A 288,358-nucleotide genomic window follows, 5' to 3' on the forward strand; every position below is an offset into this window, starting at 1 on the left:
CTCTACTATCTACAAATCACCTTGTCTTTTAAAAAAAAATGAAGGGGCAACTCCACAACTGATGTCTTCGGTCTCAAGCCTGCTTGATACTGGTCTTTAATGCCCTTGTGAATTAAACATGGGCCTCCCATGACATCATTCCCTTGCACATGGCCTTCAGGAGACTGTGGATAGTCTCGTGTCAAATTCACTTTTAGTATGTGGCTGAGGCCATGCCAAAGTGTATGCATGCATCACCGCATTTATTCTTCAAGGCCCTTGATAGATATTAGTCATATAATAATCTCCATCTGATAGATGAAGAAAATGAAACATCAAAAGTTATTGGCTAGTGGATGGCAGTACCCAGATTGTAACCCTGTCCAGCTGACAGCAGAGCCTGCAGCTGTAACCACTGAGGGCTCTGCATCTGGTAGACAACAGGTTTCTAGCCCCCTTCTAATGTCTGTGTATGAGAACAAACACTCCAAGATGATTGTCACGCCAAATATCCAGTCTCCACTCTGGGTCTCACAGCATTTATTTGAGACCCATGGGAGGCTCCCTGAGAACATAGACAGCCCAGCAGGATTCCCTGTTTCTAGGATATGACTCTAGTTTTATACCCTGGTATGCCCCATTCACACAAGTGCAATCTTTAAAAACCAAGCATCTAGAAAATTCTCTCCGTGCTCATTCCACAGAAAAAAGACTCAGTTTTCTGTCTTATCTTTTCAGTCAAATATTCTGTTTCCTATCCTCACTCCAAGCACATTGGACCCACTTTGGCAGTTTCTCTGATGGCAAGTGCTCCAGATTGCCATGTGACTTCAGGGATAAAGATTTGACAGCAAAATTATTTGCTTTAATTTGCCAGGGGGAAAGCTTTGTCACCAGTTATTGCAGCTCTTTCAGACTTACCTTCTGTTTGCCAAAGAAAGTTTGCCCAAATAGTTAACACGTTGGTGGGAAGTGGAGTGATATAGAGTGAGGTGGAGTCCTCTCTTTTGCAATCCCTTCAGCCTTTATCCACTGAAGGAAGGATGAAATGTATAGACTAAAGATAACTGCCTCTCAGTCGTAGAGCTCTTTAATAGTAAGCTACAAATAAATGATTTTTCAGATGCTTCAAACACAGTGTTTGTGGAGAAACATTTTATCATTGTTCTGAGGCCCAGATGTAAGCGGGACTCTGGGGAGATTGTTAGCTGATGGAGGCTCCTATCTGAAATCCTGTATTTATACCTCTTCTTTTTTTCACAGGAAGGACACTTATGGAAATGTCCCTTCTCAGGACAGTGCACTGGGACTATCCCCAGAAGTCACGTGAATGTTGGCCTGAGCTGATTCTCTACTGGAGCCCTTGGCCCAATCTCATTGTTATCTCTCCTGCTACCCGAAGTCAAACCTAAAAATACAAACCCAAGTTTGTAGCCAACATCAGGGTAAAAACAAACAAAAAACAACCATTAAAACCATTTCCACTTCTTTGGCAGAACAGGAAGTCATTGCCCCAATAGAGGATGTTGATACTTAATTTCAGTAGAAAGACCAAGAGAAAGGAACTCAGCACAGTTAAGCCAGTTTGGGGGGCGGGGGCGGGGGTGGCACGGAGCATTCACTTCCCAACCTCATGGGGAGGTTGCTAAGCAGAGTCTCTCCTTAGCTGCCTGGTGATGGGAAGGAGCCACGTGGTTCCAGGGAGGGGGCTTTGTCACTGTCCTGGGCTCACCTAGGAAACCAGATCCTAACACAGCCCCTGATTACTTTGCCATGTCCACAACTTAGCGTTTTTTTCCTGGAATAGGAAAACAGCTGAGAATGCCGGGCAAGTCCTTCTTGCTCATATGATTCCCGTCTTTTGGTTTCTTGTCCGCTTTTTTCTGAACCCTGGGACCAGTTCCAGCCCTTCCTCATAAGGGTGGGGCCTGCAATTTGGTTTCAGTTTGATTTGTCCCAGTATCTAACTCAGTCTGGAGTTCAACAAAAAATTGGATAAACACTTTCTAGTGCCAATGTCTGTGTCTCATGGCATAGACATCTGGATGTAATGTTAAATAAACATTACCCGCCACGAAAACCAGTTGGATCTGTTTGTGGTTACTTCAGCCCCAAGAAATTCCTTCTTTCAAGATTCTGGCCTGATACCTGTGGGAAGCAGCTTTTGACCTCATCAGGCTGTGAGTTAAAGCTAACCCTGAATCATTTTCTTTCTTTTTTCTGACCTGTCACACAAGGCTGGATAGCCCGGCTCCTCCCTAGAGGGTGGCTCAGCCTTCTTCCTCTGACGCAAACTTAGCAGTTTCTGTTGAAACACTTTTCTTTGGGCCAGATTCTCAACAAAAACAGCAGGGAAGTCTAGATATGATTCTTCTCATTTGCTTAGAAATCCAGGCAGCCTGTGGGAGCAGACATTCAGAATTCCACCCTACATGAGACCTCGCGTGTGCTCTTGAAGAGGTTCTCCACCCACGACACATGGTGTTTCACCATACATACCTCCATTTGCCCTGAATTTAGAGTCGAGGTGCCTCAGAAGTTGATTCACCTGCGTTGTCTAACCATAGTTTCTATATGAGGCTTTTATGTTACCCACAATCTTATAACTGCCAATAATAACAATAACTAATAAAGGAGATCAGTCCTGGGTGTTCTTTGGAAGGACCAGTGCTGAAGTTGAAACTCCAATATGTTGACCACCTGATGCGAAGGGCTGACTCATTTGAAAAGACCCTGATGCTGGGAAAGATTGAGGGCAGGAGAAGGGGACGACAGAGGATAAGATGGTTGGATGGCATCACTGACTCAATGGACATGAGTTTGGGTGAACTCCAGGAGTTGGTGATGGACAGGGAGGCCTGGCGTGCTGCAGTCCATGGGGTCACAAAGAGTTGGACACAACTGAGCGACTGAATTGAACTCTATGTTCATCGATCACTTGCAGCATATGCAACGAATTGTTAAGCCCTTTGCACGCACAATCTCATTTAGTTCTTATCAGGACCCTGTGAGGTAGGTATCACTTATTCCATTTTACAGATGGGGAAACTAAGGAGTCGTAAGGCAAATAACAGCATATAGCTTATAAATAGCAGAGCCACCACTAACCCAGGTGTATCTTTTAACGTTTTTTAAATTTATTTTTGACTGTGCTGGGTCTTCGTTGCTGCATGTGGGCTTTCTCTAGTGGCAGCAAGTGACAAGTGGGAGCTCTCGAGTTGCGGTGCGCAGGCTTCTCGTTGCTGTGGCTTCTCTGGTAGAGCACACACTCTAGGCAGGCAGGCTTCGTAGCTGCAGATCGCGGGCTCTCGAGTGTGGGCTCGGTAGTTGGCGGCACATGGGCTTTGTTGCCCCGAGGATGTGGGATCACCCCAGACCAGGGACTGAACCTGTTTCCCCTGCCTTGGCTGGCGAATTCTTAACCACTGAAGTCCCAACCCAGGTATCTCTGACTCCAAAATCCATGCCTTTTCTCATGACCTTAAACTGCCTGTCAGTTCAGGTTTGGTGAAAGAGAAAAGAAACCCCAGTTTTATCACTGATGCTCGTTGTGTGATGTGCCAGAGGTGAGTACGGAGCTCTGATTCATTCTGAGATCCCTCTCTCATGGTTGTCTTTCTCCCTTGCCTGGGATGCCAGCAAACACAGGACTTCAAATGGAGGACGTAACAGAGTGATAGTCATTTAAAGATGGAGCAGAGGGAAGGGGCAGAGGAAAGTTGAGGGTGGAAAGCAGCTTCTTGGGGAAAGGAGAGGAAAGAACATTCCCTGAACTGTCTAGAAAGAGTCAGCTGAGGGGTCGTCCTGGAATGAGGATTTCAGGCTTCCAAGAGGACCAGTGTTCTGACTGTGTGTTCCAGGATTTCCAGGCACCAGCACCCAGATACCCAAGGGGCTGAGGATAGCTTCCTGGTGGGCTCCACAGAAGGGGGTGGTCTTACACCGTTCTGACATTTGGGGTCTCCAAAAGCTATATGCTTCTTGAGGGTTGACCAGACTCCCCGACCCTGTTTCCACCCTTAACCATCCAAAGCAGAAAGTCACACCCACATGACCTCAACCACACAGCAGAAGAAAACACACACCAGTCAACAGCCCCAGCTTGCCGCCCGCAAGAGCAAAGTGCAGGGGACTTCCCTGGTGGTCCAGTGGCGAAGACTTTGCTCCCAATACAGGGAGTGTGGGTTCAGTCCCTGTCAGAAGACCCCACATGCCTCCAGCAGCCAAAAAACAAAACATAAGCAACATCGTAACAAATTCAACAAAGATTTAAAAAGTGGTTCACGTTTAAAAAAAAAAAAAAGAGTTAAGTGCATGATGCTTGCTGTAGCAAGGTCTTAGATTACCAGGACTTCTTTTCCTTTGCATCCCTGATCTGAAGGACATTTTTATTGGCTTATAAGTTTTGGCATAAATAACGAAAGTTAAATTAGCCTTGACAGAAATAAACACGTGCAGTTGTGCCATAACATAGCTTTGAGGGGTATGTGTGTTTGTGTTTGTTGCCGGTAGGTAAAGCTTGGTGATGTGTAAGTTCACATTCTAAGGGTCATGTTCCCTTGGAACATGTATCTGTTGGAGTAAATTGAAAGCATGATACCATCAGTTACCCTTCAACTAAGAAGCCACCTGGACCCAGGGCAAGCTGGCACTGCCCATGTGCCCAAGGGCAGCTGTGGGTTGTAAACCCTTGTATCCAGGTTAATGTTTACTTGTGTTTATATCTTCCCTGATAGATGGATGGAATTTGCCTAATGATTATATGTCCCTGAAAAACTAATCAGTGACTAAAGGAGCCAGTCACAGCCCACCACAGCAGAGCAGTGAAATTGGCTTCCAAGCATTTGCTCCCAAGGGCCCCGTTCCCGGGCTCAGAGCAGTAGGAACGTTGCACTGAACAGTGTGCATGGCTGAGGAGCCCAGGGCTGTGCTGCTGGCGGACTGTCACACCCCTGGTGCAGAGCTCTCAGCTCCAAACACAAAGGAGGCACCTCCAGAGCATAATGTGGCCTGTCCAGGCAGCACGCCCCACTCTGGCCCTGCTTTCTGCAGGCCCCTGTATCACCTTGACCAGGGGACCTCTGTGCCCACTTCCATCAGGGCTGCTCATCCTCTAGCTGAGAGGCAGAGGGGCACTTTCAGTCCTACAAATGTATATTGAGCACACACTGTGAGCTAGAGCTTGGGGATGCCAACGGGAAGAAGATGGGTGAGATCCTCGGCCTCAAGCAGAAGAGACAGAAGAACGGCACAAGGGCAATTACAATCTGGTGTGCTGCGCTGGGGAGCCCGACCCCTCGATGCACCTTAGACCCTGGGGAAGTGTCTTAAGGCTCTTGGAAGAGAAAGAGGAAGTCTGAACCAGGGGGCCAGTGAGGATTTGCCAGGTTAGTGGGTCCTCCAAGATATGTCTACATCCTAATCACCAGAACCTGTGACTGTTACCTTAGATGGCAAAAGGGATTTTGCAGATGTGATGAAATTAAGGATCTTGAGAGTTATGCTGGGTCATCTAGGTGGCCCTTAATGTAATCACAAGTATCCTTCAAGAGGGAGACAGAGGGGAGATTTGACTTGAGCAGAGGAGGAGGCAGGTTGACTACAGAGGCAGAGACTGGAGTGATGTACTTAGAAGATGGAGGAGGGGACCACAGCCATGGACTCTAGGTGGCCCCTAGACGCTGAGTCTGTGCTTCCAGCAGCTCCTGTGGGACCTAGAACAGGTGGGCTGGTATTGGGGCCCTAGAAAGTGTGTTTCCGCATCTTTGATGCTACTGTTGATGCTCTCTGGGCTTTGGATCCTTTACTCAGGCGCCAGTGGGTGAGCCCAAATCCCAGGTGCCTTGTACTCTGCTAGTTGCTCCCAGATAGAGCTCGCGACAAGGTTTCCTAGGTGGTGCAGTGGTAAAGAATCCGCCTGCCAGTGCAGGAGACTCAGGTTTGATCCCTGGGTTGGGAAGATTCCCCTGGAGAAGGGAATGGCAACTCACTTCACTATTCTTGCCTGGAGAACTCCATGGACAGAGGAGCCTGGCAGGCTACAGTCCATGGGATCACACAGCTGAGTTACTGGGCACACACAAGGGTTACACATCTAGACACTTGAAGGAGCCAGTCAAAACAAAATAGAAATTGGTGATGCCTGTCCTTTCTAAAAGCATTTGAATTCAAACATTTAAGAAGTACATCCCAATGCAGCCTTCAGACCACTGTATAAACTAGATGAAACTGAGCTCTTTTCAAAATCAAGCTTCTCTCACAGTTTCAGCAGGAGGCAGAAGTTTTTTTTTTTCAAGGAGAACCCACCATTGTGGCTTTATTAAAAGTCTATTTGTGGTATGGGGGGTGCTGGAGAGGGAAAATCTGAGAGGAGCACCTGCCAGAAGCCTTCTAATGCAGAGGCCTGAGGAGTGGACAACGCCAGCTCTCACTCCTTGCTGCCTCCAGCTGCACCAGCCAAGCTTTAGATAAAGTCTGAAAGATCATTGTAAATAATAAGCTAAACCACTTAGAAGAAGTGGTTGGTTCACAATGTGAACCGAAGACTAGGGTGTGTGGCCAAGAAGAAAAGCATTTGAGAGAAAGGGTCTTTCCTCTTAGGCAGTGGGAATGTCATAGCCCTTCAAGCAGGAATAAAAGACAGAAAAGCTTCATGACAGGATGTCCTTATTTAACAAGAGGTCTGGGGTGGGGGGAAACTCCCAGGCCAGTAAATGTAAATGATAAACTCTTTTTAGGCAAGAGCTCATTTTATTGAAGAAGTAGGGCAATGGGTGGCAAAAGGAAGATGACAACTGAGTAAATCAGCAGAGAACAGGAGGCCTGGAGCCATAATTTCTGACTTCTGTTTACAGTCTTGGCATCTTCAGTCTTCATATCTAGGTGATAATTAACTTTGCCGCAAACCCTGTGCCTCAAGTGCTGGAAGGAAACAACAAAGACACCCTTCAACCAAGGATTCTATATTCAGAGGAAATACACTTCAAGAAATGAAGGTGAAACGGACACTTCCATATCAATGAAAATTAAAATAATTAATCATGAACAGATCTGAACTTCGAGAAATGTTAAAGAAAGTTATGTCATACTGAAGGGAAATGAGATCAGATCAAATGCAGACCATCAGTAATGAAGTAAACTAGAAATGCTAAATATGTAGGTACACGTAAGACTCTATTTTTCTCTTACTATCTCTTAAAAATATGAGTGTTCAGAACAAAATGTAGAGCATGTATCATAAAGTATATACAACAGATATAGATGTAATATATATGACAACTATAGCTCATAGATGAAGGCTATGAATGAAGCTATATAATTGTAAAATTCTTACATTTTTGTGAAGGGGTACAATTATGGAAAGTTAAGAATATTTATTAAAATCCCTAACATGCCTACTTAAATGAATGCAAATAGGGATAGCTAAAAAGCCAGTAGATAGATTAAAATATAATTGTAAAAAATTAACTCCAAAGAAAGGAGGGCAAAGGAACTGAAGAATAAAAAATAGATTGAACAAACTAAAAGCAAATAACAACCACACCAATACATTAATTACATTAAATATAAACCAACTAAACAGTCCACTTAAAAGTCAATGACTGTCAGAGTAGTGGTGATGCCATTCTTGTGATAATTAATCTGAGGTGCATGCTCAGCTGTGTCCAACTCTTTATGACCCCATGAACTGTAGCCCGCCAGGCTCCTCTGTCCATGGGATTCTCTAGGCAAGCATACTGGAGTGGGTTGCTATTTTCTTCTCCAGGAGAATCTTCCTAACCCTGGGATTGAACCCACATCTCCTACATTGGCAGGTGGATTCTTTACTCCTGAGCCATATCATGATGTTATTGATAAATGATATATGAGAAACAGGACTTCTGGGTGATGCTGAAGAATCTGCAACAGATGTTGGATAAGATGGGTCTTCCCATGTCAGAGCTTGAGCCTGGAGAAGGCTGGCTTTGTAGGGAGGTTGGAATTTCTCTTCCCTGCCCCCACACCTATGTGGCTAATTTTGACCTCTGGGTGGTCTCCCAGCCTGGACAATCTCCCTACCTCTTCTCCATTTATCCCATGCCTCCAAAGTCTTTAAGGTTCCCCTTCCCCTTAAAACTTTCCTAATTCCCACTGAGCAGAATCTTACTGCATTGGTAACCTGCACAATTCCCATCCTTCAGTTTTCTTTTTTGGAAAATGATAATGAATATTCTTTCACATTCATACTTTCTTTTCCTGTATTAGATATGGAAGGTGTGGTGAGCATTTGTCATTTGTTTTGGCTGCTGAACCCCCTTCCAGTGTTTGGGGAATTCTCTACCTCATGCATGAGTATCCCCTCCCGCTGAAAATCAGAACCTTCCAGCCTCTCTTGCAGCTAGGATGTGGGCATGACTTTAAATTGGAAGCCCTGGAATCCTAGACTTGCAGTGGTGACAGCAGTGTCCTTACCAGGCTGTTCCCATAGGGTTAAACAGTGATACTTCCCACTCTCCAGCCTCTGTGGTTTCTGCCCATTTTCTCAGCCTAGTTCCCAGTTATATTTTTCTAAACTTTATTTTTCTTGAACCAAAGTTTGTTTCTGTTGCTTTCAATTATGTAGCCTAAGACAAGTACATGGGAAATAGATGGGGAAACAGTGGAAACAGTGTCAGACTTTATTTTTTTGGGCTCCAAAATCACTGCAGATGGTGACTGCAGCCATGAGATTAAAAGACGCTTACTCCTTGGAAGGAAAGTTATGACCAACATAGCATATTCAAAAGCAGAGACATTACTTTGCCAACAAAAGTTCGTCTAGTCAAGGCTATGGTTTTTCCTGTGGTCATGTATGGATGTGAGAGTTGGACTGTGAAGAAGGCTGAGCACCGAAGAATTGATGCTTTTGAACTGTGGTGTTGGAGAAGACTCTTGAGAGTCCCTTGGACTGCAAGGAGATCCAACCAGTCTATTCTGAAGGAGATCAGCCCTGGGATTTCTTTGGAGGGAATGATGCTGAAGCTGAAACTCTAGTACTCTGGCCACCTCATGCGAAGAGTTGACTCATTGGAAAAGACTTTGATGCTGGGAGGGATTGGGGGCAGAAGGAGAAGGGTACGACAGAAGATGAGATGGCTGGATGGCATCACTGACTCGATGGACGTGAGTCTGGGTGAACTCCGGGAGTTGGTGATGGACAGGGAGGCCTGGCGTGCTGCGATTCATGGGGTCGCAAAGAGTCGGACACAACTGAGTGACTGAACTGAAGACAAGTAACTTTGATCTATATAAGAATTTAAGATATTTAAAAATCAAAGATTCAGGATTCAAGGTAAGACCCGGACTCTGTCCCTTGAAGAAGTTTCCTGGCCATTTAGGCAGGCATGCTTACTTTTGAGAACCTCTGTGTGGTTCTCTCTTTGCAGAGGGCTTAGCTTTCCACCCAGAGATGGTAGGGGCTGTTCTGAATACCTCTTGTATCCCAGCAGAGAGGCTAGTCTGTAATATTGCTCTGTATATACTTGCTGCTGCTTTCCATAATGCTGAACAATCCTGGTTGTTGTTGTTGTTTAGTCTCTAAGTCATGTCCAACTCTTTTTTGACCCCGTGGACTAGAACCCATCAGGCTCCTCTGTTCATGGGATTTCCCAGGCAGGAATACTGGAGTGGCTTGCCATTTCCTTCTCCAGAGATCTTTCCAACTCAGGGATGAAACCCACATCTCCTGCCTTGCAGAGAGATTCTTTTCCTGGGAAACCCTGAACAATTCTTAGGAGCCAATAATTCCCACTTGTTCCCATGTGTGTCCATGTGCATTTTCTCGCTACAACAGGAATCCATTCATTTTTGGTTCTCTCTTAGTTCATGGTCTGAGGGCTCACTTAAGTTTTTTCCAACTTCTTTTTGGTCTTTAGCTTAAGGGCAAACTTATTTTACCCATAAAAGGTTAAGTTTTTTCATACCCATATCCATGGCTGGTGGGCTCCTTTCCTGCATATCTCAGAGCTCTGTCTTCTCCATTTAAGCTGATACCCAGGAAGCACACCAAGGACTGTTAACATGGCCCTGATCTTGGAGAGCAAAAAACAAAACTGTGTACACAAGTTCAGGTTGGCCAAGCTATTGTCAAGACAGTTGAGGTCAATCTCATTTCCTCACCCATGTTGGCTTTCTTAGAAAACACACCTGTGATGACATCTGCCTTTCCTAACTCATACCAAGAGTTTCTGCCCAGCTGCAAGTCTGTGGGTTGTGAACATAAACAACATAGCCTCCTCTTCCTCTAGAAAGACCCCAAGGAGTGGGGAAGCTGGAGTCAACTAGAGCTGCTCTCCTCTCCAGTCTCTTTGTGCAGGTATGTCCTGGATCTGTGACCTCATCTAACAGCCTACTCTCAGGGATAGAGTGAGTACTTACTACACGCTGGAAGTTGGCCCCAGAGAAATAAAGAAAACATGACCTTGCCCTTGAGAGTCCTAGGTCAGTTCAATAAATATTTATAGATTGCCCAATTAGGCAAAATGGTGTAGGATGATGTGTCAAAACCAGGGGTGAGCCTTGGCCTGGGGCTCTAAGGTGGAGCTATCAGGCCTTAGCTACGGAAGCAAGAGGCCCTAGGACCCCAGGGGATGCTGCAAGTCCCTTGGGGTAGAAGGACCAAGGTTACAGCATCTCATGCCAAACAGCTAACCACAGCCAAGCTAAGACAGTGCCTGATAAAGATGCTGATTCCTGGGCTGCACCTTCAGAGCTCCTGGTTCACTAGGTCCAAGTGAAGGAGACTAGAAATCTGTATTTTAGTTAGAGTTACTGGCATTTCTCTGCTGTAATGGGACAGGCAGGGCATAACCTTTAAAAGAATGATATAACTAAAAAAGAGTTGTCATGTATCCAGTAACCCCACTTCTGGGCATATATCCAGAAAAACTACAATTCAAAAAGTGCACCCCTATGTTCATAGCAGCACTATTTACAATAGTCAAAACATGGAAGCAACCTAAATGTTCATCAGCAGATGACTGGGTAAACAAAGTGTGGTGTGTGTGTATATATGTATACAGTAGAACATTGTGTGTGCATGCTAAGGTGTTTCAGTCATGTCTGACTCTTTGTGACCCCGTGGACCCTTGCCTCCTAGGTTCCTCTGTCCGTGGGATTCTCCAGGTATTGGAGTCAGTTGCCGTGCCATCCTCCAGGGGATCTTCCTGACCCAGGGATCGAACCTGCATCTCCTGTGCTGGCAGGTGGGTTCTTTTCCACTAGCACCACCTGGGAAGCCCGCAACAGAACATCACTCAGCCACAAAAAAGAATGAAACACTGCAGCAATATGGATGGACCTGGAGATGATCGTACTTAACTACGAAAGCCAGAAAGACAAAGACGAACACCGTATGATGTAACTTATATGTGGAGTCTAAAATAGGACTTAAGGGAAGACACCTAAGAAACAGAAACAGACTCTGACATAGAGAACAAACTTGTGGTTGCCAAAGGGGAGGGAAGGATTGGGAGTTCGGGATTAGCAGATGCAAACTAGTATATATAAAACAGATAAGCAACAGGGTCCTACTGTACAGCACAGGGAACTAATTCAGTATCCTGTGATAAACCACAGTGGAAAGCAATATATACATATATATATATATGTGTGTATATATATATATATATATATATATATATATGCTATGCTAAGTCACTTCAGTCGTGTCCGACTCTGTGCGACCCCATAGACGGCAGCCCACCAGGCTCCCCCGTCCCTGGGATTCTCCAGGCAAGAACACTGGAGTGGGTTGCCATTTCCTTCTCCAACGCGTGAAAGTGAAAAGTGAAAAGTGAAGTTGCTCAGTCGTGTCCGACTCTTAGTGACCCCATGGACTGCAGCCTACCAGGCTCCTCCGTCCATGGGATTTTCAGGCAAGAGTACTGGAGTGGGGTGCCATTGCCTTCTCTGATAGAGATATATATATATATATATATATATATATACACACACACCACTTTGTTGTACAGCAGAAATTAACACATTATAAATCAATTATACTTCAACAAAATTAAAAAAAAAATTAAGGAATGACATAATTTTTGAGTAGATGATGTAAAATGGTTAAAAATAACTAGCTCCAACATGGCAGAAGATTGGACTCCCAGTAGACCCTGAGCCTCATTGTAAATCCATTGTAATAGATTAGCATATGTTAAACAATACCCCCAGTGGCACCATGACAGTTCCAAGGCCAAGCATAAAAGGTCAAATAGTGGGCATGGCCCAATTCTTGGAAGTGTCTGTCCCTTCGACAAAATAGTTGGAATAATCCTCCCACTCATTACCCTATGAAATTACCCATCTCATAGAAACTAACCACCCCATATTTCACCACTGTGCTCACCATTTGAAATGGACTGCATTCTGCCTATGGAATTGAAACAGAAGGCGGCAGCGCACAACCTTTGAAAGAATGAACTAGCCCAAGGACACAACATAAACTGCTTAGAATGAAGTAGGTCCAAGATGGCAGACAAGTCAACTTCCACCGCACCTTGATCCTCAGTTTACATTCATTGTAACACATCAGCAAGCTTGGCAGGGCTTCTCTGGTGGCTCAGATGGAAAAGAATCTGCCTGCACTGCGGGAGACTAAAGTTCAATCCCTGGGTCAGGAAGATACCCTGGAGAAGGGAATGGCAACCCACTCTAGTATTCTTGCTTGGAGAATTCCATGGACAGAGGAGCCTGGTGGGCTATAGTCCATGTGGTCACAAAGAGTCAGACATGACTGAGCAACTAACACTTTCAGCAAGCTAAGTGACATACCCAGGGCACCATGACAGCTCCAACACTGACCATCAAAATCAAAAGGTGGACAGTGGCCTAATTCCTGGAAATCTCTGTCCTTTCTCCAAAATAGTTGGAATAATCCTCTCACTCATTAGCCTATGAAATTACCCAGCCCATAAAAGCTGACCATACCACATTTTGAGGCCACTGCCCTCACCCTCTGTGAGGGCCCACACTCTGTCTTTGGAGGATGTTTCTCTCTAAATAAATCCAGTTTTTACCTATCAATTTGTCTATCATTGAATTCTGCAATGAGACATCAAGAACCTGAGATTCGCTGGGTCTGAAACCAGGTATGTGATCTCAGTTGGAAGACAGTGGGTTTTGGCTGGATGCAAGTCCCAGCACATGGGTTGAAGTCCCAGTCTGAGATGAAAGGATTCAGAACGTGCATCACTCCTTTCACTTGACTATGGCTCACTCCTGAATTCTCTCCTCCTCCAAGCCAAAGACCCTCACTTGGCATCCATCTCAGGAACTCGCCCAAGACCTGGGACATGACCATCCTCTCACACGCCATTTTTCCACAACCTCTTTACAAAGGATAAGCTATTAATAAATTTGCTTTTTACCTATCACTTTGCCTCTTGCTGAAATCCTTCTGCACGGACATAAAGAGCCTGAGCTTCATTATATCCTGAGACGAGTTGTGCAGCTTCAGTTGGAAGATTGTGTTTGAATCCCATCTGCAGTGCAGGTTCACTGAGGCTGCACCACAGGCACAAAACAAAGGCAAGGATCACGTTTTGACCACAGTCCCAGGTGGCTCAGCGGTAAAGAATCTGCCTGCCAATGCAGGAGACACAAGAGGTGTGGGTTCGATCTCTGGGTTGGGTTGATCCCTGGAGAAGGACATGGCTACCCCCTCCAGTATTCTTGCTTGGAAAATTCCATGGACAGAGGACCTTGGGCTACAGGCGGTGAAGTGGCAAAGAGTTGGACATGACTAAATATGCTTGCACACACACTAGAGAGTGGATTTACCTGGTATTCCTACACTCTCTACTAGTGCAAGGTAAGTATGCTTCCCACCCTTTGGGGCTACATTTGTGGCTGAAAGTTTCTGTTAACTAACGGGGAGGGGCAGTTTATTGTCTCTGACACAATTTCAATAGTTTCATCTTGCAGAAAATCTAGGGTTTCTACTCCAGGAGAGGACTCTAGGGCTTCCCTGGTGGCTCAGATAGTAAAGATTCTGCCTGCAGTGTGGGAGACCTGGGTTCGATCCCTGGGTCGGGAAGATCCCCTAGAGAACGAAATGGCAACCCACTGCAGTATACTTGCCTGGAAAATCTCATGGATAGAGGGGCTTGGCAGGGCTACAGTCCATGGGGTTGCAAAGAGTCGGACATGACTGAGCGACTTTTCTTCACAGAGGACTCTGCTTAAGGCCCACTCACCTGGACCTGGTAATGAAACAGGAGGGAAGGGGGCAGGGCACAGCCTTTAAAAGAAGCCGTTGTGGATACAATATAACCTTCTTAGAATGCATTAGGCTCAAGATGGCATAAGGTTGGACTTCCCGTGGACCTTGAGCCTTATTATACACTCATTGTAATACATTAGCGTGCTGAATGACACACAAACCCATGTCACAACAGAGGCCAATCATAAAAGGCCAAAAAATGGGTGGTGGTCTGATTCCTGGAAATCCTTGCCCCTTCCTTGAAATAGTTAGAATAATCTAGTTAGAATAATCCTCCCACTCATTAGCCTATAAAATTACTCAGCCCATAAAAACTAACCACCCCTCATTTCAGGGCTGCTTTCACCTTTTGAGGCAGACGGTACTCTGTCTACAGACTGTGTTAGCTCTCTAAATAAATACACTTTTAACCTATCACTTTGCCTCTCGCTGAATTCCTTCTGCACTGACACATAAAGAATCTCAGCTTCCTTAAGTCCTGAGACCAGTATGCGATTTCAATTAGAGACAGTGAGTTTGAGTCACAACCCATTGGATCAAGCCCCAGTCTGGGTTCTGGCTGTGTCTGAGTCCCATCTGAGTTGGGCAGTTTCCGCAATAGCTACTCAAGCTGAGGTCAGTCAGTTCGGTTAGTTCAGTCTCTCAGTCTTGTACGACTCTTTGTGACCCCATGGACTGCAGAACACCAGGCCTCCCCATCCATCATGAACTCCTGAAGCTCACTCAAACTCATGTCCACTGAGTCGGTGATGCCATCCAACCATCTCATCTTCCGTCGTCCCCTTCTCCTCCCACCTTCAATCTTACCCAGCATCAGGGTCTTTTTCCAATGAGTCAGCTCTTCGCATCAGATGGCCAAAGTATTGGAGTTTCAGTTTCAATATCAGTCCTTTCAATGAATATTCAGGACTGATTTCCTTTAGGATGGACTGGTTGGATCTCCTTGCAGTCCAAGGGATTCCCAAGAGTTCTCCAACACCACAGTTCAAAAGCATCAATTCTTTGGTGCTCAGCTTTCTTTATAGTCCAACTCTCACATCCATACACGACCACTGGAAAAACCATAGCCTTGACTAGATGGACCTTTGTTGGCAAAGTAATGTTTCTGCTTTTTAATATGCTGTCTAGGTTGGTCATAACTTTCCTTCCAAGGAGCAAGTGTCTTTTAATTTCATGGCTGCAGTCACCATCTGCAGTGATTTTGGAGCCCAAAAAAAGAACGTCTGCCACTGTTTCCACTGTTTCCCCATCTATTTGTCATGAAGTGATGGGACCAGATGCCATGATCTTAATTTTCTGGATGTTGAGTTTTAAGCCAAATTTTTCACTCTTCTCTTTCACTTTCATCAAGAGACTCTTTAGTTCTTCTTCACTTTCTGCCATAGGGTGGTGTCATCTGCATATCTGAGGTTATTGGTATTTCTCCCAGCAATCCTGATTCCAGCTTGTGCTTCATCCAGCCCAGCATTTCTCATGATGCACTCTGCATACAAGTTAAATAAGCAGGGTGACAATATACAGCCTTGATGTACTCCTTTCCCGATTTGGAACCAGTCTGTTGTTCCATGTCCAGTTTAAGCCTAGGTAGAGCTCAAGAAAGGCTGTCTGGAGGAAGGGGGCCTTGAGCCAGAATAAGACAAGCCTAACAGAAAGGGACAGGTCAGGAAAATCCAGGCTGGGAAAACAGCAGGAAGGAGGGTGTGGAGGTGGGAATGACCCTCATTACCTGATTACCCATGCAGGCTCCAAGGTCAGGCAGCACACACAGAAGGGCTCTGGCTTTGGGAGTGGGAAGAGGACAGTAATGGGTTGGGGGTGGAGGCGAGAAGAACTAACCCCTCTGCAGAATGCAGATGGAGGTGGGGGGAGGGGGGTGGAGTGAAGTGGGGGTGGTGGAGATGGCTCCTAGCAGTCCAGTCCTCAGGTCTCAGCATGTGGTCCAGGCACTGGCCCCGCTGAGGGCCTGCCTGGGGGAGGGGCAGCACTGGAAGGTTCTCACAGGGAATCTGGGGCAGAGACACAGGAGGGGACTGTCAAGGTGGAGAGGGCTGAACCTGGAAATGAGGTGGGGAGGGGGGTGCTATGGGGGTTGCTGGGAGGGGGATACAGGGAATGTGTGCAACTGAAGTCATGTGTCGAAGAGTGCCAGCAAATTCTTGTCCCCTGAAGCAGTGAGGGATGGGTGTCAGGACAACCAGAGTCCCCCATTGATTAACAGCAAACACAGGCCCTGCCTGGGATGCACTCACATTTTGAACAATTAGAGAAAACGTGACCAAAAAAAATTTAGTGAGTCTCACCCAATTACTTTGCCAACAAAGGTCCGTCTAGTCAAGGCTATGGTTTTTCCAGTGGTCATGTATGGATGTGAGAGTTGGACTGTGAAGAAAGCTGAGCGCTGAAGAATTGATGCTTTTGAACTGTGGTGTTGGAGAAGACTCTTGAGAGTCCCTTGGACTGCAAGGAGATCCAACCAGTCCATTCTGAAGGAGATCAGTCCTCGGTGTTCTTTGGAAGGACTGATGCTAAAGCTGAAACTGCAATACTTTGGCCACCTCATGGGAAGAGTTGACTCATTGGAAAAGACCCTGATGCTGGGAGGGATTGGGGGCGGGAGGAGAAGGGGACGACAGAGGATGAGATGGTTGGATGGCATCACTGACTCGATGGAGGTGAGTTTGAGTGAACTCTGGGAGTTGGTGATGGACAGGGAGGCCTGGCATGCTGCAATTCATGGGGTCGCAAAGAGTCGGACATGGCTGAGCGACGGAACTGAACTGAACTCAATCTCCAAAATCACAGCAGATGGTGACTGCAGCCATGAAATTAAAAGACGCTTGCTCCTTGGAAGAAAAGCTATGACCAACCTAGACAGCATATTAAAAAGCAGAGACATTTCTTTGCCTAAAAAGGTCCATCTAGTCAAAGCTATGGTTTTTCCAGTAGTCATGTATGGATATGAGAGTTGGACGGTGAAGAAAGCTGAGCGCTGAAGAATTGATGCTTTTGAACTGTGGTGTTGAAGACTCTTGAGGCTCACTTGGGCTGCAAGGAGATCCAACCAGGCCAATCCTAAAGGAAATCAGTCCTGAATATTCATTGGAAAGACTGATGCTGAACCTGAAGCTCCAATACTTTGGCCACCTGATGTGAAGAACTGACTCACTGGAAAAGACCCTGATGCTGAGAAAGATTGCAGGTGGGAGGAGAAGGGGACGACAGAGGATGAGATGATTGGATGGCATCACCAACTCAACGGACATGAGTTTGAGTGAGATCCGGGAGTTGGTGATGGATCAGGAGGCCTGGTGTTCTGCAGTCCATGGGGTTGCAAGGAGTTGGACACGACTGCAAGACTGAACTGAACTGAACTGAACTCAGTCTCCAGTTGGCCAAATTCCCATGGACCACTAGGGTTTCTGGACATGTCACACTGCATTCCCCCTTCGCCCTCCTCCATCTCTAAGCCAAAAGCACACATTATTCCACAGGGCACCCAATAAATGTCCAGTCAAAATCAACTGGACTTCTCCTGTACCTTGGGACGTGGGAGGAAGCAGCCTCAGCTGGAGTGGGAGTGGAGGCTGCACACCCCCATCAAGGTGCTGTGACCCCAAGTCTAGTCCGGTTTTCCATGAACAGTATCAGTAAGGCAAATGTGTCTGAATGGGATCCTGAGAATGTATCCAAGGATTAACATCCCAAAACTGATGCTGAGCTCGATGCTCTGAAACACATTTGTGCTCAGGAAAGATGTTTGCTAAGGTTTGATTTTTATTTCCCCTGGAGCTGGTACACATCAGTGAGGCCTGCAGATAGTGAGTAACAGCACAAACAATAAATTTTAAAACAAACAAAGTAAAAACTCCGAGAATGCTAATGCAGACCAGTGCTGGGCTATGGCTTGTGTGTTACTAAGTCAGCAATGATTGGGGAAAAGATTCTATTACCTGCTCCTTAGAAGCAGTAGGTGGCTGACTGCTGATTGTATCAGTTCCTAGGTTATACAATTTTCCATATGTCACGTGCTTGTTGTCGTTTAGTTGCCAAATCAAGTCCCACTCTTTTGCGACCCCATGGACTGTAGCCTGCAAGGTTCCTCTGTCAACATGATTTCCCAGGCAAGAATACCAGAATGAGTTGCCATTTCTTGCTATAGGGGGTCTTCCGGGATCAAACCCACTTCTCCTGCATTGGCAGGCAGATTCTTTACCACTGAGCCACCAGGGAAGCCCCCATGTCACATGCTAACAGTGACAAATGGGGTGAGAGCAGGAAGGTGAAGGAGGGTGGACTTAGGAGGAGGAATGGGGACTGTGGCAGGGGCTGTGGGCTTCCCTCTCTTCCATCTCTCTCTCTCCTCACTGGGTGAGAGTTAGGCAGTATTTCCCAGCCCCTTCTGCAGGTGGGGGTACCCATAACACTGACTTCCAGTCATAGCAGCATGAGATGCCTCTGAGAGAGCAGCATGCATTCTTTATTTTCTGTTCCCCTTTCATGGGCCCTGGGTCTTGGGGATGTTGGAGCCACAGCTGGAAGAAGCCCAGGTCGCTTCTAGTTCATGTGGCTTAGATCCCGTTTACCTGGAATATCCCGCTGCATGCTACGTGATCTAGAAATACACTTCCATGGTATCTGAGACATGCATTTGGTGCTCTAGTCATTCAGGGGTTCAGCCCCCATCACTAAGACAGGGTCAACCAGCATGCCCACCACAGGAATTCTGTGATGGGAGGAGGGCCAAAGAAACATTGCTTTTCATTAGGGCTCTCTCCTAGGGCTTCTGGGGAAAGAGGTAGAGGACCCTGGAGCTGAGGGTCAAGACCTAGGACACTAGAAGCTGGACCTCTGAGCAAAGCAGGGAAGGGTGAGTGGTCCCTCTCCCAAGTGAGGAGGAGGGTCTCAGTGAGCAGGGCTCTTCTTGGACCACACCTGGGACAGAAGGAGGAGAGACTTGGAGTGTGAGGTTCACTTAAAATGCTCTCTGGAAATTAGGTCTATTTCTTCACTGGAAGGACCCAGTGAGTGGGTTAGTCCCTCAGCTGTGTCCTACTCTTTGCCATCCCATGGACTGTAGCCCGCCAGGCTCCTCTGTCCATGATTCTTCAGGCAAGAATACTGGAGTGGGCTGTCATTCCCTTCTCCAGGGGAATCTTCCTGACCTGAGGATTGAAACTGGATCTCATGCATTGCAGGCAGATTCTTTACCCAGTTCAGTTCACTCGCTCAGTTGGGTTCAACTCTTTGCGGCCCCATGGACTGCAGCATGCCAGGCTTCCCTGTCCATCACCAACTCTTGGAGCTTGCTCAAACTCATGTGCATCGAGTCGGTGATGCCATCCAACCATCTCATCCTCTGTTGTCCCCTTCTCCTCCTGTCTTCAATCTTTCCCAGCATCAGGGTCTTTTCCAGTGAGTCAGCTCTTCGTATCAGATGGCCAAAGTACTGGAGTTTCAGTTTCAATATCAGTCCTTCAATGAATATTCAGGACTGATTTCCTTTAGGATGGACTGGTTGGATCTCCTTGCAGTCCAAGGGACTCTCAAGAGTCTTCTCCAGAACCACAATTCAAAAGCATTAATTCTTTGGTGCTTAGCTTTCTTTATAGTCCAACTGTCACATCCATACATGACCACTGGAAAAACAATAACTCTGACTAGACAGACCTTTTTAGGCAAAGTAATGTCTCTGCTTTTTAATATGCTGTCTAGGTTGGTCATAGCTTTTCTTTCAAGGAGCAAGCGTCTTTTAATTTCATGGCTGCAGTCACCATCTGCACTGATTTAGGAGCCCAAAAGATAAAGTCTCTCACTGTTACATTTGTTTCTCCATTTACTTGCCATGAAGTGATTGACCAGATGCCATGATCTTAGTTTTCTGAATGTTGAGCTTTAAGCTAGCTTTTTCACTCTCCTCTTTCACTTTCATCAAGAGGCTCTTTCATTCTTCTTCACTTTCTGCCATAAGGGTGATGTCATCTGCATATCCGAGGTTATTGATATTTCTCCCAGCAATCTTCATTGCAGCTTGCGCTTCATCCAGCCCAGTGTTTCTCATGATGCACTCTGCATATAAGTTTAATAAGCAGGGTGACAATATACAGCCTTGACATACTCATTTCCCAACTTGGAACCAGTCTATTGTTCCATATCCAGTTCTAACTGTTGCTTCTTGACTTCTCTACAGATTTCTCAGGAGGCAGGTCAGGTGGTCTGGTATTCCCATCTCTTTAAGAATTTTCCACAGTGTGTTGTGATTCACACAATCAAAGGCTTTGGCGTAGTCAATAAAGCAGAAGTAGATGGTTTTCTGGAACGCTCTTGCTTTATCGATGATCCAACAGATGTTGGCAATTTGATCTCTGGTTCCTCTTCTTTTTGCAAATCCAGCTTGAACATCTGGAAGTTCACAGTTCACATATTGCTGAAGCCTGGCTTGGAGAATTTTGAACATTACTTTACTAGAGTGTGAGATGAGTGCAATTGTGCGGTAGTTTGAGCATTCTTTGGCATTGCCTTTCTTTGGGATTGAAATGAAAACTGACCTTTTCCAGTCCTGTGGCCACTGCTGAATTTTCCAAATTTGCTGGCATATTGAGGGCAGCACTTTCACAGCATCCTCTTTCAGGATTTGAAATAGCTCCACTGGAATTCCATCACCTCCACCAGCGTTGTTCGTAGTGACGCTTTCTAAGGTCCACTTGACTTCACATTTCAGGATGTCTGGCTCTACGTCAGTGATCACACCATAGTGGTTATCTGAGTCATGAAGATCTTTTTTGTACAGTTCTTCTGTGTATTCTTGCCACTTCTTCTTAATATCTTCTGCTTCTGTTAGGTCCATACCATTTCTGTCCTTTATTGTGCCCATCTTTGCATGAAATGTTCCTTTGGTATCTCTAATTTTCTTGAAGAGATTTCTAGTCTTTCCCATTCTATTGTTTTCCTCTATTTCTTTGCATTGATCACTGAGGAAGGCTTTCTTATCTCTCCTTGCTATTCTTTGTAAATCTGCATTCAAACAGGTATATATTTCCTTTTCTCCTTTGCCTTTAGCTTCTCTTCTTTTCTCAGCTGTTTGTAAGCCCTCCTCAGACAATCATTTTGCCTTTTTGCATTTCTTTTTCTTTGGGATGGTCTCGATCCCTGCCTCCTGTACAATGCCACAACCCTCCATCCGTAATTCTTCAGGCACTCTGTCTATCAGATCTAATCCCTTAAATCTATTTGTCACTTCCACAATATAATCATAAGGGATATGATTTAGGTCATATCTGGATGGTCTAGTGGTTTTCCGTACTTTCTTCAATTTAAGTCTGAATTTGGCAATAAAGAATTCATGATTGGAGCCACAGTCAGCTCCTGGTCTTGTTTTTGCTGGCTGTATAGAGCTTCTCCATCTTTGGCTGCAAAGAATATAGTCAATTTGATTTCGGTGTTGACCATCTGGTGATGTCCATGTGTAGAGTCTTCTCTTTTGTTGGAAGAGAGTGTGCTATGACCAGTGGATTCTCTTGGCAAAACTCTGTTAGACTTTGCCCTGCTTTATTTTGTACTCCAAGGCCAAACCTGCCTGTTACTCCAGGTATCTCTTAACTTCCTACTTTTGCATTCCAGTCCCCTGTAATGAAAACGACGTCTTTTTTGAATGTTAGTTCTAGGTCTTGTAGGTCTTCATAGAACTGTTCAACTTCAGCTTCTTCAGCATTACCGGTTGGGGCATAGACTTGGATTACTGTGATATTGAATGGTTTGCCTTGGAAATGAATAGAGAACATTCTGTCATTTTTGAGATTGCCCCCAAGTACTGTATTTCAGACTCTTTGGTTGACTCTGAGGGCTACATCATTTCTTCTAAGGGCTTCTTGGCCACAGTAGTAGATACAATGGTGCTCTGAGTTAAATTTGCCCATTCCAGTTCATTTTAGTTCACTGATTCTTAAAATGTCAATGTTCCCTCTTGCTATCTCCTGTTTGACCACTTCCAGATTCACCAGAGGTTTACCTTTACTTTTTACCCAGAGGTTAAACAAATCAAAACAACAAAGGAATTTGAGGAATTTGGAAAGAATGAAAACCCAAGGAAGAGCTGTCAGCATACAGGTCACTGAGGTCCCAGTGGCTCATTATCCCAGAGGCTCCTCTATAAATCAGTCCCCCAAGGCACCCCTGGAAAGCGGGAACACAGAGGTCCTCAGGGCAGCCAGGAGCAGCTGGCTTCTGTGGGGCCCCAAGGGACTGCGTGTAAAGGACCTGCCAGCAGCAGCAACAGGCTCATCCAGACCCTCATGAGAAAGGTCTAAGACATGGGGGCTTGGATCCTGAGAGACAGCCCTTGAGGTTGAACTCATGCCCTTGATGATCTCCCCCTGTGACCTGGGAGGAGGGGGAAAGAGCACATTTAAATATATGTTAAATCAGTATGTGAATGACATTGCAACGATGCTCATGGGTACAGATCTGTAAAGACTGACTCTTGTGGAAAGACATTTTCACACTGGAGGGAAAAACAAGATCATTTTCTCCAAAATATTCATTCAATAAATATTTACACAGGCATTACAAAGACAAACAAGGTCTACCTCCTGCTCTGCTGAGCTAATAAAATACGAGTGTGATTTTCCAAAGTAGAAATATGTGTATCAAGAAGATGAAGGAGCAGTTCAATAAGGAAACAGCATTCAGGGAAGAGAAAGAAATGAAATATATTAACAGTGAAGAACCTAATCATATGTGTACAACTAGTTCAATTATATTTCAGAATTATTCCAAAAGTTTACTGCAAATCCTATTAACTTTCTAAACAATTTGGCTTGACGTAAATGACATCTTTGTGTACTCTAAGCAGCGACCGAATTTTAACTGCCCGTAAAAGCCCAACAGTTGGGGCTTTCCTGGTGGTCCAGTGTTTATGACTCTAAGCTTCCACACAGAGGGGTGTGAGTTCAGGGAACTAAGATCCCACATGCTGCATGGTAACAAAAAAGCCATGCAATTACTTCCCTGTCCCAGAGAAGGTATGAACCAGGTGCTGGCACTGAACCCTAGCTTGGTGGGTCTGAGATCAGATTTTCTGGGTCCCCAGAGGGTGGAGAAGGATGGAAAGGCTAAGAGGTGAGGACAGGAAGGAGGCTGGAGAACTAGGCTTTTATACTTGAGGAGGCTCTTGCTCTTCTTGAAAGAATCGCAAATCCCCAGCACAGCTTAAGCACTTTCATTAAAACACACAATACGCAAGGTAAAATTAAGTTTAAAATACTATTTACAAAATTAAACATGCACTTACCCACCAATTGTTCTCCTTGAAAACTTAACTTTCATACAAAAACCTGCACACAGGTATTTATAACAGCTTTATTCATAATTCCCCAAACCTGGAAGCAACCAAGATGTCCTGTGGTAGGCGAATGGGTAAATTGTGTTACCTCCAGACAATAAAGTAGTATTCAAGGATAAAAGAAGTGAGCCACTAAACCATGAAAAGACATGGAAGAAACTTAAAGGTATATTACTAAGTTAAAGAAGCCGATTTGAAAAAAGCTTATTATGGGTTGTATAATTCCAACTACTATTAATATATGTGATGTTCTAGAAAAGGTGAAATTATGGACAATAAAAAGGTTAATGGTGCCAGGGGTTGGGATAGGAGGTGAGAGGTGAGGGACTGGAGGAGAGAGAGGGATGAACCCGTAAAACAGGGGACTTGGCGGGTGGGGGGCGGGAGTAGCTGTTCTCTGCAGAACTGCAGCGGTGGACACGTGTCATTATACATTTGTCCGAACCTTAGAGTGCACGGCATCAAGAGTGAACCCTCATGTAAACTATGGACACTAGGATTTCCCTGGTGGTCCAGTAGCTAAGACTCCATACTTCCAACGCAGGGGTCCGGGTTCCACCCCTGCTCAGGAAACTAGACTCCACATGTCACAACTAAGAGTTTGAACTCCAACTAAAGATCCCATGGGTGGCAATGAAGATGGAAGGTCCGTGTGCTGCAACGAAGACCCAGCGCAGCCAAATAGGTAAATAAAATAAAAAGTAAACTATGGACTTGAGTCAACAATAATGTATCAGTATTGGTTCATCAATGATAAGGAATGTGACCCACAAATGCAAGGTGTTAATAAGAGGGGAAACTGGGGCAGTGGGGAAGGATATGGCAGCTCTGCATTTGCTGCTAAGGTTATTTGGTCCTCGGTCCTTTCATTTCAGCTCCCAAAGTGTCAAATCTAATGGTTTGAGTGGCTAAAACATAGCTATCAGTGCAGGTGACAGAAGTTAACCTCATTACTTCATTTGAACTAAGGGGGTAAGTTCACGGGGTTCTCAGGGCAGTAATACTGAAGTGGTTTGCCATTGCCTTCTCCAGAGCACCAAAGAATTGATGCTTTTGAACTGTGGTGTTGGAGAAGACTCTTGAGAGTCCCTTGGACTGCAAGGAGATCCAACCAGTCTATCCTAAAGGAAATCAGTCCTATTCATTGGAAAGACTGGTGCTGAAGCTGAAACTCCAATACTTTGGCCATCTGATGTGAAGAACTGACTCATTGGGAAAGACCCTGATGCTGGGAAAGATTGAGGGCAGAAGGAGAAGGCGACAACAGAGGATGAGTTGGTTGGATGCCATCACCGACTCGATGGACATGAGTTTGAGCAAGCTCCAAGAGTTGGTGATGGACAGGGAAGGCTGGTGTGCTGCAGTCCATAGGGTTGCAAAGAGTCGGACACAACTCAGCGACTGAACTGAAGGGGTAAATTGACTTCCCAGGTGGTGCTAGAAGTAAAAAATCTTCCTGCCAATTCAGGAGACATAAGAGATGTGGGTTTGATCCCTGGGTGGGGAAGATCCCCTGGAAGAGGGCATGGCAACCCACTCCAGTATTCTTGCGTGGAGAATCCTGTGGACAGGAGCCTGGCGGACAGGTCCATGGGGTAGCACAGAGTCAGACACAACTGAAGGGATTTAGTACATTACACATAGTACACAAAGCAGTGAGTTATCACTAGTCTGCACTGACTGGCAGGAAGGTGGTGGGAAGCTAGCCCCAGAATTCTGACCTGCCAGGAGGGTTTGCATTCTGGTGCTTGGCCAATTCAGTGGCTTGCATGCTGGCTGTGGGTTCCTCAGTCTCCTGGCCCTCCCCTTCCCTGGTAGAAGATGAATGAGAAGAAGCAGGGCTGACAAGGGAGGCTGAGTGGAGCCTGTGAGGAAGTTCACAGGGTCTGGCAGCTGTGGATCTGGCCTGGAGTCCCAGGTCTCCCCTTACCCATCTGTGAAATGGGGCAATAATAGTACTTACATTATGGGGATCATGGAGGCAACAAGTGAGATGTGAGTTATAAGACAATGAGCACAAAACCTAGCATGCTGAAAAAGTTTAATATGTGTTTTATTAAAATAAAATGTGTTTTATACTTACTGATTATTACTAAATTAAGTTATAATAATTATTATTGTGATTCTTCTGCCTTCAATCTTTCCCATGGGTTTTGGCAAGAAATACCCCCAAAGGACAGAATATGTATAAATACCCGCTAGAGGTCAGAGCAGAGTTCACAGACAAGAAATAGCAGCTTCATGATTACAGTGTTATGTTATTTTGTTGACAGTTGTGACACAGCAAAGGACAAATATAGTTGCTTGCAAAACCCATGGGTAAATTCCTGCTGGGCTCTAACCATGAAGAAAGTTCTAAAAAGAAAAAAGTCCTCTGTTAAAAGAGTTATTAGAAAATCCCCCCCCCCAAAAAAAAAAAGAAAAGAAAATCTCATTGGGTTTGCATTGTATTATTTAGCTCTGATGGGCAGCCATCACCCAGGTTACAGGCACCTCGCTCTCTGGCTGCATCCATACTCACTCCAGTGGGAGCATCTTTTATGAGGCGACAGCACAGGACTTCATAGATATGCAGCCCCGGACACAAATGGGCTACCGGGTCTAGGAAGGGAGATGACTACTTTAATCACAGGCCTTCAAGGTGACCGACTGTCCTGGGCCCTAGCAGGCATGACCTCTGCAGACTCTGCCTGGGGGCAGAGATGACCTCTAGCCTCTGGGCTGCTGGGCCCACTGTCCTTGGTATTTCTGGCTTTGGATCATTGGGGTGCAGGAAGAATGGGAGTGCCTGAGGATCAACTTCTGCTGCCATGGAGGGCTTGCCTCCATGCTCTGCACGTCCAGGACCCTTTTTAAAGACCTGGTCCAAGGAGTGATATCAGGAGAGGAGACTCTGGCCTCAGACACAGATGTCCAGCAGCACGTGCACAATCAAATCGCTGGATTTTTCCATCCAGGCACGAGGGCCCACTCTGTGATGTGTCAGCCTCTCACTGGCTTGGCAGGTACTGAGAACAGACTCCGTGACTCGGTCACCGGGTGTCTGGCTCTTCTGTGATTGTGAGGAAGATCTGGAAAGAACGTTCACAGGGAAACCAGCTCCCAACCATGGGAAACACAGGGACGGACTATGATTTGCACTGGGCAGAGAAGACCAAGGTCCTTTCTCATCCCCAGCACTTCTGTGACTCTCTGGTGATCAAAGAGAGGCAAGGGGGTCTTAGTCAAAATGGGAGAAAACAAAGACCAGGTCTTTCCAGGGGCATCACTTCTCTGAGAGTTCTTCCCCTGGGGACTGCTCTGGGAACTGTGTGACATGGGCTAAACATAAAAATCATAGCTAATGTTTAGGGTATTTCCACTGTGCCAGGAGCCATAGCAACCTCTGCAGCAGAAATCAGCAGAGTTAATATTTAGTGGTTGTGCCTGTATTTACTGGCATTCATCTAATAGCTTAGTGCCAAAGCTGGTTATTAAGTATTTTCAAAATCAGCCCTGGGTACTAGCATTGGTATCACAAATGTTTATATAGTCAAAAAATGACAAAGATCTGTCTAGTTAAAGCTATGGTTTTTCATCTACATATGTGAAAATTGGACCATAAAGAAGGGCTGAGTGCCAAAGAATTGATTCTTTCAAACTGTGGTGCTGGAGAAGACTCTTGAGAATCCCTGGGGCTGCAAGGAGATCAAACCAGTCAATCCTAAAGGAGATCAGTCCTGAATATTCATTAGAAGGACTGATGCTGAAGCTGAAGCTCCAATACTTTGGCCACTTGATGCAAAGAGCTGACTCATTGGAAAAGACCCTGATGCTGGGAAAGATTGAGGGGAGGAGGAGAAGGGGACGACAGAGGATGAGATGGTTGGATGACATAACTGACTCAATGGACATGAGTTTGAACAAACTCCATGAGATAGTGAAGGACAGGGAAGCCTGGCGTGCTGCAGTCCATGAGGTCACAAAGAGTTGCACACGACTGAGCAACTGAACAACTAGCATTGGTGTCTACTTTGCAGATTAGGAAACTGAGGCTGAGAAAGGGTACCAGACTTGTTTGAGATCAGACAGCTTGTCTGTGCAGAGCCTGGATGCAAAGCCGTGCTGAGTACAGATCTTGGCGCTTCACCTTTATATCCACTGTGTCCAAGCCCCAGAGTAGATACACCTGGGCAAGTGTGTTGTGTTCCTTGCAGAGACAAGCCTCCCACACCCCCGGACCCTCAACACCCCTGTGCACGCAGCACAGAAATCCCTTTCTGGTGGGGTCAGTAGGGCATGGCTTGCTGTCTGTGCAGCAATCCCACAGTGATGAGGGGAGCCGGGCTTCAGAAGTGCCAACTCTTCAATAAGAAAAGACCACTCAGCCTAAGAAGGAAGAGGGACACTGCTGGGAAAGGGAGAACCAAGAGAAATGAGCAGGAGGGATGCCAGGCCTAAGACTTGTCCTCTTGGGAAAAAAAGTCAAGTCTTGGAATCAACTTCTTGAAGGGTCATTAAGCTGGGATTTCTTGGACACAGTCCTCCACATGCTAGTTACGTGCAGAGTGCTGTTAAGTATTTTGCCTGCATTGTCTCATTTAACCCTACAACAACCCAGCAATTCACAGTAGTGGGTGAGTTACTACTGTACCCATTTTACAGATCAGGAAAGAGAGGCTGAGAGAAGTTAAAGGATACAGCAGATCTGACTGCTGTGTAAGCCCATGATGCTTATAATCTTTATTCTATACTGGCCCCCTTTTAGGGATTTCAACAACAGAGAGCGTGTGGTTTTCGTACTGATTTGTTTTATACAGCTGTATTTCCTCAGCACCTGTGAGGAACCAAGAACTTCCATTCATTTATTCAATTGGTTTGTTAAGCCTTACTATGTGCCCAGCCAGGTGCTGGGTGCTCACTGGGGAAGCTCAGCAGCATCCCTGCCTCACTGGTCTTATTGTGTTGGGTGAGGCCGGAGGAAGGGAGAAGGGGAGAAGGCAGTAGGAAAGTTGGTTCACAGAGCTGAGAGTTTCCTGTGAGCCAGACACTGTTCTGGGTGCCAAGTAATATGCCATTTCACCCTCTGCACAGACTGCCAGGTGGGTCACTCTTTTTTTTATTGAAGTATAGTTGATTTACAGGATTATGTTAGTTTTAGGTGTACAGCAGTGATTCAGTATTTTTTCAGATTATACTCCCTTACAAGTTATTACAAGATAATGGCTATAGTTCCTTGTGTTATACAGTGTATATTCATTTCTTATCTATTTTATACATAGTAGTTCTGTTAATCCCATACCCCAAAGTGGTCCCTCTCCCCTTCCCTTTCCCCTTTGGTAACCAGAGGTTTGTTTTCTAAGCTGTGAGTCTATTTCTGCTTTTCATATATATTCATTTATATATATTTTTAGATTCCACCTGTAAGTGATATCATAGAGTATTTGTTTTCTCTAACTTCTTTCACCGAGCATAATAATCTCTAGCTTATCCACATTGCTGCAAATGGCAGTATGTCTTTTTTTCTTTTCAGCTAAGTATTATTCCATTGTGTGTGTATATATATGTATACATATATATATATATACATACATATGTATATATATACATATGTATACACACACACACATATATATACATGTGTATACACACACACACCCACTTCTTCTTAATCCAATCATTTGCTGATGCATGCTTGTGTTGCTGTTTCCACGTCCTGGCTATGGTAAATGGTGCTGTTGTGAACATTGGGGTGGTGCATATAACGTTTCAAGCTGGTGTTTTCATTTTTACATATTCAGAACTGTGACTGCTGGATCATATGGTAGTTTGGTTCTTAGTTTTTAAGGCATCTCCATGCCGTTCTCCACAGTGGCTGCACCAACTTGCATTCCCACCAACAGTGTGGGAGAGTTCCCTTAGACGACACTTATTATCTGCATTTCACAGATGAGCAAATAGACTCGGAAAAGTTTGGTAACTGGCCCCAAGTCCCACATCCAGAACACAATGGAACTGGGTTTTGAATTCAGATATCTGATTCCAAAGCCTGTGCTTTTAACTGATGTTTTCTATTCCCTGCTTTTCATATGTACTGCATCACAGCTCCAAACCCGCAGAAGGCCATTATAAGCCCCACAAAACTAATAGGGAAGCCCGGGCTCAGAGTTCAAAGCAGGTGGCCCAAGGCCTCTCTGGTTAGCCCGAGGGTCTGAATCCAGGGACTGTGGTGCAGGTCCTGGGTGTGCTTGTTACCCTGCATCGCCTCTCTGGGACACAAACCTGGGCCCTGGGGAACCAGGAGCTAAGGTGCCCCCAACTCCCCAGCCAGGCCTTCTCCAAGTGCTGGTGGAATGAATGTTGTGTGGCAACACTGGCTGATATGTTTGGGGCTGGTGTCCAAGCATCTGGAGGGCTGTTGCAAGCCAGGTGGGTGGAGAGCAGGGGCCTGAGGAGCGCCAGCAGGGGTGGGCATCTATGGAAGCCCCCGACCAAAGAGGGGACTGGGAACCGTTGCGCTTTCTCCTGTACTGCGCATTCCCGAGCCATCCCCTGAGACTTCCACCATTTCTGTACGAGAAGACAGAGGCTGCTGATTCACAGTGAAAGGAAACGGCCCAGGTCTGAAACTTCCTGTTTATCTGGTATCTGTCACCATATCTGTGTTATGCAAATATCCTCACTCCTGAAAAATGCAGGCGTGTACAAACACACACACAGACGCATGCGCACACACACATGCATGCACAACACACACACACACACACACACACACACACACCTGGCCCTGTGCAATTCCATTAACATGAAAGCCAAGGTACTGGGGGAAACTGCTGTAGGAATTTATGATCATTAAAATAGCAGGGTTTTCATTTCGTTCAAAGAGCTTAGCAGATGTTCCTACCAGGTTAGCCCTTGCTCTGGCTCCTGGCCCAGCACTGGTCTGGTTTCTACCTGGCAGGGTCCCTTACAAGGGAGCTAGGGGATGCCTTACGAGGGAAGCAGGTGTGGGACAGGGTCTTATCCAACCTTTGGGCTCCTCTCCAGCCCGGGGAACTCCATTTCCTCCCAGCCTGGCTTTTCCCCATGGACTCCCGGGAGCTGCTGCAGTGAGCCCAAGCCCACAGTGAGTCGAGATAAAGACAGACCTTCACCGTGACCTTTTTCAGGGCTTTCTTCCAAAACAAGTTCAGGTCTGAGCCTAAGACGGCAACTTGCTGGGACGGTCTGTGCTTCCAGGGAAGCCTGAGACCCAGTCCCTGCTGCTGGCCGCCTCTCCACGACCCCCCTGCCCCTCCCCCCTGGGAAGCTTTTTTACAAAGGTGAATATGAGTTTCGGTTTCATAGGGGAAAGTGAAAATGACATGTGACTTACAGAAAATTCTGAGATTCAAAAGAACTGCTCTTTGTCATGAGTTAAATAGCACTCTTCAAACGGCTGAATGCTTTTCTCATATTCCCAGCTGCCTGAATGAGGGGGAAATAGATATATATTGCTGCCAGAGAAAATCTGGTTAGCTGTCAGTTAAAAAGAAATTTATTTTCACTCTTTGCTCTCTTCCTGCCCCCACCCCAAACCCTCACCTGGGCAGTGGGAGGGTGGCCTCTCCTCTCCCCGTGTAGAAAGGGATGAAGCTGAGGTTCCAGGGAGAGCGTCCATCACTGGCTCAGAGCTGGCTTCTCAGATTCCAGGCCACTGCTCACCCCATTATCAAGGGGAGTGGCCCCATGGCAGGAGTGTGGGCTGGGACAGGTCAAGCAGAGTGGACATCTTGGTTCTGCTACTTATCAGCTGTGTGAGCTTGCCAAATCTGTTTCCTCACCTGTAGGATGGGGTTGTTGTGGGTATGACAGAGAATATGGGTATAAAATATGCCTGGGGCTGGCTGGGGACCTGTGGATCAGGGAGGCATCATGATGACCACATGCTCTGGAGATGCTCACCGATTTTCATTAGGTCCTCAATCATGGCAAAAGGTCAGATAGGACCAGAAAGATCCCCAAAGAGTGTCTCTAAAAATCTATCTTTCAGAAATAAGTTTGCCTCAAAACCTGCTCCTGCTTTAGGAATGCTTTTAGGGAGGAAAAGGGTAGGATGAACGGTGAAAATTTTTGTGAGAAAGATTCTCTTCACCCCTTGAGAGGGGTCAGTGTCCATTTCTACACTTATCCACGAACTTGACCTGACATGTCTTTGCCAGCTCAGGCTCTGAAGAAATGAGACATCAGCCTGTAGTTCTTCAAACCCACAGATAGGAGACAAGTCCGGAGAGAAATGGGAACAAATGCTCTAGTGCCTCACCCACGTGAGCCAACTACAGACCCAGATTCAGCCCACCTGGCCACCGAGCACTTCCTGGGCCCCTGCCAGATGCCTGGCATGCTGTCGCGTATGGGGAGCGGGGAGACTTGTCACATGGGAATAACAGCCATGTCTCTGTTGCACGTCAGATACTGGCCTGGGTTCTTTGCAAATGGAGTTTAATTTAATGTTCCCGGGAGCCTCTCGGGTAGGCATGAGTATCCTCATTCATCAGCGAGGCATAGAGACGTTAAGCTCCTAGCCGGGGTCACACAGTAGCAGGCTGGCCTTGAATGCGTGTCCAGTCAGCTGCAGTCTGTGCCTGCCATCCCCCTCTGTAGGAATGTCATACACACCCTCAGGCCTGGAGGAATTAAAAAGCAGGAGGTGAAAACAAGCTCCAGGAGTTGGGGATGGACAGGGAGGCCTGGTGTGCTGCAGTCCATGGGGTCGCAAAGAGTCGGACACGACTGAGTGACTGAACTGGACTGAAACACACGGCTTCAAACCCTCAAGTAGGATATAGGGGCCCAAGAGCCCTGAGGAGAACACAATCAAAGGAGCAGAAGGAGGCAGGGCTGACTTCATGGAGGAGGCGGGGTGGGGAGGGGATAGGGGTGCCTCTGGGGGACGGAAGGTGGGGCCAGGGAGGGAAGCGAGAAGAATGGGGGAACCTGCAGACCCTGAGACTGGACTCCGTTGGCCTGGGGGCTCGTCAGAGGTCTTTTTCAATTCCCCTGGAGCTAGGGACAGAGCCCTGGGAGGAGGCTGGGCCCTTGGAGAGTGTGTCACCTGTGGGTCCCGGGCTCCGGCGAGTTCTCCCCGCCCCTCTGACTCCAGCGCCAGCTAGGGTGTTGGGCTGGGCATCTGCTCTGCTGGCTGGGAGCTTGCCTCACTGCTGGCTGAGGTTGGCGTCTCCCCTCGGGACATTGGCACGGTAAAGCAGGTCTTGCGAATCAGTGGAGGCGGGCAGGTGGGGTTGGAGCAGGCACCCCGAGAAAAGAGGGATTGGAGTGAGGCCCTGGGACCTTAGAGGGGTGAGGACCTGAGAGGGGTGAGGACCTGAGAGATGGGGGGCAGGCATGGCCCCCTTCTGCGTGGAACCAATTATGGTTGCCTCAGTAGGTGCCAAGGCCACAACCCAAAACTTGGGTGTTATGTTTTATTTGGCAGACACACTGAGGACTTAAGTCTGGAAAACAGCCTCTTGGACAGAGAGCTCCCAGAGGGTAAGGGAGGAGCCAGGATATAGGAATTATATATAAAAAAATCAGGCAGTCAGAACATCAAAAGATGACTGTTAATTAAAGAAAACCAGACATTTCAAGTTAATGAACTTAGCGCTTTTCCAAGTATGGGAAGATGCAAGAGTCTGGGCTCATTGAAATCATTGCTTTGCTCAGCACCTTGGCTGTCTGGAGCCCGGAGCCTTACTCTTCATCCTGATCCCCTCTGAGTGCACAGTCAGGGGTGGCTGCTGGTTTGCTGGGCTCCAGGCAGCATTCTTTGTTTAGTGATAGGGAAAGGCAACCTTTTTCATGCACACTTGCACGGCCGTAGCCCTCCTGGATGGGCACGGTCTTAGCGGCTATGCTGAGACCCTTGGCTGTGCTGACGGAGGCTGCAGATGTTGACAGCTGGGGCAGAGCAGGAGAGGGAAAACACACTCCAAGGGAGACTTGTGACCGGCCCCCACCTGTTCCTCCTCCCTTCTGCCTGTCTTGAGGAGTCGAGGCCAGAATTCTAGGGGCCAGGTTCCACTTCTCTCCCATTCAGCATGATCCGGTATCTGGTCCCCTCCACCTCTAACCTGTCCCTCGACCTGCCCAGTTTTGTCCCCCACATTCCACCATCTTATCCAAGCACGATTTTCTCTGGCTCAGCCACAGCCACGGCCGCCCACCTTGTGCCCCATACCCCCCCGGCCCGATTTCCACCTTGGCCTTTTCCATGTGTAAGTGATAAAACACAAATCAAATCTCCTTCACCCTTGCTTCATCTGCTTCCCGAGGGGGAAAAGACAAACTCACCATCGCGGTCCCAGGGGTCCTCCCTGATGGCCCCTTCCTGTGCTCATCGCTCACTCACTCATTCATTTATCCAACACGCATTCACTGAAGCACTATCACATACTCTTTTTAGACCCTGGGGGCAGTGACAAAACAGGGAAAAAACCCTGATCTCTTGGAAGGAAGTTTTTGGTGGAGGGAGGGGAGACAATCAGTAAACCAATATACAAGATGGTAGATGGTAAAACCAGGGAGAATAGAGAACAAGGACAGGAGCTAGGGAGTCGGGGGTTGGGAGGGGGCCACAGGGGAAGGTGGCCTCGAGAAGGTGACCTTGAAGGAAGACCTGAAGGAAGTGAGAAGTGGGTTACGAGGATGGGCAGGGGGAAACTCCTTCCTGCTGAAAAAACAGCAGTTGTGTCCTGAAGTGGGAACACACCAGGATGCTTGGCATATTTTTAAGGAACACCCTATCTACTGTTGGTCACTATCAGATATTTTTTATCATAGTGCTTCCACAATTTATGATTGTATATATTTTTTTAGACAATACTCAATAAAATGTCGGAGAAAGCAAAGGCACCCACTCCAGTACTCTTGCCTAGAAAATCCCATGGACGGAGGAGCCTGGAAGGCTACAGTCCATGGGGTCACTGAAGGTCAGACACAACTGAGCGACCTCACATCCACTTTTCACTTTCATGCATTGGAGAAGGAAATGGCAACCCACTCCAGTGTTCTTGCCTGGAGAATCCCAGGGACGGGGGAGCCTGGTGGGCTGCCGTCTATGGGGTCACACAGAGTTGGACACAACTGAAGTGACTTAGCAGCAGCAGCAATGTCTTAGAGTCTTCCCTCAATTAGCTGTCAGCTGTCTACAATCAGTGATGCATCTCTCTGACACCTGAATCATTCATATGACATCGTTAGCACAGGTCTTGGTGTCTCGAAGGTATTCAGTAAACTTGTAAACTTGTGTTAAATGAGGCAGTAAACCTGGCAGCCGGCACCATGAAGAGGACATGTGAGGAGTCCCTTTGGGGGTTTCCAGAAAATGCCTGGGACACTCTGAAGGGGGTGGAGGTCTATGTGAGCGGGTGGTTCTGTGTGTGGCGGGGGTGGGGCGCATCGCTGTGAGGTGGGCATTACTATGACACCACTGGTGATCGGCTTTTTTTTTTTTTAATTGGAGGATAATTGCTTTACAGTGTTGTGTTGGTTCTGCCGTTTCACTCTTCTCTGAGCTGTCCTTTCTTGTTCCAACAGCTCTCCCACAGTGGCAGGGGACAGTTTCAACTCATTTAGACCCCTCACTCTTCCAGCCACTGGTATGGAAAACTTGAGAAGAAAATTCTACTTTACGAGAATTTCTTGCAGACCCTGGAGACAGGCTTATTCTTTTTTGTGAAGGTCCCACCCAACTAGCAGTAGGAATGTTAAATATTGACAAGCAGGAGAAGATAAAAATCACCTTCCAAGGCCTGGAATTTCCCCATTCTTGAGCCCAGGCCTCCCTGTCTGAGAGACAGACTGCAGTGCCAACTCCATACCCAGTCTCCCCTACTGTGGTGTTGGAGAAGACTCTTGAGAGTTCCTTGGGCTACAAGATCAAATCAGTCAATCCTAAAGGAAATCAACTCTGGATATTCATTGGAAAGACTGATGCTCAAGTTGAAGCTCTAATACTTTGACCACCTGATGTGAAGAGCCAACTCATTAGAAAAGATCCTGATGCTGGGAAAGACTGAGGGAAGGAGGAGAAGGGGGTTACAGAGGATAAGATGGTTGGATCACATCATCAACTCAATGGACATGAGTTTGAGCAAACCCAGGAGATAGTGAAGGACAGGGAAACCTGGTGTGCTACAGTACGTGGGCTTGCAAAGAGCCAGAGATGACTTAGTAACTGAACAACCACCACCTTCGCCAGGCCTTAGTCTAAACAATCTCATATAACACCGCTATCAGGCAAGGCCATTCTGTGCCTGTGAGGCCATAAAGTGAGTCCAATGGACCACTTCATAAGTTTATCTAAACACAGACAAAACCAAGCACAAAATACTGAATATCTCCCTCCCCTGGCTAATGTGAATGACAGCTGCTTCTTTATCAATTGTGACTTTAGCTTTGATCTAATCTACCCTCCTTACAGATAAGACTTCCAAGGTACCAGACCATAAAGTCGTCCAATTTCCTGACAGAAGTCAGTCCAGAGCAAAGCCCTGCTTTCTTGGGCCCTCCCTAAATTCACCTAACCAAAGTTCAAGTCCTCTCCTTAGCTGCAGTAAGTGATTAGGCCAACTTGTTCAACTACAGGCATTCAAGTAAATCACATGGGGGTTAGTTACAAGACAGACTGGGATTCTGCATGATAGAACACTTGCTGTAACTCATACCCAGCAGTGGAGCATCGGGCCACGTGTTGAGTAGCAAGGCAGTCAAGAATAGTTGGTTCCAATGCTAGAAGCACTTGATTTTGACCACTGGGCCCCTCTATGAACCCTGGACTGCTTTCTAGAGAAAACATACCTGTATTTCAGCAAGTCACTGCTGTTACCAGCAGTTAATACAGTACACTGTCCTTAGACAGACTTGTGGGCCCAGCTGACAGGGCCTTGTAGTGACCCAGTGTGTGCAGGCCTAAACTGAGCTCGGGGAATGGTTGACCAAAATATGTTGTCTTGGAGGCAACATTTTGAGCTCGCCCCTCCTCGCCCTGTCTCACCACCCTCACCTAAGAGCACCTCCGCGCCTTTGCTGTTACTTCAGCCACGGCGCCCTTTCCGCTCCCTCCCCTCCTCCCAGTCAACGGCTAAGTCTTCCTCAGCTCATCATCTTGACCCACTGAGGCTGCCCGGGGTCTTCTTTGTGCTCCTAGGGAACCTGGCCTCCCTCGACCCTCGCTCTTTTTCAGGATACCCAACATTTCTTTATTTTGTGTTCGTCTCTCTGTCCATTGATCATCAACGCCTACAGGGCAGGAACCATGTTCTGTTCATCGTCACCTCCCAGGAGTAGTCTGCAACACTCAGTAAATACGAAACTGAACTGAAGGCTCCAGCCCCCACGGTTTGCCCCTTAACGTCTTTCCAACTGGACAAAGGTTAGAAAGGAATAGTGAAAGAAACCTTCACTTCACAATGTTTTTCCTTTTCAGCCTGTGTGAAATTGGGGGACTCCAGGGGGTTTAGGTGTGAAATCCGGGGACCCCACGGGGTTTAGATGTGACGCTCTAGGTCATACTTCCCCCTGGAAACTTGGCCCCCAAGAAAAACGTGGGCTTCTGAAAAACCACAGGTATATGAATTAGTGTTTAGTAAATGACTCTTAAACTGAAAGCTGGGATTCGTCTATGTTGAATATGTTTATAAATCAGCTGAAAAGCAAATGCGTCTCAGCCCCAGGGTCAGTTCCACGCGCTGACCTGAGCACTGGCATCACCTGGCAGCTGCTTGGAAACAGGAATTCTTGGAACCGCTCCCTGCGCCCCCATGGATCCTACCAAATCAGAATCTCTAGGGGCGCAATCCAGGCATCCGTATAAATCTCCAGATGATCAAACTCAGCTCCCAGACACAACAAAAAAACAGTTAGCTATAGTAATAGCTCCCATCTAAGCAAGTGGGCTTACGCTGTACATTCCTTACTTTCCAATCTTACAACAGCTGAAGGGAAGCTGTTGAAAATAGACTTTTAAAAGCCACAGAAAGAGAAATGCTAATGACAATACCTGTATAGTGATGGTGACGATGACAACAGTGGTGTACACTCTGTGCGCTGGGGTCTGTAACTATATGACTGTGTCTGGGGAAAACTTTGTAAGGCAATAAGCTAAAATGCTCACAGTAGCTGGTTTAGGAGTAATTCTCCCCCTCTTCTCTAAGTTAAAAAAATTAATTTTTGTATTATTTATATAATAGAAAGATGCAAGCAAGTGTGCTAAGTGGCCTGAGTCCTGTCTGACTCTTTGCAACCACATGGACTGTAGCCTGACAATCCTCTGTCCATGGGATTCTCCAGACAAGAATACTGGAGTAGGTTGCCATGCCCTCCTCCAGGGGATCTTCCCAACCCAGGGAGCGAATCCGGGTCTCCTGCATTGCAGGTGGATTCTTTACCATATGGGCCACCAGGGAAGCCAATAACAGAACGATGTATTTATTCAACTGGAAATTCTGTTCTGACTTCAGACTATCAGGGACAGAAGGGGCTGGAGGTTGGGATGATTTGGTAGCCTCCACAGCACCAGAGCAGCAGCCTTTCTCAGGGTTGAAGGCGGGAGGGGGGATGGGCAGGCACATGAAGTGGAAATGCCATCAGGGTATTTTGGGGGAACAATTTTAGTACAAGAGACAAAAACCAAACTCAAACTGGACTGTGCCAAAATAAGTAAGAGAGAGAGAGAAGAAGAATGAGGAGGAGGAGGAGGAGGTAGGCTGGAAGGGAGGGAAGGAAAGAGAAAGACAGAGGGAGGGAAGGAAAGAAGGAGAGAGAGGGAAAGGTGGAGAGGAATTTGCCTGATTCTGTAAGTTAAAATACCAGCTGGAGCCGGGATGCTCTCGGGATTCTGCCCACCTCTTAGCCCCCCTTTCCTCAGCATCAGCTCCACTCCCAGACTAGCAGTGTCTGCCGAAGTTGTCTCTGATTGGCCCAGCCTGGGTTCTTTTTTTCTTTTTTAAAAATTTATTTATTTATTTATTTTTGGCTGCACTGGGTCTTCAGAGCTGTGGTCGGACTTTTCTCTAGTTGCAATGAGTGGGGGCTACTCCTTGTGGTTCCAGGGCTTCTCATCACAGTGGCTTCTCTTGTTGAAGAGCACGGATTCTAGAGTGTGGTGGCTTCAGTAGTGATGGCACAGAGGCTCAGTTTTCCCCAGGCATGTGGGATCTTCCAGAGCAGGGATCTAACCCACGTCCCCTGCACTGGCAGGCGGATGCTTGACCACTGGGCCACCAGTGAAGTCCCCAGCCTGGGTTCTGTGTCCAGTCCTAGGGCCTGGGCCAGGTGCCCCTACAGGAGCACATCAACAGAGAGGGTCGAAGAGTGCTCCCCTAAGGAAAGCCGAAAGGCTGCTGTCAGAAGGACAAGATGCAGGGCAGGAAAAATCTTGGATAACTGCTTCAGTCCATCGATACTGGTGCTCAGAGACTGACTCCTAGGTAGGTCCCAGGCATTTTTCAGACTTGGGCTGAGAGTTTGGATAAGACCTTGGGTGGCTGCAGTCATCCAGAGAGCAAAGCTGTCCTCAGAGGCATGGGGGCGGTGGGGTGGGTTCTTACTCACCAAGGTTAACCCTGCATGCACTGTTCTCCAGAGGAAGTGGGAATTTCCACATGGTAAGTTCCCTTCCCTGTACAGTGAATTGCTATCTTGGTGAGAAACCCGTGGGCCGCTGGTTGAGAAGAGAGGTCTTCTCTGAACGAGAGGGAATTTACCACCTTCCTCTCGATGGTGACAGGGCTGGGTGTGGATTGATTCATCTGCAGATGTATACATCTCTGTAGACACCATACTGCTGGCCTCTGCAAAATACATGCCTGGAGATCATTTCTGCCAGCCAGGATATGTCACCTTTGTCATAACCACTCTCTCCCCCCACCCCTGCACCCTGTGGGCCTGGAGTTCCCCAGTTGGAACCAGATGAGAGATCTCTGAGCCCAGGGATTGCAGAGGTGGGGCTGGGGGAGGGAGAGGGTGATAAGTTGTTTGGCAGCGGCCAAAGGCCTGGCCTGGGCCTCTCTCTCCTGGGCTGTCTCTTCCATCACTGAGTTTCTAACCTGAGCCTCCAAGGTCATGCCTATCTCATCTCGTGCCCAGGGTGCTCAGATTCCTCTTTCCCTTAAGCCCCCAGCCAGAGCTTAGAGCCCTGGTCATTGTTCCCGGAGCCCCATCCTCCCAGTGAGGGGATGGATGGAAGCCACACAGGTGCCATGGAATTATGGAGCTCTATGTGCTGCTTCCTTCTCTGAGATTTCTCCCCCACAGTTACCAGGCCCCACAGTCACCCCCGGAAGGCTTCAGCGCCCCATGATAGATGTTTGGCTCTTCTCTGCTCAAACATGGGCTCTTCCCCAGACCCAGAACTGCACGTCCACACTGAGCACCTGCGTGATCAGCAGCTGAGCAGGAAGGAGAAAGGCCAATCCTCCCCCTGGCACCAAGGGGTTTTGCGGGTTGACCAGACTTGACACCTGGTTCCGTGGAGTTCTTAGCCAGCATGGGGTCACCAGGGAAAATTGCCCTGATCTTGTCAACAGGTCATTTGACCTCCAACAGAGCCTCAGGATGTTAAATTATGGGTAAGTGAAATTTTTATGAGACAAGGTGGAGACTCTGAGAGTGAAAAAGATTTTCAACACTTATAGAAGAAGCCAGACATTCTCCCAATATTTCGCTTTCTACAGGTTCATTTCTATCAACATACAGATGAGACTGTTCTTTTCTTCATCTTTTATAGAGAAAGCTTTCTCTATAAAAGCTATACATTTATAGCTGTAACTTTATAAGAGAGTCACTTTATAGGAAAGAAACCTGTTGGACACCATTTTCACCGAGTGATGATGGTCACAGCACGTGATAAGCCAACATGATAAGTCACATTGCTATCATACACACAAACGATCTAATCAAAAGGGCGCTTTGTCACTGGAATGTTCTTCCTTAAAGCCCATAACCCCAGTTGAATCGTAGAAAACCTTGCTGTGCTGTGCTTAGCCTCTCAGTCGTGTCTAACTCCTTGCGATCCCATGGACTGTAACCCGCCAGGCTCTTTTGTCCATGGGATTTCTCAGGCAAGAATACAGGAGTGGGTTGCCATTTCCTCCTCCAGGGAATCTTCCTGACCCAGGGATTGAACCCGTGTCTCCTGCATTGGTGGGTAGATTCTTTATCACTGAACCACCTGGGAAACCCTGTTGATGCCACACCAAAGTTAATTTCTTAGCTTTGACAAGTATACCATGGCTTTGTAAGATGATAACATTAGGGAAAGCTGGGCCAACAGTATACCAGAGCACTCTGTAAACAAACAAACAAACCTTCCTGGCAGTATCAAGCGTTTGGTAACTGTGTGGAGCAACTGGAACTTACACATCGCTGATTAGAATGTAAAACTAAATAGTCATTTTGGAAGACATTTTGGTAATTTTTTAATAAAATTAAACATACATTATGATATGACCCAGCAATTCTATTCCTAGATTTCTATCCAATAAAAGTGAAATTCGTGTCCAAACCAAGACTTACATGCAAATATTCATCCTATCTTTAATCACAATAGCCAAAAACTGGAAACAATACAAATGTCCAACAGCAAGTGAATGGAAAGTCAAGTGTGATATATCCATACAATGGAATGCCACTTAACGCTATAAAAGATGTTATGTCTCAAAAACATGCTGAACAAAAGAAGCCAGACTCAGGAGTATACCCTGGATGATTTAACTTGTATGAAATTCTAGAAAGGGCAAAACTAATCTCAGTAACAGAAAGCCGATCAGTGGTGGCTCCCCTGGTGGCTCAGTGGTAAAGATCCGCCTGCCGGTGCAGGAGACACGGGCTCGATTTCTGATCTGGGAAGATCTCACATGCCGTGGAACAATTAAGCCCGTCCGCCACAACTACTGAGCCTGTGCTCTAGAGCCTGGGAGATACAAACTACTGAGCCTGTGCGCAGCAGCTACTGAAGCCTGTGCGCCCCAGAGCCTGTGCTCTGCAACGAGAGAAGCCACCACAGTGAGAAGCCTGCACCACCACTGGAGAGTAACCTCCGCTTATTGAAACTAGGGGAAAGTCCACGCGGCAAGAAAGACCCAGCATAGCCAAAAATGAGCAAATAAAGTTACTAAAAAGAAAAAGGAGGCAGATCAGTGGTGCTGGGGATTGGGGCAGTGATGGTGAGAGGGATTATAAAGGGGCACGAGGGAATTTTGAGGGGGTGATGGAAGTGTTAGATCTCTTTGTTGCAGTGGTCACATGGATACATATATCTGTCAAAACTCATTGAACCATATACTTCAAATGTAAATACTTAAGTGTAAATTATGCCTCAATAAACTTTTTTTTTTTTTTTTGGCTGTGCCACACATCTTATAGGATCTTAGTTCCCTGACCAGGGACTGAACCCTGCCCCTGGTGTTGAAGGCCCTCAGTCCTAACCACTGGACCGTCAGTGAGTTCCCTGAAGTTGATTTTTAAAAGAAGCTTTCTCTTGACCACATTTACCCTTCCAGCTACCCTTCTGCAAGACTTCTGAAGGTGTTTGTACTCAGTGTCTCCAATTCTGTCCCTCGTAGTCTCTCTTAAGTCTATACACCAGTCATGCTTCTGCTCCCTGGAAACTGCTCTCTATGAATGCGGTGACCTCCATGTTGCTAAATCCAGTGGTCAAATCTCATTTCTCAGTGACATCTTACTTGACTGTCAGGAGCATTCTACACAGTTCACACCTTTTTCCTTGAAGCACTTTTTCCCTCTGGATTCCAGGACGTGCCAGTCTCTTAGTTTTCCTCCTACCTCACTCCTCCTCAATCTCCTTTGCTGATTCTCCTTATCTTCTGAACCTTTTAACGTTGAGGTGTCTTGGGATATTCTTCTCTGTACTCACTCTTCAGATGGTCTCCTTGAGTCTCAAGGCTTTAAACTCCACCCATATGCTGAGAAATCCAAATCTGTGTCGGAAGTCCTGATCTTTCTCCAAATTCTAGACTCATCATTTTAACTGCCTACTTGATATTTCTATTCGGATGCTGAACAGACATGTCAAATTCAACATCTTCAAAACTAAACTCTGGGTCTTCTCACATAAAACTGCCCATGTACAGCCTTTCCTACCTCTGTGGATGGCCTTGATATCTAATCTTTTGCTTGAATAAAAAACCCAGGAATCACCCTTGACTCTTCCTCCTCCCATTGACTCTACATTGAAAACATAATCTGTCTATTCTTCATCAAGTTTGTTGCTACTACCCTAGTCCAAGCACCATCACCTTTCATCTGGACTGCTGAAGTAGACTCCTAACCCTCCTGCCTCCACTCCTGGCTTCCTCTACTCTCTTCTCAATGCAGCAACCAGAGGGACCCTGTTGAAATTTAAGTCAGAGCAATGTTATTCAAGGCTTCCCTGACAGCTCAGTTGGTAAAGAATCTGCCTGCAATGCAGGAGACCCTGGTTTGATTCCTGGGTTGGGAAGACCCACTGGAGAAGGGAAAGGCTACCCACTCCAGTATTCTTGGGCTTCCCTCATGGGTCAGCTGGTAAAGAATCCACCTGCAATGCAGGAGACCTGGGTTCAGTCCCTGGGTTGGGAAGATCCCCTGGAGAAGGGAAAGGCTACCCACTCCAGTATTCTGGCCTGGAGAATTCCATGGATTGTATAGTCCATGGGGTTGCAAAGAGTCGGACACGACCGAGTGACTTTCGCTTAACTTAATGCTATTCAAAATTCTATCATGATTGTCTCAGAATAAAAGCCAGTGTCCTTGGAAATGACCTGCAAGGCTTTGCCTGATCTGCCCCACCGGCTTATCCTGTGATTTCATCTAATATGCTCCCTCTTGCCCATTCCTCTCCAGGCACGTTGTTTGTGTGTTTAGCTATTTCTTGAACACGCCCTGCCCACCTCAGGGTCTTTGCTCTAGCTGTGTTGTCTGGATGCTCTAGTGGCCAACGTCCTTGTCTCCTTCAAATCTTTGCATACGGATTTGTTCAAACCTCACCTTCTCAAGGAGACCTGCTCTGACCATGACATTTAATACTGCAACCCGCCCCATCCCCAGCACTTATTTCCTTACTTTGCTCTATTTTTTCCTTTGTTTCCACAGCACTTACGACTTTCTAATATACTCTTCGATCTGTTCACCTATTTTGTTTCCTTCTTATTGCCTGTCTACTCAAGGGCAGGGATCTGTTTTGTTCGCTGCTGTATCCCAAAGTCCTGGAACAGGGCCTGCCACATAGAAGCCGCCCCATAAATGCTTGTTGGGTAAATTAATGACGTTTCTCCAGAGGAAGCAAACCTCCTACCCCAGACTTATCCACTCAGATCTGACCAGGCTGAATCAAGAGACTGCAAGGAAAAGATGGGTCTGGGGGATCCCAGGCCATGTTAGGACTGAGAAAATTGAGGGAGGCTCCGGACTCCTCCTGTTTTCGGTTGTGCCCTAAGATCTCAGATCGAGTAGCACCTTGTTGGGGCTGCTGCTGAGTTCTCAGAGCCACTGCCCACTTCCTAGGACCGTATCTCCTGGGAACCTTCCCAGGATCAGAGACATTTGTGTATAACAGCATAGGGCTGGAGGAGAAGGGGACGGCAGAGGATGAGATGGTTGGATGGCATCACTGACTCGATGGACATGAGTTTGAGCAGACTCTGGGAGTTGGTGATGGACAGGGAAGCCTGGCATGCTGCAGTCCATGGGGTTGCAAAGAGTCAGACACGACTGAGCGACTGAACTGTACTGAACAATCCAGCGCTGTAGCCCAGTGTGGATACTGAGTACTTGAAATGTGGCCGGTCCAGATAGATGGGTGTTGAAAGGGTAAAATTTCAAAGACTTAGGGCAAAACAGAATGTGACAAGGCTCATTAATATTTTTTAATATTGATTCCATCTTACTTTTTGAGATATACTGCATTAAATAAAATATACTATAAAAATTAAGTTCACCTGTTTCTTATTACTTATCAAAAGTATGGTTACTAGAAGATTTAAAATTCCTTCAGTGTCTTGCACTGGGTTTCTATGGGAGAGCCTGATCTGTGAGGAAAAACTGCTGATGTCTAGAAGTCAAATCCCACGAGCTTGAAAATCCACATTTCCTAAATGCAAGCTGATGGTCCCTTTATTTCGAGTCATCAAGAGATACAGCAGGATTCCATTAACACAAAGGCCCCTTCAGGATTTGACTACTTGGGTTAATGGGGACTTTTGAAGAAGCTTGGCTTTGTTTTCATTCTTCTACCATCTGGCAATGCTTTGCCTGAGGGGCCAAAAGCCCTCCCAGAGACGGACTTGGCCTCCCCCTTGGTTCCTCAGGTGGTTATTGAATTGCCACACGTCCAGGAATCAGGCAGAATGGGAGAGCACTGGAAGATAGAGGGCGGGCTCCCAGTCCTGTCCCGGAGCCCCTGCCCTGACCAGGTGGCTTGGCGGGAAACCGCTGTGCCCGGGGCAGTGTCGAGGCCAAGGTGGCCCCACTTATGCTTGCAGGATGGTGGGCACTGGGGGCTGACCTGCTTGGGCACCCAGGCCAGCAGGTACTTGCGGCCCAGGTCTTAGGCCAAAAGAAAGGGCTCTGGGTATCAGCATGAATACAAGGGACCTGGTGCTGCTGGGAACTGAGTCTGAGATGGAAATATGAGCCTGTGAGCAAGGGTCAGGAAAGACCAGCTCCCACAGCCTGGGGACATTGTGGAGGCCCGGCCCCAGAAAGGGGTGCCCCAAAATGGGGTCAGGGTGACAAGGAAGACAGAATGAGGGGCTCAGTGTCCTGGGGACCTGGCACCAGGTGGACGCAAGGATGGAAGGAGGGGCTGGGTTAGGGAGACTTTCTCATGTCTTCCAAAAATCTGTGAAAGTGAAAGAAAGTGAAGTTGCTCTGTTGTGTCTGACTCTTTGTGACCCCATGGACTGGAGCCTACTAGGCTCCTCCGTTCGTGGAATTTTCCAGGCAAGAATACTAGAGTGAGTTGCCATTTTCTTCTCCAGGGGATCTTCCCGGCCCAGGGATTGAACCCGGGTCTTCTGCATTGCAGGCAGACACTTTACCATCTGAGCCACCTGGGAAGGCCCACCCCCCTGCCGGCTGTAATTTTTTTTTTTTTATATTGTTTTTGTATATTTTGTTTTTTATATAATTTTGTTTTTATATATTGTTTTTATATAATTGGAGAGAGAGGAGTGAGGAAAGATGGTCAAGGAAAGGCAACGTTTCTTGGACACTTGGCCTTGTATATAAGCAATCTGCCCCCAGCCTTGCCTGGCTGTGGTCATTCCCCCCTGACCCAGGGCTGGGGATCTGGACTGGGAATTATCCTCTTCAGTTTCTCATGAAAAGCAAAATAGGATTTCATCCTCTATTTATTCCCTCTTTCTCACTGTGCCAACGGTAGGCTAAAAAAGAGAAAAGGATATGAAGAGCAGAAAAGGATTCACAAGAGATTGTAAGGCTGGAAAGTGTGTAAGAAAGGAAAACAAGATAATGAGATGTTGTTTATAATTTGCTTTAACAGCAACTCAGAAACGCAGGTCAACCACTTACGAGAGGGAAGTGGGCTGCTTTGTGTGAGATACTCCAGGGATGGACTGGCAGGAGGCGATTTAGGGTGGGACCAGGGAAACCATGTCCCCAGCCAATCCCCCACTGGGTTACGGGGTCTCCTCAGTGGAGAGGGGTTGCTGGGGGTCTTGCCCAAAGCCCAGAGGAGCAGGGGCTGCCGGTGGCCAAGGCCAGGGTGAAGGGCCCCCTCTTGGAGCTCTTCTTCCATCCTCAAATCACTGTCCGCCCGTGAATGCACTTTCATCAGCTGCAAACTGTATTTATGGTTTCTTGGAATTTTCCGAATGAAGTAACTATTTTCTCCAGACCGTTTTCTTCTCAACTGAAATCGGATCCCCACTGTCCATGGAGACAAACAAAACAGCATGACATCACCCACCAGGGAGTGGTCACTTCAGACGCAGTAGCAGCTTCTTATTCAACATCAGATGGATGTGATTTGCCTTAGGGAGGTCTTCGCATCCTGCCCTGCCAGAGGAAGAAATGGTCCCCTGAGCTTGCCTTGAGGAGCCGGGAGGAAGGGGGGAGGCAGGTGCACAAGGCAGGCTGCAGGGCGGGCCTGGACAGGCAGGGCCTGGCAGAGAGATCGCCCTGCTTCCTCTCTAACTGCAGAGATGCTGCTCGGGAAGTCATCACGGGATTCGCCCCACCTGCCAGGGACACCAGCTCGTGTCCCTCCTCTTTCAGAGTCCAATGCTCAGGGGACGGCAGCTGGGCGCAGAGAACACTGACCTGGATTCAGCTTCTGTTTTGCCTTGCAGAGTTTCTGAGCCTATTTCCCCCCTCTGAAAAGGTGGGGAGGGTAAAAAAAACCAAAATCCCCGTTCTGCTCCCCTACAGGGATGCTCTTGGACCAAACGAGAGAGGATGAATCTGGAAAGCAGAAGGCATATTGCCCTGTTCTTGCCCTCAGATCTCTCAACACTCACACGGTGGTGAGCTGTAGCTGGCGGGATTGGCAGGGGCACGGATCCACGTCCTCTTGAGCTGATAATGAAGGTATTATTTAATGAAAGCTCAAAGAAGAGCGGGAGGCTGACCGGTCGCTTGGTCACTCCGGCACCCGGTCACTCACCGCTTGAGGGCCTGACCAGTCACCGGAGAACAGAGGTAGTCCTGTCTCTCCGCCCGCAAAAGCTTTTTAAAGTATAGCTCCGGGCTGCCACAGTTCTAGGTAGCAGTTGGCCTAAAGGGGAAGCAATCACATAATTATGCTAACGACTGAAGAGTTATTGCCCACCAGGCCCTGGGCTGAGCCGCTCACAGGCACTGTCTCCTTCAGCCTCCGGTTAGGGTTACTATTCTCAGCTAACAGATGAATGGGGCAGGGAAAGGGGGACAGTAACCTGTCCGAGGCCACTCCAAGCTAATTGTGGGCTTAGGATCCAAACCAGGGCTGTCTGACTTCAAGGCCACCATACCATTCTGTCTCCTGGTCACACACAGAAGCTGTCTGTGGAAAGCGGTGCTTTATTTTGTTTTCATGTGAAGCTGGGAAATGGTCAGGCAGGGAGACCAAGTTGGGTGTGTGTGTTTCCCTTGGGTGCCGAGGGTGGGGGCACCTCCCTCCTTTCATATCCATCGTTGCCCCTCAGAAGCACCATGTTGACCTTCTATAACAACTTAATTTATCCAGAAATCAGGAAATGTCTGCACATGCTCTAAAAGGCTGACATTAAAAATAAGTTGACAATCCATATTTATCCCACTGCTGAGAATGCATGAGCAGTTGGAAGCCAGTCAATCCTAAAGGAAATCAACCTGAATATTCATTGGAAGGATGGAAGCTGAAGCTGAAGCTCCAGTACTTTGACCACCTAATAATATGAAGAGCCGACTCACTGAAAAAACCCTGATGCTGGGAAAGATTGAAGGCAGGAGGAGAAGATGAGATGGTTGGATGGCCTCACTGACTGAACAGACATGAGTTTGAGCAAACTCAGGGAGACAGTGAAGGACAGGGGAGCCTGGTGTGCTGCAGTTCATGAGTCTCAAAGAATTGAACATGACTTAGCGACTGAACAACAACAAAGCCAGTGAACCAGTGTCAGGCCACTGTCTGGGTCATTAGGACTCCATTTAAGACAATAAAGAATTTCAATTAGCAGGAGAAAAAAGGTTCAGCCACATAATTTTAGAACAGGAATAGTTTCTTTCTAAAAAGAATAATCCTCTTGATTTAACAGAAGTTGTATTCCCTGTAGTCAAGAGGTTGACTTCCCTGGCAGTCCAGTGGTTAAGGCTCCACCTTCTGATGCAAGGGACATAGGCTTGATCCCTGGTCAGGGAACTAAGATACTGTGTGCCATGTGGCACAGCTGGAGGGAAAAAAAAAAAAAAAAGCTGTGTTTTGAGCAGGATCAGATGTTTAGCTTGCAGCAAGAGAATCGTGATTTTGGAGAGTGGGAGGTCCCTTCTACTCATGGCTTTCTTTGAGTGAGGGCCAGAGAACAAGATCATTACTTGCCTTCTGAGTCTCAATCTCTCTTCCAACTATACCTCAAGATGTGGGCAGGGCAGTCCTTAGCAAAGTCTAAGGTTTATCAGAAGGGAAATAAAAGAGCATTGCTTCCTTGCATTGGAGGCTGGGGCTGCCACTTTCTATAATGGGAATTTCAGAATGGCTGAAGGTTAATGAAGCATCTAATGTGTTCCCATTTCAGACTAACACATGTATTTTGAAGATCCTAAGAAGTATAGGAAGTACAGTATAGAAGTATAGGGTTTCTAGGCTCAGCCATTAAAACATGTTTGTAATTAGGCAAGATGATGTCTTGACAGCGCCAATGTCATCACAGATACAAAAACCAGGAGAGAAAAGTCTTCTGCTTCCTAAACAGAAACCAAGCTCAATTAGAATGAAAACATAAGCTTCGACATTCTCATTTCCAAGTTACAATCAAGAGTACTTCTTTTTTTTTTTTTTTTCAAGAGTACTTCTAACAGAGGAATCCCTTATAAAGAATTTAGCAAATGTGGTCACCAACATCTGGATCTTTTCTCACAGAACTCAGTGGAAATCACCCTCTTGAGTCTTACAGGGTGTGCATTTGAAATTTTAAAATGTCACAGTTGGTTATAAAGGTACTTCCTTTCCCAGTGTATACTTGAGATGGGACAGTTCAGAGGTTATGAGCAGAGATATTTCCCTTCTCCCTCTCAGTGGAGAGGTCTCTGGATTCAACCGACAGCTGAAAGGCTCTTTCACCAAGGAGGAGCTACCAGAGCAATGAGATGATGCATGGAAGGTTCTATAAGGCCACTGATATGAAAAATAATGGATGGGGGTTGCACTTAATAAAGCAGTTGTTAAAGCTGCCTCACCAAGTCAGAAACTGCATAATACTGTATAGATCATTTCCTCATAAAAAGTCAGTCAATAAATCACAGAATTTATTCTGCTGAGAGAAAAGAAGAAGTAACTTGTATTGAGTCCCTATAAAGTACTAGGTACTTTCAGATGTGGTAACTCAATAGGAGAAGCAAAATGTTCTAATGGCTACACGCAAAATCACTGGAATTAGATTCTTGCTTTGGTTTACTCTATGACCTTAGGAGACATACTTCACTTTTTATTAAGCCTTGTTTTCTTTAATGGGGATAACAACAGTATCAACACTTGTAGGGTCTAGTATACATGCAAACACACAGTACTCAAATAAGACAGTTTTATTATTCCTTTAATTTTAAGTATCTTGGGGAGGGTATTATTTCTTACAGATAAAGAAAGACAGAGACGCAAAAAACCCAAATTATTTGAGCAAGGTCAGTCCATATTAAGCAGTTTTGTCCAAGAAATTCTCCAGGCAAGAACACTGGAGTGGGTTGCCATTCCCTTCTCCAGGGGATCTTCCCCACCTAGGGATCAAACCTGGGTTCTCCGGCATTGCAGGTGGATTCTTTACTGTCTGAGCCACCAAGGGAGCCCTAGGTAGATCTGGGATCTTGTAACTCCAAGTCTGTATGTTTTCCAATATAACCATAGCCTGCACCATCTGATCCAAACTGGAACTTAGACTAACAAATGAAGTTGGTGAAATGCAGAACTGATAATCTGATTAAATGTCTCCCTTCCCCAAATCAGGGGCTCTATTGAAGTAAGGGAGAATCATCTAGAACTAAACTTACAGAGTAAGAATTTAGGGATCCATATATTTTATTTTCTTCTAAATTTGAGTCAGAGTCTAAAAGAACAGCATGTGCTGATGGAATTGTACTAACTAGGACTATCTACAGTAAGTTACAGCTTTTGGACAGTTTTCTGTGCCAGTGACCTAGAAACTATTTCAAAACCTATTTTTGTTTCTTAGGGGCTGAAATTTCAGTAAAACAGTCCAGCCAACTGTGACCCAGAGTCTTCAAATTTAGAAGTTAATCTCCAAAGAAAGGGAATATTAATTTTTATTGTGACAAAGAATAACCTTCTGATAGCCCAATTATAAGAAGAAATAACTAACTCTGCAATGCCACACTTTCAAATACTTGCAATTTATAGCATGAAGATGCAAGAGAATTAGGCTAGCAATTATCCTTGAACCTCCAAAGAGGAATTTGGCTATGGACACACATACGGAGTAAGCATTCTGCAACACTAATATTGCATACCATATCATTTTTCAAGGGATACAACTTTAAAAAGAGAAAAAGAAAACAGTTGAAATTTGCTGAAATATATTTACTCATAAAACAAATATATGTATACATTAATTTGCAATGATTCTGGCAAATAAGAAAATTACTCACTTATGTTTTTTAAATCTCAGGAGTATACTTACTATTGCACATTTCAGGCTGGAATTATCCTTGGTCAGTCAGTGCTTACTATTAAGTTGATCCTTAGACTAATTGAACATGAAAATATAACTCAGAATTAAAACAAAACAAAGGGCTTCCCTAGTGACTTAGATGGTAAAGAATCTGTCTGCAGTGCAGGAGACCCAAGTTTGATCCCTGGGTTGGGAAGATCTGGAGAAGGGTATGGCAACCCACTCCAGTATTCTTGCCTGGAGAATCCCATGGACTGAAGAGCCTGGCGGGCTACAGTCCATGGGGTCACAAAGAGTTGACATGACTGTGTGACTAACACTTTCAGAAAACCAAACCAAACCTTTAGAGAAAAGAAAAGGGGAGAAGAATCTAGGCAATATCCCTAAAAAGAGTGATTCCTAAGCAGATACAGTGACAGCGTAATCCCGGTGTGAGTTCTTCTATCTTCACACATTTTTCATTTTAGAAATGCTTCCAAAGATGGGGGAAAGGACACAAAGGAACACACGTTGAAGAGCTCAGTTAACACCTGCAAGACATCTCTGACACATTAGGGAACCAGGTACTGAAGAGCCTTGTCGAACACCATCAAGCAGGGCATTTTACAGCTCCAGGGCTTGAGTTTACAAATGGTCCTGCAACCACTGATCTCCTAACTTGAATGAAAAGCATGCAGCAGACAGCAGCATTGAAGACATCGTTGTTCCAATAAGAAACTGTGGATTACCAGTGATAAAGTGGTATTTTGGAAACTTCTGTTCACCTTTCTCACAGCATCTCCACAGTGTAAAACACTTCATAGGCTTCCCAGGTGGTGCAAGTGGTAAGGAACCCGTCTGCCAATGCAGGATACGTAAGAGATGTGGGTTTCATCCCTCCAGGTTTGACCCCTGAAGGAGGGCATAGCAACCCACTCCAGTATTCTTGCCTAGAGGATCCCATGGGCAGAGGAGCCTGGCAGGCTACACTCCATAACGTTGCAAAGAGTCAGACATAACTGAAGGGACTTAGCACACACACAAAACACTGTATAGATAAAGTCCATCATTTGATGCGGATCTTTTTTTGGTTTGTTTGTTTTTAGAAGTAAAAAGATTTCTCACTTAAAATGTTCGTCAGGGGAAGATGATAGTTGGACTTCCCTGGTGGTCCAGTGGTTAAGAATCCACAAAGCAAGTATCCTCCAATTAAAAAAAAAAAAAAGAATCTGCCTGCCAGTGCAGAGGACGTGGGTTTGATCCCTGGTCTGGGAAGATTTCACATTCTATGGGGCAGCTAAGCCCGTGTGCCACAAATACTGAGCCTGCACTCTAGAGCCCACGCTCTACCACAAGAGAAGCCGCTGCAACGAGAAGTCCGCACTGTAACTAGAGAGTAGCCCCCCCACCACTTGCTGCAACCAGAGAAAGCCCATGCGCAGCCAAAAATAAAAATAACACCCTGGGCTTATGACAGTATCAGCCTACAAGAGCAGGCTGATTTTGGTTAATATTGTCAATATTTTGGTTAATATTGTTTTGGTTAATTATTAAAATACACAGAACACAATGTGAAGCTTATCTTTATGCATCTAGCATCAAATACTTTTTTAAAATCAACTTTTATTGAAGTATAGTTGATTTATGATGCGTTAGTTTCTGCTGTATGGCAAAGTTAATCAGTTATACATATTATCTGTCCACTCTTTTTTAGATTCTAAATAGAATGGAATTTGGGTCATAGATCATTACAGAGTACTGAGTAGAGCTCCCTGTGCTATACAGTCGGTTCTTATTAGCTATCTATGTTATTAATGGATATAGTAGGGTGTATACGTCAATCACAATCTCCCAGTTTATCCCTCCCTTCACCCTCCCCCTTGGTAACCATAAGTTCGCTTCTACATCTGTGACTCTATTTCTGTTTTATAAATAGCTTCATTCATACCATTTTTAAGATTCCACATATAATTGATACCATATATGTCTTTCTCTGTCCAACTTATTTTACTCAGTATGACAATCTCTGGGTCCATGCACATGTTGCTGCAAATGGCATTATTTCATTCTTTTTATGGCTGAGTGCTATTCCATTGTGTGTATGCATGTATATGTGTATATATATGTGGTTGGCACAGTGGTAAAGAATCCGCTTGCCAATGCAGGAGACACAGGAGACATGGGTTCAATCCCTGGGTCAGGAAGACTCCCTGGAGAAAGAAAGGTAACCCACTCCGGTGTTCTTGCCTAGAGAATTCCATGGACAGAGGGGCTTGGGGGGCTGCAGTCCATGGGGTCACAAAGAGTTGGACATGACTGAGTATGCACACGCACGCATGCACATGCATGCACGCACACACACATATATACACTTTTTCTTTTTTATCCACTCCTCTGTCCATGGACATTTAGGTTGCTTCCACATCCTGGCTATTGTAAATAGTACTGCAATGAACATTGAAGTACATGTGTCTTTTCGAATTATGGTTTTCTCTGGATACATATTCAGGAGTGAAATTGCTGGATCATACGCTAGGTCTGTTTCTAGTTCTTTAAAGAACCTCCATACTGTTCTCCATAGTGGCTGTACCAATTTCCATCCCCACCAACGTGTAGGAGGGTTCCCTTTCCCCCATACTCTCTCCAGCATTTATTGTTTGTAGATTTTTTGATGATGGCCATTCTGACCAATGTGAGGTGATACCTCATTGTAATTTTTATTTGCATTTATTTGATAATTACAGATGTTGAGCATCTTTTCATATGCCTCTTGGCCATTTGTATGTCTTCTTTGGAGAAATGTCTGTTTAGATCTTCTGCTCATTTTTTGATTGGGTTGTTTAATAGTGAGATGCATGAGCTGTTGGTATATTTTGGAGATTAATATCACTTCATTTGCAAATACTTTCTCCCACTCGGTGGGTTGTCTTTCCATTTTATTTATGATTTCCTTCACTGTGCAAAGTTTAAGTTTAATTAGGTCCCATTTGTTTATTTTTGTTTTTACTTTCATTACTTTAGGCTGCTGCTGCTGCTAAGTTGCTTCAGTTGTGTCCAACTCTGTGCTACCCCATAGACGGCAGCCCACCAGGCTCCCCCGCCCCTGGGATTCTCCAGGCAAGAACACTGGAGTGGGTTGCCATTTCCTTCTCCAATGCATGAAAGTGAAAAGTGAAAGTGAAGTCGCTCAGTCATGTCCGACTTTTAGCGACCCCATGGACTGCAGCCCACCAGGCTCCTCTGTCCCTGGGGTTTTCCAGGCAAGAGTACTGGAGTGGGGTGCCACTGCCTTCTCCGATTACTCTAGGAGGTGGATCAAAAAAGATCTTGCTGTAATTTATTTCAGAGCATTCTGCCTCTCTTTTCCTTTAAGAGTTCTGTAGTGTCGGGTCTTACATTTAGGTCTTTAATTCATTTTGAGGTTATTTTCGTGTGTGGTGACAGAGAATGCTCTAACGTGTATTTTTAAACAACATTAGAATGGTCTGTGGCGGGTGTGGGGATGGAGACCGCAAGAGTAAGGGATGGTGTACTTGAGCTAAGAGTGGTAAAGTGGGTTCTCACAGCAGTTCTGCCCTTCACACCTGAGGGACCACAGTCACTGAGTCCTTCCTCATCTTTTACCCTCCCTAGATGACTTCTAATGGCACACTGTCTCTAAAATTCTTAGTATTTATTAAAGTTTATTTTTCAGGCTTCATTCAAATGATTCATGAAAATGCTAGAATAGAACTAGGACACTGGACTTCCAGGGTTTAGACTACTTACTACCTGCTTATTCAGCGGAACTCAAATACTTTTTGGAACAGAGACATGTAAAGAAGGTAAACACAATGCAGCAATGCCAAAAACCATAATTGCATTCTGAATAGGAGGCAACAAACTATTTTTCCAATTGCAAAAGGTCAATACATTTAATGCCATTAGTTTCCGGAAAATGACAGGTAATTTTGTGGTAGTTCTATCAATCCAAACTAATAACTGCCTAATTAACAACCATCCCCTATTATGATCCAAAAGTGACGGAGGGCTTAAATAATACAGAATAGCATAAATTCAAAGTGAACATTTAGAATAGGAAATAAAACTAAAGATGAGGCTATAAAATGAATCAGGAATGTGGTCCTAATAAATCACCATAATGACTAATATTAGAATCATTTCTGATGGAACTCCCATCTGGCATTAAACTTGACGTGGAAGAGGAATTCTACTTGATCAACTACATAATTCATAGAGAACATAAGATGGAAGCAAAGTTCAGCAGAAATGCAGTTTTTTGTGGCTGTAAAAAGCACTCACAGATCTTCATACAGAAGAACTGTACCAACAGCATCCTCAATAACTTTCTTTAGAATAGATGCAGTGGTTAATACAGTGCTAGTCCTAGAGACAATTCAAACCCCAAGATGATGGCACCATGATTGAGGAGAGGGCGGCATGACGGCACAATGGTTAGAAGAGACCCCAGTCCTATACTGTCTGACTTCAAACCCCAGCTCTGCCAGTTAATAGCTGTGGGACCTGGGACATTGTTCCAACCTGCCTCAGGTGACTCAGCTGCCCTAACTGTGAGGTGCGGCTACAAGAGCAATCTGCCGAGAATTGAGTTAAGCAGCACTGCACTGTGTTACTATTTGTTAACAAAGAGCTCAGTAAAAGCAGTTGTGGTGGAAACTGCCTTCATTCCATTCCATAGCTAGTTCTATCCAACCCAAAGAGCCCTAGGGAGATTTAAGAGTACTGCTGTCCAAGAGAAGTTTCTGCAAACACTGCCATCCAAGGACTTCCCTGTGGCTAGTGACTTTCCAAGGTCCAGTGGCTAGGACTCTGCACTCCCAGTGCAGGCTGCCCAGGTCAAGCCCTGGTCAGGGAACTAGAGCCCACAGGCAAAACTAAAGATCTCGTGTGCCATAGCTGAGACCTGGCACAGCGGAAAAAAAGTGCTGTCCATAACAGCCTCTTGTGGCTAATGAGCACTAGAAATGTGGCTAGTTTTGTTTTTAAACGTACAGTGCATTTGAGTTTCAGGCTCGGATAACTGTGCTAATGAAGGATTGGATTTCTACTTTAATTTAAATGAATTTGAGCAGCCACAATGATGAGTGGCTACAACACTAGACACATGAACAGAAAATCTCCATTGTGGCAGAAAGTTTGGACAGTGCCAATCTAAAACAGCTTCCAAGCAACACTGTGAATATGGTTATCAGCTAAGTTTTCTGATGACTGTTAGACAACAAGGAACTCCAGACTGTATTCCCTGACATCTAACTAGAACATGACCAAACCTCTGTTGCCCAGTGAGTGGAGACCCCTAATGCCTGACGTGGAGCTGTCCATGATGTAAAGTGAAGAGAACAAACGCATAAAGGACTGGACAAAATGCCAGCTACCAGCACTTTGAAGGACGCCAAGGAAGTATCCACAGCAAGGCTGAGATCCTCCCTAGAAAACTGTTTTGAATCAACTTCAGAGCCCAGAGGAATGGGCTTGATCCCAAAGTTCCACTTCATCTAGCACAGCTGGGATTGTCTCAGTTTGAACAATTTTAAAGGGTGCTTTAGCCAGTGCTGGCCTCTTTTCTTCTCCCCAGTGTTCCATTAACTTTGAGAAATGCTACTTCCTGGTATACCCTCCAAAATAAGCTACTAGGAAAAGGTAAACCGAGATGATAAAAGAAGCTGTAGTAGGCATCCCCGATAAAAGTGAGTAACAATTGCTGAAATTAATAGAATGACTTAGTATAAATCATGTAACATAAAGGAAAAATAAAGGGAAAGTAATTGATAACAAAGTGCGTATTTCAGTACGTGAGTGCCCAGGCACAGGCATACTAGAAGAAACAATGAAGTCATCAGTGCCCACTGACAGGGTTATGTGGGGGACTCAACTATCATCACTAGCACTGCTGTCAAGAATAAGATTTTTAGGAAGAGGTAAAGTTCCTGGTCAAGTTTTGAACAAAATAAAGAGTGCTGTGCTTAGTCACTCAGTCGTGTCTGACTCTTTTTGACCCCATGGACTGCAGCCCACCAGGCTCTTTGCCTGTCTGACCTTAAGTAACTGACCAATTACTCAACCCTCACAGTGTCAGTGTCCTCATCTTACACGGAACATAAGGATGATCATAAGGATTAAATGATAGTGAAGTTGCTCAGTTGGGTCCAACTCTTTGTGACCCTGTGGACTATGTCCATGGGATTCTCCAGGCAAGAATACTGGAGTGGGTTGCCATTTCCTTCTCCAGGGGATCTTCCCAACCCAGGGACCGAACCCAGGTCTCCAGCATTGTAGGCAGACGCTTTATCATCTGAGTCACCAGGGAAGTCTCAGGATTAAATGAGATGAGGCTTTAAAGTGACCTATACAGTTGGGAGGTGCTTAATCATAGTAGTTATTATCACTCTTGGGCTTCCCAGGTGGCACTAGTGGTAAAGAACCCACCTGTCAATGCAGGAGACCTAAGAGATGTGGGTTCACTCCCTGGGTCAGGAAGATCCCTTGGGAAGGGCGTGGCAACCCACTCCAGTATTCTTGCCTGGAGAATCCCACTGACAGAGGAGCCTGGTGGGCTACAGTCCATGGAGTTGCAGAGTTGAACATGACTGAAGTGACTTAGCAACAGTAGCATTATCACTCTTAAATCCCTAAGCAATTCACCGAAATTAGTGTCAGAACATTTATAAGGCAAACACAAATAAAACTTGATACACATATTACATGGGGTTTCAAAAAAAGCTCTTTGCTTTTTTGAACAGCCAACTGGAACCTATTTTTTAAAAATCTTAAATTAAAAGAAAAACAATGATAAATAAGAAAATAGATTGTGATTAAGAGATTATAAATATATTTATTGGTAATATTATTGAATACTGAATGCAGAGAACAGAATACAAAGAAATCATCACTTAAAGGGAAACATTAATCTTTAAAAATGCAATATATTTACATATATGTTAACCAATTTTGCACATCTGTTTAGAGTTACAAACAAATACAAAGCTAATTCCAAAGCTTTTAATCTGAAGTGTTCTCCATTTTAGCGTCCACTGCTTTTTGCTGTATTTACACCAAGTATGATTAATTTTGTTTGCAGCTAATCTAAAAGCAAGAGGCTATGAGCTGACCCTGAGGCAGTCAGGTAAATCAGGAACTTCAGAACAGCTCTTTAAGACAGGATAAAGTCACATGAAAGAAGATGCCTCAATCCTAGATATATAAAACGCAGAAGAGAAAATACTAAGAAGCAAAAGGAATCACAGAAATACCAATTCTATTCTAAATTATAATTTCTAATTCTAGCAACAATTCAATTAGCAGTAGCTTAGAGGACTATGTTCTAAAAAATAAAACCAATAGTTCTTTCACCACAATTTTCTGACTACACCTAATGAATAATTATCAAGTCTTCATATCTTTTTTTTAATAACCCAATAATATGATATAAACATAGCAGAATCATTAACAAGAGGCCTTCAAACACACTGCAGAATGCTGAAATACAGTTTGGGGGCCAGATTTCAATTTACATAATATTACCATTGATAAAGACACCTGGTACAATACTGTTCAGCACTGTTAACTCAGAAATGCTCCATCCATTCTTTCCATCAGGGAACAACTGACATGGATGGGATTGTTATGACAATTCTAACAGGGCCTCTAAAGAGGATTGCACATAAAATGAAAAAATTATGAACTATGATATAATCATGACAACACAGCTAGCTTATAGAACTGAATTTTTCACCATAATAATGGTACTACAGAATTACAGTGACATTAAACATCAGAAATATTTATTCCTGCTAACTACTGAGTAGAAAAAGTCTTCCAACTGTATTTTTGATGAATAGGATATCTTTGAAATAAACACTAGGGGGAAATTAAAAGTTCCTCAATTGAAAATTCTCAAGTTCATTTTTCACATATATTAACAACAAGCAAAGCAGCTTACAAAAAAAAATCAAACTTACCTTAAAAACAAATAAATATAAGATCAAATCAATCTTTTTTGAGGAAAATATAGCTCCTTTTCAAAAGTTCTGTTTGGTTTGTGACTAGACTTGAAAATATTAAAATAAACCAAAGAGATCCCTTGAAAATATGAAAATAAACCAAACAGATCCCAACAATACTGATTTGCGCTACAAGATCTGAAAAAAACGCTTCAGGTTTTAAGCTGAAGGTTTCATTTCCCCATACCCTACTATTCCCCAGAGAAAGTAAATAGCAAAAAGCAGCTCTTGCAAAAAATACACAAAAACAAAACAAAAATACCAACCACAACTAATCATATAAAACAAACTTTAAACATTTCACTCTAGTTGGTCTTATGTTGGGTAAGGTTTCTGTAGCAAGGATTTCGTAGTCTCATCCTCTATCTCGCATTCATTAGTCAATGCCACATTGTTATCAAACAAGGCTATGCAGAGCCTTTCCTAAGAAGTCAGGCTGAGCTGGAGGTAGCTTTAGGACAGCATCCTTGACTACAGTATGTAGTTAGTTCAAACAGACAGGTTGTTCTTCTAAAAGGATTACAGTGTGTAAAAATGCAAAAAGAAACAAAAGTACAGCCCTCACTGCTCTGCACTAAGAGATTTTGATAAACAGAACGAACACTGGAAGCCAGGACACTGGCATCTGTCTCCTCTCCCGTGAGCTCCTCTAATGTACCAGTTCAGGCTGGTTTTCCACGAAAGGCAGCACCCCACTTACATAGTAGGCGATGCCAAGAGACAGCAGAGCGATGACAAAGATCAAGAGCAGCACCCTCCAGAAGCCCAGATCCTCTACAAACTCCTGCCACGTGGTGCGGAAGCTGGACAGGACCCCCTCACCCTGCTGCAGGTTGGGATTGAGGAGGGAATGGCTTTCCATGGCACTGTGAGAGAAGCAAAGAGAAAGAAGGGCATGAAACAACACATCACCCATTTCAAAAACAAAAAACCACAGAAACTGCATTGTTTAAGAAGACCAACCTTAAAATATACATTGACAAGAAGAAAACTGACATATATATTCTAACCCATTTATGTACCGATTTAAATACCCATTTATGTACCAATTTAAATATCTTCAAGTATTTGGACAATTTACCTTGAACCATAAATTGCTAAACAATAATGATTATGTTCCTTGTTTAAGTATCTAGAAGAGTCAAAGTTAGAAGCTCCAATACTTTGGCTATCTGATACAAAGAGCTGATTCATCGGGAAAGACCTTTATGCTAGCAAGATTGAGGGCTGCAGGAAAAGGGGGCAACAGAGGATGAGATGGTTAGATGGCATCATCAACTCAACGGACATGAGTCTGAGCAAACTCCAGGAGATGGTGAAAGACAGGGAAGCTGGCATGCCACAGTCCATGGGGTTGCAGACTTGGACACAACTGAACAACAACAAAAACATCCCAACCGTGAAGCAGAAGTCTTAAAAGTGAAAGTGAAGTAGCTCAGTCGAGTCTGACTCTCTGCGACCCCGTGGATGTAGTCTGCCAGGCTCGTCCCTCCATGGGATTCTCAAGGCAAGAATACTGGAGTGGGTTGCCATTTCCTTCTCCAGGGGATCTTCCAGACCCAGGGATCAAATCCGGGTCTCCTGTATCGCAGGCAGATGCTTTAACCTCTGAGCCACCAGGGAAGAAGTCTTGAACAGTGTGTGAATCTTAAAGGTGGATTTTTATCAATTTAGTTCAATAATCTGACCAATGAAGGAATTCCTTCTTTAAACTGAAATACTCTAATAATGGATGCTTACTCTGTTGTACACTTGGACAGGGCTAGCCATTAGTGATTCCTCTTAATAGCTTCCTCCCACTAGTTTTAGCTTTATCTTGTACAATAACACAAAATAAGTTTACTTCTCTTCTGTATAAAGGCTGAGTCTAGTTGAAAATAAGGTAGTACAAGTACCATAAAAACTATGTAAGTGAGAACATGACTGCTACAAATAGAGTATATCTGACACTGGTATTCGAGAGGCTGCACTGTGATGAGTTCGAAGCTCCAAGAGATTAGCACCCACAATTATGTCACAACATGCAGGACCAATAACAGGGTATCATTTAGATTAAAGCCACAATGACCATAATCATAGGTATCAACTAGTGATTGCTGTTATTCTTCTTTCTAAACTTCTTTTCATATTCTTCTGATCATCTTGGGACAGAACAATGGAAACAGCACAAAACAAGATCTTAAGAGTCTGGTTCGTCATGCACAGTTGACAGGTTTTTTTGGTAAGTTACAATTTTACTTTATTCACCGACACTGTTAACCACAGACCTTTCAGCCTTTCCTGGCATTAGTGTCTTTTCCAATCCTAGGAAAATGACTTTGTAAAGGGCCAGTCTGTTTGCCATCCAAACTTTTTTTATATGATAAAAAATGTTTATCTTCTGAATAGGAGAAGACATTTTCAATGGGAATTTATAACAATACAAAAATTTGAAGAAAACTCTAGCAAGTTCAAAGATAAGATTAGAACTCTGAGAAGTTCAGGAGAGGTTAATTTTTTTTTTTTTGGCTCACTTCTCTATTTATTAAATAACCACATGTGGAGAGGCACAAAGCACTTAAGTTTTATATGACTACAAAGTTATCACAAATCCCAAACTTCTTAGCCACAGATATTTCACTTACTCTGTTTAAAAAAAAGGCTTTTAAAACATCTGAGTTAGCTTGATACACAGAGACCCTGAACTACATATTTTTAAATGCTTGTACTTCCTGCTCTAATAATGTCTTCATTTTGACTTACATGAAATTTACTGACTACATCTGATTCAAAATGCTCTCATACTTAAAAGTGTTAGATATACAGGTATCCCCCACTTTTTGAAAGTTCACTTTATGCCACCTCACTTTTAAGAAACATCTACTATACTACCTGTATTTGCTAATTAAAAGAAATCCCAAGAGGATTTTTGCTTTTATAGGAAGAAAGGCATAAAGCAAAACAGTGTTCAGCATTTGTCTTGCAGCAAGACTGGCACCGCCCAGCTCCTTCCCCAGGAACCTCACAGCATCTCGGTGTCCAGCCGCCCAGCCCTGAACGGTGCTTGGAGCACCTGTGTTTTATCTCAGTTTCTTTTGTGCGTCTGTTAGCAAGATGAGTCCTAAGGTTCTTCACTTTATGCCATCTCGACTTAAGGAAAAGTTCCCTAGGAACATTCTACTTTTGGATAGTGGGGGTGGGGTGGGGACCTATAAAATGAGACTTCAGTCGCGCCTTCTCTAAGAGCTCATGAAGTTCTGACACTCAGAACTGTCTATCGTGACTTGATCCAATGAAATATTTTCCACTATCTAGGAAATGTGTGATTCTAGTATGATGGTCTGTGTGTACAATGTTTAATTTTTTTGTACACTGCGTCTACACCGTCTCTGTCAGCCCATACCTAACATAAAAAGGAACTAAATGAAACTTAGGTTAAATGGTATAGGGAAATATTTTTCATCAACTTGATTTATAGGCCCTTAAGAAGTTATGCTATGTTTTAGGGAATTATAAGGGAACAGGAAAATACTAAATACATTCAAAGTCTTGCTTTATCTCCTGTTCTAGAAAAGGCTAATCATCACATAGCTATGCCACAATGCCATGTACTAGCCAACACCTTTAAGCTTCCCCCTCACTTTAAGTTGACGTAATTCATGTACCATAAAATTCATCTTTCTAAAGTACATGATTTAGTGTTATTTAGAAAATTCACAAAGCTGCAGAACCACCTCCACTATCTAATGTCATCTTGCCTCTATAAATGAACCCTGTGCCCTTCAGCAGCCACCGGCCCTTGTCCCTTCCCCTGCTCCTGGCAACCACTCCTGCCTTCTGTGCCTGGCTTCTCTCATGGAGCATGTTTTCAAAGCTCATTGGTGTTGCAGCACATGTCAGTATTTCATTACTTTTTATAGTGGGATAATACTTCACTGAATGGATAGATGACATTTTGCTTATCCATTCATCAGTGATGGACTTTTGGGTGGTTTCTACCTTTTGGCTATTATAAATAAAGCTTCTGTGAAATTTGCATACAAGTTTTTGTGTAAACATGTGTTTTCAATTTTCTTGGGTATATACCAAAAAGTGGAATTGTTGGGTCATATGGTGACTCTGTGTAACTTTTTGAGGAGTTGCCAGACTATCTTCCACAGCAGCTACTTTACATTCCCACCAGCAATGTAGGGTGGTTCAAATTTTCCTACATCATTGCCAGTACTTGTTATTGTCCATCTTTTTGACTGCAGCCGTTCTGTTGGGTACGAAGTGGTATTTCACTCTGGTTTCAATTTGCATTTTCCCTAATGACCAATGATGCTGCTTTTAAGCTTTCTAGTTTAAGCTTCAACCACACCTTCCTATCATGACACTGAAGGGCAGGAGTAAGACCAGGCAACTAGGTAGTACAAGTATTAATAATTTAATTTTTAAAGAACAAGCTTTACCTAATGCTGTAAATAATATGAATCCTCATATTGAAGTGCAATGGCATGTATGTGAAAGAAGCAGGAATAAATATTTTACACTGCACTGCTCAAATGACTAATCACTTCTGAGTTAATAAGGAATCACAACTGAGGCAAAATAAAACACATTTCTAATACAGAGATGCCAAGAAACTGGCTAGTAACACAATATACCAAGCAAGATCCTGAAAATAGACCAGGAAGAGCACATCTAGGACATTTTTCATGGTAAAGAAGCCCAAAGTCATTATGAAAATAAATTTCAAGTTATTTTGGAAGCATATGATCTTTAAAAAAAACAGATAACTCAATGTTATTAAATTTCTTACAGCAATCTGTGTGCCAATCCAGAGCACACAGGTGAGAGAAGGGTTTGCCAGTGCACTGCTGACTTCTTATTTTATGTACTTGCCAGCCTTCAGTGATAAGTCATGAGGAGCATGCACCGTTTTAGAAGTAAAACACTTTAATTTCTTTGGACAATAATAAGTGTTTACCACAAGCAAAATAATCCTAAACTTGAGAGTGGAATTAGTGGTCCCGAAGAAGTACATGAGCAAGTCTATGAAGAGGGAGGAAAGGAATCATGCGCACACAGGAATCAAATTAAGGGTGAAGTATGAAAGTCAGAGAGGATTTCATCTGGAACTCACAGAAACAATGATCCCAAAGTCTAAGTGGACCATATGCTCCTAATTCTAAGTCCTGGTCAATCTGCTACTGAGTCAGTAGCTAATGAGGGCCCCAGTCCCCTGAAAAATCTAGGAGGAGATTATGTAAGTTCATTATACTTCTTACCTTGCATTATCTGGAAGCCTGAAATTACATGGTGGTCAACCAAACTACAAGCTGGTACAACTAAATTTGGCCTAGAGGCTTTACCTGTTGAGCCGTGACGCCAAGAGAAAAGATGACTGATCACCTTGCCAGGCTTCCTGAACTATGTTCTAAACTGCCTTTAGATGAGGAATGAGGAGATACGTGAGACCCTGTCAGTCACTCCATCTTAGCTTCAGTTACATACAGGAGCCCAAATTTAATTTGTTCCAACTCATGTTAAAGTCACTTTCACATCACTGAATTGTGTATGTGTTAAATCTTGTCTTACTCTCCTCCTGTTTTACTTTTCCCTTAGCACTTTAATTCCCTATCTCTGGAACTACCTTTCGTAACATTGTCCAAGTTCTTCTATCTTTCTCTGCCTTTTTTGAAATCCCATTCTTTTTGTGACCTGTACCTAAATTCTCAAACTCCTGTTTCCTTCTCTCCTATTCGGCTCTTCTCTTGTCCTGCCAACACAGCAGGCTGCCCTCCACAGTGGCCAACAGAGCATTCTGTGCGTGTGGGCACACAGTGTTTTCTGTTAATGGCTTTTCAATCGTAATCTGGAGCCATAAGGACCAATAGAGAGTTCAAACAAAGTGTCAAGCACTTTACTTGAAAGCAAATAAATATAAAGCTGACAAAAAGTTGTCAAAAAAGATACACTCAATGTAAGACCAGAAACTATAAAACTCTTAGAGGAAAACATAGGCAGAACACTCTTTGGCATAAATCACAGCAAGATTGTCTATGACCACCTTCTAGAGCAATAGAAATAAAAACAAAAATAAACAAGGGGGACCTGATTAAACTTAAAAGCTTTTGCACAGGAAAGGAAAATATTAACAAGGTGAAAAGACAAGTCTCAGAAAGGGAGAAAATAATAGCAAATGAGACAAATGACAAAGGATTAATCTTCAAAATATACAAGCAGCTCATGGAGCTCAATGTCAGAAAAACAACACCCAATCAAAAGTGGGCAGAAAACCTAAACTGACATTTCTCCAAAGAAGACGTACAGATGGCTAATAAACACATGAAAAGATGCTCAACATCCCTCATTATTAGAGAAATGCAAATCAAAACTATAGTGAGGTATCACCTCACACTGATCAGAATGGCCATCATCAAAAAATCCACAAACAATGAATGTTGGAGAGGGTGTGGAGAGAAGGGAACCCTATTGCACTGCTGGTGGGAATGTAAATTGATGCAGCTACTATGGAGAAGAGTATGCAGATTCCAAAAAAAAAGAACCTAGAAATAAAACTACCATATGACCCAACAATCCCACTAATGGACACGTACCCTGAGAAAACCATAATTTAAAAAGACATATGCACCCCAATGTTCATTGCAGCACCATTTATAATAGCTAGGTCGTGGAAGCAATCTAGATGTCCATGGACAGATGAATGGATAAAGAAGCTATAGAAGATACACAAAAGGGAATATTACTCAGCTACAAAAAGGAATGCATTTGAGTCAATTCTAATGAGGCAGATGAACCTAGAGCCCATTAAACAGAGTGAAGTCTAAGTCAGAAAGTGAAAAATACTGTGTATATTAACCCATGTAAATGGACTCTAGAAAGATGGTACTGATGAACCTACTCACAGGGGAGCGATGGAGACGGAGACAGAGAACAGGCCTGTGGCCAGAGGGGGAGGTGGGGGCGGGACAAACTGAGAGGAGCACTGAAACGTATATATTATCATACAGAAAACCGAGAGCCAGCGGGAATTTGAAATTTGTCTCAGGGAGCTCAAATCGGTGCTCTGTGACAACCTAGGGGGTGACATGGTGGGGCGGTAGTGCGGGGGAGGCTCAAGAGGGAGGGGACATACGTATGCCTATGGCTGATTCATGTGGATGTATGGCAGAAACCAGCACAATACTGTAAAGCAATTATCCTCCAATTAAAAACAAATAAATTTAAAAAGACAAAAGAAACAAACCACAAAAAAAGATTCACCTGAAGTGACTTGCCTCTTAAAAAAATGAAATCTTAAGTACCTTTCACTCTCAGCTGTCTGCATGGTCTCTAGCTTTGAGTGAGTTCCTCTGTTAAATCCTTTTACCTCCTGTTCTTCCAACGATTCCAGCAATCGGATGACATCTTTATTCACTCCCCTGCGCTTTGCCAGAACTAGGGGTGTAGCACCTTGATGGTTGCTAAAAAGTTCATAAAAATAAAAATAGCTGTTACACTATACTGTTAGTAGCCATTTGTGGGGATCTCAGTGAGGAAGGCACGGGCCCCATTAACTCAAAATTAAAACCAGAACAGAACCAGTGGTTGAGATGGAGCCTGAATTTTGAGTTAACCTTTTTTTTTCTTTTAGGAAAAAGGAAAAAATATACATAGTCAAGAGTAGATAAATGAGAATAAAGAAAAAAGGGCATCTTCCTAGAAACTAATTGGAAAAGTCTAGATTCTAGATTCATTCTTATCTGACATTTATATATTTCATGAGAACAGTGTCTATTTTTTGAAATGTCTAAGAGCTAAAAGAAAAAAACAAAAAAACCTAAGCTCAAAAGCAATCAAATAATCTGCGTTGGTTCACCTAATCATTTAACAACAGGAGAAAGCCTGACCAACACTGAATCCTATAGTTAATTCCTAGACATTTTGTCCTATAGTAGCAGAATCATTTACTGTTTTATTCGGATTTAGGGACATTATAACACCAATAAATTAGGTATAAAAAATGTATCTTAAAGGTCAAGGTTTATTTTTAAAGTGACCTGATATTGTTCCCACTCAAGAGACAAGGTATCACTAAAACAAAACAAAAAACACTACTTCTTCAAATTGTTCAGTATAAGAAGGACTCTTATACTTCATGAGTCCAGAGAGATAATGAAGCTAGTCTGGTATATTACACGATAGAAGGTAAACAAGCTTTGGAACCAGGTGGAACTAGTTTTAAATTCCAACTGTGTTAAGTCATTTAACCCAGAATTCTTGTCTCAACTATTTCATCTATAAAACAAATACTTAAGAGCTATTCATTCTGAAGATTAAATGAGCTAACACAGTAAACGCAGTGCCCAGGTCATAACAGATTTTCAACAAATGTTAGTTCTTCTTTTTCCCTTGTCTTATAATACATAATTATTTAGTAGCAGAACTTAGCCACTATTTTCATAGAAAACTTTACATTGCTTCAGCACAAATCTAGAAGTCAGGCTCTTGTTCCCTCACTCATTGTCCTCATACCTTTCAGAGCTTGTCACTACACTTGATCAATGAGGAAACAAAATCAATAGATTCCAAGATTAGACCACTGGCTGAGAGGCTAATGGGAGGAAGTGACGAGACTTCAAAAACCACAGAACTTACCAAATATCAATTTTGAGTCCATTGGAAACCAAGAATTGAATAGTATCCACATGGCCACAGAGATGAAGAGCCGTGTTTCCCTGATAATCAGTGGCCAGGAGATCAGCACCAAATTTATGTAACAACTGGCAGATGTCTACATTCCCTCTGGCTGCTGCGAGGTGAAGGCCTGTTCTGCCCCTGCTGTCACGAATATTTGGGTCAAAGCCACTTTCCAAAAGCCTCTTGGAGTAGTTAAAGTCTCCATCAATACAGGCCTGTAGCAAGGGTACATTAGTCTGAGAAGAATCATTTACAAAAACGTAGGACATTGTTCGGATGTGGTGGATGGAATGTGCCTGTAAAGAAACATGAGGTGAGTTGAGATTCAGAGAAGCCAAACTAAATCAAGAGAGTGAAGTCATTTAGAAAAGTACTATTTCTCATCCTTCTTCGTCTCCTGCCTCTAATAAGTTACTTAACCAAACAGAAACATCAGAGTTATCAATTATATCTTATTTTCCATTAAAATGTCTAAGTTTTCCCATATCTGCTGGATCAAAATTGCAATTAAATTATCATAAAGCCCTTTTTCATCATATAAAAAGACTGAGATATTTTTAAAGTAAAGCAAGACATAAGTGCTTAGATTTAGCTTTATTACATTGTCGGAAGACACAGACAGTAAGTTCCTTACACACACACACATACACACACAGCAGTTCTCTTTCATATATTTGTTTCTTATCGTACTTGAGATATTCTATACGGTAAAACAGAATCATGTGCTCAAAAGTTAACTGAATCAGCATAAAAAAAAAAATGAACTTAATTCACACTCAGTAAGCATCTTCTCGATCCTGTTTGGGGCTTCCCGGATGGCTCAGTGGGTAAAAAGTCTGCCTGCCACTGCAGGAGATGCAGTAGATGTGGGTTCGATCCCTGGGTTGGGAAGGTCCCCTAGTGGAAAGCAGGGCAGCCCACTTCAGTATTCTTGCCTGGGAAATCCCACGGACAGAGGAGCCTGGCGGGCCACAGTCCAGGGGGTTTCAAAGAGTTGGACACGACTCAGCGACTATCAGTTTCACTTTCAAATGCTGTTTAGAGCACAAAGGTCAAATTTTAATAGAAAGAGAAAAGCTAAGGAAAGCAGAAAACTAAATTTAAAAACCAGACCTATTATGAAATTAAGAATGTCCATCTTTTTTACAGTATTGATCCTATTCTGCTTTGTTCTATGGTTATCTAGCTACCTGATTTTGCCAAACGCCCACTGTCTGAAGATGGAGAGATGAGGTCTCCATGGGAATAGCTGTGTCCATGCTAATATTGCACCCATCCGAGTAGACTCACTTCACCAACGGGTTTGTCCACACCTCTTTCACTGACACTCCCTGCCCCTAGAAATCTCTTGGGTCTCTCAGTGTGCATGCATGCATGTGCATCTCCACCCCACCTGCAACCATCTCTTCCTTGATTCATTTAAGAAAAAATTAAAGCCTGACACAAGAAACTTTACTAAGGAGTTAAAGAGAAAACAAACCGAAAGAAGAAAACAAAGGCAGAGACTAATGTGTTTGTAAAGATGGCTCCTAAGGTTACAAAAGCTTAGTCACAAATGAGCTGGCTTGTAATTTACCAGGCAAAGTCTTTCTGGAACACAGATGGAATTGGATAATAGATCAGTCTATTGTGCCTAACCTCACAGGGATTCAGAAAGCCTGGCTCCGGAGTCTGGTGAGATTCTTGGCCGGTACCCCTTTTAGCCTGGTTTCCCACAGAGTCACTGCCCCTCTGGTCCTGGGCCATGTTAAGCTCTGCTGCTGCCATGAGGGCAAAGGGGAAACGGTAAGACAGACTGAGGGCCTGTTCTGAGCCAGGCACTGCATTAAGGGCTTTTAATGAATTTTATTTAATCTTCCCAATAAGTCCATCTGCAGTGGTTTTGGAGCCCCCCAAAATAAAGTCTGACACTGTTTCCACTGTTTCCCCATCTATTTCCCATGAAGTGATGGGACCAGATGCCATGATCTTAGTTTTTTGAATGTTGAGCTTTAAGCCAACTTTTTCACTCTCCTCTTCACTTTCATCAAGAGGCTTTTTAGTTCCTCTTCACTTTCTACCATAAGGGTGGTGTCATCTGCATATCTGAGATTATTGATATTTCTCCTGGCAATCTTGATTCCAGCTTGTGCTTCATCCAGCCACGCGTTTCTCATGATGTACTCTGCGTATAAGTTAAATAAACAGGGTGAATACACAGCCTTGACGTACTCCTTTTCCTTTTTGGAACCAGTCTGTTGTTCCATGTCCAGTTTTAACTGTTGCTTCCTGACCTGCATATAGGTTTCTCAAGAGGCAGGTCAGGTGCTCTGGTATTCCCATCTCTTTCAGAATTTTCCACAGTGTATTGTGATCCACACACTCAAAGGCTTTGGCATAGTCAATAAAGCAGAAATAGATGTTTTTCTGGAACTCTCTTGCTTTTTCCATGATCCAGCAGATGTTGGCAATTTGATCTCTGGTTCCTCTGCCTTTTCTAAAACCAGCTTGAACATCTGGAAGTTCACGGTTCACGTATTGCTGAAGCCTGGCTTGGAGAATTTTGAGCATTACTTTACTAGCGTGTGAGATGAGTGCAATTGTGCGGTAGTTTGAACATCATTTGGCATTGCCTTTCTTTGGGATTGGAATGAAAACTGACCTTTTCCAGTCCTGTGGCCGCTGCTGAGTTTTCCAAATTTCCTGGCATATTGAGGGCAGCACTTTCACAGCATCATCTTTCAGATTTGAAATAGCTCAACTGGAATTCCATCATCTCCACTAGCTTTGTTCGTAGTGATGCTTTCTAAGGCCCACTTGACTTCACATTCCAGGATGTCTGGCTCTAGGTGAGTGATCACACCATCATGATTATCTAGGTTGTAAAGATCTTTTTTGTACAGTTCTTCTGTGTATTGCCACCTCTTCTTAATATCTTCTGCTTCCGTTTTAGGTCCATACCATTTCTGTCCTTTATCGAGCCCATCTTTGAATGAAATGTTCCCTTGGTATCTCTAATTTTCTTGAAGAGATCTCTCTTCTCCAAAATCACTGCAGATGGTGATTGCGGCCATGAAATTAAAAGACGCTTATTCCTTGGAAGGAAAGTTATGACCAACCTAGACAGCATATTAAAAATCAGAGACATTACTTTGCCAACAAAGGTCCGTCTAGTCAAGGCTATGGTTTTTCTAGTGGTCATGTATGGATGTGAGAGTTGGACTGTGTAGAAAGCTGAGCGCTGAAGAATTGATGCTTTTGAACTGTGGTGTTGGAGAAGACTGGAGAGTCTCTTGGACTGCAAGGAGATCCAACCAGTCCATCCTAAAGGAGATCAGTTCTGGGTGTTCATTGGAAGGACTGATGTTGAAGCTGAAACTCCAATACTTTGGCCACCTCATGTGAAGAGTTGACTCACTGGAAAAGACCCTGATGCTGGGAGGGATTGGGGGCAGGAGGAGAAGGGGACGACAGAGGATGAGATGGCTGGATGGCATCACCGACTCGATGGACATGAGTTTGGGTAAACTCTGGGAGTTGGTGATGGACAGGGAGGTCTGGTGTGCTGCGATTCATGGGAGTCAGACACGACTGAGTGACTGAATTGAATAAGCCCAGGGTAAGATTTACTATACTTGATTTTAGTAGGGGTCATTGAAGCATTCTAAGTCAAGGAAATGGCAAAGTCTTAGTATATCATTCTTTCAAAAAGATGATTTTGTTGGCAATATAAAGAGGTTGGACTGGAGGGGCTCAAGACTGGAGACAGGGAGATCAATCAATAAGTCATTGTAGAAATCCAGGCTATAAATGAGGATAACCTGATCTAATACAGTGGCAGAGAGAAGGGGGCATACTGGAGGGATATCCTAGATAGAATTAACACAGAAATGTAGGGTGAGAAGGAACTGTTAAGGGTAATTCTAAATAAGGGGGAAATCTGCTTATGATTAAGAATTATAGAAATCAAGATAAGATAAACTTCAGATTATTATATTATATAATACTTTTAAAAGAAACTAACCCAGTGGGAAGATGTTACTCAAAAAACAGTCAAAAATTCTCTTTCAAGGTAATCTCCCTATTTTCCCCTATAGTATTTTTAACTGGATCATAAAAAAAGACAGAGGTATCACAAATGTCTTAAAAATTAAAATACCATGTATCAAGAATTTTTCAAGAGGTAATGTGCTTTGGTTAAATTCTCTAAGAATAGATAATGAAAAACAATCTACTTGGTGTTTTTGAACCAAAAAACATAGTGTTTTTTGGTTCAAACACAGTAAGAATTCTTGTGGTTTTCAGACTGGGATTCTTTTGAATATTGGCTCAGTAAAAAGGGCAAGACTTTCTTGTCTATTTTTTGAGTGAGAATAAGCATGGTATATTATGTGAGTTTCTCTGTGTCCTTAAGAAACTACTAACCTCCAAATTGAATAAGCCTAAAGTCTAACGATAGATCATATTTTTCATCTTGATTACAGAACTGAATATACCCAAATTCAAGACCACAGTTCACTGAAGTTTTGCATATTGTGAAGAAGTCCACAGTAAAAAATACTCACGTAAGCCTTAAGATTGGATCTTTCTTTATCACGTGACAGTTTCTCTGAATTCTTAACAAGGTTCACCAGAATATCCAGAAATGTGCCAGCAAGGATCTACAGTAAAGAGAAAATTCAGTTATAACAAAGGACCTGCTGTTCTACTAAACCCAGACAATGTAGAGGGACCTGTAAATACTTTCTAGACAATCAATGGGTAAGGCATCAACTTATGAAGTTGGTAAAGCCACTGAGGAGTAATAAAGTGGCAAAAGGAGCCCACAAACACGGTCAGAAAGACGGAAGAGTCAGATAATGTGCCACCAGCAGTGAAGAAAATTCACTGGACTGTGAAAATTCACTCTAACGTACCAGAATTTGAAATGCATATTTTTCACATTAGAAATGGTGGCTGCATCTCAGGTTAGCCCACCAAAGCAATTTCAGAAATAAAATGCTATTTGCAGTGGGGGAAAAAGTAAAAACAATCCAATATTTATGTTAAACCAAATAGGTAGGGCTGCGCGGGCGCAGGAGGGCCAAGAGGAGCTACTCTACATTCAAGGTCAGGAGGGGTGGCTGTGAGGAGGTACCCCTCGTCCAAGGTAAGGAGCAGCGGCTGTGCTTTGCTGGAGCAGCCGTGAAGAGATACCCCATGTCCAAGGTAAGAGAAACCCAAGTAAGACGGTAGGTGTTGCAAGAGGGCATCAGAGGGCAGACACACTGAAACTATACTCACAGAAAACTAGTCAATCTAATCACACTAGGACCACAGCCTTGTCTAACTCAATGAAACTAAGCCATGCCCTGTGGGGCCACCAGGCAGGTCATGGTGGAGAGGTCAGACAGAATGTGGTCCACTGGAGAAGGGAATGGCAAACCAATTCAGTATTCTTGCCTTGAGAACCACATGAACAGTATGAAAAGGCAAAATGATAGGACACTGAAAGAGGAACTCCCCAGGTCAGTAGGTGCCCAATATGCTATTGGAGATCAGTGGAGAAATAACTCCAGAAAGAAAGAAGGGATGGAGCCAAAGCAAAAACAATACCCAGTTGTGGATGTGACTGGTGATAGAAGCAAGGTCCGATGCTGTAAAGAGCAATACTGCATAGGAACCTGGAATATCAGGTCCATGAATCAAGGCAAATTGGAAGTGGTCAAACAGGAGATGGCAAGAGTGAATGTCGACATTCTAGGAATCAGCGAACTACGATGGACTGGAATGGGTGAATTTAACTCAGATGACCATTATATCTACTACAGTGGGCAGGAATCCCTTAGAAGAAATGGAGTAGCCATCACGGTCAACAAAAGAGTCTGAAATGCAGTACTTGGATGCAACCTCAAAAATGACAGAATGATCTCTGTTCGTTTCCAAGGCAAACCATTCAATATCACAGTAATCCAAGTCTATGCCCCAACCAGTAACACTGAAGAAGCTGAAATTGAATGGTTCTATGAAGACCTACAAGACCTTTTAGAACTAACACCCAAAAAAGATGTCCTTTTCATTATAGGGGACTGGAATGCAAAAGTAGGTAGTCAGGAAACATCTGGAGTAACAGGCAAATTTGGCCTTGGAGTACAGAATGAAGCAGGGTAAAGGCTAATAGAGTTTTGCCAAGAGAACGCACCGGTCATAGCAAACACCCTCTTCCAACAACACAAGAGAAGACTCTACACATGGACATCACCAGATGGTCAACACCGAAATCAGATTGATTATATTCTTTGCAGCCAAAAATGGAGAAGCTCTATACAGTCAGCAAAAACAAGACCAGGAGCTGCCTGTGGCTCAGATCAGGAACTCCTTATTGCTAAATTCAAACTTAAACTGAACAAAGTAGGGAAAACCACTAGACCATTCAGGTATGACCTAAATCAAATTCCTTATGATTATACAGTGGAAGTGAGAAATAGATTTAAGGGACTAGCTCTGATAGAGTGCCTGATGAACTATGGACAGAAGTTCATGACACTGTACAGGAGACAGGGATCATGACCATCCCCAAGAAAAAGAGATGCAAAAAAGCAAAATGGCTGTCTGGGGAGGCCTTACAAATAGCTGTGAAAAGGAGAGAAGTAAAAAGCAAAGGAGAAAAGGAAAGATATAAGCATCTGAATGCAGAGTTCCAAAGAATAGCAAGAAGAGATAAAAAAGCCTTCCTCAGCAATCAATGCAAGGAAATAGAGGAAAACAACAGAATGGGAAAGACTAGAGATCTCTTCAAGAAAATCAGAGATACCAAGGGAACATTTCATGCAAAGATGGGCTCGATAAAGGACAGAAATGGTATGGACCTAACAGAAGCAGAAGATATTAAGAAGAGGTGGCAAGAATACACAGAAGAACTGTACAAAAAAGATCTTCATGACCAAGATAATCACAATGGTGTGATCACTCACCTAGAGCCAGATATCCTGAAATGTGAAGTCAAGTGGGCCTTAGAAAGCATCACTACGAACAAAGCTAGTGGAAGTGATGGAATTCCAGTTGAGCCATCTCAAATCCTGAATGATGATGCTGTGAAAGTGCTGCACTCAATATGCCAGGAAATTTGGAAAACTCAGCAGTGGCCACAGGACAGTTTTCATTCCAATCCCAAAGAAAGGCAATGCCAAATGATATTCAAACTACTGCACAATTGCACTCATCTCACACACTAGTAAAGTAATGCTCAAAATTCTCCAAGCCAGGCTTCAGCAATACGTGAACTGTGAACTTCCAAATGTTCAAGCTGGTTTTATAAAAGGCAGAGGAACCAGAGATCAAATTGCCAACATCCGCTGGATCATGGAAAAAGCAAGAGAGTTCCAGAAAAACATCTATTTCTGCTTTATTGATTATGCCAAAGCCTTTGACTGTGTGGCTCACATTGAACTGTGGAAAATTCTGAAAGAGATGGGAATACCAGAGCACCTGACTTGCCTCTTGAGAAATCTGTATGCAGGTCAGGAAGCAACAGTTAGAACTGGACATGGAACAACAGACTGGTTCCAAATAGGAAAAGGAGTACATCAAGGCTGTATATTGTCACCCTGTTTATTTAACTTATATGCAGAGTACATCATGAGAAACGTGGGGCTGGAAGAAGCACAAGCTGGAATCAAGATTGCCAGGAGAAATATCAATAATCTCAGATATGCAGATGACACCACCCTTATGGCAGAAAGTGAAGAGGAACTCAAAAGCCTCTTGATGAAAGTGAAGGAGAGTGAAAAAGTTGGCTTAAAGCTCAACATTCAGAAAACTAAGATCATGGCATCTGGTCCCATCACTTCATGGGAAATAGATGGGGAAACAGTGGAAACAGTGTCAGACTTTATTTTGGGGGGCTCCAAAATCACTGCAGATGGTGACTGCAGCCATGAAATTAAAAGACGCTTATTCCTTGGAAGGAAAGTTATGACCAACCTAGGTAGCATATTTAAAGGCAGAGACATTACTGTGCCAACAAAGGTCTGCCTAATCAAGGCTATGGTTTTTCCAGTAGTTATGTATGGATGGGAGAGTTGGACGGTGAAGAAAGCTGAGTGCCGAAGAACTGATGCTTTTGAACTGTGGTGTTGGAGAAGACTCGAGAGTCCCTTGGACTGCAAGGAGATCCAACCAGTCCATCCTAAAGGAGATCAGTCCAGGGTGTTCATTGGAAGGACTGATGCTAAAACTGAAACTCCAATACTTTGGCCACCTTGCGAAGAGTTGACTCATTGGAAAAGACCAATACTGGGAGGGACTGGGGGCAGGAGGAGAAGGGGATGACAGAGGATGAGATGGCTGGATGGCATCACCGACTCGATGGACATCGGTTTGGGTAGACTCCAGGAGTTGGTGACAGACAGGGAGGCCTGGCGTGCTGCGATTCATGGGGTAGCAAAGAGTCGGACACGACTGAGTGACTGAACTGAACTGAACTGAACTGAAATAGGTACGTTTAAGGAAAAAAAAAATTTCTAATTTGAATGCTGGTATACTTAAATCTCTGAGATTGTTCCCCCATCTTTTCTCTTCAGTGTGAAAGAAAACTGGCTCAGCTCTAACTGCAGTTTTTTCCACCTACCTGACCTCACCCGTCTTGCACCTTGGTGGTGCCCCATCTCTGCGCTTTCACTGGGAGCCCCTCAGGTTTCCCCTCAGGGCACTGAGAAACATTTCCAGAGACTTCTTTTTGACCACTCTCTCCTCTTGAAGGAACATGGAAGGGAGGGAGGTCATGGACAGGAAGTATGGACCACAAAAAATCCATAGTAATTTGCTAGGTAAACATTTCTGTGTGCCAAAAATGTTCTAGATACCATGAAAAGTGGTAAAGTTGGAAAGTAAAGTCTAAATTCCAAATTTATAGCTCCAGCTGAAATTCATGACTTTTACTAGTCATTCGTGCTGTTATCAAGTCCCCTTAAGTAAACTTATATAGGAAAGTAATTAGTGGCATTTTATGAAGCTCCATTTACCAATGTAAGTTAGGTTGTATCATAAAGGCTAACAGTGTGAGGCTGCAAGTGAAGACAAGGGCTGACAAGCTGCATGAGAGGACCAGTCCCATAATAGTTCAGCAAATACCCTGATGACACAGTAATACTCAAAACATCCACACTTCTCGACTGTTCCCTAGTTTTCTGTCGGTCTGTAATACCAGTTTAGACAAACTTCATTTATCACTGATTTATCAAATCACTCAATTGATTTCCTTGAACAAATAATCTGTGTTTACCCAAAGCTTACTATTTTCCTCTCTTGTCCTGCCCACTGGAGCTGAGTGTTCATGACTAAAGCCTCTAATATATTAATATAAAATCTTCCTTTTTCAATGTTAAAATGGTACAGGGGTTATTTTGAAGTTTGTAACATTTACATTGGGTTAGCCAAAAAGTTCACTTGGGTTTTTCTGTACAACCTTAATAAGAAAACCTGAATGAACTTTTTGGTCAACCCAATATTATAAAAAGGACAATTGCTGCTTTGTGATTGGAGACAGAATTATAGATTATATAGTTATGCACCCCCAAAGTAATCCAAATGTTTCCTTAAATTTACAAGAAAGACTATTTTCTGCCAGTTTCTTTTGATATGACAAGGCCCAATAAGAAAATAAACTTGATCAAATTACAAATTTACAATTTCAGACTAAATATTTTATAAATGCATTAGACTTACTAGAAACCTGCCAAGAAAATGTCAAAGACCCTAAATAAATCACTAGAAAGCTATTAATAGCTCCCACCCAAAATAATAGGAATGAATAAAAATCAGGATATATATTAACTGTAGTCTGAAGGGTGAAGAGGACTCAAGATTTTTTCAGTTAAATTTTTTTAGATAATTGTACATTCAGCTTCAGCTGTAAGAAATAATACAGAGAGATCCTGTGTGGCATCCAGTCAGTTTCCCTCATGATAACATAGAGTAAAATTGTAGTACATCAGTCAGGATATTAACTTACACTGATAAAGTCAGGACACGGGCCCAGAACCTCTCCATCCCCACCAGGGTCTTTGCCCACTCACAGACACACCTATTCCCCTCCTGCCCCCACCTTCCCTTAACCCCTGGAAACCACTACCGTCTTCCATTTCTAGAATTCTGTCATTTTAAGAATGATACATAAATGGAACCATACAGTATGCCACCTTTGAGGACTGTTTTTTTTTTTTTCCCACTCAACATAATTCTCTGGAGATTTACCTGGGTTGTTGTCTGTATCAACAGGTTCTTTCTTTTTAACTGCTGAGTAGTATTCCATGGTATGGATGTACCACAGTTTAACTGTCTACTTACTGAAGGACATCTGATTATGTCTAGTTTGGGGTGTTATGCTAAAGCTTCTAAAACATTCAGGTGCATGTTTTTTATGGGAATATAAATCTTCATTTTTCTGGGATAAATGGCCAGGAGTGCAATTTCTGAGTCATATGGAAGCCTAAAGATTTTGATGAAAATATTGTTGAGTCTGAAGGTATTTATTTTCCCCATGTAAGGGAAAAGAAAAAAAAGGAAGAAAGAAAGGTCTTCTTTGAGGTCATTTCTCTGGGTGCTAGAAGAGTAAGAGGTTATTTATGGAAGAATTTGTAGAACTCACCACGTGGAAGGGCTCAGGTGGAAGCCCTGGTATTTACCAAAGGGAAGGCGTCATAAGAACCATTTCACAAGCATTAATGTGTGATATCTTTCAAGACTCACAGAAGGCTGAGTCTGTCACCTTGTGAAAGGATGTGGGCACACTGGAGGCGGCCTTAGAGGTGGGGAATGCAGGAGGGAGAGGGGTGCGATGCAGTCAGACTCTCCTGCCAGGGGCTGCTTTCAGGAGTGTACAGGACTCTAGAGGCAGTTTCTCTACAGTCAGATGTTCAGAGGGCTTGGCTGCTCCACCCAGAATGTATCTGGAACTGGAACACCTAGGTTTAAGCCCCACTTCAGTTACATAATAGCTATATGACTCAAGTACCCAGAATGTAAGTTACCACCCTCCAGAGTCTGGGCACAGCTCTCAGACCAGTCCTCAACTGTACTCTAGCTTGCACAGAGCACTGATCCCCTGTTAACACAGCAGTTTCTAACAACTAGGTGACCTCTAGTGGGGAATAAAGACCTCGAAGAAAGAAAAAGAACTGGTTCCTCCTCACAGAGGAAAAACCACAAAAACAGCCAATACTGGGAATAGTCAAGCCCCAGAAAGTCCTCAGGTTGTTCACCATGGCCTAGTTTTGATTCCTAAGGGACAGTGTTCAACGACTGGTTCAGAGGCCAACTCCCTGGGATTGTTAGAAGCAGGACTTTGGGGGTCAGGTCTTAAGAGGGCTGGTATTAGCTTTAAAACTTCCAACTTCACGCTCTGTTATACTGCACAGGAATCATGAGGATGGAGTCACTCATTCTCTGGGACAAGGCAGTCACCCAGATCTCAGTAACAAGAGCTCCTAAAGCCAAACAGCGCTTGTATAAACCCACATAACAAAGAGTAAGGAGGTTTCAGTGAAAACTTGTGAGTTCCCAACTTGATAATAAAGTTCTAGTTAACACTCTTTTCTATTTTATAGTTTTATTTTACATTAATTTTAGGCCAATCTCAACAGCTTTAAGTATTCTTGATGGTTAAGAAATAGTGAAGAAAACATGTTCTATTTTAACATATACTTACTATACCATAACTTTAAATTGGTATTCTATAACCAATATCACCAACCATACATAATGTGTTGATTTATTTTTCATTTTGAAAAGTCACTGGCAAAGGCAAGACCAAATGCTACATTCTTGGTTCAAATGGACTGACAGCCTTATGCCTACACAAACAACTTTGATCAAAGTACCAAACACTCAACAAAATTCAAGGAAAAATGGCATACCTGAAGAGATATGCTATCAGATCTTATCACCTGCATTTTCCAATGTCAAGGGAAAAGTACTAAAACTGAGAATGACATTAGTAAATGGAACCCCCGAATCTGGATTCACTCACCTGATTATTCCTACCCTATTAGAAGGATACAGTTGTTTTTAAAACATAAAATGATCTCAAAGAGCCATAAAACAAGAATGTCCAGTGAATTTATTAAATCCTAACTGCTTGCAGTTTATTTATTTATTTTTTTCCTTTGTAATCTGCATCTTTTTTTTTCCTTATTTTTAAACTTTACATAATTGTATTAGTTTTGCCAAATATCAAAATGAATCCGCCACAGGTATATATGTGTTCCCCATCCTGAACCCTCCTCCCTCCTCCCTCCCCATACCATCCCTCTGGGTCGTCCCAGTGCACTAGCCCCAAGCATCCAGTATCGTGCATCGAACCTGGACTGGCACCTTTCGTAAAACCTAAGCAATGCACGGATCCACAGATATTAGACAAGGGGACAAAAAGCCCTATGTAAAAGAAATTTAGCTGTGAGCAAGTAAAAATTTTAACAGTCTTTAAACCCTTTCCCAAAACACAGATAATATATTTCTCCGTCTATTTATCTTTAGCAGTTATATTTCTCTAATGTTGTTGTTTAGTCGCTAAGTCATGTCCAACTCTTTTGCAACCCAATGGACTATAGCCCAGCAGGCTCCTCTGTCCGTGGGATTTCTCAGGCAAGAATACTGGAGTGGGTTGCCATTTCCTTCTCCAGGGGCTCTTCCTGACTCAGGGATTAAACCTGCATCTCCTGCATTGCAGGGGGATCCTTTATCACTGAGTCCTCCCTGGAAGCTCCGTATTTCTGTAATAGAGCGGTCTTGATAATTTTCAAGACTTAGAAAATTTAATGGGTCTAAGTTTATTATTGTCAGAGTGGATTTCAAATTTAGTCTATAAGATTTCCAAAATGCCATGCAGCTTCTATACAATTAACAAGATAATCAGGAGAAAATGGTTTATACAAAGCTTTGTTGCTTGTTTATAACTGTTTTTTAAATTCCTGACAGACCATGCCTCTAAGACGACAAAAAACGGGTCTGACCTGTCTGTGTATCCTGGCAGATTACACAGTGCCTGGCACATTGTTTCTTAAAACCTAGACATGGGGGGTTCCAATAATTCTTTGCTGAATGTACACTCAATTAAGTTCACTATAACAGGATTTTGAAGTAACATTTTTCTTATGACTAGTTCTATAGTTCATTGTAAAATTCTTAAGAAAATAAACATGAACAAAGAGAAGAAAGTACGTTATCATAATCCTAACAACTAGAAGTAACTATCATTAATATTTTGACGTTACAGTCTCACAGCTTTTTTCTCTATATGAATGTTTAATTCATACTATACATACTAATGTTAAACTTTTTTATTATATTGTGAACATGCTTCCAAGTTATCAGTCTTCTAAATTATTTTTAGTGGTTATATTCTATTGTTTGCATGTACCATAATTTTATTATTGCATTTCCTAGCATATTAAAAAAGAATCCGCCCTATAGTCTTCCAATTATTACCCAGATTCAAATTCACTGACACTGAAGATAGTCTAAGAGAATTTTCAAATAATATTTTTGGACAAAATTTGACTACCACAGTAAGCTTTTAGGCAATGTATTTAAAATGTGACACAGATGAACCTGACTATAAAGAAAGGCTGTTGAACCAGCTTCATTTCTTACTGGCAAATGGTGTTACTGTGATAGCAATCTTAATGCAATGCTTGCTTTGCTCACTATAAAACTTCCAAGATTCTTATTTACGGTTCATCTTAAACTAAGTTAGATTTAGGATCCTTTTGCTGTTGTTGTTCAGTCGCTAAGTCAGGTACGATTCTTTGTGACCACATGGGCTATAGCCTGCCAGGCCCCCCATCCTTCACTCTCTCTTGGAGTCTACTCAAATTCATGTCCATTGAGTCAGTGATGCTATCTAACCATCTCATCCTATGCTGCCTACTTCTCCTGCCCTCAGTCTTTCCTAGCATCAGGGTCTTTTCCAATAAGTCAGCTCTTCCCATCAGGTGGCCACAGTACTGGAGCTTCAGCCTCAGCATCAGTCCTTCCAATGAATATTCAAGGTTTATTTCGTTTAGGATTGACTGGTTTAATCTCCTTGCAGTCCAAGGGACTCTCAAGAGTCCTCTCCAGCACCACAAATCAAAAACATCAATTCTTCGGTGCACAGCCTTCTTTATGGTCCAACTCTCACACCTGTACAGGACTACTGGAAAAACCATAGCTTTGACTATGCAGACCTTTGTTGGCAAAGTGATGTCTCTGCTTTTTAGTCTGCCTGCAATGCAGGAGACTCGGGTTTGATCCCTTTCTTGGGTTGGAAAGATCCCCTGGAAGAGGGCATGGCAACCAACTCCAGTATTCTTGCCTGGAGAATCCCACAGACAGAGGAGCCTGGTAGGCTACAGTCCATAGGGTCACAAAGAGTCAGAATGAAGCAACTTAACATACACACATCATTTCAGGCTATTTCAGTACCATGAAGAATACTTAAAGTAGGAAGTTTAAAAGTAGAACCTTCTGAATTTTACTTCCAAGGCTCAAAAATAATTAACAGAAGTTCAAAAGAGTATGTTTTAGATAGAGCTGGACTCACAAGATATAATTTTAGTTTATATTTAAATTTGTGAAGCATACACATTTTATGGTATTCCCAAGTCGAATTTAACTAAAATTTTTTAATTGTGTGATTTCAACACCAAGTTGTCAATTACTTCATTATTAAAAATCTTTTATTGCAGTAAAGGGGAGGTTAATTTCAAATGTGTGAATTAGAGAATGCTACTTTAAGAAAGGCCAGTACATTGTGCTTAAGCTCATATATTGATATTAATTAAAAGTGGGCTAATTGAGTATTACTTAGGTGATATTCTTAGAGAACAAAGAATTTATGTTTATAAATATTTATTATGTTATGATTATTATTTATGATGGAAAGGGCAAAATGATTTGCATGTTTGCTATTACTCTGCAAACAACTGCTTAGCAACCTGTGTAACATTTATCAAGTTATTATACGCCAGGCACTGTTTAAGTATTTTTCTAGTAATAACTGAGTCCTCATGAAAAAGACCTATACTGTGAGTACTATTGATATCATTATTCTCACTTTTATAGGTGAAAAAACTATGTCCCTAAGTTTGTTTTCATAAGATTCTTTTTAATATAATGAATTAGTTTTTAGCAAATCTTTTCATCAAAGGTTATATAAAGGGAAACATTAGTCTAGCCTACACACTTTGAATTAACTCTTAGAATCATTTCACTAAAAGTAAACTTTATTTAAACTGTGGCAAAACAATAAACATCTGGAAATGTTTCTTACTTTACAAGAAGTGTCAATCTAGCACATATCATTCTGATAAACTCTCTGCAATCATCTCACACAAATTAGACTTTTTTTAAGAGTAAGAAAAATAAAAATAAAGTATTTGGAAGTGTTTAGTGACTATGTTCCTGGACTCAATATTCCCAAGCATTTCTTACTTGTTGGGATAGTGAGAAAATACTTGCCTAAAATTTTATTTCTCCATCAGGAAATCACAACAAACCAAACAAGAATTTCTAAAATATATATCCTGAAGTATTTATATTACTTAACCATTATTTTAAAATTATTAAACTTTAGTGGGACTTTCCTGGCATCTCAGTGGTTAAGACTCTGTGCTTCCAGTGCAGGGGACACAGGTTTAATCCCTGGCTCCAGAACTGAGAGCTCACATGCTGCCTGGTGCAGCCAAAAAAAATTTTTTTTAGTTACAATTCAAATTTAAGAAAAATATTGGCTTAAGATAGATAAAAATTAATTTTTTACAAAGAGAATATTATCTTAGATATTTTATTCTGATGCCTTTTAGTATTTTCTATAAATTTTTACTGTGTTCACCATGTTAAAAATTCTTAGCAAGGGAATTCTTCCCACTGAAATTTCCAATTTTTAATCTGTAATAATAAAATATAGACATCAAATTAGTACTGGGAGGTCAATGTGAAGCATATTACTTTTGCAATAAAGTTATTTGATTTTTTAAAAAGTTTTTTCCTAGCTACCTCAGTATTTCACTTACGTGACCTAATGGTGCCACCTTGTGGCCCACCTGGACTTCAAGAGCAATGTGAGCATCTAGCATTGGAGAAGGAAATGGCAACCCGCTCCAGTGTTCCTGCCCGGAGAACCCCAGGGACGGAGGAGCCTGGTGGGCTGCCGTCTATGGGTTCGCACAGAGTCGGACACGACTGAAGCAATTTAGCAGCAGTAGCAGCAGCAGTACTGGTATAAAGCCAAAACGAGGGTCTCTGAAGTTTTCCTTTGTCTCATTTCAGTCACTTGTCATTCTTACTAATTTTGAAATTATTCAGAACTGGTCTGAACTTCAATTTTCCTTCGAAAAGAAAAGCTTACCTAATATAATGTGTGTCAATTATACCTCAAAGAAGAAAGAAAAGAAAGAAAGGGAAGGAAGAAAAGAAAGGAAAGGGAGGAGGGAGGAAGGAAGGGGAATTCCCTGGCGGTCCAGTGGTTCGGTCTTGGTGTTTTCACTGCCAAGGGCCTGGGTTCAGTCCCTGGTCTGGTGGAGGAACTAAAATCCCATAAACCAGGCAAAGCAGCCAGGGTAGGAGAGGGGAGAAGAGCTTACTAGGCAAATAAATAGCATAAACATGATTCCAGGCCTTTTAAATCTAAACCTCATTAAGCCCACCTTTGATATCAGACTTCATATACACAGAATTGTTAAAGTGCTACAAAAATGACCTTCTCACTTATTCATTTATTCAGTGTTATTTTAAAATATAGGAATTACAACCTTTTGTAAATTATTCCTTATTTTCTAAATAGGACACAAAATTTAATCAGACTTCACCTCAAATCATCTGAAAGCAAAAGACTGTTCTTAGGAGTATTTATATGAAATTTTTACAGCTGAAGGGTGATCTAGGATCACCTAACAGATTATCTAACCCAAGCTCCTAGGCTTATAGACGATACTGAGAACCAGAGGCTGTAACTTTTCATGTCAACCCTCACCTCTAGGGTTCTGGCCTTATTCATGATCTATGGTAGAAATACAAGGTACATCATCTTCAACGTAACAGGTTTTCACAATTCTATAACCTGCTCCCATTCATGCTCTGAATTACGTGCTAGATGGAAGCTAGTGTGTGTGGCACCCTTAATATAAAATACCCATTCTAGTGACAAAGGGTGGAATAGGACACTCCCTAGTCTACACAACTCGAGAGGACTGGTCAGCACCACAGTGGACCCTGCTCACAAGTAACTGTCAACGAGGGACCATTAGGGAAGCAATTCAGCCAAGGGTCAATGGTGTGGTGGTCTTCAGGTAGAGTGAGTACGAGGCAGATTCAAGCCTTCTCCTGGAGACCCTCCAGCTCACCCAGGCTTGGGCCTGCAGGTGAGCTGGAGGGCCCAGGGAACAGACCGGCAACTACATTCTGAGGGCTCCAGAGCCCTCAGTAAGGCCCCCCACTAGCCATGGCCCAGGCCTCGAGCAGCAGTGAACCTCTCCCCCATCCCTACTCTGTGACCTGATAGCAGTGCCGTCTGCCTGACCTATGAGGCCTGGTCTCCTCGTTTGGGCGACCTGAGGAGACTGAGGACCAGTTGGGTTGGATGCCTGGCTCCCTCAGGGATGAGCTGGGAAGAGTGTGGGAACCTGGCCCTGAAGGAGCTGCCAACTGAGATCCGCCTCCTCTTAGCCAGGACTGGGACCTTGGAGGGTGAGTTGTGCTTTGGGATCTTGCCCTTTTTGGTCAGGACAGAGAATAACATTCATCTAGTAGAGATTTACAGCATCATCATTACCTATTACCAGACCTTAAGAACCAAGGAGCTGACACTGAGAAGTATGCAACAACTCACCACACCCATCCGTCACCTTTTGCTTTTAAAGGGGCTTGCTGAAAGCTTTCGGTACCTTTGGAGTTCTTAGGGCACGAGCCACCCATCTCCTTGTATGAACCTGTAACAAACCTTTCTCTGTTCCAAACTCTGTTTTAGTACTGACTGGCCTCACTGTGCGTTGGGCACACAGACTTGTGCTTCGGTAACAGTGAGGCCACGTGAACCACTCCAGTCTAAATCACATTTAGAGCTCCAGGATGTTTACACTTATGGCCCAGGTAGACCCTTAAAATTCAGGAACTCCTCACATATCATTATTAGACCTACCTCTTACCCTACTTGTTCCAACCTTTAGGGACCTTGGTAAATAAGCATACGCCATGAAGAAAATGACTGACAACAGGCTGAAGGGGCTAACTTAGCCAAATCTTTAAAAATGGCATGTTTGGACTTTTTTTTTATATTTTGGTCTAGTGGCTAAGATTCCACTCTTGGAATGAAGGGGCCGTGGGTGTGATCCCTAGTGGGGGAATTAAGATCCTACATGCTGCAGAGTACAACCAATAAATCAATAAATATTAAAAAAATAAAAGTGGCATGCTTATACATAGAAACCACATGAGGTAACAGGTATTTCTGCCCACTGGAAACAGTTAAGGGTGAAATCTTTGGTAGGAAGAAAGTGCAGAGTTTTAGTAACTGAGAGTTGAGTGTGTAAGGCTTTAAAGGGAGCCTTTGATTCCTTTCCTGCTGTCTCTCCTTTGGACTGTGGGTAACCTATTTTGGGGAAGCATCTTTGATACCCAAAGAAAGTAGTGAATTACATGCTTAGAAATGGCTCTAGGTTCAACAAAGAGGAATATGGATTTTTGCCCACTTTTTTTTTTTTTAACCCCGGTTAGGAGGATAAAAATAAGTATAGGATTTCAAGCAGAAGTTTTATTTTTCAGCTGGAGCTTTCTTTGTGCTGCCACTTAGGAATCTAAGATGTGGGGCAAGAAGTAGGAAATGCCAATACTATAAAGCAGGATGGAGTCAGCAGTCCTGGTAGCTTCTTTAGTGGGACAGTAATTCCAAATGGACAATGAATCATAGCAATCCCCTTTCTGCCTGAGACCTGGCCCCCATGCAGCCTCTCCTAGTAAAATGGCAGATCTGTGAGTTGGCTCAGTTTACATCTGTGTACTCAGAGTCTATGGTATCTTTCAGAAACAGGAATAGAGGCTGGCAAAACTCTGTATCACTTTCCTGTGGAACTATTTTTATAGACTGCTCAAAGACCTACCAGGCCATTGTGACCAACAGGGGAAAGAGTGGTCAGTGACTAAGGTCTCAAGACCATTCCATTTCATGATTGTTGTCTATAGATTTTATCTTAAAAAATTTTTTTTAAAGAATGGTTAACTCAATTATCAACATTTTATCAATCAGACCACTCTTTTTAAAAAAAATTCCATGCCTCACTCTTCTGGTTGAAGTTCATCCTTCAATTCTTTTAGTGAGGATCTGTAAGCAGTAGTCTTCCAGTCTTCTGACAGTGGCTTTATTTTTACTTTATTCTTGAATAATAGTCCATGTGATTACAAGGCTGTAGCTGCCAGTTACTTTCCCTTAGCATTCTGAGGCTATCGTTCCACTGCTTCTTGGCTCTATTATTGCTAGAAGACATCTGCTTTATTCTAATTGTTGCATAAGTCTTTTCTTTGGTTTAAAAATTTTCACTTTATCCTTAATGTTAACAGTTTTGCTGGGATCTATTTAGGAGGATTTATATATCCTGCTTGGAATTCTGAGTTTTTATAATTTATAATCTAAGGACCATAGCCTCTTGAATTCTGGGGAATTCTCACTTACCTCTTCCAACTACTGCTTTTCAATCATATCTTCCTATTAGATATATGTTGGAAACTCAATTTATGCTTTTCTTAAAAAAAAAAAAAAACTTTTCTACACTGTAGCTTCTAGGTACAGTTCTCAGCACTATCTTCTAATTGATTTATTATCGCTGGCTGGATTGAGTCTAAGTTTATCACACATCCAAAAAAAAAACAACCCTCAACTACTGTACTTTTTCACTTCTGAGAGTTCTAATTTTGTCTTCATCTCCATCTGCTCTTGTTACTTTTTGTTTCATAATTTACCACTTTGAATAAATGCAAGTGCTTTCTCTACTTGAGCATAGGACATTGAAAGTCTTTGTTGGAGCAACAAGTATACACTGTATGAAGAGGGAACTATAGCCATTGTAACAACCTATAATGGAATATACTTTGTAAAAATACTGAATTGCTATGCTGTACCCCTTAAAACATTTAAAGCAACCACACTTCAATAAAAAAAGGGGAAAAAAAACTTTGTTGGATAGTTTCCTAAAATTACTTACACTAGGACTGAGTTTGTGTTCCAATGCAACATTGCTGGATGGATTTTTCTTGACACTGGATCTTTTTCATTCATTTTGGAATCTCTGCTGTAAGCTTATTTTGGGAGAAGGGTTTGTTTTTGTTCTCCATTCCTCCTACCACATGCTTATTCCTCCACATGGTTGCCTCCGACTTGCGACCTGACAATGAGTTCAGAACCAGGTCTTATAAAAGCTGAAGATCTTATATACTGGCCAAAACTAACCGTGCTTTTCATTCCCTTGGAGGCCCAGTGCCACCACAGTGGACACAACTGGCTGCCTACCATTCATGCCTTTTCCTGTCCCATGGTATCAGCACTATCACTCCTGGCTGTCCCTAAGTATCTTTTGAGGAAATAAGCTCTAATTCCAAGCCATGTAACATGTAACATAGTACATTCTTCTAGCTGCAGTGGTTTATTGTTTTTTAATTAATTTTTATTGAAGCGCAGTTGATTTATTAATACAATGTTATCTTAGTTTCTGCTGTACAGCAAAGTTAATCAGTTATACATATATCCACTCTTTTTTAGACTCTTTTCCCATATAGGTCATCACAGAGTGTTAAGTAGAGTTCCCTGTCCTCTACAGTAGGTTCTTATGCAGTGGTTTTATTTAGAAGTAAGGCAATGGCAACCAACTCCAGTACTCTTGCCTGGAAAATCCCGTGAACGGGGGAGCCTGGTAGGCTGCAGTCCATGGGGTCACTAAGAGTCGGACATGACTGAGCGACTTCACTTTCACTTTTCACTTTCATGCGTTGGAGAAGGAAATGGCAACCCATTCCAGTGTTCTTGCCTGGAGAATCCCAGGGATGGGGGAGCCTGGTGGGCTGCCGTCTATGGGGTAACACAGAGTCGGACACGACTGAAGTGACTTAGCAGCAGCAGCAGACATACTTCAGTCCAATAAGACCCTTTACTTACTGTGATATATATTCAGTTCAGTTCAGTCGCTCATTTGTGTCTGACTCTTTGCGACCCCATGAATAGTAGCACGCCAGGCCTCCCTGTCCATCACCAACTCCCAGAGTTTACTCAAACTCATGTGCATCGAGTCAGTGATGCCATCCAGCCATCTTATCCTCTGTTGTCCCCTTCTCTTCCCACCCCCAATCCCTCCCAGCATCAGGATCTTTTCCAATGAGTCAACCCTTCATATGAGGTGGCCAAAGTACTGGAGTTTCAGCTTTAGCATCAATCCTTCCAATGAACACACAGGACTGATCTCCTTTAGAATGGACTGGTTGGATCTCCTTGCAGTCCAAGGGACTCTCAAGAGTCTTCTCTGACACCACAGTTCCAAAGCATCAATTCTTCGGTGCTCAGCTTTCTTCACAGTCCAACTCTCACATTCATACATGACCACTGGAAAAACCATATAAAGTGATATATTCTTTTTTTTCTGATAATAATGTGTAAACAGAATATCTAAAATTGCTTTAGTCATTTTGACATGTATTTCAGAAGGGACAGAGGGAGAGAGAGAAACAGATAAAGAGAAAGGTAGGGGTGCTGGAGATGAGAAGCACACAGGGAAACAGAGCCAGACCTTGATTAAACCTCACATGAAGCTCATACTAACTACGGACTTTTCAAATACAGGCATCAATAAATTCCTTTTTTTACTGACAGTTTGAATTAGGTTTTCTGTTACAACCAAATATTTAAATGATACAGAACCTAAAGTCTTACTTCCTTGGTGGATCAGAGGTAGAAGAATCCACCTGCAATGCAGGAGACTGGGGTTCAATCCCTGGGTTGGGAAGATTCCTGGAGAAGGGAATGGCAACCCACTCCAGTATTCTTGCCTGGAGAATTCCATGGACAGAGGCTACAGTCCAGGGGATCACAAAGAGTCAGACACAACTGAGTGACTAACACTTCCTTTACACTGTCCTTGAATCTAAAGTAGTCATTACCACTTGATTCCTACTGCTGTGTGCTTCTGCCACTGCTTTCTACGAAGGAAAAAATACTGCTTGTGTTACATGTTTCAGCGAAAGACAAAGATCAAATGAAGGGTGGGAGCAATGATATCTAACTCTCTTCAAGAAGCTGAATTAACTAAGGTCTAAGAAATCTCATTTGAAAATGGAATAAATAGCACAGCAGGCAGGAAGCAGACTGAAAGCTGGGTAAATTCTAAGCGCTCACCAAGGAGATAACTTGAAGTACAAGTTGAACAGATCATCTGAATAGATGAGATAAAAATAAGCTCACTGTGGGGAAAACACAGACAATACCAGTTTTTGTTCTATTTTTAAGAAAAACAACCAAGAGGCAAACACAGCCCCAAATGGGGAAGCGGCAGAAAGAGATTTAAATGAAAGAATCAGTGCCATCTGGCTCTTGGAAAAAGACATATTCGGGCTAAAAATGCCACCAAAGTTAGAATGCCTAAACCGTTCTGACAATGCCACACCCAGGACATTAAAAAATTTTTAACTTAGACTAAAGAAAAAAAGACACCATAAGAGAAAATACAGGTTTCTTAGCTAGTTTTAATATACTTAGGTTAAAAAGTAAAGCAGAGACTTCCCAAGTGGTCCAGAGGTTAGGCCTCTGTGCCCCCGATGCAGGAGGCCTAGGTGCGATCCCTGCTTGGGGAGCTAGATCTTACATGTCACAACTAAAGATCCTGCATACCACAAGTAAGACTTTTTTTTTTTTAAGTAAAATACAACAGAGGAATTTCATGAAGAACCAATGTCGAAAAAACAGCTAAATAAACCATGTGTGTTCTTGCATTTGCTTCTATATGACTTGGCACCATCCCTAAATAACAATGTGCACATATCTTTTAATTGATTGTATTCAATTGGATAAATCTGTCAAAAGTACTCCTACTTATTGGACAGTTCCGTGAATACACAGAAGCATCAGTATTTCTTTGGCATATGTGTGTTTATGGCCATGTGACCAAGAGCTGGGAACAAAAAAATCATCAAACTTTTTTTAATCAAATGGGTGTATGCCTATCTTTATTGAACATAGTTTAGTCTAGAATTGTTTTGTTTCTCTAATAACTACTGGCAAATCAAAAGTTAAATTATATAAGGTTTATAAATACTGCAGTGAACAAAGAGGTCTAGAAAAACTGAACAGCACTAACAAGTTCTTCTTCAAGTTCTACACTTCTTCAAGTTCTAGAATTCTGGGTATATAAACAAAGGAAGTGAAATCTTATCTCCAAGAGACACCTGCATGTTCACTGCAGCATTATTCACAATAACCAAGGTATGGAAACAACCTAAGCGTCCACTGATGCTGAGGTTGAGTGAGTGGATTAGAGTGGATAAGAAAGATGCTGAATATACACGACGAACATTATTCAGCCACAAAAAGGAGGAAATTCTGCCGTTTGTGACAACACGAATGAACCTGGATGATACCACGCAAAGAGAAGTTAGACACAGAAAGACAAATATGGAATGATCTCACTTACATGTGATATGGAATCTAAAAAGTCAAACTCATAGAACCAGAGAGCAGAAGGGTAGTTGCCAGGGGCTGAGGGACAGGGAAATGGGAAGGCGTTGGTCAAAGGGTACAAACTATCACTCATGACATGGAGCTAACGTTCAGCAGGTTGATTACAGGTAAGAGTATGTATTGTGTACTTGAAATTTGCTGAGCAGATCTTGTGTTCTCATTACATATGCACACAAAGGTACTTATGTGAGGTGATGGATGTATTAATTGTAACTTGCCTGGGGGCAATCATTTCAAATTTATGAAAATATTAAATCATCACACTGTATGCCTTTTAAAAAATCAGACTGCATAAACATTATGTACAATTTTTATTTGTCAATAATATTTCAATGAATCTGGAAAGATCCTGAAAGATGACACTGTGAAAGTGTTGCACTCAATAAGCCAGCACATTTGGAAAGCTCAGCAGTGGCCACAGGACTGGAAAAGGTCAGTTTTCATTCCAATCCCAAAGAAAGGCAATGCCAAAGAATGCTCAAAGTACCACACAATTGCACTCATCTCACATGCCAGTAAAATAATGCTCAAAATTCTCCAAGCCAGGCTTCAGCAATACGTGAACCGTGAACTTCCTGATGTTCAAGCTGGTTTTAGAGAAGGCAGAGGAACCAGAGATCAAATTGCCAACATCCGATGGATCTTGGAAAAAGCAAGAGAGTTCCAGAAAAACATCTATTTCTGCTTTACTGACTATGCCAAAGCCTTTGACTGTGTGGATCACAATTAACTGTGGAAAATTCTGAAAGAGATGGGAATACCAGAGCACCTGACCTGCCTCTTGAGAAACCTGTATGCAGGTCAGGAAGCAACAGTTAGAACTGGACATAGAACAACAGACTGGTTCCAAATAGGAAAAGGAGTACGTCAAGGCTGTATATTGTCACCCTGCTTATTTAACTTATATGTAGAGTACATCATGAGAAATGCTGGGCTGGATGAAGCACAAGCTGGAATCAAGATTGCCGGGAGAAATATCAATATCCTCAGATATGCAGATGACACCACCCTTATGGCAGAAGGTGAAGAAGAACTCAAGAGCCTCTTGATGAAAGTGAAAGAGGAGAGTGAAAAAGTTGGTTTAAAGCTCAACATTCAGAAAACGAAGATCATGGCGTCTGGGCCCACACTTCACGGCAAATAGATGGGGAAACAGTGTCAGACTTCATTTTTGGGGCTCCAAAATCACTGCAGATGGTGACTGCAGCCATGAAATTAAAAGACGCTTACTCCTTGGAAGGAAAGTTATGACCAACCTAGACAGCATATTCAAAAGCAGAGACATTATTTCGTCAACAAAGGTCTGTCTAGTCAAGGCTATGGTTTTTCCAGTGGTCATGTACAGATGTGAGAGTTGGACCATAAAGAAAGTTGAGCACTGAAGAATTGATGCTTTTGAACTGTGTTGTTGGAGAAGACTCTTGAGAGTCCCTTGGACTACAAGGAGGTCCAACCAGTCCATCCTAAAGGAGATCAGTCCTGGGTGTTCATTGGAAGGACTGATGTTGAAGCTGAAACTCCAATACTTTGGCCACCTGATGTGAAGAGCTGACTCATTTGAAAAGACCCTGATGCTGGGAAAGATTGAGGGCAGGAGGAGAAGAGGATGATAGAGGATGAGATGGCTGGACGGCATCACCAACTCGATGGACATGGGTTTGGGTAGACTCCAGGAGTTGGTGATGGACAGGGAGGCCTGGCGTGCTGCGGTTCATGGGGCTGCAAAGAGTCGGCATGACTGAGTGACTGAACTGAACTGAAGCTGGAAAAAAGGAAAAAGGAACAAGCATCTACTTAATTTGGAAATTAGCTATTCCTTTGTCACTGATTTTATTTATATATTACATATACTTTATGCATAAGATGTAAGTTGATCATTCTTATGTCTGTATGCTGGTTTGGAAAATGGGATTTCATTACAAAGATATAAACCATAAATTTAAGTTCTAATAATACCGAAAATAATTTTAAATAGGTAAATCTTTTTCAAACACCACAATACAATCCTTTATAAAATATAATTCTCATTAATTTTCCTTGTAAGAAATCTAGAAAAAGTCTTTAGTAGAATGGTATGGAACAAATTTGGTACGATATTTCTATAGTGACAATCTCAAAAGTTCTTCCATTTTTAAAGGATGAATAGAGTTAATGAAAAACCCTGCAGCATAAGAGAAGAGGTTCATTAGTTCTACATAGAAAAATATACCACTGAAAATTATTTACAAGAAATGAAAAAAAAAAAGAAAAAGTCTGGCTTAGGAATATACCAAAAAAAAAAAAATTAAGAACTCAGGTTATGGGGAAAAAAAAGTACCATATGGAAACTGGGATTATAAAAAAGACTATGAATTAGATAAAAACATTAAAGAAAATTTAAAATTCAAATTGTAAGCAGAGAAAGTGTTAGTCACTCAGTTGTGTATGACTCTTTGCAACCCCATGGACTGCAGTCTGCCAGGCTCCTCCGTCCGTGGGATTCTCCAGGCAAGAATATAGGAGTGGGTTGCCATTCCCTTCTCCAGGGGAAACTTCCCAAGCCAGGGACTGAACCCTGGTCTCCCACATTGCAGGCAGATTCTTTACTGTTTGAGCCACCAGGGATGTCCCTGTAAGCAGTAAAGAACATAACAAATGTTACAAAAAACAAATCGGTGATGGAAAGGCCTAACTTAAGAAACTCTGCAAAAGAAAAGTTAACAAGGACGTGTGAAATGATTATGACAACTAAAGAACAGAGCCAACCCATGAAAAACTGCCAAAGGGGGAAAAATGAGAAAACAACAAAAGACAAACTTAAGAAAGTACCTCCCTCAAATTAAAAAGATTTCCATCTGTAGACTGAAGGACACATCATCTTCCAGATAAAACTAATGGATTAAAACAATCAGTAGATACAATCCTAAACTTCAAAATAATTTATTTAAGCACCTTTAACCTTTACAATGCAACTGTGAGCTGAACTTGTTATGGAAAAGGCACAAAACAAGACCATGGAAAGAGTTTATATCCACAGTAAAGATGGTATAAATCTAGTATACAGTATATACCTTGAAGATTATTTTATATTTGGGCATTAATTTACTGAGGGCAGAAACAAGGACCTAAACTCATGTTGAGATAAAAAGACAACATATTTCAAAATAAATCCTGGTTTTCAACTTTCTTGAGTATGTATTTTGTTTTAAATGCACAGTTTGTAGCACCTCTAAGTTAATTTTAATCTGAGGTAAGAACAAAAATAAGTGACAGAGGAACATCTTCCACCAAAGGGCTTTTCTGAGCCCTGAAATGAATTATGTAAAAAAGGACAAGCTTTTCTGTGTATGGGTTTTGGAGGTTAATAACACATTATCATTTTCAGTATAGTAGTACAGTTATTTTACTTCCACCAATCATTGATAAAGTGATCCAAGTCTGACTGCTAAATAGGTGGAGCTAGAAATAAAATTATTTACTGTGAGGGCAACTGCAGTGCTTTCAAATAAGAGTTTACAGCTAACCTCCTCTAAAAAGCTGTCCATACTTGCTGACTCCAATCCCTTTCCCTTGATTCTCTCTTCAAACCACACCAGATTTTCTTCCCACTCTTCTTAGAGTCCTCTTGCATCAACACCAGTGACCGCTACGTTGATAAGTACAACATTCATTTCAAAGTCCTCATCTTACAATGTGTCGAATCAAAGACTTCTCCTTCTCAGTCTCCTCTGTGGTTCCAACCTCTGAACACGGAAAGAAAATCCCAGAGCTCAATCCTTACTTCTTTAGACCAGATCTCATATAATCTCAAGGCGTGAAATACTACCTATTTGCTAATGATTCCTAAATTTCTATTTTGAGTTGGGACCTTTCCACTCAACTCCAGTCTGATACAACATCACCTCAATAGGCATCTCAAACCTGACTCGTCTAAAGCTGAACTCTTGATTGCTGCTCCACCAACCTCCCCATCTCTCTCATCCTCAAGTCTTCCCCATGTCAGTAAGGACAACCCTATCCCTCCACTAGCTTAGGCCAAAGGCCTCGCATCATCCTTCCTTCTTTTACTCTCATACTCCACACCCAATCCATTAGCAAATCCTGTCAGCCATACCTAGAAAACAGCAGCTTCTTACTACATTATTGCTACCACTTGGTCTAAACTCCTTCATCTCTCATTCAAATACTGACCCAACCTAACTGGGCTCCCTGCTTCCATCCTTGCTCCTACTGTCCATTCTGAATACAGGAGTCAGAGTGATCTTTTACACCTGTTAAGTCAGGTCCCCCCACTCCCCTCTCAACCACCTCCCTCCTCACTCAGGGGAAACGCCATGGTCTTCACCAGGACAGATGAGCTCTAGAGCTTACCTCACTCTTCCTGCCTCTGCTCAAACCCACTGGCCTCCTTGCTGGCCAAAAAGCCTGGCGGCCTCTGGGCCTGGGCCCTTGCCTGGTGCACCCAACCCCTACACAGCTGCAGGGCTGTCTCTGACCCCTTCAGGTTGTACTCAGGAGCCTTCTCTATGAAGCTGTTCCTTATTTCAAAACTGCTTCTGCTCCTTCCCTGGATCTCCCTATCCCCCTTCACTGCTTCATTTTTCTTCTAAGCAATTATTACCACCTGACTGGATAGATTTTAATTTTTAATTTTTTAATTTTAAAAAAGTATTTTATTGATCATCCCCATCCCCACCTTTTCCCAGTGGAATGTTAGCTCCAGGAGGACAAAAATTCTGTTTTGTTTCGTTCCTCTTGCATCTCCAGGGATGAGAACCATGCTTGGCTCTGGGAGGCACTCCGTATACGTTTGCTACAGGAGTGCTGAATATGCAAACTCTTAAATCCTGATAAGGCTAAGGGATTTAGCACACTATAGTATCCAACTTCTCTCCACAATGGGAAATACCACTTTACAGGAACTGGAAATGCCTTTCTCTTCCATATAGTAATACAATTTGCTCTAAATAGCACGCCCCAAATTTCTTAATTCCTCTTTTCTACAGTCTTTCAAATGTCTTTCCTACATCCTCTAAAACATTAACTTGCATGCTAAGTTGCTTCAGTCATGTCTGACTCTTTGCAACCCTATGGGCCCTATGGAACCTGCCACGCTCCTTTGTCCATGGGATTCTTCCGGCAAAATTACTGGAGTGGGTTGCCATGTCCTACTCCAGAGGATCTTCCCGACCCAGGGATTGAACTCGTGTCTCTTATGTCTCCTGCACTGACAGGTGGGTTCTTCATCACATGGACAAATCTTTCATTCCCCTTTAGCATTACTGTCATAATATTGCAAAGCCAAAGTGAATTCACTAAAGATGCTATCAAAATGCAAATAATGATGAAAAGTAATGAAGCTCATTAACAACCAAATAAACCCAACCGTACTTCAAATCAAATCACATGTATCAGAGTGTGAGGGCCCTAGTCTATGCTTAACTTTATTATCACTATACTCCTTAATAAGCAAACATTTTTCTAATTAAATTCCCTTTTAAGCTAAAAAGGAGTTGATACAGGATACTTGCATTTACCCATGAAAATTAAACCTCAGGGAAATCAGTTCAAGCTATTAGGTTGGTGTGAAAGTAATTGCAATTTTACACTTGAAATTGGCCATATGACACTGGAATACATTCTTAAATAAATGTGGTTATGTTATCCATCATTTTAACGTGCACTTATTGCTTTATGTTTTTTGCTAATGACTTATTACTTGTTGTTTGTATTTATTTTAGACTATGTAAATGACATTAGACAATATGCAAATTTGAGCGATTTTTTTTTTTATTCAAGTTCAAAATGGGTTGTAAAGAGGCAGGGAGACAACTCGCAACATCAACAAGGCATTTAGACCTGGAACTTCTAACTACAAATGTGCAGTGGTTGTTCAAGAAGTTCTGCAAAGGAAATGAGAGCCTTGAAGATGAGGAGCATACTGGTTGGCCATCGGAAGTGGGCAAAGACCAACTGAGAGTCATTATCAAAGCTGATCTTACAACCACACGAGAAGTTGTCAAAGGACTCAACGTTGACCATTTTACAGTTGTGTGGCATTTGATGCAAACTGGAAAGGTGAAAAAGCTCAGTTAGTGGGTGCCTCACAAGCTGACCACAAATCAAAAAAAGCATTGTTCTGAAGTGTCATTTGCCCTTATTCAACAACAATGAACTATTTCTCCATTGGACTGTGACATGCAAGGAAAAGTCGACTGTACACGACAACCAGTGACAACCAGCTCTGTGGATCGACTGAGAAGAAGCTCCAAAGCACTTCCCAAAACCAAACTTGCACCAGAAAAAGGTCATAGTCACTGGTGTTCTGCTGCACGTCTGATTCATACAGCTTTCTGAATCCCGGTGAAACCATTACACTTCAGAAGTATGCTCAACAAACCGATGAGATGCACAGAAACCTGCAACACCTGCGGCTGGCACTGGTCAACAGAAAGGGCCCCATTCTCCATGACAACACCCCACCGCACGCCACACAACCAGCACTTCAAAAGCTGAACGAAATGGGCTACGTTTTGCCTCATCTGCCATATTCACCTGACCTCTCACCAACTGACTACCCCTTCTTTAAGCATCTTGACAACGTGTTGCAGGCAAACGCTTCCACGACCAGCAGAAGGTAGAAAATGCTTCCCAAGAGTTTGTGGAATCCCAAAGTACGTTATTTTTACACTATAGGAATAAACAAACTTATTTCTCATTGATAAAAACATGTTGATTGTAATGGTTTCTATTTTGATTAATAACCATGTGTTGGCGCCTAGTCACAATGATTGAAAATTCACGGGCCAAAATCGCAATTACTCTTGTACCAACCTAATACGAGTCAAACTGATAAGTAAACAAGTCTTATGGAATAGGTTTGTATAGGTAACAAGCAGGGACACTGTAATAAGGAGATGAGGTTTAAATCCTTTACTAACTGTTTGACCTTGGACAAGTTAATTTAGACTCTGTGCCTCGGTTTCCTTATCTGTAAAATGGAAATGGTACCCCCTGCTGTTGCTACAAGGATTAAATACAGACACAATACGATTTAAAGCATCCAGCACAATGACACATAGTAAGCACTGAAGACTGCTCTTACTATAATTCCCGCCCCACTAGCAGAGCTCTTTAAGCTCCTAGGTACCATTCTTTAGAATGAGAAGTGATACTATTAAATGACGTATTTTTTTCCCCTTTCGTTATATTAGGTAGCCAACTCTAAACACCGTGGGCCGTTTTAAAGAATAAATGTCATTTTCTCGAGGCAGAGCCCTGTACTGCAAGATGATCTGCCTCCTGCATTGCACATTTAATACGGAGCAGTCCTGTCTTTGAACCCGGGTACCCGGGGCCATGTAATATCGGGACAGTTCGCTCACATCTCCGCAGCTTCTCTTCACGCCTGAACTGCGGGTTCCGAGCAACTGGCCGCATGCTGTCCGTGCCGAGGCCGAGACAGTGCACCTTTTCTGGCGGAGTGACGAGACGCCGGCCGTGGGGGCTCCGGCTCGGACCGTCGACCTCGCGAGGCCCCGCCAGGCCGCCCGCCCCGGCACGCCCGCCGCGCGGCCGTTACCCTCAAACCAGCCCCCAGAGCCCGCGCCGGCCCTCCCAGCTCCCCCGGGCAGCACAGACCCGAGACCGGTCACCACGGGTCTGGTTCCCCGCGGGCGGCCTAGCCTCTCAGGTCCCTAGACCAGGCCCCAAGCTGGGCCCTCCGGTGTTTCGGGGCCATCGGGGGGAGGTGTCAGTGGCTTTCATCCCGGGGCTGCCCGCGGGCCGAGACCCAAGTACCTTCCAGTCAGTCGAGGAATGGTGGCAGCGGCACCACCTTCCTCCCGGCGACCGCGGCAGAGGCGACGGCAGCGGACCGAGAGGAGGGACGGGCTGGCCACTAAGACGAGCTGGCCCTAGCTGGCCAGAGAGGCCTCACTCCGCCGCGGCTGGTGCGCCCCCTGGAGGCTGGAAGTCGCACTGGCGGCTCGACCGGCTCTCAATCACTACACAAAGTAAGAAAACTGCTGCGGGGGAGAAGAGAAGACAACTGAGAAAGGTTCCATAGATCTGAGTCCAGGAGCATTTTGCGCTTCTCAAGGCCTTTTCTAAACAAACATCCCACCCCTCAGCTAAATGAAGGCTTCACAGACCAGGACAGTCTTACCAAGAGCTATGTTGTTGTTCAGTCTCTAAGTTGAGTCGGACTCCTTGTGACCCCATGCGCTGCAGAAGGCCAAGCTCCTCTGCTGCTGCTACTGCTGCTAAGTCGCTTCAGTCGTGTCTGACTCTGTGCGACCCCATGGACTGCAGCCCACCAGGCTTCTCCGTCCATGGGATTCTCCAGGCAAGAACACTGGAGTGGGTTGCCATTTCCTTCTCCAATGCATGAAAGTGGAAAGTGAAAGTGAAGTTGCTCAGTCGTGTACGACTCTGTGCGACCCCATGGACTGCAGCCCACCAGGCTTCTCCGTCCATGGGATTCTCCAGGCAAGAACACTGGAGTGGGTTGCCATTTCCTTCTCCAATGCATGAAAGTGGAAAGTGAAAGTGAAGTTGCTCAGTCGTGTCCGACTCTGTGCGACCCCATGGACTGCAGCCCACCAGGCTTCTCCATCCATGGGATTCTCCAGGCAAGAACACTGGAGTGGGTTGCCATTTCCTTCTCCAATGCATGAAAGTGGAAAGTGAAAGTGAAGTTGCTCAGTCGTGTATGACTCTGTGCGACCCCATGGACTGCAGCCTACCAGGCTCCTCCATCCATGGGATTTTCTGGGCAACAGCACTGGAGTGGGGTGCCATCTCTGTCCTCCACTATCTTCCACTTCCTCCACTATAGAGTTGGCTCAAATTCATGTCTTTCGAGTTGGTGATGCTGTCTAACCATCTCATCCTCTGCTGCCCCCTTCTCCTCCCTGCTTCAATCTTTCCCAGCATCAGGGTCTTTTCCAATGAATCCATTCTTTGAATCAGGTGACCAGAGTATTAGAGCTTCAGCTTCAGCATCAGTTCTTCTGATGAATATTCGGGGTTGATTTCCTGTAGGATGCACCAGTTTGAGCTCCTTGCAGTCCAAGGGACTCTCAAGAGTCTTCTCCAGCACCACAACTTGAAAGCATCAATTCCTTGGTGCTCACCCCACTCCAGTACTCTTGCCTGGAAAATCCCATGGACGGAGGAGCCTGGTAGGCTGCAGTCCATGGGGCCGTGAAGAGTTGGACACGACTGAACGACTTCCCTTTCACTTTTCACTTTCACGCATTGGAGAAGGAACTGGCAACCCACTCCAGTGTTCTTGCCTGGAGAATCCCAGGGATGGGGGAGCCTGGTGGGCTGCCGTCTATGGGGTCACACAGAGTTGGACACGACTGAAGCGACTTAGCAGCAGCAGCAGCAGCCTTCTTAATGTTCCAACTCTCACATCTGTTCATGACAACTAGAAAAAACATAGCTTTCACTATATGGACCTTTATCAGCAAAGTGATGTCTCTGTTTTTTAATACACTGTCTAGATTTGTCATAGTTTTCCTTCCAAGAAGCAAGCGTCTTTTAACTTCATGGCTGCAGTCACCATCTGCAGTGATTAGGGAGCCCAAAAAAATAAAATCTGCCACTGTTTCCACTTTTCCCCCATCTATTTGCCATGAAGCGATGGAACCGGGTGCTATGATCTACCAAGAGCTGTAGGCATCAATTAATAGTTGCTTGCCTTCAGGTAAGTCTTCTCTGTAACCCAAATTGATATATTAGTAATAGCAACTGGCTGCTCTAATTTTCAAATATGAACCTAAGTTTTTTCAAAAAGGGTTTGACTATTTACATCCCACTTTTTAAAATTCCTAGACGAAATGCAACATGTGCCTAGCCAAAACTATAAAGATAGTGGGTGGTGAGAAGTACATTTACTGCAACTTTTTTCCCTGAGTTTACCAACAACTCCAGTCCTGTGGCCAAGAAGACTTACCCTGCACAGAGATCCTCTCTCCCCTGAATTTTAGCATACTCACTCAGCCAATCCACCTTTTCCCTCTAGGGGGTCTCATGTCCATCCATTCCTTGGACATTACTAACAGTGTGTCCTGGAAATGTCATGTAAATGTTTGGGATTTTTGTCAAATTTGAGAAAGACTCTATCAAATCTCTTTCACATAAGAATAAGACTTCAGACATTTCACATTTTCTTGTGCAGTGACTATCATAAATATTAAATATTCTTTGAATTGATGACATTTATTAACCAATTTGTCATTGATATTCTCCTTGAGGTTGTGTGCTGAGTTTATAATGTCTTGATTGATGCCAGTAAATTGTGTCAAATCAGCAAAGAATTTCTCCAGTATGTTCTTACAATTTCCTCTTTTTTATTAATTGGTTAACAAACAATCCAAGACCTTAGTCATTACTTCTGTTCAAATGAATCTTTCCATCTTCATGATCTGCTTTTGTTTGATCTGAAAAAGTGTAGCGACTGCTAAGTGTGAGAAGTACAGTATTCCTCCTGGAGGATCTGAGAACCCATTTCCTTGTTTCTCCAGCTTCTAGAGGTCACTCGAGTCCTTGGCTCATGGCCTCTTCCATGTTCCAAAGCAGCAGTGTAGCATCTTTTCTTCTCTCTGACTTCTGCTGCCAACTGTGTATCCTCTATAACTTTGACCCTCCTGCCTGTTTATAAGGACTCTGGATCATGTTGGGTACATCTGAATAATCCAGAACAGTCCCTCCATTTCAAGATCTTTAATTTTAGTCCCATCTGAAAAGTTCTTTTTTACTGCACAAGTTAACATAGTCACGGATTCTGGGGATTAGGACAGGGACACCTTTGGAGGAAATGTTATTCAGCCCACACAACGGCCCTGATGCTTAAACTCCATTTCCTTCAGGGAAATCTACCTTTTCTTCCTCATTAGCAAAATCTGTTTGGTCCTGAGTTCTGATTGTGAGAGTTCCAACAAGAGGAATACCTATAATTATAACTAGGGTAAGTGTTAACGAAGGAAAAGAAGGGAGATGCTGTATGAGGGCAAACAGTGCTGGGCCTAATTTAGATGGAAGAGCAGCAATGCTTTTGAATAAGTGATATTTAACTGAGATGCAGAGGAGGAGGAATTAATTATACAGTGAACAAGTGGAGTGATTCAGACAGAGGCAGCAGTATGTGTGGCCTGGGAATGGGGATGTCAGCAGGTGACTGAGTTGTGTCCCTGCCATCAAATCCTTAGCACCACCACAGTGAGTGACACATCGCAGGTCTTAGCCCTGGCAGCATGTTGCAATCACTGCAGGGCCTTAAAAATACCAACACCCTGGCCAAGACCGAGTCAGAATTATTAGGAAGTATGGCCCAATATCCATAGTTTTTAAAGAGAATACTAATGTGCAGACAGGGCTGAGAACCCACTTTGTTAGATACAACCACAGGAGTAAGAATAAAAAAAAATGACAAAAAATATTTGCTTGGGGTAGGATTTTCTCTTAAGAGGTTTTCTTCTTTTTAAAGAAAAGAAGGGTTTTGGCCATCTTGATTATACATTCCTCTTCAGTCTTAGAAAATGCAGAAAAAGCTTTCAAAAACATTGTTAAATAAACTACAAGTTTATATTGTACAATACAGAGTATATAGCCAATATTTTATAAATGACATTTACCATATAAATGTAGTACAAACCTTTAAAATTTGTGGATCGCTATGTTGTACATCTGTAGCTTACATAATATTGTACATCAACTATATCTCAAATTTTTTTAAGAAAAGACCACTTTGTGACAGAATGCTTATCAGAAGACCCTCAAGTGATCCAGAAACCATCCAGTAACCAGTTGTCTCTGTAGAAAAAAGATGTGTTGGAACGGACAGGTGTTTTAAAAACACACCATGTCTACAAAGGAAAAGGTGTTTCTTGGTTTTGAGTTCTTTTCCCAGGTGTTCCAGTTTTTTGTAGTACTGATGAATGACCATAAGGGGGAGACATGCTCCCAGAAAGCGTGACTTCCCCTGTCTCCAGTCTCTCACCCAGGCTAACGAGACTCGGCTATTTTAACACTGAGAGTTCTCAAGGCATAATCGTTGAGAGAGCAAGTCACAGAATTAGACTTAAATACCGTATATTTATCTACACCAGAGTTCTGTTCATTTCAGTTCTCCAACAGTTTACACATTTAAACCACTGGAAAAATAAATAAATAGCGTATGTGTGCCAGGCATTATATTTACAAAATTAAGGGAAAAAATTGAAACCTAGGAAGAGAGTTTCCTTCAGCAGCCAACACAATTAGAAATGAAGCAGCAAGCAAATCTTTCGAAAAGGGATCTCTCTTCTTTTGTTAATTGAAAAGTAAACATCTTAGGTCTCCTTGAATTTCCGGAGTTACTAAGACAACAACAGCTACACCCCTGGGAAGAAGAAAAGAGCTTGGCTGCTTGTTGAAAACTCAATTTGTTATTTTTCTTTGCACTTAACCTGCATGTGGCAGAACCACACAGGTTTTCACATGTACATTAGATTGAATAATATATGTGATGGGAATGTATATAGTGCCTAACCCCAATTATCTTTCTCTTCCAAAAGTAAAGTAACCGATTGTTAGCCAGGGAATACCTTTTGCAGAGATTTAAGCAAATGCATTGCTTTGCAAGCCTTTAAATGTGACTGGGGAGATGTGGGTTTGGTCAGAGAGGCAGAATGGCTGTGTGAGGGGATAATGGATTTATTACAGGCATTCTGTCTCACACAGTTGGGGCAGGAGTCCAGGAAGTGAAGGTCTGGAAGGAGGTGTTGGAGGCTAAGATCAAAGGTCACAAACTAGTTTCTCTGAGAATTCTAGAAGCCAAGTAAGGCTTGAAGCCTGCTGCAAGTGGGCCCATGAAGGGGGTCTTTGGGACTTGCTGTTTCTGTGAAGCCAGCTACTACTTTGTGAGACCCCACCAAGCAATTGGTGGTGGGCCTGGGCTCTGTCGGTCAAGAAGAAGAGCTGGTACAGAGTGGAGAGGGACAGAAACTTCTAGAAACTACCCTTTCCATGTCACTGTATCTGATTGTCAGAAGGTAACGGCCACTGCCTTGCTCTGTCTCCCAGGTCTCCTGGAAAGTCTTCTCTGTGCTAATTTTAAACTGGAACCACATAGGAACCGGGACACTTGGTTCAGCTCCCACCTTAACCAGCACACATGTAAGTTCTTATAACCAATTTTACAGATGAAAAAACTAAGGGCCATATAGGTAAATCGCCTATACTCACATTACTACCTGGAAGCAGAGGCAAGCTCAGAATTCAGGTCAGAGGGGTCATCTTCTACTCCACTCTCATGTCTCTCATCTTTTGTGGTAGTTAAACACTGCAAAGGATTTCAAGAAAATAGGAGAAAAAATTCAACTCATCACTTCTGAGTTCCTTTCCTAGGTTAAAGGTCTCTGAGTAGCCTGTGTACCAACACTAGGCCTAAATCACTCTATCTTGCCCAGACTGTCTCTGGGCACCTGGGTTACTGGGGCTCTTTGATAAGAAGTTATGCCTGTGACCACCAGATCTCAAAATCATTAAGTAATGAGATATGAGCTATTAGGCATGTGATGGATCATCTTATTTGGGGTGTAGGATTATGTGAGAACTTGCCCAAAGAACACTGTTGTTTATCGCAGAAAACATCAATACATACTCTCCAAAGTGATGGGAATACCAGACCACCTGACCTGCCTCTTGAGAAACCTGTATGCAGGTCAGGAAGCAACAGTTAGAACTGGACATGGAATAACAGACTGGTTCCAAATAGGAAAAGGAGTACATCAAGGCTGTATATTGTCACCCTGCTTATTTAACTTCTATGCAGAGTACATCATGAGAAACGCTGGGCTGGATGAAGCACAAGCTGGAATCAAGATTGCCGGGAGAAATACCAATAACCTCAGATATGCAGATGACACCACCCTTTTGGCAGAAAGTGAAGAGGAACTAAAAAGCCTCTTGATGAAAGTGAAAGAGGAGAGTGAAAAAGTTGGCTTAAAGCTCAACATTCAGAAAACTAATCATGGCATCTGGTCCCATCACTTCATGGGAAATAGATGGGGAAAAGTGGAAACAGTGTCAGACTTTATTTTTGGGGGCTCCAAAATCACTGCAGATAGTGATTGCAGCCATGAAATTAAAAGACGCTTACTCCTTGGAAGGAAAGTTATGACCAACCTAGATAGCATATTGAAAAGCAGAGACATTACTTTGCCAACAAAGGTCCATCTTGTCAAGGCTATGGTTTTTCCAGTGGTCAGGTATGGATGTGAGAGTTGGACTGTGAAGAAAGCTGAGCGCCAAAGAATTGATGCTTTTGAACTGTGGTGTTGGAGAAGACTCTTGAGAGTCCCTTGGACTGCAAGGAGATCCAACCAGTCCATTCTAAACGAGATCAGTCCTGGGTGTTGTTTGGAAGGAATGCTAAAGCTGAAACTCCAATACTTTGGCCACCTCATGCGAAGAGCTGACTCATTGGAAAAGACCCTGATGCTGGGAGGGATTAGGGGCAGGAGGAGAAGGGGACGACAGAGGATGAGATGGCTGGATGGCATCACCAACTCAATGGACGTGAGTTTGAGTGAACTCCGGGAGTTGGTGATGGACAGGGAGGCCTGGTGTGCTGCGATTCATGGGGTTGCAAACAGTCAGACACGACTGAGCGACTGAACTGAACTGAACTAATACTTGGGTTTCCCTGACAGCTCAGTTGGTAAAGAATCCACTTGCAGTGCAGGAGACCCCAGTTGGATTCCTGGGTCGGGAAGATCCCCTGGAGAAGGGATACCCACTTCAGTATTCTTGGGCTTCGCTTGTGGCTCAGCTGGTAAAGAGTCTGCCTGAAATGCAGGAGACCTGGGTTCTATCCCTGGGTTGGGAAGATTTCCCTGGAGAAGGGAAAAGCTACCCATTCCAGTATTCTGGCCTGGAGAATTCCATGGACTAGTCCATGGGGTCACAAAGAGTCGGACATGACTGAGCGACTTTCACTTTCAACTAATACTTAGATACATGATGGATATAAATTCAGTTACAAGTAAACATTTTAGGTTTAACCATTGTGGTACGTGTTCAGTCAACACGTAAAAATAAACTCTTATGTACAGTCTTCCTGTTTTTTTCCTTAACGTGGTGCTATACGAGTGATGGGAGTCTATGTGCTTTCTCTCTGAGCGTAAAGAGGTGTACTTGTTGGCCTAGTGCTCCTGGAAAGCATGAAGCTCCACCAGCTTGTGTGAACCAAAATCCATGAATCAACTCTGCGATTAATTGATTTTTGAACAGAATACATCTTCAAGTTTGTTGGCTTTTGCAACCTGTATGTTTAATAACTGCCGTGTCACTTGTCTCGCTCATCATCTTTGTTGTGACCTTCTCATGATTAGGATCCAGGGGCAGTAGATTTCCATTGTCTCTTCCTCTGCTCACCAGACCCCATTCCAAAGGACTGGAGCTCTTCAGAAATTCTGCAGGGACCAGTTTCTAGTGCAAACAAAAGCACACATGTGCAGAGCAAAGCCAACTCACACTTTTCAGCCTGCTGCTCTGAGCGCCTCCACCCCAAACAACTGCTGTACCGCAGACCCCATCAAATATGTGCTCTTGTGGACAGATGGAAAACCCATTAGGAAGTACAGCCAACTCTGTGTTCCCACATTTCCGGGAGAGAAACCACATTCGGTGCAGGAGCAGTGCAAAATCACTAGGGTCAGTGCCTTTAAATCAACTGAACATCTCATCTCTTCCAAGATATTACACAAGCAAAGCCCATATGGTTAGCCAAAGGCTCTGCCCTACAGGAAAGTACATGGGCTAGGGCTAGACCAAAGAACCAAGCCCACTTTTTATTTTTTTCTATGGCTCTAACTAATTTTTTTTATCTGGGAAATTATTATACAAATGACTTGTTTTTTAAAAATAGTAACAAATAGATATTACAAAGCAACTTATCAGAACAATTATAGGTGAATACGGTGGCAGAGGGAAGTACAATGATAAGGCTTAAGCTGTCTTATGGCTTCCCTTGTAGCTCAGTTGGTAAAGAATCCGCCTGCAATGCAGGAAACCCCAGTTCAATTCCTGGGTCGGGAAAATCCTCTGGAGAAGGGATAGGCTACACACTCCAGTATTCTTGGCCTTCCCCTGTGGCTCAGCTGGTAAAGAATCCACCTGCAATGTGGGAGACCTGGGTTCCATCCCTGGGTTGGAAGATCCCCTGGAGAATGGAAAGGCTGCCCACTCCACTATTCTGGCCTGGAGAATTCAATGGACTATATAACAGGGTCACAAAGAGTTGGACACGACCGAGCAACTTTCACTTTCTTTTCAAGCCATCTTATGAGGGATTATTAGTTAGCCATACTTTTTGTAAGTTAATTCAGCATGTCTTATTTGGGGTGGGGTGGTGTCTTATTTTGAGCCAGAAAAAAGTTCATAACTTTCTCTTGACTTTTTTCCTGGGATCACAGATGGCAGGGTCAAGAGCTTCCTCATGAAGGAGAGAAGCGCTTTCTACTCCATCTCCTACCTGAGCCCACACGGGCCCCTCCCTCAGCCTGCCTGGTGGACCACCGTCCACCCACGGCAGGAGGAGAGAGGACCAGAAATCATCTGGAGACGTCGTTGCTGCCGCGGCGTGCTTTGCTTTCGTTCTGCCTTTTAGGATCATTTTGGCCATTATTTCCCCACTGAGGCTTGTAACCTATTTGGTTTTCCACAAATTAAGATCCCTCAGCTCTTCTTAAATTCACCCTGAGGGGGAACTTAAGGCAATTTTTTATCTACATGTTTCACACAAAATTTGCTTCCCGATTGTCCACATGGGGATGTGTGCAAGCCGGACACTCATCAGTGGCTTTGGCAAGTCCATCAGCTCTTCAGACAAAGCCCACACATGCTTCCCTCCATGGGTCCCAACGGGGCTCAGATTTCAGGGCCCAACCACCAGTGAATCAGCTCTGACCTTTTCCCCCATAATTATTTTTGTGAAAATTTCAGACTCAAGTGTGTTTGCCTGTGGGCAAAGTGCCAGTTATTTTAGGACTATGAATAGCGGTAGAAACATATATGTACGTCTCGACATGGAGATAAGTGATGTTAATGACTGTAAACCCACAGATTAAAGCATATGCTGATTTCCAAAGCCACACCACACCCCTTAGGAGTTACTTGAATGAATTTTGCAATTGCCTACCTGCATTACTCACGCCCCGAAGGATGTCTTCGGATGTCTTGCTGGGGTGGATGGCTGTGCTGTTGGGAAGGTCCTACCTCAGCATCACACCTGGAGGGTGAAGACCTCACCCCAAGCAGTGATGGGGTCTCACTGGCCATCTTCTCTCGGAGCCTGCAGCTGGGAAGGTCACTCTGGCAGTTGGAAGTCAGGCTTTTTAACCCAATAATGAAGTAGCTTTGATCCAGAAGTGATTCAAACCCCCAATTCCTTCCAGATAAAGGAAGGCCCAGTAACCCCCATAGGAGCTAATTAATTAATAGCTCCTTCTTATCTTGCATAACTGCTGAGGAAGTTTGTTTCCCACTGTCTCAGTTCATTTATTCTTCACAGTATGTACTATGGAATGCACTTCATCACTTGTATTTTTCTTCTCCTATTTTGATATTGATGGTGATCTCAATGTCTTGGGGGAAAAAAACTATTAAATTCAATGCTTCTGTTTTTGCCATCATCAAACAGGGGTAAATTGCTCTACTTATACTAAGGGATGCTGCAGTCCTGTAGGCATAGGTGCTGGTCCCTCTTATCTCCTAACCACTCCCTTAACCTCAGACTTCGCTAGCGCAGAGCAGGGTTGCTTATCCTTCCCTGGACACTGCACTTGCTCTCCCACCAGAGTCGATGCTTCTTTCTACCTGCGTGCCCCTATCTCTGCCTCTGCTTGACTCTGCTTTCTTCAAAGTCCCTCTTCACCTCAGGCCTTCTTGACCACCCCCCGCAACTTCCTATGACACACAGGACCACACTACACATTGGACACCTACTCCCATGCTGTCTTGGATTATTTGCAACTACGTATCATTAAAGGGTTAACATTCAACTATTTTTGATCTACAACAGCAGTTAAATATGGTTCCATCTAATATATACATTTTCTCACCCCAAATACAAATTCTCTTCGCATTTCTAAGGTCTTCAATAAATCCTTACACAGTGTAGGCATTTGCTATTAAAAAGAAATAGACTTTTGACTATTCTTAAATTGGCAAAATAGAGAATAAGCTTCTGTTTTAATTGGAAAATGTATCTTAGCCCATTAATACACTCACCATGGGTGATCTGGGATGATTCCACCTTGCAAAAATGTCCCACCATCACCTAAAATATAAAAATGAAACTTCATGGCCCTAGGAATTATGGTTAGAGACAGTGCTTTATAAATATAATAGGGCTTTAATAGATTCTACACTTCAAAAAATCATTCACAGAGTTTTTTCACCAATAAATCGTACACTCACTAGAATATATTCCTATTTATTATATAATTAGTTACACAACACAGTTAGAAAAGAACATTAGAATATCACACTTTATTGATTACATTGATTCCTCTGTCCCTCTCCCTTATTGCAATATTAATTCTGTGTATAATTCTATTAGTTACCACAATGAACTGAAACTGGATAAGGAAAAATCTAGTGAAAAAGTATACATCATTTTAAAGCTAAGATATTTGATATTGAGTGAAGGGTCCCCTTGGTTTCCAAAATAAAAATATCCAAAATAGCGTCATGATTGTTGAACTGAACTCAGTATACTAAGGACAGAATGTACCTACAACTGTGGAGAAACAGAGCACGGGGCAGCCTATTACTTTGAGTACATCCATATTGGTAGGCTCAGAGTTACATAAGAAAACAAATTGGTGTTTCATCACCTCCTTGTTCTGATGCTTTGGACGGATCAGTGAAGTCCAGATTTCTTTTTCAATGATTCCATTTCTTAGAGCCACAGCTGATGAGTCATGTCTTCAGATCTTAACCCCAAATGCATTTGTAGTGTTTTAGATTAGGTCTTTCATTCACGCAATATCAGAACATATAAAAGGCTTCATGAAGCCAGGACAACATATATTTTAGGGGAAGAAAAAAGAAGGAGGTTTGTACTAATTGATTCAGATTTGCCATTTGTCATTTATAAGTCATTAAAAACAAACTGTATGACTTTGGTTTGCATTTTCTTTTAATCTTGAGACAAACAGAGTTTTGTAGTCTTGATGAATATGGTCCATCCAGGAAAAAAATGGGAAGGCTCACATCTCTTCCATTGGTGGTAGGAAGCCCACTTTCAACTTCCAAGCCCTTTCATGGTCAAGATCACCTTTAAGACCATTTTAAGAAGTTAGACTTTGTCTTCAAAGATCTTCCTTTATGGTCCCAAAACCACAGTCAACTTCAGCTATCTTAATCTTGCTTTTTCTTGGCAGAAAACTAGAATGGTCTTTCTGTTACAAAGTAAACAGGTCAGAAATACATATGAGAGGAAGTAATTTCCATAACAACAATAATAGTTAAAAAGCCAAAGATTAATATTAAAAAGGCAACAGAAAGGTTATATCTGTTAAGCAATGATTGTTTTAAACGGCTTTACCCTGGATTTCCCTGGTGGTAGAGTGGATAGGAATTCATTTGCCAATGCCAGCGGATACCTGTTCGACCCCTGATCCAGGAAGATTCCACCGTGTCCCAGAGCACCGAAGCTCCTGAACCACAATTACTGAGCGTGTGTTCTCCAGCTGGCGCCCAGCGGAAACTACTGAGGCCCAGGCGCCTAGAGCCTGTGCTCCGCCACAAGAGAAGCCACCACACTGAGAAGTCCCTGCACCGCAACGAAGAGTAGCCCCCTCACCACAACCAGAGAAAGCCCCCGTGCATCAATGAAGACACAGCGCAACCAAGTAAATAAATAATTTTTTTAAATGGTTTTATTCTGTAGCAGCTGTGTTTCAGGGGTAGGTATACATCAGTGGCACCCCACTCCAGTACTATTGCCTGGAAAATCCCATGGACGGGGGAGCCTGGTAGGCTGCAGTCCATGGGGTCGCTAAGAGTCAGACACGACTGAGCGACTTCACTTTCTCTTTTCACTTTCATGAATTGGAGAAGGAACTGGCAACCCACTCCAGTGTTCTTGCCTGGAGAATCTCAGGGACGGGGGAGCCTGGTGGGCTTCCGTCTATGGGGTCGCACAGAGTCGGACACGACTGAAGCGACTTAGCAGCAGCAGCAGCATACATCTGTTACTGCTGAGGGCGCCCCCTACTGGTATGAAGAGGCATGTCCAGAGCACCTTTGCAAGCACTGGGGTGTCTCCAGGTAACACTTGAACCCTGCCTCTCTTGTCTTTTCCTCATCTCTTAAAGACATATGACTTTCTGTTTTTACCTTCACCAAAATCTTCAGTGCACATCCCTCACAAAGTTTTACAAAAAAGTATTATAGACATTTTAACATACTTTAAGAAGTTACGGTTGCTGCAGACCTTCAGTGAGTGAATAGTCGACTTTCAGTGTTTATAAAATCTCTAAGACAGAGTCACAGAGACTGGGTTTTGGCCCTGGTGAAATAAATGTGTGGCAGCTCACCAGACAGAGCAACTAAAACTTTTTTTTTTCCTATGAGGAATTTGTCTTGATAGAGAGGCCTCATGGCAGAGCAGTTAAAGGAACAACAGCAACAAAATTTTGTTTGTTAAATAACAAAGAGTGTTTGGGCATGGATACTAACTCCGTCATTTACCAGCTGGGTGACCTTGGGCAAGTTACTTAACCTTTCTTCTGTTTTCAGTTCCCTTGGCTACAAACCAAGGATAATAATAATATCTGGCTTGCTGTGAGTTATATGTGGAAAGCAATTATAACAGTGCCTAGCTCAGGATAAGCTCTCTATAAAGGTTGGCTAAACTAAGTTGGAATTCAATACAGTTGGGCACCAGGCTCCCTTCCAACCTGCTGGCCCTGCTCAGAGCATCACAGAGGTTCACCTCCTTTAGCATTGCAGTTCATCCATGCTGACTGGCATCTCTGTTGTTCTAGGACAGTGGCTCTCGAACTCAAACGTGCATCAGACTTATTTGCAGGGCTTGCCCAATACAATTGCTGGGCCCCAGCCCCAGAGCTTCTGGTCCAATATGGTTGGGGCCTGAGAATTTAAATTTCTAGTAAGTTCCCAAGGGATGCTGACCCTGACAGTCTAGGGACCCCACTCTGAGAACCACTCTTTTAGAGTAATGGTTTCAATCCTGGCTGTACTTTAGATCATCTGGGCAGCTAAAAAATCCCACTGCCAGGCCCCTCAGAAAAATTTGTTAATAAATCAGAATCTTTGAGAATGGGGCTCAGCCATCATGTTTCTTGAGCTCTTCAGGTGATAACATTATACAGCCAAGTTTGAGAACCACAGCTCTATGCCATACTATGCTGCTGACATGGATGAATTTAAGTGATGAAGTTATCTTAAAGATAAAGAAGTCTGGTGCAGTGTTTCCCATTGGCATTCTTGCTATAAATGCTGATCTACTGGATCCATCTTTTGGGGTGGGAATTTGCATTTTAATAAGCACCCCAAGCATCCCTTATACACATCCAGTTTTTTGATCTGCCTGAAGACACATAGCCAGTAATTGGTGGAGTTTTCACTGTCTGTCTCTGATGTAAGCAGCCAGAAATGCTGTTATTATGTAAGAGAGAGAAGTCTGCTTTTAGTCTGTGTTTAAAATTTTTCTCTGATCTTATCCACTCAAGGAAGGACCGTATATATTTATAAATACTGTAATTATATACTAATTACCTTTATATACACAGCAGGCTCTGTGACAGGAGCTGAACCAATAATGAATTCCATTCAATGCTACTTAGAGGCCACCTTTATTTCATTCACACCCACTAAGATATGAACCTCAAAAGGAAGAGTTAGTTAAGGACACAGCTGTGGAATCAGACTGCCTGCTTCCTTCTACCAACTGTGCAACCTGGAGCAAGTCACCTAACCTCTCTGTGTTCCAGTTTCTTCAACTGATTTGAGGAATGGTGATACAGTACCAATGATACAGGATCATGGTGAGGATAAATGTGTTAATCCACAGAAAAGTACTTTGAATGGTGTCTGGCCATTAGTGTTTATTAATGCTTTCTATTATGATATTTACTGCTATTGTTATCTGCACAGCAGACCTAAACGCTTGAAAAAGCAGTTTATCAACTTAAAGGCTGTTTTATACAGAATACACTGCAGAAAGTCTATGAAACCAAAACATACAAACTAGAAAGAACATTTTCAAAAAAAAACTGCACGGAGTAGAGAAGAAAATCACTAGAGTTTTGTGTTCTTCTTGGAACTTTTGTATATATAAATTCAGGAAAGCATTTCTCCTAGCCCAACTGGGTTCTACAGTAAAAACACTCTGTTTCTGTGATGGTCGTCCAATTGGACCAGTCTGCGTGGAGGAGCTTCTGAGAAAGAGAATTCTGGCTTAACCTTAAAAGTAGAATGACTTTGGTTACTTAAAAGGGGAAAAACAGGCAGATTTATCAAAATTATAATATACCCATTACATAATTTTACTCACAGACCTGGTTTTGTTGAATGTGGTATTTTTTACTTTTGCCTTGTTCTGGAACTTCAATCTGCTAAATAGATTAGTGAAATGTCAGTCAGCACAGCCAGAGAAGCAAGCACACAAATAATCTATTTAACCAGCACATTTCTCCTTCCACAATAATCCTCTTAATGGTCCCGAAGGCTGCCAGTCAGCAGGACACCTGCTCGTCATCCGCACAATCCCCCTTCGTTTGCAAGTACCTCAGCGTTTCAGAAATCGAGTCCCCGAAAGTGAAGTGAAGCTTAATGTTTAACGTTGGTGGCTGCCTATGGATTTTGTGATTTAACACAGCTTTTAAAAGGACTTCACACAAAATGAACTCCTAAATCCAGAAATAATCCACCGAGCTCCAATCCATATGCTGAACCAAAGCCAAATGGGGCTCTGATTAATCAAAAGGCATCATTAATCAAGAGAAGAATCAAACTGAAGTTTAAGGCACTTGAATATACCTCATGCACATAAAGTAACCTTAATATAACAGTCAGGGGCCCAGCAGAAAGCAGATGGCTTACTCCTGGGGTAACCGAGGGAGTTTTCCACAAGGAACTGCTTAATGGAGGTGTGGTAAGGATTAGAGTGCACCAATGAATGGATGTAGCGAGTGGCGAAGAGCTGGGGTGGGTGTGGGTTCTCACCACTTCTGGGTCTCAAGGGGTGAGGGGAGCAGCTGGTACTGGAACCAGAGTGGCCGAAGCAGCAGGTAGGAGAGGTCGCTTCAGGAGCTGTGGCACTCAGTCGAGGACTGGGCCAACCGCAGAGACCCGGCAGGGACGGAGTCAGCGAAATAAATACCCTGGTCTCCACTTCCTCCCACCTCACTGGGTTTCCCCATGGGTGACCCCGGTTGGAAGCTGGAGGTCAGAGGGTAAGATCATAGCACACCAAGGTCAGTCTCCTAGCCAGGGTTTAGGGGAAAGGACTCTTAGACTTTTCCTATATTGGGTTGGCCAAAAAGGTCATTCAGGTTTTTCCAAGCATACTGAAAAACCTGAAAGAATTTTCTAGCCAGCCCAACAGAAAAAGAAAAGAACTACTATTAAAGAACTATGCTTTCGGTGTGTATCTCAGCTTATCACTCTCTCATCCTAAATGTCTCTTTACTCATTGCTTTTTTTTTCCAACAAATAAACTCCTTGACTCTGGATTCTCAGTTTCTAGCCACTATATATGGTAAATATAGACATCGGTAAATGATAGAATGAGGGGGTGAATTAACTAAGTTGCTTGTTATTCATGAGATCATGTCCCCTATATAAAGCAGGACATTACAAAATAAGTGGGATAAATAACACGGTACTGCACAAGAGGATTAATTTTTAACTATGATTAACTTAATTTTTCTGTAAAATATATCGCTTTGAAGGATAAATAGGACTTCCTTTGGGTTAGTATTCTCAGTAGAGATGTCCATATATTTGCAGCCTATCTCGATAGTTTTAAAAAATCATTATTAGGTCTTGATAAATGAGAAAGTAATGTTCTGAGGCCTTGTGTTTTGTTATTTTATCATTTTACAGCATTACATGATAGTCTGTAAGTAGTCTTGTGCAGTGAAATACAGAAGCTGGGGGAAACTTCTTAGAATTTTTCTCTCTCCTAGTCTCCTTCCCCTCCTTCTCCCTATGTAAAAATAAAACACATTAGAATTGTTCAGCAATTTCTGATATAGTTTGGTTCCTTGACTTATTTCAGTAGGCTTTTTATATTTTATATATCAGGGTGATAAAGTTGGGGGGGAGTTAATCCTTTTTTCATAATGCAGGATTCCTGCACTCTCTCTCTCAACAGAGAGTTTCTGTTGATAGCATAATCCTTCATTCCTTCCCCTCTGGCTCTCTGAAACTGTCCTCCTGCTATGCTCGGACCATTCTTGTGATGGCTGTAATGTCAGTACCTTTTCTGTTTTCTGAACTGGACAAGCTATGCAGAGGCTGCCGATCCTGGGACATCAGATAGCACTGGCCTTGGTGTTTCCCCTTCTCATCACATAACAGGAACACACTTCAAAGCACCCAATGGCCTTTTACACTGTCTGATCTCGCCCCAAATGAAAGAGAAGTGGAGAGAGAAATATATATGGTTATGGTAACTGGGGAGGGGAGGGGAGGTATGAGGCAAGCTGGAGTCAGAAGGCCACCTTGTTCTTCACCATTTTTCAGAAGACCAGTTTAGAGATTCAGACCCACTGTTAAGCAAACCTAAGGAAAAGTTATATAAACTAATAAAAACAAACTAGGTATAGACTATTTTTAAAAATAGTTTTTCAATTCAGAAAATATTTACTAGCATATTTCTGATAACTCATGTTTTCAGATTATGGTTCAATATATAAATAATGATAATTATAATGATCATAATACACTTTCAGAAGCTCCTTAGGAATGAAAGTGAAAGTCACTCAGTCCTGTCCGACTCTTTGCAACCCCATGGACTATACAGTCCATAGAATTCTCCAGGCTAGAATACTGGAGTGGGTAGTCTTTCCCTTCTCCATGGGATCTTCCCAATCCAGGAATCGAACCAGGGTCTCCTGCATTGCAGGCAATTCTTTACCAACTGAGCTATCAGAGAAGCCCTTATATCCTGTATGCAGGGAATACACGTACTACATAAAATCCACCTGCTTTCTTTCCTTGGTGTCTTTTAGATTTCTTTACATAGCAGAGATTGCTGTTAGCCTATTTCATTATTCATTCTGTTGTTTCTTAGTAGTAACACCCACATTTATTTGGAAAGACAACATGCTCTGCAAAAAGACTACATTTACCAGACTTCCTTACAGCTGTGTGGGGGCCTGCGATATGACTAACTCTTGGACAATGAGCTATAAGTAGAAATTCTATGTGAGACTTCTGAGACTCCTCATTAAAGAAAAAGGGTGAGTGCTTCTGCATACTTTCCTTACACTTGTTATCTGGAATGTGCATGTAATGGCTGGATCTCCAGCAGTCATCCTGGGCATGAGGTAAAAGCCACACACTGAAGTTGGCAGAGCAGAAAGATCTCTGGTGACACCGTGAACTCACTATCACAGCCCCATTCTGCCTACTTCTGGGCTTTTAGATGAGATAGAAACAGACTTTTATCTTGTCCAAAACACTTATTTTGTCTTGTTTTGTTTTTTGTCATTGGCAGTCAAAACTACTCCTAACTAATATAGTTTATTTTCAAATAAAATAATCCTTTAATTTTGTTCTAGTTAAAAGTAGCAAATATTTTTTAAAAAAATCAATTTAGGTTTTTGTATAAGAGCACAGCTCTAAGAATAATGTTACACATTTTTCTCCTTTCTGGTTTTTCAATTAATACTGTCTTAAGAATTTAACACTTTTTTGGCTGCATGTTTACATTTTTCTTTAGTGCATTCATTTGACTTCAAATCTTAATCATCTCTTCGTAAGTGGTTCAAGTCTTAACCTTTGAAACCATTGCCTAAAGCTAACTAAGCTAATTAACTCTAAGTTAGCACTAAATTTCTTCTTTCAATTCTTCCTTCTTACCAGGATAAAACAGTACTATTTAATCTCTCAAGGGACCATCTGCTTTATTTATGGGGTTCAGTTGGTTACAGTTTTCTCAGTTTTTCTCTCCCTCCCCAGATTTTTCACAATTATAAAATTTTAGAATTTATTCTGCCTTGTAAATTTTTGGTCTATGAGACTTCTATAAGTGATAGGTGTCAATTCAGGCTTTATATGTTTTGCCTAGAAAATGAGTAAATGTCACAGTCTGACATTTATATGGTTACTTTAAGCTCCATAAAATGACTTGGTCTTATCAACTGTACTTTGCGAGGAGATCCAAAGTTCAAAGAGATGATCTGTCTTTTCTATCTCCTTTCCAGGGTCCCGTTCTACCCAAGGGTTTGTATTAATAGATGAAATTCCAGACTAAAATGTGGACTATTCCTACAACATTCTCTTGAAATGTGAACTATTCCAACACCATCCAATTTTCAGAGGAAAAATCTTAACTTCTTTCTAAGAACCAACATAAGGAAAGAAATAAAGAGTTTGTGAAAATAAAACTTGATGAGTATTTGGATAAGGCAATACAAGTTTTATTGACTACCATGATGATTTTGCTATCAGTCACCAGGATAAATTATAGATTTTAATTTGCATGCAAATCTATGGAATATGATGGTGTGGTTGTTTTTCTTGAAAACTTTAAATAGATTACTACCTCCTCCTACTATAGAGAAAACTCTTTTAGATATTCATTGTACAAGTATTTCCTGCATCAAGTAGCTTACACTTTATCAAACCACATTTGAGAGCACTTCTCCCTTTTAATGGGGCTACATTAATTGCTTTTCTCTGTATATACACATACATATATAAAATGATATATGATATATTTATGTTTATACATATTTATCATATACATATATTTAAATTGAGGCCTAAATGGGTCCATCCTTCTTAGGAGGTTAGATTTTATTATGCTTTAAAAAAAAAGCATTCTTGATTGTTTTATTGGTGTGATTTGCTATTCTCTAGTACATTTTGAAGTGTTCAAACACCAAGGGGCAGTGATTTTTATCTTCCCTGGGAAAATATTTTGAGTTCTAGAAGAAAGAAAAGTAAATATAAAATGTAACATTTTTCTGAGGAAAAAAGCTGCAAAGTCAAGTAAAGATAAGTGTTAAACTAAAGGTATAATCCGCCCTCTTATAATACACTAAAACCTTAGGAAAAGTTTTCAAATATTTTCTGTTGTATTTTTAAAGCCCAGTGTGTTATCCTACAAGAGAATTATGTTTATAAATGTCATTCTAAAAAATCAAAGTGTACTGTCTTACTTGGGACAAGCTTGTATCCTGATGGGGACAAGCTTGTATCCTGATGGTGACAAGGCAAGTAGAAAGTTTAGAATCTCAGGGACTCTTTACAGCCCCAGCACCAACACTTACAGTGAGCAACTAGGCCTTTATTGAAGATGGAGACAAGAAAAATAAATTTTACACTGAGAAAAAAGTATAGCCTTGAGAGCTTTTTTTACTTGATGGCTTCTCCCAACTGCTAAAGGCATTTTAATTTGGTACAGTGGAGGTATCAAGAGACTGTGAGTTCTATCTAGAGACAAAACTTCAGAGCTTATTTAAGCTCTTACCTGCTGTGCTGATTCTGTCCATGTTGTTGCTTTTATGATAAATCTGAAATCTTCCATTTGGGAGAAGGCAGAAATACAAGGATACAGAGTTGAGGTTTAGCAAGTTCTTAGCAACCCAAGGACAACTGACTTCTCCCTGGGAAATTGGCTTGAATTCTGAAGATTGAGCTCCCAGGGAGCTGAGAAGCTCACTTCTGGGCAGTTGGGTTCATCCCTGGATTTGAAAGACCCTGATGCTGGGAAAGATTGAAGGTGGGAGGAGAAGGGGACGACAGAGGATGAGATGGTTGGCTGGCATCACTGATTTGATGGACATGAGATTGAGCAAGCTCTGGGAGTTGGTGATGGACAGGGAAGCCTGGTGTGCTGCAGCCCATGGGGTCACAAAGAGTCAGACATGAGTGAGCGACTGAACTGAGCTGAACTGGAAGACCAGACTCACTGTGTCCGGGGAAATTCATGAGTGTAGTTTAGTGCCAGCTGATGGTGGAAACAAACTGAAACACAGACACAGACAAGAGCACTTACCATTTCTGGATTCTCTGCAGCTTGCTTTACCATCTTTTCTGAGATCATCTTTTTCAAGCAGCTACTCAGCAAAAAAGCCTAAGAAACCCAGAAATAAAGAACTCTCTCAGTTAAAGACTTCATTCTCTTCCTTCCCTCTTCATACTGAGAAGCAGGTTTTGTGCCCTGTCTTCCAAAAGTATGCTTTTAAGAATTTAGAGTTCTTTGACTTTCATTAATTTCATAAGATGTAACCAGCAAGTAACCATAAAGTTTCTCAATTACAGGGATATACTTGCAGTAAATTTTTTTAAAGATAGATTAAAAATGACCAGGATCTCATTACTAATCTTTCTCAAAACTGTCCCCTTACATCCCATTTTTTTCCATTACTTTGTAAACAGCTCATGTTTTATGAGCAACAAATAATAAAAATCACTTCTACTCACAATCAAATCAAATGTTGATGGTCAATCTTCTATTTAACTGTATATATAATGATTGAGAGACCTATAAGTAGGCATACATATTAACCTGTTTGAAAGGCTATATTAGCACCTTATGGCTCTTGCTGAACTGAAGATAAAATTAGTCATTTTTCTTCCTTTTTTAATTTCCCTGGTATTTTTAGTTATTCACTGTCAAGACTGACCACTGCCCCTAACACCACCTGTGGCTTATCGACGGCTCATCACTGCTAGTGGCAAGACACATGTCATACACATCTTGCTGCACAAAAGCTGGGGCTTTCCTTTCTCTAGGGTACCCCATGTGCCAAACTTAAGGTTCCCTTGTGATTTTCCCTTTTGCTCCTTTCCTACAGATTCTTTTATTCCCCCCCTTTTTTCTGCTCTCAACTCTTGGACTGTTCATTTCTCATTCAGCCCCACTGAGGTTTCAGACAACAGAAGCTCAAAGCTTGAGGCTAGAGAACTTTAGTATAAATTGTGCTCGAGGATGGTCCCTGAACTTGGGGGTGAGGGGATGACAGAGAGGAGGAGAGGGAAGGGAGGGAAAGCTCGGGTTATGGCAGCCAATGCAGAGAGCTTTTGGAGGACAGGACATAGAAAGTGGAACTAGAGGGCGAAGGGGCTACATAGAGAGGGCGTTTCAAAGTTTTACAGAGATGGGTTGCATTTTATTTAAGTGGAGAGAAAAGAGGGGAAAGAAAGGGCTGCCACCGATAAGGAAAAGAGTCACGGATGTGGGGTTTATACACAGACACAAAGCTTGCCTTCCTGCTTTAGCTAAGAATGAACCCTGTTTATCTGTGCATATATGTTACCCATGAAACATCAGGGTACGAAACAGGTAAATGACAGCAAACCCTGAGCCGATGCAGCTAGGAGGGGTGTTTAATAGTGTCCCACAAGGTGTAGACCGATTCCATACGCCTATACAATGTACTGAAGCCCAGGTGCCTAGAGTCTGTGCTCAGCAACAAGAGAAGCTGCCACAGTGAGAAGCCAGAGCACCGCAATGAAGAGCAGCCCCTGCTTCCTGCAACAAGAGAAAGCCCAAGGGCAGCAACAGAGACTCACCACCGCCAAAAAATAAAATACAAGTAAATCAATAAATCTTACTATTATATATGAAGACCATTCTGAAGGAGATCAGCCCTGGGATTTCTTTGGAAGGAATGATGCTACAGCTGAAACTCCAGTACTTTGGCCACCTCATGCGAAGAGTTGACTCATTGGAAAAGACTCTGATGCTGGGAGGGATTGGGGGCAGGAGGGAAGGGGACGACAGAGGATGAGATGGCTGGATGGCATCACTGACTCGATGGACGTGAGTCTGGGTGAACTCCCGGAGTTGGTGATGGACAGGGAGGCCTGGCGTGCTGTGATTCATGGGGTTGCAAAGAGTCAGACACGACTGAGCGACTGAACTGAACTGAACTGAAGCTTCCATTTAAAGGGCCCAGGAAAGAGTCGGGCCAAGCCCTCTTTCCATATTTGCGAGGCACACAAACCTCATTTCTGCCTTTTGCAGAAGTAGCCCTTGGGTGCACATCAATAAATCCATACTTCAAAGGAAATAAGACCTTACTAGGACTCTTTTCAAAGGATGTTTATTGCACCTCTCCTTAGTGGCTTAAACTCATTCATACAGACTAGATTAAAAGACCATAATAAAATTTAACTACCGCACTTAGCATTCGGAGGGAAGGGGGTGGTGTTGCTGCCAAAATCTCTCTGTATGTTTCCACGTGACTGCAGATTTTGCCTCAGCAAACCATCCTACCACTTCCCTAAGGATGTTTTATATTTAAAGTGAACCTGGGGGGCCATTTCTTTAACCTGGGATTTTGATTTAGTACTTTGTTTTTCGGAGGACATGGATATCTATTATCTCTTGATCAGAACTGTACTAGTGGAGAGTTAAAACTGAGCTTCGGTTGCCTAAAACTGGAATGCTGCATGGAACACAGAACTGACTGTGATCACCAGGCCAGTGGTAAAGAATTCACCTGCCATTGCAGGAGACGTGGGTTCAATCCCTGGGTCAGGAAGATCCCCTGGAGGAGGGCATGGCAACCTGCTCCAGTATTTTTACCTGGAAAATCCCATGGACAGAGGAGTCTGAGCAAGTGAGCCTGAGCACGCACATCAAGTACTCAAGTTGACTATAATGTTGATGCAAAGATTACTTTGCTATTTTGGTTTTGTTTTAGGACACTTGCAGTTTTGACTCCAAATTGAAATAGTTTAAGTTAGCTAAGTAAAAAGAATTTCCAACTGGATTTGGCATATTGAAAATTAGATTTTTAATGGGTTTTTTATTTAAAGTAGTTCACATTTACTTCAGATTTAACTATTGCTACCCAAAAGCCAGTGTCCCTCCTTCCCTAGTAACAGAACCCTGATTTGGGAATGACAAAGTACCCAGCTCTAGGCAATGACTCATGCTTATCCTAAGTTGATTATGAATCCTATTCCTCTATGATAAATGCTTGATTCCCAGATTCCCTTGAAGCCAGACTCCCTTGAAGCTAGGAGTGCTCGTGTGACCCAGTTCTGGCCAGTAAGACAAAATGGAAAGTCTACTTGGGTGTGTGTGGGGGGGTGATTCTGGGGTATGACTTTTGCTTTTATCTACTTGAAAAAGGCCAAAAGAATTATAGGGATGCCAACATCTCCCTCTAGTATTCTTACTAAGTGAGATGATAAAAAATTTGTATTGTATAAGCCAGGGGTTGGCAAACAAATCTTGCCCCATCCACTTGTGTTTATAAATAAAGTTTTATTGGAACACAGCTATACCCATTTGTTTATATATTGTCTGTGGCTTCTTTTGCGCTACAGAAATAGAGTTAAGTAGTTGCAACAGAGACCATATGAGCCTAAAAACCTAAAATGTTTACCACCGTTGATTCCTTGAGAAGTTAACTAATCCATGGTCTAAGTCACTGATAGTTGAGTCTTCTGATACTTGGTAAATAAATTTGTTTCTAATTTATATGAAAGCTTTGGTGACGAGTAAAACAAAACAAGTCTGAGAGCTGGCTCACTGGAAAATACCCCGATGCTGGGAAAGACTGAAGGCAAAAGGAGAAGAGGGCAGTAGAGGATGAGTTGGTTAGATAGCATCACCAACTCAATGGACACAAGTTTGAGCAAACTCTGGGAGATAGTGAAGTACAGGGAAGACTGGCGTGCTGCAGTCTATGGGGCCACAAAGAGTAGGACCTGACTTAGCCACTGAACAACCATAAAATAAAACCAAAACAAATAAATGGTATTACAGGCCTAAAAGTGCATGTGCGGCATACTCTAATACTCTGCTCCACTCGGGTTAGGGCAAGGTGCTTTGTCCACCCCAGCATGCAAGAGAGCATTTAGCACTGAAGGTTTTCCTGCTCTGCCCTGAGAACTTACCTGTTTGGTGTAAATAACAAACCACCGCCAGTGACTGTCCTCGCAATACTGAAATCTGAGCTCTAAGTTCTGGTTGAGAGTTTGCTGTGGCCCATCCGTATCCAGCAGAGTCCCCTACAAAGGAAAAGATATTACTTGACATTCAGCAGGAATTTAAATGGCTATTATGTGCTGCACAAAATATCAAAACAAGTGAGAATATCCCTATTCCCAAGATGCTATCAGTCTTTTGGGGAGCCATGAATGTACAATAAATCATCATAGTTTGATATAAGTATTATAAGGGAAGCAAACACAGGTTATGGAAGTGAACAGGATGGACATCTAATCCAGACTAGGAGGTAAAGGAAGTTCTGGTGGGGTGGGAGTGGAGGGAGAGTGTTATCTGAGCAGCAGGAAAAATTATCCAAGTTTGTTGTGTGTTTTTTGAGGGGTGGGTGTGGTGATAACAAGTGTTTCCCAGTAGAAGACAAAATAAGCACAGATGCACTGAGGCACGGGGGAGCTGGGCACTCTGGAGTGTGGCTGAATCATTTGCCGTGACGGACGGGGCGCTGAGAGAGGAAGGGCAGGGCCAGAGCCTGGAAGCCTGGTAGGAAGCACCTGTGATTTTTGCTTTACAGCATCGATCACTTTTTCTTCTAGTACTAGAGTTTCAAATTCCCTTGGGAAAAACTTTTCACTGTGGCTCTCAAGCTAGGACAGTCAGGAAATGCTGCTCTCTTGGAGGGTGGCACGTGACCCAAGCTCAAGCCAACTGGATAAATACTCTGGATCTCTCATTTGATTCCAGGGCAGAGGATCCAAAGAGCAGGTCCTGATAAAGAATCCCTGTTTTCTAGAAATCTTGAGGTCCTCTGGTTCCTGGTTATCCTGAACCTCTATTTCAGTCTTTTTTTTTTTTTTTTCCCACCCTTTTCTTTAAATCAGTGCATTATCTCACACCCCTCTAATAAATCCTCCCCACCCCCCACCAGGCTAGAGCCAGAAGTGTTGGTTTCTACTATTTGCTACCAAAAGATCCCTGGCTGTTACAGGTTTTACAAGCTAAGTGAAGGAGTCTGAACTTCATCTTAAGGGCAACAGGCCATTTTGTTAAAAGATTTTAAAAGCTGAATAATAACACAAATTTGTATTTTAGATCTATGGGTCTGGCAGCATCAATGTAAAAAACTGAACTGAGAAACAGCTGTTTTCAGACATAGAACAGCAGAAAATGCAGAACTGTCAACGCTGAGAAGCAGAAAACAATAAGGTGAGCCCTGTGGTTACCCAGTTTACTGCCTGGAGGAGTTTCCAAGATTCAGTACACGGAGGGAAACCCAGAGTCCAGAGGTCTTGTTAAGTTGGTAAGAAAGAGACAAAAATCTGTGAAGTCATGGTTAGAATTTATGGGATAGAAGACTAAAGACAAAGTTTCAAATCTCTTGGCTAAATAATGATTTGTGCATGCGTGGGAGATGCACAAATTTGCATCTGGGAAGTCTGGGGAAAGAACCACTGAAAAGCAGCAGGTTGAACAATTCCAAAAGCTCTTAAACCAGCCTGGAAATAGTTTCTATCAACCTGAGTACAGATAGCATAATAAACAAGACATGGAGAGTTCTAAGAACGGCAGCTATTAAGTAAAGTACTAAATTAGTCCTCCAGACTTCTCTTGATCTGCCTTAAGAAAGCTTAAAAGCAAGTCTTAAAAAAATAAAACTAATTCCAAGTAATTTAATTGTGTGACAGAACAAAATTCAATCTTCTTTAAAGGAATACAGTAAAATCCAACATTCAACAACGTGAAATTCACAGTGTTTGGCATACCACAATAAATTACCTGGTGTGCAAAGTATGAGATAAGCGTACTCTGCAAATAGGAGAAAAATCAATCAATAGAAATGTCAGAGCTGATGGAATTAGTAGACCATAATATAAAAACAGTTATTTTAAATATGCTCCACACACCAAAAATTTAGAAAAAATAGCATGATAAGGAGAGAAATGGAAGATACAGAAGAGACCTTAATGGCCTTCTAGAGATGAAAAATAAAGTATAATAGTAGAAATAAAATTATAACAAATGGGAAAGACACACATTATATGCTACAGAAGATTGATGACCTTGAAATCATGACAACAGAAACCACCCAAAATTAAGTACAGAGAGAAAAAAAGACTGAAATAAAACCACAATGAGATACTACTTTACATCCATTAGAATGGCCATATTTTTTAAAAAAATTAGATAATAAGTATAGGCAAGGATATGGGGAAGTTGGAATCCTCTTATGCTGCTGGTGGGGATATAAAATGGAGAAGACACTGTAAATGACAGTCTGGAATTTCCTCAAAAAGTTAACCATAAAAGTTAACCACTATGGTAGAATTACCAGCAATTCCACTCCTCAGTATATAACCAAGAGAAACGAAAACCTATGTCCACATAAAAAAACGTATGCACAAATGTTCATAGTAGCATAATTCAAAACAGTCAAAAGGTAGAAACAACCATCAATGTACAAGTGGATATATCTGTACAATGGAATATTATTTAACCATAAAAAGGAATAAATACAGATATATGCTACAACAAGAATGAACCCTGGAAACATTAAGTAAAAACACCAGTATGGTTTTTTTTGAATTGTTCAACCTGCTGCTTTTCAGTGGTTCTTTCCCCAGACTTCCCAGATGTAGATTTGTCCATTGCCCACACACGCACAAATCATTATTTAGCCAAAAGATTTGAAAGATGCTCTCTGGAGCTCTTGCTCTATGTAAAACCCTTGTCTTTAGTCTTTTATCCCATAAATTCTAACCACCACTTCACAGATTTTTCTCTCTTTCTCCTCAACTTAGCAAGACCTCTGGTCTCTGTTTGGGTTTCCCTCTCAAAAAAAAAAAAAAAAAAAAATTCACAAGCACCATGTATGATTCCATTAATATGCTAAGTTCAGAACAGGCAAATCTATAGAGGCAGAAGGTAAAGTAGTGGCTTCCTGGGCCTGGTGACAAGGAAGTAACAAATGAAGGGTCTGGAGCTTCTTTTTGAGGTATTCTAAAATTGACTGTGGTGATGGTTACACAAGTCGGAATATACTGAATGCTACTGAGTTGTACACTTTATATTGTGTGGAATGTGAATAATATCTTGATAAAGCTGTTGCAGAAGAAGGGAATGATGATGTGGTATTGGTAGAGGGATCTATGCCTCCCTCTGTGTGTCTACACAAAGATCGATGGAACAGAACTAGACCCACACAAATGTGCCCAACTGATTTTTTACAAAGGTATGACAGCAATTCAACTGAAGAAAGATAGTCTTTGCAATAAATGGTCCTGGAGCAATTGTACTTCCATAAGCAAAAAAGGGAACTTTGGCAAAGAATTTAGACTTGACACCAAAAACACAATAAAGAAAAACAACTTCATCACAATTAAAGTCTTTTGCTCTGCAAAAGACCCTGTGAAGAGAACGAAAAACTACAAAGTGAGAGAAAATACTAGCAAGCCACATATCCAAAAAAGGACTAATATCTAGAATGTAAGTGCTCTCAAAACTCAATAGTAAACAAAAAATCCAATTGGAAAATGGAAGAAATTATGAAGACATATCACCTAAGAAGATACCCAGATGGTAAATAAGCACATGAAAAGATGTTCAACATCGTTAGCCATGAGGGAAAGGCAAATTAAAATCATAATTGAATACCAATACACACTTGTCAGGATGACTAAATAAAAAATAATGACAATACCAAATGCTGATGAGAAAGTGGAGAGACTGGCTTGCTCATCCATCGCTGGTGGGAATGTATAATAAATTGGCTCAGCTCCCTTGAAAACAATTTGGCAGTTTCTTAAAAAATTAAACACGCAACTTCCAGCAACTACAGTCCTAGGCATTTATCCCAGAGAAATGAAAACTTGTGCTCAGACAAAAATCTATGAATCAATATTTATAGAAGCTTTATTCATAATAGCTAATAACTGGAAACAACCAGATACCTTTCTTTGGGTGAGTGTTTTAAAAAATTGTGGCTGTTCTATACCATGGAACATTGCTCAGCTGCCAAAAGACACAAACTACTGAAATATACACACCAAGCTGAATGAATTTCCAAAGAATTATGCTGAGTAAAAAAAATTCCCAAAGACTACATACTGTGTGGAGATCCAACCAGTCCATTCTGAAGGAGATCAGCCCTGGGATTTCTTTGGTAGGAATTATGCTAAAGCTGAAACTCCAGTACTTTGGCCACCTCATGCGAAGAGTTGACTCACTGGAAAAGACTCTGATGCTGGGAGGGATTGGGGGCAGGAGGAGAAGGGGACGACAGAGGATGAGATGGCTGGATGGCATCACTGACTCGATGGACGTGAGTTTGAGTGAACTCCGGGAGTTGGTGATGGACAGGGAGGCCTGGTGTGCTGCGATTCATGGGGTCACAAAGAGTCGGACACGACTGAACGACTGACCTGAACTGAACATTCTTTTATTTTTTAAGGTAACAAATTCCTTGCTTTTATTTTATGTTTACCTCCTAAACACAGTCAATTCTTGTTGTTCTATAGTTCTATAGCTATGTTCTATAGTTACCATAAACACTGCATTAGTGAGTTCTGATACACAGTCCAAGGGGAAATATAGGTTTAGGTCACAATATCTTCATCAACTGACTGGTGCATAACCTTGTTTTGTGTGTGTGAGTGTTTGTTTTTTCTAACTGAGGTTATAATTGACGTGCAAAAAAACTGCACATATTTAATGTACACAATTTGAAGAGTTTGGACATATGCATGTCTCCACGAAATGATCACCACAATCAAGTCATAAATAATCCATTACTTCCAAAAGCTTTATAAAATATTCTTGAAATGACACAATATGAAAATGGCAAACAGGTTAGAGTTGCCAGGGGTTCAAGAGGGATGAGAGTGGGAGTAAGTGGGTGCAGCTATAAAAAGCTAACATGAAGCATCCTTGTGATGATGGAAACGTCTCAACTTTTCGTTGTATCAACGTCAGCAGCATGGGTGGTGATACTGTACTCTAGTTTCGAAAGATGTAATAATTGAAGAAAAGTGGGTAAAGTGTATGCAAAATCTCTGGACCATTTCTTTCGACTACATATGAATCTATAACTATATCAAAATTAAAAGTTGACCTTTTAATGAAAAAGTCATTAACTGTTGAAAGCAGAAATAATTATAACACAGCATGAGGTTTATAATATATGTAGGAATAATGCATGGCGACAAATAGCACAAAGGACGGACGGGGCAAACCGAGGCACGACTGTTGCGAGGGTTTAACCTTCTTGTGAAATGATGTAATGCTCAAAAGTAGACTGTGATAAGTTAAAAAGATGTATATTAAAGACTCAAGTAACCATAAATTTAAAAGGTGTGGCTAAAAAAACAATGGAACAAATGAATGTCTAAATAATAAAATAATCTGTAGAAGACATGAAGGAAAAAACTAACAAAATTTAAAGAAATGGACAAATCTACAATTATATTTGAAGATTTTAACACTCCTCACAATAGCTGATAGAACAAGTAGAGAGAAGTGTGTAAGGATAGAGGAGACTTGAACGTCATTAACCACTTGACGAATTGATATTTATAGGGTTAGAGTTAGGGCAACATACGCATTGTCAACAGTGGCAGCGTATACATTCTTCTTGAGTGCACACCGAACATTTCAAGATATACCAAACGTTGGCCACAAAACAACTTCCCAGAGTTTAAAGGGACTGAAATCATATGATGTGTTTTATTCTTCTGACCCCAAGAGGGTAAGAGTGAGGCAGTGAGAAGGGTTAGGAGGCTGTGGGATTTCATCCAGGCAGCAAATGTTGAGATCAAGACATGAGGGCAGAGAGAAAAGGAGAATCTGGAAGGACAGCAGTGCCATAGGATGATGCGAAGAGCTGACTCACTGGAGAAGACCCTGATTCTGGGAAAGATTGAAGGCAAAAGGAGAAGGGGCCGGCAGAGGATGAGATGGTTGGATAGCATCATCGACTCAGTGGACATGAATGTGAGCAAACTCCAGGAGACGGTGAAGGACAGGGAAGCCTGGTGTGCTGCAGTCCATGGGGTTGCAAAGAGTCGGACACGACTGAGCAACTGAACACCATCACCACCACCAGTGTCGTAGAACAGATAGGTCTGTCTGCATCAGCAGTTAAAAATGTAAGATAAGAGAAAAGTTAGGGGTAATTTCAAAATTGCTGATTTGGCAACTAGGGGTGGTGGTGGAAATCCTATTTACCAAGATAAGGAACACAGGAGGAAGAACCCTAGGTTGGGCATATGGGAAAGGATGAGTCCGGTTTGGGGAAAGGATGACCTTGAGGTGTCTGAATCACTTGGCGAAGATGTCAAGAATGCAGTAGGAAATACTGGACCTGTTGACAGTCATCTGGGAAAATGACTTCAGGAGATAAGTAGAGGAGAGATTCTAGAAATGGAACCCCAGGAAACACCAGCATTTCAGGAGTGGTCAGAGGGAAGGCAGCCCACAAAATTAGAGGAGGAAGCAGGGGGAGTTGTGAAAAGGAAGACGTGATTGACGTATCAAATGCTGCAGACAGGCCTGTCTCTCTACCTTCACAATACTGAGCCAGCTAAAAAATCCCCATGGGTTTCATGGATTTAGTAGCTGGGTGTCATGGTTGCTTTAGTAGGGTTTGTTCTCTACTAGTTAATCTCCATTTCCTGTGTAAATGGGATAATGCCTCTTAGCTCACTGGGTTATATTTAAGAACTTAAGTAAGAAATGCTACTTTTTATAAATATTGACCTTTGTTTTCCTCTTAATGAAAAAAAAAAAAGAATTAAATAGCGTACGTGTCATTGCCTAGCATAGCTGGTACAAAGTAAGCACTCAGTAAGTCTGGTCAGAAAGCTCTCTCTTGGAAGGACATGGCAATGCAGGTGTGATGCCAGAGATCCTTACGAATAGCTCTGCTGGACTATTTACAATAGCTAGGACATGGAAGCAACCTAGATGTCCATTGGCAGATGAATGGATAAGAAAGTTGTGTTACATATACACAATGAAATATTACTCAGCTATAAAAAAAAAGAACACATTTGAGTCAGTTCTAATGATGAAACCAGAGCTTATTATACACAGTGAAGTAAGTCAGAAAGAGAAAGACAAATACTGTATATTAATGCATATATGTGGAATTTAGAAAGACGGTAATGACGATCCTACAGGCAGGGGAGCAAAAGAGACACATGTGTAAAGAACAGAATTTTGGACTCTGTGGGAGAAGGCGAGGGTGGGATGATCTGAAAGAGTAGCATTGAAACATGTATATCACCATATGTAAAATACGTGACCAGTGCAAGCTTGATGCATGAAGCCGGGCACCCAAAGCTAGTGCTCTGGGACAACCTAGAGGGATAGGGTGGGGAGGGAGGCGGGAGCGGGGTTCAGGATGCGGGGACACATGTATATCCGTGGCTGATTAGTGTTGATCTATGGCAAAAACCATCACAATATTGTAGAGTATCCCCAATTAAAATAAATAAATTAATTTTTTTATTAAAAAAAAAAAAAGAACAGCTCTGCTGGCAGCATCCAGTTTCCAAGCATAGAGATCTTGTTGGTACTGAGCACGTATTAAGTGTTCAGTAAATGGTAGCTGTTATTTCTACATGTTGTTACTACTTTAGATACCCTTCGAGCAGTAGAGAAGTCTGCTGTTGGAAGGTGAGAAGAGGAGTGTCTCTACAGCAAGAGTGAGGCACTTGTCCCAGATAACAGGTAGGTTTTACCACTAGGTGATGCTTTGTGCGTGCTCAGTGGTGTCTGACTCTTTGCAACGCCATGGACTGTAGCCCACCAGGCTTCTCTGTCCATGGGATTTTATGATGCTTACTGTGGCTTAGATGCCAGTCCACTCAAGGTACTGATTCAAATGGCAAACCTGTCTCCCTGATACCAACACTGTCATCCAAAAACACTAGGATTTTTAAAATCGTGGATGAAGGCTTTAAATGATGGGAAAGGCAAGGTGCCAAGATACTCACAAGGAAAGTGACCTGCCAGCACTTCACTCTGTCCATCTGGAAAATGACGTCCTGGGTCTGGTTATCAGGCAGGGTTATGCAGCAGCTGATCTCATTATTGCCGACGGAAAGAAGGGCCTGGCAGCCGGGCTCTGGGTGGTCACAGGTGCAGGGTTCCAGCCGCATGTACCCATAATGCTGGACCTCCCGGGCGAGCTCCAAAAACTGCTCCAAAGCGGGGTGGGGACGGAGAAAGCAAAAGACTGCTTGAAGCGGATGAAAAATCTCATGTCAGAAGCTACTGCCATTCTAACACAACACCCGGAATGGAGTCACAGTGAAAGCACCTTCTTCTTTCAGGTGACGCAGATGAAGACCACGCCCCATGTGCTGACAGGGCTGCCCAAGTTCCTGGGCGTGTGCCTCCTCGTTGACCATCATGTCCCTGCTCTTTTTACAGGGTTCAGACATAGTGGAAATAAAATATTCAGTGTGTGAACGATGAAGGAAGAAAAGAGTAGGATGTCATCGAATGAGTAGTTATGATTCTATCTCAGTAGATTAGAGCAGCAGAATAAACAAAAAGTGAATGTTTAAGATGCTGTGTTTAAAAAGAAAAACAACTAAGCTGAGATCAAATTTTTACAGGCTGCTTTATATGCTGGTGGTATTCACTGTCAGAGACAGAGGTGTTGGAAATGGCAATGAAGTGAGGCCAAGAGTGAGTCTGCTAAGTCGAGTTTCACGGCCCCAAAGTGCCAATGGAATGTTGGTGATGTTTAAGGTTTAGCTTTTCCCTCTGCTTTTATTGTTACTTAAAAACAGAGAACAGCTGCAGGTCACACCTGTGGTCCTGGCATCCTGTCCTGCTAATGTCTATTGAGGACCTTTCGACAAAGTGATCATTGGCGACTGCCTTCAAGTAACCTGCTATCAGTTCAGTGACCTCCACTTTGTTCTTCCAGCCTACGCCATGGTCCTATCTGACGGGGTGGAAGATGTGTGTTCAGAGAAGGTAGTTGACACCTCACCACATGGTTAAATCAGAAAGTAGGCCACTCAGCGACAACCTGACTCTTTCCCAATCCTTTCCTGAAGCAAGGTAACTTACATCTCCCTTTTGAGGGCTACATGAGCGCTCTCTGATAAAGAGAAACGCCGTGAGGGATGGGCGACTCTTGGTACCAGGTGGCGGAAGGATTCCAGGCTCCTGTCCCTCCCGGCCACGTGTCGGATCAGCTCATTGCACTGAGGCCCATGCATTCAACTTAGGAGGTGCGTTCAGCTGCTGGACCTCCCTTTGGGTCAGTGGGAGACATCAGAAATGACAGGTGGTGGGTAGATGTTACCTGTGTGATGGGGACAGGGGCTGAGTAATCCTGCCACTGAGCATTCAGAGTAGTTTCATGGCTCTTGCTACAAAACTTCTTTTGTATTATATGGTATAAATTCTTAATTGTTTATTTTACTCTTTGGTAACACAAAAAATTTGTAATAAACTGTAATACACTCTTGGCTGCAGTGCTCTATAAGAGGTGAAAGTGTTTTTCATTGAAAGTTAACCTCCATTTCTCTAAGAAGTTGGTGATCAATAAGTAACTTGCTCAAAATGCTAGCTGGCACCTGCCATTCAAAATGAGGTGGGCGGGGAGTACTGATATTACTGCCTGTGTGAAAAGTAGAGGACAGAAATCTAAAAGGATTATCTACTTGAAAATAAGTTTTGTTTTCTTATTGGACACATCACACAGCTTGCAGGATCTAAGTTCCCCAACCAGGGGTTGAACCCAGGCCATGGCAGTGAAAGTGCCAAGTCCTAACCATGGAACCACCATGGAATTTCTGAAATTTGTTCTCTTAAGAAGTACCTGAAAAAGATAATTTAACACGTAGAACTGCAGAAGGTATATGAGCTTTTGGCAAACTTACCTGCAGACCCGTGTAGTAAACATCTTCAATTCTGTGGGCATATGAGCACTGTTGCCAGTACCCACCTCTACTGCTCTAGCACAAAATCACCACTTGACAATACACACGAGTGAGTGTGGCTATGTGCCAATAAAGCTTTATTTACACAAACAGTGGCCCAGGGACCAAAGTTCAGTCTCTCTCTGATTTAGATCAAATGACTGCTCCTTTAAGTTAATTTCACTCATTTTCAATTCCAAGTTTTCTTGTACATGTACACAAAGTAAAGCAAAAGTTGTTAATGTGTTGACTCCATTAGCAGGAGAACTTTTACAAACACTTAAATAACATTGGTTTTAATAACAGTATGCTTAGATGCTTCAAGAGAAAAATCATTTGTTAAGTTGAATAATGGTTCAGTTTTTTTCAAGTGAAAAAAAAAAAAAAAAAAACACCTCAGCCATACCCTGTCCTGAAGCAGTACACGTGAGTCTGACAAATAAGACATATTTTAACAAAATAAATGGCCTCTCCTTCATTGTGTTATCTTTTTTATTCTTTATATTTAGCCAACTACTAAAGCACTGACTTCAAACAAAATGCAAAGAAAATTTAGAGGACTAAATTCATGCACTCAAAGTGAGAGTTTTTAAAGATCACTATTAAAATAGTATGGTAAAATGATGTAAAACATTCAACCATAGAAAATAAACTTTGTTCTATGGCAAAAACACAAATTTTGTTAGAGCATAGCAGCATAGTTAAAAACAACGTTCTTACTAAACTAAGAAGTTTATAGGTCAGAAATGTCCTTAGAATTGGTAACTGTGTCCAAAGCAATAGCAACATGATATTCATCAAAATAAAAGCTGTAAGTATAAAAATTTGCAAACATTCAGAGAAATTGAACTCCAAAATTTCTGAGACAAAGCTGTAATGGAATACCAATGGGAAAGTGGGAAAGTGTTAGACGTTCAGTCATGTCAGACTCTTTGCCACCCTATGGACTGTAGCCCTCCAGGCTCCTCTGTCCATGGGAATCTCCAGGCAAGAATACTGGGATGGGTTTCCATTCCTTTCTTGAGGGGATCTTCCCAACCTAGGGAAGATTCTTTACCATCTGAGCCACCTGGGAAGATTTCTCAGTATGCTGCTGCTGCTGCTGCTAAGTTGCTTCAGTCGTGTCCGACTCTGTGTGACCCCATAGACGGCAGCCCACCAGGCTCCTCTGTCCCTGAGATTCTCCAGGCAAGAATACTGGAGTGGGTTGCCATTTCCTTCTCCAAATTCTCAGTATACCAAGGGGGAAAATACTAAATCATGACAGTATATGCTTTTTCCCTTTTTTTTTTTTGCAACTCATCAATAAAATTCTAAAAATATGGTGACTTTGAAGGATGGCTTTCTCTATCAACCTAAGTATAAATGAGTTACCTAAATTTTATTTGCATTTTCTTCAAAATCAGTGCTTTGGTGAGGAGCATTGGTAAAATATAAAGGTTTTTTAAAAAAAGATAATACAATGAAGCAAAGACCATTTCTTCTGTTAAAATATAACTTTTCAGACTCATATACTTCTTGGGGGTATGTCCGTTGGTACTGTACCGTCTTTATGGAAGTTTTAAAAACGAACATTTAGAAATAATGTGAAGAATAATAGAACATGGATTCAAGACAGACAATGTTGGCTGCTGTGTTCAGGGACCTTCAGCCAGGAACCATACCAGGTGTTGGGAACACAGAGTATGTATTATATAAATTAGATGGACTCAGTCCTGGGCTTCGTGGTGCTCGCTGCCACAGTGATTTATAGAAGCAAATCCTGGAAACAATCTGACTTCCAATAATAGGAAATTGGTTAGCTAAATGATAACATAATCATAAAATGGAATACTCTGCATCATTAAAAATAATGCTGAGGGTCTATATTAATTAACTTGGCAAAGGATGCACACTATATTGTATTTTTTAGAATCTTTAAACAATAAGACTTTATTAATTTTATAATAAGAAAAATCAATGAAGGTATTCTCATTTTTAAGCCCCATTTTTAGTGCTTGATGGGTTTATAAATTACAGAAACAGCTGAATTCCAATATGTTTCTCTAACTCCCTTCCAAGAGATTTCTCTTGGTGCAATATTTCATTCACCTTTGTTTGGTTGTCTTCTTTCTGGAGAGCCTCTAATTTCTGCCTCTGCACCTCTGTGGGTTTGGCCCATTCTTTTTCAATGTCCTGTATTGCCTTAAAACAATATAAGTTGTAAAATTAGCAAACTTAACAGAAATGAATTAACCTAACAAAAATATACTCGTGTATGAAACCCAAGTGGGCATATATAAGGATTTAGCAGGTTATAAAGGTTACATTTAAAATTAATTGGGTGTGGGTACAATGGTTTGTGTACAACTGGTAGCACTTGGAAAAGAAAAGAAAATTTTCTCTTTCCCCACACCACCCAATCAAATAAACACAGATAGGTTAAAGATTTGAATGTAAAAACCATAAAAGAACCAGAAGAAAGTAAAAGTGAGTATTTTTATCTGATCAATAAGAAATACCTTTCTAAGCTACAAAGACAAATAACATACAAGTGAATATATAATTACATAAAAATAATAAGCCTCCAAGAATAAAACTAAGAAGAAAATGGCAAACCAAGGCAAAACTGCATCATATGTGGCAAAGAGTTAATCTTATTTACATAAAGCAATAGTAAAAATATAAATACCTCTAATAGGAAAATGAAGAAATGCTATATATCAGCAATTAATAAAAAGGAATTCCAAATGACAAATACAGATTGAACCTCACTGGTAATCAAAGAATCTGTTTGCCTCTCAACTTGGTGAAGATCCATCAGTTCAGTTCAAGTCGCTCAGTCGTGTCCTACTCTTTGTGACCCCATGGACTGCAGCTCGCCAGACTTCCCTGTCCATCACCAACTCCCGGAGCTTACCCAAACTCATGTCCATTGAATTGGTGATACCATCCAACCATCTCATCCTCTGTCGGCCCCTTCTCCTCCCACCTTCAATCTTTCCCAGCATCAGGGTCTTTTCCAGTGAGTCAGTTCTTCGCATCAGGTGGCCAAAGTATTGGAGTTTCAGCTTCAGCATCAGTCCTTCCAATGAATATTAAGGACTGATTTCCTTTAGGATGGACTGGTTGGATCTCCTTGCAGTCCAAGGGACTCTCAAGAGTCTTCTCCAACAACACAGTTCAAAAGCATCAATTCTTCGGCACTCAATTTTCTTTATAGTCCAACTCTCACATTCATACATGACTACTGGAAAGACCATACCTTTGACTAGATGGGCCTCTGTGGGCAAAGTAATGTCTCTGCTTTTGAATATGCTATCTAGGTTGGTCACAACTTTTCTTCCAAGGAGTAAGTGTCTTCTAATTTCATGACTGCAATTACCATCTGCAGTGATTTTGGAGCCCAAGAAAATAAAGTCTCTCACTGTTTCCATTGTTTCCCCATCTATTTGCCATGAAGTGATGCGACCAGATGCCATGATCTTAGTTTTCTGAATGCTGAGTTTTAAGCCAACTTTTTCACTCTCCTCTTTCACTTTCATCAAGAAGCTCTTTAGTTCTTCTTCACCTTCTGCCATAAGGGTGGTGTCATCTGCATATCTGAGGTTATTGATATTTCTCCTGGCAATCTTGATTCCAGCATGTGCTTCATCCAGTCTAGAGTTTCTCATGATGTACTCTTCAAATAAGTTGAATAAACAGGGTGACAGTATACAGCCTTGACATACTCCTTTTCCTATTTGGAACCAGTCTGTTGTTCCATGTCTAGTTCTAACTGTTGCTTCTTGACCTGCATACAGCTTTCTCAGGAGGCAGGTCAGGAGGTCTGGTATTCCCATCTCTTTAAGAGTTTTCCACAGTTTGTTGTGATCCACACAGTCAAAGGCTTTGGCATAGTCAATAAAGCAGAAGTAGATGTTTTTCTGGAACTCTCTTGCTTTTTCTATGATCCAGCGAATGTTGGAAATTTGATATCTGGTTCCTCTGCCTTTTCTAAAACCAGCTTGAACATCTGGAAGTTCATGGTTTACGTACTGTTGATGCCTGGCTTGGAGAATTTTGAGCATTACTTTGGTAGCATGTGAGATGAGTGCAATTATGCAATAATTAGAGCATTCTTTGGCTCAAAGAATGGTGTGATCAGATAACCACGACGGTGTGATCTCTCACCTAGAACCAGACATCCTGGAATGTGGAGTCAAGTGGGTCTTAGGAAGCATCACTACGAACGAAGCTAATGGAGGTGACGGAATTCCAGTTGATTTATTTCAAATCCTAAAAGATGACGCTGTGAAAGTGCTGCACTCAATATACCAGCAAATTTGGAAAACCCAGCAATGGCCACAGGACTGGAAAATGTCAATTTTCATTCCAATCCCCAAAGAAAGGCAATGCCAAAGAATGGCAATGTGAAGACAAATATATATATAATATTCAGAGTTGGCAAGGGGTTGAAGAAATAGGAAGCTCATATAGATCTGACACAATTTAACCTGGTACAACTTTATGGAGATAGTTTGGTATTTAAATCTAAAACCATCTACAGGAATGATAAACACAGATTAAGAAAAATGTATTAATAAGGCTATTACTCAGATCAGATCAGATCAGATCAGTCACTCAGTCGTGTCCGACTCTTTGCGACCCCATGAATCGCAGCACGCCAGGCCTCCCTGTCCATCACCAACTCCTGGACTTCATTTAGGCTATTACTACTATCACTTTTAATATTGAAAATTTTTCAACTATAAATTGTGGCAAACATATGTATAATGCTTACTGTGTGTCAGGCAATGTTCTAATTGCTCTAAAACAAAAATCAACCCCAGCCCCTCCCGTCTCTGGTAGCTACTACTTTGTTCTCAGTATCTACTTGTTTGCTTCTGTTTGGTTTGGTTTGTTCATTAATTTTATTATACTATTTATTTATTATTTAATTTATATTTTGATCAAATCATACAGCATTTGTCTTTCTCCATCTAACTTATTTTAGCAAAATACCCTCAAGGTCCATCAGTGTTATCACAAATGGCACAATTTCATCTTTTTCCTGGCTGAGTAGTATTCCACCCAAGGAATGCTTGAAGCCACCAGTAGATGAAAGAGACAAGGAACAGAAACTCCCCTAGCACCTTCAGAAGGAACATGGCCCTGCCAATACCTTGATTTCAGACTTCTGACCTATGGAACTGTGAGAAAATAAATTTTTATTATTTTAGAGCTCCTCCCCTATAAAGAAAAAGGTCAATCCTCACAGCACCTTATGAAGTAGGTACTATTAATAAATGCCCCAGCATAGGTGATAGAGTTTAGGTACAATCAAATAATAGGTTATGCTACTATTTAAAATTATATAAAATATTTAACAACATGGGAAAAGTCTACGAGGCATTGGTACATGAAAACATGTCAAGTTACAAAATAAGGGCATAGTAATCAGGTCCTGATTTTTATAAAACAAAAAAAATAAATATAAACCAAGCCCCAAAGACCTTGTATGTACACTTAGCAGTCAAGAAAAATGGATGTGTACATGAGTGAAATGAATTAATAGTATACGAAGTAAAAACACTGAAAAAGTTAAGAGTTGATATGTATGGTTGATATAAGATTTGGGATGATGTTTACTTTTGTTTTTGAGTCCTTCCGTATCTGCACATTTTTATAAAATGAAAACAAATGTTATAACTGAAAAACAATGAGAAGTGAATACACTATTAGGCCCTGTTGGCTGGGCTTTGAGCAACTGCCACCAGCAAATGTTCTCAAACTCTGACTCTCTGACGGGCTGCTCAGTCCGCTGTCCTAATCTGCACTGCAGGTTCAAGCCGAACAACACTGGTCTCGATGCCAGAACTCACTGAAGACAGACGCCCCCTGGATTTCCTGAAGCCCTCGGCAGCTTTTCCTGTGCTCTTCCCCTCTTCTCCTGGCACGCAGCCTTCCCTTCCCCTTTATCCTTCCTGGCCCCAGGACAGGCTCTGAGATCAGCTTTCCATCTCATCAGCTGCATACACTTAGCCCGAGTGTGTGCTGTGCTAAGTCACTTAAGTCATGTCCAACTCTTTGCGACCCTGTGGTCTGTAGCCTTCCAGTCTCCTCTGTCCATGGGCTAATCCAGGCAAGAATACTGGAGTGGGTTACCATGCCCTCCTCCAGGGGATCTTCCCGAGCCAGGGATCAAATCTACATCTCTTATGTCTCCTGCATTGGCAGGTGGGTTCTTTATCACTAGCTGAGATCATGCTTTATCTAACGGAGTTTTCCACTGGCCCTCAAACTGTTAACCCTTCTAGAGAAGAACCAGAGTCCTTTACCAAAGTGTATCTTGTGCAACGTCTTACATACAGCAAACTCACAAACAATTCTTTGCTATCAGGTACTTTATACCTTAGTATATGATAGTCTGAATATAGCATGAATATACTGAATATAGTATATGAATATAATATAGTATATGATAGTATATACCTTAGTCTGAATGTAAGTCTATATGTTATGACCCTCATATCACTGAGGGACAGGGTATGCCTTAGCTCCAAGAGGAGAAATAAAAGTGGAATACATTTTGATATTACTATTGAAGTTGGGGAAAAAGAGATGGATTTAAAGAGGAGAAGAAAAATAACTACTATTTGTTGAGACCTTTTAAAGATAAGTTTTCTCATTGACTTTTTCCAAATGGTTCTGTGGGTTAGGAACATTTACCCCCATTTTAGAGATGAGTAAAATCAAGATCCAGAGATGTTATAACTTTCAAGAAAATCCAGTAAGTAAGCGGCAACGGTTGGATTAAAACTCGGGTCAGACTACTCTACCAAGCCCTCCTCCTATTGCCCGAGACACTGAATTTTGACCACATAGGCAGCTACACACCGCAAGACTTTCTCCTTATTGTCAACTGTTCTCAAAACTGAACGTAGACACCATACCTAAGCTAAGAATAGAATTAGCATGGGTGTGAAGAAAGGAACACCTTTTCTTTCCTGAACTCACTTGATCTTAGAGCCCTGTAAGGACTGTTAGAACCTGGCAATGATGTCAGAGAGAAACCTGACTAAATATACAAGGTAAACAGCATTCGTGGTGGTAAGTAGGTAAGTACTAACTAAAGATACATCATTCATCATTAGAGGACCTGGGACTCTCAAATGTAGAGCTTTAAATATCCGACAGGAGAGGTAAGATAAATGTTTTTGTTTTACTACCCTTGAAAACCTTTGACCCTGATTATGATTTCACAAGTCATCACTCAAATATATTATATACAGTGCCTCACTCCAGACAGTGAGAGAGTCAAGTTTAGATAAATGCCTCTACTCAGTTATATGGTTCCCCAAAGACTGGCTGACGGAGACTCATGTGGAACCTAATTTTTAAAATTGTGTGAAATCACATAAGTCACGGTTTTCATGAGCTTCAATCACACACACTCTAGTGCTCTCTGCAGAGTCTACAGCAGTGAGACATGGAGAGCGCGTGCCTTTTCAAACAAGGCAGCAGCCACTTGGCTCCAGGTGGCTGAGGCAGAACAGACCGAGGCTAAGGAGCACTTTGGGTCATGGGGGTATTAGGAGGGTAGTGGGCAGCCCACATTCCCCTCACCACACCACACGCCCTGATGCAGGGCTTGACCTGCCTAGCGGAAGGGGCACCTTTTTCTAATTTGCACAAATTGTAACCAGGCCAGTGGTGGCCCAGCTGAAATGTAGGCCCAGACTGGACAGAGCCTTCGGTATTTTTTTAGAAAATCCAGAAACTTCTATTTTTATAGGCAATCTTCCACTTTGTTTGTGGTTTAGTTGCTAAGTTGTATCTGACTCTTGAGACCCCAAGGACTGTAGCCTGCCAGGCTCCTCTGTCCATGGGATTCTCCAGGCAAGAATACTGGAGTGAGTTGCCATTTTCTTCTCCAGGGGATCTTCCTGACCCAGGAATTGAACCCAGGTCTCCTGCATTACAGGCAGATTCTTTACCAACTGAGCTACGAGGGAAGCCCCCACTTTGTTTAATGTTTTGAAAAGAAGGAAGTAAACACCTTGTGGGAATCCACTTAGCTCCTGGGACATCGCTAGACACACTAGCTTTAAAAAATTTGAGAGTATTTCTTAATGGTTAATTATGATGGCACAGTTATTTATCAGAGGAACTCCCCAGAATTCTTCGATTCACTTTTTAAAAGGATGATTGCTTCTCACTCATTCATATCTCCTAAGCGCCCAGGACACAGTCTGTGCCCTTGGCCATTCAGAGTCTAATTAGAGAGACGCAGATGTGAACCTGCATTCACAACACTGGGTGGGAGTGCCACGATGGAGGGCAGAACAAAATGCCAAGGGGGCAGAGAGGACTTCCCAAAGGAGGCAGCAGTTGTGGTTCCCTCCCTCCTGCTGGCCCTGGGCCCCCTTTCCATTTCTCAGGAGCTTCACTCGAATTTGAGAAATGATAAAGGCAGAGGTTGTTATGACATCAGCTATATAGTTTCTTGAAAACTTTGCCAGGCAAAGAGCTAAGGTTTGAATACCAGTCTGTTAAAGCTGGAAGAACACTTAGAGACTGTTAGTTCAGTCTCTTCACTTCACAGGGAGACATTGTAGTTCCAGTTCCAGAAGGAAGAAGTGACCAGTCCAAGGTCACCCAGAGGAGAGGGCCACTGACAGAGCAGGGACAGAAGGCATTTTTGAAACTACCATTCAGTGTGCTTTTCAAGAAACCATCTTTTCCCAAGCCATAAGAGGAGGAAACACCATCAGTTTCTCTTTGGTTTACAACTCCTTAATGAAGATTGATAAACATCATATGATTCTGCTGCTGCTGCTAAGTATGATGCTAGTAGTTCCTAATTCTTGTTACCCTGTATCCCTGGAAACCATCCCACAGAAACAATACTAGAATTAGGTGATGCATTGGCAAACAAACCGGACGTAACTAACAAGGCATTGTAATAGCAAGGAAACAGTGGTGCTAAGCCTCAGGGAACATTTAAAATGGTAAATTACATTCCAACTCATGTAACAGGGGTAAAAGTACATTGAACATGATTATGCATGGATCAAAGCAGGACGTGAAATGAGCTGAAAACTGTATTCTGGCCATAAAAGCACAATAGTGAACATTAAACATTTAATAAGTGATATTTTGATTTGCCTTCTTAGAGTTTCATGGAAATCGTTTACTAGATGGTCTTGGTCTCTTAAAAAGTCACCTAAGGAGAAATGGGTGTGAAGGTTGTGACTCCTCCAGTGACATTCTGGCTGCTGGGTCCGCTGTGACTGCTCAGTCACACACCCACCTTCTCTGCCCTGTGCCAAAAAAGCCAAGGTCCCTGCGTGTGGCTGGTGGTCTACTGGGGGAGATCTCTACACAAATGATGCTCTATTTTGTCAAACTGAAAACTCCACTGATTTTATGATACCATAATCTTGTGTGACACTAAGAAAAAAGACTGCCAAATAAATTATGACACAGAACCACAAGGCAGTCCTGTGTAGCGTATCCCTCCTGGCGGGTAATTGCTTTCATTTCTTCTGAGGCATCTGGCGATTTCTCTCGCCTGCAGAGGCACTGCTCAGCCTGTGCTAGGCAGCCCTTTTGCTTAATCATAGTATAAAACAGAGCAGTTTCCTCTCTGTGTGAACATAAAGCACTTGGTTGTCACTTTGCAAGAAAATGTGAAACATGAAACTGCAGTCATGTCTTCAAAGATGAACATTTGCTTTCCTGGTACAAAAGGGAACCCTGCCACCCTGTCTTTGCCTCTCTGCGTAAGCAGTAACTCCCCTTCCATCCAGAATCATACTTTTTGAAGTGATTTTAAATGACAATTAGACTCAACACATGTATCAACAACACACCTAATCCTACTAAAGGGAATGGCTCTTTATCAGTTGCTACATAACAAACCGGGAAAAGGCAATGGCACCCCACTCCAGTACTCTTGCTTGGAAAATCCCATGGATGGAGGAGCCTGGTAGGCTGCAGTCCATGGGGTCGCTAAGAGTCGGACACGACTGAGTGACTCCACTTTCACTTTTCACTTTCATGCACTGGAGAAGGAAATGGCAACCCACTCCAGTGTTCTTGCCTGGAGAATCCCATGGATGGAGAAGCCTGGTAGGCTGCAATCCATGGGGTTGCACAGAGTCAGACACGACTGAAGTGATTTAGTAGTAGTAGACATAACAAACCACTCCAAAAATGAAGACTTGCTAAAAATAATCTAATTAAAGCAATTGAATTGTTGAAAACAAGACCAAAAGTCACCTAAGGAAGTACATGTTTTTCCTCTTCTATGCTCTTTAGCAAACCAGAGCATCAAAATCCATCCTTTTACCTTTTTTTGCTATAACCAAACTACTGCAGGAGGTTCTATTAATGTTTTCTTGTCTCCTGAAAGAAAGTGAAAGTGTCAGTCACTCAGTTGTGTCCGACTCCTTGCAACCCCATGGACTGTGGCCCTCCAGGCTCTTCTGTCCGTGGGATTCTCCAGGCAAGAATACTGGAGTGGGTTGTCATTCCGTCCCCCAGGGGATCTTCCTGACCCAGGGATTGAACCCTCGTCTCCTTTGCCTCCTGCACTGGCAGGCCGGTTCTTTACCACTAGCCCATCTGGGAAGCCCTCCTTGTGTCCTGCTGCTGCTGCTGCTGCTAAGTCACTTCAGTCGTGTCAGACTCTGTGCGACCCCATAGACGGCAGCCCACCAGGCTCCTCCATCTCTGGGATTCTCCAGGCAAGAATACTGGAGTGGGTTGCCATTTCCTTCTCCAATGCATGAAAGTGAAAAGTGAAAGTGAAGTCGCTCAGTCGTGCCCGACTCTTAGTGACCTCATGGATTGCAGCCTACCAGATTCCTCCGTCCATGGGATTTTCCAGGCAAGAGTACTGGAGTGGGGTGCCATTGCCTTCTCCGCAACCTAGATAGCATATTGAAAAGCAGAGACATTACTTTGCCAACAAAGGTCTGTTTAGTTAAGGCTATGGTTTTTCCAGTGGTCATGTATGGATGTGAGAGTTGGACTGTGAAGAAAGCTGAGTGCCAAAGAATTGATGCTTTTGAACTGTGGTGTTGGATGTGTTCTAGCAAAGCTCATTAAAAGCAATGTCTGGAGCTTCCCTGGTGGTCCACTGGTTAAGAATCCACCTGCCAATGCACGGGAAACGGGTTCGGTCCCTGATCCAGGAAGATTCCAAATGCCGACAGGCAACTAAGCCCATGCATCACAACTACTGAGCCCACACTCTAGAGCCTGAGATCTGAAACTGCTGAGCCCACGAGCTGTAACCACTGAAGCCCCAACTACTGTTGCCTAGAGCCCGTGGTCTGCAACAGGAAAAGCCACTACAACGAGAAGTCCACGCACCACAACTAGAGAGAAACTCTGCTCGCCGCAATTAAGAGAAAGCCCGCAGGCAGCAATAAAGACTCAGCAACCAAGAACAAATAAATAAATAAAAGTTAACATTTAAAAAGGGTTTTACCTGTTTTTTTTTTTTTTTTCAAAGTAACGTCTGAAACTTCTCCCCTCTCTTCAATTCTGCCTTAGCTTATGAAAAGCTACAGAGTACAGCAGTTTAGAACCACGCTACATAAAAGCCACCTGCAAATGTGTTTTTAAATCCCTTTTCCTAATCTTCCATGTCTAAGCCTACTCAATCCTTTGTCAGCAAACTTTATTTCTTCTTCTTAAAAACAAAGATGGCCAGGATGGAGGGGACACATGTATACCTATGGCTGATTCACACTGATGTATGACAAAAACCATCACAATACTCTAAGGTAATTAACCTCCAATTAAAACAAATAAATAAACTTAATTTAAAAAATGTAGATAGCACCAACTTCCTGACAGAGTTATTATGAGGCTCAATTAGTACAATGTCGGAGAAGGCAACGGCAACCCACTCTAGTACTCTTGCCTGGAAAATCCCATGGACGGAGGAGCCTGGAAGGCTGCAGTCCATGGGGTCGCTAAGAGTCAGACACGACTGAGCGACTTCACTTTCACTTTTCACTTTCATGCATTGGAGAAGGAAATGGCAACCCACTCCAGTATTCTTGCCTGGAGAATCCCAGGGACAGAGGAGCCTAGTGGGCTGCCGTCTATGGGGTCGCACAGAGTCGGACACGACTGAAGTGACTTAGCAGCAGCAGTACAATGTAGGATCCCCCAAAAGGATTAAGGCTAAGGTCATGTCAGGAATAGTTCTAGTTTCTGGAGATAATAGCAGTAAACAAACAAACCCCCAATTTCATGGAGAAATCATTCTAGCAGGGAGAGACAGAGTAACTCAAATTTTTTATATAGTGAAATGGTAGAAATGCTAAGGAGAAAATAAAACAAGTGTTAGGATGTGAGATTTATTCTGAGATGGGATTTATTTATTTATTAAATAATAAATAATTTATTATTCAAACCTTGGGAGGGTTTGAATAGGCCAGGAATTCGACCCACCGTTCTGGGCTTGAGAATAAGCTGTTGGGTAATTTCAAGGAAATCCTTAAAAGAAGCTTCCAAACTTCCCTCCAGAACTGTCTAAGCCAGGCCTGGGAAAGGATGGGCCTCCAAAGATGCTGCCCTGTGAAGTTGAACAGTGGCAGGGAGCTGGGGAAGAAGTGGGGGCTGAGGTGGGGGGGAGGTGGGGGGTTAAGATGAGAGGACTGAGGTGGGGGGCTGAGGTGGGGGGCTGAGGTGCTGAGGTGGGGGGGCTAAGATGAGGGGACTGAGGTGGGGGCTGAGGTGGGGGTGCCCGGTGATACATCACAGGGGCAGCATCTGCTGACCTCCAGACAGATAAGCAGAACCTTCACTGCATGAGTCGGAAAAAGAAAGGAGGCCAAACTCTAAACGTGCTTTTCTGTGGATTGAGGGGCAGGAGTAAGGCAAGACCAACTACATCATTTGCAGGACTTAGTACAAAATGAAAATGTGGTCCTTTTATAAAACTTTAAGAATTTTAAGATGTGACAGCAGAGAGTGAGACAAGCCTGGGGCCCCTCTGAGCGTGGAGGGAAGGGGCAGTGCAGCCTCACAGGCCACTTGCCTACGAAGCTGGCCCTGGAGACAAGTACGCTACTTGTTGGTTTAGGAAAAAAAGATTATGCTAAAGTGAGATTTAGGGACCATGTGTGACTTTAAATTGGCTTCCCCGGTGGTTCAAATGGTAAAGAATCCACCTCCAATGTAGGAGACCTGGGTTTGATCCCTGAGTTGGGAAGATCACCTGGAGAAGACAAAGGCTACTCACTCCAGTAGTCCTGCCTGGAGAATCCCATGGACAGAGGAGCCTGATGGGCTACAGTCCACAGGGCCGCAAAGAGTCAGACGTGACTGAGTGCCTTTCACTTTCAGTTTTTCTGTGACTTTAGATTAGCAGGGCTGTCCTTTCCTGGCTATTAAATTAGCCTAGATGATGGAATGTCAGCTGCCAGTGTGGAGAGATGGTTAGAATGGAGGTAGAATTATTTTCCCTCAAACCCTACTTCTCTTAAAATATTTGTTTATTTACTGTGATTAAAATATGCATAACATTTTAACCATCTAGAGGTGTACAATTCACTGGCTCTAAAAACACTGACAGTGTTATATAACCACCACCTCTCTTTATACCTAAAGCTTTTTCATTATCCCGAGCAAAACATCTATCCCCATTAAACAACAACTCCCTCCACCCCAGCCCCTGGTAACCTCTGTTCTAGTTTCAGTTTATAGGGATTGGCCTCTTCTAGGTGTCGCCATAGAATTCTGAACTGCCACACACACCTTCTCTGTTTCAAACTCAAAAGGCCTATAATATCTGGTGTTCTGATAGCCCTTGGTTCCCCTCACCTGCATGTAGATCAGATCTACAGCTGTTCTGCAGTCCATCAGCCTGGCGTCAAGGGATGGGTCCAGGTACCTGCATGATTCAGGAGTGTTCAGTTAATTTATGACACAGTAGATGGTCATACCTGGGTTGGCATGCTCTCTCAATTGGTGGCCCTCAATGCCTTGAACCAAGGCCCCTTTTCCAGCACAGCCACAGTCTTCTGCCTGCCTAGTCTTCCGGTGACCTCTGACCTCTTCTGTTTCCCATTGTCTTTATGCTGCTGCTGCTGCTGCTAAGTCGCTTCAGTCGTGTCCGACTCTGTGCGACCCCATAGACGGCAGCCCACCAGGCTCCCCCGCCCCTGGGATTCTCCAGGCAAAAACACTGGAGTGGGATGCCATTTCCTTCTCCAATGCATGAAAGTGAAAAGTGAAAGTGAAGTTGCTCAGTCGTGTCTGACTCTTAGCAACCCCATGGACTGCAGCCCATCAGGCTCCTCCATCCATGGGATTTTCCAGGCAAGAGTACTGGAGTGGGTTGCCATTGCCTTCTCCAACATCTGCTTATTTAACCAATATTTACTGAGCAACTATTATATTCCAAACCCTGAAACACATCAGTAGACAGAGCAAAGTCCGTGCTCAACTTATATTTTATTTGAGGGGAAAAAGAGAGAGGTATGAACTAAATGGGTAGACAAATGAGACCATTTAAATAACTGGTAAATTAAAGCAAGAAAACAAGACCCAGAATAATAAGGTGTTCAAATAATGTTGATAAATACTCAATTCTGCTCAATGTTTCATTATCTCTGTTCTTGGTGAATTATAAAAGTCAGCCATAATATATTTACACTCACTTATTCTTGACAATAAACAGAATGAACAACAACAAAATTAAGGTTGATTTCATCTGAATAAAAATAACCCAACTCTGGAGATACAAGGATTTTGCAGCTGTTACAACAGAAGCCTGTGAAAACACACTGCCTGATTCTTAGGATCTGACTCATTGTAAGCCTATTTAGTGCCCTCTGTGAGTAGACATGCACAAAAAACAAGGCTTTAAGGAAATGGTCCACATTCCATTTACATCAAGCCTCAAGTCTCAACGCCCCCTTCCCACCTGCAATTCCCGGCATAGCCATCTGCCCTGTACCCACATCCATATCACTGTCCTATGCCCAGGCCGCCTCACCTCTTGCCTGAGCTGCTCAGGTGACCTTCTCACCAGACATTCCGCCTCAGTTGTGTTCCTCAGTCCCACGCTCCACATGCGAACTGGAGTAGTCTTTCCCAAGGAACCTTTCAGATGCTCATAGTCCCAGGGGTTGGAGCACTTATCCTGTTGACTCCCAAGGCCCTTCATAGGAGATCCCACTTTCATTTCCAGTTCTCTCTCTGACCTCTCTCCCCTGGCCCACACTCTATACATTCCAACCTTGTCTTCTCTTTTCTCCCTCCATTCAAAAGACCACTCCCCTCACCTGCCTTCTTCCTGGACTTATCGGCCTCTCCCACAAGCCTCACCCTCGTGTCTCCTCTTCTGGTCCCTACTCCCCAAGGCTGTGTTAGCAACCCATCCCCTGGGCTTCCTCAGCTCCCTGAATTTACCCTGATCTCTGCACTGATCAAGCTGGTATTACACCAGATATGAAGATCCCTGAGCCCAGGGGCTGGGTCCTATTCAGACCCCTTGCACCTCTGGACCTTGGCAAAGGGACTTGCAAATAGCAGAGCTTCATGTTTGTCTAGCAGATCCAGGATTGCCAGGATGAAGTGAAGTTACACATACTATGTGAATGCAGTAGCCAGCCAAGACCGGACTGAAACCATCAGGAGAGGGTACGCCAGGGTTGGTCTATCATCAGTCTGAAGGCAGAGTGAGCAGAATCACGGAGCTCAGCAGAGGAGGGGGAGGAGATGATGGGATTGTCATAGACCAGGAAAAGGATGAAAATACAGATGCTCGAAGATCAACTTCATTCTAGCAGCTGGGGAGAAGCAACTGAAGCGTTCCTATGTATGTTCCATTTAGCTATTTCACCCCTGCACCCCGGGTGCCCTATGTGGCAGAGACAACAACTGTTACACCAGAGATGGAGAGCCCCCAGACTCACCCCAGACCGGAGCTCTGAGAGGCCACGGCCGGCCACCCTCTGGTCTAGAAGGAACTATACCATCTTTAGCAAGAAGCATCAGGGAATTGACAGAAAAATCCCTAAAACTCGACTTGTCCTCACCGACAGCCCTCACCTGCTGGGGCTTCCACAGCAAGTGGTAGCCGACCTAGCCTCCCTGCTCCCACCTAGTGAGGGCTCCCTCAGGACAGAGGGCCAGGACCTGCAGGATCCTGCCCCCAGACTCGCCCCTTCCAGTAACCTCGTCCTCAGCTCTAAGAGCTGAAGCAGGCCCTCCTTTCCTCTCGGTCCCCACGAGCAAAGGCAATCTGCCTGGATCTGAAATGCAGGCTGATGATGGGGTAGACATTTTATCTTGTACTTATGATCTAGAGTTTATCTATTTGATGTAGACACAGGCAAAGCCCAATTTCTAATTCAAGTTTAAGATGAGGGACAGAATCCTCATCTCTTAGAGAGTTCGTGGACAAAACAGTCTAATCCAGAGGGTTTGTTTTTTAATTACAATTTTCATCATGATTATTATCACTATAACAATAAAAAACATGGCCAAAATTTATTGAGCACATAGGATTACTTCATTTAACTCTCACTATAATCCTGAGATAGACTATCATTAATATTCTCATTTTACAGATAAAGAAATTGAGGCTTAGAGAGCTTCAATAACATGGCTAGAGTTATTGAGCTAAACCCTGAGACGCACATATTCAGATCCCAGGAACAACTGTGCTTAGCCACCTGTTACTCACTAAAATCTCAGACAAAACTGCAACCTTTTTGCCTTCTCAGGGCTCTCTGCCACATATTTCAATTATTTCTCAGAATACTTTCGAATAGCAGTACATGAACTTCTAGCCTTGCTGGGAATCCCTTTCCAAAATTTGAAGCCACAGCCTGGAGCTCTAACAAGGCACCACAAGGTCAAGATTATTACTATTCCTTGATTTCAAATGCCTTTCTTTAGAGCTTCTGTGTTCAGATTACAGAATAACTGGGCCAGCAGAGAGTAAACCAAAGAAGCAATCCAATACAGCCACAGTGATATACACTGGGAAATACAGACTAATCTGCCCCCCGTGCCAATGGAGAGTGTCCTGCTTCTCATTGTTATTTTGTTCACTTGTTCTCCATAGGATCCCTTGTATCTGGGGGAAATAAAGGTGTTTTCTGCAAAAATACAGCAGATTTTTTCCCCCTAGATTTCGTCTTCTCAATCTAGGAAAATATGTCAGGCTCTGCTACATAAGCATGTATAATTGGAATCCATTAGGAAGGTAAGCTGAATACATAGAGTTCAAGTTCACTGCAAATTAGCTGAGTCCTCTCTGCCTTCAGAAAATGCCATAGTTCAACAGATAAATCAGACTTGCTTGTAATCATCAATAAACTCCTTCAATTAAGCAGTCAGTCATATATTCCAAAGCAAACCCTGCAATTACTTGCCATTACCTGCTTCAATCCCCAGTCCCCCTACTCCCAGCCTTATCTTCATGGTTGCCATCCTTATGATACTATCCCTCAGGTTTTTAATGTGAGCCAGTGAAAGTCATCCTCAACAGCCTATTCTTTAGGACAAATGTTCTGGTTCATTTCCTTGCCCCGCCCTCCTTCACTGCTTTCCTCTTGACCTTCCCCAAGGCCCTGAGCTCTGTCCAGCTGTTAGACTGTAAGCCAGATGTGGTGAGATTCAGACAAGTTCTTATTAGCAAAGCTAAGATATCCAGAAACACTCTGTCATAATTAATGCTTACTCACCACTTCCTGAGTCCAACCTTGCAGTTTTCCACTTCAGAACTTCGAAGGCTAACACATGGGAGTTCAAAGTCGGCCAATTTTTTCACGACTAGAGAAAGAAGAAAGAGTCTTCCTGGTTGAAATACATACATATTTACACACAGTGTTTACATACAGTGCTTTAAAGAGATAAAATAGAGCATTAATATTGGAAGGAATAAAATCACATTAATAATATTCTCTTGCATTTGTATACAATTTTTAACTTTCTAAAATTCATTCAAAAAATGAGTAGCCTTTGATCCTCATAAAAGACCAGTGCCTTGGGCTTTCCTGGTGGCTCAGTGGTTAAGAATCTGCCTGCCAGTGCAGAACACACGGGTTCGAATCCTGGTCCAGGAAGATCCCACATGCTGCAAACAAAGCAACTAAGCCTGTGCGCTACAACTATTGAGCCTGTGCTCAAGAGCCTGGGAACTGCAACTACTGAGCCCTCCCGCCACAGCTACTGAAGCCCACATGCCCTGGAGCCTGTGCTCAGCAACAAGAGAAGCCACCGCAATAAGTCCATGCATCACAACTACAGGATAGCCTCCGCTCGCCGCAACTAAAGAAAAGTCCATGCAGCAATGAAGATTCAGTGCAGCTAATACATTTTTTAAAAAAACTTCACAGGTATTTAAAAAAAAAAAAGGACCAGTACTTTGAGTAGGGGACATTTTCATTGTGATACGGATGAAGAAACTGAGGTCCACAGAGATCCAATGCCTTCACCAGCACACCACAGCTCCTGGTGGCCAAGTTAGGAGGTTTTCCTAACTTCCACCTCCAAATCACCTCCCCAAAGCACCTGAGAACATATATAAACTACTCAGAGGTAACATACCATTTCACAACAACAACAACAACTTGTAATTTTTAAAAACGCACTGCAGAGAAAAGCGAAACATATGGGAAAAGACCCTGATGCTGGGAAAGACTGAAGACGGGAGGAGGGGATGACAGAGGATGAGAGGGTTGGATGGCATCACCGACGCGATGGACGTGAGTTTGAGTAAAGTCTGGGAGTTGTTGATGGACAGAGAAGCCTGGCTTGCTGCAGTCCGTGAGGTCACAAAGAGTCAGACAAGACTGAGCGCCTGAACTGACTGAACTGACTGATATGAAACATAATGTCATCGGTCACTATCTCACTGCAAGTAGAGTTTTTTTAAAGGATCTAAGAACTGAATTATACCATCCACACTTTAAAGCAAATATTCCTTAACAAGGAGACATGATGGTCTGATGGGATCTGCTGATGCCCAGAGTTCAGCACTCCAGCACAAGGGGGCTGTGGCATGGCTGGCGGCCAGCAGCCAGGGCAGAGATGAAGGTGTGCCTAGATAGCAGGACTGGGGTCAAGAGCCCCCAGAGGAAGTGTAGTTACTGGAAAGAACTGACGTCTTGCTCCTGACTTCACTGCCTCTCTGGAGCTGCTCACCCCAGCTCACCCCGAGGTCCAAGGCACAGTGAAAGTGAAAATGTTAGTCCCTTAGACATGTCCAGCTCTCTGCAACCCCATGGACTGGAGCCCATCAGACTCCTCTGTTCATGGGATTCTCCAGGCAAGAATACTGGAGTGGGTTGCCATTGCCTTCTCCAGGGGATCTTCCCAACCCAGGAATCGAACCCAAGTCTCCTACATTGCAGGCAGATTCTTTACCATCTGAGCCACCAGGGAAGCCCAAAGGCATAACCTCAACCCCCCAAAACAGATGTCCAGTCCAGGAGCCAAGAGTCATAGTAGGGACCACACACTGGGAGTTCCCCTTGAGGTGAGTGTAACCGGCCCCTCAGTGGCAATCCTTCATCTCCTGGCTGAGCACTTGCCCCCACCAGCCTGTACCATCTCAGGCTGCCTGCACCTCTTCTGTCCTTCTTACCAGACAGCCTGCCTTCTTTGCAAAACTGAATAAGAAATAGGCTGAAGTATTCCAGCAGCTCCTGACACAGTCCAATGTTGTGTGACACCACCTTTAACCAAAGACAAGAAAAAGGGAAAAGTTAGGAGCGGCCACCTGTAAATGCCAATTAAAAAGAGCTTTAAGGGGGCAGTAGACACTAAGAGAACTCTTTCCCAAATCTAAAAATGGTTCATACTCATTTTAGAAAATTTAGAAATTAAAAAAAAAATACAGTAAAGAAAATAAAACTTGGTCCCCCTGCAATGGACATGAACTGGTCCCAGCTGAGACTGGTTTGTCCCATCTCACATGCAGGCACGTCTTCCCAGATGGTTTTGGTCTTTATTGTCCCCTGGGGGCAGTAGCCATTCACCACGATCATTGGTCCAACTTGCCTGCCCCAGGGCCGGATTACCAGATCCTGGGAAAAGGGATGTTCCCCACCACTTGGCTGGCATATGAAAGTATACAGGATAATGTTCACCTGTGATACCCCAGGCTTCCTTCTCTCTGCTGTCTGCTGTGATGGTCAAGTCTAATTCACGTGGCTTTTGCTCAGTGAAACCTCAGATCCTGGGCACAGGCTGCCTTCATTTCATATTCCTCTTTGACCTTTACCTCCAACAGCTTTCATTTCAACACAGATGATTTCATTTGAGGCCGTAACCTTGTAACATTTCACGTCCATTCACCCTCCCTCAGCAGGAACGTTCCTGTTCCATTGGCCCTTTCCCTCTCCACTTAGCCAGACCACCCCTCTTTAAGGCAGGGTTCCTGGGTGATTTCTTTGCACACCTAGTCTGAATTCGCTGGACCACCTCTGCAACATGTGAGAGTCCACCTGTACAGCTCTGTTCATGAGCTGACCTTTTAACCAGGGCTCCAGGTTCTCAAGGTGGCAGTTGTATAAATGCTAGACTCAAAGTGGTACTTTTCCTGTCTGAGGCGTGTAAATTACCTTGAGAGACAGTCTAAAGAGGTGGATGGTATGAGTGGGTGTTCTTAATATAGCTCTGAAAATAAAGATGAGCTTGGGAACTTTTCACAGCTTTTACTCAATGTTTATCCCCATTTTCCTTCTTTCTACCTTTTACTCTTTTCCCTAGGCCCTTGCAAAAATAAGCAAACAAACAAAAAGTCCAAACCAAACCACAGGGCACCTCTGTGTGTGGGGCTGAGTGAGCACCAGTAGTAATAGATTGCAAAGTCATCCTTTCCTAAAGTAAATAAGACCCACATCCGCTCAAATTAGATTCCTCTTTTCTCTGACTCATTCAGTGAAAACAGGAAGCTTACAAGCCAAGGAAGATAGTGGAGTGAGAAGAAAGAGAACAGAGACGCTTTCTACAATTTATAAAGACATAGATAAACACCTTCTTTCAAGAGGAAAAATCAGCACAAAAAGAGACACGATAGTATTTCCTTCTTAGCAAACGTCAATGATGCTTCAAAACTCAAATACCACTAGTACAACTACATTAGCACAAATGTATACAAAATTAAAAAAGAGATTTTACTTTGTTGCTGGTCCTTAAAAGAACCCAGCAGGATAGCTGGAGAAGTGAAATGAGAGTGGTGAGGTGAGAGTGGTAACAAGTACCTTGAAAAGATACAGACAATAATTTTTAATTACAAAATGCAAATTACATTTTATACCACCTATTGAACTTCCCTGGAAGAGAATTCACAGCAGTGCCTGGCCAAGTATTTGCTTTTGGACTTCTCTGGTGGCTCAGATGGTAAAGAATCTGCCTGCAATGTGGGAGACCTGGGTTCGATCCCTGGGTTGGGAAGATCCCCCGGAGGAGGGCGTGGCAACCCACTCTAGTTTCTTACCTGGAGAATCGCCTGGCAGGCTCCTCTGTCCGTGGGGTCACAAAGAGTCAGACATGACCGAGTGACTAAGCACAACACAGCACAAGTGTTCGATTTACCTTTTAGGGAAACTCCTTTACTTTGTTTTACTTCCAGTGCCAAGGATGTCCATGCCGTGGGTTTGAATTTCTCACTGGCCAGTGTGATGGAAGAAGGGAAGTTCATTTTTCTGAGGTTAAAGTACCTCATTCAACTTATGCTATTAGTTACAAAGGGAAACTGGCCGAAACAGGTGGCATCATGGAACCCTAGGTTTATTCCCTGTGTGTATGCTTAGTCGCTCAGTCGTGTCTGACTCTTGCGACCCCGTGGACTGTAGCGTGCCAGGCTCCTCTGTCCATGGGATTCTCTGGGCAAGAATACTGGAATGGGTAGCCATTTCCTTCTCCAGGGGATCTTCCCCACCCAGGAACTGAACCCAGGTCTCCAGCATTGCAGACAGACTCTTTACCATCTGAGCTACAAGGGCAGCCTTCCAGACTTACTGCCCTACTCAATATTTATTCAGCACTCCCTCTAATATCAGTACCAATACCAATATTGATGAAGAACGATAACCGCCATTGCTGATGGATCACAAGCTATTCCTATAATTACTTAGACATCAACTCAAAAAATTAAATAACTTACCCAGACTCAAACAGCTAGGATGGGGCAGCTCTGTAATTTGAACCTGGGACTTGACCTAACCCCAGAAGATAGGAGACCCCATATTCCCAGCAGCAGCCGACTTCAGCTACAGTTATGTCTAATTTGGCCAGTGAGCCCAGTGTATGGAAAACATGTCAATAATGGTGTCTTCAGGAGGGTGGCTGCTCTCCAGGTCTCTACAGGTCCAACCATTTGCAAATTAGCTTACAACCTGCAGCTGCATCCCTGTCTCAGGTGCCTGGCCCCCGAAGTCTCTGAGTTTGTGTTCCCTACACCAACTGTTACTATCTTCTTCTGTTGTGTCTTTCTCCCACTTTGTTAGTCCTGGGAGGGCAATTTAGGGACCTGTGATTTGTGTTCTGGGGTCTCTCGGTATAAAACCCCTCAAGTATTAAACACCAAGAGCCCTTGATGCATTTTAGAAAGATCATTCTAGAAATCAGTACAGATTAGCCAGACTGGAAGCAGGGAAACTAGTTTGGGGGGCTGCTAGGGGCATGGGGATGGAAAGGAGCAAAGAGGGAGGGTGAATGAATAGCAGAGAGATGGGATGTAGTGGAAGTAGGATTTGGGGGGCTAAGGAGGAGGTGGAGGAGGAACCATAGTAACTTCTCAATGAATGGCTTCAGCAGCTAGGTGGCTGCTGATACCATGCAAACGGGTCACAATCCAGCAGCCAAGAAAAGGCTGTATGTGGTGACTTCAGCTAGGAAGAAAGTTATAAAATTATCATTCTTGAGCAGAGCAAGACCTAGAGAGGGGTATTTCCTAATCTGAGGGTGCAAACAAAAGGGTGCAGGTGAGCTCAAATCTGCAGGCTGGGAAGGGGAGCCAGGATGCAACAGGAAGCGCCCAGGGTCTCAGGGCGAGGCAGGCTCAAGGGCTGGGAGTCCAGCAGGGAGCACGTCCCGTCATCGGCTCAGAAGCCAGCCTCAGAAGCCAGCCGACACCAGGACCCCAGCACAGGGAATTCCCGTCCTTGGAAAGGTCCTAGAAACTTTCTGACCCCCTCCTGTTCATAGCTTCTTATTCTTCATTGAATGTTTCTCTGGAAGGTTAGAATTGGTGAAAGCATTGCAAATGCAACTGGAGGATATAAAATGGAAAACCCCACAAGTGTGCCCTCAAGAAGACAAGCCCTAAGGACGGAGAGGCTGATTTCTCATAAATGCCTGATTCACAGAAAACTGATAATATTGGAATTATTTTTAAATGCTAGGGAGCTGGTCCAGGGTTGCCTCACATCAACCTTGGGAAATTTTGCTCATGGTTTCCAGAGACCCAAACAAGATATGACCGAGGTCAGGCTGGTCTCATGAAATAAGTGGAATGGAGCTTTGTTTGTGCGACTGGACTGGTTTTGTCTGCTCAGGGAATTTTCAAATCCGGTCTCTGTTTGTTTTGGTTTCAGCAGTCTAACTGAACTCTCCCCTCTTTACGTTCCCAGCCTGGAAATACAGTCTCTTCCAAGCCCTCAGCGGACACGCCAGCAACCTCTCCAGTTTGTATGTGCCCAGTTGCCAATTCCTCTGCTATTTCCCGATTACATGCATCTTCTTGACAATTTTGAGATGCCTGATCTTACCTTCCTATTTAAGTTGACAAGCTAAAACTCTCTACAGGAGAGGGACCTGGGAGCCAACCCAGGAGTCCTCTCCACAGCCCAGTAGAGGGAGGAGAGGCCACAGGGGCCAGGCTAGTTACGGCTGCATCTGGAGAAGGAAGAATGCTTTCTGGGTCCCATCCTCTGGGTCCTTAGAGAACTGACTGGAACACAGGTCTGGCCCTGTGGACCCATGATTAGACACGCTGGGCATTGGTTTCAGGGGCTTTCCCTGCATCAGAGAAGGGAGCAGTCTTTCTGCGTTGACAACCCCACTGTCATTCTCTGCCAGAACCTGACATCAGCCCCCCTGGATAGACTCATCTGGGCTCCATCCTCCATCCTCCTCCCAACCATGGACATCCCATAATAAAGGACTTTGAGTTTTTGCAGGAGGCACATCCCTGGCTGAGTTCCAGGGAACCAACACCAGCCCATGGGCGGTGGGGAAAACCGAAGAGATCCCAGAGATTGGCTGTAGCTGAGATTCCTCCATCAGTCACTCAGATAATTTCCCCATCAGTCTCTTATCTCTACAAACGAGTCATCCAGAATAAAATGACAGGTAGGAAACTTCCAGAAGGTAACTGTATCCTAGTCCCTGCCTTCAAACAGAATGATTCCTAAATTGAGGTCTGGGGCTGGAACTTAGATCGAATTTACCTCCAGGACTCTTTCGGCAGTATCTGATGTTAGAATTTCGATTTTAATGCTCCTTCCATCGGGCAGAAGTATATCCAGAGACGCTTTCTTGGTGGCCATGCTGAATGTGTCCTGTAAGCAGAAGGAAGCACAATAAGCTTCGGCGCCCTTCTGTGGGGGGCAGTCGGCTCCCTCTCCGGACCCTCAGGGCACACAGTGTCCAAAGCACATGAAAGCCGAATGCAGAGACTGAGGGGATCGGTTTAAGGGGGTGAGGTGGGAGTGAAGAGGGGGTGGAGAGGAGTCCAGGCAAAGCAATGACGTGCAACTTGAATAATTTCCAGATAAACAAGGCATCCATTCTAGGAAAAAAAGCTTTTGATAAAATTCATCCATGTGACTCTTGGTCATCCCAGATTTTAACTCTCATTTTGAATATTTCCAGGCATCCCTACAAGTTTGTGATAGGTGGTAATTTAAGCTCCTGCTAAACAAAACTCTGAAGTTGCAAATCATGAGGCCCGTGTGGGGAAGCAAGTCTCCATCTGGTTGAATGGCACCAGCTGAGGGCCCACACCCCAGCTCAGCGCAGCCGTGCCTGCACACACGCATTCCAGCCTTCTTCAGGGGACCTGTGTGTGCCAGAGGTGACTGGGAATCCAGGGACCTGTGAACCTCTCGGATAGAGTGTTCTAGAAGGTCAGAGACATGCCAGTGACATGGGAAGCCCATCAGAGCTGAGGGAAGCGTGAGGCTGAGGTTGGTGCTCAGCGAGAGGGACCCCGGGCAGGGCAGGGACAAGGGTCAGTGGCTGACCATGCGGGCCTCCCAGCGCAGCTGCGTCTGGGGGTGGCTGTTCTCAGCACCTCCCAAACCGGTTCCTGTCAGTTCACAGAACTGCTTCCTCTCTGGGAGGCTGATCCTGGTCACAGCCCTTCTCATCCCAGGTTCCACAATGGACTCATGCAGCCATTGTGTGCAATGCATTCACTTCCCTCCTAGGCATTTAGAATGGCACTGGTGATGTGACATCTGTGGGAGAACTGAGAAAAGAGCCACTCAAATCATCTGTGTTCTGAGCCTACTATATAAGCCAGAATATTAGTAGTTAGCAATACAGTGGGAGGGGAAGGCGAGAGGAGGTACCTCTTGAGTGACCAGAAAATTTCCAGCCAGGTCACCTCCTTCCTGGAATCAGTTTGGGGAAAGGAAGATCCAAATGACCGATCAGCAGATTGTTGGGGATCATAGGGCTGGGGTTCAGGTCAGCTGACCACTGAGACCCCTTCCCCTCAACAGGCAGCCCCTTCCCTTCCTTAGTCTTCCTGACCACCCCCTGCAGTTCACAGACATAGCAGATTAGGCACCAGGCTTTGTAGGGAACAGGGGAATCTTGTGACCCCCAAGGACTGTAGCCTGTCAGGCTCCTCTGTCCATGGGATTTCCCAGGCAAGAATACTGGAGCGGGTTGTCATTTCCTTCTCCAGGGGATCTTGCCAACCCAGGGATTGAACCCTTCTCTTATGTCTCCTGCACAGGCAGGTGGGTTCTTCATCAGTGGAGCCTCCAGGGAGGCCCAATCACACTGCCAGGTACCTCAGAAGGCCCATCACCTTAGTGACTGGCTTATTTTTTCCTAATTTTATTATCCAAGGGCAATCCTTGAATAATGGTTAAATTTTAACCACCCCCACCCTGAGCCCACCTACTTACAATGACTAAATGGCTTCGCTTCTGAACCTGAGTACTTTAGAAGAGAAAGGCTGATATTTTCCAAATTCAAAGGGCTGGTCCACAAAACAGTATATGTTTGTGAATGTGTTATATTTATATATACAGTCAACATGCAGAGATAGCATCTTATTTATGAGTAAATATAATATCTGTGTATTTATTACATATAAACCTATTGTTAGATCACAATGTTGATAACTGTGCTCTGTGCTACTTCACATGTAGTAGTTAATGCAATTCTCATACAATTCCATGAGGAATATACACTTATTAAGCCCCCTTTTTAGAGATACTTAAACCCTTATATTCACTGCAGCACTACCTACAATAGCCAAGACATGGAAGCAACCTACATGTTCATGAACAGATGAATGGATAAAGAGATGGTACACACTTACAATGCAACACTACTCAGCCATAAAAGGAATGAAATAATGCCATTTGCAGCAACACAGAAGAACCAGGAGATTATAAAAAGAGACATAAGTCACACAGAGAAAGACAAATACTACAGGATATCACTTACATGTGGAATCTAAAATACAACACAAATGAACATGTCTATGAAACAGAAACAGACTCACAGACATGTGGTTGCCAGGGGAGAGGGCAGCAGAGAGAAGGTGGAAGGAAGGAAGGAGTAGGAGTTGGGGACTAGCAGTAAATGGAGAATGGATAAACAGCAATGTCCTACTGTATAGCACAAGGAAGTACACTCAATATTCTGTGGTAAACCACAATGGAGAAGAATATGAAAAAGATATATATATATATATATATGTATGTATAACTAAGTCACTTTGCTATCTAGTCTACTTCAGTCATTCAGTCATGTTCCACTCTTTGCAACCCCCTGGACTGCAGCACGCCAGGCTTCCCTGTCCATCACCAGCTCTCGGAGCTTGCTCAAACTCATGTCCATCGAGTCAGTGATACCATCCAACCATCTCATCCTCTGTCGGCCCCTTCTCTTCCTGCCTTCAATCTTTCCCAGCATCAGGGTCTTTTCCAATGGGTCAGTTCTTCACATCAATATTGGAGTTTCAGCTTCAGCATCAGTCCTTCCAATGAATATTCAGGACTGATTTCCTTTAGGATGGACTGGTTGGATCTCCTGGCAGTCCAAGGGACTCTCAAGAGTTTTCTCCAACACCACAGTTCAAAAGCATCAATTCTTCGGTGCTCAGCTTTCTCTATAGTCCAACTCTCACATCCATACATGACCACTGGAAAAACCATAGCTTTCACTAGATGGACCATTGTTGGCAAAGTAATGTCTCTGCTTTTTAATATGCTGTCTAGGTTGGTCATAGCTTTTCTTCCAAGGAGCAAGCATCTTTTAATTTCATGGCTGCAGTCACCATCTGCAGTGATTTTGGAGCCCAAGAAAATAAAGTCTGTTACTATTTCCATTGTTTCTCCACCTATTTGCATGAAGTGATGGGACCAGATGCCTTGATCTTAGTTTTCTTAATGTTGAGATTTAAGCCAGCTTTTTCACCCTCCTCTCACTTTCATCAAGAGGCTCTGTAGTTCCTCTTTGCTTTCTTCCATAAGGGTGGTGTCATCTGCATATCTGAGGTTATTGATATTTCTCCCGGCAATCTTGATTCCAGCTTGTACTTCATCCAGCCCAGGATTTTGCATGATGTACTCTGCATATAAGTTAAATAAGCAGGGTGACAATATACAGCCTTGACGTACTCCTTTCCCAATTTGGAAACAGTCTGTTGTTCCATGTCTGGTTCTAACTGTTGCTTCTTGACCTGCGTACAGATTTCTCAGGAGGCAGGTCAGGTGGACTGGTATTCTCACCTCTTTAAGTATTTTTTACAGTTTGTTGTGATCCACACAGTCAAAGTCTTTGGCATTGTCAATAAAGTAGAAGTAGATGTTTTTCTGGAACTCTCTTGCTTTTTCGATGATCCAACAGATGTTGGCAATTTGATCTCTGGTTTCTCTGCCTTTTCTAAATCCAGCTTGAACATCTGGAAGTTCACAGTTCACATACTGTTGAAGCCTGGCTTGGAGAATTTTGAGCATTACTTTACTAGTGTGTGAGATGAGTGCAATTGTGCGGTAGTTTGAGCATTCTTTGGCATTGCCTTTCCTTGGGATTGGAATGAAAACTGACCTTTTCCAGTCCTGTGGCCACTGCTGAGTTTTCCAAATTTGCTGGCATATTGAGTGCAGCACTTTCACAGCATCATCTTTCAGGATTTGAAAGAGCTCCACTGGAATTCCATCACCTCCACTAGCTTCGTTTGTAGTGATGCTTTCTAAGGCCCACTTGACTTCACACTGAAGGATGTCTGGCTCTAGGTCAGTGATCACACCATCGTGGTTATCTGGGTAATGAAGATCTTTTTTGTTTAGTTCTTCTGTGTATTCTTGCCACCTCTTCTTAATATCTTCTGCTTCTGTTAGGTCCATACCATTTCTGTCCTTTATTGTGCCCATCTTTGCATGAAATGTTCCCTTTTTTTGCCTTGAGAACCCCATGAACAGTATGAAAAGGCAAAAGATATGACACTGAAAGATGAACTCCCCAGGTTGGTAGGTGCCCAATATGCTACTGGAGAAGAGTGGAGAAATAACTCATAAAGAATGAAGAGATGGAGCCCAAGCAAAAACAAAGCCCAGTTGTGGGTGTGACTGATGATGAAAGTAAAGTCTGATGCTGTAAAAGCAATGTTGCATAGGAACCTGGGATGTTAGGTCCATGAATCAAGGTAAATTGGAATTGGTCAAACAGGAGATGGCAAGAGTGAACATTGACATTTTAGGAATCAGTGAACTAAAATGGACTGGAATGGGTGAATTTAATTCAGATGACCATTATATCTACTACTGTAGGCAAGAATCCCTTAGAAGAAATGGAGTAGTCCTTATCAGAGAAGGCAATGACACCCCACTCCAGTACTCTTGCCTGGAAAATCCCATGGACGGAGGAGCCTGGGAGGCTGCAGTCCATGGGGTCCCTGAGGGTCGGACATGACTGAGCGACTTCACTTTCACTTTTCACTTTCATGCATTGGAGAAGGAAATGGCAACCCACTCCAGTGTTCTTGCCTGGAGAATCCCAGGGACGGTGGAGTCTGGTGGGCTGCCATCTATGGGGTTGCACAGAGTTGGACACGAATGAAGTGACTTAGCAGCAGCAGCAGCAGCAGCAGCCCTCATAGTCAACAAAAGAGTCCAAAATGCAGTACTTGGGTGCAATCTCAAAAACCACGGAATGATCTCTGTATAACAGGCAAGTTTGGCCTTGGAGTACAAAATGAAGCAGGGCAAATGCTAACAGTTTTGCCAAGAGAATGCACTGGTCATAGCAAACACCCTCTTCCAACAACACAAGAGACGACTCTACACGTGGACATCACCAGATGGTCAATACTGAAATCACATTGATTATACTCTTTGCAGCCAAAGATGGAGAAGCTCTATATAGCCAGCAAAAACAAGACCAGGAGCTGATTGTGGCTCAGATCATGAACTCCTTATTGCCAAATTCAGACTTAAATAGAAGAAAGTAGGGAAAAACACTAGACCATTCAGGTACGACCTAAATAAAATCTCTTACGATTATACAGTGAGAGTGACAGATTCAAGGGATTAGGTCTGATAGACAGACTGCCTGAAGAACTATGGGTGGAGGTTCATGACATTGTACAGGAGGCAGTGATCAAGACCATCTCCAAGAAAAAGAAATGCAAAAAGGCAAAATGGTTGTCTGAGGAGGCATTACAAATAGCTGAGAAAAGAAGGGAAGTGAAAGGCAAAGGAGTAAAGGAGAGATATACCCATTTGAATGCAGAGTTCCAAAGAATAGCAAGGAAAGATAAGAAAGCCTTCCTCAGTGATCAATGCAAAGAAATAGAGGAAAACAATGGAAAGGGAAAGACTAGAGATCTCTTCAAGAACATTAGCGATACCAAAGGAACATTTCATGCAAAGATGGGCACTTTGATATGCAACAGAAATTAATACAACGGTGTCAATCAGCTATAATTCGATAAAATAAAAATTTTAAAGCCCCCTTTTTCAGATGTAGTAAAAGTTCACAAAGGTTAAGTAACTCCCCTCTGGGACATACTGCCATTTGGCAGCAGAGGCAGGACTGAAAGCCAGCTCCGCATGACCCAGGGCCTGGGCTCACATGGGATGGACTTCCTCCTGGCCGGCCCAGGAAGGGTGCTCCTGCGTTGCTCGGGAGTGAATGTTTGTGTCTCTGGTGCCCCATGCCCCCATTTATATGGAGCCCTAACCTCCAGTGTGATGCTGTTACAGATGGGGCCTTTAGGAAGTGACTAGGGTTAAGCACAGAGAAGGCAATGGCAGCCCACTCCAGTACGCTTGCCTGGAGAATCCCATGGACAGAGGAGCCTGGTAGGCTCAAGTCCATGGGGTCAATACGAGTCGGACATGACTGAAAGACTTCACTTTCACTTTTCAGTTTCATACCTTGGAGAAGGAAATGGCAACCCACTCCAGTGTTCTTGCCTGGAGAATCCCATGGACGGCAGAGCCTGGTGGGCTGCAATCTATGGGGTCGCACAGAGTCGGACATGACTGAAACGACGCAGCAGCAGCAGCAACAGGGTTAAGTGAGGTCCTGTCCTCATGATGGGATTAGTGTCCTTGTAAGAAGAGACACCAGACAGCTTGTTCTCTGCACATGTGCACAAAGAAGAAATTTATTTCTCGCAGTTTTTAGAATTTTGGTTCTTTAAGCTACCGGTTACAGCAGTCCGAGCAGACAAATATAAGCATATCAATTATAGCTCTCCTTTCTAAGTGTCTAAGGGGACTTTCTTGGTGGTCCAGTGGTTAAGAATCTGCCTGCCAGTGCAGGGGACATGGATTCGATCCCCAGTCTGAGAAGATTCCACATGCCACATAGCAAGCCCACGCAGCACAACTACTGAGCCTGTGCTCTAGAGCCAGAGAACCTCAACTACTGAAGCCCACACGCCTAGATCCTGTGCTCCGCAACAAGAGAAACCACTGTAATGAGAAGCCCACACATTGCAACTAGAGAGCAGCCCCACTTGCCGCGACTGAGAAAGCCCACATGCAGCAACGAAGACCCAGGGCAGCCAAAAATACACAACTAAATATTGAAAAATAAAAGATCATCATAGTTGTTTTTTTTTAGTGTCTAAGTTTGGATAAATTGGGCTTCCCTGGTAGCTCAGCTGGTAAAGAATCTGCCTGCAGTGCAGGAGACCCTGGTTCGATTCCTGGGTTGGGAAGATCCACTGGAGAAGGGATAGGTTACCTACTCCAGAATTCTGGCCTGGAGAATTCCATGGACTGTATAGTCCATGGGGTCACAAAGAGTCGGACACGACTGAGCGACTTTCACTCCATTTCACTTGGATAAATGACGTGACCATCATGTCACCACTGGAATACCAGCATAAGGTACCACGTCATGTTGCCTCTCCACACACAACAAGTGTCCATCTGCCTGAGTGAATTTGCACACTCATCAATCACCATGTTGGTCACTTTTCAAACAGTCCTGTGGCTTCCCTCTGTCAATACTGGCCTTCACATCAGCAAATGCTGACCCAACCATCTGCCAGGTTTTCCCTTTAAGTGTCCAGCGCTGGGACAACCCACCTCCCGGGAAGCTTTGAGAATCACTCCAAGCCCTTCCTCAGCAGGTCAGGGCCATGGGTTTCCCTCCTCCACAGCACACGCCCTGAGCTCCCCACATACAACCTCAACCACACTTTCTTCATTTCTAACTTCCCAGGGGAATTCTGCCTGATTTCCCAAGTTCCCCTGCAGTTATGATAACTGCTAACAGTAGGGCCCCTGAGACCCCACATTTAGCTGAGTAGTCAAGGCTCAGGGGCTTCTCAGAGCGACTATTGCAAATAGTCCCTTTCCAGGTACACACCTCTGCTTAGGTCTTAGGTTCTTAAAGGTATTTGGCCTAGACTCACAAACATCAGGTGGCTCAGACGGTAAAGCGTCTGCCTGCAATGCGGGGGACCTGGGTTCAATTCCTGGGTCGGGAAGATGCCCTGGAGAAGGAAATGGCAATCCACTCCAGCACTCTTGCCTGGAAAATCCCATGGACGGAGAAGCCTGATAGGCGACAGTACATGGGGTTGCAAAGAGTCAGACACGACTGAGCGACTTCACTTTCACTTTCAAACATCTCTTACCTCAGAGGAAAAACACTCTTAAAATGAATGGAAAGATGCCATTGTCTTTTGATACGATTAAGGGAAAGCCTACCATTAATCTGTTACTTCAGTGCAACTCTTGACTCAAACTATGAGATATCTAAATTATATAAACAGTTAAAATGAAACAAATGCATGCCCATATTAAAGAAAAGTGAGGAAGTAGATTGCATTGGTAGAGTGGGTCAGATCATAGATGGCCCTAAAATCAGACACTTGAGGGTTTTATTAAAAACCTGGTTCTGGACTGGGACATGGGAGGGTAGAAATGGAGTTAGGGAAAGAGGTGTCTGACACTGTAAGTGAAAATGAACTAGAGGAAAGACTGAAGGATGTGGGAGACTTGAGAGAAGTGGGTGGCGGTCATTCAAGCACAAGGTACCAAGGGACTGGGCTAGACTGTGGGATTGAGAAATGCATGATGCACAGAGCAGACTGCCTGGTTCCAAGCCTAGTTCCGCCCTCACTGCGTGGGACCCTGTGGAAATCTGGACAGGCGACTCCCCTCTGTGCTCTGCATTCCTTCAGCTCTAAAGTAAGGCTGGCAGCTCCGGGAGGGCACCCCCTGCAAACACTCAAGCGGCAGCTTTCTTGGTTCATTCTTGTTAGCACAGGAATGAGGAGGTCATTACATACCTTTGATTTGACTTAGTGGCAACAGGTAAGAAATAAAGGGGCCCAGAAAAGATTCAGGAAGATGTTTTCCACACTCATATCCAATCAAGTGCCGAGTCTTGTATATTCACATCTTAGACTGTCTCTTCAATCCATCTACTTCTTTTCATCTTCACCACCTGCCCTTGAGTCCCACCTGATATGTCCTCCCCTCCTTGAAGCCTGCGATGGCCTCCTCACTGGTTACCTTGCTTCCATTCTTGCTCCCCTTGCAAGGCACTCTCCACACAGTAGCCAGAGAATACTTTTTTTCATGCAAAGCTGAAAATGTACTCCTCTAGCTTAAAACTCTCTAATGCCCTTACATTGTTCCAGGGACACTAAAAGAAAAGCACTGTTTTTCTCCACTCCACTCACATCAACACTTCTGACACTGATTACCTGGAGTTAGCACACACCACACAGATTAAGGACCCAGTCCCACAGGACGGCGCCTCCCCCACTTCAGAAGCCAACTGCGAGTCCAGGCCTCCCATACTTCTGATCAACTCCTATAAATCTGGGATTCCTATGACCCCTTACTGGAGTTTGATGATTTCCTAGAATAGCTCATAGAACTCAGGAAAGCTCTTTTCTTACTATAACCCATTTATTGCTAAGGATACAACTCAGGAAGAGCTAAATGGAAGGGATTCGGCACCTCTACATGTTTGCCCACACAGAAGCTCTCCGAACCCTACAGTTCAGGGATTTCTTGGAAGTTTCAGCATGTAGGCGTGACCAATGATTAACTCAGTCCCCAGCCCCTCTACCAAACCCAGAGGCCAGCAGGTGGGGCTCAAAGTTGCAACCCTCCAATTATATGTTTAAAAACAACTAAGCATCTTTTTTTTTTCCTTTAAATGATATCATTTTAAAATGACGTCATTTTTAACTCTAAGAAAAACAGAAGTTGTTCATGAAAGTAAAGGTAACCGTAATCATAAACATTATTTGTTCAGTAGTAAGAAATATTTACCTGTTATAAAGATCAAAGTATTGACTAGGAACTTAATGTTTTTAATGGTGAGATAAAACTAGGGAGAAGAATGGAATGAAAGAAGGTGATACAGAAAGCTGAATCCACATCCCTCATGTATGTGCATGTGTGTGTGTAAAAGTCACTCAGTCATGTCCAGCTCTCTACAACCCTATGGACTGTGGCTTGCCAGACTCCTCTGTCCATGGGATTCTCCAGGCAAGAATACTGGTGTGGGTTGTCATGCCCTCCTCCAGGGGATCTTCCTGACCCAGGGATTGAACCCAGGTCTCTCATTGAGGGCAGATCCTTTACTGTCTGAGCCACCAGGGAATCCTCTCATCCCTCATACAGGGAGTCAATAGATAATACCTACAAACTGAAGAACGGGAGAAAGAGATGAATATTATTAATCTCCAGATATTGAAATATCTGAAGAAAAAGCTAAAAGATTTGAAAGCCATTGCCTCTGGAAAGCAGGAGATGGTTATATTACAATACTTTTTAACACTATTTTACTTTTAAAATTATCAGCACATTTTGTTTGGTTTAAAAAAATGAAAAATTTTAGGACAATATGGTGAAGAGGAGAAATGATAGAATTGAAAAACTTTAATGAGATAAAAGCAAATGCACAATAGATGAAACATTCTGGGTTGGGAGTTGTGATCGAGGAGGCATTTGACTCTATTTGTGATATTTGAATTTTACTTGTATATATATATAATTTATAAAATATAAAAGACATAATAATGCAATTAGAGGAAAAAAGCCAACATGGTGGGTCCAGATTGTACAAAAACAAAACTAAGCCATCTTGATTTAGGGGGGGGGCCAGGAATTGAAACACACAATTCATACTAGTAAACTAAATGCATTTATCTTTAAGAAACCTCTAAATCCTCCATTACCATGGGCTGCCTTTGGAGAAGAGAATGGCGACCCCACTCCAATATTCTTGCCTGGGAAATCCCATGGACAGAGAAGCCTGGCGGGCTACAGTCCATGGGGTCACAAAGAGTGGGACACACCTTAGTGACTGAGCGCACATGGGCTGCCTTAACACATTTTCAAACATTTAAAATGTTTTAATTTTAACACATTTTCAAACATTTAAAATGTTTTAATTTTAACACATTTTCAAACATTTAAAATGTTTTAATTTTAACACATTTTCAAATCAAATTTAATACCCTGAGAAATTGTGTAATATTTCAAAGAAGCTCCATCAGTGGGCTTTATTGATATTCTCCTCTGAGGCCAAAGAATGTCTGGTAGCCATAGCACTTACCCTGATCTTTATTATCCAGAAAATCCATATTTGGATGTGCCAACCTCTAAATTTCCATCACACTTACTAATCAGTCCTAAACATTTCACTACAAGGGAAACAGGAAACATTCTTAAGAGGAAATGGGGAAAGAGTCACAGAGCCCCTAGACCCATGGTAGGCAACACTCCCCAAATACATACATTCCCCTAACTCCCCAAGTACACAAAAGCTACAGCAAATACCTTCTTAGTCTCTTTCTTCTCAAACATGCTGTTCACACTATATAGATTAAGAACCAGGAACATACAGGCCTTAGTTTAAAGACTGGTTTTGCCTTTCAAAAACCCCTTCATCTCAGAGGCAATCGCAGGCCAAAGTTTGGGAGCATGGTAAGTGGGTGGGCAGGAGGGGTCTGGATACAAAACCAGCGGAACCTGGTGAGGGATCGGGCTAGAGGGGGCTGCCACCGCTCTAGAAATACTTCATGACATCAGTAGATCCAGGCTCCCTGGGCTTCCACTTATTAAGATGTGTATCCTTGAGCAAATTACTTAACTGAAAAAGAGGAGCACCACTCTCAACAAGTTGCGAGGGTGAATGAGATACAGCACAGAAGTGTCGGGTCCAGCCCGGATCGAATATCCTGTAGAAGCAGCCCCCTCTGATGACTGTTGCTCCCCCTGAGTAGAGGCTCCTTGGAAGGCTCCTACACGGTCACACGTATTCACATTTCTAACACATTGTGTCCTTGTCCAGAGACAGGAAGGTGTGCATGTACCTGCTGAGTCCTGGAGAGCCAGGCCTGCGAGTGTGTGACTATTGGGTAATAACCACCAGGAAACAGCAGGCCAAGCACTTATTAAAAGCTGTGAAAATATTCGGCGGGGGGAAATGCCTGTATAATATTGAGGTGGGGAGACTTCCCAACCCTTGCTCCCTGGGCTCCTTTGCTGGTCTGGCAGACCCACACATCCCCTGTGCTCATCTCAGTCCTCCTGGCACTCACCAGTCCTCCACGAGCCATCTCACTGCAGGCTTGGCTGGTCGAGTCTCCCCTGCACCGACCACATCTAGTCACTGCTGAGCAATAACGCTGGCCCTGGAAGGTGGTCAGGGGACAGGCTACTCACCCCCAATAATAAGCGGCTACTGCTTCCCTTTTACCAATACCTGTCCTGAGTCTCCCAGACCACTGGATATTAACGTGATTTCCTAGCATTTCCCTGAATGGGAAGAAAAAGCTGGAGTATAATCTTACCTCCCTGCTTACCCCAGAAATCACCCGATGCTAACTTCGAGGTCCTTCTTCAGGTCATTAACCAGGGTGCCCTCTATCGTGTTCCTTGGACACTCATTCACCCTGTGGCAGTGCTTCTGAGCCCTTTTCTCACCAAGTCACATGGAGAAAATAATACTGTTTGTACTAGACACAGGGAAGGTGGGCACGGAGCTGCTGGAGGTGGGTGGGCCCACAAATGCTGCATCAGGGCTGAGAGGATGGAGATCTCGACATATCCCTAATCCTCTCCTGCATCATGACCCTGTATCACAGCACTCGGTCCTGTATAAGAGCACTCAGCCCTGTACCATAGCGTGTAGTCCTGTATCACAGTCTCATTCCTGTGTCACTGGGCTCATTACATCATGGTCTTACATGGTGACTTTTCTGTCTCCACAACAAGACTGGAAACTCCATAATCTGGACAAGATGTGATTTCCTGGTGCCTCCCTCTCCTCTACAGCATTATCAAGTCCTAGCAACCATTCAACACATATTTGTTCCACTATAAACAGTCACAAGGCTTCCCAGGTGGCACTAGTGGTCAAGAACCTGCCTGCCAATGCAGGAGACTTAAGAGATGTGAGTTTGATCCCTGAGTTGGGAAGACCCCCCTGGAGGAGGGCATGGCAACCCACTCCAGTATTCTTGCCTGGAGAATCCCATGGACAGAGGAGCCTGGTGGGCTGCAGACCATAGGTTCACAAAGAGTCAGATGCGACCAAGTCGGATGCAACCAAGGGACTAAACAGCAACATGAACAGCCAAGGGCGGCAGCAGGCAGGGCAGGGGCCTGATGAACACAGAACCACCTTCCTGACTTAGACTTAGTATCCTTTCAAAATCATACTGTAGCCTCTTTTATAAACATCTTCAGGAGTTGTCCTCATTTTGTTTTGGAGGCAAACAGAAAACAAGTGGAAGGAACATCCTCTTTGAAGAAGCTGAAAATGGTCCCAGGCCTGAAACGCTGGGTTTGCAGAGGAGCTGCCAAGCCTGGTGAACACTGGACCTGTGTGGGGAGGAGGGAAGCAGAGGGACAAAGGGGCAGCGGGCAGGACTTAGGCCACATTGACGCTGTCTTAACGCAGCTCCTCAGGAGGCACCAGGAGGGTCTGGGAGCACAAGTCTGGGCCCCTCTGATGGCACCAGGTGTCTGGGGAGAGATGCACAGGCCTGCCGTCTTTGCCCAAAGCAATCTCAGCAGGTGGGGAAGAGGCAAAAGGATTGGTGTTGGTGATGGCAGGAGGACCTCCTAGGTGTCAACATTGGCCAGGTGACATTTATGTGCCTTAGGAGCACTGGCTCACTTCATCCTCCCAACAACCCTCAGAGAAGAGCTACTCTGCTCATTCTAGAGATGGGGAGACTGAGATACAAAGAGACTAAGTAAATGGCCTCAAGCCATGTAAGTTGAAAGTGGGGCAGCCGCCAAACTATGAATCTTGAGCATCTCACTCCGAGCCAGCACTCCCAGCTACTGAGTTAGTCCTGGGGCTGATTCATCAGCAGGAGGGTGGAAGACATGATCTTGAGAAGAGGAACTGTGTGGTTTGGGCTTCATGACAGACACGCCACTCCACCCTGGGGCACAGTGTTAGTGAGAAGGTGCCCAGAAATGAGAGGCAAGATCCAGCAGACAGGTTCCACCAACTCAGCTCTGGCAACTCCCAGCATCATGGGTCAGCAAACAACTGGCTCCGGGAACATAAACTCTTTCAAAATTGAGGGTCTCCTGGGAAGAGCCAGAGGCAAAAATCCCTCAGGAAAGGAGGAAAGAAATGTGACCAAATGTGGGTGAAAAATATATGCCCCCAAAATGATGCCACTGGGCTTCCCTGGTGGCTCATTGGTAAAGAATCCGATGCAGGAGACATGGGTTTGCTCCCTCGTCTGGAAAGATCTCAATTAAAAAAGAAAAAAAGGCAAAATGATGCAACTAAGGAAATGAAGATGATGACTGTTAACCAAAGCAAGACTTCTCTGAACTCAGACCTCAAAGAACAAATAAAGACCTCAACGAGGAGATAAGCAAACAAAAGAGCATAGAAGGAAGCTGGCCAAACTCACGGAAGCAATGGAAGAGAAAAACAAAGCCCCTGCAAAAGTGAGAACTCCATCACAAGAAAAAAGAAGAGATGCTGCCAAATGCAGCTGGGGCAAAAGGCTTCCGCACAGTTAAACAGATAAAAAAAACACTAAGAGCACTAAAACACTCAAAACAAAGACACTCAAAACAAAGCTCCAAAGCGCTGCCACCCTCTGAATAACTTTTAGAAAGCGCTGAAAACAAAAACCACGATGCACACAAAGACAACAGAACCAAGGCTGATTTACCTCTGTGCGTTCACGCAGAATGATTTGCAAGATGCAAATTGTGAAAAGCAAGGTTCAGAAAGTGGGTAGAGTAAGTGCTTATTCATGAGTCAGAAAAGGATATGCCTATGTATGAATGCTCGTATCTGCACAAGTGCGTAGAGGGACACGTGTTAAACTGTAAACAAGTGTCTACGGTGGGAGTGAGGTTGCACGGGTGTGGTGGGAGTGAGGTTGCATGGGTGTGGGCCCAGTCGCATCCAACTCTTTGCGACTGCTGGACTGTAGCCCACCCGGCTCCTCTGTCCACATGGAATTTTCCAGGACTGCGTTGCCATTTCCTCCTCCAGGGGATCTTCCCAACCCAGGGATTGAACCCATGACGCTTGTGTCTTCCGCACTGGCAGGCAGATTCACCACCACTTTGAGGTTACTTTTATCATGTACCGTTTTGTGCTGTTTGAATGTTACCACCATCACCACTGCAACAACAAACTTTTCAAATAGAAGGAAAATATACATGTATGTGTATATACATACACACACACACACACACACCCCCAACATTAAGTATACATGAAAGTACGGGCAGTCATGCAATGGGAGGCTCCAGCGACATTTCTCAGTTGGGTGGACCAGTAAGTTTATCAACACTCTTGAACCACTGAATAAATGCACTTTGTTCCTTTTTTTTTTTTTTTTTTAAACAAATCTGATCAAGGTATCGCTCCTCCCTGAACCAGGGAACCAGTTCAGTAATATCATATCATTGGACGACTTCGGTCCTTTCAAAGCTCTTCCATTCAGTTGAGAACGTACAAGGAGGCATAAAGATGTTCCCAGTGTACCAGCCGAATGGATCCTGCACTAAACAAATGTATCTGGCCAAGCTCCAGCCTCTGGGGGCAAGTGGCCAATGGTTCTTTAGACCACCAAAGGACAGGGAGTTCCTGTCTGTCCTGTGGAGATTGAATTTTCTCCATAATTCATTTACAATAAAGTTCTAAGCAGAGAATACACAAATATAATCTGGCATGGCTATTACTGCTGTCCTGAGGTCTTCACTGTGGAAACTTGGAAGTCCCAGCTACAGAAGCAGGGTCCCAGAGTTGTTATGGGGGCCCTAATAATAATGTATTCTCTTTTCCATGGCTAGTTTTGAGATGTCAGTGCTTATGCAACAGATAAAAGTTATCAACTTAATTAAAATGGGCAAAAGGCCAAGTGATACACTTAATGTTCCATCTAGAATCTAAGCCTCCAAAAGAAGAAAATATTAATAGGAACCATCTTCCTGTGTCCTCCAAATGAATGTATTTTATCTGAATCCAGGCTCTGTAGGGCTGATGGTCAGAAACACACCCATGGAAACATGTTCTGTAGTGAAATCATGACCTTAGTCAAGAAAAGTAAGCTTACCAGCTGCACCAGTTTTAAAAAATCAATGAAGACATCACTTCTCAACATGTTTGGGTCCATGGTTACTGAAAAACAGGGACAGCAAGCCAGGTTAGCACAGGGCTGTGTTGACTGTTCTGTTAAACTGCCCTGTCCTCCAGGGAGCCCTCCAGACCTTGACAGTGCACTGCTGCCTCCTTAAAGGCAATGGAGCCTGTGACTTCTCAAATCCATGAAAACCCACAAGGCCTCCTCCTCCAGGCAGCCTGGACTGACACCGTGAACCCATCACACCAGTCCCAGGTGACTCTTTCCAGGAGTCCTTTTTTACTCATGCACATCCATCACTCAATAGCCATCTTTCTGCCCCTACTAGAAAGACGATGAAGTTGATATGAAGAAAAAATAAGATCTAAAACTGTGGATCTAGACTCCCACTTTAGTGAGATGCTTGGTCATTTGAAAATTTTAAATCAGCCAAGAAACAAGGATGTAGAGGACTTCTTTTCACAATGGGAGCTCTCAAGAGGTTATCAAAAAAAAAAAAAAAAAAAAGCAACAATAAGGCTGCCAGAGATTTAAACTTTCTTCTGTACTTATAAGACATTTACCCCCTTAGATTTAAAGCTCCAGATACCAACACACAGAGCTGTAGCCAGAGTACATGGGGCTGGGACTTGCCCCCCGAGGACCCCACAGTCACACGTGAGGGGCTTCCCTGCAGCTTTCTCAGTTCTTATCTTCCTCCCCATGAGTCCTCTCCCACACTCGAGCTGAACTTATCCACCTTCTAAATCTATATCAAATGTCTTTCTTTTTGTTGCTCTTTTACTGATCTTGTCAAATCACTTCTACCAGCATTCCAAACTAGCACCGACTGAGGTCATTTCTGGTTGTGCTTCCCAAATGATGCCAGGTTTTTCAAAATAAAATAACTAAGACAGAGAGTCTCTGTAAGAACAAAAACTTTTTTCCCTCTCTTTTAAAGAGGTCATTTCACTGCGGGGGTGGGGGTGGGGGGCAAGCTCTTGTCTTATTTTCTGGAATATATGTAACATGTGTGCTAAGTCGCTTCAGTCATGTTCGACTCTGTGTGACCCTATCAACTGTAGCCTGCCAGGCTTCTCTGTCATGGGAGTCTCTAGGCAAGAATACTGGAGTAGGTTGTCAATCCTTTCTCCAGAGGATCTTCCTGACCCAGGGATCGACCCCACGTGGCATATGTCTCCCGCACTGGCAGGCAGGTCCTTTACCACTGGTGTTACCTGGGAAACCCATATGTGGCATGTATGCAAACTAATCATGACAATCAGTACCATGGATCCTTGGGATGGGGAACACTGTTGAAGAAGTGTTCAATAAATTAGTATTTACTGTACAACCGTTAAGTACGGAATACTATGCAAAGCATTTTGCATGTTTTAGCTCACTTAATCTTCACAACAAACCCTGAAGTAAAGAGCATTTCCAGTTTACAGATAAAGACACTGAAGCTCAGAGAAGGTAAGTGTCTTTCCCCAGGTCACACAGCCAGTGAGGTGCAAACCAGGGGCTTGGCTCTGGGTCTGAGCAGAGCCTGTGCCCTCAGTCACATGCCACACTGCACTGTCTCCTTCCTCTACCTTCCAAGGGGATGCGCGGGGCATCCTGATTATGGATAAAGGCCAGGTCTAGAGAAGTGACCCCTGAAGCACAGTAAGCATTTGTGAAAAGGCCAGCTGTTAAAGGAGTATTTCATGAAGATCTGAGAAAGCAAACCAAGAGAGAATGAAATTTCAAAAGATATTACATTTTGAACTTGAAAAAATTTATTTAATATGTCTAAAAAGGGGTACATTCTCCATTACAAAAGATGAATGGAAAATAGATGACTTCTAGAATTTCTATTTGCTATGTTTTTTAAAAAAAAAAATGTGCAACTCTGAAAAATAATGAGGTAAATTTATAATTGCTTCAGATGACCATTATATCTACTACTGTGGGCAAGAATCCTTTAGAAGAAATGGAGTAGCCCTCATAGTCAACTAAAGAGTCTGAAAGGCAGTACTTGGAGGCAATCTCAAAAACAACCAGAATGATCTCTATTTGTTTCCAAGGCAAACCATTCAACTCTAAGTAATTCAAGTCTATGCCCCAATCACTAATGTCAAAGAAGCTGAAGTTGAATGGTTCTATGAAGACCTACACAACCCTTTAGAGCTAACACCAAACAAGATGTCCTTTTTTATCATAGGGGACTGGAATACAAAAGTAGGAAGTCAAGAGATACCTGGAATAATAGGTAAGTTTGGCCTTGGAGTACAAAATGAAGCAGGGCAAAGGCTAACAGAGTTTTGCCAAGAGAACGTGCTGGTCATAGCAAATACCTTCTTCCAACAACACAAGAGATGACTCTAACACATGGACATCACCAGATAGTCAACACTGAAATCAGATTGATTATATTATTTGTAGCCAAAGATGGAGAAACTCTATACAGTCAGCAAAAACAAGACTGGGAGCTGACTGTGGCTCAGATCATGAACTCCTTATTGCCAAATTCAGACTTAAATAGAAGAAAGTAGGGAAAACCACTAGACCATTCAGCTATGACCTAAATCAAATCCCTTATGATTATACAGTGGAAGTGAGAAATAGATTCAAGGGACTAGATCTGATAGAGTGCCTGATCAACTATGGACAGAGGTTCATAACAGGTACAGGAGGCTGTGATTAAAACTACCTCCAAGAAAAAGAAATGCAAAAAGGCAAAATGGTTATCTGAGGAGGCCTTACAAATAGGCCTTCTCAGGTTGTCTGAGAAAAGGAGAGACGTGAAAGGCAAAAGAGAAAAGGAAAGATATACCCATTTGAATGCAGAGTTCCAAAGAATAGCAAGAAGAGATAAGAAAGTCTTCCTCAGTGATCAATGCAAAGAAATAGAGGAAAACAATAAAAGGGGAAAGACTAGAGATCTCTTTAAGAAAATTAGAGATACCAAGGGAACATTTCATGCAAAGATGGGCTCGATAAAGGACAGAAATGGTATGGACCTAACAGAAGCAGAAGATATTAAGAAGAGGTGGCAAGAATACACAGAAGAACTGTACAAAAAAGATCTTCATCTCCCAGATAACCACAATGGTGTGATCACTCACCTAGAGCCAGACATGCTGGAATACGAAGTCAAGTGGGCCTTAGGAAGCATCACTAAGAACAAAGCTAGTGCAGGTGATGGAATTCCAGTTGAGCTTTTTCAAATCCTAAAATATGATGCTGTCAAAGTGTTGCACTCAATATGCCAGCACATCTGGAAAACTCAGCAGTGGCCACAGGACTGGAAAAGGTCAGTTTTCATTCCAATCCCAAAGAAAGGCAATGCCAAAGAATGCTCAAACTTCCGCATAATTGCACGCATCTCAATTGCACTCATAGCAAAGTAATGCTCAAAATTCTCCAAGCGAGGTTTCAACAGCATGTGAACCGTAAACTTCCAGATGTACAGCTGGATTTAGAAAAGGCAGAGGAACCAAAGATCAAATTGCCAACATTCACTGTATCATAGAAAAAGCAAGAGAGTTCCAGAAAAACATCTGCTTCATTGACTACGCTAAAGCCTTTGACTTTAGCATATCATAACAAACTGTAGAAAATTCTGAAAGAGATGGGAATACCAGACCACCTTACCTGCCTTCTGAGAAACCTGTATACAGGTCAAGAAGCAACAGTAAGAACTGGACATGGAGCAACAGACTGGTTCCAAATTGGGAAAGGAGTACATCAAGGCTGTATATTGTCACCCTGCCTGTTTAACTTGTTTAACTTGTATGCAGAGTACATCATGTGAAATGCCAGGCTGAATGAAGCACAAACTAAAATCAAGATTCCTGGGAGAAATATCAATAACCTCAGATATTCAGATGATATCACCCTTATGGAAGAAAACGAAGAGGAACTAAAGAGCCTCTTGATGAAGGTGAAAGAGGAGAGTGAAAAAACTGGCTTAAAACTCAACATTCAAAAAACTAAGATGAAGGCATACAGTCCCATCACTTCAAGGCAAATAGATGGGGAAACAATGAAAACAGTGACAGATTTTATTTTCTTGGGCTCCAAAATCACTGCAGATTGTGACTGCAGCCATGAAATCAAAAGATGCTTGCTCCTTGGAAGAAAAGCTATGAGAAACCTAAGCAGCATATTAGAAATCAGAGACATTACTTTGCCAATAAAGATCCATCTAGTCAAAGACATGGTTTTTCCAGTAGTCATGTATGGATGTGAGAGCTGGACCATAAAGAAGGCTGAGTGAGTGAGTAAAGTCACTCAGTCGCGTCTGACTTTTTGCGACCCCGTGGACTGTAGCCCACCAGGCTCCTCTGTCCATGGGATTCTCCAGGCAAGAATACTGGAGTGGGTTGCCATTTTCTTCTCCAGGGGATCTTCCCGACCCAGGGATCAAACCCAGGTCTCCCACATTGCAAGCAGATGCTTTAACCTCTGAGCCACCAGGGAAGCCCTGGTATAAGAAGGCTGAGTGTTGAACAATTGATGCTTTTGAACTGCAGTGTTGGAGAAGACTCTTGAGAGTCCCTTGGACTACAAGGAGATCAAACCAGTCAATCTTAAAGGAAATCAGTCCTGTTTATTCATTGGAAGGACTGATGCTGAAGATGAAGCTTCAATACTTTGGCTACCTGATATGAAGAGCCGACTCATTAAAAAAGACCCTGATGCTGGGAAAGATTGAGGGCAGGAGGAGAAGGAGATGACAGAAGACAAGATGGTTGGATGGCATCACCAACTCAATTGACATGAGTTTGAGCAAGCTCTGGGAGATGGTGATGGACAGGGAAGCCTAGCATGCTTCAGTCAATGGGGTCGCAAAGAGTCAGACACTACTGAGCAACTGAACAACAATAAGAAAGATCTGTAAGACTGATATTTTAAGAGGAGCAAAATCAACATACAGAAGAAAAAGGTTTTTTTCTTTTGTAATGAAGGACATTAGTGGGGTATTTGGCGATGTTTGAATAAAGTCTCTATACTATATAGCATTACTATATCAGTGTTAATTGCCCGATTTTTATAACTACACTTTAGTTACTGAAGAGAATGTCCTTGATCTCAGGAAATACACATAGATATACTTAACGATAAAGTGGTTTATATATGCAAAACAAGTGTCTCAAAAATTATATACAATATATATTATGCATACATTCATAACACCAACACAGACATGGGAAAGTGAGAGAGAGTAATAAAGTAATGAAAGTAATAAAGTAAAGTGATAACATCTGGGAAATCTGGGTAGAATATACAGAAATTTTTGCATTAATTTTGCAACTTCTCTGTAAGTCAGAAATTCTTTCAGACTAAAAAGTTTTAAAAACTCAGATTCAGGACATCCCTGGCGGCGCAGCCAATAGAAATCTGCCTGCCAATACAGGGGACATGGGTTCGGGCCCTGGCCGGGGGGGATTCCACATGCCGTGGAGCCATTGGGCCCTTGGGCCACAACTACTGAGCCAAGAGCAGCAGCCCCTGAACCCACGTGTTCTAGAGCCCATGCTCTGCAACAAGAGACCCACTCGTGGTGAGACACCCATGCACCGCAACGAACAGCAGCCCTCACTAAAGAAAGCCCATGTGCAGCAATGAAGACCCAGAGCAGCCAAAACAAGCTAATAAATTAATTTAAAACGAAACTCATATACAGGAAAATGCATAGAGTAAGCTTCGATTTGTCTTTAACCAACAAAGATGTACTCACACACTAGAATACACAGGATGGTTTCTGAGAAATACACAAGCCTCTTGTATTAATAATAGTATTTTATTTTAAAGGCATGAGAATCTGAGGTGGAAGGGAACATGTCTTTCATTTTAAACTCTTTGGCCAGGTTTTATTTTTAAAACATTTTATGTCTATACCATTTCCCCTTTTTAAACTTTTAACTGTTTGAATGCCAATGATTCTATTTCTCCCCACCGTCCTCTCTTATGAGAGCTCATCTTGCTGTGCATATAGGACTTTTTAGAAGCCCACCAATGCTCCAAGACTCTGTATCACTAGCTTCATGGGTCCAGAGCAGACCTCCAAGCATTCCTGGTGCCTCAGCTTTGCTCCTAGGGAAGCCAGAGAGGAAACTGCCATCTCCAGCACTGGCAGTAAACATTTCTGATCTCTCCTGAAAGCTTTCACATAAAAACAGATCATTTTATCCTTTTGTTCAGTCTTAATCCAAATGACATTTCTTTGACTTCTACAATCAAAACCAACACAGAGCACGTGGGGAAGGGGTAACTCTAAACAAAGCATTTTTATACCAAATACAAAGACCACATATTGTATGATTCCATTTATGTGAAATATCCAGAGCAGGCAAATTTATAAAGGCATAAATTAGTGCATAAAGACAAGGGCTGGTAAGGGAGAGCAATAGGAAGTGGCTGATAATAGGTATAGAATTTCTTTTGGGGTGGTAAAAATGCTCTCAGATTCGATGACGGTGGTGGTTACACAATTCTGTAAATATACTAAGAGCCATTGAGGACAGATATAAACCTTCACATTTCCACAGATTGTTTTAAAAAATCCAAATACATACCATTTTGTAAATATTGTTCTAACTGGTCCCTTCTCTCATCAGCCATAGATGTGGTCATTGCAAGATAGTACTTTGGTGGAAAGGGTGGCAGGCAATTTCCAAACACCCGCTTCAGCTGAAAGATCCAGAAAACACAGGGTTAAGGCGAAGCCCCTACCGTTCAAGGCTGGTGAGACACCTAACCTCCGCCTGGGGCAAGCCTCTCTCCCGCACTTTATCTAAAATTAACACTTCCTGATGGTCACAAAGAGTCGGACACGACTGAGTGGCTGAACTGCACTGATGGTCAAAAGGGGGAAGAGGTGATACCTTGATTTTCTTAAAGAGGATTTTATTATAGTATAGGTTTCTAGAACACTGTTAGACGTATCTCAGACTGACAGCTCCAGTCTGAGTTTGGTAGATTTGGGGTATATTTTAATCTTTCATTTGTTTTTACACAACTGCCCATCAGCCACATCATACAATATTCCTTTAATTCATTCCCCAATAGTATTCGTGACATCAATGATGAGAGTTAGGAATTTAATTCCCCCTCCCCACACCCACCCATTTTGAACAGAACAGCAGATGCTCAGAGTTGTGCAGTCTAATTTGGTAGCCTCTGATAACACAGCTAGTCCAAACTGAGATGGGAGGTAAGTGTAAAATACACTCTAGTTTTAAGGGAAGACTTCGTACAAAGGGAAGACAATGTAAAACATTTTGCTATGTGTATGCTAAGTAGCTTCAGTCGTGTCTGACTCTTTGGACTGTAGACTGCCAGGCTCCTGTCTGTGAGATTCTCCAAGCAAGAATATAGGTGTGAGTTGCCATACCCTCCTCAATAACTTTTTATGTTTATTATCTACTGAAATCATAATATTTTAGATGTATCAGATTAAATAAAATATATCATTAAAATTAATTCCACCTGCTTTTAAAATCTTTTTTAACATGTTAAAATTTTAACACAAAATTTTTCAGTGTTACATATGTGGCTCACATTCTACTGCTAGTGGACAATGTTGGTTTCTAAAAGTCCTGCAAGGCTGACATATGATCCCAGTAGAAACCCTGCCAGACCCCTCCCTCTTCCCCACCCATATATGACCCAAGACCATGACCAGGTTGGAAACTATCTTTATGCAAGCTCATAGTGGATGCATCAAAAATAATTTTAAAATTAGGTAATCAAAAATGACCTTCATTCCAGACTCACATTTACAGTGAAAGCTTGAAAATAAGACATCGTATTATTCTTTTTAAAGTAGAAGAAAGGAAACCAGTAAGATTTTAACATGGTACCTCTGGAACAGGAAATTTCACTGGCTTAAAGAAAATGAGAGCAGATCTAAGAGAAATGAGACTGCAAATAAGAACGAACTAAAATTCCATTACCTTTGTCAAAAATAGTGTGTGTTTGGCTATTTACCTTGCACCAGCCCTAACTTCAAAATAGATCCCAAATCTGGCCACTTCTTCCTCCCCCACTGCCATCACTCTTGTCCACACCCCTGTCATCTCTTGTTCCAGGTTATTGCAGTAACTTTCTAACAGATCTGTCTGCCTCCGCCCTTGCTCCCCTTCCGTCTATTCCTAATACAGAATCTAAAGTTACTTAAAAGTGTAAGTCAGATCATTCCTCTGCCCTGCACAAAATCCTTCATAGCAGCCTATCTCACTCAAGTACGAGCCAAAATCCCAATTCTGGGCCACCCGCTAAGACGTCCATTAGCCACCCATGACTACTTAAATTTAAACTTAAAATTTAAAATTCAACTCCTCCATCTCACTAACCACATTTCAAATACTCAGTAGCCACTGGAAACATGGCAAGTTCCTAGCAAACTGGACAAAGAAGATACAGAGCATTTCCACCAGCACATAAATTTCTATTGGATAGTGTTGATCTAACACTTAGAAAGGTTATTACCTGCCTATCTGAAGGAAAGATACAGCTCCCTTATATTTCGTTTGGTCTGCTAGGTTGTTCGTTCGATTTCTAGGGAATCTAAATTTGATGCCAACATTTATTTTTGCAATTTAAAAATATTCAAGTTATATTCTGGAGAGAATATAAAATGGCACAGCCACTTTGGAAGAACTTTTGGCAATTTCTTACAAGGTAAACATAGTTTTACCACATAATTCAGCAACTACACTTCTAGTTATTCACCCAACAGATTTGAAAACTGTGGCCACAAAAAAACAGCATACAAACATTTAGAGGTGCTTTACTCATAATCACCAAAACCTGAAAGCAACCGAGATATCCTTCAATAGGTGAATGGATAAACAAACTCTGGTCTATCCCTACCATGGAATATTCCCCAGCGATAAAAAGAAATGAGTTGTCAAGCCACAAAAAGACATGGAGGAAACTGAGATACACATTGATAAATAAAAAGTCAATCTGAAAAAACACACTGTATGACTTCAATGATATGATATTCTTGGGGGAAAAGCAAAATGATAGAGAGAGTGAAAACATCCATGGTCACCAGGAGCTTGGAAAAGGGCGGTGTTGAACTGGTGAAGCCTGTGGAACCTTTCAGGGTGAAACTGGTCTGTATGATACTATGGTACAGAATACTAGGCATTTGCCAAACCTACTGAACTTTACAACACAACTTTAATGTGTGCAAATATTTAAAGAATCATTTGGGAAGTGGGGGGAAACCCAGAAAGGAATGCAGAATGTGAGTAAACAATTTAACTATATTATACATACATGAATCAACTGGAGTGAAGGGAATGAGGGAAAAGGTGCTGACCCAAGTCACTCTGCAAACGAGTGGTGTCTGTAAAATTAAAGGCAAGAGCAGCTGTACAGAAGCGCTGAGCTCCAGCTGATAAAATTGTCTCCTACGTGGATACAGGTTAACCATTCTGGTACCTCTATATGTGCCCACAGAATGGAACAATCAAGTCAATGGGTGGCAGGTGGCGTGAGTGGTTTCTCACTGTTGTAATGAGAGTTTTCAGATAAGGGAACAGGCTAGAGTGAGCCATGTGGTGATGGGTTACCGTTGAAGACATCGGTATGAACTCACGTTTAACTTAATTTAGACACCGATGGCTACACGCAGAGGTATTTATTTATAGACATGCACATATGCACATATGTTTTCTTGCTCTTTAAGCTGAGAGGGCCTAAAAGCAACGACACTGCGGCAGTGGAGAACACATCTAGTGCCAGATATTGGTTTCTAATGTTATTCTCCAATAAAAGCAACTAGGACTCCATGAAGAAATGGTTGATTCTAGGACTGAGGCAGGAAATACACAAGATGAGTCTGGGACTGGGACTTCCCTAAGGTCCAGTGGTTAAGACTCTATGCCTCCAATGCAGACGGTATGGGTTTGATCCCTGGTCGGGGAACAAAAATCCCACCAGCTACACAGTGGGGCCAAAAAAAAAAAAAAGAAAAGATGAGTCTGGGGAATCTTATAGTGCCAGAAAATAAGAAAGTGTGTAAAGCAAACAAAAGTCAAATAAGGGTATGTCAAAGAAACAGGAACAAACAGAAAGAGCTCCCACGGGCCAAGCTGGAACAATTTGAACAATAAAATAAAGTCTAATTGAAGTACAGCCTGAAGTATAAAGTAAATATCTAGGAGTCCACTCCAGGAGTATTATATCCAGGAGTCTATAATAATTTTTAGCCCAGCTATAAATTATTGACTAAATAAATAAATCAGAGAGAATAGACAAATCCTGGTGCAGAAGAATCCCAAATAATGTATGTAGATACTTCATGCCACAAGGAGATGGAACATAAATCCTCAGTCTTTAAGTGTGGTCTGTGCATGGTGACCTCCCTCCTAGGAGCACAGTGTGGAAAGGCAGGGAAAGAAGTAACTTTATGTGGAGAAACCTGACCAACACTCCCTCAGCCAGGTGACCAAGGGCAATATCAAAAATGTTAGATCGATAGCAACTGCCCCAGACAAGATGTGATTAGAAGCACTTGTCCCCCAGGGTCTTTCTCTCAAAACCATAAACCCAGTCTGCTCATCTGAAAAACATCAGACCAAGTCCAACAGAGGGACATTCCACAAACTACCTGCCGGATACTCCTCAAAATTGTCAAAATCATGAACAAGAGGAAAGCCTGAGAAACGGTCACAGTCAAGAGGAGCCTAAAGTGACATGACAGTTTAATGTGGGGCCTGGATGTGGCCTTGGAACAGAAGGACATTCAGTAAAGACCAAAGTTAGAATAAATGATAGACTATAGTTTGTAATTCTGCATCAATACAGGTTCATTGTGTTAAGTCCCTTTTAGTCGTCTCCAACTCTGTGGGACCCCATGGACTGTAGCCCACCCAGGCTTCTCTGTCCATGGGATTTTCCAGGCAAGATGACTGGAGAGGGTTGCCACTGCCTTCTCCACATAAACGTCACAGATGCTCCCAAATGGGTGGGAATCGCAGTATCCTTGAACCAGCAGGGCTATCTGGGTTATCCAGGGGAGATATGGGAGGAGCCCTACAGCCAAGAGCTGGACGAAAAGTCAACAAGGATTAAGGTCCTAATACCCACCCCAGAGCCAAAGCTCTCCCGGCAGGTTTTACAACCAGAGCTGACTTCTCAAGGAATCTTTCCCCTCCTTTCTCAAGCACTGGTCTAAGGGGGAAGATAAACACAACAAACTGAGCAGTAAAGTCCACCAAAGGTCAATCACAACCGCACAAGTTCTTCAAGTCTACCAAAATACAGTCTCAAATAGTACATAGTTTACCTATTAAAAGCACTTGCATACTGAGAATTATCTGTTATTAGAGTTGGCCCCCGGAGACGGCAATGGCAACCCACTCCAGTACTCTTGCCTGGAAAATCCCATGGGCGGAGGAGCCTGGTGGGCTGCAGTCCATGGGGTCGCTAAGAGTCAGACACGATTGAAGCGACTTAGCAGCAGCAGAGTTAGCCCCAACATTCAAAAACTGTTTCAAGAGATCAGAAGGAAAATGCACCTCTTGTGTTCCTTCAGTAAGAGGTGTTTTTGTTTGCTTGCTTTGAAAAATCATGTTCAGGTAACATTATTTTTTTAAATTCCAGCACAGTCTCCTACTCCAATTTCTCCATTGCACAGTTCTGCATCTTAACATAAACAGAACTCTACTGGCCAAACGAAGCTTGATGTCAAGGTGGGAGGATGTGGTCAGATTGCCTTCGTTATCAAGGTGGGAGGATGACAGGGTGCATGGCCATGATGATCATCTACTTCACAGGACTGTATTGAGGAAGAAATGGGAAAATACACAAGACTGATGTTCTTTGGTACAAAATCCCACAGTCCAGGTTGATTTGAGCTGTGACCTTTTATCTGGAGATGCCATATGCACTTGCATCCCCCTATTTCTATCCCTTGGTGGTGACCTGGGACGAGTGGAATTACAGTCACAACACTGTCCTCTTGATAGCCTCTGTTTCTGATGTTGACTCAGTCATCCCACCTTCCAAGGCCCCTTGTATTAAAAATCTCAGATTGTCCAGATAATGGGTCACAAGCTCAAATCAACCTGGACTGTGGGATTTTGTACCAAAGAACATCAGTCTTGTGTGTTTTCCCATTTCTTCCTCAGTACAGTCCTGTGAAGTAGGCAATCATCATGGCCATGAACCCTGTCACCCTCCCACCTTGATAATGAGGGCAATCTGACCACATCCTCCCACCTGGACAACAAGGTTAGTTGACAATGAGTAACTCAGGCAGCTGAAGTGACTTAAACCAAGATCAATGAGCAGCAGAACTTGGACACAGTCTTTTCACCACTTTTTCTTTCTCCTTGCCCTCTTTCCCTCCCATCCTCCTCCTCCATCAAATCTCTATTGGGCCTCTCCTAAAACAGGATTCTGTGCTGGATACGCTATGCCTACAGCCTTCATTCATTCCTTCATTTAAGCATGTGGGCTTCTCAACTAAATAAAGAGGGAAACAAAATCTTCACACAAAGAAGGGGAAAGCAACAAGGTCTAAACACAGAGTGGCAGAGGAATCAGAGAAAGGCGTCTTGTGCAATTAAGGGGGACTTCCAGAGGAGGTGGAGCTCGAGGTGACCCTTGAGAAAGGCTGGTCTCTAACCCATGGCCCAGCAGGCAGAGGCCTTCTCAGGAGGGGGAAGTGAGCAAGGGAGTGGCAACCGGCCAGCTCATGAGAACAGACGGTCTAAGTCAGGGAGAAGAAATAGCAGGTAGGAGCCAGACTGAGTCAGCACCTGGCAGGGAAGAAGACTGAACCAGTGCAGAGCCCTTCTCTCGCATGGAGGATCCTTTGCAAGGCTCGTCAGCATTGCTATGACTGATGCCAGCAGGGCATTTCCAAAGAGGCAAGCATCCTTGCCACAGAGTCCAGCCTCATTTACACAGGATGGCCAAAATGAGCCAGTTAAAGGTTTCTTTCACAGATTTAACTCCCCTTGAGGGAGGTGGTACAGGCAAGGGCATAGATCAAACCGATTTTATTCATTTAGAGGCACAGAAAGCAGTCAGGTCAGGGAGTTCCCGTGGCAGAGAGACGGATAACACTCAGCAGTGGAAGGGAAGCTGCCAGAACTTGAGAGCCTCCGTGGAAACCGGGCTGCCGGCCATGACTTCAGAGATCACGGGTCACAGCTGACCTCTGGGAAACACAACCATCATTCCTTAGGTCAGTCATATACACATTAGCCTCCCATAGAAGGGGCAGGGGCCACATCACCTCAGTCAGGTTCTCCTTCTCAATTGCAGAGGGCTTCCCTGGTGGCTCAGATGATAAGGAATCTGCCTGCAATGCAGGAGACCTGGGTTTGATCCCTGGGTTGGGAAGATCCCCTGGAGAAGGGAATGGTTACCCACTCCAGTATTCTTGCTGGAGAATTCCACAGATAGAGGAGCTTGGAGGGCTACCATCCATGGTGTCACAAAGAGTCTGACATAACTGAGAGACTTCCACTCCATCAATATACAAAATAGAAATCAAATTCGTAAATCCAAAAAACACATATGCTAAAAGTCAGAGTCTTCACTTAATTTAACATAGTGCTTGCCATTTAATAGGTACTTAGTAAATATTCTTAAGTAAATGAGTAATCAGTTAAGCCTATTAAGATGAAATTTCTGTTCTATTGTGATGCAGAACTTCCAAATCAATTGGAAATAAACTTCTACTCACCAAACAGACACAGGACACACACATTCATGAACACAGATGGGGACTTACTTTATATTGTCTCATTTTTTATTGTGCTCAGTATTAATATTAAATCAGATTAAGAATTCTTAGCCATTTCACATCTTCCATGGAGTAGGAAGAATAAAAACTGCTGAGAAGAGGCTGGGGGAAGTCAGCCAACCTTTTGGTCTCTGACTTAGGGTTGCCAGATAAAATAGAGGATGCCCAGTTAAGAGTATCTCAAATATTGCAGGAAATATTCTAGTACTTTGCCAACAAATGTCTGTCTAGTCGAGGCTATGGTTTTTCCAGTGGTCATGTATGGATGTGAGAGTTGAACCATAAAGAAAGCTGAGCGCCAAAGAATTGATGCTTTAGAACTGTGGTGTTGGAGAAGACTCTTGAGAGTCCCTTGGACTGCAAGGAGATCCAACCAGATCCTTTAGATCCAACTGATCTAAAGGAGATCAGTCCTGGGTGTTCATTGGAAGGACTGATGCTGAAGCTGAAACTCCAATACTTTGGCCACCTGATGTGAGGAACTGACTCATTGGAAAAGACCCTGATGCTGGGAAAGATTGAGGGCAGGAGGAGAAGGGGACGACAGAGGATGAGATAGTTGGATGGCATCACCGACTCGATGGACAAGGGTTTGGGTTGACTCCGGGAGCTGGTGATGGGAGGCCTGGCATGCTTAGGTTCATGGGGTCGCAAAGAGTCGGACATGACTGAGCGACGGAACTGACTAATACTAGACAAGTATTTGTTATTTATCTGAAATTCACATTTAACTGAGGATCCTATATTTTTATTTGCTAAATCTAGCAAACTTACTTGGACTTTTCATCTATAAAATGGGAGTAATGATAATGATTGCAATGCCAACCTTATAGGGGCTTCTTGGGCAGGTGGAATAAAATCTTATGCCAGGAACTCTAAGGACAGAAAGCAGATCTTGTTGTCTGGGACTTGAGGTAGAGGGAAGGGATCAAGGGCAAAGGGGACAAGGAAACATTATGAGTGTGGGAATTGTTCTCTGTCTTGATTATGGTGGCAGTAGATTAAATATATTTGGAAGGAATGATGCTGAAGCTGAAGCTCCAGTATTTTGGCCACCTCATGCAAAGAGTTGACTCATTGGAAAAGACTCTGATGCTGGGAGGGATTGGGGGAAGGAGGAGAAGGAGACGACAGAGGATGAGATGGCTGGATGGCATCACTAACTCGATGGACGTGAGTCTGAGTGAACTCCGGGAGATGGTGATGGACAGGGAGGTCTGGCGTGCTGTGATTCATGGGGTCGAAAAGAGTCAGACATGACTGAACGACTGATCTGATCTGATCTGATCTGATAGTTCATCACACTAGACACATACAATTGGGGAATTTTATTATACTATGCTTAAATAAAGTAAAAAAAAAAATGTTAGCTTAGGATGCAGTTGTTTTTCTGATAGTCTGTTTTTCTGATGTTTTGCCAACTTTGATAATGAACCACAAAATGGTTAGAGCAGGTTCCAAAGATCAAATCTAGGCTCCAACACTTGGAGTGGTATGACCCTGGGCAAGGTGTACCTCAGTTTTCTCATCTGTTAAATGGGGCTAATTATAATCCTAGCTCATAAGACTGTTATAAAAACTAAACACAATATTACATATAAAGCTCTTGGCACCAACCTTAGCACAGAGTAACCGTTAGTTATTGTTCTAAATTAATAATACCAATAGCCACCTCCTAAGATCTAAGTAGTTTATTTAAAAGGAACTGTTCCTACAGAAAAGGGAAACAATGATACATGTAAGATGGTTGGAAAATGGCTAAAGAAATCCTCACTTTAGAATTTTGAAAAACAAATACAAAATATTCATCAGTATCCATTGTATACTCTACAAAAGGCATATCTTTGTGGAGATCAGAAGAACTGGCTTTATGTTTCTGCTTCAGGGCCTGCTAGGATTTGATAAGTCTGAATTTTTCTGAAAACAAGCATTTTTCTGAGTCGGTTAAGGAGGGCTTGACAAGCCTCTGCGTCAGCAAATATTTACCAAGCACATAAACTACGCGTCAGGTTCTCTGAGAACCTGGATTCGAAGCTTCACAAGAGCCTTGTGAAGTTGACACCCACAACCACCTACCTGATCATTTCTGAGGAAAAAATGGAAGGTCAGAGAAGAGGTGAGGTGTCCAGCCAGGAAGTGGTCAGTCCATCTCTCCCTTCTCCTCTCTGACGACTCCTGCTTTTTACCTGTGATGGCCACCTCCCCATCATGACCTCACACGCAGGGAGGCAGATGAGGGTGGGAGTTCATCCTCATGTTCATCCTACAACTGCCTAAACCAACCATACTGTCTCTTCCTTTGAGTTCCCCATCTGTAGTCCTCTCAACTCCCCAGGCAGGTTTCAGTCACAAGTAGCTTGTCATCCTTCAAAAGTCTGAATCCATGCCCTTTTTATTCAGCCCCTGACAGTCATTCCTGAGGACCTACTGGGTCACAGACACTGTGTTAAGTGCTAGCAATTCAAAAATGACCACAAAAAGTCACAACCACATTACACCTGTTTTCCCTGAATCCAGAGAAACTTAGTCATACCTTGAAAATGGACTTTTCCAACACACTGGAATGTATGAGGGAGAAGGCTCACTTCAGTGAAGACTTTATAATAGTATAATAATGGGACTGAGCTGGCCATCGACAGAAAACGGTCTTAAAGAAATATGATCTATTTACTCACTAGAAACCAGAGATTATCTGAAAGGACTCTCCCCGAAATGTTAATATCTATTGCCGAGGCAAGCTTTTTTCTTTTTCCTTTTTTCTTTCTAACGTTAGGTATGTGTTCTTTATAATTGGGATATAAAATCTTAAAAAAACCAACAAAAACTGCATGAAGGTGGGGGAAAGGTGAAGTTCATTTCCAAACTTCCATGTACTCCTCTAACCCACTTTGATGATTTGCAACACTTCCTTGTTAGGAAAACAAAACCCATTAGACCTGGTTAATAAATCAGTCTGCATGCTGGAAGAAAGTGTCATCAGGACATCAGAGTGAGAAACTAGAGTGGAAAATGGCCTTCTAATTTAATAATTCCTCTGTTTCCTGGCTTTCCAGTCTGCCCATATTTGAAGCCTATGAATACCTTCCTTTGAAAACAAAAATAGAGACACACCTTTTCAAAGGGGGGAAAATTAAACTCTAGGAGAAAGAAAGTGTTAGTCACTCAGTTGTGTCCAACTCTTTGCAACCCCATAGATTGTAGCCCGCTAGGCTCCTCTGTCCATGGAAATCTCCAGGCAAGAATACTGGTATGGGTTGCCATTCCCTTCTCCATGGGATGTTCTCAACCCAGGGATTGAACCTGGGTCTCCTGCATCCAGGCAGATTCTTTGCCATCTGAGCCACCAGGGAAGCCCAATACTCACATACCAGAGACTGGAGACTACACCTTGATCTAGACTTGGTTTGCTCATTTTGCACAAGGACATTGTCTTGGGAAAACAACTGGGATTGAAATGGAGCCCAGGTTGGGCTGGTGGGGGTCACCGGGCTGGAGTGGGTTGGATAATTAATTACCTATGGCACCCCACCTCACCTCACAGCCCTAGGTGATTAGACCAGGTAACATGTATTCATTGAGCTATATGCCAAGCAATTCACGATTAACCAGTTACCACGACTCGGATTAGGAGCCCAAAGCCCTCAGGAAGTGCAGTGTCTTGTCAGGGTCAAGCACCCAGAGCCCACGGGCCACACTGGAGTCGGGTGGGTGGGCTGGGACCCGCCTGGGTCCTCTCACCTGTTCGTTCCAACGATGCAGCTGGCTGTAACGGACCTTGCAGAACAGAAACCCGTCCAGGTACACGGAATACAGCTGCAAACAGAGACATCAGAGTCCGAATCAGCCGAGAGAGGTGAACCCCCGCCTTGTCCCTGCCCAGTCTCACCCCGAGCCCCCTGACGCACTACGTAGCGGCCCCCCAGCGCGTCGGGCCGCTGCTGGGACACCGGGATGCAGAAATGCATCTTCATGGCTCTGGCGGCGGCCCGGGGCGGCGCTGGGAACCCGGCCCGCGGCTGCGGCGGCGGCGCGGTCCTCGGCTCTGAGTCCCGCGGCGGTGGGTGCAGCGGCGGGTCCCGCGGTCCGCTCGCCTCCGGTGTCCTCAGGTGCGGCCCGCCTCCTGGTCCCCGCCCCGCTCCGACTGGACCACTCGGGTCCCCGGAACGGAAGGAGGCGAAGTGAGGCCACCGTCCACGCCCCACAGCCAGTCTGCGCCCCAGGCGGGGCTTCAGGTGCTCCGCGGGGCCAGGGACGGAATTCAAGATAGACGCTAGAAAGTGCCAGTGCCCGCCTTGGGCCAGAGGCTTCACCGTGGGGTCTGTGGACTCCCGGGGGCTCTTTAGGGGAAAATGTGCATGGATGGGTGGGGCGATGGAATTCTTCTGAGAAGGTCCTGGGTTTCATCAGACTTTCAGAGGGTTCCTTGGACCCACGAAAGTTACAAATAGTTGCTCCGGCAGCATGGATGTCGTGTGCACCTGTCAACTGTGTAACTCACTAACTACTCCCCACCCCACCCGGCATCTCAGGCTCCTTGCTGGGCGTTAGGCGGTGGGGGGTGCACAGCCCAAGAGAACCCCGTCTTCTCCATGTGTGGGCTCCCGGGCCGCATTCTGATCTCTGTGGCCAGCAGAATGTCCAGGATCCCTTCCATTGGGTCCGTCATGACAAAGACAGACCACACTCAGACCCACCTTCAGACTCCAAATGTTGACATTTTTTTTTTTTTTTTTTTTTTGCAAGTCAGTGTCCTGATAGGATTGAAAAACATTGTGTCCCATTGCAAGCCATCATTGCATGCAGTACACTGTGAATTAAGACTGTCAACATATGCCTGCTGCTGCTGCTGCTGCTAAGTCGCTTCAGTTGTGTCCGACTCTGTGTGACCCCATAGAGGGCAGCCCACCAGGCTCCCCTGTCCCTGGGATTCTCCAGGCAAGAACACTGGGTTGCCATTTCCTTCTCCAATGCATGAAAGTGAAAAGTGAAAGTGAAGACGCTCAGTCGTGTCCGACTCTTCGAGACCCCATGGACTGCAGCCTACCAGGCTCCTCCATCCATGGGATTTTCCAAGCAAGAGTACTGGAGTGAGGTGCCATTGCCTTCTCCTACATCTAGTAATTACCCTGGGCTTCTCAGGTGACTCAGTGGTAAAGAATCTGCCTGCCAATGCAGGAGACTCAAGAGAAGTGGGTTTGATCCCTGGGTGGGGAAGGTCCCCTGGAGGAGGAAATGGCCACCCATTCCAGTACTCTCGAGAGTACAAAAATTCCATGGGCAGAGGAGCCTGGTGGGCTACAATCCATGGACTCACAAAAGAGTAGGACATGACTTAGTGACTAAACAACAAGTAATTACCCTATGACTAGAACATTTGTATTACATTCAGTATTTTGTATTAACATTTGTTAAAGGCAATACTTGAGATATGCCATAGTATTTGCAATACCACTTTAGGATTTTCTAAAATACTAAATATTTTTCCTTAAAAAGAAAAAAAGAAAACGAAAAACTTTTTTTCCTTTAATACACCAGAAACCTCATCAAACGGAAGTGGTTTCAGCAACTCTTGATCCCCAAGAAGCCCTGATTTCAAACAGGTGCCAGCACCCAGTTAGCCGGGTTCCCCTAAACTCCTTGGTCTCTGGACTAACCATCTTAAGTTCTTTCAGCGGTCTCTCATTTTAGTTGGAAAGTAATCCTCCTAATTCTCTTATTTTAGTTAAACCAAAATAGCATTCCTGCTGCCTGGTCATCAGGGTGGAGGGTGGAGGGAGGTAGAAGTCCCACGCGTGTCTGTGTTAGGTGGGCCCTGGGCTCTCTCCTCACTTCCTGTCCTTTGTGTGTGGTGTATTAAGTCACTTTTAGTCGTGTCTGACTTTTGGGGACCCCAGGGACTGTAGCCTGCCCAGGCTTCTCTGTTCATGGGATTTTCCAGGCAAGAATACTGGAGTGGGTTGCCATTTCCTCCTCCAGGGGACCTTACTGACCCAGGGATTGTACCAGCATCTCTTAGTTCTCCTGCACTGGCAGTCAGGTTGTTTACCACTAGCACCACCTGGGAAGCCGAAGGTGGACATTGGGCTTTATCCTGTCCTTTATCCTCCCATAAAGTCTTCCAGGTAAACATGAAGAGTAGCATCCTACCCACGACAGGCCAGAGAATGAGGTAGCTTTTACAAGTCACAGATCACTTTTTCATAGGTCCAAATAGTTTATTCTAGAACTTCAGCAGAACCACGGAAAGCCCTTTAAGATGCTTATCACTGGGAGAGAACTGAGGGCCTGACGTGAGAAGCCGAGACAGGGAAGGAGCACAGCACGGCCGAACCCTGTTGGTTCCCATCGGCTTGCTGGATGCTGGGCTGTGATGTACATCATGCTGTTCAATAGCCCCAGTAACTTGGAGCTAGGAACCTGTTCTGCTTTTTCAGAAAAGGGAATTGAGATTTAGAACCCTGGAGTTAGGCAGGCTGTAGAAGGCAGTGTGGCTAAGAGTGTGGCAGTAGGAATTTATATCCCAGCTCAGCAGCCTCTCACTCAGAGGTCTTCGCATGTGAGTGGATTGTTTTTAAAAAATATTTACTTATTCATTTTTGGCTGTGTCGGGTCTTAGTTGTCATATGTGGGATCTTGCCTTGTGGCATGTGGGCTTCTCTCTAGTTGTGACACGGGGGCTCATCAGTTGCCCCACATGTGGGATCTTATTTCCCAACCAGGAATCAAACACATGTCCCCAGGAATCAAACCCAGCGAGGGCTCAAATCCAGTGTTGGAAGGCAGGTTGTTAATCACTGGACTTCCAGAGAAGTCCCTGGATTCTTAAAGTGTGTACTTTCCGTCTCTGAAATCATGTTAATTACGCTACCCACTTCAAGAGGACTTTCCTTCCAGGACAGCTGGGGCTCAGGGTTTTCCTTTGCCTATGGGCCCTGTCTAATGTGGAGGGGCACTCCACAGCAAGGCCAGAGGTGTCCCTGAGCGTCCCCTTGACTAGAGGCTAAGCGTAGGCTCTGGGATCTGGTCCAGTCTTCAGGCAGCAATGTGGAGCGCCCTGGTCAGGTTCCTCCTCCTGGGGATTTACTTCTACCTGTGAGGGGCCTGGGTCCTGACTCAACCCCCAGCAAAGTCCAAACAAGCCACTTCCTCCCTTTAACTTATGTCACACCTGAATCTGAGAACAGGACTGGCCTCTCTGTAAGTCCCTGCCCTCCTTCATCCCTGATCTCTGCCCCTTGCAGGTCTTTCTTTTAATTGAAGGATAATTGTTTTATGATATTGTGTTGGTTTCTACCATACATCAAATGAATCAGCCATAGGTACACATACGTCCCCTCCCTCTTGAACCTACTTCCCACCTCATCCCACCCCTCTAAGTTGACAATCAGGTCTTAATCACTTATTGTCAATGAACTTTTTTTTGCTGGAGTATTTTATTCCCAGCTTTATTGAGATATAATTGACATCTAACATTGTGTAAGTTTAAGGTGTACAATGTGATGACTTGATACACGTATATATTGTAAAATATTACCATGATTAAGTTAATATATCTATCACTTCACATAGTTTTCTTTTTTTTTAGTGAGAACATTCACAATTTACTGTTAGCAATGTTAAAGTACATAGTATAGTATTATTAACTATAGCCACCATACTGTACATTAGATCACCAGAAATTTTTCATCTTATAAACTGGAAATTTGTACCTTTGACCGCCATCACCCATTCCTCCACCCCCAACCCATGGCGACCATCAGTCTATTTGCTCTGCAGCATGCGGAATCTTCCTGGACCAGGGATCGAACCCATGTCACCTACGCTGGCAGACAGACTTCTAATCACTGGACCAACAGGAAAGTCCCTTTTGCCCATTTTTAAATCATAGTGCTTTTTTTTTTTTTTTTTTGCTAATGAGTTGTGTAAATCCTTTATATATTTGGGGTATTAAGCCCTTATCAGATATAAGACTTGCAAATATTTTCTCCCATCTGGTGGGCTGCCTTTTCATTTTATTGATGCTTTGCTTTGCTCTGCAGAAGCTTTTAGTGTGATGCACCCCCTCATTTATTTCTGCTTTTGGTGTCACATCCCAAAATTCATCGCCAATACTGGTGTCAAGGAGCTTACCACTGATGTTTTCTTCTAGAACGTTTAAGGTTTTGGGTCTTACATTCAAGTCTTTAATCCATATTTAATTGGGAGGGATATTGTGTTAGACAGTGGTCAAGCTATCCCAGCACTATTTATTGAAAAGACCAGATGGCTACTTTTCAAGGGTTCCTTGTGAAATCTATGCCATTTCGTTACCCCCATGACCTTTATAGTTTTTAACTCAATGCAGTTTTTTAAGTAAAGAAATTTTATGCTGCTCATTCTGAATCAATTCTATATTGTTTCTAAGGGGTATTTTAATTTACTCTGTGCCTGGCATTTCATGCAAAGATGAGCTCGATAAAGGACAGAAATGGTATGGACCTAACAGAAGCAGAAGATATTAAGAAGAGGTGGCAAGAATACACAGAAGAACTGTACAAAAAAGATCTTCACGACCCAGATAATCACGATGGTGTGATCACTCACCTAGAGCCAGACATGCTGGAATGTGAAGTCAAGTGGGCCTTAGAAAGCATCACTACGAACAAAGCTAGTGGAGGTGATGGAATTCCAGTTGAGCTATTCCAAATTTTGAAAGATGATGCTATGAAAGTGCTGCACTCAGTATGCCAGCAAATTTGGAAAACTCAGCAGTGGCCACAGCACTGGAAAAGGTCAGTTTTCATTCCAATCCCAAAGAAAGGCAATGCCAAAGAATGCTCAAACTACCACACAATTGCACTCATCTCACACGCTAGTAAAGTAATGCTCAAAATTCTCCAAGCCAAGCTTCAGCAATATGTGAACCATGAGCTTCCAGATGTTCAAGCTGATTTTAGGAAAGGCAGAGGAACCAGAGATCAAATTGCCAACATCTGCTGAATCATAGAAAAAGCAAGAGAGTTCCAGAAAAACATTTATTTCTGCTTTATTGACTATGCCAAAGCCTTTGACGGTGTGGATCACAATAAACTGTGGAAAATTCTGAAAGAGATGGGAATACCAGACCACCTGATCTGCCTCTTGAGAAATTTGTATGCAGGTCAGGAAGCAAGAGTTAGAACTGGACATGGGAACAACAGACTGGTTCCAAATAGGAAAAGGAGTATGTCAAGGCTGTATATTGTCACCCTGTTTATTTAACTTATATGCAGAGTACATCATGAGAAACGCTGGACTGGAAGAAACACAAGCTGGAATCAAGATTGCCGGGAGAAATATCAATAACCCCAGATATGCAGATGACACCACCCTTATGGCAGAAAGTGAAGAGGAACTCAAAAGCCTCTTGATGAAAGTGAAAGTGGAGAGTGAAAAAGTGGGTTTAAAGCTCAACATTTAGAAAACGAAGATCATGGCATCCGGTCCCACCACTTCTTGGGAAATAGATGGAGAAACAGTGGAAACAGTGTCAGACTTTATTTTTCTGGGCTCCAAAATCACTGCAGATGGTGACTGCAGCCATGAAATTAAAAGACGCTTACTCCTTGGAAGGAAAGTTATGACCAACCTAGATAGCATATTCAAAAGCAGAGACATTACTTTGCCAACAAAGGTCCATCTAGTCAAGGCTATGGTTTTTCCTGTGGTCATGTATGGATGTGAGAGTTGGACTGTGAAGAAGGCTGAGCGCCAAAGAATTGATGCTTTTGAACTGTGTTGTTGGAGAAGACTCTTGAGAGTCCCTTGGACTGCAAGGAGATCCAACCAGTCCATTCTGAAGGAGATCAGCCCTGGGATTTCTTTGGAAGGAATGATGCTAAAGCTGAAACTCCAGTACTTTGGCCACCTCATGCCAAGAGTTGACTCACTGGAAAAGACTCTGATGCTGGGAGGGATTTGGGGCAGGAGGAGAAGGGGACGACAGAGGATGAGATGGCTGGATGGCATCACTGACTCGATGGACGTGAGTCTGGGTGAACTCCGGGAGTTGGTGATGGACAGGGAGGCCTGGCGTGCTGCGATTCATGGGGTTGCAAAGAGTCGGACAGGACTGAGTGACTGATCTGATCTGTCTGGTACGTGGTAGGCATTTAACAAAAGCTCAACATTCATTCGGTCAAGGATGATTTATTGAATGCCTCCTATGGGCTGGGCATTGCAGTGACAGATTTCAGTATCCTAACCTCACAGAGCCTACAGGCTAGTTTTTAGATTTTGTTTTTTAAGGCAACTTCTATAATATTACCAAACAAGTACACATTTACTGCTTTTAAAGCCTTTAAAATGTTATTTGCTTGTAGTTCCTTATCCTGTTTGTAATCTTTCTGGTCCTTTTATATATGGTACTCACGCTCTTTCTGAGCGTATGAATAATGAGATTGAGTTTTCTGCCTCTCCTGAGTCCACACCCTCTGGCCTCTGAGATGGGCAGTGTAGTGGGGTCCATCGGAGAGCCAGCTGGGTGGTTCATAATGACTGATGCTCTCACGTACACTGCGGGAACCCATCTGTACATACGTGCCCTTTCCTCTTTTCTTATAGCTCAGTCTTTGGGCACCAGTGGTCAAAGCCATGGGCCATATGAACAAAAGCACTTGAGCAAACATGCAAAGAGTTTCTGGGTTGATGGGCAGCGTTTTTGAGCAAATATACTAAGGTATAAGAGGCATAAGATGAGGGGTGTAAAATTAAATCTTCCCATCGTATTTTTCTTCATTTGTCAGCATTCTCTTTAGCTCCTTGAGTTCAAACATGTGAGTTATAAAGGAGAACTGGAGAGCTTGGGCTGTGTGTCTCTTTCTGTCTCGACTCTGCCCGTATTGGGCTGTGTTGAGAACTTGAGAGGACTACAGAACCATAGAAAACATAAAAGCTTCAAAGTTATGCTAATGGGTCGTTATGAAACATCCAGGGTTCCTAGGTGATTTTCTGATCTGGAACCCCTAAACCCAGAGACTGATTGTAATCAGTTGAATAGTGTCCTCACAAAATTCATGTGTACCTGGAACCTCAGATGGGACCTTGTTTGGAAATAGGATCCGTGCAGATGCATTTAAGGTAAGAGTCGAGATGACAGCCTGCTGGATTAAGATGGCTTATCCAATTGAAGTGTCCTTACAAGGCATGGAAAAGGCCACGTAGACATGCACACAGAAAGTCTTGTGGGGAGACAGGCAGAGAATAGAGTTTTGCTGCCGCAAATCAAAGAATGCCTGGGGTCATTGGAAACTGGAAGAAGCAAGGAAGTATTTCCCCATGAAAATAACAAGACAGGCTAACGTTATGCAGTGCTCACTCTGGGCCAGGCGTGACTCTACGTGTTTACACATACAAACCCACTTAACCCCTGTTACAACTGTATGAGCTGGGTGAACTTGCCATTCCTGTTTACAGGAGACCAAACTGAGGTGCATGGAGTGGAACCCTTGTCCGGAGTTACACCACTTGTAAGAGGAGAGTCAGGATGAAACCCCTGTCTCTGGAGCCCTTGCTCCCCATCACTTCTCCAAACAAAAATAACTTTTCAGGTGGTGCTTGCTCATGGAAGGAACTCTAGAAAGTCAAGGGCCTTCAGATTTGGGGCACTGACATTAGGAATTGATTACACTGTGGATATGAAACTGCTGGGAATAGGGCGTTGTGGAAGCAAGCCCATCAAGGCGGCCTGTGAACAGGCTGCCAACAAGTTCAGCTCTGCCCCAGTGCCTCCCAACGCCACATCAGGGGCTAGGAAGGAAGGAAGGGCCAAGGACTGACTGCAGGGGGGGGCCTTGATGCCTGGTCGGGGGAGGCAGGCATGCAGACTCTGAAATACCAGCATGCGGTGAGTTCAAGGACAGAGACATGCCTGGTGCACAGCAACAGCACAAAGAGGGGACCCTGACCCAACCAGCACAGAGAGAGGCGGGAGGCAGAGGAGACTTCCTAGAGGAGGGGAGCTTTGTCCCTTTTGGAGATCCTTTCAGGACAAAGTCAAAGTCAAAGTGTCAGTCGTGTCCAACTCTTTGCGACCCCATGGGATGCTGGAGTGGGTAGCCATTCCCTTCTGTAGGCTATCTTCCTGACCCAGGGATTGAACCCGGGTCTCCTGCATTGCAGGCAGATTACTTACCGCCTGAACCACCAGGGGAGCCCCCTTTCAGGGCAAGGAGAAGTTAACTGGTGAGAACATTCCAGGACAGAGGCAGCAAAGACCCAGGATGGTTGGGGAAAACAAACAAATCAAGCAACTAAACCAAACCAAAACAAGAAGTTTATTATTATAAGGAGGCTCAAAGAGGGACATGTTGAGACTGGCGAGGGAGGCAGGCAGGATTTGAAAGGCATAGCCGCTGGGCCAAGGAGCCTGGAGTCTGTCCCGTAGATGAAGAGCCACTGAAGTTTTGTAAACAGAGAGAGGGTGTGGTGCCTGCGTTTTAGTTGGGTCACTGGTGACTGCACCACCAGAGGCTGTCAGACCAGCAAAGAAGTCTTTGGCCAAAAGAGATTCTAGATTCCTGTAAAGTGCTCCTCAAAACCTGCTCTAAGAGCTTGGGGTGAACCTGCTTGTGACAGTCCCCTCCTGGGCTGTCGACATAGTTTAAGAAGTCTGCAGCAGAGGAACCTGGAGCTGTTTGAGGTCTTCCTGTTCACACTCTGAGGAGTGGCATCCTAGGAAATGCTGTCCTTGTGCCAGAGAAGACAGGGCAGTGTTCTCAGGGATAGATTTAAAATCTGAAGGAGTACAGAACAAACTGGGCTTCCCTGGTGGCTCAGACAGTGAAGAATCTGCCTGCAATGCGGGACACCCAGGTTTGACCCCTGGGTCAGGAAGATCCCCTGGAGAAAGGAATGGCAACCCACTCTAGTATTCTTGCCTGGTGAATCCCATGGACAGAAGAGCCTAGCGCACTACAGTCCATAAGGTCGCAAAGAGTCAGACACGACTGAAGCGACTGAGCATGCACACACAGCACCAACTAGATAATTAGCAATGGTTCTTGTTCTCAAGTAGCCAACGGATGTTAATTGAAGGCACTGATAACTTTCATTTGACTTTAAGCTGCTCTGTAATCCTTGCACAATATGTTGCAAAGTTTGACTAGTTATTCCTGATCCAAACTTTGGAGTAATTTGTGGGCTCTATTTCCTTTCTCTCGGCTCCTCTCTCCACGTGTAATGGTTGCTCCTAACAACTGCTGTGTTCTGGTCTGGTAGCCAGGTGTATGGGAAGCAACGAACTAGGGACTGACTTTTGAAGAAATAAGGGTGCAAGAGCAAACATCAAACATCTACATCTAGCTTTATTATGAATGATGACTGCTGGACAGACCCCAGTTCAATTCCTGGGTCGGAAGATCTGCTGGAGAAGAGAAAGGCTACCCACTCCAGTATTCTGGCCTGGAGAATTCCATGGACTATATAAGTCCATGGAGTCACAAAGAGTTGGACACGACTGAGCGACTTTCACTTTCACCAGACAAGGATGGCATGGCACTGTACATCATCGTTGTTGTTCAGTCGCTCAGTCGTGCCCCACTCTTTGCAACCCCACAGACTGCAGCATGCCAGCCTTCCCTGTCCTTCATATCATCATATCTTGCAGTAAATTCAATGTACTTAAATTGTGGCGGGGGCGGGGGGGGGGCGGGGAGAGAAAGTTGCAGGGCTCAAAATGATGGGCGTGGGAGGTAAAGAAAGAAGATAAAGAAGACCCACGGCTGCCTCAGGGTTTGGGTTGGAGAGGCTCAATGGACACTGGGGCCTCCATCTGGGGAGACAGCAGGTAGGGGATGGGAGAAGCCCAAGACGAGTTTGGATGGGCTGAGTTGGATGTGCTGGAGAGAAAGTCAGTTGGAGGATTCAATTCAGGCTGGAGAGGAAGGATGAGACCATGAATGGGAATACAGTGGGAGGCCAACATCACAGAAGAGGATCCGGTCGTCTGGCAAAGGCACAGAGGGTGTGACGTGGGCTCATGTTGTGGAAACTTGGTAAAAGCCTCTGAAGTGCAGTTAAGACAACTAGAAGACTTCCTCTGAATGAATGAAATCAATTTTACTGGAGTGTCCAAGAAAGGATATAGAACCTTAAGGTCTCTGGTTGGTGGAAGGGCAGCCAACCAGCCCAGGCTCCTCCTTCTGTCCCTCCCCAAGTTCTGTCCAGAGGAGGAAGTGACTTATCCATCCTGTACCTACGGCCATGGAGCTGTGAGACAGAGGATGAGCTTCAGGCTTCTGCACATCCAGGACGAGGTACCACTCAAGACCATCCAGTGTCCTCCACTTTGACTTGATGCTCACCACACAAACTCCTGACTAGTAATTTGAATTTCTGGGAAGACTGGCAAAGGAGTGGTATCCTGGAGACCCCAGCCAGCAATACCCTGTCATGGAGAATTGCCCTCCCTGCTGGTAGTTCAATAAATCAGAGGTTGGCCAGTACGTCAGCCTCCTGTAAGCCTAGATCATATGTCCTTTGTGAGCCTGACCAATTCTAGGTACCCAGGTTGGCCCATGGAGACCACAGGAGACAATTGTCATAACACTGTGTGAAGCCCAGTGGGCCACAAGCGCCCACTTTGGCAACTGTCTCTAAGGGCAGCATAGCTTTGGGGGAAAGATAGATGGTTTTCATGAGAGAGATGAAGAACAAATGACCTTTTGTAGAGAAATGGGATATAGAATGAAAAGTGAAAGTGAAGTTACTCAGTTGCATTGATCCTTTGCGACCCCATGGACTGTAGCCTACCAGGCTCCTTTGTCCATGGGATTTCCCAGGCAAGAATACTGGAGTGGGTAGCCATTTCCTTCTCTTCCTGACCCAGGGATCGAACCCAGGGGAATCTTCCGGACCCAGGGATCAAACCCAGGTCTCCCGCATTACAGGCAGATGCTTTACCATCTGAGCCACCAGGGAAGCCTCCTGAAGTGTAAGCGTGTTATTAAATTATTACAGATAGTGTAGATGTCAACCACGATTTTAACAGCAGCACAGACCTTGAACATGAGAATTCAAAAACCACCCAAAGCATTGCCCAAAAACTGCAATGGAAAGGAGTCTATCACCTCTCAAAAGTGATGGGCACGTTATTGAGGAAAGCTTAATCTGGGTTGTAGAAGAGTCTAAATAACCATTGCTGCTTAATACTGATGGTGATGAAGATGAAAACACACCTACCCCGTAAGGGTTTTCTCAGCGCCAAGCACTATCTAAGTGGTACTAACTCAGTCTTTACAGTGACCCTGAGATAGGTACTATTATCCTCATTTGACGTTTGAAGGACAGGCACTGTGAGGGTGAGAAACTCTCTTAGGGACACATAGCCCGTGTCCCTCCCTCATGGCCTCCTCTGACTGCCTCTCATCTCTTCAGAGACTCTTCATAGCCCCCTTCTCTATGCTTCCAGGCTCGGCTCCCATCACACCTTCAGCATATGCGGAAGGGCTGGTCATTTCCCCTTTATCCCTCAACTCTCCTCCGTGAGGCCCCGAGTGCCTCCATTCCAGAAATGTGAGGCTCAAATGTGCCTTTGCCCAGCCCTGCCTTTGTGTTCTCGTGGGAAGTTATGAGCGTGGGACAGGTGTTAGCCAACAAGAGGGAGATGGTCCCCTAAAGCTCTGTACATTACAAGAACACAAGCAGTACTACCTGAGGATCCCTGCAAAGTCAAGCATCTTTTATCAAGATCAAGTACCATGGAGCTTGAACATCTTAATGTTACTGACCCACGTTCTTGGACTCTTTGACCAGTAAAGATTGATCAGAGGCCAGGCGTGGAATTCAGGCAAAACTTCACTGGGACACCCGCTGCTGCACAAGGAAGTGAAAACCAGTAACAGGTGCCCCCGCTAGCTCCCCAAGGTGATGCAAGATGGTCCCTAAAATGGGGTGAGGATGGGAGCGGATTGGGTCGGCCGGGAGGGGTGGCGCACGTGGTGTGCTGGCCCTCTTGGTGGTGCCATGTGCAGAGGTCACGCGCAGATTCCCTGCTTTTGCTCCCGGCACTTCAGAAGTGGAAGTTGCTGTCTGGGCCTTTTTGTATCTTCTTGTTCATAATTTGCCCCCAGCCATACATGCACACAGTCACTTTTTGTCCTTTATAGTTTCTTTTATTTTGTTACCGGAGGAGACATTTGTCCAGAGGTGAGCACTGCAGCAAAGGGTCCCAAGTCCCAGCCTGTCTCATGAAAGGCCCCATTCCTGACCCTTTTCTGCCTCCAATCTTGCCAATTCATCAGTATCTTATATCTTTAAATAGCATTAGCCACCACCTGTCACCCATTCCTACTGTGAAAACATTCACCCACTCATGACCTTCGACTTAGGCCCAGGCAACGCTTCTCAGCCGTGACTGCTTGTTGGAATCATCTGGGGAGCTTGCAATACCGAAGCCTGGGTCCCGCCTTCAGGGATTCTGATTTCATTGGTGTGGGGATACATCCTGGGCATCAGGCTCTTAAAACTTGCCAGGTGTGAGGGATATGGGAAGGTAATAAAAGCCATTATAGTCAGAGCCCTTCCTAGCTCTTTCGGATTCTGAAGTTTGGAGTTTGGCTCCACCTTGCTCTGTGTGAGACAGCGTCTAATCTCAGAGAGATGGCTCCCTGGGAGGCTGGCTGCATTTAGAACTTCATCCAAGCTGCTTTCTGGGATAAAATGAAGTCTGTGAAGCATCGTCTGGGATTTTATTCCAAGTTTTACATTCGTTTGCAGAATGAAGATTTGTTTCACACACTGCTGGGGACCCACTGAGGTGAGTGCAGCTCAAAAGCTGAGCAGAGGCATTGGGCAGGAATAAAAATAGTTCATGTGTATAAGTAGGTGCCATGTGCCAGGTGCTACTTGGAGCAAGTTTGCCATATCAATCACTTAATTCTCACACCAGTTCTAAGATAGAGATTTTACTGAGTTCACTTTACAAGAAAACTGAAATACAGAGAAATTGTCTCATCCAAGATTACCCAGCTGGTAAACCCCAAGATTTGAAATTTGGCTGTTTGGGCGTTGCAGGAAAGTCTAAGACAAAAGGACAGTTGTGGAGCATGGCCGAAATGGATACATGAGATGCTCCTGGGGTCACTGTACATTTTAAAAGGTTTCTTGCAGTAGCTCCTGGTTTCAATATGATCCTCGATGGACATGAACCAGTGATGGCTGTTTCATGGCTCTTGGTGGGATCCAGTGACTGATAGGCTTGGGGGGAACTCAGGGTATGATTAGTCTCAAGCTAAGTCATACAGACAGAAAACATGTTGATTCAAGAAGAACTGAGATGTGTGGATTCCAGAACAAGATCTAGCATTAAGGGACTTGAGGCTTGGGGCCAGCACGATCATTTTTATTTCAGGGTCAAGGGGCAGAGCAAGCTCTTCCTGAAACTACCCGGTGCCACAGCCCTCAGAGATGGATGCCTGAGCTGACAGATCATACTTAAAGGCATTTAAATTCTGTTCCTGTTTACAGCTGATGGTCATCTTTATTGGTTAGAGGTAATAAGAATGTCTTCGCCTTTCTGGGCAAAGGTAGCAATTCTGTGCCAGACATACCTTGGTTATTTTGGGTTTTTTTACATTTCTTATTGTAAAAGTGACATCCACTCATAGAAAACTTAGAAAATGCAGGAAAGCTAAGAGAAAAGTAAAAATCCTCACCCTAAGTCTAAAGGTAATCACTGTCGTATGTGCTAAGGTGCTTCAGTTGTGCCTTTGCGACCCTACGTACTACAGCCTGCCAGGCTCCTCTGATCATGGGATTCTCCAGACAAGAATACTGGTGTGGGTTGCTGTTTCCTACTCCAGGGGATCTTCCCAACCCAGGGATCGAACCCGCAGCCTCTTACATCTCCTGTGTTGGCGGGTGAGTTCTTTACCGCTTGCGCCACCTGGGAAGTCTGAGCCACTATTACTGTTTTGGTTTATACCTCTCAACACCTATTTAGTATACTTTTAGTTGTGTCTTTTCAGTGGGTTTTTTTTTTTTTTTTTAAGCTTATGAACTTCCTCTCACCACAAAAATGAGGTCTTCTAACAAGCACTGTTTCTGGAGAGCAACCTGGCAGGTTCTCTGGAGTGATATTAAATGGCTGTTTTTGTTTTGTTTGGTTTGGTTTCTTTATGACAAGAGATCAAACCTAGGCCCCGCTATGCTAATCAGCAGCAGGCTTTAACTCATCAAAGGGCAGAGGCTCCGGGCCAGAAGGAACCAGCTTTGACAGGTGGTGGCATCTCCACCTGGAAAATTCCTATATAAGGTCATCCCGCCAACACTGGCATGCCTCTCAGAGTGGCCTCGCCTGGGTCCCTCAGACTCTTGACATCTCTGGACCTCTGCTCAGCACAGCCTGATGAGTAACCATAAAAATGAGCTAACAAAGGTGTTCATACAAAAACCATAAACCTGAGTAGTATTTGTAGAAGGGCTATTTTGAGAGGTGCTTGGTATCAAGTTCTGCTGGCAGACCAAGTCTTGGCAAACACAGTACATGTTCAGAGGAACGCAGCACATGTCCCCGCCTCATGTACACGTAACACCGTGCAGTATTTTGGAGCACTTTGAACATTTCCACATTCTGTCTTCACAACCATCCAGAAAGGCAGATAGATAAAATTTCCATGTGTTACTGATGGAAAACATGGAGGCTCAGAGAGCTTGTGACTTGTTTAAGGTCAGAGAACTAGTAAGTTACAGAATCATAAATTCTCAAAAGTGGTAGAAAATCAGAAAAGTTGGGCCGCCATCTATGGAGTCGCACAGAGTCGAACACGACTGAAGCGACTTCGCTGCAGCAGCAGGGATAACCAATAGGACTAGAATTGAATGAGTCTGATCCAGTAATGACCACCTGCGACATTGTTAACAAGGGTGGATTAGTGGGAAATTGGTAATGGCTGACATTTCTTAAGCAGTTTTATTGAGATATAATTGACATATAACAAATGACATACTTAAAATGTGTAATAAGTTTGACATACGCATATATTCATGAGACCATCACCCCAGTCAAGATTGTGAACATATTCATCACCATCAAAAGTTTCTTTGTGCCTTTTTTTTCCCCTCCTGCCTCTCCCTGCATCCCCAATTCCCAAGCAACCTCTAATGTGCTGTTACTAAAAATTTATTTTGTTTTTTCACAGGTTCTGTGTAAATTGAATCATATAGTGTTTTCCAGCCTGGGTTCTTTCCTTCAGGGTAGTTATCTGGAGATTCACCCAGGTTCTTGTGGGTGTTAGTTGATAGCTTTTCTTTTCATTGTTGAGTGGTATTCCAGTGTGCAGATATACCACAGTTTATCCATTGGCTTGTTGTGGTTACTTGGGTTGTGTCTACTTTTTGACTTAAGAGCTTAATATGTTTTTTGAGTACTTTGGGCCAAACCCCCTTCTAAGTGGAGCTGGTAGTAAAGGATCTGCCTGCAATGTAGATGACATAAACAGAAGCAGGTTCGATATTTGGGTTGGGAAGATCCCATGGAGGAGAGCATGGCAACCCACTCCAGTAATCTTGCCTGGAGAATCCCACGGACAGAGGAGGCGGGGGGCTACAGCCCATGGGGTCACAAAGAGTCAGACACGACTGAGTGACTGAGTACGCATGCACAAGGCAGGCACTTCCCCTCCGTGTTGATGAGTAACTGAAGCACCGTGTGGCCAAGTAAACTGCCCACAGTCATGCAGCTGTTAAAAGAAAGAACTAGGAATCAAACCTAGACAGCATGATTCTAGAGACCACATTCTACACTGTCCCACTTAACTGTTACCAAAACTTAGCCACTCCTGTCATAGGTGGGGTGGGGAGATGGCAGTTACACCTTGTATTTGCATTACCCAGACTCCATCATTTGCCATCTGAACGATCCTACCCCTTGCTGAAGTCCCCTTGCAACATCCATTTCAGGTGTTTATTCATTGAATGGAAAACATTTCTAGGTATGAATTTGTTTAGCACTAGAAATTTCTATTCCAGTGATAAAGTATCATAACACAGTTGGCCTTACTGTTTTTAAAGAATACTTTTGGCTTTTGAAAATCAATAGAAATGGGTCATATAAGATTGCTACTGAACAAAAACCTTTGTATTGAAAGTTTAAAAAGAGAACTCTTTCCCAGCAGTATGTCTGGAGATGACCCAAGGTGCACTTTTCTGAGGTCACAGGGAATGCCTTTTGGGAAAATCTTGCTTTCTCCTTTTGGTTCCTCTTCCTCGCTTGTGAGGATACTGTGGATACCATGTGAATTGCAGTGATGCCCCACAGTTCAGAAATAGAGCAGGACCCTCCCTGTCACTTGAAACTCTTATTTAAGGGTTTGTATAAGATTTAGGGACATCCCAGGTGGTCCAGTGGTTAAGACTCCAGGCTTTCAATACAGGGTACTTGGGTCTGATCCCTGGTTGGAGAACTAAGATCCCACATGCCATGTAACATAGCCAGGGGAAAAAAAAAGAGAGAAGTTTAATAAAAATATTTTCAAAATAGAAACTGAGACAGATTAAAAATTTTTTTAAGAAAAAAATGTGTTTAACAGAAACGACAGCCACAACTTCAAGGCTGGCAATGAAGACAGAACATTACCAGCCAAGCCGGGACACTCTGTCAACAATAACATGCCTGAGTATGCCCCACCTGCTGAGCCCGTCTTACTGTTCAGCCGTCAGACTGTGATATTGTGAACTTGAGGACAACCAGATTTTCTGCATCTCTAGTCAGGGAGTTGTAGGAGCAAGGTTGAGCTGGTGTTCCAGTAGTGAGCCGGGCCAGCAAGATGGACTGATATTCAGCCAAGAGGAGAGAATGTTTAGTGGAGATCTACTGTGTGTCTTTCTGGTGGCTCAGAAGGTAGAGAATAGGCCTGCAATGAAAGGAGACCTGGGTTCAGTCCCTGGATTGGGAAGATCCCCTGGAGGAGGGCTCCTGCCTGTAGAATCCCATGGACAGAGGAGCCTGGTGGGCTACGGTCACTGGGTCACAGAGAGACACGATTGGGGGACCCACACTTCCACTTCCATGGAAGTGTCGGCCCTGTGCCTGGGCTGTGGGTGTTGCAGGGACTGTACAGAAGTGGCTTCTGTGCTCACACTGGCTCATGGGGAAGCCAGACATTCAGCAAGAAAAAACACAACAGTCTCCAAGCACAATCTGTTCCACGCAGGGACAAGCGTAGAGCATGGCACATGCACGGGGCTGGAGTGCGAGAGTGTCAACCCTGAGTCAGGGGCAGAGGTAAGGCTTCTCTGGACAAGGCACAGTTAACTGAGACCTTAAGTATGTCAGGATTAGTCTGATGAAGAGATGAAAGTGAGAAGTGATTAAGGTAGAAAAATGGGCAAGGGTGAGGAAGCTCTTAGCACTGTCAGAAAAATAGGACTAAGGCCATTGAATTGGAACGGAGGAGGAAGAGGTAAGATGGGGTCGGGTGAGGCCCACTGTACTGATGAGGAAAATGAGACGCTGGGAAGCTCACTGATATGCCTGTGCTGTTGTAGGTGGAGCTCTCAGTCATCACACATCTTCATACAGCATTTGACCCCCTTTATTCCTATAAGGCCTTTAAAATGTGCCGATTTTATAGATTAAGAAACTGAGGCTCAGAAAAGGTTTTCTCAAGGTGACATAGCCAGAAGCATCGGAATCAAGACTTCTGAAGTTGAAGTCTTGCTGAAGTTCTGCCTCTAAAGCTCTCACTGCCTTGGCAGTGGCTCTCAAACATGCATGAGTATGAGAAAATGCTGAGAAGCTTCAAAAAAAAAAAAAAAAACTCTGACCTCAACCCCAGATTATCTGAGTGAGGCCTTGGGAAAGTCACTGATCTTGAACCACTTCAGCTTTCTGATCTGCAAAATAAGGGAGCAGATCCTCACTTTCTATTGTGAGAAGTCAATAGATGAGGCTGATCCTGAAAAATAAGTGGCATTGTAAGGGTGACATTTGGTGACGTGGAGGTTATCAGTCAGATACAGGGAGAGATTGCCTCTCTGGAGGGTGAGACGGGGGTGAGGTCTAGAGAACTGCTTATCTTCATAAACTTTATAGACTTAGTTGACTCTCTAACCTATATGCAACTCTATAAACTTTTAAAAATTAAAAAAGGGGCTTTCCTGGTGGCTCAGTGGTAAAGAACCTGCCTGCCAATATAGGAGACACGGGTTTGATCCCTGATCTGAGAGGGTCCCACATGCCTCAGACCAACTAAGCCCCGTGGGCCACAACTGTTAACCCTGAGCTCTAGAGTCCAGACCCGTGACTGCTGCAGCTGGAGCACCCTAGGCCCGTGTTATGCAACGAAAGAGTAGCCCCACGCGCTGCGACTAGAGAAAAACCTGCACAGCAACGAAGACCCAGCACAGTCAAAAATAAATTATTTTTTAATTGTTTTGAAAATAAAGAGGGGTGGGGAGGTTGGACCAGATAAACTTGAAGACTCAATCCTCCTCTATCGTTCTATGCTTTGTCAGAATTTCAGATTAAAATTCAAGTGCAAGAGAGGCATTACTTGTGCTGATACTGAGGGGCTGGTTAGCCACTAAGAGCAAGGTGGCAAAGAGGACAGGGGAGAATGTAGGAGAAATATTTACTGAGCTCGGATGACTGCGCTGAGCACATTTCTGTCTTCATCTCACTGAGCTATCCACTGCAACCCTGGGAACTGGGTTATCATTATTGTCTCAAGTTTAGAGATCAGGGGAGTTAAGTAACTTACCCAAAGAGACACAGCTGATGAGGCTCAGAGCCTGGATTTCTGGATTTGGTTGTGAAAGCCTCTGGTTGGTTTGTGTTGTTTTTTTTTTTTTTTTTGAGATTTTTTATTTTTTTAAATATAAATTTATTTATTGGAGGCTAATTACTTTACCAATATTGTATTGGTTTTGCCATACATTGAGTTGATGTTTGATTAAAGCTGAGGGCAACACTTAAATCTCCCCATCAGCTCTCCCAACCCCCTCCCCTGTTCTGCAGGGATGACTCACCCCCTTACCCTTACCACACAGCGTGGCTTCCTAGTGATCTGATTTGATGTGAGGAGAGAACTTAGAATACCTAGAGGAATAAAGTGTTAGAATTCTTCAGGGACAATAATAGAAACTCACTGGAGGTGTAAATAAAGGGTGGAAATTCATTTAAAGATATAAGGCTTCTGGAAGAGCCCACGAGCAGAATACAGTTGAATCTTGGGAAGGGATGGGTCTTGGAACTAGAATCCTTCTGAAACTGTTTTTCTTTCTGCACCTCTGCTAGTCAGTTTCCCTCTTTAAAATCATCTGACAGAATAAAATCGCCTTACAGCTCTCCTTTTCCCCTTCCCTAGCGTTCATGTTACCTGTAACAGTTCCAGCCCTAGGGAGAGAGCTTCAGTCCACTAAGCCTAGGGCTGGAATTCCAGGGAAAGAGAATTTGAGTGGTCCACCATAGTCCAGAGGATGAGACGGTTAGATAGCATCACTGACTCATGAACTTGTGCAAACTCCGGGAGATAGTGGAGGACAGGGAATCCTGCTGCTGCTGCTGTTGCTAAGTCGCTTCAGTTGTGTCCGACTCTGTGCGACCCCATAGACGGCAGCCCACCAGGCTCCGCCGTCCCTGGGATTCTCCAGGCAAGAACACTGGAGTGGGTTGCCATTTCCTTCTCCAATGCATGAAAGTGAAAAGTGAAAGTGACGTCACTCAGTCGTGTCTGACTCTTCACGATCCCATGGACTGCAGCCCACCAGGCTCCTCCGTCCATGGGATTTTCCAAGCAAGAGTACTGGAGTGGGATGCCATTGCCTGGTGTGCTGCAATTCATGGGGTCGCAAAGAGTCAGACATGACTTAATGACTGAACAATGATGAGCATCCATGGTCCAATCAGGCATACCCGGAGAGCATGACCAAAGTATACGAATATGCCTGCTAGAAAGTGTGTGTGTGTCTAGGTGTAGATAAATCCCATGAGAAAAAGAGTCAGTTGGCTCACAGGCATTAGTAAGTCTGCCATATTGGAACATAACACCTTAGAGTTCATGACACGTTAGAATAGACTTCCCTTATATTCCTATTTTGCAGAAGGAAAAAAAGTTGTGATGATAAAATATCATTGAATAAGCAAAAAAGAAAATAAGTTATGTTTACAGCTGCCTCTTAAAGCATGTATTGGACCAAATTTTTCTAGTTGCACATGTCAGAAACCAAACTCAACAAAAAGGAAATTTTATGCTCATGTAAAGAGGGAAGCACAGATGTTAGATCTAACGTAAGGTGTATTGGGATCCAGGAGCTCAAAAGATATCTTGGACTCTGCCTTTCTCTCTCCAGTTCTACCATCCTCTCCATGTTGGCTTCATATGTGTCTTCCACAAATGACTGCGTCCGTGAAGCTGTGTGAGATGACTGCAAGCAGCCCCAGCATGAAGCTCACCACCCTGGAATTGTGCTCCTCAACGAGAGGAGTGGGGGGGGTACCCCCTAGAAAGCATCTTGGAAATTTGTGGGGATAGTTGGGGTTGCCACAGTGATGGTGGGGAGCTACTGTTTGAATTTCATGCTAGACATCCTACGGAGCATGGGGCACTCCTATACAAAGAAGAGTTCTTATGTTCTATGCCAGTTTCTAATGTCCCACTGGACATTCATGTAGGTAGAAAGTCTATTTGTAATGAACTGAGCCTAGACTTAACCCCGATTTATATATAAAGCCGTTTGCACAGTCATCTTTAATTGAGTATACATAACATAATGACATAACTTTAGTGTCAGGCATACAGTATAATGTTTCAATACCTATATACATTGTGAAATGATCACCACAATGTCTAATTAAGTTCTATCACCACACTGAGTTACATATTTTTTTCCTTGTAATGAGAACTTTTAAGATCTATGCTCTTAGCCACTTTCAAGTATACAATATAGTATTATTAACTATAGTCACCATTGTATTATATTCCTATGATTTATTTTATAACTGGAAGATTTTATCTTTTGATCTCTTTCACCCATTTTGTCCACTGTCCAACCCCTACCTCTGACAACCCCCACCTGCTCTGTATCTATGCACTTGCTGTGCTGTGCTTAGTTGCTCAGTCGGGTCCTACTCCTTGCAACCCCATGGACTATAGCCCGCCAACCTCCTCTGTCCATGGGGACTCTCCAGGCAAAAACACTGCAATGGGTTGCCATTCCCTTCTCCAGAGGAGCTTCCCAATCCAGGGATCAAACAGGTTCCCCGCGTTGCAGGTGGATTCTTTACCATCTGAGCCACCAGGGAAGCCCATCTATGTGCTTAGTGTTTTTTTTTCTTTAAATTTCATAAATAAGTGAAAGCATATGGCATTTGTTCCTCTGACTTATCTCATTGAGGGCACACTGCCCTCAAGGTCCATCCATGTTGCCACAATGACAAGATACCCTTCCTTTTTTAAGGCTGAATATTATTGGTCTTGTTGGGCAGATCCCCTGGAGAAGGGAAAGACTACCCACTCCAGTATTCTGGCCTGGAGAATTCCATGGACTGTACAGTCCATGGGGTCACGAAGAGTCGGGCACAACTGAGTGACTTTCACTTTCACATTATTGCTCTGTGTGTACCACATCTTTTTATCTGCACATCCACCGAAGCGCACTTCCATATTTTGACTATTGTAAATAATGCTGCAGTGAGTATGGGGGTGCATATCTTTTCAAGTTAGTTTTTTGTTTCCTTTGGATAAATGCCCAGAAGTAGAATTGCCACATTTATAAGGTAGCTCTGTTTTTAATTTTTGAGGAACTTCATACTATTTTCCATAGTGGCTTAACAAGTTTACAACCCCACCAACAGTTCACAAGGCTTCTCTTCTCCACGTCATCATGGACACTATTGTCTCTCTGATAATAAGCATCCTAACAGAAGTGAGTCGATCTCTCATTATGGCTTTGCATTTCCCTGGTTAGTGATATTGAAGATGTCTTCATGTACCTGTTGACCATCTGTGTCTTCTTTGGAAAAGAAGGTCCTCTGCCCATTTTTAAAATCAGATTACTTTTTGCTCTTAAGTTGTATGAGTTCTTTATATAATTGCAGTGTGAACCCCTTAGCAGACATGTGATTTGCAATTATTTTCTCCCATTTGGTTAAGTTGCCTTTTCATTTTATTGACACTTTCCTCTGCTGAGCAGAAGCTTTTCAGTTTGACGCAGTCCCACTTCCTTACCTGCTTTGGGTGTCACATCCAGAAATTAATTGCCAAGATCAATGTCAGGGAGCTTACAGCCTATGTTTTCTTCTAGGAGTTTTATGGTTTCAGGTCTTTTAAGTTTTTAATCCATTTTTGGTTAATTTGGAGTGTGGTGTAAATTAGTGGTCCAGTTTCATTCTTTTGCACATGGCTGTACAGTTCTCCTAGCCTGATGTATTGAAGAGACTATCCTTTCCCCATTGGATGTTCTTGGATTCTTTGCCATAATTAATTGACCATATAAATGTGGGTTTATTTAGGGCCTAGCTCTTCTGTTCCATTGATCTATGTGTCTGTTTTTATGCCAATGCCATACTATTTTGATTACTAGAACTTTATAATATAGTTTGAAGTCAGAGTACATGATGCCTCCAGCTTTTTGCTCTTTCTAAGATAGCACTGGCTGTTTGGAGTTTGTGGGTCAAAGTAAATTTTAGAGGTTTTTCTATTTCTATGAAAAATGCCATTGGAATTTTGATAGGGGTCGGACACAAATGAACGACTGAACTGAACTGATGTTGAATCTTTAGATTACTGTGTATATGGGGACATTTTAACAATATATTTATTTGAAAAAGTTGGCTTAAAGCTCAACATTCAGAAAACAAAGATCATGGCATCTGGTCCCATCACTTCATGGGAAATAGATGGGGAAACAGTGGAAACTGTCAGACTTTATTTTTGGGGGCTCCAAAATCACTGCAGATGGTGACTGCAGCCATGAAATGAAAAGACGCTTACTCCTTGGAAGGAAAGTTATGACCAACCTAGATAGCATATTCAAAAGCAGAGACATTACCTTGCCAACAAAGGTTTGTCTAGTCGAGGCTATGGTTTTTCCAGTGGTCATCTATGGATGTGAGAGTTAAACTATGAAGAAGGCTGAACACTGAAGAATTGATGCTTTTGAACTGTGGTGTTGGAGAAGACTCTTGAGAGTCCCTTGGACTGCAAAGAGATCCAACCAGTCCATTCTGAAGGAGATCAGCTCTGGGATTTCTTTGGAAGGAATGATGCTAAAGCTGAAACTCCAGTACTTTGCCCACCTCATGTGAAGAGTTGACTCATTGGAAAAGACTCTGATGCTGGGAGGGATTGGGGGCAGGAGAAGGGGAGGACAGAGGATGAGATAGCTGGATGGTATCACTGACTCGATGGACGTGACTCTGGGTGAACTCCGGGAGTTGGTGATGGACAGGGAGGCCTGGAGTGCTTCGATTCATGAGGTTGCAAAGAGTCGGACACGACTGAGCGACTGAACTGAACTGAACGGAATCCATTCTTATGGAATATCTTTGCAACTAGTTGTGTCTTCAGCTTCTTTCATCAATATCTGATAGTTTTCAGTATATCAGTCTTTCACTTCATTAGTTTAATTTATTCCTATTCTTTTTGATGTTATTTTAAATGGAATTTTTCCTAATTTCTCTCTCTTATAATTCATTATTAGTGTGTAGATCTTGCAACCTTACTGAATTTGTTTATTTAGTTCCAACAAGTTTTTGGATGGTACCTTTAAGATTTTCTATACATAATATTGTGTCATCTGCAAATAACAACAGTTTACTTATTCCTTTCTGATTTGGATGACTTTTACTTCTTCTTGCCTAATTCCTCTACCTAGGACTTCCAACATTATGTTGAATAGAAGTAGAAAGAGTGGGTGTTCTTGCTTTGTCCCTGATTTTAGGGGGAAAGTTCTGTTCCTTATTTTAGGTGAAAAGTTTTCACTGTGGTTTTTTGTTAGTTTGTTTTACTGTTGAATATGATGTTAGCTATGGGCTTGTCATTTAGCTTTATTATGTTGAGGTATATTTCTTCTATAGCCTCTTCATTGAGACTTCTTATTGTAAATGGATGTTGAACTTTGTCAAGTGTTTTTCTGTATCTAGAGATGATTATATGAATTTATCCTTTATTTTATTAATGTGGTATCACATTGATTTGTGGATACTGAACTATCCTTACATTCCTAGAATAAATCCTACTTTATCATTGGATATGATCCTTTAATGTATTGTTAAGTTCAGTTTGCTAATATTTTGTTGAGGATTTTTACATCTATATTCTTGAAGGATATAGACCTGTAAATTTCTTTTCTTGTGGTATTCTTATCTCATTCTGGTATCAGTAATGCTAGTCTCATAGAATGAGTTTGGAAGTGTACCTTCTATTTTTTAGAATAAATGATAAGGTTTGGTATTCTCCCTTAAATATTTGGTTGAACTCACTAGTTAAGCCACCTGGTCCTGGACTTTTGTTAGGAAGTTTTTCATTACTGACTCAATCTCCTTACTACTAGCTGGTCTGGTAAGATTTTCCATTTCTTCTTCATTCAGTCTTGGTAAGTTTCTGGGAATTTATTCTGGGATGCCCAATTTGGTATATGACTGTTCATAGTAATTATGATCCTTCATAATTTTTGGTATCAATAGTAACATCTCCTCTTTTGTTTCTGATTTTGAGCCCTACTTTTCTTGATGAATGTAGTGAATGTTTTCTCAATTTTATCTTTTCATAACACTTAGTTTTTTAAAAAAAAAAACTTTCCTATCATCTTTTTAGGTTTTAGTTCATTTATTTCCACTCTGATTCTTGCTTTTTCCTTAGTTTTACTAACTTTGGGCTTCATTTGTTCTTTTTCCAGTTCCTTAAGATGAAACGTTTTTCTTATTTCTTTATGTAGATGGTTATTGCTGTGAACTTCCCTCTTAGAACTGCTTTTGCTGCATTCCATAGTTTTGGTATGTTGTATTTCCATTTGCATGTATCTCAAGGTAATTTTTTATTTCTTTGACCATTGGTTGTCCAGTAGTATGTTGTAAATCTCCACATATTAGTGAATTTTTCAGTTTTTTTCTTATAATTGACTTCTGGTTTCATACCATTGTGGTTGGAAAAGATGCTGACATGATTTCAGTCTTTAAATTTATTAAGGCTTGTTTGTGGCCTAACATATGATCTATCCTGGAGAATGTTCCACATATACTTGAGAAGAATGTTGATTCTGTTACTTGTTCTGAAGTGTTTCTATCTAGTCTACCATGTTGTTTATGATCAATGTTTCCTTATTGATTTTCTGTATGGATCTATCCATTGATGAAAGTGAAGTGTTAAAGTTCTCTACTATTATTATACTATAAGTCCCCTACATACAGACCTTCAATGTGCAAACTTTCAAAGATGTGAACATGCATCTGGTTCCAGCAAGGGAGCAGAAAGTGTATCGTCAACATCATGCATGAGTGAAATTGCAGCTTCCCCTCTGTCTCCTGTTGCTGATGATTCTTCAGCTCTACCATCTCCCACCTTCTCCCTTCCTCCTCCCCTTCCTTCCAAGAAGGAAGCAGGAGAAGCAAGACTCCAAGTAACTCTTCTGGCTCGATTCCAGCCCCTGTATGCCAGGTGTTGTACGGTACTGCTGTATTTTCAAGATACTGTACTATAAGATTTTAAATGTTTTCTTTACTTTTTGTGCTTGTTTTTTAGGTATTATTGGGTGAAAAGTATTATAAAACTATTAGAGTACTATATAGCCAACGGTGTTAGTTGAGTACCTAGGTTAATTTCAGGCTTCCCTGGTGACACTTGTGGTAAAGAATCCACTGCCAATGCAGGAGACATAAGAGACACAGGTTTGATCCCTGGCTCAGGAAGATCCCCTGGAGGAGAAAATGTCAACCTACTCCAGTGTTCTTGCCTGGAGAATCCCATGGACAGAGGAGCCTGGTAGGCTACAGTCCAAAAGGTAGAAAAGAATAGGAGACAACTGAAGCAACTTCAGGAGAAATATCAATAACCTCAGATATGCAGATGACACCACCCTTATGGCAGAAAGTGAAGAGGAACTAAAAAGCCTACTGATGAAGGTGAAAGAGGAGTGAAAAAGTTGGCTTAAAACTCAACATTCAGAAAACTAAGATCATGGCATCTGGTCCCATCACTTCATGGGAAATAGATGGGGAAACAGTGGAAACAGTGTCAGACTTTATTTTTGGGGGCTCTAAAATCACTGCAGATGGTGACTGCAGCCATGAAATGAAAAGACGCTTACTCCTTGGAAGGAAAGTTATGACCAACCTAGATAGCATATTCAAAAGCAGAGACATTACTTTGCCAATAAAGGTCTGTCTAGTCAAGGCTATGGTTTTTCCTGTGGTCATGTATGGATGTGAGAGTTGGACTGTGAAGAAGGCTGAGCGCCAAAGAATTGATGCTTTTGAACTGTGGTGTTGGAGAAGACTCTTGAGAGTCCCTTGGACTGCAAGGAGATCTAACCAGTCCATTCTGAAGGAGATCAGCCCTGGGATTCCTTTGGAAGGAATGATGCTAAAGCTGAAACTCCAGTACTTTGGCCACCTCATGCGAAGAGTTGACTCATTGGAAAAGACTCTGATGCTGGGAGGGATTGGGGGCAGGAGGAGAAGGGGACGACAGAGGATGAGATGGCTGGATGGCATCACTGACTCGATGGACATGAGTCTGAGTGGACTCCAGGAATTGGTGATGGACAGGGAGGCCTGGCGTGCTACGATTCATGGGGTCACAAAGAGTCGGACACAACTGAGTAACTGAACTGAAGCGACTTAGCACCCCACATACAAATTGGACTTACGAATGTACTCTTTGAACAGAACTCGTTCATATGTAGAGGATTTATATGTTGTTGTTGTTTAGTAACTAAGTTGTGTCCGACTCTTTGCAGCTCCATGTAGCCTGCCAGGCTCCTCTGTCCATGGAATTTCCCAGGCAAGAATACTGGAGTGGGTAGCCATTTCCTTCTCCAGGGAATCTTCCTGACCCAGAGATTGAACCTGGGTCTCCTGCATTGCAGGCAGATTCTTTATTATCTGAACCACGAGGGAAGTTGATTTCTGTATATTAGATAAAACAACCATCTCTCCCAGTCTTAGGGCTTCCCAGGTGGCACAGTGGTAAAGAATCTGCCTGCCAATGTAGGAGACACAAGATATGCAGGTTTGATCACTGCATTGGGAAGATCCCCTGGAGTAGGAAATGGCAACCCACTCCAGTATTCTTGCCTGGAGAGAGTCCATGGACAGAGGAGCCTGGCAGGCTACAGCCCATGGGGTCACAAGGAGTCAGTGGCAAAAAGTCCATCCTTAAAGGAGTAAACTCATGTTGGAGATGAGCCTTTTTGTTAAACCTTGCCTACCTCTCTTTTGTCGTCATATTAGTAGTCGTCTTCTAGAGTAGGCATGCTCATGCTTGTACATACTGATGCATCATTACTTCACTGTAAACTTTTTATAAGCTATTTTTATTATGTTATTTTTAATGTGTCTTTTAATTTTATTTTTAATTTTTCTCTTTCATATTAGAATTAGGGCAACATTGTTTATTTTTAACGGTGTGTATTATCTATGAATTCTCTTTGGTATGTCAAAGGGATAATAACAACATTTGCTTTTAAAAAGGAAGTGTTGGCTTTAAGAACCAGTGTCCTAGACGAAAAGGACAAAGCCTTCCCCTGCCTAATGAGCGTCAATTTGCCAACTTCACAAGGAGGACCTTGATCATCTACAATGGGTCAGATCCCACCCCTGAGCCCAGACTCAATGTGGCTAGAAGGAAGTGCTCTTCTTGGCTAGTCTGGGTAGCTGAACATGCTTGGAGTAGGGGCCAGGAAGGAAGCAGGAGAAGCAAGACTCCAAGTTAAACACCCCCACTAGAGACATGTGGAGTTGAGGAGGGGTCCCCAACATAAAACTTGAGTGCTGCTTCTGCATGAAAGCAGAAGCAAAGCTGGTTAGGCTAAGGTAACAGTTGTGCTCAAAAACCAGTTTACCCATGACTTAGAACCTAAGTGATGGAGAAACATTGATGGAACATTCTCTACCACAGCCTCTAGAGTTTACCACACCAACCCATAACGAACCAGATTCCTAAGGATAAAGAGAAACAGAGAGTTATCATTAAAATGCAAGAAAAACTGCAAGAGAAAGCCATGATCCCTGTCTAAACTGCACTGATGATGCAATAATAACAAAGCTTTCATCTAAAATTGGCAGGAATTCCAGCTATGCTGTGCACACGCACAGTGGGAGATGGCGACCCCCCAGAGCCGGACTTGGCAGCTCAGCTCCTCCGTTGAATGTTAAATCAGTCCCCAGGAAACACTAGCAAAGCACTAATTTTGGTAACCCTTGGCTGCACAGAAGCAACTGTGCATAATAATGGCCCTCTAGGGAATTGTATCCACTCACTTGTAAGTACCAAGGAAAGGACTGCATTGTTCTTATCAACTGGTGGCCCATCTGACGTCCCTCCTCGTGGGCTGCTGACTCTGTCTTTTATAAAAGAAGGCCTTGGGAGACCTATAAATGTCACACCTCCCAGATGGGTTTTGCATGGAACTTGGGAGTGAACAATTGAGTCTGGAATACTGATATTCTAATTTGCTGATGGAGGGGGCTTTATCTGGTTAATAATTTATTTCCCTTTATTTGATAAACATGTATTGAGCATACTCCATGGCCTGGCACAGTATCTAGCAATACAAAGACTTGAGAATCACAGTCTAGTGGGGTGATCACGTCTACAGACGGATGTGCTGCCCAACACAATGGGCCCTTCCCCACCCCTGCTCCCGCCTCCACTTCACTCCACCCCAAGTTTCCATTCCTTTTTTTCTTCTGGCCCCACCAGCTGTCTTCTGCCTCAGGGTCTTGTGTTTTGCTATTTTCTCAGCTCAGAATATTTGAGGGATCCCATCCTCTTTATTGGTGGGTCAGACCTCAGAGAGTAAAGAATCTGCCTGCAATTGCAGGAGACCCAGGTTCAATCCCTGGGTCAGGAAGATCGCTGGAGAAGGGAATGGCTACCCACTCAAGTATTCTTGCCCGGAGAAACACAGAGGAGCCTAATGGGCTATCCAGTCCATGGGGTCACAAAGAGTAGGACACAATTGAGCCACTAACACTTTTTCTTTCACTCTTTCCTCTCTGCACTTCAGTTCAGTCGCTCAGTCATGTCTGACTCTTTGCGACCCCATGAATCGAAGCATGCCAGGCCTCCCTGTCCATCACCAACTCCTGGAGTTCACCCAAACTCATGTGCATCGAGTCAGTGATGCCATCCAGCCATCTCATCCTCTGTCGTCCCCTTCTCCTCCTGCCTTCAATCTTTCCCAGCATCAGGGTCTTTTCCAATGATTCAGCTCTTCACATCAGGTGGCCAAAGTACTGGAGTTTCAGTTTCAGCATCAGTCCTTCCAATGAACACCCAGGACTGATCTCCTTTAGGATGGACTGGTTGGATCTCCTTGCAGTCCAGGGGACTCTCAAGAGTCTTCTCCAACACCACAGTTCAAAAGCATCAATTCTTTGGCGCTCAGCTTTCTTCACAGTCCAACTCTCACATCCATACATGACCACCGGAAAAACCATAGCCTTGACTAGATGGACCTTTGTTGGCAAAGTAATGTCTCTGTTTTTTAATATGCTATCTAGGTTGGTCATAACTTTCCTTCCAAGGAGCAAGTGTCTTTTATTTCATGGCTGCAGTCACCATCTGCAGTGATTTTGGAGCCCCCCAAAATAAAGTCTGACACTGTTTCTCTGCACTTAGGTCTCTGCATAAATGTCACCTCCTCGAGAGCCCTTTTCTGACCACCTTAGCTAAAATAACAATCCTCCTTTTCCTTCCCAGACTTTTGTTCTCTTACTCCCACCATTTTTATTCCCTGACTCACTTTGATTTGTTATTATAAAATTATCAGTTTCTGAGGTTAAAATAATCGTTAATTTCCCCTGTTCTCTATTCATCTGAAATTAGTCTAAATATTTTATATATATTAACTCTTTTCATTCTTCTAACAACTTTATGAGTTGGTACTAACCTAGCTATTACAATTTTTTTAACATTAAAAAATATTCATTTATTTATTTGGCTGCACCAGGTCTTAGTGGCAGCATGCAGGAGCTTTGATCTTTTAGTTCTGCCACACAGAATCTTTAGTTGCGGCATACGAATTCTTAGCTGTGGAGTGTGGGATATACTTCCCTGAGCAGGAATTGAACCCAGGCCACTTGCATTGGGAGTGTGGAGTCTTAGTCACTGAGCCACCAGAGAAGTCCTACAATTCCTTTTTCACACATGAGGAAACAGAAGCAAGAGAGGGTAAGTAATTTGTCCATGTGAGTGTGTGCTAAGTCACTCAGTCATGTCTGATTCTTTGTGACCCCATGGACGATAGCCCACCATGCTCCTCTGTCCATGGGATTCTCCAGGCAAGAATATTGGAGTGGGTTGCCATGCCCTCCTCCAGGGGATCTTTACTACCCAGGGATCTGTCTCTTATGTCTCTTGCATTGGCAGGCGGGCTCTCTACCACTGGCACCACCTGGGAACTTGTCCAAGGTCACACCAAACTGGGACTTAGATTCCAGCTAGTTCAAGCCCATGTTCTTAACCACTAGGCCATATAGCTGCTCTTCACACTGTTGTTGACTGATTTTCTTCCTTATTTGGCTGTCAACTGTCTCCCTTCTGGACTGTTAAGTGCCAGTAGGGCAGAGAGGTGTCTGAGCCACCACTTTGTACCTACCTCCAGGGCCTAAGGAATGACTTGTGCAGGAAAAGCACTCAACAAACACTGGAGGAAAAAACTGCTGCTCCTGAGTATTCCTGCCCTGGCCCCTGAGTACTCTAAGACTTAAAAAGAATTTCTGAATCACCACAAGAATAGAAAGACTTCGGAGATTTTAGCCTGTACCCACATTTGATGAGCATCAGCAATGGATCTCAACCCTGGCTGCACAGTGCAGACACCTGCGAGCTGTCAAAATTCCAAGACCTGGGTCTTATCCCGGGCCCATTACATCAGAGTCTCTGCATGGGACCCTGGACTCACTGTTGATAAAGCCCCACAGAGGAATCCATTGGGCAGCCAAGTTTGAGAGCCACACCCAAGATTGAGTCTGATCAAGTGGTGAGATAATCGGAGGGAAAGTTATTGTCCCATCAAATCTGGAGATCACAAAAGACTTAGGCACTGCGTAATTTGAGTCCAGAGGAGGTGGGCCATTAAATTCCCACCCCTCCAAAACCTCTGGGGAGGGAAAAGAGTCCTTCTCATTTAAGTTCCACTTGCCCTTTCTTATTAAAAAAACAAATACACATCTCTCCCTGGATCTCTGCATCTTCAGAACTTGTTTCCTGGCCAATACTATCTGATTCACCACTAATCTCAGACTAGTCAGTGAGAGGAGATATCACCCCAGGTGAATTGAGGGGAAACTGTTTCCTTACTGAGTGTGTGCAAATTTACCCCTGTAAAGTCTTAGACTTTACATCATCTTTACTTTTATCATCTTAGAGATGATGAAGCTAAAGCAATTGTATTTATATTTTTGTATTAAATTTGAAAATAGTTTGTGTAACATTTGTCAGTTGGCGCCTACAGTGTTTGTAATGTTTGAAGGGATTGTAACATATTAGCCCTGTGGTTCCAGTGTAAAATGTGTAATTGAGTAATCAATTGTGGACTTTAGATTTTAAGTTAAAATATAATAGAATTTATCCAAATATGTTAACAATAGTCTAGTGTTCAAGATAACTAGCAAATTCTTTTCATCAGTCATCTAGTTCGTTAGATTTATCTATGATTGTTTAAGTACTAGATGATTATCCTTGTTAATCTAGCATTTGAGATGCTTTTAAAAATGTGAAATGTATAAACACAGCTTAAGATGTTTACAGAACTTGAACTAAGTTTCAGAAGAGGCTTGTGTTTACTTTAGAAATAGTAATTTACTTTGATTCCTTTCTCTCACATCCCATTCTGATCAGCAAAGCCTGTTTGCACTTCTTTTAAAAAATATCCAGAGTCCTCCTCCCTACTTAGCTTCACTCCTACACCCACCGTGATATAGCCACCGTTGTCTCTCTCCTGAGCTAAAAAAAAAAAAAACACAGGCTCCAAAGTGGTCCCTTACTTCTACCCCCATCCTCTATTAGCCAGGTCATGACACTTTTCCAACTTTTGGCACTTCCTTTTGCACTCAGGATGCTAACTCCCACCCACTGCTCCGACTTTCCTGACTCATCTCCTACCGCTCTCTCCTTTGCTTACTTCAGGTTCATGGCTGAGACAAGCATCCCAGCTCTGGGGCCTTTGCATGTCTTTGTTTCTTCTGCCAGAAATGCTCTTTTCCATGGTGGCCACATGGGTCATCCCTTGCCTTCTTGCACTCAGATGTCACCTTCTCAGAGATGTCTTCCTTGACCATCCCTGTGCAAAATCCTCCATGCCCTCTGCTCACCCCTTCACCCTCTGTCTCCCTTGTCCTACTTCATTATCTGTCTTCACAGCTCTAACCACCACCATCTGGCAGATTATATGCTGGATATTACGGTGATTTTTTTTTTTAATTTTGCACACAAAAGTTTGCCTTCAAGGATACCAAAAAAACAAAAAACAAAACAAAACAACCCTCATGCTGACATGTCAAAAACATTGATTACTGTATTCATTTGTTTAAAAATATAGAGCAGTACTGTGTAAATAACAAATATGAAAGAATGAAGTGTTTACCCCCTGCTAGGATCATTCAAAGCATGTTAACCTCTTAATTCTTACCGTTTGAGTTGATTGGTATTACTACCCCCATTTTTCAGATGAGGAAGTTGAAGCACAAAATGGTTAAAAATCTCTAAAATTGTACAACCAGAGGTGGCAGAGCAGGGATTCCAAACCAGGCCACCTGGCTCCAAGGCCAGTGCTCTTGGCCATTTTGCTAGAACATTTTTGCAAAGCCTCTTTCTCCGTGAGGTGCCGAGGGAAGGTCTAGAGTTGTCCCTGCCACCAGCGAACAGTGTCCTTGGACAAATGGCTCAACCTCCTCCCTGTTTGCATCATAGCTACTTCTCAGTTCTGTCTTTTTTTTTTTTTTTTTAAACTTTACATAATTGTATTAGTTTTGCCAAATATAAAAATGAATCCGCCACAGGTATACATGTGTTCCCCATCCTGAACCCTCCTCCGTCCTCCCTCCCCATACCATCCCTCTGGGTCGTCCCAGTGCACTAGCCCCAAGCATCCAGTATCGTGCATCGAACCTGGACTGGCAACTCGTTTCTTACATGATATTTTACATGTTTCAATGTCATTCTCCCAAATCTCCCCACCCTCTCCCTCTCCCACAGAGTCCATAAGACTGTTCTATACATCAGTGTCTCTTTTGCTGTCTCGTACACCAGGTTATTGTTACCATCTTTCTAAATTCCATATATATGCATTAGTATACTGTATTGATGTTTTTCCTTCTGGCTTACTTCACTCTGTATAATAGGCTCCAGTTTCATCCACCTCATTAGAACTGATTCAAATGTATTCTTTTTAATGGCTGAGTAATACTCCATTGTGTATAAGTACCACAGCTTTCTTATCCTTTCATCTGCTGATGGGCATCTAGGTTGCTTCCATGTCCTGGCTATTATAAATAGTGCTGCGATGAACGTTGGGGTACATGTGTCTCTTTCCCTTCTGGTTTCCTCAGTGTGTATGCCCAGCAGTGGGATTGCTGGATTATAAGGCAGTTCTATTTCCAGTTTTTTAAGGAATCTACACACTGTTCTCCATAGTGGCTGTACTAGTTTGCATTCCCACCAACAATGTAAGAGGGTTCCCTTTTCTCCACACCCTCTCCAGCATTTATTGTTTGTAGACTTTTGGATTGCAGCCATTCTGACGGGTGTGAAATGGTACCTCATAGTGGTTTTGATTTGCATTTCTCTGATAATGAGTGATGCTGAGCATCTTTTCCATGTGTTTGTTAGCCATCTGTATGTCTTCTTTGGAGAAATGTCTATTTAGTTCTTTGGCCCATTTTTTGATTGGGTCATTTATTTTTCTGGAGTTGAGCTGTAGGAGTTGCTTGTATATTTTTGAGATTAGTTGTTTGTCAGTTGCTTCATTTGCTATTATTTTCTCCCATTCTGAAGGCTGCCTTTTCACCTTGCTAATAGTTTCCTTTGATGTGCAGAAGCTTTTAAGGTTAATTAGGTCCCATTTGTTTATTTTTGCTTTTATTTCCAGTATTCTGGGAGGTGGGTCATAGAGGATCCTGCTGTGATGTATGTCGGAGAGTGTTTTGCCTATGTTCTCCTCTAGGAGTTTTATAGTTTCTGGTCTTACGTTTAGATCTTTAATCCATTTTGAGTTTATTTTTGTGTATGGTGTTAGAAAGTGTTGTAGTTTCATTCTTTTACAAGTGGTTGACCAGATTTCCCAGCACCACTTGTTAAAGAGATTGTCTTTAATCCATTGTATATTCTTGCCTCCTTTGTCAAAGATAAGGTGTCCATATGTGCGTGGATTTATCTCTGGGCTTTCTACTTTGTTCCATTGATCTATATTTCTGTCTTTGTGCCAGTACCATACTGTCTTGATGACTGTGGCTTTGTAGTAGAGCCTGAAGTCAGGTAGGTTGATTCCTCCAGTTCCATTCTTCTTTCTCAAGATCGCTTTGGCTATTCGGTCTTGATTGGCATCAGATAACAGAATTTTCTGTCTATGAAGAGATACCACAGAAAACTGAATAGGAGGAAAAATAGGTTAGAAGATCTAAAGGATTTGGCTCATGAACACACTTAGAAATGACACTTTTTCCAGAAAAAATTGACATGCACACACTTTAAAAATAATAATAATTGCTGCTTTATATAGTTTTTGCTGTACAGTATCATGAATCAGCCATATGTGTACGTGTGTGTATTTCTTTGTTTATATCCCCTCCTCTAGGTCCTCAGAGTGCAGAGCTGCGCTCTCTGTTCTCTATAGCAGCTTCCCGCTAGCTAGCTATTTTGATATGTCAGTGCTACTCTCTCAGTCTGGGGGCTTCCCTGGTGGCTCAGAGGGTAAAATGTCTGCCCGCAATGCGGGAGACCTGGGTTTGATCCCTGGGTCGGGAAGATCCCCTGGAGAAGGAAAAAGCAACCCACTCCGGTACTCTTGCCTGGAAAATCCCATGGACAGAGGAGCCTGGTAGGCTACAGTCCATAGGGTCGCAAAGAGTCGGACACGACTGAGCGACTTCACTTTCACTTTCACTCTCTCTGTTTGCCCCCCTCTTTCCCCCACTGTGTTGGTTTTGTAAACCATTTCAGGCGGCTCATAAATTCCCTATAGCTCTGGATCCTGGGATAAGAACCTCTAATATAAACTAAATCTCAGACCCTGGGAAGAATTCTGAGACAATGTGGGTCCCTTTTCTTTGAAGATATTTTGGGAAAGGCTGAGTTGTGGAAGTTTGAAACTATCCAGACGTGGTTCAGTTGGGAAAAGGGAGAAGACGGAATCCCAGCACTTCACTTCCCAAATGTCCTCCACGTCCTCTGTTAAATCCCTCAGGCGAGGCTTCTCCACCTTGGAACTGCTGGCACTTTGATAGGAAATTCCTGTGTTGCGGGGCAGCTTTGTGCCTTTTAAGATGTTTAGCAACATCTCTGATCTCTCCCACTCCATGTTCCTCCAGGCGTGACAACCAGAAATACCTCCCCACATTGCCAAATGCGCCCTGGTGTGCATCTTTTCAGATTCCACATACAAGTGATCTCATAAGATATTTGTTTTTCTTTGTCTGACTTGCTTCACTTAATATGATCATCTCTAGGTCCATCCATGTTCCTGCCAATATCATTTTCTATAGCTGAGTAATAGTCTTGTGTGTGTGTGTGTATACCACATGTTCTTTATCCGTTTATCTGTTCATGGACATTTAGCTTGCTTCCATGTCTTGGCTGTTGTAAATAGCGCAGCTGTGAACATTGGGGTGAATATATCTTTTCAAATTAGAGTTTTCATCTTTTCACCCAGGAGTGGGATTGCAGGATCATATGGTAACTCTATTTTTAGTTTTTTAAGGAACATCATACTGTTCTCCACAGTGGTTGCAAAAATTTGCATTCCCACCAGGGCTCCCTTTTCTCCATACCCTTTCCAGCATTTATTATTTGTAGTAGGTTCTTGTTTTGTTATCCAATCTGCCATTCTATGTCTTTTTATTAGTGCGCTTAGTCTATTGACATTTAAAGTAATTATAAGTACATGTTTATTGCCACTTCAATTCTTGCTTTCCGGTTAATTTTGTAGTTCTTTTTTTCTTTCTTCTTCTTGTTTTTCCTTTTGTGATTTGATGGATTTCTTTTGTGTTATGCTTGAGTTCCTTTCCTCTAGATTTTTGTGAATCCGCAACATACTCTTGCTTTGGGGTCACCCTGGTTTTCAAGTATGCTAACCTAATAACTCTATCTACTTACTTTTAGACTGATAGTCATGTAAGTCCAAACAGATTTTAAATGATCTACATTTTCTTGCTCCCCACCCTCACATTTTGTGATTTAGATGTTCTATTTTATATCTTCATACCCATCATTTTGCTGCTCATTGTAATTATGATCGCTTTCAGGAAAACTTTTTTAATCTATATACTGGCTTATTTAAGTGATCTTCAATCTTTTTATATATTTGCCTTTCCTTTGTTGTTTTTCCCTTTCCTATAGATTCTTGTTTCTCTTCTATTTAGAGAAGACTTTTTAATTTCTTATAGTTTAGGTTTAATATTGCTGTATTGTTTTAGTTTTTGCTTGTCTGAGAAATTCTTTATCTCCTTCTATTCTAAATGATGATCTTACTGGGTAGAGTATCCTAGGTTGAATATTTTTCCCTTTCAGGACTTTAAATATGTCTTGCCACTCCGTTCTGGCCTACCAAGTTCTGTACAGAAATCAGCTGATAGCATTATGGGGGTCCCCTAGAAACTGACTCTCTTGTTTTTCTCCTGCTGCCTTAGAATCCTCCCTTTAACTTTTGCCATCTTACTTACAATATGCCTTGGTGTGGGTCTCTGTGGGTTCATCTTGTTTCGGGCTCTCTGAATGTTTCCTTTTGAAAGTTTGGAAAGTCTACAGCCATAAAGTCTTCAGATATATTTCCATCCCCTTTTCTCTTTCTCCCCTTTCTGGAACCCCTATTATGTGTAGGCTGGCATGCTTTTTATTAATATTATCCCAGAGATCTCATCTGTTGCTTTGATTTTTTTTTTCATTTGTCTATCTACTGCTATGATTGGGTGATTTCCATTATTCTGTTTTCCGTATCACTTATTCATTCTTCTGTATTATTTCATCTGCTAGTCATTGCCTTTACCTCAGTTTTTTCTTGGCAACTGAGTTGTCTAATTTTGATTGCTTCCTCTTTCTAGTTTCTAATTCCTTGTTACAGTCATCTGCATTTCTGTCAACAGTCTTTCTTAATTCCTTTAGCTGTCCACCAGGAGGTGTGACTCTGTGGCAACCCCCACCACCTGGTGTGTGTGTCCACAAAGTTTCTGCTGCTGGAACTGCCCCCAGACCCAACCCCTCTGGAGGAGCGCTAGTAATCAGCTCAGACATCAGTCTCACCTCTGGCCAACCTGAGGTCCTCAAGTCCACTGAAGCCCGCCTGCTGTGGAAGTACCTCTAATGGGCCCTGAGGTCAGCTCCCCCTCGGGCACAAGCCCTCTCAAAGCCCCAGGTGGCTGGAACCCAGCTGGGCCATGAACATGCTGACGGTGAGGCGTGTAATGGCAGACCTGTACCCTGCCCTTCATGTAGGCATAAAGGCGCTTCTCTGGTGGACCCTTGCTCTGTCCTGCTTGTATTCATAATGACAGCTCAGACCACACCACAGGCACAGCCAGAGTCCTCTCCCCAGTTCTGCTAGCTGTAGCCCAAGCTTCAGCACCCAGCTGCTGCAAAGGAGCTTCCTGGGGCCGTGGAAACTTTCCTCTTTCACTGCTTCCTCCCAGGGGCTTAGGTTCCATCCTGATTTTTCTTTTTTCTTTTCTTTTTCATCCTACCTGGTTATGTGGGGATCTTTCTTGCCGCTTTGGTTGTATAGGAGATCTTCTGCCAGCTTTCAACTGGTACTCTGTGAGAATTGTCCCACACGTTAGATGTATTTTTGATGTGTTCATTGGTGGGAGGCGAGCTCCACATTCTTCTACTCTGCCATCTTGATCTCTCCCCCATCTTTTCTGTTTCCAAAGTTGATGCATATTTTTATATCAAGATTTAACTGCCGCAGAGCCTTTCATTAGTTTCAGGTATGGACATAACGATTCAGTAAACATATGTATTGTGAAAGGATCACCATAAGGCTAGTGAACATCCATCACCACACACAATGTTTTTTTCTTTGTAAAGAGAACTTTTAAGATCTACTCATTTAGCAAGTTTCAGATATAGGATACACTCATTAATTATGGGGGCTTCTCAGGCAGCACAGCAGTAAAAAAAAACAATCTGCCTGTCAATACAGGAGACACAAGAGATGTGGGTACAGTCCCTGGGTTGGGAAGATCTTCTGGAGGAAGAAATGGCACCCCACTCCTATATTCTTGCCTGGAAAATTCTATGGACAGAGGGGGCTGGCAGGCTACAGTCCAAGGGGTCACGAAGAATCAGACATGACTGAGCACACACACACATTATTAACTGTAATCACTGTGCTGCATATCACATGCCTGAGACTCATTTATTTTAGAAGAGTTTGTACTGTTTAACTCCCTTCACCCATTTCCCCACTCCCTATTCCCCTACTTCTGTTAACTACCAATTTGTTCTCTGTACCCGTGAGCTCAATTTTTTAATTAGTGTGCTTTGTGTGTTTTTTAGAAATTCCACAAAATTTAAGTTGTGATTGTCCACTGGGAGCCTGGTTGTGACTGGAACTTCACTGTGGTTTTGATTTGCATTTCCCTGTCAGTTAGTGATGTTGATTACCTTCTCATGTGCCTGTTAGCCATCTGTATGTCTTCTTTGGGAAAATGTTTATTCAAATCCTCTGCCTATTTAAAAAATCAGATTGTTTATTGAGTTGTATGGGAGTGAAAGTGAAAGTCACTCAGTGGTGTCTGACTCTTTTCGACCCCATGAACTATATAGTCCATGAAATTCTCCAGGCCAGAATATTGGAGTGGGTAGCCTTTTCCTTCTCCAGGGGATCTTCCCAACCCAGATATCAAACCCAGTTTTCCCACATTACAGGTGGATTCTTTACTAGCTGAGCCACAAAAGAAGCCCAAGAATACTGGAGTGGGTAGCCTATCACTTCTCCAGGGGATCTTCCCAACCCAGGAATTGAACCAGGGTCTCCTGCATTGCAGGCTAATTCTTTACCAACTGAGCTATCAGGAAAGCATTGAGTTGTATGAGTTCTTTCTATATTTTGAATATTAACTCCTTATCAGATACATGATTTGCAAATATTTTCTCCCATGGTCAGGTTGCCTTTTTCACTTTGTTGATGGTTTTCCTATGCTGTGCAGAAGTGTTTTAGTTTAATGTAGTCCCACCTTCTTTTTTTTTGCTTTTGTTGCCTTTGACCTTTTATTGAAAAAAATCAACCCTTCCCATCAGAAGAAGAGTCGAGTTAATAAAGACAAGAGAGAATCAATTCCCACTGAGAGAATAACAGAGTTGTCATTTGTGTGTAGGACTTTGTGATCTTCAGGTGTCTAGTGGTGAAATAGAAAATTCCATAAATTATGATTTGTCATGCAATGCCCCCCTGTGGACTATTGCAACAAGAAGTCTCAGTGTTTACATTTCTTTCAGATCTTTTAGCCGGCACCATCTTATTATCAGTTCACCTGTCTTAAAATAGTACACATGGAGCACATTTTAGTCCTTAGAAATACAAGAACAGAGAACGCACCTTAAAAGGTGGCATTTACAGAACTAGTGGAATATCAGGAACAGATTTTCTCAAGGTCAGAGAGATCTGGTAACAATGTCGTCTTTCCTGTTGCCATCACAAACGGATCCAGCTGCATCAGCCTTTCCTCATCCCTTCACTGACCATTTTCAGTTGGTGGTAACAAATGTTGGTGAGGATATAGAGGGAAGGGAACCCTTATAACGTCACTGATGAGAATGTCAGTTGGCCAAGTCATTATAGAAAAATTATGAAGGTTCCTCAAAAGCTAGAACTGTCATATGATACAGCAATCTCACTCCTGGGCCTGTATCCAGGGAAAAGAGTTGGTGAAGCCATGCTCTGTGGTCGTATTACTACGGCGTCGTAAGTGCTCTGGCCACAGATGAACTTGAGGGCTCCCTCCTCCCCTTTTGCTGTCTCTCTTCCTACACAAGACTGGGAGCTGACTGTGGCTCAGATCATGAGCTCCTTATTGCCAAATTCAGACTTAAATTGAAGAAAGTAGGGAAAACCACTAGACCATTTAGGTATGACCTAAATCAAATTCCTTATGATTATACAGTGGAAGTGAGAAATAGATTTAAGGGCCTAGATCTGATAGATAGAGTGCCTGATGAACTATGGACGGAGGTTCGTGACATTGTACAGGAGACAGGGATCAAGACCATCCCCATGGAAAACAAATGCAAAAAAGCAAAATGGCTGTATGGGGAGGCCTTACAAATAGCTGTGAAAAGAGAAGCGAAAAGCAAAGGAGAAAAGGAAAGATATAAGCATCTGAATGCTGAGTTCCAAAGAATAGCAAGAAGAGATGCCTTCCTCAGTGATCAGTGCAAAGAAATAGAGGAAAACAACAGAATGGGAAAGACTAGAGATCTCTTCAAGAAAATTAGAGATACCAAGGGAACATTTCATGCAAAGACAGGCTCCATAAAGGACAGAAATGGTATGGACCTAACAGAAGCAGAAGATATTAAGAAGAGGTGACAAGAATACACAGAAGAACTGTACAAAAAAGATCTTCATGACCAAGATAACCATGATGGTGTGATCACTGACCTAGAGCCAGACGTCCTGGAATGTGAAGTCAAGTGGGCCTTAGAAAGCATCACTACGAACAAAGCTAGTGGAGGTGATGGAATTCCAGTTGAGCTCTTTCAAATCCTGAAAGATGATGCTGTGAAAGTGCTGCCCTCAATATGCCAGCAAATTTGGAAAACTCAGCAGTGGCCACAGGACTGGAAAAGGTCAGTTTTCATTCCAATCCCAAAGAAAGGCAATGCCAAAGAATGCCCAAACTACTGCACAATTGCACTCATCTCACACACTAGTAAAGTAATGCTCAAAATTCTCCAAGCCAGGCTTCAGCAATACGTGAACCATGAACTTCCAGATGTTCCAACTGGTTTTAGAAAAGGCAGAGGAACCAGAGATCAAATTGCCAACATCCGCTGGATCATGGAAAAAGCAAGAGAGTTCCAGAAAAACATCTATTTCTGTTTTATTGACTATGCCAAAGCCTTTGACTGTGTGGATCACAATCAACTGTGGAAAATTCTGAAAGAGATGGGAATACCAGAGCACCTGACCTGCTGAAACCTATATGCAGGTCAGGAAGCAAGAGTTAGAACTGGACATGGAACAACAGACTGGTTCCAAATAGGAAAAGGAGTCCGTCAAGGCTGTATATTGTCACCCTGCTTATTTAACTCCTATGCAGAGTACATCATGAGAAACACTGGGCTGGAAGAAACACAAGCTGGAATCAAGATTGCCGGGAGAAATATCAATAACCTCAGATATGCAGATGACAACACCCTTATGGCAGAAAGGGAAGAGGAACTAAAAAGCCTCTTGATGAAAGTGAAAGAGGAGAGTGAAAAAGTGGGCTTAAAGCTCAACATTCAGAAAACTAAGATCATGGCATATGGTCCCATCATGGGATATAGATGGGGAAACAGTGGAAACAGTGTCAGACTTTATTTTTCTGGGCTCCAAAATCACTGCAGATGGTGACTGCAGCCATGAAATTAAAAGACGCTTACTCCTTGGAAGGAAAGTTATGACCAACCTAGATATCATATTCAAAAGCAGAGACATTACTTTGCCAACAAAGGTCTGTCTAGCCAAGACTATGGTTTTTCCAGTGGTCATGTATGGATGTGAGAGTTGGACTGTAAAGAAAGCTGAGCACCGAAGAATTGATGCTCTTGAACTGTGGTGTTGGAGAAGACTCTTGAGAGTCTCTTGGACTGCAAGGAGATCCAACCAGTCCATTCTAAAGGAAATCAGTCCTGGGTGTTCTTTGGAAGGAATGATGCTAAAGCTGAAACTCCAATACTTTGGCTACCTCATGCAAAGAGTTGACTCATTGGAGAAGATTCTGATGCTGGGAGGGACTGGGGGCAGGAGAAGGGGACGACAGAGGATGAGATGGCTGGATGGCATCACTGACTCGATGGACATGAGTCTCAGTGAACTCCGGGAGTTGGTGATGGACAGGGAGGCCTGGCATGCTGCAATTCATGGGGTCGCGAAGAGTTGGACATGACTGAGAGACTGAACTGAACTGATCTTCCTACTAGATGGACTGTGGCTCCACATGCTTCCTAACCATTCAGACAGGCTTGGGCCCCCAGTTTTGGCGTGCCCAGGCATGGTGGCTGTGCTTTTCCTGTAATATCTTAATTACCTCTAAAAACAATCCTATGAGAGAGATGCTTCAGATGAGGACGCTGAGCCACCAGGAGCTTAGGTCAATTATCCGAGGGAAATTGGGTGTGAAAAACACAGGCTGCACAGCGCCTGCATGTAGCTGGGTCATAGTATGCTTTGCCTTATTCTCCAGTTCTAGCGTGTTCTTTGTTGACTTAATTCATCCCTTCCATTGACTCATTGTGTTAGCACTTTCAAGCAATACATGTGCATTTTCACAGGGACCTTATAGCAATCAAACCGTAAACTCAAAACCCGAATCCCTCATGCTAGGATTTCAGGTGTTCTGGCTGATGTGTGGAGGGGTAATTTGGTCAGGGGATCTTCCCTGGTGACATCTGGACACATAACAACATTAACTCCAATTTGCTGAAAGCCTTTCAGCTTGGCGCTTCTTATTTTCTGTTTTAATCCTCCTTATAATCTGCAGCGGTATTATTATCCCTATTAATAGCAGGGGAAGCTAAGTGAGGCTCTGTGTCAGTGAGCAGAAGAGCCAAAATCCGTAGCCTGGGCTTTCTGACTCTAACCAGCACGCTGCTGCCCCACCCTTCATGCTGCCTGTCGGAAGCTGGCTACGTGACCATAGTTCTGAGAACTTTCTATCCTGTCCACATCCGTGCCCCACCCCATAACAGACCACACTGTAAGTCTCTCAAGAAGGCTGGATCCTATCCATCCTGTGTTCCCTGCCGAATCTCTGGTGCGCATAGTAGGTACGCAAAACGTGTGTTGCAGGAACGGATGGCTGGTTAGATTGGCTGCTCACTTGCTGCAGAGATGGACTCAGCTTTTGGATGAAATACTTGAACCGCTCCCCAGAAGCTTGCCGGCAGGTTAGGGCCACCTTCCCTATGGCAGATGACTGTGGGGATTCAGGCCATCTAACTGTAGCAGGCAAAATTTGCCATGTCGAATACAATTTTAACTTGCATTTAGGCTGATTGTTAAAATCCTAATTTAATGTCTCTCCAGTCTCTTGGCTCACGCCAGCAGGTTAACTTGCCTGAGCCAAAGATCTTTCTGTTGCAAGTCACAAAACCCTAACCAGCTTTTACAACCTGGGGTTTTACTGGCTTTCACCGCTGGGAATGACTTGGGGAGGCTTGAAGAACTAGGGGGAGAGTTCCTGAGCTTGGGGCCTGAGGATGGAGCGAGGGACGCCATGCTGGCAGGACCGTGTCTCCTCTCCACTTGCCAAGTTCCATCTTGCAGACAGATAAGGCAGGGAAGATGGTCATCTGCAACCTAGAGCCTGCCTCCTGGTAACTCCTGAGCCCAAAATAAAAAAGAACCATTCTCCTCCACCTTTGACTTGGGAAAGCTAGGGAAAAGCTCCAGTCAGCCCAGCCTATCCTGGTTGCTCACCACTTGGACCAATTTATTGTCAGTCATTTAACAAATATGAATAAAATGACACCATAGTCATGAAGCTCAAGATCAGTCAGTCACTTCAGTCACTCAGTTGTGTCCAACTCCTTGCAACCCCAAGGACTGCAGCACGCCGGGCCTCCCTGTCCATCACCAACTCCCGGAGTTTACTCAAACTCATATCCATAGAGTCGGTGATGCCATCCAATCATCTCATCCTCTGTTGTCCCCTTTCTCCTCCTGCCTTCAATCTTTCCCAGCATCAGGGTCTTTTCCAGTGAGTCAGTTCCTCACATCAGGTAGCCAAAGTATTGGAGTTTCAACTTCAGCATCAGTTCTTCCAATGAATATTCAGGACTGATTTCCTTTAGGATGGACTGGTTGGATCTCTTTGCAGTCCAAGGGACTCTCAAGAGTCTTCTCCAACACCAGGAGGAGGAGACAAATATAAATGAACGGCAACAAGGGCATGATGGCACTGTGGCCAGGGAGTTGAGGAAGAGATAGGTGGTATTATGAGATTGTATGAGAGGCCTTGACCCCAGTTGGAGGTCAGCGAAAGCTTTCCTAAGTAAATGATGTTTGAGCTAAGATCAAAAGGATGAGTAGCCTAGGTGAAGAGTTAGGTTGCAGGGTATGTAGGGTAGAAGGAGCAGCTTGTTATACTGCTGTTAATGCAAAGCAGTGTTTTAATACGAAGGCCTGGGGCTGCAGGAAGTCCTGAGTGGCTGGAACAATACCCTGCAGAGAGCAGTTCAAGTAAGACAGGAAAAACGGGGAGGGAGCGGTCTGTGGAGTCCCTTGTGGGTGACACTAGGAACATTTTGTCAGAACTTCCCTGTGGTCCAGTGGTTAAGAATCTGCCTTGCCAGGCAGGGGACTCAGGTTCAGCCCTTGTTAGGGGAAGATCTCACGTGCCGTGGAGCAACGAAGCTTGCACACGGCAACTACTGGAGCCCGTAAGGTCTGGAGCCCCCACTCCGTAACTAGGACCAATCACGCATGGTCCAAGAAAGACCCCGCATGCTACAACTAAGACCTGATGTAGCCAAATAAGTATTTAAAAAAAATTTTTTTATCTCTGTCCTAAAGCCATGGGAAGCCAGGATAGACACAGGATATGGGTGGAGTGACACAATCATATTTGTCCTTTTCTTTGTTTACATATTTTATTTTTGTTTTGCGGGGTCTTCCTTGCTGAGCATGGGCTTTCTCGAGTTGTCATGAGCAGGGGCTACTCTCCAGCTGTGGTGTGTGGCCTTCTCATTACGGTGGCTCCTCCTGTTGTGGGGCTCTACAGCACCTGGGCTCAGTAGTTGTGGTGCCCAAGCTTACTTGCCCGGCAGCATGTGGCATCTTCCGGGACCAGGGATCAAACCCATGTCCCTGAATCGGCAGGCGAGTTCTTAACCTCTGGACCACCTGGGAAGTCCCATATTTGACCTTTGAAAGAAAGACTCTAGCTGCCGTAGACTAGATGGAGGTGGCCCAGATGGATGTGGGAACTTCAGTTAGAAGCTAGACAGTGGTTTGGGAGAGAGACAGTGACAGCTGGGATTAGGATGACCAGAGAGATGGGCAAGAAAGAAATGTCGGCGGTGAGATTGGCAGGCCTTGACAGCTTTGATATAGCTGGTGAGCAGGCGGTTGGTATTATAGATGACATACAGATTTCCAGCTTGCTCAACCATGGCCAAAGGGAGGCAGATCCAAGACTGCCCTGGCTGGGTCATAACTCTACCCTGTGGACAGGGTGTCAAACCCGCTAGATTCATCTGCAGTGGAGGAGGAGGGAACGGGGAAGAGGAGGGGGGAAACTGGCTGGAAAGACCCCAGCTGTAGCTGCCACAGCCCACCACAGAGACAGCATGGAGCGCCCAGTCTCCCGGCTCCTGGAGACGCTGGCAATCAGTACCACACTTACTGTCACCATTAATCACCAGTTTGCACTTGCCATCAGGCCAGATACCAGGGGACAGAACCCTGTTGCTTCAAGGGGCCCTAGGAGAGGTTTCTAGTTCACTGTCACGGAGAAGGAAATGGCAACCCACTCCAGCATTCTTGCCTGGAGAATCCCAGGGACAGAGGAGCCTGGTGGGCTGCCGTCTATGGGGTCGCACAGAGTCGGACACGGCTGAAGCAACTTAGCAGCAGCAGCAGTTCACTGTCACGGGCACACACCTGTAGGGGGCGCTGTTACTCTTCTCACTTCTCTGGTCCATGAGGTGGCCAACCAGGTGTCATTTAGGTCTCAGTTTAAATAAATCATAGGTTAAAGAGGCAAAGGGATTACTTGCAACTGTTTCTGCCAAACTGGGAAGTGGCCAAAAGGGCTCAACAGAGGCTGCCGGGGACATTGAGTCCTAGCTTTGCATAAACACCTGCTCACAAAACTTGTTGACATTCTTCAACTCCCTATTATGGAGACGCAGGTCTCAGAAAAGAAAAGAAAAAAAATGCTCTTTGTTTATCTTAAGAATTTCTTTCAATGATACCTGGAAGCCATTGGCAAATATGTTAGAATGACAAATCCAAATGATAAGCTAGTGAGGAGGTTGAAATAATAACTGGTCATTCAAGGTCCCCTAAGGCCCTCAGCAAAACCGGTTGTTAATGACAAAGTAAAAGAAACCAGATTGCCCAGGATGTTTGTCTAAGAAAATGATAGTGTCCCTTTTCACGTATCCAGTGACAAATGTGGATTTGCCAGCGTTCGCTAAGTCCTTGTGAAGGGACAGTGGCGGCTGCAGGCTTTGCTGTGGAGAAGATGAGTGTAAGGCCAAACGCTCTATCTAGCACGTTGGTTTTTTGTTTGCTTAAGTGTTGTTCCAAAAAAAAAAAAAAAATGCAGTTCTAATAGTCAAGAAGGGAAACCAAGCTCATGGAAAGAAAAGATACTGCACCATAAAATAACAACAGGCAGGAAAGTCCTGGGGATTTGTCACAAGGGTGTTAAATAGTCAGTGAAGCTGGTTGCCTTCTCTAAGCTGGTGGGAATATTGGATGACAGTATTAAGTAAATAACCAGCAGTTCCAAGTTGGTGGTTTTCTTACTTCCTGTGTGGCAGGCCTCTGGACCCAAATCCACCGTCAGACTTGGCAGCTGTCTTCAGGAAGGTCACGTCTTTGCTCGTGGTAGTTCTGCTCAGTAATAATAACTTTTGTTCGTGTAGAGTTCATGTGGGCCAGGCACTCCAAGAGCTGTGCATTATTATTATCATTATTGTTATTGTGGGTTTTTCCATCACATTGTTACAAGAACCTGTGAGGCTGGTCTGTGCTCAATCTTTTTAAGAGGAGGCCGTTGAGGTCTAGCAAGGAGATGTAACTTACTGAAAGCCCAACAGCTGGTAAGTGCTGTTGCCGGGGTTTGAATCTAGGGGGTTTGGTTTCTAGAGTCTCCCAGCTAAGACTCTGTGCTAAACTCTGCAGCCCATGCTTTCTGGTTTACCTTGCTGGTCCCTGAAATCTGCCCCTCACTCCATCCTGGGGCCAGGCAGAAGGTGAGGTGGACAGATGCGATGGTTACTATCGTTACTGTTTAGTCACTAAGTCATGTTTGACTCTTACAACCCCCTGGACTGTAGCCCGCCAGGCTCCTCTGTCCATGGGATTTCCCAGGCAAGAATACTCGAGTGGGTTGCCATTTCCTTCTCCAGGGGATCTTCCCGACCCAGAGATCAAACCTGTGCCTCCTGTATTGCAGGCAGATACTTTACCACTGAGCCACTGGGGAAGCCGAGCCTAAATAAAGACTCGGCTTCCCCAGTGGTTCAGTGGTAAATAAAAGACTGATTTTACCTTTGTGCTTTGTCTCTGAGTTGGCCATGATGACCTCCTTGCTGTCCACAAGTGGGTGATGGGCAGCTGTGCCCAGTGTCAGCTCCTGCTACCAACGCCTTCCCCTCATGCTGAGAGCACACAGAGAGATAACCAAATCAGCCAGAGGGGCAGGTTCCTGTAACCTCCCCAGTACCCATCGTTCATCTTCCATCCCTAGAAACAGATCACTAGTTTTATCCCAGGTGACGCTGGGCCCAATTGAAAAACTAGATTTTCCTGCTCCCTTGCATGCAACCATGTGACTAAGTTCTCAGCAAGATGTTAGCAGCATTGCCATGAGGGTTTTCTGGGATTAAAGGAAAGTGAGGCAACAGGGGGTGAGTCCTTCTGCCTCCTTCCTCCTTCCTGATGCCTTAGATGGAGCTGTGACAGCTGGCACGCCAACAGCTGGTTAGGACACGGCAGTCATTACTCGGTTGGTGGGCAGTGCTCCTGAAACTTTAATGCACGCATGAATCAGCCAGGGGTTTTGTTAAAAATGCATACTCTAATTCACAGGCCTTCGGTATATTCCCTTGCACTTTTCACTGAGACAGCTTAAGAGCAGAAGCCCTCTTAAAATATACAAGCATATATATAATATATACACCCAAGTCTCGGTTTATAAATGCTGTTTTCCACTAAAAGAAACCAGGGTTCTTTAGAGAAAAAGGCTCAATTTAGGGCTGGAACAGAAGATAAGAAAACCTTCCCCAACCAAGAAAGTGCTCAAAAAATAACGGGAACAAAAGGATACATAAGCCAGCTTGAAGGGACTGCCACTGGTCACGTGATAGACAGTTGGCATATAATAATTAATAATGAGACTAACAGATTACAACCTGTTGAATAAAGTAGGGAACCATGTCTGCACACAGATAAGAATGAGTCAGTGAATAAATGGAACGTGTGAGGAGAAATTGGGTATGTACATAGTTTCAAAATGCTTCTTACAAAATATTATTAAATACAAAGGGGAAAATAGCAACTTTAGAGAGTCAGATACCAACTTAGGTGTTGAAACTGCACATCATCAGTCATGGGACAAATGGAAACTGGGGCCAAGTGGCAGGATATGATGGGAAGAAAGCAGTGCCAGTTCTGTGACAATCCCACCAAAAATATATACAATCTCAATCTCACAGAAAGGAGACCTCAGATACATCTGATTCGAGGGCTATGCTGTCGGGTCCCAAAGCATCCAGGTCAGGAAAGCTGAGAACAGACTGAGAAACTGCCCCAAGTTGAAGAAGACAAAAGGGCATGACAACTCAATGTAACACATGCTTTTAAACTAGATCCTCTGCTATAAAGGACATCAGTGAAACAATTGGAGAAACTTACATGGGATCTGAGGGCTGGATGGCCATAATGCATCAATACTACAGATAGTGATATTACAGTTCTGTAGGAAAATGTCCTTTCATAGAAAACAGGAACTGCTTTACAGAACAGAGAAGGCGATGGCACCCCACTCCAGTACTCTTGCCTGGAAAATCCCATGGACGGAGGAGCCTGGTAGGCTGCAGTCCATGGGGTCAATAAGAGTCGGACACGACTGAGTGACTTCACTTTCACTTTTCATTTTCATGCATTGGAGAAGGAAATGGCAACCCACTCCAGGGTTCTTGCCTGGAGAATCACAGGGACGGGTGGGCTGCCGTCTCTGGGGTCGCACGGAGTCAGACACGACTGAAGCGACTTAGCAGCAGCAGCAGCAGCAGCTTTACAGAAAGGGACAATCAGGTTGGCAACCAACTCACACATGGTTTAGAAAAACGTTTTCTTCATATTACATTTCTAACTTTTTTTTAACTTGTGATTGTTTCCAAGTAAAAAGCTTAAAAACCAGTACACTCAGCAGAGTAACGGGACATTTAAATCTAGGTGCTCCACGGTAGGGCGTATTTTGATTTGGGGCCTTGAACATGGGCGTGATTGTTTTGATTTGATCAGGTCAAGAATGTAAAAAATCATTCGTTTAGGATGTAATAGATATTTCTAAGTTTTACTTCATAGCTCCTCATCCCCAATACCACCCCCTCCCACACACACCCAGTAATGAAGGGCTTTTACTTTCTGCTTTATTTTGAATCATTTTTAAGAGGAGCTGTTATTTTTAGAATAAGTGAGAGGACAAAATAATACAGACATTTTTTGAAAACATTCCACAGGCAAGACGAGTGAACAGAATCGAAAGGTACAAATTTCTAGTTATAAAATAAGTCATGGAGATGTATACAATAGTGACTACAGTTAACAACAGTGTATTATATACTTGAAAGTTGCTAAGAGAGAAGATCTTAGTTCTTGTCGCAAGAAAAATTATAACTACCTGTGGTGATGGATGTTAACTAGCAACAGTTGTGCTCAATTCTCAGTATATACAAATATTGAATCATTGTACACTTAAAACTAATGTGTTAACTACACCTCTATTTTTTAAATGCCATAATTTACCATCTTAGCCTCTAAGATTTTGCTAATCAGTGACCTTCATCACCCTGCTCCAACAATCATAAAGGAATTTAATAATATTAAATATAATACCTTTACTGAGTACAGAGAAGGACCCAGATAGCATGAAGAAAGAAAAACTTGATATATTGAACTTCATGGACTTCCCTGGTGGCTCAGATGGTAAAAACATCTGCCTACAATGCGGGAGACCCGGGTTTGATCCCTAGGTCGGGAAGATCCCCTGGAGAAGGTAATGGCAACCCACTCAGTACTCTTGCCTGGATGGAGGAGCCTGATAGGTGACAGTCCATGGGGTCACAAAGAGTCAGACACGACTGAGTGACTTCACTTTCACTTTCAAGAGAATGAATAGATAAGTCACAGAACGCGAGAAAATATTTCACACACACATACAGAGGGCTTGTGTTCAGACTAAATAAGGAACTTCTGTATCTCAATAAAAAGGTGAGAAACCCAGTTTTTAAAAACTTGGGCAAAAGACTTGAACAGATATTTCACAAAATAAGATACACACAGGAGTGGTGAATAAGCAAGGATAAAGTGCCTAGTATCACAAGTGGTCAGTAGTAGGCAACTTTAAATTCAGAGGGGCTTAAGAGATACAAATCCTGGGTCTGGAAGATCCACTGGAGAAGGGATAGGCTACCCACTCCAGTATTCTTGGGCTTCCTTTGTGGCTTAGCTGGTAAAGAATCCGCCTGCAAAACAAGAGACCTGGATTCAATCCCTGTGTTGGGGAGATCCCCTGGAGAAGGGATAGGCTACCTACTCCAGAATACTGGCCTGGAGAATTCCATGGGACTATACAGTCCATGGGGTCGCTAAGAGTTGGACACGACTGAACGACTTTGGTAAAGAATCCGCCTGCAATGAAGGAGACATGGGTTCTCTATCCCAGGGTTGGGAAGGCCCGCTGTAGGAGGGCATGGCAACCCACTCCAGTATTCTTGCCTGGAGAATCCCCATGGACAGAGCAGCCTGGCAGGCTATAGTCCATGGGATCACAAAGAGTCAGACGTGACTGAGCAACTAAGGACAGTAAGAGATGTGTCAGAGACATGTCACCCAAGACCAATAAATTGAACTTATTTAAATCCTGATTCAGACAGACAAGCTGTTACCAAAAGACGAACAAAAGCAAACTCAAAACCACACACAAACACACAAATAAAAGTTCAACAATTGGTGAAATACGAATACTGACTGGATATTTTATGTATTAAAGAATTAATGTTCATTTCTTTTAGCTGGATGATGGCATTGTGGTTATTTTAAGAGTCTTTTTTATAGATACCCTCTGAAATAATTACAGGTAAAGTGATATACTGTTAGAAGTGTGCTTCAAATATATATGCCTATGGCTGATTCATGTTGATATATGGCAGAAACCAACACAATATTGTAAAGCAATTATCCTCCAGTTAAAAATAAATAAATTTTTAAAAGTAAAAAAAAGTTTGCTTCAAAATAATCTGAAGGCATGTGGTTTCAGGGAAAGGTAGAGGACACAAAATTGACTAAGTGTCAGTAAGTGTTGAAAGTGGGTGATGGGAACATTTGATTTATTATAATACTTTCTGTATTTTTATATACATGTGCAAATTTCCACTTGTATGCATATATGAATTCTTTATATATTTTGAGTGGTAACCTCTTATCAGATATGATTTACAGATATTTTCTCCCACTTTATAGGTTTCCTTTTCATCTTGTTAATTGTTTCCTTTGCCATATTGAAGGAAGACCAAAGTCAAGGAGCTTACCACCTGATTTCCAGTAGGAATTTTATGGTTTCAGTCTTATGGTCCAGTTTTATTCTTTTGCGTGGAACGGTTCAGTTTTCCCAATACTATTTATAGAAGACACTGTCCTTTCCCCGACTGTATACTCTTGTCTCCACTGCCCTACATAAATTGGCCATATACATCTGGGTTTATTTCTGGGCTCTCAATTCTGTTCTGTTGATCCTTGGTTTTGGCATAAACATAGACACATAATGTGTTGACTATAGGTCTTTGTGATACTTTGAAGTCAGAGCACAGGCTATCGCTAGTTTCGTGGTTCTTTCTCGAGATTGCTTTGATGATTTGGTGCATATGTGTGTGTTAGCTCCATAAAAGTTTTTGAATTGTTTCTTCTATTTCTGTGAAAAATGCCATTAAAATTTTTATAGGGATTGCATTGAATCTGTAGGTTGCTTTGGGTAGTATAGACATCTTAAAAGGATAATTATTTGTGTCTTCTTCAATTTTTTTCTCTATGTCTTGTCTTTTTTGGTGTACATGTCTTTCACTACCTTAGTTAAATTTATTCCTAGTTATTTTATTATTTTTGACGCAATTGTAAATTGTCCATTCAGCCGTTCTGTTTTATGATTGGAGAATTCAATCATTTACATTTAACTATTGATAGGTATGTATTTGTTTCCATTTTATTAACTGTTTTGTTGCTGTTCCTTTCTTCTCTTGCTTTCTTTTGTGATTTGATGGTTTTTCTGTAGTGGTATGCTTAGATTTTTTCTCCTTTGCGTATTTACTATAAGTTTTTGCTTTGTGACTACTGTTATGCCTACAAATAACAGCTTACAACAGTCTTTTTTAAGCTGATAGCAACTTAAGTTTGAACACATTCTAGAGGTCTACATTCTTATTCTATACCTCCCCGCCCCCCGTCTTTTGCTTTTGATGTCACATTTTACATTGTTTATCTTGTATTTCTCTTTAAAAAATATTGTAGTTACAGTAATTTTTACTACTTTTGTCTTTTAACCTTCATACTAGCTTTGTTAGTAACTAACCTACCACCTTTACAACATTAGATTATTCTGAATATTACTGTATATTCACCTTTACCGTGAGATTTACACTTTGATGTATTTTCTTCTTGCTCTTTAGCACCATTTGCTTCATCTTAGTGATGAAGATGAAGGACTTTCTAGTAATGATAGGTTCCTTTAGGTTTTGCTTTCCTGGAGGAATTTTTACTTTTCCTTTAGTTCTGAGTGACAACTCTGCCAAGTAAAGTATTACTAGTTGGCAAGTTCTTTTTTTTTTTTTTTCTCTTTCAGCACTTAAATATATTAGGCCATTCTTTTTGGCCCTCCAGCTTCTGTTAAAATCTACTGATGATCTTGTAGGGGTTCCCTTGAATATGACAAGTTGTTTTTCTCTTGCTTATTTTAAGACTCTATCTTTGTTACTTTGTTTAACTTTGATAATTTAATTATAATACATCTTGGTGTTGCTCTCTAGGGCTCATCATTTTTGGAACTCTCTGAGCTTCCTGAATCTAGATTTCTGTTTCCTTTTCCAGGCATGGGAAGTTTTCAGCTATTATTTCTTCAAATACGTTTTCTTCTCCCTTTTCTCTCCCCTTCTTCTGGGATCCCTATAATATAAACATTGGTCTGATTGATATTGTCCCATAAGTCCCTTAATCTTACGCTATCGTTTTTTCCCCTTTGCTTGGGTAAGTTCCACTTTCTTGTCTTTGAGTTCGTTGATTCTTCTTCATCTAGTCTGCTGTTGAACACCTCTACCTGTAGTGTATTTTTCAGTCTAGTTATTACATTCTTCAGCCCCATAATTTATATTTGGTTCTATCTTACATATTCTTTAAAACTAATTTTTTATTTTTTCAAAAGAGATGACCTATTATACACATATTACATTCAGCCACGGCTGAGAACAGAACTAGTCCAGAATGTCACAGGTCCAGGACAAAGGACCAAAATGTCCTTTGATTTGAGCCATTTTGATATGAGCAAGGTGGGCCTCTCAAAGGTGGTCTAGGTAATTGGGGTGGCCATAGGTGTTCTAGATCCTTTAAGACAAATTCTAGACAGTAGGCATTGCAGTCCAACAATTTGTACCAGCAGCCCTGGCCTCTGGCTTCCCTTGTTTCTGCTCCTGTGGCTTCCATAGGTGTACACGTGTACTTGAACCTCTGCATCTTTCTTCTTTGGCACTTCAGCATGCACATTTGCTTCTTCTTCCACTTAGTTCTTATGACTCTAGGGCTGAAAGCTATATTTTCTATCTCTTTGTTGACATTCTCACTGTATTCATCCATTCTTCTCAAGAATTTGGTAAGCACCTTTATGATCATTATTTTGAACTCTTTATAAGATAAATCACTTTTCTTATTTCATTAATGGCTTTTTCTGAGGTTTTATCTGGTTCTTTCTTTTGGAACTTTTTTCCTGGTTTTTCATTTTCCTTGACCTTCTGTGTTAGTTTCTATGTATTAGATAAAAGACCCCACCTCTCTTTGTCTTGGAATAATCTTGTGTAGTGGATGAGCCTTATCATTTGACTTTGCCCTCTTTTAGTTGTCTCTCAAAACTTTGTGATTGTCCAAGCAGCCTATTTTATTTTTTGTAGCTCCCAGTAGTTGAGCGTATGTCAAGACCTGTCAGTACTCCAAAGGGACAGGCCTTATTTGGTACCTAGATTCAGGATGATTGAAAGCTAGACCCCCAAGTAGCAGCTTCTAAAGTATGCAGACATATACAGACCTGTGGAACTGTACACATAAGTCCCACTGGCCACCAGATCCAGGTGATCTGGAGATGTTCTCTGGTGGTAGTCACAAAAACCAAGGCAACAGAGGAGTATGCTAGTTCCTTTCAGGAGATACTGGTAGCCTGGAGCAGGGTAAAGAGCATGAAAAATACTATCCACTGACCTCATCCCTAGAGCCCGAGCAGGCTCCTAAATGTGTGTCAAACTCGAAGCCTGCCTGTAAGGTTGAAGCTCCAGGATAAGCAAATAGGTCTCTTTCACAGAAAGTGTGGGAGTGTGTTTCAGACTGCTTGTCTGCTTAGTGCCCTGGGCATGGTAGCCAGCCCAGAACTGTCTCGCCATTTGTTACAGTCCCAGGGGAGGAGGACAGAGAAGGCAATGGCACCCCACTCCAGTACTCTTGCCTGGAAAATCCCATGGACGGAGGAGCCTGGTGGGCTGCAGTCCATGTGGTCGCTAAGAGTCGGACACGACTGAGCGACTTCACTTTCACTTTTCTCTTTCATGCATTGGAGAAGGAAATGGCAACCCACTCCAGTATTCTTGCCTGGAGAATCCCAGGGATGGCGGAGCCTGGTGGGCTGCCGTCTATGGGGTCGCACAGAGTCGGACACGACTGAAGCGACTTAGCATTAGCAGGGAACAAGGAACACAAGCCCCACTGGCCATCAGAGCTCGGTGATCAATGGCAGCCTCTGGGCAGCAGCCACAAAAAGCCAGGGCACCAGATACGTGTGCACATTACTCTCCAGGAGATACTGGCACTCTGGAGCATGGCAGAGGGACAGCATGAAGACAGTGCCCACACTTGGGGTCTCTGCAGAGGATTACAGTGGACCCTCACATGTGTGTGTTTCATTAGAAGCCTGCCCTTTAGGACACCGCTATCAAGATAAGCTAGTAGGCTGCTTTCATAGTAGGACTCGATGCCTCGGTCTGTTGCTTCTTGTGCCCAGGGAGTGGCAGCCAATTAAGAACACTTTCTCCATGGGTTACATGCCAATGGGACCTGCCAGTGTAAGCCTGACGGGTCACCAAAGCCAGCCAACCTCAAATGTGTCCCTGGTGGCAGCCATAAAAAGCAACATTCAAGGAGGGGACAAGCTCCTTTCCCAGAGATTCCAGCAAGCTGACGTGAGGCAGAAGAGAGCAAAGATGACACCCACCCATGTCCATTCCCAGAGAGAACCCCAACAGGTGCCTGCCCCTCAGGTCAGTGCTTCAAGGTAGGCAAATAAAGCTTTATCACAGGACGTCTCAGTGCCTCTCAGCTGGTATATACTCAGAAGTGGAATTGCTGCGTCATGGGATTTTTGTCTTGAAAGGATGTGTATTTTGTCAAGTGTTTTTTTCTTTAGGGGGATGAACAAGTGATTTTTATCATTCATTCTTTTAATATGATGTTACTTATTGTTTTACATATGTTGAAACATTCTTGCATCTCAGTGATAAATCCTACTTGCTCATGTTAATCCTTTTAATATGTTCGTGAAATCAGTTTGCTAATTATTTTGTTGAGAATTTTTGCATCTATGTTTATCAAGAATATTGACCCAAGAGTTTTCTTATAGTGTTCTTATCTGGCTTTGGTGTCAGCGTAAAGCTGGCCTTGGAGGATGAGTTTGGAAGCATTTCCTCCTCTTCATGTTTTGAAAGAGTTTGAAAATGATTGACATAAATTCTTCTTTAAATGTTTGGTAGAATTTGGCAGTGAAGCTCTCTGGTTCTGGGGTTTTCTGTGTTGGGAGGTTTTGATTATCAATTCAATCTCTTTACTTATTATTATTTGTTCAGATTTTCTACTTCTGATTCAGTCTCAATAGGCTGTGTATTTAAAGAAGTTTATCCAGTTCTTCTAGGTTGTCTAATTGGTTGACACATCACTTTTCATAGTAGTCTCTCATGATCCTGTGTATTTCTATAGCAATCAGTTATAACATCTTTTTTATTTATAATTTTATTTGAGTCTGCTCATTACTGGCTTTGATTTAATGTCTGTTTTGTCTGATATAAATGTGATTACCCTTGTTTTCTTTTGGTCTCCACTTACACGAAATCTGTTTCTCCATCCCTTCACTTTGAGCCCGTGTCTTTACAGCTGAAGATGAATCTTCTTCAGGCAGTAAACATATTTGGGTCTTGTTTTTTTTTTTTTTAATTTATCCAGCCATTTGGCCTTTTAATTAGTGAATTCAGCACACTTATATTTAGAGGAATTATTGATATATAAAGACCTACTACTGCCATCTTATTATTAGACTTCTGGCTATTTTGTATCTCCATTGTTTCTTTTCCCCTCCCTTTCTGCCTGCATTTGTCAACTGGTGATTTTCCATGGTGGTGTCCTCTCTCCTTTTGTTTCCTGAATCTACACCAGATTTTTTGCTTTGTGTTTACCATTTTTTTTTTTTTTTCGGTAGCTCAGTCATGTCCGACTCTTTGCAACCCCATGAATCGCAGCATGCCAGGCCTCCCTGTCTATCACCATCTCCCGGAGTTCACTCAAACTCACATCCATCAACTTGGTGATGCCATCGAGTCGGTGATGCCATCCAGCCATCTCATCCTCTGTCATCCCCTTCTCCTCTTGCCCCCGATCTCTCCCAGCATCAGGGTCTTTTCCAATGAGTCAATTTTTCGAATGAGGTGGCCAAAGTACTGGAGTTTCAGCTTTAGCATCATTTCTTCCAAAGAACACCCAGGGCTGGTCTCCTTTAGAATGGACTGGTTGGATCTCCTTGCAGTCCAAGGGACTCTCAAGAGTCTTCTCCAACACCACAGTTCAAAAGCATCAATTCTTCAGCGCTTGGCTTTCTTCAGTCCAACTCTCACATCCATACATGACCACTGGAAAAACCATAGCCTTGACCATAAGGCTCACTTAAAACACTGCATAGATAAAATAGGCCATTTTATGCTGATAGCAATTACCTTTGTATGTCTATATGCTCCTCTCCTCTTATATTTTTGATGTTATAATTTGGCTTTTTTATGCTATATATTCATTAATTAATTATAGTAGCTATTTGAAAATATTCTCTTCCTTTAATGTTTATACTATAGCTAAATGGCTAACACACCATTCTGAGTTTTCTAATTCTTTTTCACCTTTACCAGAATATTGTATACTTTTGTATGTTTTGATGTTTCTAATTAGCATATTAATTTCAACTTAAGTCCTTTCAGCATTTCTTGCAAGGTGGGTCTGGTGGTGGTAAACTCCCTCAGCTTTTGTGTAGGACAGTATTTCTCTTCATATCTGAAGGATAACTTTGCTTGATGAAGTATTCTTGGCTGGCATTTTTTATCTTTCATGTTGAATATGTCATTTCACTCACTCTTGGCCTGTAGAGTTTTGCTGAGAAATCCACGGCTAGTCTAATGGGGGTTCCTTTGTTGGTTACCTTTTTCTCCTCTCAGTCTGCCTTTAAGATTCTTTATAGTTGATTTTTAAGTTTCAGTGTAATGTGTGTTGGAGAAGGTCTTTTTGCATTGAAGTAATAGGCTGTCCTATTAGCTTTGTGGTATGTTTGTCCAAATTCTGGGAAGTTCTCACCTTTTCTTTAAATAATGTCTTCTCTCTCTCTCCTCTTTCTGGTACACCAGTAAATCTTGCCTTTCATATTGAATTCAATAGCTCTCACAGGGTCTTTTTTTTTTTTTTTTTACTCTTTTTAGATCTAAATTCTCTCCTCTTTTAACTGAATTATTTTTATATTTTTATTCTCCAAGTCACTTATTCTCTCTTCCGTCTGGTCTGTCCTATTACTGATACTCTCTATTGCATTCTTCACCTATTTAATTCTTCAGCTCCAGAATTCGTTTGGTTCTTATAATTTAAACCTTTGTTAAAGAATTCCTTCTGTAATTGAACCACTTTGCTGTATACATGAAACTAATACAACATTGTAAATCAACCATACAATTACAAAATAAAAATAAAAAATATAAAATAAAAATAAAATTATATTTTAAAATAAAAAATAAATTTAAAATATAAAAAATATAACAATATAAAAAATTTAAAAACTGCTGTTCATTAATTTTATTCCTGATTTCATTGAATTATCTGAGTTTCCATATGTGTATATATATAATTTTAGTTATTTTTGGCTGTGTTGGGTCTTTGTAGCTGCACACAGGTTTTCTCTTGTTGCAGTGAGCAAGGGCTCCTCTCTAGTTGCAGTGCGCAAACTTCTCATCGCAGTGGCTTCTCCTGAGGAGGAACATGGGCTCCAGGGCACACAGCCTCCAGGAGCTCCAGCACCTGGGCTCAGTAGTTGCAGTTTGCAGGCTTTAGAGTCCAGGCTCGGTAGTCGTGGTGTTTGGGCTTAGGTGCTCAGCAGCATGTGGGATCTTTCCAGACTAGGGATCCAACCGGCGTCCCCTGCACGGCAAGGCAGACTTTTAACCACTGAACCACCATGCAAGCCCCTTGAGTTTTCTTGTAGCTCATTGAATTTCTTCATTAAAGCGATTTTAAATTATCAGTTAGATTGCAATCTTGTGTGTCTTGTGTTCAGTTGGTGGAGAATTATTTTTTTGTGTGATACCAGACTTAAGTATTCACGTTTGTAGGTATGTGCTCTTGCTTTTGCAATTGAAGCAGCAGCTACCTTCTTAGCTTTCCAGGTCCACAATGGTTAAAGAATCTGCCTGCCAATGCAGGAGACATAAGAGAAACAAGTTTGATCCCTGGGTTGGGAAGATCTCCTGGAGGAGGAAATGGCAACCCACTCCAGCATTCTTGCCTGGAAAATTCCAGGGACAGAAGAGCCTGGTGGTCTACACTCCATAGAGTTGCAAAGAGACATGACAGAGTGATGGAGCACCACCTACATTCTTAACCAAGCTTTTATGTTCTCTTTGGTTTTTGGAGTTCAACAGCCTGCTATTAGTCCTTTCTTTTGTATTTCAGACTGTGGCTCTAAAGCTCAAGTTTGTGACTTTCTTTCTTGCTCACTGAACTTGACCTGTATCTGGGCACCTGTGTGTGTACTGGAGCTGGGTCTTGGGATGGATTCAGGAATGTGGACAAGGAGTTGGCAGTAGACTGGGGTGTAGGCGGGTTTGGCACTTGGAGCAATGAGTGTACCCATAGCCTGGTGGAGGGAGCCTTGAGTGGAATACTCTCAGAGGTTTGCGGGTAGACCTGCTGAAGTCCTTAAACAGACAGGAAGTGCATTTCTTTAACTCTTTCATATCCTTACCTTTCTCTTCCCTCTCCAGTCATGGAGGTCCGTCTTCAGCAATCTGGTGCTGCTGGAGACATGGGTTTCTCCAGCTAAACCCTGCACAACTGTGGTAGCCGGGCATTCATTCATCACTTTTGCTCTCCACCTACCTCCTCCATGAGTGAGGTCATGACTTTCCACCTCCTCTGCATTAGAGGTGACCACTGCTGTCACAAAAAAAGCCCAGCCCCTTGCTGTGCCCTCCTTGGGAAAGGGGCCGCCCGTGTGAGTTCTTCCCTCTTCCAAACTTATCTCTGTGTCTATGCTGCTTTGATGGCAGGCTGGAAATCTCCCGAGGCAGGCTAGACTTCCACAAGCTCTCTCTTGCCGGTGGATACCCACCATCCACCTGGTTTTTCACTCTCCAGGCTCTTTTACCCCCAATCCATGGCAAGTGGTGGTGGGCAGGGTAGGTTCACCATACCCCTTGGAGGCACAACCTACTAAAAACCTGTCATCTCTGCACAGGCGGGCTGGTGTGTCCTTTGGTGTAATGTGCGGAGGCACTTCTGTTCTCTTGTGGTCTGCTTAGTTGTTCAAAAGGACAGAGAAAAGAAGGACTCTGATCATGATTCTGACATCACTTCAGTGATCTCTGACTCTGTTTTTAAAAGTTGTTATCCATTAAAGTAATTGGGAAAGGAAGTACAAAGAATTCTTGTCTGTTGAATTTTTTTCAGCATAAAGGAATAGCAAGAGAAATAAACGCTAAACTAAAATGAAAGTTAATAGCACAGACTCGAGTCAGAGATCCTGGAGTTCTAGATTTGGTTTTGCTACTTACTAACAGAAGGTTACTTAAATAAAACATACCCATTTTGTTGGAAACTTCTTTAGCAGCAGCGTTTTATCTATTTGCTAATAACTGTTGAGAAAAGATTGGTATGTTCCCAGGTGGCTCAGTGGTGAAGAATCTGCCTGCCAGGGAATTCCCTGGTGGTCCAGGGGCTAAGACTCCGTGCTCCCAAAACAGGGGGGGTGGGTTCGATCCCTGGTCAGGGAACTAGTTCCCACGTGCCACAACTAAGACTCCACACAGCCAAATAAATAAAAATAAATATTAAAAAAAAATAAAAAAGAACCTGCCTGCCAATGCAGATGTATAGGAGTTCGATTGTTGGGCCAGGAAGATCCCCTGGGGGAGTAAATGGCAACCCACTCCAGCAGTCTTGCCTGGAGAATCCCATGGACAGTCTGGCAGGATATAGGCCATAGGATCACAAAGAGCTGGACATGACTGAAGTGATTTGGCATGCGTGCACGGGACAGAAATAAAATACAGGGTCAGAAGGTTAGTTCCACAAGTTTTATGAACTCTTAGGGTAATTAAAAGGTTTTGGTTAAGTCCATTTAGAATTCCAAGGGAACCTAGAATGAGAATACGAACAAACTCAGAAAAATGATCACAGGGTTGCTAAAAGAAATGTCTGATGTTCCCAGGCAGTCCAAGATGCTCTAAAGGACTGATTTGGAATTATGCTCAGCTTGGTCAAAGATGTCCTTTTTCATTATACTAAATAATGACTTTCTCTTTTTTGACTGCCCTAATATGTGACAACAGAAAAGCATCTTTGTTTCGCCTTACTCTCAAGCATTGATATCTCCCATCACCTCCTCACCTCCTGTCTCCCAGGCTGAAGGTAGCCTAAGCATCTGAGATTTTATGGACCTTCACTTTTTCATAGTTCATAGGCAGTTTACACAGACCCTAAGAGCACACCCTAACAGCACTGCAGAGCCTGTAGATCTGGATTCAAATCCAAGCTTCACTACCACTTACTATGTGCTTTGGGAAAATCATGAAACTTCTTTAAGCTTTAGTTTCTTCACCTGTAGAATGAGAATATATGACTGAATCTAACTTAGGGATAGTTTTAAGAACTGAATGAGACAGTACATGTAGAGTTCATTTGATAAGTCAACAGGTAGCACTTGCTCAATATTCAAAAGCAAGCTTTTCAGTGTTTAAAAAAATTCTGATTTTTCAAATGCTCCACCCATCTTAAGAGTCCCTGCTCTACACAGGTGCCCATAACTGCTTAGTGCACACGATCTCCATTCCTCACTCATTTCACAATTTTTGTTGTTGCCCATAATTACTATTCCACCAAATTATCACTGATTCATAATCGGTATTGTAAATAATCACCAACATTTGTTAAGTGATTACTTACAAAAAATGAGGTCTATAACATTTAAAAACTGTGTCTAGCATACAATTAAGCATCTGATTCATTTTTTTACATTTTTTAGAACTTTTTATGCTGTTACTTAAAAAAAAATGGTCAAAATATCTTAGATTGATTTCAATGGTTTGGGAAATATTAACATTTGGGGGATGATGAAAGACTTTTTGGATGTCAGTCTGGCATGTTTACTTAAGAGATTTGAATATCAGAATAAAATATTCCAAGTACAACATATTTTTCTTACTTCAGGTTGGGACTACATAGAAACAAAACCTTATCATCACCAGTCACATATCCACCTGCTCATATATACCTTATCAATTGTTGCTACCTATTTTGTGGGATCTAAAAAAATATTCTTGCCTTCCAACATCAAGAGCTTCTTCTCTAAAGGGAGTATGTTAGGTTAGGCTAATAAATAAATCAACTGTTTCAGACTTTCTGGGGATGTTTTCAGTAACAAAGTAAATTGCATGCTTTTCTAACTTTGTTAGGGCTTTCCTGGTGGCTCAGTCAGTAAAGAAATCTACCTGCAATGCAGGAGACCTGGATTCAATCCCTGGGCCAGCAAGATAACTGGAGGAGGGCATGGCAACCCACTTCAGTATTCTTGCCTGGAAAATTCCATGGACTACAGATCATGTACAGGTCTTAATGGACTACAGATCATGGAGTCACAAGTCTTAGCAACTAAACTACCATCACCACCACTATCTTTGTTGAAAAGACAAATTCTCCCCCAACCCTGCCCCCAAACTTAAAATTGTAGACAGAAAACCGAACCTGATCATTTCCATGAGAACTGGTCTTACACGGAGAATGCATTTATTAAGCACAGCTATCCAGGTCCTCATTTACTCACTGCAAATGAACAGGGACCATGATTTTACATCAAGAGTAAGAAAATTTCAAAGTACTCTCTAAAATTTCACTCATTTGTGATCCATTAGTTTGGTAGAGGTATAATCAAAGGTAGCATCCTGTAAACAAGATACATTAGCTTGTTTTAGCCATGCAACTTAGTGTGCATGCTACAGAAAAGGAGATTCTAGGCTGAACAAGCAGTTTCCAAGTAGCCATTATCATCTCCTACCTGCCAAGTCAGCCGTTAAGTAAGCCTTGTAAGATATAGTAGTGTCCTTCACGGTGCTTCAATTCCTACATGAAGTTGGGTGTGCTCAGTCATGTCCAACTCTTTGCAACCCCGTGGACTGTAGCCTAGAGGCTCTCCAGGCAATACTGGAGTGGGTTGCCATGCCCTCCCTCCCCAGGGGATCGTCCCAACCCAGGGATTGAACCCAGGTTTCCCACATTACAGGCAAATTCTTTACTGTTTGAGCCACCAGGAAAGCCCAGCCATACATTTATCAGACACTAGTCAGTTATCATCTATGAAGATTGTTTTGTGAAGTCTTGCTAACATTGAAACTGGTAAGTAACAGTCATTGCTCCTAGGGGAAATAAGTTAGGTACCTGTGAGCCTATCACATTTTCATCAGTTGACACACAGTTTTGTGTTTCTGCCTGAACACTGAACCCACAGCTGACAGCTCTCTATAACTTATGCCCAAATGAAACTTACATTTTCTCCAGAGGGGCCATTTAAACAGTAAAATTATACACACACTCATAGACACACACAGCACGAGAATGTCAAAGTGAGGCACAAACAGGCCTTGAAAAGGACACTTGTTTTTGAGAGCTGAAACAAGACATTATTTTTTAGTTCTGCTGGGAACACGTGGATTTCAGGTGACTCATTTTTCTGTGCTATCCACAGATGATTGAAATCTGTTTGCACAAAGACTTTGTGGGTGACAAGTAATTTCTGGTTGAGTAGGTGAACTTACACAAACAATGAAGATTTTTTTTCCTATGCCAATTCCTACAAGATTACAGACATCTACCTGTTTTGTTGTCTCCTCTAAGAAAACAGACATTTCAAAATCAAATGATTTATCTTTGGATCACACAAGAAATACTGACTTCTAGCTATCCAACACACAAAGGAAACTGTCTGAGAACACCATCTGCAACTCTAGATCTGGGACGGTTTTCAACTGTGAGAACTTTAGCTTGAGACGTCTTAGAAGCTGCTCCTTTAAAACGTGAAGATTGAACCATTCTGTATTCAAACTGATATATCCCTGATAAAGCTTTCATGATTCGTAAAAGTTGTTTTCCTCTCAACAGTCAGGGTAGGACTGCAGCCAGGCAAAATACAAAATCATCACTGTTAATAATGCCTACTAGGTGCATGATAATAAGCCATGCGGCAGGAAGTGGGGTTTGTGTATCTTGAGTTTCAGAATACAGTGAAACGCATAAGGCTTCAATATGCAGGGAGAGCTGGCACTGTCATAGCTAAGGCTTTAGACAGACTTATTTGCTCCCAAAGGCAAGATAGTTGAGGTAATTCTAGCGTGGTGATAATCAGATATGCAACTCACAAAGCAAACTCTGGCAGTAGCGTGTAGAGAATGAAAGAGAGTTAAAACTAGATCGTTCTCTAAAGCACACTGAAACTGTCAGGGATGCCTGTTTAATGTGTATGCCCTGGGCCCCAATCCTGGTGTTTTAAATCCATGCCTCTCAATGTAGAAGCCCTATTATCTTCATTATTTAAAAGTACTTTCGATGATAAAGTATTATTCTGAGTTAAGTCACAATCAATAAGTCAAATTACATGTCTCTAAAATTAAGGCTTAAAACTAATCCTAAATACACAATGTAACTAGTTTTTGGTATAATTTTTATATTATCTACACTCTCCTGTCCAGCAAACACAGTAGTTATTACTGTTTTATACCACATAAGTGATAGTTTAAAAGCTATCTCCCAGCCTAGAAACCTTAATGCATCATATATTGAAATCATCTCAAAAGAACTCACATAGAAATCTGACTTCATAAAGTGCATTAGAGGCATTGTTTTATGTTTCTTCCATTGACCTAATAAACTTCTGAAAAACAATCAGTACCTTTGTTCTGAAAGAGGCTCTTAACGTCAGTTTCAACTATCACCTATTTTCCCAAGTCAATTACAAAGAGAAATAAAATAGCGTAACATCACTATGCACTGTTTAAGGAATTTTTATTAAAGCAAGAATTTTATAATCCAAATTACGTTTCCTTGCTCAGTTATCAATTCTGTTATTTAAAACAGAAGTGACATTCTGAGCTATTCCACAGTAAAGAATTACAAAATTAAAGAAAGGAATGCTTTAAATTTTTGTACTTTGCTGAAAATTCTTTTTCCCACGGTCTATAAAACATTAATTTGTTTTTATATTTTACTATTTTTTTGTGTTTTTTGTTGTTTTTAAATCAATAAGTAATCTAGGACTAGCATTATGTTTGCTAGACCTGGCATTTGCTCGGTACATAAGGTTCAAAGTTTCCTTTCCTTTTTTTATTTATTTTCTATTTTGCAATGTTTTTTTTTCCATAGTATTTAAGTTTTTCGATGTTTAGGTATTTTTCTTCGGTGAAGCACGAGTTTCTTTTCATGGTCCCTGATCATCTGTAAATGTGGGGGAAAAAGAGATTATGATCATCAAATTTAAGACACAGAACATAATGATTCCAACCACTAAAAAGAAAGGACCTTTACCTAAGTGACAGAAGTGCTAATTATAGCTATAATGACAGTCGTATTTTACAATATATGCTGCTGCTGCTAAGTCGCTTCAGTCGTGTCCAACTCTGTGCGACCCATAGACGGCAGCCCACCAGGCTCTGCCGTCCCTGGGATTCTCCAGGCAAGAACACTGGAGTGGGTTGCCATTGCCTTCTCCAAAGCATGAAAGTGAAAAGTGAAAGTGAAGTCGCTCAGTCGTGTCCGACTCTTCGCGACCCCATGGACTGCAGCCTACCAGGCTCCTCCGTCCATGGGATTTTCCAGGCAAGAGTACTGGAGTGGGGTACCATTGCCTTCTCCTTACAATATACAAATGTATCCAATTTACACATTACACACCTTAAATTTACACAATGTTGTTATGTCAAGTATTTTACTAAAAACAAAAGTAAGAGGACCAACACTGGCACTTGTGGGTGTGAAAGCCCTCAGCCAGGTTCAGCCTGCCGAGAGCCTGTCTCTGTAAAGCTCTATGAACCACAGCCACCCCTGCTGGTTCACAAGCTGCGCGGCCGCTCTCACAGGGTGACAGCAGGGCAGAGGAGCTTCAACACAGAACACACCCCGCACAGCCCCAGCTATTTCCTATTTTATAGGAAAGCTTTGTACACGCCTGGCTCTGGCTACAAAGCTACATCACCCTATTTCTTGGGGGTAATGAAAGGCAGTATTAGAGGCCAAAAAACAACTTCATCACTGCCACCCAAGAAAATGTATTAAGCTATGAAAGTCCTTCAGCTATCTACACAGGGCCAATCCATGTTACAGCTATTTAACACAAATTACTAGGCAAAACGTCTGAAGGGGTCTTGATCTCAAAAATTCAAGTCTATACCAGGGTAACATGTAGTTAATTCCTCTGTATTTTTACTTCTCTTTGAAAAACTGGCAATGCATTTGGATTAGTGATAAAATGAGTTTTTGCTATGTTTCAATACACGCTCAAACTGTGAGAATAAGAAACAGGAGGCAGGCTCACTTTAAACAGTCGGAACCCCAGTGGCACTGTTAACTGCTTTCTGGGCAGCCTCTTTTGCTTGGTGGGCTTGGAGTACAGCTACAGCTTCATCAACCTGAAAAAACGAAAACAAACTGGTTCTGAACAACAATAATTAGAACACAGCTTCAAACCGCCAACCTACAAACGTCCAACAAAGGCAAACTCCTTTCCTCAGATGCAGGTGCTCATGACTGTTATGAAAAAAACACATTCCAACTATACATCTGTATCCCTTGGGCTCTATTCCACCACTGTTTTGGAATTATTAACCTCTTGTACCTCCTACTTTCTCCCCACCAAAAATCCCCCAAAGTTCAGAAATATCAGCGAATATCCCTTTCTTCAATACAGATGAGCAGTTAAGAGTTAATGGACGCTGGAGTTACAGTGACTGGATCTGAAACCAAGCTCTGCCATTCACTAGCTGCTTTGTGAGCAACTGGGCAAATTATTTAATCTCTCTATACTTCAGTTTCCCTGTCTATAAAATAGGGATAACAGCACCATAGGTTATTAGGATTTTCAATTAATATTTATAAAGCTCTTAGAACTGTGCGTGACTTGTACAAAGCACTTATAAATGTTCTACAAAACATCCTGGAATATGTAGTATAAAAAGCTGGTAGGTAAATGATAAATTTAAATTACTTTAGAACGGAGAGACTCTGGAGACTCAAGCATATGAAGAAGTTCTGAATTATCAATCTCCAACAACATGCCAGTGATTTTACCAGCAAGAGTAGGGTGCATGGCTTGAATTAGAGGAAAGAGCCGTTCACCTAGGAACAAAAACATTCAAAAACTCCTTCAATCAAAAAAAAATTTTTAAGGCATCTACTACAGTAAAACTGGGGTTTATGAACCCTTCGTATACAGCAAATAAATGCGAACCCATAATCCACCATTTTAGTATCTTTCATGAGATGATCAGTATAAAATGGATTAAGATCTACCACAAGGCAACTAATTCTTGAAAGCATCAGTTTGCCAAAAAAAGATGAAATGAAGCTACGTGTTAAATCTGTGTTCAGTCAAAATCAAAGTGGCGTACTCATTTGGTTCAAATTTCAAACTCTCCTTCAGAAAATGTGGTAGGATACCTGGCAAGTCATGCCCCATTACCCTGTCCATCAAAGGCAACGTCTTAATAGCTTTCCAGGCTTTTAATGAGTTCGGCAGACAAACTGCCATGGTGCTCATTCATTCCAATCCGATCCCGCCACCCTAGCTGTCATTTTTAGGTGTAAAGGCAGTCTAAGTGTCCTCTTATTTTCTAGTCTCTCACTGTAACTGAGCAGGTGGGACAAAGGTACTCACCCAACATTTGCTTCTGCTCTTGAGGAGGGGCAGATGCCAACATGGAAGCAGTCAGAGGCTCCTGACCTTGTACATGAACAGCGGGCTAGAAAGAAAATGGGAAAATTCCTAAGTACAGAAGTAATGGCAAGTACAAATACAGTCATCACTGGAAAATAACTGGATAAAGACTATAATCTAAACATAAACAGGAGAAGCTGAGTGAACCAGAAAATGCAGCCTAAGGTAGCTATTAACACCTAAGTGCTCAAGTATTATAAGCACAGGGGTGTTGAATTTTCTTTATCTGGAGTAGTCTTTGGAACCATACTTCTAGTATAATCAACCACAATTTTGGTCCCAGGGGTCAAAAAAACCAAAAAACAGTAAGCCAAATCTCACAAACTAAACTTTATTTCACCCTTTCTTACAACTATGCCAAATAAAACTCTCAAACCACATAAGCAACTCAGGAAGGGAAAACGCTGCTCTAGTTCCTGGAGTATAGCACATATTTTTACATATTAGCCATTAGTGGGACTTCAACAAAATGTTCTAGATAGCTTAAGCTCTCACACATCATATGGCTGTCCTCAAAGTCCTTGCAGTCAAGGACTGTCATCATAAAGAAGCCGTCAAATCCACACCTGCTGCATGGTGACCTGCGGCTGTGCATTCAGATGCTGTTGAGGATTGCGAACTCCCGCAGCGTATTTGTACTGTGGAACGGTGCGAACAGCAGGAGTAGCTGCAGCGGCAGCAGCTGCGGGACGTGGACCCATCGTTTGTGTTGATGTGTTAGCTAAAAAAATAAAACATTTTTTGTATTTATCTTCGTATTTCCATTGGAGACCAATTTTTACGAGAAGGGTTAAGACTCACCAACACGCTGTGTCGACATGACTCGTGGAACCTGTGAAGAAGCTGGTCTCATAGTACTAAATGGTGGTCTAGGAGCGGCTGGGCGGATAGCACCGGGCATATTTTGGAATGCTACGTTTAAAGACACGAACGCACATTAACTGGGAAAAACTCAGTGTTCATCTTGCTTTTTTTTTCAGAGCTGAGATTTACACAAAAGACTAAAAATGACCAAATATAAACAAGTGTATTTTTTTAAAAGCTTAGGCTTCTATCTGCCATTTTCTTCAGACTTTTATGCCATTTCTCATCAGAGCATAAAAATATGAAATGGAGTTGGATGTATTCCCAAACTTGTGATAAAAAGGAAAAACAAAAAGAATCAAACCAGCATACATATTACTAGCATTTTAAGATTCTTTTTAAAGAACAAAATGCTAAAGATGCCCAAATGAACACCCGTTAACTATAAATTACGGAAAGCAACAGCTAATATACCATTGGATATTATACAGTTATATATATATTAGCTGTTATATATACGGATATAACAGCTAATTTGCCTCATTTATGTTTTTTAGTTCAAATACTTTGCAACTTAAAAAAAAAAAAAGCTTACGATGAGGTCTGGCACCCTGAGCAGTCCAGCGAGGACTTGGTCTTAGTTGAGCAATTTGACTAGGAGGATAGTATGCAGCACGGTTCTGAGTCTGTTGGAAGCAAGCAAACGTATCAGTCATAGAAAAAGCAGATAATACAACACATTATGCACGTTCAAAATAGTTAACAGGTCCTCACACTCCAGGAAAGATCCCCAGGAGGAGGGCACAGCAACCTACTCCCATATTCTTGCCTGGAGAATCCCATGGACAGAAGAGCCTGGGGGGCTACAACAGTCCACAGGGTCGCAAAGTCAGACACGACTGAAGTGACTTAGTACATAGCATGCACACTCTTAAGCATTTTTCAAATCCAATCATAATTCACATCTCAATGTTTTCATCTTAAGACTTTATTCTCTTTTTTTTGGGGGGTGGGGTGGGGGGGATGACAAAACATTAAAGGAAGGTGACCTAACAGGAAAACCTTCATGAGGTTTTTGTCCTTTTCTAGAACCTACCTGTGGGATAGCTGCCATGAAGTAACCTGAAGGAGGTGCTGGCTGGTAGGGGTTGATTACGGGGTTGGGCACAGCTCTTACACTTGCCATCCTCTGCATATACTGGTTAGTGAGGTGAGCCTGGCGCTCTTCTTTGCGCTGAGCTAAAGCTACATACAATGGCTTGGTGGCCACAATTCTACCGTTCATTTCCGTAACTGCTTTAGTGGCTTCTTCTGGGGAGGAGAAACATACAAAACCAAAACCTTTGCTGCGACCACCCTCCATCATAACCTATTGAAAGAAAATTAAAAAACCACACAATTAATGCAATAGAAGGATGAGGCACAAAGACAGTATCAACTAGAGCCACCACCTCACACTTAACCCTGTCAATACTTTCATCCTTTCCCCACAATTTTCCCATTAATATCCAAATACTAAGGGTAAACTACATGCATGCATTATCCTAGCCAAGCGGAAGTAAAGGGGCGGAGACACAACAGAAACTTTAAGGTTTTTAGATTTTCAATATTAAGGTTCAATTTCTAAATACATTCAAAGCCTACTAAATTTTAGTAAAAAATTTAGAAAAATGCACAATTAAAATCTAACAAGTCAAGCTGACAAGATGCTTTATTACTCTTTGGGGTGGGGGAAGCAGTTGAGTCTCATTTTAAAGTTAAAATTTCACATTCATAACCACAGGGCCATAAATATTGGGGTATAAACAACATTCAGGAAACTTCACAATAACTCCAAAGATTTTTTAAACAAGCAGTAAGGAAATGAACCACTCAGTAGACCTACATGTACGCATGCTATACATCTGTATTAAACATCATGCTGGTGACACAGGAACAAACAAAAGAGCAATAAACCAGATTCATGGTCTTACATAAATGTGGAATCAAAACAAAACAAAAAACTGGCCTCAAGGATACAGAGAACAGATTGGTGGCTGCCAGAGAGGCAGAGGGCTTGGGGAAACGGATGAAGATGGTTAAAAAGTACAAACTCCGGCATAAAGTCACAGGGAAGCAATGACTAGGGACGCAACAAACAGGATGTACAGGGACAGTGTGGGGACTACAGTTAATATGTGTTACTCATCTGACAGTTGCAGAGAATGGATCTTTAAAGTTACCATTACAAGAAAAAAATATTTTTAATCTATGGTAATAAATGTTACACTTATCGTGGTGATCACTCTGCAGTATACACAAATATCAATGTTGTACACTTGAGTATGTTTTACGTCAATTACATCTCAACAAGAGTCTAGAAATATACCCATGCAAGTACGGGAACTTGGGATGTTAAGCTTACATTTTAGAACAGTGGGTAAAAGATGGACTTTGGACTATCTAGTATATGATACAATAGGATAATTCTGAATTAACGTAGAGCTTATAGTCACATCATATTGAAACAATTCCAATTGCCAGATAGATTTTGCAATATAAAACAAAGAGCTGACATGAAATTCTCCCTATAAAATCAATAAACAATGCAATGTGAAAACAGGCAAAGAACAGGCTAAACAAGTAAACACGTAAATAGCATGTCCCATTTAAAAAGATGTGTATCTCTTTCTACTAACTTGACAAGACTAGTAGTAATTTAATTTGTTCAGCCTTTCTGGACAATTCTGTCATATTAATGTTAAATATACATATCCACTAACCAGCTATTTCAACTCTAGGACTTCAGAAATACTGGTATGTATACATGCAAAGACATATGAGGATGTTAGAGTGGCAGGTCTAATACTGTTAACACGCAAGTAACCCAAATGTCCAACGATATGGGCACAGCAGAATAAATTATGGTACACTTATACCATGAATAGCCAGCCTTTAGTGAAAAATGAGAAAATGTCTGAGATAAATATGTACCCAGATCTGTAAATAAAAAGACAAACTGCAGAACAGGTATACTATGACTCTGTTTTATAAGAAGTTTATACGCATACGGTGAGTATACAAGCATGGAAGTATCTGGACGGCCACCCAAGCCCTTTACCAGACTTCAGCATGGAGTTGTCACCCTTCTGTCTTGTTCAATGTTTTTCAGCAAGTGTTACCAAATTAACATAATGACCTCCTCTCTCAGAATAAATTCTTGCCAAACTTTTTATCTCCTTGCCAACAGTGATATAGTGATCCACAAAGGACTTCTTTTTAAAAAGGACTTTTTATAAAGACTCTCCTTTGTAAAACATGCATGCTTCTTCATACATTCAAAATAAATGGATGCACAATACTCCATTTAAATGCTTTTCAGGGAACATAAAGGATAAACACATTTAGGAATAAATACTATCATACTCCAAGTTCTCTTACAACACTCCAGTATGAAATATCAAATTTATATACATACAACCATGGGCACATATTTTTCTCAAATCTTAAAAAAAGATATGCACCATATGCTTTACCTTTGCACTGGTGATTGTGCCAAATGGAGAAAACTCCTTCCGGAGACGTTCATCATCAATACCATCGTCAAGATTTTTCACATAAAGGTTAACACCCTTAAAATAAAAAAAAAAATTTGGAAAAAGAAAACCACAGTGGTACTTAAACATACTTCCTATTAGCTTATCCCATGTTTCCTCTCCTTTTCCCCTCTCAAACCCTCCAGTTACCTGGCAGTAACTGAAATGAACATAGAATAGGTTTCCTCACTCCTTAGTTTTACTTGTTCAGTTAAAAAATGAACCTGGTATCTGGTGATCCTGTCTTGCTTCATCTGTTCAAATTTGCGCTTAAGTTCTGTCTGTCGTTCCACTTTTTTCTGGGCTCGACCAACATAAATTTGTTTTCCATTGAGCTCTTTTCCATTCATCTCATCCACAGCCTTACCACAAGAAACCAAAAACACAAAATTTTAATTACTAACTTGCACTAATAAGTTCATTTTTTAACAATAAAGAAAATCGGTTAGATTATAAAAGCTAAAAATGGACCCACCACAAAAACTAAACTTTGAGGTTTTAAGACATAATGAAGAAGTGAAGGGAAGTGAAGTTGCTCAGTCGTGTCTGACTATTTGCGACCCCATGGACTGCAGCCCACCAGGCTCCTCCATCCATGGGATTTTCCAGGCAAGAATACTGGAGTGGAGTGGCATATCCTTCTCCAGATCTTCCCAACCCAGGGATTGAACCCGGGCCTCCCACATTGTAGGAAGACGCCTTACCATCTGAGCCACCAGGGAAGTCTTAAGACATAATATAAGTTTTCAATTTATACTCTCAAAACTAATACACCAAATGCAAGTAATTCAAAACAATACATATGAAATACAACATGTACAATAGCCAGCCGTATGCTTGTGTATTTCGATGCAAGAGCAACTCAACTTTATATCCCCCACTTCTTATAAAATACAGAAAACCCACATTGCCTGACAATTAATATTAAGTCTTACTTTTTGTGCATCTTCATGCCTTTCAAAGCTTACAAATCCAAAGCCTTTGGATTTTCCACTCTCATCAGTCATTACTTTCACACTTAAGGCAGGTCCTGAAAAAAAATTTAATGATTCAAATATATTCCATACATTTAAGTTTATATGTTTTAAGTTTCAAAAAAGCTGTGCAGAAAAGAATATAAAAATGGGGATTAAAAAAAAATCCCAAACCTCCAGAAATTTATTCCTCCTCTAATTACCCTCTCTCCTATCATGGGCACTAAACATTCTCTTCAAAGACCCTTTATTTCTTCTAAGAAGCTAAGTAAACTCTTTCTCTGAAATATTCCTCCTTCCATTTAAGGCGGTATGTTTCAGACAAATGTAAATGACAGAGTTAATTTATTCTTAGCATTTAGTACAAAACAGATGCATTGTTCTAAAACAACTTGATTTTCTTAAGAATTCCTTAAGCCTTGGCCCACTTGATTTTCAACAGGGAGTAGAGGAAACAAAGGGTTTGACCTTTGGGGAAGACAAAACAGAAGTACCTGGAGATGGCATGTTTCTGAAGACACACTTCTCCCCCACTAACCCCTCAATAAAATAGACTTAACTGAACTGGGTATTATTTTAGGTAGGTGGGGGAAAAGGTTAAAAAAAAAAAAATCACATCTAATTACAGAGAATCTGCAAGATTTATGGGCACAGATACGACTGTTTAGAGGGTTCAATGTGGGATGACAGCTTGGCAATAATAAAGGATTACGTTTCCTGATTCTTTATGATTTGAAATACTCTTAAAAAAACAGGACACCTGTTTAAGTTAACCAGAAGGGGAAGCAAAGTTAAGGGGCACGCAAATCATCCGCAAGAGTACAATGTCAGGTTCATCTTCTGATCAGCTACACAACTGTCTAAAGTGAGACTGGTTACACTTCACTGGAAAATCTGGATCGTTGGAGTTATTATTTTGAATTGCTCAAACATGATGCTGAGACTGGCCAAATATCCTAAAGCTGGCCAGCTTTCCTAACCCATAATTAAAGACTACATTCCAACCTAAGTTGGCTGTGTCACATGCAATGCCTCTGATGAGATGGGATCTGTTAGTGCATAAATCCAGCACAATTTCGTAACATGGCAAAACCTTTTAAAGTCTGTTCCAATTACAATCACAACTTACTGTGCTAACGCAAGGCTATTGACCTTTAAACTGGATAGAATTTTACTGATATGCTAGTATAATGGACTATCAGTAGCTTAATCCAAATTAACTACAAAATTTAAGTACCATGATAAGTCTCATTTTTAGTATAAAATATTATCCAAAATTAACAATGTGAATATAAAAATTTAATTCAGACACATTACCAAACTTCCCAAAGAGATCCTTAAGGCGCTCATCATCCATGTCTTCTCCAAAGTTCTTGATGTAAACATTGGTGAACTCTTTTGCCCTAGCTCCAAGTTCTGCTTCTCGTTCTTTACGAGACTTAAATCTTCCAACAAATCTAATAAAATATGTAAGAACTATAAAATTAGGTTCTACTTTATGAAGTTCAGGTTAATTAAGCCTGATAGGTGATTCTGTAATAGTCACTGCTAATTTCAGAATCTCTAATAAAAAGGACACACTATAAAACAGAAATAGGGTCTTAAGTGAAAAAATAAAAGCACCAAATGTAACAAACCTCCCAACTATAACCACAAAAAAAGATATTCTTCCTAATATACTCCTTTGCTGTCCTTCTAGCTAACCTGGGTTAAGATTCTATCCAGAAACGCAAGGAATGGAAGTACACATGGAGCAGGCCAGTGAAGAGACAAAACTTTCATCACTGCTGTTGCAACATGGCTTCTTCCACCACAGAAATTTACGCTACTGAATTCTGTCCTCACACACCCAACAGCCTGGGACGAATTTCTTTGTGACGTTATCAACAAAAGTGTTTTTAAAACAAGGCTTTGCGCAGTGTAACAGTAGTGTGTCACTGCAGAATACGCGAATAAACATCAAAGTAAAGATCCATCAGGTAATTGCACCTGGAACACGACTGAGATTAGTGCGTCTTTTTGTTTTCTGTGTTTAAGTCTATCTAGCACAATTTCTTTTCAGAGAAGATACCTATGATTTTATTCTCTTAGAACCCCCCTCATCTCCCTCCTCCCAACAGTGGTGCTTCTCCATGCAATTAGTTTTATAAATGTTCTCAATGGGAACATTATTCCATTGTGGCTAGCACAACTTTTTGCTTTTATAAATAATGCCTTAACTTTATCAGACTGTTACTTGTTCTTAGGATAGCACTGTAGAAATCACGGCAGTTCAAAGGTTATATAAATGACCTTAAGTTTATACCTACAAACTGCTTTCCAAAACAGGGTTATACCATTTTATACTCAGAAAACAGCAATAAATCAAGTTCTTATTTTAATCTAGGCCGTCACCAGTGGTAGCCATTTTCTCCTCTAAACCATTGCTGGCATGCCAAAGACATTTTCATCTGTAAATGCTAGTAATGCTGAACATTTTTCTCATCTAAAGATGTACTAACTTTAAGAATTATCCTTTGTAAACATTGTTCACACTGAGAAGTTGCTGGTTTTTTTAGACATATGAGGTTCTTTTCCTTAACCATGCAGTTGACAGAACTCAAACAGCTAACACCACGTGGATGAGTCCTCCATGAACAGACTGACCACGCCACCTGACACAGATTTAAGAGTGATGTAGCTGACTTCTAAGAACCAAACCCAATTTGTGTGCCATTACCCCAGTTTACATGGCAACATGAACTCACAGATCACTTACAAGATGACCTCAAGGCTGAATCTGCCCAGATAAGAAAAATCCACTGGCATAGAAGATTTGTAATTTCTTTGGGCTCATAAAAATCTGTATTTTTACAAGCTGTAGCAGAAAGTCTTAGAGAGGTTTTATCAGTATCATCATTTTTAAACTTTTCAACTTTTAAGAACAAGTCTATTTCAGAAAAGATAAACCATGAAGACTTCTGATTTATTTCTGATTTATCTTTACAGGGAAAAGGGAGCCAAACTGTCACAATTACAATAATCGTTGTAGGAGTAGGGTAAACAATCCCTGGTGGCTCAGAGAGTAAAGAATCTGCCTGCCAAGCAAGAGACCCGGGTTCGATCCCTGGGTCATGAAGATCCCCTGAAGAAGGAAATGGCAACCTAATCCAGTATTCTTGCCCAGAGAACTCCACTGAACAGAGGAGCCTGGCAGGTGACAGTCCATGGGGGGCCACAGAGTTAGGACACAACTGAGCGACTAACAAGGCCAGTAAAGAGCTACCCTGGGCTCTGAATTTATCCACCAGATTTGTATCCCAGTTTATCTGTCGTACCAGCATGTAAAACATAGGCAAATCATTTTAGCCCCAGTTTTGAATGTAAAATGGGCTAATTATTACCTTAAGAATTATGACTAAGTTTCTGCCTGGATTTCTTAGTTTTCCAACTATGCACTTATTTCTGGGAAAGCTTTATATTTCAGCATACCTAGCTTCTCCTTTCTCTTTTCGGTTTGAATGCTGACCAGTTGTATTAATTCACTGTTATTTGTATGTTACAGTAAATATGGAGAAAAGACAATTATAAAATCTACCAAGATATGGTTTATTAATTTTCACTCTGTTATCTCTTTTGAGCACAAATATATTTCTTGTAAAATGGATGAACTGATTTTAACTATTAAAAACAGATTTGAAGTATTATTAACTTCATATTTATACTTACACTTTGCGATCATTTAGAAGCATCCCATTCATTTTTTCAATAGCTCTTTCAGCTGCTTCTTGTGTCTCAAAATGCACAAACCCATAACCCTTGGAACCATTTTCATCACAAACCACCTAGGGAAAAATGTATACCAATTTTTCATTACTTACTATTGATTTAGGATTTTTCCAATGTTCAGATAACTTGTCACTATTGATTTAGGATTTTTCCAATGTTCAGTTAACTTGTCAGCTACCTAACCTCAGTATTTGGGAAATAAAGATATCTATTAACAGAAAGCACAGCTGCTATCTTAAGGAATAAACAAGTAGCTTCCCCATGGCTCAGTGTGCCTGCAATGCAAGAGGTACAGGAGATGGGGGTTTGGTCTTTATATTAGGAAGATTCCTGGAGAAAGGGTTGGCAACCCACTCCACTATTCTTGCCTGAAAAACCCCATGAACAGAGAAGCCTGGCAGGCTACAGTCCGAAGGACTGCAAAGTGTCGGACAAAACTGAGCAGTCGACTAAGCACACGGCTACAACACTGTAATAAGTGTTCAGTTCAGTTGCTCACACTACCCACAACAGCTCCAGAGAAACTCCTAGATATATTTTTACTATTATCACTTAAAAATTTTTTTATTACTTTTCATTTTTATAACCTTCTATTACGAGACAAATTCCACCATGGATAGTTTGTTGTTTTGAACCAAGTATTTCGCATAGGGTTCTCTGACCTACACCAGCGTTCCCAATTATTTTCCAAATTTGGTTTCTGATAATCTAGTTAAAGATGACTGTGTGCTCAGTAAGAGCAAGCACCTTGTCTTATCCAACTTTCATCTTTGGGGCCTATTTAGGCTCTGACAGGAGTTAACAGGAGAATGTTAGATCCCACCAAAAAGATACCCCACATCCAAGGGCAAAGGAGAAGCCCAGCAAGATGGTAGGAAGGGCGAAACTGTGCGCACCAGGACCCAGAGACTGAGCCAGAACTGTGTTTGAGTGTCTCCTGCGGAAGTACGGGTCAGCAGTGGACTGCTGTGGGGCAGAGGCTCTGGGTGCAATAAGCCATTTTGGAGGAGGTCACCATTAACCCCACCACAGAGCCAGCAGAACTTACACAGGACTGGGTAAACAGACTCTGAGAGGGCCCACACAAAACCTTGTGCACACCAGGACCCAGGAGAAAGGAGCAGTGACTCCACAAGAGACTGACCCAGACTTGCGCATGAGCGTCCAGGAGTATCCCGTGGAGGTGTGGGTCAGTGGTGGCCTGCTGGAGGGTTGGGGGCAGTCCAGCAGTGCATGAGTGTGAGCGTGCATGGGACCTTTTGAAGGAGATTGCCCTTTATCTTCATTACCTCCATCATAGTTTGGCCTCAGGTCAAACAATAGAGAGGGAACACAGCCCTGCTCAATGACAGAAAATTGGATTAAGATTTACTGAGCATGGCCTTGCCCATCAGAACAAGACCCATTTTCCCCCTCAGTCAGTCTCTCCCATCAGGAAGCTTCCATAAGCCTCTTATCCTTCTCCATCAGAGGGCTGACAGACTGAAAACCACAATCACAGAACAGAAAACTAACCAATCTGATCACATGGACCACAGCCTTGTCTAACTCAATGAAACTGAGCCATGCTGTAGCTCACAGGGCCACCCAAGATGGGTCATGATGGAGAGTTCTGACAAATCATGGTCCACTGGAAAAGGGAATGGCAAACCACTTCAACATTCTTGCCTTGAGAACCCCATGAACAGTAAATTATGTTTACTTATCACATTTCTGCTTACCTTACATGAAAGGATGTTACCAAAAGCAGAAAATGTATCATACAGTGCTTTATTATCAATGGATTTATCCAAATTTTTAATGAATATGTTGCCCACTCCACTTTTGCGAAGTGATGGATCGCGCTGAGACCACATGATGCGTACTGGCTTGCCCTTTATCACATCAAAATTCATGGTGTCCAAAGCACGCTCCGCTGCAAGAAAGGACATTTTCAAAGTAAATATTATTCAAAACTTTTACAGTCTACTTAATATAATCTATTGTGGAGAGAATAATTGAGCACATGGCCCCTCTACCTCTTTAAGCTGAAGATGGCTGGACCTTATACCTGTCAGTCTAGATTTATATCATACAACACAAAGACAAGTATCAAGAAATCCCAAATTTCCCACGTTATCAGATGACATATTGTTTAGAACTAATATATTTCTGAAGCAATCTCTTCCTTTGCCATGAAATTTAAAAGCGCTTTTTTGTTCCTAGTTAACTATAAAAACAGATTTCCCCTTCACAATCTGCTTGATAAACAATATAACAAGACACCAAAAGCAACTATAGGTTATCCACAAGCAGAGCAGTTTACGGATTTTCAAGCATTTTAACTTATTCCCTGCTACTTGTTAAAAATGTTTTATTGCTTATTCCTGTCAGTATTACACAAAAACTAGCCCATCTTCTAAAAAAAAGTTCCTGACGTATTGGGGGGATTTCAGTGACTCACGGCACAACTTCCTGCTACCATGTTAAAAAAAATGAAAGGTTTTATCCGTTCAGAATCATTTGAGTCATGCCTTCAAAAACTAATGTGAAGTTGAGCATATTTAGCTATTAACAAAAATTTTTTAAATAACCTGGTTTACAATAGTCCAACTCGCTATTAATATGTATAAAACCAGTTTTATCTTAGATCATTTACTTAGTAACTGATTAGTTACTTCTGGATAGTGCTAGAAAATTTCAAAATCTGAGTTCAGAGTCTATGAAGGATCACATTATGTGCACCTGTACCATTAAAGAAACACTTATTAAAGAAGTTTGGACTCTAAATGGAAAAATATATCCTCTTAAGTAGAAAAGACTAGTTCCTAAACAAGGGACACACACAATCCATTTGAAGTTCTGAAACATCAATTTTCACAAATGCCATGCTAGTGTTAACTGTCAAGTGAGAAAACAAATTTTCCGGCCACTTCTTTCTATACATGAAAATTTCAGTTTCTAGAAGATAGTGACAATCAGCTGTCAGCTCATTTATCAACTGGCCACACCTACTCAGCTCCCCTAGTTTTTTAGCTGACTTTGCTTGAGCTTCTTTTGAATGAGTCACATTTTCCTGTTAAATTGGAAACTGTTCACTTTCAGCAGCTATTCTACAAGTACACCGATGTAGCAAAATAAGAGGGGAGTAGAAGGAAAATCACTTAATTATTTGGAAAGAGAATAATTTGTATACATACAAGAATAAAATAAACTGAAGATGGAAAAATGCTACCTTCTTTTCAGCAGTGACAGTACAAGTCTACTGGTATAGAGAATAATACAGTGAGTGTACTGTAACCATGGTAACCTGAAGTTCAACTTTTCAAATCCTAAGAAATTAAATTTTTTTTCTGATTTAAAATTGTTAAGTTTAGAAACTATGTTAACAGTCAGTTTCAAAAGTTCACATTTCTAGAATTTGTTCGTTCAAGTTTTCTCTATCAACCCTTCAGTTTGTGATTATCTGCACCCAAATTACCTTCCCTGATCTTCCATTTAGTGATAAACTTGATCAGAGTTGGGAAGAATCCTTACAGACAGGCATTTGGAACTACTGCCTGCAGAGCAAAGGGCAGAAAACCTGCAGTGCAGTTTTACAACTTGGTGTGGCTCAACAGACTGTCTACCCCAAATCTCAGTATTCACTTTACCTAGTGAAAAACTGACCACAAAATAATTCCTTAGCGAGATAAAAGTTTTAAATTCCATCTTCCAGGCCTTTCCTACAAAAATTAATTCCTTATATTTTATAATACTTGACATATATTCAAGTAGCCAAGGGAAAAAAGGGCAAAAATGGATCATACAATTAAGTGAAAATGACTTTTTCAAGTCAATTGATTTCAGCTATAAAGAAAAATCCCGGCAACTCATCAGGCCACATACCTATTTGCCAAATATTCGAATTTCTGTGAACTGTTTAAAAATATAAGGTTAATTCCATCTTTTTTCTCATACATTCAAACTAATTAATCCCTTACTTTTCAGTCAATCATTCCCCATGATGTATGAACAATCTGGACCACTTTTATAAGGAAATCACCACTAGAATACCTCGTAAGTATAATGGTCTAGTACACACTACACTCACAAGCAACATTTTACAGTCAAAATTGGGGATGACATTTTTAAGTAAAATCCTTCAAAACCAGAGACGATTTCAGGAGGTAAAAGAAAAAAGAAAAAAACCCCGAATTACCAGTACTACGAAACTACTAGATTTAAAAAATCAAAACTAACTAAATTGCCTGAGAAAACGATGGGTCATCTTCTACATCCCCTCTCTCCTAACTTGCTGTTACAAGAACTGTCTGAACCCCCAAAGCAACGTCTCGGTGGTAATTTACACTTTTGGAGCCGTCAGTCACTCACACGTTAGTGAGAATGGTAGCAGAAACCTGAGGACGACCACCAGAGCACCAGATTAACTTTATTCAAAGTCCCCGCGACTCTCCCAGGCGACTGGCCCCGCGGCAGGATAGAGGCCTAGGGCCTGGGAGGTTACCGGGTTCAACACGTGGTATTTTTCGAGCAACGAAATGCACTTCCTCCCTGTCCTGGGGCGCCGGCAGCAGCCTGGGGGTGGTGGGAGCGCCTCCACCGACTACCGGAGAAGGGGTCTCGGCTCTCGACACCCCCCAGGATCTCGCCGCTACCGGGGGGGGGGGCGCCGCGTGGTGTTAGAACCCAATCTCACCCACCGTCCGGGCGCGTCATCACCCTAAAGTTTGAGCGCTGCTGAGGCCGAGAAAATGGTCGCGGAGAAGGAAGTGGCCCGGCGTGCAAGGGGCGTGCGGCTGCCGGCGGCGCGGGCCCGGGCCGGCGCGGGGATCCGGGGTCCTGAAGCCCCAGCCTCGGCCCTCTGGCCTCGGGTGGGGTGACATGCCCTCCCGCCCCCTCCCCCCCGGGCCCGCCGGCCTAGCCCGCCCGCCGCCGCCTGAGCCTCATGGCCGCCCGCCCGCCCGCCCGCCGGGCCCGGCTCTCACCGTCCGCCGGCTGCTGGAAGTTCACATACGCGTAGCCCAAGGAGCGGCGGGTGATCATGTCCCTGCAGACCCGGATGGAGAGGATGGGCCCGGCCGGGCTGAACTTCTCATAGAGCATCGCCTCGGTCACGTCGGGGTGTAGGTCCCCCACGTAGAGCGAGGCCATGGGGTAGCTGGGGGCGCTGGGGTTCATCTCGGCACGGCTGCCTGCAGGGCCACAGGCCGCGCGACCTTTCCCGTCAGAAAAGGGGAGCGAGTGCCGGGGCCGGGGGGCCGGAGCCGGGGGGAGGGGAGCGGGGGCAAGCGCAGAGGGACAAAAATCAACCGGAATCGGGAACTACTCAACGGCCGCAGAACCGGGTCGATCCGCTGCCGCTGGAGGCTTGGCTGTTGGCTGCCGGCTGGGGAGCGAGGGTGGCGGTCTCGGGTCCGGGCAGCGGGAGAAGGCCTCGGTCTCTTGGTTCCTTCTTGGAGCTGCTGCGGGGCAGCGGGCGGGCGGGTCGGTCTCGGCTGCTTCACCGGGTTATTTTATAAAAGAGGAAGGAAAAAAAAAATAAAAGTCTCCGGCGGGGGAGACGCGGATTTTTTTGTAAATTTTTTTTTTGGGTTTTTTAAAAGATTTTTTTAGATTTTTTTTGGATTTTTTTAATAATAAATGTGTGTTCCGAGCCCGGAGCACACACTCCGCACTCTCAGCACTAACCGCCGGGGAGAAGGGGAAGCACCGCCTCCTGCACCCTCTACTTATACCCCCCGCCGCACTCGCCCCGCCCCCCGCGCGTCTGACGCCAGGGCCCTACGCGAGCGTCAGCGCCGGAGGGGGAGGCGACAAGGAGGCGGAGAGGGAGGAGGGAAGAGAAAAACAGGAGGAGGAAAAGAGCAGAGAGGAAGGGAGAGGAGGTGGCGGCGGTGGCGGCGGCTGCTGCGGGTGTGGGGGGGTGGGGGTGGGGCTGGGGCTGGGGCGGAGGGGCGGGGCTTCTGCGCACGCGCCGGGGTCGGGGTGGGGGAGTGTGGGCGGGCCCCGCGCGGCGTAGGGCCCGTGGGGGAGGGGAGGGGAGCGGAGGACCGGCTCGCTGGCGGCTCTCTCGGGAGTCGGGTGGGCCGGCCCCTCCTCCCACACACCCCGCCCCACCTCCACCCGGGAGAGGCGTTGAGCCGTCACCAGGGCGGTGGGCGGTGCGCGGGGCTTCCGGGTTTCTCGGCGCTTAACTACCCCCCACGTGCGCGGCCCCCAAGGACCCTCTTCCCGCCGCAGCCAGTCGTGTTCCACTCGCCCCCACCCCCGCCCTCTAGGGCCGCCGGGCGAGAGTGGGCCGGCGTGATTTTCCCCAGGCCCAGTTTCCGCAACGTGGGCGAAAAGGAGCCCAGGCTGGCTCCCCGGTTCTCCTACCAGACCGCACTACGAGTCCCAGCGGGCAGCGCCGCCACGCGCCTCGACCGCGGAAGCGGTGCCTGCTGGGAGCTGGAGTCCTCAACGGCCGCGGCGCTCGCTGACCCCCAACCGGCCGCGGGTCTTGGCCGCCCGCTCGGGGACTCACCCACCCCCGCCTCTCGCAACCGTTCCAGCGCTGGACCCGGGTCGTGCTTCCAATAGAGGACCGGGGAGCGGAGGGGCCTTCGGACTCCCGGTCCTCTCCTTTCCGAGCCCTTACGAGTCTTCCCGGGTATCCCATCTGGGCGCTGTCGTTGGTCAGCGTGATTTTAATTTGGGCAAACTATTTTGAGATCTTTGTCCGCTTCCCTTTTTAAAGTATCGTGATCACAATTCACTTAAGAGGCTAGGGTGGAGTCACTGATTTCGTGCTACTTCTGCCAGCAATTTGAAACAGAACAGGACTCCAGAAAAATGTTTTCCTGCAAAGTGCGAGTCTGTCACAGTCGTACATGGCTCCACAGACTTGCAACAAGGCAAAATCAGAAATAGTCTAAACGCAGTATTAAAAATGTGTACAACAGTTGTGGAGTTAGTTGGGGGCTTTAATAGGAAGGCCAGCTGTAATGAATCAATTGCAAAAATACCAGTTGATAGGAAAGACATTAAATCAACATACAAATCCCACTTCAAAGTAGTACTGTACAATTTTTAAAGCTTTAGCATCTTTTATTCTCTACAGCAATCTTGTGTGGAAGGTGGAGCGAGAAGTACTAATTTTATTTTACTGTTCAGATCAGATCAGTCGCTCAGTCGTGTCGGACTCTTTGCCACCCCATGAAGCACAGCAAGCCAGGCCTCCCTGTCCATCACCAACTCCCGGAGTTCACTGAGACTCACGTCGGACGAGTCAGTGATGCCATCCAGCCATCTCATCCTCTGTCGTCCCCTTCTCCTCCTGCCCCCAATCCCTCCCAGCATCATTGTCTTTTCCAGTGAGTCAACTCTTCGCATGAGGTGGCCAAAGTACTGGAGTTTCAGCTTTAGCCCTTCCAAAGAAATCCTAGGGCTGATCTCCTTCAGAATGGACTGGTTGTATCTCCTTGCAGTTTATGGGACTCTCAAGAATCTTCTCCAACACCACAGTTCAAAAGCATCAATTTTTCGGTGCTCAGCTTTCTTCACAGTCCAACTTTCACATCCATACATGACCACAGGAAAAACCATAGCCTTGACTAGACGAACCTTTGTTGGCAAAGTAATTTCTCTGCTTTTGAATATGCTATCCAGGTTGGTCATAACTTTCCTTCCAAGGAGTAAGCGTCTTTTAATTTCATGGCTGTGGTCACCATCTGCAGTGATTTTGGAGCCCAGAAAAATGAAGTCTGACACTGTTTCCACTGTTTCCCCATCTATTTCCCATGAAGTGATGGGACTGGATGCCATGATCTTCGTTTTCTGAATGTTGAGCTTCATGCCCACTTTTTCACTCTCCACTTTCACTTTCATCAAGAGGCTTTGAGTGTCACTGCCTATCTGAGGTTATTGATATTTCTCCCGGCAATCTTGATTCCAGCTTGTGTTTCTTCCAGTCCAGCGTTTCTCATGATGTACTCAGCATATAAGTTAAATAAACAGGTTGACAATATACGGCCTTGACGAACTCCTTTTCCTATTTGGAACCAGTCTGTTGTTCCCATGTCCAGTTCTAACTCTTGCTTCCTGACCTGCATACAAATTTCTCAAGAGGCAGATCAGGTGGTCTGGTATTCCCATCTCTTTCAGAATTTTCCACAGTTGATTGTGATCCACACAGTCAAAGGCTTTGGCATAGTCAATAAAGCAGAAATAGATGTTTTTCTGGAACTCTCTTACTTTTTCCATGATCCAGCAGATGTTGGCAATTTGATCTCTGGTTCCTCTACCTTTTCTAAAAGCAGCTTGAACATCAGAAAGTTCACGGTTCATGTATTGCTGAAGCCTGGCTTGGAGAATTTTGAGCATTACTTTACTTGTGTGTGAGATGAGTGCAATTGAGCGGTAGTTTGAGCATTCTTTGGCATTGCCTTTCTTTGGGATTGGAATGAAAACTGACCTTTTCCAGTCCTGTGGCCGCTGCTGAGTTTTCCACATTTCCTGGCATATTGAGTGCAGCACTTTCACAGCATCATCTTTCAGGATTTGGAATAGCTCAACTGGAATTCCATCACCTCCACTAGCTTTGTTCGTCGTGATGCTTTCTAAGGCCCACTTGACTTCACATTCCAGGATGTCTGGCTCTAGGTCAGTGATCACACCATCGTGATTATCTGGGTCGTGAAGATCTTTTTTGTACAGTTCTTCTGTGTATTCTTGCCACCTCTTCTTAATATCTTCTGCTTCTGTTAGGTCCATACCATTTCTGTCCTTTATCGAGCCCATCTTTGCATGAAATGTTCCTTGGTATCTCTGATTTTCTTGAAGAGATCGCTAGTCTTACCCATTCTGTTGTTTTCCTCTATTTCTTTGCATTGATCGCTGAAGAAGGCTTTCTTATCTCTTCTTGCTATTCTTTGGAACTCTGCATTCAGATGTTTATATCTTTCCTTTTCTCCTTTGCTTTTCGCTTCTCTTCTTTTCACAGCTATTTGTAAGGCCTCCCCAGACAGCCATTTTGCTTTTTTGCATTTCTTTTCTATGGGAATGGTCTTGATCCCTGTTTCCTGTACAATGTTACGAACCTCATTCCATAGTTCATCAGGCACTCTATCTATCAGATCTAGGCCCTTAAATCTATTTCTCACTTCCACTGTATAATCATAAGGAATTTGATTTAGGTCATTCCTGAATGGTCTAGTGGTTTTCCCTACTTTCTTCAATTTAAGTCTGAATTTGGCAATAAGGAGTTCATGGTCTGAACCACAGTCAATAGAACAGTCTCAAATGATTGTCCAATTCATTCTTTAATTCAGTAAACTTTAAGACATGTTAAATATATTTTTGGTTGTGGACTGGGTACTTTATTCTCATTTAATTCAAATTTAAACCTGCAGAATCCCACATAAGTGCCATTTTGCCCCTATCTTGGTAGGAAGAGAATAATATTGATATTTTGGAAAACAAGTTGCCTTATGTAGTTCATTAGGCAAAAGAGCAAGACTGGGGACTGAGGACTGTGCGTTAGGAAGACAGATCTTATCCTAGACGACAAACCACCATTCACTCTAATAGAACTCTCTAGTTAAAGTCAGTCCATCCATACGTTTATTGAATACATACCAAGTGCATCTGGATGTGAGGAAGATACTTGAGAGACACATTTCTTTCCTCAAGAGGGTTCTAATGAGTTCTCTGCTAATCATATAAATATAAGCATTACAGTGAGTACAGTAAATATCCAATCCCAGTGTTTTATCTGGCTGTGATGATTTTCTATTAGATTCTAAATTTGTTCTCTTAAAAAAAATGAGGATGGAAATTCCATTGTTTAAAAGAAAATATTTCATTTTAGTATTTTCATTAAATTACTGAATTGAGTATAAAAAAAAAATCAGACGAATGAAAGAAGAGGTACACTCATTAGAAGAAATGTGAAAGGAAATCACCTTCTATAACTTGGAAATTCTATCACACCAAGAGCTGAAACTACCAAAAATCATATTATTGCTAAGAATATCCACACTGCTGGTAGAGAAAGATGAGGGTGCAATTTCTGATGGAGCTCACTGAAACATCATTGTAAGTAATAAAGGTGGGGAAAAAATGGTCTGCTTTGAATCTAGAAAATTTTGTCAGCAGAAACTTTGGCAAGTGCTCTAAAGTGGATGTGGGTCCTCCAGTCACTAGAAAGGGCTTACTCTCAGGTTTCACTGCTGCTGCTGCTAAGTCGCATCAGTCATGTCTGACTCTGTGCAACCCCATGGACTGCAGCCCACCAGGCTCCTCCGTCCATGGGATTTTCCAGGCAAGAACACTGGAGTGGGTTGCCATTTCCTTCTCCAACACATGAAAGTGAAAAGTGAAAGTGAAGTCGCTCAGTCCGACCCTCAGGGACCCCATGGACTGCAGCCTATCAGGCTCCTCCACCCGTGGGATTCTCCAGTCAAGAGTACTGGAGTGGGTTGCCATTGCCTAGCTGCTGGATTAAATAACTCACAAATGACTTCTCTTTGTTATAATCCATTTTGAACAAACAACCTCCCAATTACTAGTTGAACCCCCAGGCACTTTGACCCAGGAAAAGATGCTCTAGGTGGTAGACAAAAGTATTTTTTGTCATTGGAAAGGTGTATCAGTTCTTTGTAGATTAGTAAATACTGTGAGAATCAAGTTGGTCAGGATTCCTGTGCAGCCATGGTTCTTGACATTCAGTTGGTGTCACTGTCATATTTTAGGGAGCTACAGCTGAGTCTGTACAAGGGAGACTAGAAGCAAAGTCCATCTGTGAGAGGAGGGAGCTAATAGAATCAGGAGGAGACAGAGGCCACCTTAGGAGGAAGAAGAGTGGGATCTGGAACTGGAATCAAAAACCTGTTCCCTTGATCCATCATTCACCTCTTTATTTTCAACCAGCTCATTTCTCTCCAATTAGAAACCTGTTTTTCTGATTAAAAGTCAAGACAAATTTTCCCTCAATGACAGATTTCCAACTTACTCTTTTCACAGCAAAGATTTTTATTTCCACTTCCCTTTAATTCCTCAGCATGAGTACTATATTGACTTTCCACACCTGCACCTCCCCAATTATTGCCCTATCAACAGTCACCAATGACCTCCATCTGTCAATCCAATGGACTTTCTTGTCCATACTGTTCAATAGCTGAAGGATCCGACTCTGTTTTCCTCCTCTCTCTCTCTTTTTTTTCAACACACTCTCTTGGCTTCAGGGAGGTAACTCTCCTGGTTTCTGTCCTGCTCTCAGACTTACCCCCTGTCTCCTTGTCCCCAACCCCCAAGCACCACATTGGGCTGGATACTCTTCTTCTGGCCTTCACCCTCACCACTCCTCTGCTACTACATTTACCACGTTATGTTATTGAACAACATAGTTTGTTCTTAAGCTTACAAACAGCTGTGAAAAGAGAAGCAAAAAGCAAAGGAGAAAAGGAAAGATATAAACATCTGAATGCAGAGTTCCAAAGAATAGCAAGAAGAGATAAGAAAGCCTTCTTCAGCGATCAATGCAAAGAAATAGAGGAAAACAACAGAATGGGAAAGACTAGAGATCTCTTCAAGAAAATCAGAGATACCAAGGAACATTTCATGCAAAGATGTGCTCGATAAAGGACAGAAATGGTATGGACCTAACAGAAGCAGAAGATATTAAGAAGAGGTGGCAAGAATACACAGAAGAACTGTACAAAAAAGATCTTCATGACCCAGATAGTCACGATGGTGTGATCACTGACCTAGAGCCAGACATCCTGGAATGTGAAGTCAAGTGGGCCTTAGAAAGCATCACTACGAACAAAGCTAGTGTAGGTGATGGAATTCCAATTGAGCTCTTTCAAATCCTGAAAGATGATGCTGTGAAAGTGCTGCACTCAATATGCCAGGAAATGTGGAAAACTCAGCAGTGGCCACAGGACTGGAAAAGGTCAGTTTTCATTCCAATCCCAAAGAAAGGCAATGCCAAAGAATGCTCAAACTACCGCTCAATTGCACTCATCTCACACACTAGTAAAGTAATGCTCAAAATTCTCCAAGCCAGGTTTCAGCAATATGTGAACTGTGAACTTCCTGATGTTCAAGCTGGTTTTAGAAAAGGCAGAGGAACCAGAGATCAAATTGCAAACATCCACTGGATCATGGAAAAAGCAAGAGAGTTCCAGAAAAACATCTATTTCTGCTTTATTGACTATGCCAAGGCTTTTGACTGTGTGGATCACAATAAACTGTGGAAAATTCTGAAAGAGATGGGAATACCAGACCACCTGACCTGCCTCTTGAGAAATTTGTATGCAGGTCAGGAAGCAAGAGTTAGAACTGGACATGGGAACAACAGACTGGTTCCAAATAGGAAAAGGAGTACATCAAGCCTGTATATTGTCACCTTGCTTATTTAACATATGCTGAGTACATCATGAGAAACGCTGGACTGGAGGAAACACAAACTGGAATCAAGATTGCCGGGAGAAATATCAATAACCTCAGATATGCAGATGACACCACCCTTATGGCAGAAAGTGAAGAGGAACTAAAAAGCCTCTTGATGAAAGTGAAAGTGGAGAGTGAAAAAGTGGGCTTAAAGCTTAACATTCAGAAAACGAAGATCATGGCATCTGGTCCCATCACTTCATGGGAAATAGATGGAGAAACAGTGGAAACAGTGTCAGACTTTATTTTTCTGGGCTCCAAAATCACTGCAGATGGTGACTGCAGCCAAGAAATTAAAAGACACTTACTCCTTGGAAGGAAAGTTATGACCAACCTAGATATCATATTCAAAAGCAGAGACATTACTTTGCCAACAAAGGTCCGTCTAGTCAAGGCTATGGTTTTTCCTGTGGTCATGTATGGATGTGAGAGTTGGACTGTGAAGAAGGCTGAGCACCGAAGAGTTGATGCTTTTGAACTGTGTTGTTGGAGAAGACTCTTGAGAGTCCCTTGGACTGCAAGGAGATCCAACCAGTCCATTCTGAAGGAGATCAGCCCTAGGATTTCTTTGGAAGGAATGATGCTAAAGCTGAAACTCCAGTACTTTGGCCACCTCATGCGAAGAGTTGACTCATTGGAAAAGACTCTATTGCTGAGAGGGATTGGGGGCGGAGGAGAAGGGGACGACAGAGGATGAGATGGCTGCATGGCATCACTGACTCAATGGACGTGAGTCTGGGTGAACTCTGGGAGTTGGTGATGGACAGGGAGGCCTGGGGTGCTGGGATTCATGGGGTTGCAAACAGTAGGACTCGACTGAGCGACTGAACTGAACTGAACTGAAGCTGTCTCTCCAAAATAAGTTATAAGCTCCAAAAGAGAGTCTACATGCTAGGTGTTTCCGACTCTGAGACCCTATGGACTGTAGCCTGCAAGACTTCTCCGTTCATGGGATTCTCCAGGCAAGAATACTGGAGTGGTAGTGGGGGGGGAGTCTAGATTCTATTTATCTGTATTCCTAACATGGGCATGAAGCCTGGCACATTGGAGGTGCTTTTTTCTTTTTTAACTTGACTTCAGGGAGAAGGCCAGACAGACTTATAGACTAACCACATAGGTTGGGGGTTAATAGTGAGCTCTCAGTCTGAAGTTCACGTGGGAAGCTATGGCTGGGTTCAAGTCCAGACCTCTTGGCCTGCTACAGTGCACTACTCCCAAATTCTGCAGGCAACTGGAGGGAGTGTTTCCTAACAGTGGCTTGGTGCTCATCTCCAGTACTAAGCTTGAAGGTAAATTTGAGTACCCCAGAGTCAGCCACTCAGGGACAAATCAGGGATAAAAGGAGTTCCGGGACCTCCAAAGCAGAGGACACTGTGCATAGCAATCCCATTAGTGTCCTGTCACCCTTTAGAGGCTATCAGACAGCTTCCCTCTTTGACTTCAACAGTGTGATCATTTCTGACAAAGATAATTAAGGCTACAAATAAAAGGCAGAAGATAGAATATGTGTCAGTTCCCTTTGATTTTTTGATTTACCACTCTCATTTTTCTCTCCCATCATTTCTTTTTGGTCTTAAAAAAAAAGCATGCTATGTTTTTCCGGCTTGCCTGTGTATATCTAATTTTAGATTGCAAGCTGTGGGACAGGATCATGTCTTTATATGTGTAGCATCTCTCTGTGGGTGCCTCAACATCATTCAATTAATCTGTTTTTAATCTTAGGAAATAAAATGTAAAATTCTCCAGAGAACTTGTTTGTTTGAACCTCATTCAGTTCAGTTCAGTTGTTCAGTCATGTCCGACTCTTTGTGACCCCATGAATCGCAGCACGCCAGGCCTCCCTGTCCATCACCAACTCCTGGAGTTCACTCAAACTCACGTCCATTGAGTCAGTGATGCCATCCAGCCATCTCATCCTCTGTCATCCCCTTCTCCTCCTGTCCTCAATCCCTCCCAGCATCAGGGTCTTTTCCAATGAGTCAACTCTTCACATGAGGTAGCCAAAGTATTAAGAGTTTCAGCTTCAGCATCAGTCTTTCCAATGAACACCCAGGACTGATCTCCTTTAGAATGGACTAGTTGGATCTCCTTGCAGTTCAAGGGACTCTCAAGAGTCTTCTCCAAAACCACAGTTCAAAAGCATCAATTCTTCAGCGCTCAGCTTTCTTCACAGTCCAACTCTCACATCCATACATGACCACTGGAAAAACCATAGCCTTGACTTTCTAGAGATTTATAAATAATTTTCAGGCTATATCTAGGATATATTTGGAATATATCCAAAATAATTTATTTCAAGTAGTGTATGACAAACTAAAGTTGACTGGCCTCATAAGATCTTTGGATAATACTGAGAGATATATTTGAGCTGAATAAGAAAGGAATATAATAGCCCCTCCCAACTGAAAGGATATACTTTCCATACAAACAGAAATGATATATGTTCCTTGAAACAGAAAAATACTAAACAATGTCCACAATAAGACCCAAGCTATACAGTGTTTAACAATATTAACTACTGCTTCATTGGTCTGCTGCGTTGGTGAGGAATATAGTACCTACTCAAATTTGTAATCTGTCATGCTCATGATCAGAAATATTTCCTGTAAGATTTCCCATTCAGATTTTATGTTTCCTTCCATATACATTACATATTTTCCTCATATCAAAAGAACAAAGGGATTTATACAAGAGTTTGAAAGTGGTTCTGACATTGTGTGTCAGATGACATAACATGACATTAGTTCTGAGTAAATGGCTGCTAAGTACAAAGATACAGATCTTGAAACAAAGACCCACTTAGAGTCGTAAACATCGACTCATAAGCAGAGAAACAATCTTGGGAGAAAAGGATAATTAATGGCTTTATTGCGAAAGAGAATAAGAAACTTAGAGAAATTTCAGCATACTTAGGTCTCTTACAAAATGCTCTTCTGATGGCATAGCCATCTGTGTTAGTTAAATCAGTATCATTGTTTGGTATAATGATAACAACAGGCATACCACCACCTATCTAATAGGATTATTGTGAGACCTGAATAGGGTATGATATGTAAGCTTAAATTATATAATGCACAATGCTACCATTGATTGAACAGTTCCTAGTTTTGCAAATACAAGCACATATCAATTTGGCAGATTCTAAATTCAAATCCATGGCAGAAATATTACACAGAGACGTATACATACAGACACACAAAAGAAACGACCATCACTGTCCTAAGCCAATCTGGAGAACAGAAAATTACAATGGCTACATTAAGACAGTGTTAAATGTCAGATGAATAACAACAGCAAAACTAAAGTCAGTTATCTAGGTTGTGGATTATGTGAGGAGGGGATCAAGAGAACTTTGAAATGGATTCTATTCTAGGACCATGGCACAAATAATCTAAGTACATAAATTAAGCTATAGAGAATGACAAAAATATATTTCAGGTAAATAGAAGAAATTTTATTAATTCTAAGAGCTAATATTTGTTGAGTACTCACAAGCCTCGTCACAACAACTCTATCAGATATGAAACAACAGTATTGCCAATGAGGAAACCAAGGCTTAAAGAAGTCAAATAACCTTGATTCAAACACAGGTAGTGCAAGATCAAAGGATAAAATCTTTGATCTGGGAATTAAGGGAACTAATACTTGGAATAAAAAGAGGAAAGAGCATTGTAAGGTGGAGGAAATAACATCAGGAACGTCATGGAGGTCGAATAAGCAAGACGTGCTGAGGGTATGAGAAAATCTTATGGTTGAAACATGGCACACAAATTGCAGTAAAGGCAAGCGAAAGAGTGAAAGAGAGGGGCGTAAAGAGAAGAATAGATTAGGGCTTAAATATTGGAAATTAGATTGGGGCTTTATTCCTAGGAAAATAAACTGGGGCATGGGATCTAGTCCTGTGATCTGTGGATTATCAGTAATTCTGGTGACAGTGTAGAAGTATTGGTTTGAAAGAGGAGAAACAAAGGGAGACCAATTAAGATATTCTTGGAATGGCCTCACTTTTCTCTTCCAGGAAGTGAAGTCAAAGAAAACAAGTTCTTACTGCCTAATGAAAAGAAGCACACAAGTTTTTTTCAGGAATACAAACTTTTTTCCTATAATAAATCTTGTTGTTGTTCAGCTGCTAACTTGTGTCTGACTCTTTGCAACCCCATGACTTCCCTGTCCTTCACTATCTCCTGAAGTTTGCTCAAACTCATGTCCGTTGAGTTGGTGATGCCATCTAACCATCTCATCCTCTGTCACCCCCTTCTCCTTCTGTCCCCAATCTTTCCCAGCATTAGGGTCTTTTCCAATGAGTCAGCTCTTTGCATCATGGCCAAAGTATTGGAGCTTCAGCTTCAGCACCAGTCCAGTCCTTCCAATGAATATTCAGGGTTGATTTCCTTAGGATTGACTGGTTTGATCTCCTTGGTGTCCAAGGGACTCTCTTAAAAAATCATTATTATGTATCTTTATATAAAGGACACTGAATTATAGAATTCATCCCTTTGTTTACTACAAACCAAATATTCATTTAGGCCTACGGTGTATGCTTGTTTAAGGCTCTGCATAAAGCTTACCAACTCTATAGAAACTGATCGTTTTGTAGCTGTTAGGCAACATATCTCAAATATGCATGGGCTCTTTAAAAAAGATAGATTGAAGTCACTTTCAAACTGAGGTTTCTGGTGAATGACTAAAGGAGAACTATACTGGATCTACATTTACATATGTCTTAATTCATTGAACATATATTTACTGAGTGATATGTTAAGAACCTTGAAACACAGTAGATACAGAAACGGGGAAGAGACTCTCTACCTTAAATAATGTAAAATGACATTAACATCATTTAATTCAACTCTGGTGTAGACATTTATTTAAGCTTAGTGCATAGATTGAAAAGTTCTCTAGAAAACTTGACTATTGAACTTCCTTGTTGTTGTTTCTAAGTCGTGTCCAACTCTGCGACCCCATGGACTGTAGCCCATCAGGTTCCTCTGTCCATGGGATTTCCCAGGCAAGAATACTGGAGTGGGTTGCCATTTCTTTCTCAGAGGATCTTCCTGATTCAGAGATCAAACCCACCTGTCCTGCCTTTGCAGGCGAATTCTTCACCCCTGAGCCACCAGGGAAACCCCACTGAACTTCCTTAGTGATTTATAAATAATTTTCAAACTATTGCTCTCTCAGTTCAGTTCAGTTCAGTTGCTCAGTCATGTCCGACTCTCTGTGACCCCATGAATCACAGCACGCCAGGCCTCCCTGTCAGTCACCAACTCCCGGAGTTCACCCAGACTCACATCCATCAAGTCAGTGATGCCATCCAGCCATCTCATCCTCTGTCTTCCCCTTCTCCTCCTGCCCCCAATCCCTCTCAGCATCAGGGTCTTTTCCAACGAGTCAACTCTTCGCACGAGATGGCCAAAGTATTGGAGTTTCAGGTTCAGCATCAGTCCTTCCAATGAACACCCAGGACTGATCTCTTTTAAAATGGACTGGTTGGATCTCCTTGCAGTCCAAGGGACTCTCAAGAGTTTAACAGTAAGAAGCCTCTTTGCTATGAACTGCTTCCCTGGTGGCTCAGATGGTAAAGAATCTGCTATCTGTAATGTGGGAGATCCAGGTTTGATCTCTGAACTGGGAAGATCGCCTGGAGAAGGAAATGGCAACCCACTCCAGTATTCTTGCCTGGAGAATCCCATGAGCAGATCAGCCTGGCAGGCTACAGTCCACAGGGTTGCAAAGAGTTGGACACAACATAGTGACTAACACACTTGCTATGAATAGAGTGGGAATGTAGCATCTCCCAACTGAAAAGGCAGATTTTCTGGAGACTCTTTAATGGTAAAATATTTCGTGAAGGTAATATAGTCGAGTGGGGCGACAGACATGATTGCTACCAATTGCAAGGCAGCACAGTGAGTGGTGTAGGAGTAGGTGAGCACAGGGCATTCTGGGTACACAAGCAGGTACACTGAACTCAGCTTTGGGCATTTGGGGCCAGGGACATGAGAGAAGCAATCAGGCTGACTTTTCCTAATTTAATAACAGCCACGATTTAGCAAGCTCCTTTACTCAACACACAGCTCAAGGGAGAAACAAAGCGAGGCCCAGGGAAGGTCAGCACAGAGCCAGCCCACTAGCAACACATTCAGTGCTGGTGCCACGTCCACTGGGCCAGGCCCTGACGGAGCACTGCAGCTGCTCTCCTGAGTCACTGGTGACCTACCTGTCAGATTAAATGAAGATAATCAGTTCCAGTTCTGTATCATTAATGATTAGACAGCTCCTGTAACTGTGGTTCATTGGTTTATTTTGTTTCTTCTTCTAGGAAAACAACAGGTATGAACAACTTCCTTATAGATAGCATTCTTTGAGTTCCTTCATAGGTTAAGCAAAAAAAATATGTTTACACTAAGTGATGGATAGCTGCCTATGTCCTCACGTGTATGTTGTAGTGACAAAGTTATGTAAGTACCTGTCCAGTTATGTCTCTGGCTTGGAAAACTATATCTATATAATTTGGATTGTAAACCTACTTTTACCCGGTTAGACTTACTTCAGATTTACCCAAGCATATCATTTCCTTTTCACTAATAATTTTAAAACACTGTCCCTAGACCCAGGGGCTGGGTTGCCTTAGGCCAAACAACCAACTGGGAGGGAGCACAACCCCACCCATCAGCAAATAATTGGATTCAAGTTTTACTGAGTAAGGCCCTGCCCACCAGAGCAAGAGCCAGTTTTTCCCATGGCAGTCCCTCCCATCAGGAAACTTACACAAGCCTCATCCATCAGAGACCAGACTGAAGAAGCAAGAAGCACAGTCCCACACCACTAAAAAACCATATTACAGAAAGTTAATCACGATAAAAAAAGCAGAAAGTTATGTCCCAGATGAAGAGACAAGATTGCTGTTGTTCATTGCTCAGTCATGTCTGATTCTGCGAATCCACAGACCGCAGCATGCCAGGCCTCCCTGTCCTTCACAATCTCTTGCAGTTTGCTCAAACTCATGTCCACTGAGTTGATGATGCCATCCAACCATCTTATCCTCTGTCACCCCCTTCTCCTCCTGCCTGCAATCTTTCCCAGTATCAGGGTCTTCTCCAGTGAGTCAGCTCTTTGCATCAGGTGGCCAAAGTATTGGAGATTTGGCTTTGGCATCAGTCCTTCCAATAAATTTT

The 288,358-nt window shown here is 43.1% G+C and overlaps 4 protein-coding genes and 3 long non-coding RNA genes across 27 annotated transcripts in view; 4 read left to right on the plus strand and 3 right to left on the minus strand.

The window, feature by feature from the left end:
- The window catches only part of LOC147359123 (uncharacterized), a 4,079-nt gene extending 2,518 nt beyond the window's left edge, over positions 1-1,561 (plus strand). The window contains exon 2 of the long non-coding RNA XR_015140543.1: positions 1,243-1,561. This is a non-coding gene — a long non-coding RNA (uncharacterized LOC147359123). The remainder of the gene's footprint in view (positions 1-1,242) is intronic.
- Positions 1,562-6,709: 5,148 nt separating this feature from the next.
- ANKRD46 (ankyrin repeat domain 46) lies at positions 6,710-99,779 on the minus strand. 9 transcript variants are annotated; one of them, XM_086336148.1, is made up of 7 exons: positions 99,408-99,766; positions 99,041-99,267; positions 72,102-72,197; positions 67,516-67,853; positions 66,183-66,341; positions 59,594-59,759; positions 6,710-6,900 (listed from the first exon to the last, which is right to left on the minus strand). In XM_086336148.1, exons 4-7 carry the CDS (start codon positions 67,824-67,826, stop codon positions 6,730-6,732), a joined length of 807 nt encoding a protein of 268 aa, XP_086192274.1. In that variant the 5' UTR covers positions 67,827-67,853; positions 72,102-72,197; positions 99,041-99,267; positions 99,408-99,766; the 3' UTR covers positions 6,710-6,729. The 9 variants fall into 9 exon arrangements, with proteins under 9 accessions (XP_086192274.1, XP_086192276.1, XP_086192275.1 ...); XM_086336150.1 differs by lacking the exon at positions 99,041-99,267 and having other exon boundaries at positions 99,408-99,637; XM_086336149.1 differs by lacking the exons at positions 99,041-99,267; positions 99,408-99,766 and adding an exon at positions 87,747-87,926.
- A 9,935-nt stretch (positions 99,780-109,714) lies between these two features.
- SNX31 (sorting nexin 31) lies at positions 109,715-191,461 on the minus strand. Of its 9 annotated transcripts, none has more exons than XM_086336160.1 (14): positions 191,265-191,455; positions 191,098-191,172; positions 180,161-180,275; positions 173,589-173,653; positions 157,753-157,863; positions 152,940-153,030; positions 151,036-151,123; positions 147,158-147,227; positions 135,440-135,532; positions 131,402-131,605; positions 123,362-123,475; positions 119,502-119,579; positions 113,827-113,880; positions 109,715-110,700 (listed from the first exon to the last, which is right to left on the minus strand). In XM_086336160.1, the coding sequence occupies exons 1-14, from the start codon at positions 191,328-191,330 to the stop codon at positions 110,611-110,613; spliced, it is 1,314 nt and encodes a 437-aa protein (XP_086192286.1). In that variant the 5' UTR covers positions 191,331-191,455; the 3' UTR covers positions 109,715-110,610. The 9 variants fall into 9 exon arrangements, with proteins under 9 accessions (XP_086192286.1, XP_086192284.1, XP_086192287.1 ...); XM_086336158.1 differs by having other exon boundaries at positions 113,827-113,883; positions 191,265-191,453; XM_086336159.1 differs by lacking the exon at positions 109,715-110,700 and adding an exon at positions 113,522-113,731 and having other exon boundaries at positions 113,827-113,883.
- A 12,286-nt stretch (positions 191,462-203,747) lies between these two features.
- Positions 203,748-212,311, plus strand: LOC147359126 (uncharacterized). 3 transcript variants are annotated; one of them, XR_015140545.1, is made up of 4 exons: positions 203,748-204,133; positions 204,728-204,869; positions 205,069-205,236; positions 211,669-212,311. It is a non-coding gene; the product is annotated as an uncharacterized LOC147359126 (long non-coding RNA). The 3 variants fall into 3 exon arrangements; XR_015140546.1 differs by lacking the exons at positions 205,069-205,236; positions 211,669-212,311 and adding an exon at positions 207,906-208,190 and having other exon boundaries at positions 203,766-204,133; XR_015140544.1 differs by lacking the exon at positions 205,069-205,236 and having other exon boundaries at positions 203,798-204,133.
- A 44,394-nt stretch (positions 212,312-256,705) lies between these two features.
- Positions 256,706-274,452, minus strand: PABPC1 (poly(A) binding protein cytoplasmic 1). Its single transcript, XM_086336168.1, has 15 exons — positions 273,734-274,452; positions 270,488-270,681; positions 268,707-268,822; positions 266,316-266,455; positions 264,960-265,054; positions 264,249-264,386; positions 263,965-264,060; positions 261,546-261,818; positions 261,045-261,135; positions 260,447-260,557; positions 260,212-260,366; positions 259,586-259,670; positions 258,917-259,047; positions 258,248-258,341; positions 256,706-257,151 (listed from the first exon to the last, which is right to left on the minus strand). The coding sequence occupies exons 1-14, from the start codon at positions 273,924-273,926 to the stop codon at positions 258,249-258,251; spliced, it is 1,911 nt and encodes a 636-aa protein (XP_086192294.1). The 5' UTR covers positions 273,927-274,452; the 3' UTR covers positions 256,706-257,151; position 258,248.
- Positions 266,845-268,100, plus strand: LOC147359128 (uncharacterized). The gene is made up of 2 exons (XR_015140547.1): positions 266,845-266,977; positions 267,987-268,100. It is a non-coding gene; the product is annotated as an uncharacterized LOC147359128 (long non-coding RNA).
- LOC147359129 (uncharacterized) lies at positions 274,389-276,753 on the plus strand. 3 transcript variants are annotated; one of them, XM_086336169.1, is made up of 2 exons: positions 274,389-275,422; positions 275,901-276,753. In XM_086336169.1, the coding sequence occupies exon 1, from the start codon at positions 274,389-274,391 to the stop codon at positions 275,325-275,327; it is 939 nt and encodes a 312-aa protein (XP_086192295.1). In that variant the 3' UTR covers positions 275,328-275,422; positions 275,901-276,753. The 3 variants fall into 3 exon arrangements, with proteins under 3 accessions (XP_086192295.1, XP_086192297.1, XP_086192296.1); XM_086336171.1 differs by having other exon boundaries at positions 275,906-276,753; XM_086336170.1 differs by having other exon boundaries at positions 274,389-275,397.
- The last annotated feature ends 11,605 nt before the right edge of the window (positions 276,754-288,358 follow it).

This window comes from Bos grunniens, chromosome 14 (genome assembly GCF_055505025.1).
Source record: "Bos grunniens cultivar Pamir isolate PY7600 chromosome 14, Bosgru_T2T1.0, whole genome shotgun sequence".
In the NCBI taxonomy this organism is placed as follows: Eukaryota; Metazoa; Chordata; class Mammalia; order Artiodactyla; family Bovidae; genus Bos; species Bos grunniens.

Excerpts from the sequence above, each read along its gene's own strand:
- ANKRD46 (XM_086336148.1), bottom strand. The coding sequence starts at position 67,826 with ATGTCCTACGTTTTTGTAAATGATTCTTCTCAGACTAATGTACCCTTG. Across the intron at positions 66,342-67,515 it reads GGACTCAAAATTGATATTTG|CAACCATCAAGGTGCTACAC; the intron begins GTAAGTTCTGTG and ends TGAACTTTTTAG. Across the intron at positions 6,901-59,593 it reads CTCTTGGCATCGCCTACTAT|CACTTGAGGCACAGGGTTTG; the intron begins GTAAGTGGGGTG and ends GTTTCCTTCCAG.
- SNX31 (XM_086336158.1), bottom strand. The coding sequence starts at position 191,330 with ATGAAGATGCATTTCTGCATCCCGGTGTCCCAGCAGCGGCCCGACGCG. Across the intron at positions 180,276-191,097 it reads TGCATCGTTGGAACGAACAG|CTGAAGCGGGTGTTTGGAAA; the intron begins GTGAGAGGACCC and ends TGGATCTTTCAG. Across the intron at positions 119,580-123,361 it reads TTGTTATTTACACCAAACAG|GCTTTTTTGCTGAGTAGCTG; the intron begins GTAAGTTCTCAG and ends TGGGTTTCTTAG.
- PABPC1 (XM_086336168.1), bottom strand. The coding sequence starts at position 273,926 with ATGAACCCCAGCGCCCCCAGCTACCCCATGGCCTCGCTCTACGTGGGG. Across the intron at positions 265,055-266,315 it reads GGATCTCTTTGGGAAGTTTG|GACCTGCCTTAAGTGTGAAA; the intron begins GTAATGTGTCTG and ends ATTTTTTTTCAG. Across the intron at positions 258,342-258,916 it reads CAGAGTCTCTCCGTTCTAAA|GTTGATGAAGCTGTAGCTGT; the intron begins GTAATTTAAATT and ends TCGTTTTTTCAG.
- LOC147359129 (XM_086336169.1), top strand. The coding sequence starts at position 274,389 with ATGTGTGTTCCGAGCCCGGAGCACACACTCCGCACTCTCAGCACTAAC.